The sequence below is a fragment of the Trachurus japonicus genome, chromosome 17 (assembly GCF_045865225.1).
Source record: "Trachurus japonicus isolate A0001 chromosome 17, Traja_1.0".
NCBI lineage: Eukaryota > Metazoa > Chordata > Actinopteri > Carangiformes > Carangidae > Trachurus > Trachurus japonicus.
The window spans coordinates 25,044,409-25,255,906 of NC_140923.1; the positions used below are offsets into that span (position 1 = coordinate 25,044,409).

At 41.4% G+C, this 211,498-nt stretch overlaps 13 protein-coding genes across 26 annotated transcripts; 8 read left to right on the forward strand and 5 right to left on the reverse strand.

Annotated features, from left to right (window-relative positions):
• Nucleotides 1-1,226: 1,226 nt before the first annotated feature.
• On the reverse strand, nt 1,227-40,607 carry pik3r2 (phosphoinositide-3-kinase, regulatory subunit 2 (beta)). 3 transcript variants are annotated; one of them, XM_085804189.1, is made up of 16 exons: nt 40,364-40,607; nt 31,661-32,599; nt 17,401-17,493; nt 14,755-14,829; nt 14,357-14,512; nt 12,411-12,621; nt 12,080-12,165; nt 11,756-11,858; nt 11,455-11,553; nt 11,149-11,329; nt 10,849-10,968; nt 9,908-10,050; nt 9,526-9,702; nt 9,338-9,409; nt 9,064-9,234; nt 1,227-8,513 (listed from the first exon to the last, which is right to left on the reverse strand). In XM_085804189.1, the coding sequence occupies exons 2-16, from the start codon at nt 31,977-31,979 to the stop codon at nt 8,306-8,308; spliced, it is 2,214 nt and encodes a 737-aa protein (XP_085660315.1). In that variant the 5' UTR covers nt 31,980-32,599; nt 40,364-40,607; the 3' UTR covers nt 1,227-8,305. The 3 variants fall into 3 exon arrangements, with proteins under 3 accessions (XP_085660315.1, XP_085660316.1, XP_085660317.1); XM_085804190.1 differs by lacking the exon at nt 40,364-40,607 and adding an exon at nt 34,313-34,517; XM_085804191.1 differs by lacking the exon at nt 14,755-14,829.
• Nucleotides 40,608-41,228: 621 nt separating this feature from the next.
• mast3a (microtubule associated serine/threonine kinase 3a) lies at nt 41,229-70,371 on the reverse strand. 4 transcript variants are annotated; one of them, XM_085804173.1, is made up of 28 exons: nt 70,031-70,371; nt 68,486-68,517; nt 63,538-63,626; nt 62,611-62,683; nt 60,441-60,461; nt 60,170-60,248; nt 56,739-56,896; nt 54,182-54,257; nt 53,708-53,917; nt 52,420-52,521; nt 51,628-51,760; nt 50,917-51,002; nt 50,526-50,611; nt 50,000-50,208; nt 49,700-49,838; nt 49,294-49,426; nt 49,047-49,212; nt 48,778-48,879; nt 48,022-48,144; nt 47,692-47,804; nt 47,359-47,540; nt 47,060-47,181; nt 46,774-46,962; nt 46,147-46,370; nt 45,674-45,796; nt 45,315-45,451; nt 44,820-45,004; nt 41,229-44,697 (listed from the first exon to the last, which is right to left on the reverse strand). In XM_085804173.1, the coding sequence occupies exons 1-28, from the start codon at nt 70,067-70,069 to the stop codon at nt 43,832-43,834; spliced, it is 4,197 nt and encodes a 1,398-aa protein (XP_085660299.1). In that variant the 5' UTR covers nt 70,070-70,371; the 3' UTR covers nt 41,229-43,831. The 4 variants fall into 4 exon arrangements, with proteins under 4 accessions (XP_085660299.1, XP_085660301.1, XP_085660302.1 ...); XM_085804175.1 differs by lacking the exon at nt 60,441-60,461 and having other exon boundaries at nt 70,031-70,238; XM_085804176.1 differs by lacking the exons at nt 68,486-68,517; nt 70,031-70,371 and adding an exon at nt 66,229-66,737.
• Nucleotides 70,372-74,754: 4,383 nt separating this feature from the next.
• On the forward strand, nt 74,755-77,272 carry gdf15 (Growth differentiation factor-15). Its single transcript, XM_085804118.1, has 3 exons — nt 74,755-75,759; nt 76,363-77,141; nt 77,189-77,272. Exons 1-2 carry the CDS (start codon nt 75,324-75,326, stop codon nt 77,130-77,132), a joined length of 1,206 nt encoding a protein of 401 aa, XP_085660244.1. The 5' UTR covers nt 74,755-75,323; the 3' UTR covers nt 77,133-77,141; nt 77,189-77,272.
• Nucleotides 77,273-79,513: 2,241 nt separating this feature from the next.
• LOC146970673 (uncharacterized) lies at nt 79,514-81,984 on the reverse strand. 2 transcript variants are annotated; one of them, XM_085804112.1, is made up of 4 exons: nt 81,930-81,984; nt 81,607-81,735; nt 80,931-81,244; nt 79,514-80,498 (listed from the first exon to the last, which is right to left on the reverse strand). In XM_085804112.1, the coding sequence occupies exons 2-4, from the start codon at nt 81,622-81,624 to the stop codon at nt 80,366-80,368; spliced, it is 465 nt and encodes a 154-aa protein (XP_085660238.1). In that variant the 5' UTR covers nt 81,625-81,735; nt 81,930-81,984; the 3' UTR covers nt 79,514-80,365. The 2 variants fall into 2 exon arrangements, with proteins under 2 accessions (XP_085660238.1, XP_085660237.1); XM_085804111.1 differs by lacking the exon at nt 81,930-81,984 and having other exon boundaries at nt 81,607-81,876.
• Nucleotides 81,985-85,067: 3,083 nt separating this feature from the next.
• Nucleotides 85,068-103,866, forward strand: crtc1a (CREB regulated transcription coactivator 1a). Of its 4 annotated transcripts, none has more exons than XM_085804197.1 (15): nt 85,068-85,288; nt 87,444-87,560; nt 89,224-89,349; nt 89,950-90,011; nt 90,677-90,771; nt 91,506-91,591; nt 91,683-91,723; nt 92,679-92,869; nt 93,082-93,227; nt 93,510-93,602; nt 95,818-95,916; nt 97,534-97,638; nt 100,558-100,641; nt 100,766-100,943; nt 101,716-103,866. In XM_085804197.1, the coding sequence occupies exons 1-15, from the start codon at nt 85,163-85,165 to the stop codon at nt 101,919-101,921; spliced, it is 1,755 nt and encodes a 584-aa protein (XP_085660323.1). In that variant the 5' UTR covers nt 85,068-85,162; the 3' UTR covers nt 101,922-103,866. The 4 variants fall into 4 exon arrangements, with proteins under 4 accessions (XP_085660323.1, XP_085660324.1, XP_085660325.1 ...); XM_085804198.1 differs by having other exon boundaries at nt 95,821-95,916; nt 101,716-102,151; XM_085804199.1 differs by lacking the exon at nt 97,534-97,638.
• A 4,247-nt stretch (nt 103,867-108,113) lies between these two features.
• On the forward strand, nt 108,114-113,447 carry crsp7 (cofactor required for Sp1 transcriptional activation, subunit 7). The gene is made up of 3 exons (XM_085804221.1): nt 108,114-108,511; nt 109,555-109,629; nt 109,718-113,447. Exons 1-3 carry the CDS (start codon nt 108,440-108,442, stop codon nt 111,464-111,466), a joined length of 1,896 nt encoding a protein of 631 aa, XP_085660347.1. The 5' UTR covers nt 108,114-108,439; the 3' UTR covers nt 111,467-113,447.
• A 3,167-nt stretch (nt 113,448-116,614) lies between these two features.
• On the forward strand, nt 116,615-122,845 carry cnn2 (calponin 2). Its single transcript, XM_085804222.1, has 7 exons — nt 116,615-116,795; nt 119,336-119,457; nt 119,581-119,647; nt 120,050-120,187; nt 120,295-120,411; nt 121,008-121,154; nt 121,428-122,845. The coding sequence occupies exons 1-7, from the start codon at nt 116,739-116,741 to the stop codon at nt 121,731-121,733; spliced, it is 954 nt and encodes a 317-aa protein (XP_085660348.1). The 5' UTR covers nt 116,615-116,738; the 3' UTR covers nt 121,734-122,845.
• Nucleotides 122,846-125,859: 3,014 nt separating this feature from the next.
• On the forward strand, nt 125,860-128,138 carry rps15 (ribosomal protein S15). Its single transcript, XM_085804223.1, has 4 exons — nt 125,860-125,888; nt 126,313-126,398; nt 126,878-127,112; nt 127,981-128,138. The coding sequence occupies exons 1-4, from the start codon at nt 125,886-125,888 to the stop codon at nt 128,092-128,094; spliced, it is 438 nt and encodes a 145-aa protein (XP_085660349.1). The 5' UTR covers nt 125,860-125,885; the 3' UTR covers nt 128,095-128,138.
• Nucleotides 128,139-128,744: 606 nt separating this feature from the next.
• Nucleotides 128,745-143,062, forward strand: LOC146970678 (dipeptidyl peptidase 9). 5 transcript variants are annotated; one of them, XM_085804224.1, is made up of 21 exons: nt 128,745-128,864; nt 130,103-130,193; nt 130,345-130,583; nt 130,788-130,900; nt 131,273-131,446; nt 133,740-133,911; nt 134,110-134,220; nt 134,350-134,478; nt 134,579-134,640; nt 134,719-134,819; nt 136,481-136,658; nt 136,791-136,950; nt 137,097-137,176; nt 137,716-137,868; nt 138,180-138,315; nt 139,212-139,357; nt 139,483-139,629; nt 140,324-140,476; nt 140,902-141,044; nt 141,728-141,839; nt 141,928-143,062. In XM_085804224.1, the coding sequence occupies exons 2-21, from the start codon at nt 130,138-130,140 to the stop codon at nt 142,018-142,020; spliced, it is 2,658 nt and encodes an 885-aa protein (XP_085660350.1). In that variant the 5' UTR covers nt 128,745-128,864; nt 130,103-130,137; the 3' UTR covers nt 142,021-143,062. The 5 variants fall into 5 exon arrangements, with proteins under 5 accessions (XP_085660350.1, XP_085660353.1, XP_085660351.1 ...); XM_085804227.1 differs by having other exon boundaries at nt 133,743-133,911; XM_085804225.1 differs by having other exon boundaries at nt 130,110-130,193.
• Nucleotides 143,063-145,084: 2,022 nt separating this feature from the next.
• angptl4 (angiopoietin-like 4) lies at nt 145,085-151,854 on the reverse strand. The gene is made up of 7 exons (XM_085804205.1): nt 151,211-151,854; nt 150,310-150,420; nt 150,101-150,176; nt 147,246-147,359; nt 147,057-147,152; nt 146,543-146,827; nt 145,085-146,434 (listed from the first exon to the last, which is right to left on the reverse strand). The coding sequence occupies exons 1-7, from the start codon at nt 151,736-151,738 to the stop codon at nt 146,250-146,252; spliced, it is 1,395 nt and encodes a 464-aa protein (XP_085660331.1). The 5' UTR covers nt 151,739-151,854; the 3' UTR covers nt 145,085-146,249.
• Nucleotides 151,855-167,540: 15,686 nt separating this feature from the next.
• On the reverse strand, nt 167,541-170,714 carry rps28 (ribosomal protein S28). Its single transcript, XM_085804207.1, has 4 exons — nt 170,670-170,714; nt 170,323-170,370; nt 168,572-168,694; nt 167,541-167,663 (listed from the first exon to the last, which is right to left on the reverse strand). The coding sequence occupies exons 1-3, from the start codon at nt 170,706-170,708 to the stop codon at nt 168,572-168,574; spliced, it is 210 nt and encodes a 69-aa protein (XP_085660333.1). The 5' UTR covers nt 170,709-170,714; the 3' UTR covers nt 167,541-167,663.
• A 1,340-nt stretch (nt 170,715-172,054) lies between these two features.
• Nucleotides 172,055-177,476, forward strand: LOC146970681 (potassium voltage-gated channel subfamily V member 2). Its single transcript, XM_085804208.1, has 4 exons — nt 172,055-172,959; nt 173,065-173,698; nt 174,357-174,482; nt 175,991-177,476. The coding sequence occupies exons 1-4, from the start codon at nt 172,427-172,429 to the stop codon at nt 176,306-176,308; spliced, it is 1,611 nt and encodes a 536-aa protein (XP_085660334.1). The 5' UTR covers nt 172,055-172,426; the 3' UTR covers nt 176,309-177,476.
• A 2,805-nt stretch (nt 177,477-180,281) lies between these two features.
• On the forward strand, nt 180,282-181,535 carry insl3 (insulin-like 3 (Leydig cell)). The gene is made up of 2 exons (XM_085804217.1): nt 180,282-180,579; nt 180,835-181,535. The coding sequence occupies exons 1-2, from the start codon at nt 180,375-180,377 to the stop codon at nt 181,035-181,037; spliced, it is 408 nt and encodes a 135-aa protein (XP_085660343.1). The 5' UTR covers nt 180,282-180,374; the 3' UTR covers nt 181,038-181,535.
• The last annotated feature ends 29,963 nt before the right edge of the window (nt 181,536-211,498 follow it).

Genomic DNA, 211,498 nt, shown 5'->3' on the forward strand with positions numbered 1-211,498 from the left:
GCAGTCTTATGATCAGTTCACTCAGCTTGTTTGTTGGATGGTCTTCTTCACATGTCTACTGCATCATCAGGCTAATTATAAAGCCATTGCATGTCTCATCCCAGTTCCTTAGTCCAAAGGTCTTGCTCAAGAACAGTCATAAGAAGCACACACTGCAGCAAAAAACATAAACACACACACATTATGAAGATTAAGGAAGGTTTCACCTGGTGACTGTCACATGATGCCTCCCATGTTTTCCTCCAACAACAACAGGGTGACTGCAAAGCAGAGAACATGACATGACACTGCATGACTCACTGCTTTTTATCTGAGTGTAGCATAAAACTAGAGCATCATATTGCCAGTCAACCTTTTATACTGTTTTGGTTTAACCTGCAATAATTACATCGATTTATCTGGGCTACTTTCACATTGTATGCGTCATATTGCAAGAAGTGAAAGATGTGTTGGTCCACTTTCCTAGAAGCATCAAGCCGTCCAAAGAGTTTAGCTTGTTCAGATTTTGATACTGACTGAAAACAATAGTAGGCTACGCTTCTCACAGCAATCACAAATGTTTTCAGAGGAAGCAACACTGTTGATTACCTGGGGAAAAAAATCCAGTTACACCTCACCACTGACCACATGAAAGTTTTCTGTAGAAGTGCTTTCTAAGTTCTGTATAACTTCGATGCACTGTGTGCATCCATGAGGCCTGGCAAGCATGCTTAATGCATTCCCTCTCTCAATCAACTTTGTAAAGACAGATTTTAAAAAAAGACTTAAAACTGCATTTTGTATTTTGTTTGCTGGCAGCCTTCTTTTTGTTCCATACAAATGCTTGCTTGTTTGGTGTTTTTATTATAAGTATGTGCACATGCGTGATACTGTGAATAAAATGGAACCCACGATTAAAAACATTGTTCCCTATTGGTGGTGCTAAGGCAAATGGAATAGTAGGCTACCTTTGCGATTAGCTCATACCAAATTGCCCAATTTGGGATACATAAAGTTGTTCTTAAGACTAAATTGTATAGTAGAACAATCATATATAGATCATTTTTAAGTTTCAGATACTACATTTTACTTTTTGCTTCTTAAATGACAGAGTGCTACTTATGAGGCACGTCAACATGTTTAAGTTGAGCAAAGTCAGCTAGAGTATATCTGGGGCATGAATATATGAGCAACTGTGGTGGGGCAATGACTGGTGATTATAGAAAGTACAAAGAGAGCACAGTTCATTTTATATATCTTTTATTGTCTTTTTAAATCATTGCATCAGCCTAAAGAAAGAACCGTACAGATGAAAGAGTACCTGTCTGAGGACAAACACATCTCTGAAGCAAGCTGTACATGAGAGAGAAAGAAAGAAATTGTCGCATCTGAATTAAGACAGACCAATGGAGGGAGGATAACACAAGAAGAAGAAGAAGAACCATCTTTTTCGTGCATAGGGGGGTTGGGCACACGACAACCAATAGGCCTCTACTGGCTGAAACAACAGTGCTCCCTCTGAGTTCAATTGCACTTTGGTGTAGAGTAGCTTTATCGGACTGCCCTCTTCATTACCATTCACCGCTTTTGAAAGAAAGAGAACACCACATCGTTATTAACTAAGAACCATATATATCTGTTGCTGCTGTGAGGCAGTGATACACCTGGCAACTTGTTGGGCAACACCACAGAGCGATGGATGTTGAAATAAGGGGTTGAAATTGTGGAGACAAGAATCAAATTGTTTGCCAGGTGGATCACTGCCGGGCGTCTAACCGTTCAGAGTTGGGTCTTGAATATGAACTACTGTACACCAGTGGAAAGCACTACAGCATTTGCGTCAGATCGAACCACACACATGGCAAACTGTCATTGATTTGATACAGGCAGACAAAAAAAAAGGAGAAATGAAAGTGCAGCTACTAATGTCATCATATTTTAAATGGAAATCAAACACAAGCTGAGACTGTATTGGATACTTTTTGGTCTTACAATTGAATTAACCAACCAACAGAGCAATTGATTCACCTTTTCATTTGAGTTTCATTTGCTGTGTAGTGCAAAATCAAGAACAGGGTGCCTCTTGATAGTTATTCCTGAATTTCCAACCTTTTCAATGTACGAAAATTGTACACAAGCGTGTTCAAGTGGCGTGGGATTTTTTTTTTTTTTTTTTACACAACATATATATATCCACTATAAATTCTTTGAACTTTGACCTTACCAGAGAGACACCTGGCAGAGCCAATTCTACCACACTGTACATGATACAAACAGCAAAAATGCAACAGCGTCTCAAGTTAGGATTCAGTCCTGCACATGCAAGGCTCAGTGTGAGGTGAAGTAGTCAGCAGGTAGAGAATGACAGACTGTAGGATACCTATGTGTTATGGACACTGGAAATTTATCTTGTTGAGTTGTTACTGTGAAATTGAGGGAGCACTGTTCTCACAAGTCAAAATTTAAAAAGAGGAACGAACTGAAACAGGAAAAAAAAACAGAACAAGCATTCATAACATTTTCAAGTTTAAAAAAACAGAGGAAATAAAGAAATATAAATCAATCTATCACAGCCACTTTGAGGGACAGACAGATTGATTCTCAAACGCATATTTACCATTTGGTTAATTACATACTGTAAACATTTGTATTTTTTCTGTATGGAGGAAAAATATTCAAGCTAGCTTATTTTTTTTTCTTTATAGGCTCTGTAAGGTTATCATTGACAGATATAAACAAACAAACAAAACAAAAAAAGAACCAACATTTGGACAGACAAATCTATCAGCTTTTTAAAAAAGCCAAATAAAATATATATATTTATATATATACTCAGGCACCATAAAAGAACACTTTCTAATGCCATCATTGTTCCATGTACCTTTTCTCTGTCAGATTAACAGTTTGTATTTTTATTTTTATTTTTTTTACTTTGATTTCTCCTTCAGCGACCACAGAGATCAACCAAAGGAAGATACAGTGGTAACTTTTACAGTTCACTTTTACAGCATCAGTGTCCAATCTGTGGTGGATCTCTGTGGCAGCAACCAAGTGTATCTTTTGTGGTGCAACTTTTTTTTTTTTTTTAACACTGCCTCTACTCACAAACACCAGAATCTTCCGTATGACATAACAGATTCTCACGTTCAAGAAAAAAACAAAAAAAAAACCAACTCTTCTCTAATATTTAATAAATGCAAAGCAGCTCCAGGGCTGCATTTAACATATAGACTTAGCTCTGTAAATATTAACACATGTACATGAGCTTGCTTCATCCTCTGAACGCACCTGATAATCATGCTTAATAGATTACATGTATGTCGATCAACTTGCTGATCACAATGAAGCTCACTGCAGCTGATTAGTAAAAATGCTTGCGTTTCAATAACTGCTCGAATACAAAGCACCCGTGGAGCAGGTCTAAAGATCATGTTCACATCAAAGCCTCTGTCTGATTTGTTTCAAGCACAATCCAAATCAGAATTATATAATCCAAAAATATAGATATCTAAGAATATATTTCAAAATATTTATTCTCTATTATGTCTCATTCTTCAAACCTTAATAGACACCAAATATATGTGTTCCTTGTAGTTAGTGAAAGATGTGCTTTGTGTATGAGGCCATTTCAAGAAATATCATTTACAGTGTACCAAAGCTGATGAAAAAATATCTCATTCCTTGAAGGATCACCTGTCGTGTAGAAAAACGCTTTTCAAGAAGCTCCAACACAAATGCATATCTAAGAGACGAGCAGGATGAAAGATGAGGTGGGACTAAAATCTCATCCCCAAGTCAAAGCTCAACAATCTTCATCTTCTGCCCGTTTCATGCCTGTCTCACTGTGTGACCAGGTTTCATTGCTACTGAAGTTGCATTGCTTCTAGCTATTAAACATCTGTGATTAACATGGCATATATGGCAGATGAAAGTGTTGAAGTACACTGCAAAAATGTTCATCTTAACAAGTAATGTAGTAAGCTATTCAGTTTTGCTTTTTGATTTTTTTTTTCCTTCATGGAACTAAATAAATTGAATAATTTGCTTAAATGGAAGCAGATCCACTGGGTTCATGAGCTCCTCTGAAACAAGTGTCTCTGTTATGGAATAAAGTGAAACCACTTGCTTCATTGGCAGGATTTGTTTTTACCCAGACACATTTTTTAACAGTTGATTTAACCAAATTCCCCCAAAACATCTCCCACATAGTTCCTTGTAGTATCAGACTAAACAGATCTAGTTTCACTTCCATGTGCTACGGTTTGAGATAGTAATTTCCCGTTGCCACCTACAACACAAGAGTTCAACAGAACTTTCTTTGTGCTGGGAAAAGCACCAAATACAAATAGATGTCAGCAACACTACAATGTCTTGTCTTGGACTTCACTTTTTAGGATTACTTTAGTTGAAAGAAATTCTCCAAGAACTTCTCAAAATCTAATAAACCAAAAGTGTCTGCATGTTTACCCACCGCTAAGACTAAGTGAAAAGATGTCTTTGTGTAATTTGGATGAATTGACCATTTAGGAAAATCAGCGTTATTTGTCTTGTTAAGTTGAACAATTTTGCTGAGTGGACACAAAATTGCATAATGAGCCAATGGCTCTCCATAAAGTTGGTTTAAAGTATTACAGGGTTTTTACAGTCCGTATAGTTAAAGTAAAAACATTGCAATCAGTCAAAAGCATCAAAATTACGTACATGACAGCTGTTGACTGCAAAACAACAAAAGCATATACTGTACTGTACACTGTATAATCTGATATCATAAAGAAAAACGTCAATCACTCCTGATATACTGTATGGAAAGACCTTAAAACTATCAACTTAAAACACTATCGACAACTGAGCTTCACTGTCTGTTAGTTTATGGTTGTTTGGCGTTCGACACACTTCCTTAAGTGTGTGGAACAGGAAAAAAAAGTGCAGTCACAAAGTGTTGGTCCAACAAACTGGATAATGGATGTGTCAGCAGTGGCGGGTGACTCAACCAGAACGCCTGTTGACAAAAGGAACTGACTCTTAATTCAAAACACTGAGAAATGTCGCATGCAATAAATTGAGAGCTTATCAAATGAGCTTCAAACAACTGGGCTGGGCCACGGATGTGTACGGTTCACATTTCTATCTTATCTGAGTTTTATTCAAAAATATACCAGACAAATTAAAAAAACAAAACAAAAAAAAAACACTAAGAAAGCTTGGGTGCACCGTGAGAGGAAGCACCGAGCCACTGTACAACCCCCACCATAGAAAGAAGGAATACGTAACAATTGTAGATGTAACAACAAAGAGGCACAACTAAAATTCGTCACTCTCCTAACTACAACATGCTCAGATTTGCTCTAACACACACAATCAGACACACGCACACGCACAATCACACACAACAACAACAACCATGCTAACTTGCCAGATACTCTTTAGGTTTTCGACAAATGGCAAATGTGTGAACCATGGGGCACAGCATGTGGTGGTGGTGGCACCATCTTGTGGAGCAACGCTCGAATGGTAACAAGGAGAAAAACGAGCTCATCACAATGACTAAAGGCACTTCTAATCTCTCTCGCTCACATGTTTTTATAGCCCTCTCATCAAAAGCACCGCTGTCACCTCTAGTTTAAATTCTTGGGATTTTCTACTTGCCAAGAATTGTGCAAAGTACAGTACAACTGATTTCATCCTGACTGAAATCAAAGAGATGTCTTGATTTAAGCTTTTCAGGTTAAAAGTGGGATTGGTCTGTTGTTGCTTCCTGAAGTGTTGTGAATCCGTCAACACATGAAAAATGTTTAATATTCACTAATAATCAACTACCGTGGCAAGAAGAGTAGGTGAATCTCTCATTGGGATCAAAATCTAAATTTCTACCCCTCCTCAACTAAAGTAAAAAACAAACCCAAAATGCCAAATGTATAACGTTTAAAAGCAGTGCATTTTTTTCTACTGCCAATGACTCGCCTCTTCTCTACCTCTCCACAAAAATACTTTTCTCCTTTAGGCAATTGGGAGTCTACTAGGTGTGAGAAATTTGAGCGATTATAATCTCAAGAAATCAACTATGTAAAATCAATTTTAAAAGTGACATCATGTGACGCCTGTTATCATCGACCACGCAATAATAACTGAGTAACCCTGCCTTCACACAAACGAGCTGTGCTTTGAACAGAGGGTGGTACAATCTTTACCTCAAGCCGAATGAACGCGAGGGGAAACGGGAGAACTTCACCGCCACAGCACAGAACGACGGGAGGAACTGATGTGAGAACTGTCTGTGAAGCTAAAAGCTTACTATCCACATCCCACTACGTTGTGCATAGTACTACAATAAAATAGTACTGCTATAATCAAACACACATCATACTGTATATGCACTACAAAAAAGCACAATTATCAACCACTGGTGCCAAGTTAAAAAATAAAAACACAACCCAAGCGAAGGACTCCATGCATACTGTATTAGATAATCTCTCAGACCACAGAGGCCACGCTAAATGGCAAAAGGACTGGTTCTTTTTTTCTCTTTCTTGCTACATGAAAACACATCCTTCATTTGGCTCACATTAGCTGGATACTGTGTACTGTAATCCTTAAACAGAATCTAAGAGCATAGCAAATATTCTGAAAACATAAAGAAACACATCCATTAAACTGTGTAAAGTCACATACACTGACTGCATGTGTGTCTGAAATATACTGTACATGAGTTATATTACTGCTTTCTTATTTTTTTTGTACATCAATGTTTTACAGCTCTGTGAGTCAAGCTTGTGTTGAAATGAACAGTCAAGCGCGAGGGGGAAGGAAATACCGTGAGTAAATCTGCTTAAAAAAAACAAATAAAAAAAATGACAATAAACATCGGCAAGGACGTTGTACCGCGCAATCAGTCTAATCTACCTAGAGACGAAGCAAATACAGTACCGAAGATACGACTATCACATAGATTGATGCTCTGTAAGTGTCTAGCAAAGAGAAACAAGACACGCAAGAGGAACACTAACAGTTACGCCTTAAGTCAATGGCTACAGGTGCTACAGAATTAAAGAGGATGAAAAAAGAAGGAAGAAGTTTGAAACAAAGAGACGTTTGATGCAGGACTCTTCCCGTTTAGAGGGAAACCTGAATCATGTGGAACTGCATTTTTCAATGTACCTCTCTATCTGGTGTATTGTGATTAAAAAAATGCTTCTCTATTCACAACGCACCAAATGTGTACCACACATTTCTGTCCTGTAATGCAGCATTCACTGTATGGTGTACCTCGTCAATTCGGAAGGAGGCCCGCTGAGAGAGAGCAACAAGCCAAAGCAGTTGGAAATAAAGATCATTTCATAAAAAATATACCTATGTGTGTGTGCGTGTGTGTTTTTTTTTAAAGCTGTAGCATAGTCTATGTCGTTCACTCCCTCCTTCCTTCCTTCTCTTCTTTCTTCTAACGTTGACATGCCCCCTTGTTTCTAGTGACACAGGCTTGTGGTCATTCAAAGCTATTACTATGGCACTTAAGCAAGCTTTAAAATGAATTGATCTTTTCAAAACCCCGAAAAACATCAACCCAACAGACCTCCCAATCACCCACCCACCCACCCACCCATCTTCTCCCCCTCAGACTCCAGTGACTACACCCGACCCCAGGTCCACGGTTTCTCATGCACCTTTAAGGTGTGAAGCGAGCATCCTGGTTCAGCCGAAGCCAGTCCTTTTAGTGGACGACAGCTCGGGCTTTTGTCTACGGAGAGTTTGCAGGCAGTCTGGGGATGACAGATCGGGCCTTTGTCTGTGGACAGTCATCATGTGTTCAAGGCAAAGAAAAGAAAAGTGCCTCTTGTAAATTTTCTCATCATCCCATCTGGTCTCTCCTCTTCCTCTTCACAATCTTGAAAACAATATTTTGTGTGTGTGTGTGTGTGTGTGCTTATTTTGTCTTCCTTTTAGTTTTTTTTCTGTATCAAATGTATTATCTTGAAAATGTGTCACACTTTTTTCATAACTGACACTGTACAGTCATGGCTGGCTAATGCGAGTCTCTCCTCAAGATAAAACTTGCTGCGTCAGCCAGACTAACTGTACAGTGCTAAGTTATTGCTAGCAGTGTGCTTGTGTTGAAGCCATGCTGTCAGCAAGGAGTGCTCTTTGCCGGACTGGGGTCAGTTTGGGAAATCAGCACCAGGCTCCAGACGAAAAAAAAGGATGAATTGTAAATTGTGGCAGTTCAGTTTCTCTTAACCAGCCACTTTCGACTTTTTTTTTTTTCCCCCCAATGCATTTGAGTGAAAATTTAGTTCCCCACCCTGGTTGACGTCCTGCGCTGCTGGTGGTTAATTCATCTCGGGTGCTGGTTCTGGTTCTGAGAGCGAGCCAGGACAGGGTAGGCGAGATTTACATTCAGCTGGTCGTTGTGTTGGACCAAGGAGACGTTTTTGTAGTGGAGCACCAGGTCTTTGAGGGACGAATACAGATTGTAGGGCTCGGCGAATCCATAACCGGTGGCCGTCTTGTAGATGACACAGTGCTTGGCGTCGCCCTCCACACTGAAAAGAAGGACAGGAAGGAAGGAAAATGTCGTCAATATGTAAACTTTTGTTATCATGTAAACTTGAGAAGTGTCACAATATGAAATAACATACAATGTAAAATGTTTTTGGACTCCACTTTTATATATCTTCATTTAATGAGGCTGCTTTTACAGAAAACATATTTAGTAGCACAAAGGTAAATAGTGCTGCACATAAAACTCCAACTAAAACAGTGAGTTGTGCTTTTGTAGACTGTAGAAGCAAACAAGGAATGAATTTTCCCATCTGTGCATTCACCGTATGGACCTATAGAGTGGTATTCATCGTTTCATCTAGTTTTCCTTCAGGAAGCAAGTAGGTGTAGTTCACAAAATGTCACACTATTTTATTAAGAACTAAAAATGACTCAAAATGATGATGTGAGTTATGTTGGGTCTGGTACCAAACAGACTTGTTGTTGTTGTTGATGTAAATGAAGCAGTACATTACCACATTACAAAATGGAAAATACATTTCTCTGAGTGGATTTCCTCCTTTTTTAAAAGAAACATAAAGCCAGACTTACACTACAGAGCAGGCGTAGGAGCCTTTCTGTGACTGACTCTCACGGATGAGGAAGGTTCCATCACATTTGCCTCTCAGCATTTCCTCCGCCTGGGTTCGTTTGATGTCGCCCACGTACCAGGTGCACTCATCATGGTGGGGTGAGCCCTCGTCTTCCTCCAGCGAGTAGGAGCTGGAATCGCATGAAAAAAAAAACACAGAAAACATTCAAGTACACACACAAAACTCTCCAATTCCTGGGGATGTGACAGCAGAGCCTTGTTTCCAGCACTTACTCATCAGCATCGTTCTTTATGCCCAGCCATTCATTGATCTTCTTCTGCCTCGTCCCCTTCTGTGTCAGCCATCTGCAGAGCCAGAATATCACAGGTTCAGTGCTGACTGACGGTTTCGATACTAGCGTTAGAGTTTGTGTGAGGATGTATTTTAAGCGTGGAGTAAATATTTCATTCGTTCCTCTTACATCAAATACTGGTCTCTCATCTTGCGGAGCTGCATGAGATCCGGCTTGAGGCTGTTCATCTTCTTGTCGATCTCTCTGTTGTCAGACACCTGCTGTCTCAGGTCTTGCTCCAGTTTACGCTTGCTGTCGTGGATCTCCTTCACACGGGACTTCAAACGCTCCGAGTTGCTCTGGATCCTGATTTGAGAGAACGATAATTCAATGAACGTGTGCTTAATGAATGCAAAATAAAGAAAATATGAAAATACTACTCTTATTTAGCGGCTTGATTCTAGATCACAAAAAAACAAAATGTAATAATTTGTTTGCTTTGAGTTTATGCTGCCTTGGTTTTGCAGAGGCAGGACTGTTAAAAATGTCCTGCATACCAACATCAACATACTTTTGAATCTCCTTTTCGTTGCCTTCGCGTTGGAACCTCTCCAAAGACTCTCTGCTGTAGCGCTCCTGAGTCTCACACTGCTCCTCAAAGATCTTGATGGTCTCATTGAAGGCCTCGATGGCTGTGCGCTTCATCTGCAGCTCCTGTGGAATAAAAGGCGAAGGAGACAAACCGTGACCGTCGGTTTGACGACTTTTATATTTCATTCAGTTGGAAGTTAAAGACAGTTTATAGAGAAATGTAATCAAAAAGCTAACAGGAAGGCAGATGCACAGTGCCTTATAATGTGTTTGTACGATATATAATTCTGATATTGATTCTTTTTAATTATCTGTGTCATACTTCATACTATATAAAATCAGCAATAGATCTTTACTATATGTGCTTTCATATTATAAAGTGCTCCAGTGTTGTTTAATTTTTACTAATGTCAAATAAATTCTTAATCAGAAATAATACATTATACAGGGTTTCCGCTACATGTAATTGATCGTGGCGCACCGCCACGGCAAAATAAAAGCCGCCACACCTTCAGAATGATGATTTTTTTTAATTTAAATTTTTTAATGTTAAAACAATGTTAAGCAGGGTTTCCACAACCAGTTACCCTTAGCTACTTTGCAGCCCTTTCCACTACACAGTTACAACTTTCGACTCATGCTTTTCAATCACAGCTGAGTTCTTTATTTCCTCCTCATTAAAAACGAAACTTATCAACCAAAAATCCTGGAGGAAACACTGTTATATAAAAAAAAATTGCATATACATAATCATATCACTTTAGTTATTCTATATTTCTCTTATATTCGATTCTCACTACAACCAGTTCTCATGTAAAATAATCATTGTTTAAGTGTTGTAAGTGTTGTCCACTATGACTCATAATACCATATGTGTGGTGTATGTAGGGGTGTGTGTGTCCATAGGTGTTGAACTGGTACCTGTGAGGTGCGTGTGTATTCCTCGTACAACGTATCATATTCACGGCTCTTCTCCTGGTACTGCTCATGGTAGACCTTCAGCTGCTCTCCCACCTCCTCTATACTGTTTTCCTTCACCAGCTGAGACATGCACAAAGCAGAGGAAACATGTCAGATGTCACCAAATGGATCAATTGTAAACTATGAAACGCTGTTCAAACAGGCTGTACTGTAAATCAGAGGAGGCTTACAGAAGTTCATATGAAGTGAATTGGAAGACTAACTCAACAAAACTGCTACATAATCTGCAGCATCACCGACCTGTTGGTATTTGGAGACCGGGTACAGAAGCTTAGTGTCCAGCTTGGCGTTGTACTGAGCCAGGGACTCGTGTCGGTAGTGATTGATGAGCTCCACTACAGACAGGAAGGTGAGAGGCTCCGAGAAGCCGTACCTCCCGTCTCTGTGGTAAATCTTTATCAGCTTGTTGTTCCCCCCTTTCCTGCAGAGGGAGACAGGAGCCAAATGAGAAGAAAAAAAAACATTGTTGCTGTATCCAGGCTGGAGATGGTGTGTCAGTGCGGCAGATGTTCAAAAAGAAACTTAAAACCACAAGTGCTGCTTTACCTGAGGGTGAGAGTGTACTCGCCCTCCAGTTTACTTGAGGCGTCTCGGACGAGGAAGGTGCCGTCTGGAGTGTCTCGCAGCTTCTCATTCACCTCCTCTCTGTAAATTCAAAAAGGGTTTTTTTTTCTCTCATTATTGATTAGCTGTGATTTAACTGCAAAATAATAACATGTCAACAATCATAAAAATGTGCAATAACATATCGTGCAAGGCTTTCTAAAAGTTTTTGCATGTGTAGTATATTGACTGTGATCAAATTTCCCCTAAACACACTTAACAGTTTGCTTTTATAATATGTTACCTGGAGATTTCGCCCCAGTACCACTCAGCGTCATTCAACAGGCTGCTTGTGTCTGTCAGAGCTGATGGTGCCATTTTTGACTTGACTGGTTTTGCTGGAAGAACTACAAAGAGGCACAAACACACACACACATAGACAGAGGATCACTGTTAAAACTGTATATTCTATTGGAGTAAGGTAAACCAACGTCTTCACATTTGCTGTAAACCCACTGGAAACGGACAAAAGTGCCAACAAACAGAAAGTTGTCTGTAATAAAACAGTTTGTGCTGTCGATGACATACAGTAAATACTGTTTTGTCCTGTAATACAAAAGCAACCCACCTGGAGGAGTGAGGTCTTGCTCTGTAGTTCTCTCTATCAACAGCCTCTCTACCACAAGGGCAGGGAACTTCTCATCCACTGACAACCTGCAAATGAATGAATGAATGAATCAAACAGTCAATTGATCCTTCCGGCAATAAATAGATAGATAGATAGATAGATAGATAGATAGATAGATAGATAGATAGATAGATAGATAGATAGATAGATAGATAGATAGATAGATAGATAGATAGATAGAAAAATTCAAACTAGATTTACTACGAATGTCCATCGATCATCACTCCAACTGCACACACTTTGCGCCTGTGTAAAAGACCCAAACATTTACCAAGGGGTGGAGGGGCCGGTCCGTATGAGCAGCGGTCCAAAGATCTTTCCCAGCGTGTGTGTGTCCAGGCCATTGGAGGACTGCAGCTGGGCGACCTTGGCCAAGTGTGTGAGGAGGTACTGCAGGGTGAGACGGTGATGAAGAGGGACGGTGGTGGAGCTCTCAAGGACCTGGCTCACCTCTCTGTCATGGCTACCAGCAACCGCACCGTCTGAAATGAGTGATTCAAACACACATGAACAGAGGATCTATACACAAGACTACTGTGACAAACTGGACAATTGTTTATTAATTGTCCGGGCTCTAATATTTGCATCAGACAGACCCTCCCATAGACTAGCCCATCCACTCTCGCTGACACATGCGACTCGAAGTTGTGTTCAGGTACAGAAATGTGGTACCGTTTGACTTCACGTGAATCGATACTCGGTGAGAATTTGGTCGGTACCAATAAAAGGACAATGCATGATCAGTGCATGTTTCTGCAAACCGGTCTTGTGTATATAGTATCTGTAATGAAATGGTGGGGTCCTTTGTGTAAAAGAAATTCAGCTGAAGCATTTCTAACATGCCTGAATGAGCTCACCCTCTCCTGACACTTAACTCTTATTCACTCAGCACTGACATGCGACTGACCTCGATCACCAGAAGACAAGGCTCGGTTTAGGCCTCGTGCAATTCTTTTACTTGAATTACAGTCATTGAAGCAATGAAAGGTGCCTCTCTGTTCACTAAAACAGCACCGGCAGCACACGGCTCAATTCTCGGCTTGTGCTATGACACTGCACAATAACCCATATCTAAAATAGCCATCTTTTCGCTCTTTGTCTTTCTCCTAACAAGAAAAAAATAAAGCACCAACAAGATGAGATTATTTCACCTGTCTCACACAGATTCAAGAATGAATCAAGCGTATATCATAATACTATCTAGAGTGGTTAGGAAATCTGAGTGACTGATAACAATACATCTTAGTTTAAAGGCTCATGCCCATTGCCTATATGGTTATAGTTATGGTTAGAAGAGGTGGAGACCACAATAGTCTCCTATTGAAAAGAGAGAGCTTCTATATCTTCACCCTCCAAACACTAACCCCCAGAGGCCTAAACCAGGAGTATGATATTAAGCATTTTCTTTAGTCCCCTTAAAAGAGGTTTCTAACACTTGCTCTGTAACTTTAATGATTTATTAATAACTTTGTAACTTTAATGATTTATTAATATTTGTTTTGTAACTATGGTGATCCTTTATATGTGTAATGTTGGTTGTTTATGCATTTGTATCCATTCTGGATTATATACACGTTGTTTACTTTTTTCTCTCATGATTATGAAATATTTGATTATTGTTTCACTGCTATGATGAAAAAAACTTTTTGACTACAAATGGGTTCCCACTGATTATATTTGTGTTTTTCTGGGCCCAATTGTTTAATGATAAGTGTATGATGTTTTCTATATTTAAAAGATTTTCTATATTTAAAAACTGTATATTTAAAACTATATATTTAAAAGTGTATAATTAAATACTGTAAGCTTAAGGATGTGCCCCTTACCTTCAGGCTCGCCCCTCCTCACCTAATTGGACCTCACACCCATACACCTGTGACCCTATATATGGGTGTGAGCGTTCCTTTGTTCTGTTGGCACCTGATGAAGACCACACATGGTCGAAAACGTTTGTGCAAGTGCTAAATAAATCACTGTGACCTCCTTTAAGAGTGTGCGGGCAACCCTCTCTTTTTCTATAGTTATGGTTAGGCGATTGGTTCCAGTTATGAGTGGAAGTCATCCACGAGCAGGGACTTGAATCTCACTTGAGATAGATAGACAATCAATCACAGAGAACATGTGCATGTGGTTGATCTATTTTTCTTCTGGTCACTTGGTAATGTAGTTGCAGATAGAGAAGAGGTGATGATAAGGGCGTCAGCTTTTGAGACCCACCTGCTGACTGTTGTAGGACTTGTTGCTGCTGCAGTGTGACGGCTGTCTGGAGGTGAGGGTAGACACAGGGAGGGATGACAGCCGACGGGAGGTCTCCCAGGTAATTCAGGACGCACTCGGACAGGTAAGCCACGTCTTTCTGACCCATGTCACCCTCTGGATCACAAAGACATACACAAAGACAAGTAAATTCATGACAATCTAAATCTGGTGAGAGGTTTTATTTTGCTGACTGTGCTTTAACTTTAAAACAGCAGGGCTATGACCTGAAGACCATGAGATCTCTTTGATTTAAACACTGAAACATTACAATTACTAAGGTGCAGGTGCAAAGCAGCATACAAGCTCCATAAACAATACTTCTTATAAGTCCAGTTTAGCTATTAAAACTAACTCACCAGTGCTAAGGCTGTACACTGGGCTGTCTGAACCCGAGGAGCTAGCTGTCCTGTACAATGTCTTGAAGTCAAGACCTGAGAAAGAAAGAAAAAGCAGTTGAGTGAAGTTTAAGAGAAGAAGAATCCAGAAGGTTAAGAAGAGGAATTCAAGGTAACGAGTGATGATAAAATGAAATGCACATGTGATCCCTACACTGCAGCCAGTAGCTCACTCTGATGAGGTAGACCACTTTATGACATGGTAATACGGGAGAAATGGTGAACACGCAACAAAGACATTTCATTAGCAGCTGGACATTGTCAGTTTGTGAGCAACAACTTGTACATGACAAAGCACTTAAGATAAAATAAGACATAAATTGGAAATTCTCGGCACATGTCAGCCGCGGGCTGTTTTCATTCCAGTCCCACATCCAAGAACAGAGAGACAGTAATCAATCAACTGGGGAGGAGTTGATCCTTCAAATGTTTCTGTATGAGCAATATTTACAAGAGCGGAGCCAACCAATGTTCCTGTGTTAAGTGTTTCGTTTTTGTTTGCTTGATTTCTTTGTGGAAATGTGTGATTCATTTAGTGACTCTGCTCTGTGCCAGCCAGGCGCAGCACGGAAAAATTTAACTCTACACTGAAACATCACCGGATTCTTTTTAGCAGATTGTTCGCTGCAAAAGATTTCACACTTCCTGTGAAAATGTCCCTGAGGAGAACATTTAAGTCTGAATGATATTACTCATTTCACAGGCTTGACATGAAAAAACCTTTAGAAACACACAGAGTCTAGACACCTTGCATCTAGGAGGCAACTCCTTGAGACGAGCCAGTCTCTCAGGTAGTTGTGAAAACCACACCATATAGGCAGAGTGTGTGTGCATCCAACATGGGGAAATAATTCAATATCCCTCCGACATATACTGTTTATATTTAGAGACACACCCTCTATAGACAGCAATATCTGAATATTTCCTCGAATGAGGAGATTCATTCAAAAGGAGAGTCAGACAGACGGATGAGTGACAGGTGGTTAGGTAGAGAATCTGCATGTGGCGAGGAGGAGAGAGAGAGTGTGTAGCCCAAACTGTACAAAAGTGTACACAAAAGAACAATTACGCTTAATCAATAGGCTAATACAAAAGCAACCAGATGAACTGATAAATGAGATCCACAAGGCCAAATATGTGCTACCATGATACTATCATTTATGTAATATTTACACAAGGTTAAAGATTTTCAATTATAACATTATTGTGGTATGTTGCCTTTTTTTTAAAAATGTTTTGACCTTACATCACATTTTTTTATTAATATGCATATACCATGAGGGTTAAGGAGATACACAGACAGAAAGTCAAAAAGGAAGACAGAAAAAAAGAGGAAAAAGTGTGAATGGAAACCCACCGAGTGGTATTTGTTAATAACATAGTGTGAATGAAACCCACTGTGCAGGACTCCCAGCGAGTCCAATGAAAACTGCTCTAACTCAACTTGGATCTATTTAACCACATCCAGTCCCAAAGAAAAGGCTTACTGCCCTCAGATTAGATCAAATAATGTCAAATTCTAACACTAACCAAACAGTTTAGTTAAGGTTACAGCTAAGACTGTTTCTTGTGCATCTTTCTGTGCCTGGACAAAGATTAAAGTTGGTGTGACTTATTATTATCAATTCCCTGTTATATTCAACAAAAAATTTCACATCATACCAACCAGAGTTTGAATCTCATGTCTGTGGAGATCTGTTTGTGAACTGGTTGTGATGCTTTTAACATTAACCAGTGATTTTGTCAGAGCTGGAGCAGAGATGTAAAGACATCTGGAGGCGCAATTAAGCACTGGACACATCACTCCTGTATTGGACATTTTTATATATGACCCCCCCCCCCCACCCCGGATGTTGCTGCTGGCTTTTGTTACATGTCTGAAGTATGACTATATTTAGAAAACCAAATCTTGGAATGAGGACATGACTCTTTACTCTACATTGATGAGACTTGATGATGACTGTGGATATTAATGCACTGTGTTTTGATCAGCCATCACATCTCAGCAGGTTGTACACACCTGTGGTGGTGACGACCTCTGACCCAGCTCGCTCTTTATGAGTGGACGAGAGCTGCAGTCGAAAAAGTCTGTGTCTCTAAGTTGTAAAAGTGTCTCAGTGGCGGCCTTGATAAGAGCTGGGGAAAGAAGCTTCGATGCTTCCTACCTTATCTTTTTTAGCATAGGATACACTAGAGTTTCCTCTACGAAAGGGAAGTAGATAATGAAGACACACTGTATTTTTTTTTGTTTGTTTTAAGAGTAAATTTCTCTTTCACTTGTCACAAAAAAGTTTACTTGTGCCAGACAAGGCTTACAGTAATGTGCTGCTCCAAACCACCCACTAGTAAACTTCACTTTACCAAGTCTGTGAGTTGACTGAGGAGGAGTGTGTGCATGAACGTGTCGTGCGCGTATTCCTCTACATCTGTGTGACCGTCTGCATTCACATGTCTGTACTGTATGTCTGCTCTTGTGCAAATGCTGGCGTGAGAGCAAGAGGTAGGCTAGATGGCGGGAGGGAGACAGTCACACATAGACGGAAAGACAGGGAGGCGGACGGAGCGAGCGAGACAGACAAATACGATGGCTTGTTGACATGGACATACCTCTCTTCTCTATGGCTTGGATCAGGTTGACGAGGGCTGGGGGAGCCGTCTCTGGTGGTGTGAACTGCTCGCTCAGGTCCAGCGCAGAAACAGCTGAAACAACAACACAAATCACCGTTACGCTTCTGGCACAAAGCCTCCAAAAGGCCACGGGGGGTGCTGCAGCGCTCGCAAGGGCCCAGTTAACTAGGAGCAGTTGGAGATATAGAGCGTGTATAATGTCGAGAGCACGTAGAAAAGTACACTATAAAACATGATAAGGTGGAGTTCAGAATCCATTTTGAAAGAGGTGCGCTGGTTTTGCAGAAAGCATTTGGGGACTGTGGAGTTCTGTGTTGCATTTATTTGAAGAGAATTAAACCAGAGTAAAAAACCTGAGGCCTGTCACTGTGGTCTGGACGTCTAGCTGATGAGACGAATGATAATACAACCAGAACAATTTAGAGACTGTACAAAAGACTGAAAATAGTCTTTGTTCAGACGAGTGAAAATAAAAAAGGCCACAAAAAACCAGACTGCTGATGGCGAGCAAAAACTTTATGTACTTTACAACTCCCCATAGACTAAATCAAACATCTTTTCAATCTGAAAGAAAGAGAAAAGGAGAAAGCAAGAGAGAAAAAAGAGACAGATCCCATTTCCCTCCCTCCCTCCCCCCTCTTCGTCCCCTCCCCTCCCTCTCTCTTTTTCCCTTTTCTTTTCTCCCCTCCTGCTTTCTCTCCTCCCCTCCGTTCCATCCTGCTCGGTGTTTCGCCTTAGCTCTTTGCGTGAGTGGAGCACAATAAAGGATTTAATCAAAACTCCTGAACAAGCAAAAGCCCTGTGGCAGTGTGCCAGACCCGGCCCGGCCGGGACAGGCAGGCAGGCAGGCAGGCAGGCAGCGCCTCCTATTCGGCCCCCGAGCAGGGCTGTGAGCTGGGGGTTGAGTGCAGGGAGGTGGGGGGGGGTAACACTGGGAGCAGGGAGGGCCTGGCCTGGCCGGGGCTTGGCAGTAGGCTCCTGTTCCTGGCACAGCTCGGCTAAACCGCTGCTGATTATTAATTTGGGGAGTTCAAACAAGAAACGCCGTGTCAGCACATTCCGTCCCCCCCGACCCCCCTGGTTCTTGTTCTTAGTCTCTCTGGACGTCTCTGGCCCTCGCTCTCTCGCTCCCTCTGTCTTTTGCCCTATTGCATTCTTGCTCTTGCTGGACTTTCTCTCTCTCGCTCCCTCTTTCTTTTCCTCTCATTCGATCTCAATTGCTAAAGTTTTTATGCGATAAATCTCTGTTTGTCCTCTCTCTCTCTCTCTTTCTCTCACACACACACACACACACACACACACACACACACACTCACGCTCTCTCCGTGCCTGCCACTTTAACATGGAAACTTTGCCTGGTAGAGTCTTCAGCTCTGTAGCGAGCACACAGTCAGACCTCTGCGTCTTCCTTATCCCTGTTGGCCATTTTGGCTGGCAGACCCCTCCCCTCCCCCCCTCCTCTCTTATCACAGCGTCTCTCTCCCCTCGATGTGCAGTACAGCTTCTACATACGTACATGTTAATTACAAAACCAAACCAAACATCAACTTATGTGGACTCAGATGACTGTTTTCTGATCTAACTAGCCCATCGGCAAGTCAACGTAGTTTTGTATAACGAAGCTCATTACATGACCATTACTGAAAGATTTTCCTATCCGCCCCAACTGTGTGCTAAGGTTAACTTCAGTAAGGGCACAAAAACAACTTAGGGGGCAGATCGTGCTCATGTTTAAAAGAAACTATTGTGACTGATAGTAGTCTCTTGTGTCTCCTCACTGACCCGGTGTTTAGACCAACTTGAATTACTGCCTCGTGGTCGTATGCCTCGGCCAACTAGCCCAGTTGAAGGAAATATGGCCACAATCTCCCCCTCTGTTCCTGAGTTACAGTTTTGAATAATAGCCAGAGGTGCTTTTGCAGAACATCATGACATCACACTGTCGACCTTTGACCTTTAGGGTGTACACTATAATTATTCTTGAGACATTTGGGTTAAACTGTGTTATAACTGGTCTGGCACATGAATGAATGAGTTCTGACCCCAAAAGTTTTTACATGAGGTAACATTAACCTTCAACTTTTGATCACCAATATCTTATCTTAAGAAATCCCCTCGAGCCGTTACTGAGATTTTGTGTTTATGAGAATGAAACGAACTGTAGAGAGATACAGTATGGGTATATGAACAGATAACCTAAAACCATAATGCTTCCGGCCCAGGCTGTCAGAAGGCCAGTTTGAGTAATGTGTGTAAAGAGTGTAAAGGCCTCTCAGAAACCAAAGTGAGTGAGTGACCAGACAAATGATAAGAGACTTTGCTAAAACCAAGGTTTCATTTTTACAGTTTGGCAGGTAGCATACAACATTAAAATGAAAATTCTGCTATTTTTATTTACATTGTCATTGCAGCAGGGGCAGTTCCTTTAGCTTTGGGGCAAATTTTGAAGGAACTAGAAAGAATCTATCTGGGTATCAGAATCCAGCTTTACTCCATTTGTCATGGTCACAAGCTTTGTTAAAACCAACCACTCCAACCTTCAATAGCTCTGTAACAAAGTCACACGATTTACCTTTAATCTTACAGGTTAGAATTAACATGGCAATTTGAGGCTTGTTTGAGGTATCTATGGTGTATTTGGCATCTAAGCACACAATCGAATCGATGCTGGCGTTTTTCCTCTCAGCACAATTAACACAAACCATCAACCCTTAACTTTTTTGCTTTGATGTACAGCTGTAGTCATGCTGCTAGTTCTATGCCTGTATTTACTTGTTCAGATCAAATGAACACTGTCCAAGAAAGAAAGATTGGATTGTCGTAAATACAGATGCAGCAAAATAGAAACTCCATTGCTTTAGAAAGTAGAGTGCATTAATTATTCAGTGCATGGGAGCGAGAGCCAGTCCTCATGGAACAGTCGTGTTGAGGCAGGCTACAGGCAATAAAACTGGGAAATGACATGAAACAGGGAAATAAGTACATACATAGGCTATAAAACCACAGAGATGAACACATTCCAACTAATTGGGAGGAGAGTGGAGAGGGGAAAAAAATGATTTGCCATATTTTTCCCAAGAGGAAGGAACTTTCTCACTCCTCCGTACAAACATAAACATTCAGTTCACTGTATATTTCTCTCTGCTCAAAAAGGGGGGGGGGGGGCGCAAACTCTGACTTTCATGAAAAGAAGGAGTCTTTTCTTTTTCTTGCACAAGCAGCTGTATCCCTGGAGTCTTCTCAGGGTTTTGGAAAGATATGGGAATAGAGAGAGAGAGAGAGAGAGAGAGAGAGAGAGAGATAAAGTAACAGCAGCTCCTTAGTCAATTAGAACCACTTCCTTGGCAAACTGCAAGCTAAGAGACAGGCATATGACTTGACATGCCCTGAGATGTAGCCGATGGGAGAGACAGAGAATGAGAAAGGGAGAGATAAAGAGGAAAAGAGCATGAAAGAGGGTGTAGTTCTGCACTCTCGCTTTTGAAGCTATGAGTCTAGTCGATGCATGATCTTGTGTTTTCAAATTTTCTCCAGGGAAGCTTTGATAAAATCATTACAGCAAGTAAATTAAGGTCAGACGGTCATTCAACAACATCTATGTCAGTGAGAAAATCAGAGTCATGTGTTGTTCCTGCTGTCCACACATGAAGCTGAGAGCGTGAAGGTCGGATGAATGCTGCAGATCCTGTCTTTTGTTTACACTGACCCATTCGCTCAGTCCAAGGCAAGCAGCAGACAGGCAAAAGTAGCCTGGATGAAGGAAAGCTATGCAAAGCAAAATATTTGCTCTGTATCTTCTGCATCAGTATGCTTATGTAATACGTAGCTGGCTCTGCTGCATTCTCCCTCTCGGAGCCGTGTGTCAGAGAATGAAGCTGCGGAGATACAGCATGAATTCATTCACAGGATTTCACTGGTCGAATCAAACCTCAGGAATTTCCTCACCTTTACTGCAACACTCCCAACACTGTGGATTTGTGCTGATTCCATGTGAATGTCTTATTATTAAAGAGTGTCCAGTTCAAGCAACACCGCTGGTGCAACTGATTCTTTCAAACAGCGTAACAGGTGGAGTTTAGTGTCCATAACACAGAGGCAGCTGAGCATTTTCAAAAAATCAAGCCAGAAAAGACACACTGTAATATAATGCTGAAATAATAACATTTTTATTTATAAAATATTATTGAATTAACACTGATGCCCAACAAATACTAGAGTAATGGACTGGTGATTTTCTAACACTCATCCATTTCAATGGAACTGAATAGCCCACAAAAAATACTAAGCTTATAATATCTTTAAGCTTGGTCTGTTTCAATTTGGTCAGTTTAGTATAATCAGTGAATGGTTGATCCATTATAAACAATAACAGATTAACATGAATCACTTTTATCATCTGCTTTATTTCACTATATGAGTTTCTAAGGTTTCACTGTGCTGGAAATGTACACAAATATTTGAGGCTGAACTGCAAGTAAACACCTATATCGATAAATGAGGACAAAATTTGCTAAAACATTTTTGAACCACGCCATTCACTCGGAGCATGTGTTTCTTATGTGCAGTGGTGACAAGGCCAGTTGGTGTCTGGCTCACGAATGGTGTGTAACAGTGTGTACGCTGCTGGTCAGGTTTCACTGCTACATGTCTCCACTGCATCTCAGCTATGCAGACAGGCAATGCATCATGACCAGGCACACCATCCACTCCTCTGTCACAACATGCTTCAAAGCTACACATGTACAAGTGAGCCCCCGCAACCAAGGCAAACACAGGTGATCTCAGCACAGCGCAGGATCTGGTTTTTACAGGCCTGCAGGCACAGCTAAAATGAGATTACTCCAGAAATGCAGAATAAAACATGTAATAGCAGGCTGATTGAGTGGTGTTTAATGCAACCTGACAAGATCATCTTTGAGGCTGCAGTAGATCGGGACATATACGGTAACAAGGCTGCATCAAAACCTTGCATATGGCTGGACTGTGTAAAGTAAAGCTTGCTTGAAAAGTTGCTAAATGATATAATATTCTATGAGCATATTAATAACGCCATCATGTCGTATTTGGATTTTACCTAGTGTCAGATAGTTTCAGCCCTTTATTTATTTATTATTCAACCTCTCCTACTCTGTGTGCTCACCATAGACTGTAAAAAGAATGGACGTAGCGTCCGTGACGTCACCCATTGGTTTTGGGGAGTCGTTTTTGTGACTCAAATATGGCGGCCTGAACAGCGCCATGTTGGATTGGCCGGCCGAGAACCCGCCCACTGGCCTCGAAGCAGCTGTCCACGGAGCTGCTCGGACCTGTCACTCAACGTTTCCGCGCCCTGATTGGCCAGAATTTTAACCTAATAACAGTAAAACTATAGAGTTAAAAAAAAAAACCCTCAGAGTGTGTGCGGGGGTAGAAACTATCGATTGAGACAAAAAAACGTTCTGACACCAGGCTTTTAACATGTTTACTGAGGATGTAAAGTCGGCGATTTTAACATGGGGGTCTATGGGGAATGCTCCCTTCTGACACCAGCCCCCAGAGGAATCCGAGGGGATTGCAGTTTTTTGAACGCGGAAGTGAGCTTCACTCCTCAGACCGACAACTGCCCCCTTGGTGCTCACATATACAGTACTCAGCCCAGTGTCATTAAACCAGAGCCCATTAAGACATCATTTAAACCAGCCGTCAGTTCCAGCAGGGCCAGGGTGACACAAAAGACGAAGCCTGACCTCACAGTTATTGCATAAAACTTGAACTCTTTCCAACACTGAGAAGCTAAGCTATGGTTGTGTCCAAAATCACTCACTCATTCACTCCTCCCTTCTCAGCTCCCCAGTGAAATAATGATTTTAAAAAAACAAAACACTTTCGGACACTTCCCCGCCAAGCAGTTAATTGACATAATTAACACAGTCCAGATCAATGCCAACCGCGATGCATGACCGCAATGCATTATGGAATATATTGCTTGCTTAGTGACCATCGGTTGTACACTGCTTTTCACGCTGCATTGTGGGATGAGTCCACTATATAGCCATATATTAATTCTCACTAACGGGGGGATAATCACCTGCCGTTGGTGAGTGTGGCTGTTGTAACCCACCTGGGTTTCTGAGCTTGCTGTTTGAAATAGTGCAGTTCCCTGGCCAACTAGAGGGTGGTGCGTCCGCTATGAGTAAAGCTTTCAGCCTGTGTTCACTCTCTTTTCGGCAGAAGATATTGCCTGAGAGCACCCAGCTCACTGAGAACTCCCGGTAGGGAATATACGCTCTTCAAACCAGAAATTCACCGTAATTCCTCTGGTACAGACTGTTAACATGTTGTTAGTTCGTCAGGGTGAAACATTGTGTGAAGATTCAGGTGGAACGGAACGCCTCTGTTAGCGGGCCTTAGCTCCGGTAAGAAATATATGCTGGGGTCATTCCTATGTTCCCACAGTTCCCTCAGCCTTATGTTCCCCCATTTCTAACTTTTGTTGTCACTGAAAATTAGGCCCTATGTTCCCACAGCCCTTTGGTCCCACCATTGGTTGGGTTTAGGCAATGAAGAAAGGAGTTGGTTAAGTTTAGTAAAAAGACCAGGTAGAGGCTAGACAGGCCAGATAGATAGAGTCCAGATAGCTAGAGAGAGTCCAGTGGGAACATAGGGCTGAGGGAACATAGGGCTGTGGGAACATAGGCACGCTCCCAGAAATGCTAATGCAGGCATGTTGGCTGTGTTGACTGACTCCTTGAAGTGATCATATTGCTCTTTATCCATGACTAAAAACCAATCGGAGCTGTGATACTGTCACCAAGAGTACGTGAGACTACACAGATACAGATAGCCTACAGATCATATTAAAGGGACAACGAGGAGTTTTGGAAAAGCGAAGCGTTTTCACACTACATTTATGAGCCTCCGCGCGCACCGTAAAATTCTTTGACCGGCGCAAGACAGACTCATGTTTTCATTCATCAATAATTAAAGTCAGAGGTTCAAAGAGGTTCACATACCGTCGTAGTTCTGACCATAAACAGCGATTCTGCGGCGTTATTCTCATGACTTGCCACGAAGGAAACGCTAGTCGGCTCGACCAGCATTTCCGCCACCACTAATAATAACAAAATAACGATAGAGACAGAACGATATATTTATCGAAAATGAGCCCATTAACAAGTGTGGGTAACGTAGATTCATCCACATTAACGTGAGACTTTTTTATAACTCCTCGTTGTCCCTAAGTTGTGATGAATGACTGTAAAAAGATCGCTAATTTCGTTAGCATCGAGCTAATCGCGCTAGTCGCGAGCTAATTGTGCATTGTCATGCTAATGTTATTTACCATAGATATATACGTATATGTTATTTACACTATGCTGCTACATTGGTTAAGCTAGCTGCAGTTCTAGCACTGTAAGCAGAGCAGTAACAGTGTTTTACACCATTAAAGGTGCCTTGTACTTAGTTGTTTGAGGTAAAGGTTATTTTATTGAGGGAGTATTTGCTCTTTAGACTGATTATATGTAAGATGTGATTGATTTGTCATTTAATGGTTAAAATGTGTTTGAAATGAATACATAAGGGCTGTGTAGTTCATCTTAACAATTAAAAAAGGTGAATATATTAAAGGGCATATGTTTAATTAAAAATATGTTATATTTACAGTGCAGTTAAAAAAGCATAAATAGATTTAATGTTTATTAATATGTTAAAAATATAAATAGTGAGTTTTAAATACATTCTATGATTTCATTATGTTTTAGTGAATGTTGTGATTTAGAGTACATGGTTTATAGCTCATTGGCACTAAAATATCTTGTGTGATGTGATTCTATTCATTTTATAATGATTAGACTGTTGTATATCTTTCATAATTGATATACTTAAATAGAATGTTTGAATGATAGTAATGATTTAAAGAGATCGATAGAGAGAAAAAAGATTGTGACTTATGCATTCTTCGCTGTGTGCATAGATTTTGTGCATAGGTTTTTTACTCAGACCGAGTCGATCGGGACCTGAACTTGGTGTTCAGTGGCGAGCCAGTTAAAGTGAAAGTGACTGTGGAGGAACCAGCAACGCGGTGTGGCCAGCCGCAGGATCCCTCTGCAGAACACAGCATCTTCGATTCCCTCTTCATTCACAGACAGATAAGATTGACACTCAAAAAAAAATCTACCCGGGTAGTTCGAACACACACACACACTCATACACAAGAGACCTTTGCTTCTTTCCGTAAAGGAGCAGTGCACATTGGACATTGAACTCTTTGTTTTTTGAGGAAACCTCCAAAGAGGACAATTTTATTTCAAGTTTATTCATTTTATTTTATTTATTTTGGGCCCATTTATTGTGCATATGTGCACACTAGGAAGCCGGCTTAGGTAGGCAGGGTCTGTAATTTCATGTTTATTATTTTGTGTACAATACATCTCAATTCAAACCATTCAGTTGTGTGTGTGTGTGTGTGTGGTAACTCTGCTGACACAGGCTTTCAGGCTCTGCAGTCGTTCCTAGATCTCACTGATACTGGCTTAATATTAAAATATCATCAATATAATATACTTACCTGTGGTAACCGTTACACTGTGGTACAGTGGTATATTCAAATCCACATCTTGGCTTCACGTGGAGTCAGCCGAAGGGTCGGCACTTCATAATCTCATCTAGTAATGGCTTGGGCGCAACGGACATTTAACAGACCTGAAAAAGTTACGCACTATAGCTTTAACGGTCTAAAAAGTTGCTAAATCTAATAGCAAAGTGGCTTAGTTGGATAAACTGCCTGTAACGCTCCCTGAGAAACTGTTCATGTCGCTGCATGTTGAATGAGAAACAGTCAATGAGGAAACTTTAATACGATCAGTGGTGAAAACTTTATCACCCAGTCCGTCAGTCAGTCGGTCCAATTGTTCAACACCATCTGCAGGCGTTGAAGTTAAGGTGGCTGTGTCCGACAAGTTGACATTCTCACAAACTCTCTTTTCTTGTTCCTCGCAACTTCTTTGTCACATTTCATATGCACCATTATGAACGCCTCTGAAGAGATATAGTACAAAAGCGTTCCCTGTATCCTAATTAAAACAAGTCTCATGTGACAGGTTTTTAACACCACATTCGAACATAGCCATTTTGAACAGCTATTAACACTTCCCTTAGACATGGTTGCTCTATAGTACCTTGCACAAACTACTTTGTTTCAAGCATGGGCTTGGCCTTGAACACACTGAACTAAACAGCTTCCAACTCTCTGACACTTACACATTCATGAAAATGCTGAGTTGGAGATTTCAGCCCTGAGAAGAAAAGTACAGATCTGTAGCATGATTAAGTTCTTGGCCTTTTTTTTTTTGGCATGGTTATTATTATTGTTTGGACAAAACATCTGCATACTTGATTATAAATGCTTTCCTGGTATCACTCTTGTCAAAGTAAACAGGAGCTGTGGCTTTAATTCACTCTTGCTTTTAGTAAGCAACTGTACAAAATGTACTTTGCTGTGTTTCTGGTTTGCTAAAGCCATTAATCTTTCAGTGAGACAACTTCACGCTTAAATGAGTTCTCATTTGCTGCTCTGGTGGTAAAGAAATGCTCCAGAAAATAAAATTTTCTATAGCTCTGCAAACTAACATGCTAAATTTACTAAAGTTCGGGAGAATAATACAACAGTCAGAAGAGAAACCAAATACAGCTGGTTCCTATATTTGCAGTTGGATAGGGTGGCCTTGGCTTACACCGTAGCCCTCGACTCCCTCCCTTTCCAGCCTCTCCATATCTTTCCCATTCTCTTTCTCTGCTGTTTCAGCCCCTCTCCCACCCTCTCCAAGCCCCTCCATGGGTTCTTTGAAAGTGTTTTCCTGGTAAGGCACGGGGAGTGCAGAGTGAGTGGAGGCCTCTCCTTTCTGAGAACTGCCCCCACTAACATGGTTTATAGCTGCCCAGAGACAGTATCAGACGTGTATGTGAATCAGGCAGAGAGGCTGCAAAAAAGGAAGGGAGGATGGGGGAGAGAAGGAGAGAGGAGGGAGGGAGGGAGGGAAAGAGAGAGGGAGTACGAAGGGAGGAGTTTGCAAAAATGCCAAGCCATGGTTCACTTCAGCAGGCAGTTAAAGTGAGGCCAGGGAGAGGAGAGAGCGAGAGAAGAGAATGCAAAGAAAAAAAAAACACACTGAGTTTGAAGAATTATTTCTGCTCCAAGTGAAGAAAAGTTTTGGGTCTAATTTCTCCCCTCGCTGTGCTGAAGCAACATGCACGTTGTAACATGATACGCTCAAAATCCTTCCAAACAAACTGGTTCACAGTGTGGAAACTTGACAGATGCAACACTTGCAAATCGCCAGAAAGCCAAGCCGCAATCAAACACACACACAATCTACACATAACATCCAAGTGTAGATGAGGGTGCATGTTATCAGTGCAACAGCAGCCGCTCTTCTTCTTTATTGATATTCACACTGGATATGACGTCATCTGCTAATCCAGAATCCTCACATTACTATGCAACGTTAGACAGAAGAGAAGACGAGCCATTTGCATCTGCGTTTTGCATTTCGCTTGCTGCTGTCGAAAAAACACCGACACATTTACATGCACTTCAGTAACCGGGTTGTTACTGACAAACTGCAGTGATGTGATTTCTTCAGTGCGAAGGAGAAAACCTGGTTAGTCGTCAAGTCGAGGTTACGAAAAATCTGATTAACAGCAACATTTCTATAAAAGAAACCAGATTTTTTTCAAACCATGTTTCTAATGACTGTTTTACATTTGTATTTGCATGACAAAGACTTCAGGCTGAGTGTTGCTGTAGCAGCAGTGCCTAGTGAAGACAGGATTATCTATTATACCTACACAACCCAAATAGGAATCTTAAGGTCTGACTTAAACTGAAAATAAAATATGCTGCAGAAAGTTAAAAACAAACTTCCCTGTCGCAACAGAGTTAGCTCTCTCAGTGTCAATCGAATGTATAAATATCACTGATGAACCTCATTTGCTCCTGTCGTTGTGTTGTTGGGGCTGAGCAGAAATCTGATAACCAGCCAAACACATGTAACCATGAGTTTACAGTAACCAGGTTACACATTTCTTACTGTATTACATCCAATGTCATGCTGTTTTGTGTGCAGGTGTTTCAAAGAGCCACAGCTTTTCCCATGACCTGCATTTTTCGTCTGAAAAATAAACTGCGGTAAAGTCGTGTGTTGCAATAAAGCGGTTCAGACAAATAAATCAATTCTTAATTTCTACAGGTTGGAGATTGGGATTAAACTTGTAACTTGGTCAACTTCCCTGACCACCGGGCCGTGGTGCTGCTCGACAATGCCAAATGTTACGATCCCAGTGAATGGTAAATGGGCCACATTAACAATAGCTCTATTCACATGACGACCAGGGCCTCTGTTCCTTCAGGGAAATGAGGATGATATTTGTAAAATTACCCCCACACCCCACCTCTCACATCGCCTTCCCCTCCTCTCTCTCTCACTCTCTGAGGGTTTCACTTGGTTCTTCTGCCCCCGTCTCTCCAAATCACAGACACAAACGCCTGCTGCCCGACTGGTTTGTCTCACTGTCTGTCAAAGAGCGAGGATACTGTTCTCCTCCTCACCTGCCTCTGCTGGAGGACGTTTAAGCCTGTGCTTTATTCACTTTCACTCTCACTCTCAAGATTTTATAAATGTTGGCAAGGACAAATCTCATTTGATAAGAATTCTGGATAAATCTGTGCTGCTGCTGTGATATTGCAGGCCTTTTCGGACTTTTCAGAGAAAAATACCGAGAAATGAATCTGAATGAGGCCCAGTGTACTTTGTTGTACACGATGAATAGCCAATTGGCTCAACCAGAGGTAATTCAGAGTTCACAGCCTACGTGCTCAGAGTGGTACTTAGCCCATCTGTCATAAAGAAAGCATGGAGGAACTGAAAAGAATACAGCTTTTGGCAGATGAGGATTGTCTGGTTTCATATGTAGAATGATATTAAAACTTCTATTTATCTATTTTGGCCCAACGCATCTTTTCCAGCTGAAGCCAAAAGCATGGGAATGCAAATGAGGAGAAAATGATGGAAATCTTGGAAGAGCAAAAGAACTTTGGTAACAAATCAAAGTTTTTACTTGAAGTTGAGCTTGCTAAGGTCGAACAATCCATGCCAAGACTATATTTGACTTGGACGCTGTCGTAGCTGAAAGCAGACTCTTACCATTATGAATAAATATCCGACGGACCTATTTTCCCAAAGTCACGGGAGTGAAGAGAGGTGTGAAAGAACACTTATCTCGCATTAAAAACACGTGACATTGTATTCCCTCAACTGTTGGATTACTCTCAATTTGCACTAAATAAAAACACACCTATGAAAACATTAGTCCTTCTCAATGTGTCTGTAAGTGAGTCTTGGTCACAGCAGAGTTGAAAACTCCTCGCAACCCCTCCTGCTGCGCAATCCTTTGCCCGCAGTTGAGAAGAGGGGTTAATAAGACGTCACAATGGAGGAGCAGCAGGCATTTTTGTGCAGATAAGCCCAGATGCAGAGTGGAATGGCGAGGACACATGTTAACGGTGAATGTAAAGGGGGCCACACAGACAGACAGAACCACTGACAGACCTGTACAGGAGAGTCTAGTAAGTAGATGGATTAGCCCTTTATTATTTGGCACAGAGTTTGGTTAGCTGTACTTCCAAAGAGGTGAGGCTTATGACGTGTTTTAAGTATAGATTAAAGGGTCAGTTCAAGGTCACTGCCAAATGTGACTATCAAAACTCCCAAGGTGGTTGATGGACCAGAAATACATCAAGTACACAAACTGCTAGTTGGACACAGTGGACATGGATTAAAGACATGTTTTGTATTAATGTTGTTATTCCACAAGGAAGTTCAGTGACCTCTCAAAACAAAATACTTTCCTCCTCCTTTAAAATAAATATCTGAAAATAATACGGTAATAATATTTTTTGATTCAAACATGTAACTTGCCAGTGGAAAGCCCGATCTGGGTATATGTAGTCGGCTATATGCTGATTGATTCAAGTTTCACCAGTTGTGCAAGTTGCATATTGGGCCAAGACTGACTCCCAAACTGGTTTTTAAGTCACTAAATCATAGTGTAAATACACATCTTTAACCCCTTATGTCTTTCAGGTGAGCACAGAAAAACTTTCCCTCTTCACGCAACACAAAAAGCTATGTGGAAAAAAATTGCTTTAAGTTGTTTGCAAAAAAGTCAAAATGATTAAAATATGATAATAAAGGCAAATCCAGAAAGCTCCATTTACACAAAAGCACAGAGGGCTGCATTAAATGTTACGCAGCTGCGTCACCTTTACCATAGTCTGATGGAGTGATCATCATCCCGCTGATCACCGATTGCAGATTGGATTGTAGGGGAAACTATGTTACGTGACCGAAAGCAAATATGTTTCGTCTCGTCTCTCTCTCTCTCTCTCTTTCATGCAAAACCTCAGAGCTTCATCACAATTTTGACTGAGAAACCAAAATGAATGAAATCACGCCGCAGCACCGCCATAAACTAACAGGGTCTCATTACAATCAGTGTGTGTACATGTTGTAAGCATGGTTATATGCAATTGTATAATATATATTATATAAACTATGCGAAACTGGGGCAGAATAACTAAATTAAATGTAACACTGAAAATAATAAAACAAATCAACTATCATCTATACATTTACAAATGTATATCGGTGATCATTCTGACGATCGATTGTCGAGCACAACAACGCTACATTTCTGCTTTCTTATTGGATACTTTCTGCATACCTGAAGCTTACAAACAAAGCTTACAAAAAACCTAAATTGAATACAAACTGAGCTGAAAAACAGAAAACAACAATTGATGAAGTTCAACACAAAACTGCCAACACATACTGTAAGTGGTGGGAGTTTCATTGAAAAATGCACATTCATGGTAGTGGAAGAGTTCAGTAACTCATTGTAATGCTGCAGAAAGTGACAAACTCATTGTCTCATAGACAACATCACATTGTAGAAACAAAATAGTCTTAATTGTTGTTAAAGTAAAGAGAAGTCAATAAAAATCTATGCTGGAACATTATTGAGAACTTTTGTTCATGATCATTTATACATTACCAATATCGCCACATCATATGGTAATGTGACCTTAAAACGTACAATGGTGTTGCTACGAACTATGTTACGAAAACGACGAACCTATTTCGCAGCTGTGTGACTGAGAAAAACCATGTGAAAGACATAATCAATATAGAAACGTCCTTACCTTGACACAGCTCTGGTCTGGGAGCAGCAGGGAGTGGTCGCTGGGACCTGGGCTGACTCCATGGGAGCACCATCTTGACGGAGCCCACGTACTCAACATAAGTCCCGGGGAAGTCGCCTCTCTGCTTGGTGCGCTCGTTGTACCCGAGGAGCCAGCCCAGGCGCTCCGGCTGCTCCTCGCAGCCCTCCTGGTAGTTCTCCATGGACAGCAGAGACGCCTTGCTGACTGTCAGGAGGTCACCAGGCAGCAGATCCAAGTCCTCGTCCTGGTCCTTGGTAAATGCATAGAGGGCACGATACTGAAAACCTTCAGCCGCCATTTTGTTGAAGGAGACAAAAAAAATCAACAAAAAAAAAAAAAAAAAATCAAAATGGCCACCAAATAGAGGATTAGATGGTGCAGCCCGACTGCCACTGCAACAACAGGCTTCGGCTTTGCAGAAATCCTCCTCTGCAACCAAAAAAGGCTGTTGAGTCACTAAATTCTGGTGTTGGATGTTAGATGGGTGGCTCGAGGGAGGGGGTCGGGGGGGGGCGAGGGGAGGAGGGGGAGTCACCCGAAGCTTAGGAGCATTTTCAAAAAGTCGGTATGGTGGCGCTCTGCTGCTGTTGTGGATGTGGCTGCAGCGGTTTCAGACCTGACCTGTGTTGGCGGCCTGGTGCACTTTCCTCAGCTTGATCCCCCGGTTGAGCCAGATGATGGAGCAGAGGGAGAGCGTTGGCAACATGCTCTTTCAAGCTGCGAAAAAAAAACCTGCTGGCTGGGTGCTAGTGGAGTAGCCGGGTAAAAGTCTTTGCCTGCCGAGGGCCCTGTGTCGTTGGCTCCCCACGGTCAAAATGAAGTGGTCTGATTGGAGGACGAGTGGCCGAGTGGGATGGTCTTTAATCCTCTTCACTTCTCTCGGGGTCCCACATGTTCTGGACAGGGATTATGACCGACCTGCACAACACAAAAACGCCAGGAAAAATGAGAAAAGAGGAAAAAAAATATTTGAAATCAGTCCGAAAAATAACAATAATAAAAACAAACACTGAAAGAAATAGAAATAACTGTGATTACGTTCACTAAATAGTCATACGTGGAGCGGGCCACATCTATGTGAGAGAAAGCTTAAAGCGGTGCATGAAAATGGCGAACTGCAGCAGCTCCATGCGTTTGTGCAGTCTTCGGTTAGGACAGAGAGATCGGATGATGCTGCTGCGTCATAACCAACAGCAGACTGGGTCCCTGGACGAGAGCCTCCATTCCCTCCACTCTACATTCACACACTCATCGCCTTAACTGACGCATCACAGTTTCCACAGGAACAAGAAGTTTTACTGTGAAATAAACGTCCCTTCAACTTACACAACAACACGAACGATTAACGGGATGCGAAGAAATTCATGCAGGTTTGGGAAGAAAAAAAGGTTTTCGCAGGGTGAACATGCAAAAGAAACTAAGACCTGCAACATGGCTGTAGGGTGACTAGAAATTTCTGAGACATGCTGAACCTCCTGCAACAGTTTCCTCTCCGTGGAGAGAAAAAAAAAGCCAGATCTGTGATGCTTCAGATATATTTCAGGTTTCATTCTGTCAAAATAGTTAAATCATACTGTACAAAGTCTATTGTGGGTGAGAATACTACATTGACACTCAACTGAGCAACCAAAGACTGACACAATCTCATAAAACACCCCTTAAAAGCACATAACACTCCTTCTAGTCCATCACGTCATGGCACCAATATAGCAAAAGGTCAATCCATGGACCCGAAATTAATATTCTCTGATGGAGATGATCGCAAGGCCCAATAAAATGCCAAGCTCAAGTGCGCAATTATTACTATAAAATAGCGACGTAACAGTTTCAAAAGGACCAATTTTATCTGTGTAGAGGGTTCTGGTAAACCAAATTAATCAGAACCACCACCCAGTTGATTCAAAAAATGAAATTTTGCAGAATATTATAATGGCCAGAATGAAATATGGAAAAATTCATTTATCTTGTTTGGTCATCCGAGGTCTGAGCGGAGAAAAACAAATGCAGCAGGAGTGAAAATTCAAAATGGAAAATATACTGAGGAACAAGACAGTGAGCGAGGAGGAGAGAGAGATTAGGGTTTCCAGATTAAATACGACATCTGTGGTCTGTGGACCAACCGAGGACAATGGTCCTGTTAGCCTCTCAGGACGGGATGAAAAGATGTCAGTGAGGAGATGAAGCAGGTAAAGGAGAAGGGTGAAAGCGACAGGAGGGTGGATGGAAGTTTTGGTCTTTTATGCTAAGACTGAGGAGCTATTTGGGGCAATTTCCCAAAACGTCCAAATCCTCATAGCCATAGGCCTGGTTTGAGAGGCCCGATGTTGTGCAATCATTTTGAATACGTTCCTGACTGGACAATGTTTCGAATGATGCATTGCAGACGCTTAAATAAAATTAGGTGAAGGCATAAAAAAAATAAACCTAGACGTCCGGTATTGCATCTTCGGATGCCAAGGACCATTGCTTTCAAACCTTAGTCTAGATTATCCCCTGTCCCCCCTCCCAACCACGTTCGGAAAGCAAACATACATTCCCTGCAAACCTTTGCATGTAAGAAGCATATCGCCCTTTTAAATAAAGGTTTAAGAGTTATTGTGATAACAGGATGCAGCAGAGTGCAACACTCACCCCACTTTTGGTTCAGAGAGAAGCCCGACAGGCTCAGCCAGACTCTCAGTCCAACATCCTTCGAGTCGAGAAGCAAGAGGTGCCAGGCTAGACACGTGGCACTGGCATACCCAACCACAGCCCGCAATCCTCACACCACCATAACCCCCCCTCCAACCCTAAACCCCCCCCCCCACCTCCCTCCTCTCTCCACCTGCTCTTCACCCCCCCACCTCTCCCAAACACAGAGTCCTGCCTCCAACTGACAACCCCCCCCACCCCCCCCTCCATCCGCAGCCAGCGAAAAAGTCCAGTCGTTTTTCCAGTTGCCATGTTTTATTTGTTTATAGTCGAAGCGCTGCTGCAGAAAAGAGGCAAAACCAAGATGAAGACAGAGCAGGAGGAAAAGTGGTGCGCAGGGTGCCCTCCCGTTCAGCAATCCTTTTTCACCGCTTAGTTCCCAGGCAGAGAAAGTCGTGCGAGGTGAGAGAGGAGTCATCTCTGCAAGAGTCCTGGTCTCTGTGTTGTAGTAGCTCACAGTTCAAGACGGCAGCAGCAGCAGCAGCAGCAGCAGTTGGCAAAGCTCCGTGTCACTGGATCCATTGCTTTTTTAAAAAAAAGACTTTTTATTCAGTCAGAGCAGAGAGCGACAGAGAGCAGTGTGGAAAAAAAACAGTGAGGCTGAGAGATGGAGCACTTTGCTATCACCAGAGTCCAAACGGCTGAGGGAGACCACAGGAAAATAATTAATGAATAGGCAGCAAGTAACTCACTGTTGCTAGAGAGAGGGAAAGCTTATCCTGCACTCTGATTGGCTGCTGCCGTGGCCATGTGCTCCCCAGTCACCAAAGAAGCCGGGCAAATCAAGGAAACGTTCTAATATTAGAAAATGTATCTAGGCAGTGATCAAACGTCTGACCCAAACAACTCCACCTTTTCCCCACACACTTGACTTTTTTCATGTGTGCAGCCTCCATGAATCTTCAGTCAGTGCGATGAAATGATGGTTTAAATCAAATGAAAATGCCACAGGATGAGGATGAGAAACATAACATGGAAAAACTGAAGGCTGCGTGTGATTGGAGAGAATTCCATGAGTCATGAGTCGGACGAAGCAATGAGAAGAGATGTTTGTTTTTCTCTGTCACTGTGGTTTGTTGACAATATGCACCAACATTTTGACAGAGTAATACAATATCCCGAACAACTATTCATTAGAGAGGTTCGTTTAAAAACACTTGGAGTCACTGTAAGTTTGATTTAATTGTGGGGGAAGCGAGCCCTGGACTGAACTCAAAATGGCATCGAGACTTCAGCGTGTTGTCTGCAGACACTGAGTGACTCTTGATGTGTGTAGTCAGCCGGAGGAGCTCTGACCTGTTCATTATACTTCAGTATGCACAACGTAAACTGGCAAATAAGCCATTCAGGGCATCACTAACACAGTCGAGTGATAACGAGCTGTTGTCACTGCTTGTAAACCAATAAATATGACTTGAAGCAAGAGATGTTGTTTTTACTGTGGGTCTCCAATATTCATATGAAAAAACCGAGGTAGTTAATTATTCATTCAAAGGAAGCATACAGGCCTGTGCTATTTTACAACTGATATTATTAGCTGATGAACTGATTTGTTGTTGAGGAAAAAATGTCTCTTTTATCTAATCTGTTTTATATAATAAATATTATTTCATTAAACAAATATTTGATATATAAAAAATGGAATTGGCCCTAGTCTTTTTTTTTAACATCAAGTGGCCAATGCAGATAAAACCTTCTACTATGTTCAATTTACCTTTATTTTGATATGACGTTGATATGACAACACAAATCATGTGATAAAACATTTTCCATGAAACTAAAAACACCTACCACGATATGAATAGCATTTGAAAACCTATTATGGTAAATTAATTGATTGATGGTTGTTCTATCGACCAGCCATACAAGCTAAATCGCTGATCAGCTGTCGCAGCGCAACGGTAACGCACACGTCGCGAGCGTTGCAATCTTATCGGTTAACGGTTAATAATCGGTTAACGAGCGTCGGTTATCAGTCCGAAAAAAAATTCAAAATGTGCATCCCTAATACAAGCCATATAATAATCATAGCCTGGCCTGGAGTTTTGCTATTGATACTTATGCCTGCCACACACATAAAGATAATCGGGCTGATTTTGCCCCGATTTTCCCCCTTCCGACCACGGACAGACACCGCCCGATTATCTTAAGGTCTTAAGATTATCTTATAAGATTCTCTTGTAGTGTGTGGTGTGTTAAGAGTCAAAATTCCCCCGACAATCGGCTCGGAAAACGTTCGGCAACGATAATCGTAAGTATTAAACATGTTCAATATTTACGATTATCGGGGCCGACTTCGGTGGCCGTTTCAATCAAAAGTCATCTTGTGTGTGGGAAGCCGGTGTTGTGCGGAGAAGTGCCTGCTTGCCGAGCTCTGCATGCTGCTCGCGGCAACAAGCCACTTCTCCGCACAGGACCGGCAACCTTACAGAGAGCCACAGTGCAGCCCTGGCATTACATGAGGTTCACACAGACATTCACGCATACACAGGAGGTTTCCTGATAGCCGATAGCAAAGACAGTAGCGCTCGTAGCCGGCCACAGCCGGCAATACAGCAGCCATGTTTAAACGATCATGTGACCGCCGCTCACAGCCCGTCATGTGACAGCGCACGGCTCCCTATTGGACAGCCGCTTGACTGCTCGGCGTCCGGAGCCACAGACACACACAGATGGGATCGTTGTAAAGGCTGAAGTGTCCCGCTTTCATTAAAAAAAAAATTACGTCTCTCTTATTGTCCATTCCGGAAATAGACCCGAAAGAGTAGCTACAACGACACCCCTGGTATCGCTGCTGATGCCGGATTGTTTTCTGACCAGAGGGTCAAGATTCTGAAAAATCTCAATGTGTGTGGTGTGTTGTGTTTGGAATATCGCAGCACACCACACACAATACGATCAAAACTGTTCAATCACAGATTTTTTATCTTCATGTGTGGGGTCTCTCACAGATAATAAATCGGTTGAGATTTATAAAATCTTTATGTGTGTGGCAGGCTTTAGTTAATTAAAAAAAAAAAAAAAAAAAAAAATTAAAATGCAATTAAACATTTGACTGTTATATAATTTTCTGTATCATCAGGTAATAAACTCGTTACTTGTAACTAAACAATAACATAACTGTAACTAATTGGCTGACACGTCTGCATTAACACAGTGTCTTTACATACTATCATATTAACCACAGGAAACTAACCTGAATTTAATCATTTCCCTTATCGATCAATCATCCAGTGATCTGTTACCAATGCAGATGAACAAGTTTCTCTGTAGACCAGAGGGTGTGTTAAGCATCGTCTTCAGCATCATTAATCGAGACTTTTGTGCGTTTCATCAAGTCATATTTCTAGGTAGGTCAGTGCAAATTTATGTGCACCCATTAATTTCTAGAATCTTTGAAAGTTTGAAGGGAAACATGCCTTGACAAATCCAATCCAAATATCAGCAGCAGCAGCAGCAGCAGCAGCAGCTCACCCCACGGCTGTGTGTGCTGTGTAATGGTTTTTCACAGAGCTGCAGCGTTGATGAGGTTAAGAGTGTCTTATATCTGTCTTAGCTTGTACACTTCATATAAAAGGACAAAGCGTGAGGCTTCACACCGATGTGAGTCTCACAGACACAGTTTATGGATTTCATGTGGCCCAGTTTCCTGTTGTTCTTAAACGACTTTCGCAGAGACAAATAAATGCACTGTACAAAGTTCAAACATTTACATGGACACAGCTTTTTCTTTAAAGTTTGTTTATGCGGCGGCCCTGCTGTTGAGGAGCTGACTACAGAGCCACCACGCATGCAGCCTGGCCTCAGGCTATCTGTCCACATGGAAATGAAAAATCTACTGCGCCACAGGCAGGGAGGACGAGCCAACGACACAGAAGCTCGTGAGGACTTACTTTTCAGCCTACAACCGGGGTTTAGGGCGTTTATAATTTATGTTCACCTGAATTCTATCGGTCCTTAATGACGCTGAAAAGCTCACTGTGCTAAATAGAAACATCTGCTGTGAAGATTATGCAGCACTGAGACAACACTGTTTTGAAAAGTCAACTGTGCCACAAGGCTCTACAGTTAATGACGACTCTCTGTGTTTATCAGAAGATATGAGAAGTAGGCCTAAAATCCATGAGGCTGCAGTTTGCATTTAAACATTTTGACTGCGACAAAGGAAAAATAAATCTGTTGAATATAGCACGGGCCTTTTTTTTTGCTGTGTAGTTGGTTTGTAGTGGTTAGAAAGCTTCATACTTGTTTCTTTCACCCAGGTTACTGCATCAATGCCCATTTACCCATAACAAGTCAAATATAAACATATAAAACTGCACTACGACTCCTCCATTACTCTGTTACATTAAAGTATGCAGGTGACACACAGTGGTCTCCACTGCAGTGACTGTACTAATAACTAGTAATGATATTGTGACACAGAGGGGAAAGAAAGGAACCAGTTTTACTTGCTTGGTAATGTGATAATATGAATTATGTAGTAGTTACAGCAAATTAATATAACATGTCACTCAATCGTCAAGTTCTCAGTCTATCATTTTACACACTGTTACTGTAAAATTACCAGGAGTCAAAAATGTCACTCACATGGTCCCAGCAGCCATGGAGGTGGCAAGATCACAATCTAAAATCGGCTCGTTCATCTTCCTGGAGAGTCAAGACAGCTGGTCTTGGGTAAATTATCAGATGTTTCGTTTATTTTCTTGGGTACAGATCCCAGCTCAGAGTCTCCAGCACTTTTCAGTGGAGTCATGCCTAAACTGGCCTTAAAGCTGATTCTGTTGCTATTTTGATCAAATAACACCATTTCAGTTTAACTGGGTCCCCACGGCTGAAGGACGTATAACAAAAATAAATGACACAGCTGTACTGCTGCGTCTCCTGGAACTTGGAAGTTGGCTCAGGATTTTATCCAGCTCCTCCGAGAAGTGACACTTGGCATTTTGCGAGTGCTGCACTTCTTCTAAAAGATTTAATGCAACGAGCCCTGCGAGTCATTCGGAGCATTTTAAGACATTTGGAGAAGGAATGACGGCTTTGGCCACAAGTCATGCTTCACACTGATAAAGCAGCATAATGGAGGATTGACATTTGGTTGCATAATGCTGGATTCAGTAATTAAAGGGGGGGGGGGGGGAGTAGGAGAGGGGTTGGGTGGAGAGGTGGTGGTGGTGGCCTGCACACTGTTAACAGGATTGTCTTATTATGAAAGTGGCACAATTTCCATTAAATCTTTCATGCATCTAAACAATAAAAGCAGGGACATCACACACACACACACACCATGTCAGGGTCTCAGCTATGTGAGGCCTCCACACTGCACGGCCGCCTGCAGGCTGCACTCAATGTAAAGGCACTATTATAGTGCACCACATACTATACCAGTGTTGTGCACCGGGACACAACAAAATCTGGTCCAGTGCAACTTTTGGAATCCTAAAAACATCTCAAATATCATCTCCTTCTTTCTTTTTTTTATGTATGGGGCTATTAGGAGTAAACAACAACAAAAACAACAACAAACTTGGAGGTTTAAATGCATTTGACAACTTCATGGGCTTGTAAAAGTCGTTTTTATCACGTTAATACCAAGAATACACAACAAACTGTAAAAGTATTTAACTAATGCAGGCCCAAAGTAACTTTGAACATTTTAAAGTTCATGTTACAGTAACTTAACGGACTCAACATTTGATACACGTCAACTGTCGACAAGCGCGAGCGTCGAGCAACACGCTGCACGGACAGAAAACACACACACACAAACACACTTTAGTGCAGTGTGTTCAGAGCTGAACGTGTATAAAACAAACACGAGGAGGAAAATCTCATGTTTAAACTTTAAAAGTAGGACACAAGTGAGTAGCGTGGGGCTGCGTGTGGAGAGCACACTTGCAGCACTTCCACCATTTTCCAGTACAGTGGCTGCTGCTGCCGCTGCTGCTGCCTTGCTGTACTGGAAATGTGCAATAACTTGGAAAAACTCACCCGCGGATATTTCTTGACTCTTCGCACTTTTTTGGCTGCGACGCTTTCAACAGTTCAAAGTCGCAGAACAAGGGTCCGTGTGGCGCCGTATGTGCGGACGAGACCTCCTCGATGTGCGCTGAACTTGTAGCTAAACCCTCGGTCCACTTCTCACTTCGCCTCCTCGCTCTCGCTCTTTCTTTTCTTTTCCCCGTCCCTAACTCCCTGCTCCCTCACTCAGCCATTTTCCAGCTCAGCACGGCGCAGGGAAGGGAGAGTGCGTGGGAACTAATATGAAGAGCGCGGAAAGTGACGAAGCCGAGCGGAAAAATCCGAACGATTAGTGAGGGGTCACCGAGTGGCCTCGGCCCATGATGGAAATTTGAACCTGACGATGTTAAGCTGTTGAGGCTGTTTTTTTCTCTGCTTCTTCTTGTCTTCTCCCAACCCGGAGACTCCGGTTCATATGAAAGGGCTAAATTGCTCAACCACATGTTAAATCCGTGTCTAATCCCATGTTAGGTTACATAGGGATGAATTCTTATATTAAGTAACAGCCCCCCCCTCCCCTCTTTTTTTTTTAACACAATCCAAAGTTTAAAGTCCCTCATCACCTAACCACTCATATACATCTAGATCTTACTTCATGGATGGTTTATTTATTTTCAACAGAGAGATGCAGTAAAAACCTGGATATCATATTTAGCGAGTTTTACATTGAGTATTTCCAGTGTATTGTTATGTGGAATAAATTATTACAGTGTAGTTAAATGTTAAGAGCCAAATTTGATCAATACAGTATAACAAATATTGTGATTTGTTATGGTTTCAGGTATTGTGGAAACTATCCCTGATAATGTTGTATGACGGACAGATGACAAAACACTTTGTAGTCTTGGACTTTCCAGTCCTCCGCAATTCATTTATTTCAAGCACTGTTAAGACAATAGAAAAACAGACAATGTCACACCAGTCTGCACCAGATACCCACATGGTAAGAATTTCACAAAGGCCAGTTTGTCATTGGGTGACAAGGAGGGGGGTGTCGAGTGGGGAGCAACAACTTCTAACACACAACCACGCTAAAACAAGTGTGGTAAATATATACCGTATGACAGTTGAGCACCCATGTGAAGACATGGAGTTTATCACACACACACACACACACACACAGAGAGGCAAAAAGAGAGATGAGGAGTTCCTTGTGATGCTTAATTTTGATGCGTGGTAAACCGCTGGTATGGACTGATGTTGCTAACCACAGAACAAACTCTGATTTAAAAAAAAGTATAACATGAGGATACAACTTCAGGTGAAGAGATACAGATACGACAGTTTGGTGATGATGCAAACATGAAGAAACATTAAATCCTAAGAACATACAAAGATGTATATATTGCATCAGAAATTCAGTGATAAATCCCACACAGACAGAAGTTGTTTTGTTTTTACCTCAAGTACAATGAACAAATGTGTAACTTCTAGTTTAACCTGAACAATCTATAACCATTACTCAAAGCTTATTAATTCCCACATTAGAGTTCCCTCCACTACTGTATGTGTGTGAGAACAAAAGACACACTTTTTTCCCCCATGTAACAAATGAAACTGAACTGAGACTGAAAGCATTTTTGGTGGTTGATCAGAACACTTCCTGAATGAAAATAACAAATTCAAAATGTGAAGATACAAAGTTAAGGAATACATACATGAATACCAATTCCCATATGTTCATATGTCCTCCCTCACTTTAAAGCTCAAATCAGTGATAATTCATGACCCATCCAACGAGATTATTACCACAAATATAAAAAAAAAAAAAAGAAAAAAAGAAGAAACTTCCTCAAATGTGTGAATCGTGTAGAAATTGTATTGGGATGTGAATTATGCACAATCATTTGAGGATGATCACAACAGGAGATTAAGACCAATGCCGCTTAAGTGGCATTACACATTATTCATTCTGAGTCCATCTACCCATACAAGGTCACTTTCAGATACCACCTACAGCTGCTATAAGGTCCACCATTGTTTATGCAATATACATCAACAGCATAGGTTATTAGTACTGCAACAAGACCGTTTCCATATCAAAATATACAAAACAAAAAGGAGATCACCTCGACTCATTCCTTCATCCATTCAGGGCTTCTGCTTGAAATCTGTCACTCCCTGTCATTCTTTTTTTTCCCCATAATAATTTAACAAAAGAAAAAAAAAACATGATAAGTCCACACACACATATTTGCACTAAAATGTAAACATTCATTCATAATACACTTTTTTTTTTTAAAACAGCCAATGGAGCCAGTTTTGTGTGTTGCATCCACTGTACAACGTTTGAATCCCACAGAGAAAGAGATCGTCCTGGAGTGTAAATCTAACTGTCTACGGCTACGACAACTTGTGCAAACACTTGAGCTAGACTACGTTTGTTAGGAGCTGGACGGAGGTTTGACTCTACAAGGAATTAGAAGACAGATACAGCAGCCTGGTTTCCAAAGGTAGTCGCAAAGCTTCATCTACGCACCTGTGTTTTGATCAGGTGATGGTTTAAACCGCTGCTAGAGTGCCAGCACTTGCGCTTTTTTGAAAATTGTATTTAATTCTTTTACAGGACAAACAGCAAGTGGAGGTAAAGCCCATGCATGCATGAAGCTTTGTTTTATGTACAACTACAGTACCTCTTTTAAATGGTTCCTATGGTTAAACCATGCTTTGGCAACAGCGCTAGACTTTTCTGTTGTTGTTGTTGTTATTTTATCCATTAAAATATTAATACAATGTCTGTGTTCAAGATTGATGAGTCTAAATGTTCACCACCACAAATGAAATGTTAAATTTCTTCTGAGGCAGCACAGAACATCTTGTTAAATTTTACAATACATTATATGTTGCAGGAGAGACACTATAGCTTTCTTTCAACGACTCAATCTGAACACAAATCATCACCCAGTTCTAGACAGGCATTGCGGTATATAAAAATGAACCATGGTACGATATTGACCTCCCCTATTCTGCACCTGCTGTAAAACTACTCAGAGTTGTTGCGTCGCTTTTTCTTTTTGTGCAATTCCTGAAATAAGAACAGCTGAAGCATCCAAGGCATTTTTAACAACTAAAAAAACAAGATGAGCATAAAAAGTCATAAATAAGTTTCTTCATTTAAAACAAAAAGTATTTACAAAATACATCAGTTACTGGTGCCACAGTGATTTGAGAACCGAGAGAAAAAAAAAACAAGCAACTAGGAAGTAAACACAGTTTGGCAGTCAGTTATTCTGTTAACAGTGTAGCAGGATGCATATATTACTGAGAAACATCAAGTTGAAATTGTTCTTCCATCTTCTAGGAGTTGCTTATGATGATTCGGGGACTTGGGTCACAGTTTTCTGGACACAACATGCAAGGCCTTCAAAATGTAAGTACAGTAACAGGTCCAAGACTTCACTTCTCTTTGTTGACCTGTGATCCCTGGCAAAGTGAAAACTAAAACCCTGCTTTGTCTTTTGACTTGGCTTTCTGCTGTGATGTTGTACCCTGTGATCCTCTTCCCTCCAACTTCACGCTGGATTCTGCCTGGGCCGAGTTGAGCCAGGACGCCTTGAATGCCTTCGGCTGCATGACGGGGATCGTGGGGCTGGGCGTCGCCTCTCTCTCCTCCAAGTCATCGAAACACACTTCCTGCACGGCCTCCTGTTTCTTGAAGGAGTCCCTGCGCTCCGACAGAGCCAGCTTCCTCATCACCACCACCTCTTTGGAGTGGTGGTTGCCGCCGCGGTGTTGGGGCGAGACGGTGGAGCGATGGTGCTCGCTGCCTCCGGCGGCTGCGTCCTGGTGGCCTCTCTGCCCTCCGAGGTACAACCCCTGACGGCCGTGCTCGCCGACACACACGAACCCGGTGGCCGTGTCCCCATCCATGTCCTCCAGCCCCTCCCCCTCGGACAGAGGCCCCTCCATGGTGTGGCGCCGGGTGCTGTAGGCCTTCCTTTCCGCGTGGTACCCTGTGGTCTTGTCTCCTGTCAGCTTCTCTGCTGATTGGACCCTCTTGAGGAGCGGCGAGCGTGGCGGCTCTGCACTGCGGGGGCGCACAGAATGCCGGGCGATGGTGGGAGGGGACAATGTTTTGCCATGGAAACCCTGTAGGGACTTGGGGTGGCTGAGGAGGCAGGATGGAGAGCACTGGGGAGAGAGAGGCTGAGGGGGTGGGATGCAGGCCAGTGGTGAAGGAGGAATACTGCTGGTGGACTTGCAGCGACCAGCTTTGGTGTAGCGACCCAAAACATGTAGAGAACTGGGGCGGGCCTGTGGTACAGGCGAGTTAGGGGAGCTGGAACAAGGAGAGGAACTCGAATCTACAAGAGACACAACGAGAGAAAGAGAGAGAGATAAAATGTTATTGTTCATTCTGGGGGGAAAAAAACGACAAAAACACACAAGGCAATACCTTCGGATGATAAAAAGAATCCTCTCTTACCTCCGGAGTGGTCAGGGGCAGGAGAGCGACATGGTGTGGAAGGCCCGGGAGAGAGGCTCTGGGTGGGGGAACCAGAGAGGCTGTCACTAGATGACTGGTGGAACCCTGAAGAGAAGCTACGACTGCTCTGCATGGGCGGAGCAGGTGTATGCTTAGACAGCTTCTTCAAGATGCTACGTCGCCTGCTGCAAGAGAAAAACACAGGTGTCAGATGTTTATATCGTTTGTGGCACTTTTCTTTCCTTCACCTCTTTTCAAGCTAACTTACATGGTAAATACATAAAACCTCACGTTGAGCAAAAAAAAATTTGCACCTTAATCCATAGTCCACCTAAAGAACAACTCCTGATCAGTTCAATTATATTTGTTTATAATTGGAGTTTTCATTTTGTGTCATGATGCCAAATGAATTATGTCTTATTAAAGTCAAATATTAAGCTTCACAATGCAGCTGTAAAAGTTAAACAGTAATGTCTTCAGTCTCCCCTCATGTACCTGTCCTGCCCGTCCTTCCTCTTGCTCTTCTTGCTGCGCCGGGCCATCTTGGCCTTGTAGCTTGCCTTTCTGGCAGGGCCCACCTTGATGGAAGTGTTCTCCAGTGCAGTTGTCTGCAAGGTCACCTTATTGCCACTCTGTTTAAAGCAGATTAATACAATTCATATAAACATCTATTGAGGAGAAGAGCCACAGAATGACATGTTATCATTGTCAGAATGTATCCTAAGAGCAAGCTTTTTCCATGCTAAACAGATATGTGGATGTTATCTGTACATGTGTACCTCAATAAATAATACAGTATGTGAACAGGAAATAAAAGTCCAGTACGCATTATCCCCATTAACGGGCTCTCTTACCTTGAGCAGGAGCTCGACCACCTCAGTGTGGACGAGTCCCTGGACAGACTCCCCGTTGACGTGAGTGATGAGGTCACCAGCCCTCAGTCCCGCCTCATGTGCAGGACTGCCCTCCTCAACACACTGTCAACACAAAGACACACAACATCAGATCCACATTACTGGTCAAGCAACCATCTAAAGGGCTGTTATCACTATGGCAATGTTACATCTACTTATTATTAGCAGTTTTTTCAGTTTATTTACTCAAAAATACAAATATAAATTCTAACACATTAATGCACTAGCATGAGCATTAGATAAGTCAAATTCATTCATAAAAACACAAGAGTTGATTCAATCATTAAGTCTCTATAGCCTTTGACTGTTAATGAATGTTGACTGTGTGTTGGTAACTACAATCCTACATTTACATATTGAATTTTCCATCCATGATGAACGCCATCAGCTAAACCTGAGATAAGGATACATACCCAGACCATGTGGTGGACAGTGTAGATATCACTGTCTCCCATGTAGACCCGGATAGCTCGCAGTGCGAAGCCGAACCTCTTCCCAGAGCTGTGGATGACCACAGGAGGCCTGAGGCAGCTGATGTTGACGGACAGGTCGCGGCTGGGAGACGAGTCCCTGGACGAGGGGTTGGATGACAAGGACAAGGAAGATTTGGGGCTGGTGGGAGGACCTGCTGAGTCGTCTGGGACAGGAAAGGAAGATGTTTAGAAACATTATCAGCTGAGTACTTATGTGCAGAAACAAATACAAATCGGAAAACTCTTTAGTATTTGATTAATTTACTTCTACTAAGTCGCCACATAATCATCCAATGGGAAGTTGTTCCACTAAGAATGAGTTTGAGAGTGATCATCAGGACAGTGTTGGTATTTATGGTGTCTTGTGCAAATCACACAGGATCAGGCTGTAGAGGGCACTATAAACAAACAAATAGTCTTTGCAAATGTAGTCAGATTACATTTGTCCCTCTACAAGACAATTCATTTGAGAAACAACTGAGTTTATACACGTTTCAATGTAAGGGACAAAGATGGTGGTTCTTTGTATTTTGTATGTAATGTACAGATTGTTATCAACCTGTTTACCTGGGGTGATGATGAGAGAGAGGCCAGAGACAGAGGCAGACTTTGGGACTTTGCCAGCTGGGGCCCTGGGTTTCTCTGGGGTCTCCAGCTGGTGGGCGATACGTCGGGATGCCCCTCTCCTGAACGATGGCCTGGTGCCCGTGCTGTTGCTCCGGAGGCGGATGCGGCGCAGGTTGGAAACCATCCCGTCTATGACCACGAGGCAAAGAGTGTCAGCAGTGGCATTGCAAATGCGATATGACGGGCGAGAACGCTAAATAAAAAATATTTTGTCAGTCTGCCTTACCCTCCTCCTCTGCAGCGATGGAGAAGCGAGGCATGATGTCCAGGCTCTGGGTGCTGTTCATCACCAGTGGGCTGGCGCTGCGCTCCGACTGGGAGGAACTGGACGAAGCGCGAGGACGCAGACTGCAAACGGAGACAAAAGATCACGTAGTTCATGAGTATTTCAGGAAAGAGAGGGGGATATTACATTTCTGTCTCACATGTTTCATAAAATCTGTGGCTAGCAAAGCAAGGGGGAGGACTGAGTTTATTTCCTCTCGTAATAAGGACATCACTCTCTCTGGCGTGTCATGCTCTCACCTCCCTCTGTGTCCATCTGCCCTCCTGTCTCCACTAGCCAAGTGTTTGTGCCCATCGCCGGGGGAAAGGACTCCCCTGCCCTCCCACCGCTCCTCCTTCTCCTCGCTGTGGCTTCGCTCCGATGACGACAGGCTCTGATTGGATGGTGTGGAGGTGGACAGGTGCTCTGTGCTGCTGTACACCTAGAGGTTAAGCAGAGTGTGGTGAATCATTGCTCTAATTTTGTATAGATGCGCATCTACTGAATAAACACACTCATTTTGTATTGTATATCAGCGTGATTTGCATTAGCTGCAGTATGTCTTTTAATACTGTATAATAAAGAAGAAATACCTTGTTGAAGCGATGAGCCACGGAGGAGAACTGTCGCAACTCCAAGGAGGATTCATCATCGTTGGTTTCATCGTCGTCATCTGAGCCCAGATGACAGTATCGCTCTGATCGGGCTGCAGAGATCACAATGACAGCGCATTAAAAAAAAATGTAAAATTGGTGGAATTGGTTTTTCCCGAAATTAAATTGCCAAGAGGCATCACTGTGAAATTAGGTTGCCCCCTCCTCCCCCCTGAAGAAAAAAAGTCTAAATATCTGACAGCCTCTTCTGAGGTGTGTCTAGCTTTGTGGGTGCACTGTGTGAGTTTTTTTATGAATAAATCATCATACTGTCAAAATAACTGGTGTCCTCTTCTGTCTCTAGCTGAGGTATGAATTCAGCCTTCTGCCTCAGGAGCCCGTTCCAGTCCAGGCCCAGGAAGAACAGATGCATCTTCACTTCAGTGGTTCCACCTGAAGAGGAAACAAGGCAAATAACTGTCATGTCACATCTGGTTTACAACTATTCCTCGTCCAGGAGTAAGGAGAGGCTCCCCTGGTAACATTAGTAAAATGACTGCAATGTTTTTCTCTTAAAGCTATGACTGACTTTCAATCTATTGACTGTTAATCTGACAATTATTTGCTCAATTACTGGTCTGTTGTACAAAATCTGCTGGCAACAAATGTCCTATTTATTCTGAAGAAAGACTCAGTTTATTAAAGCAGAAGAAAACCAGCCAATTCTCACAATTGAGAACATGAAGTCATCTGATATTCAACATTTCTGCTTGGAAAAATCACTGAAATCATTCATCAGTTACTCACTCACCACTACAGAATTGGCTTGAACTGCCTGCAGAATAGTTAGATCTACTTAAATTACACTGGAGCTGAAAGTGCCACTCAAAGTGCTTTGAAAACTTAACATTTTTCCACAATAAAATATGTCATCACTGGCAATAAAGGTACCAGTGAGGATAACTTCTGCATGTGCCACCTCTTGGCCAGCAGATGGTCACAGTGCTGTGCAAACGTGGGACCCAGCGGGTTCTAACTGAACGGAGCCTTGTCCGCCCACCCACCGCCAGTCACGCTGCCACCAACCTGTTCCCAGACGCTCCAGAGGACTCTGTCTCAGCAGTCTGGTGATCAGGTCCTGGGCATCAGCTGGCAGAGCATCCTCCCCGTCTGGCCAGATGATGTCATCTGGACAAAGTAGCACATAGCAGCAATTTAGTGACAGGATTTAAATCTGTCGATGCAGAAACTGGAGGTGACAAGTTCATTTCTGAAGGCAAAAATAAACAAGAAGTTTTAACCTGTGCAGAGAAGTTAACAATAACAATGCAACGGTAATTGTAAGGATCTCTTACCATTAACCACCTGACCAAAAAGCTGTTCTGGTGTGTCTCCAAAGAAAGGCACACAGCCCACTAGGAACTCATAGAGGATAATTCCCATGGCCCACCAGTCCACAGGCTTTCCATAACCTTGCCTCAGGATCACTTCTGGAGCAATGTACTCTGGAGTCCCACACACCTGTACAGAGGACAACAGATGTTAGCGGATGTCAAACACAACAGAAAGGATGAAGAGGAGACGTGATGAGAAGAGACAAACCTGTTTGTCAATAAACTCTCTGGTGTCTTTCTCAATGTGTCCTTCATACAGGTTGGTGGTCATGTTCATCAGACCAATCTTTGACAGTCCAAAGTCCGTCAGCTTGATGTGTCCCATGGAGGTGATTAACAAACTACAAAGGATGGAAACACAAAGATGTTTAATGTTACATCAAATGCTAAGCCCAAAAATCGTAAATCTCAGATGCAGTGAAAAAAACATCAAAGATTGAAAGACTCAGAAAATTCTGCTCCAACTTCAGAAAGACTGCCAGAGTTTAAAAAAAAAAAATGATGGCAAGTTTGAAGACGATGAAAGTTTTAAGGAAAACTAGACGCTGCCTGAAAGAGAGAAGGAATGAAAAATGTGTGGGACTTTTCCATTTGGTGATTGGCTGGAGACTCACTTGTCAGGTTTGAGGTCTCTGTGTACGATGCCGTAGTTGTGAAGGTACTCCAACGCCAGGACGGTCTCTGCAAAATACATTCGCGCCATGTCCACTGGCAGAGGTCCAATGTTCTTCAATAGGTTTGCGCAATCCCCGCCTATTGAGTGTGAGAAAAGGAGAAAACAAGATTCAATTTGTATTTCATAGTTTCCGAGAGCCCAGTCCCAGTAACGGGAGGACTTAACACATTAATGACTACTACTACTACTACTACTACTACTACTACTACTACTACTATAACATCCAAACCAAGCCTACCTTCCACGTACTCCATGACCATGCAGAGGTGCCTCCGAGTCTCAAAGGAACAGAACATAGAAACCACAAATGGGTTTTCAGCAAAAGTTAGGATGTCTCGCTCCACAAACACCTGCTGGATCTGATTCCTAAGCATCAGGTTCTGTCGGTTGATCTTCTTCATGGCAAAACGTTGACGGGTTTCCTTGTGGCGCACCAGAAATACAGCCCTGTGAGGGAGGATGAAGGGAAGAAATAAGGAATATTTCAGATCAAACAAACATAGTTAGGAAGTGACAGGTGCGGAAGGGAGGTAATTTGAGAGATTTCCTTGGGGAAAGGATGAGGAAACATTCACATCGCTTAATGCTTCACATCAGTTCAGACTTGAAATAAAACTGCCCACATAAATTCTCAGCATAAAGATAAAAGTGCTATGAAAAAAAAAAAACATCCTCATTTTGGTTTCTTTTCTGCTTTTATTGGAATGGTGTCCACAAAGAGACCGAGTCAGTCGACTGCAAACAAAGAAGTCTGTCTTACTCACCCATAGGCGCCATTGCTAATGAGCTTGATAGTCTCGAAGTCGCTCTCCAGTGGTTTCCTACGAGGAGGGGTGCAGGCTGCTCGGCTCTGAATCACACACACATCCAAAAGCATAAGGGATGGAAAATAACAGAAACTTAACTGCTGCATTGCTGCTAAAAAGAATGACTACATACACTTCATGACTTCAATGTGATAATGTGAAGGATTTTTGTCTGCTTGTAGAAACAAGTGTTGCATTCATCACTTGAATCTTTATATATCCAATCAACTTCCTCAAATGTTGTTTTGTTCTACAACCTCCACTGCCTTCATGATGTCTTGTCTGTTATCTTGTCACATCCAAAGTCAATTAATGACATCTTGACTTGTCAGTGTCAGTATCATTCTACCTGTGTGGGTGTCGTCTCTCCGGTGTCATCAGACTCTCTGCTGGCTGATCTGTGGCTCGGGCTCGTCTGCTCCAGATGGACCATCTCTGTAACAGCATCAGACACGCAGATCGATCTCATCTTACATAAGCTCCAGTGATGACAACAAATGTTTATTCAACTGCCTGCAATGGTACTAACTCGCTAATGATGCTTCATGAACAAATTCAGACACCTGTCACTGTATTCACAGCATATTTGTTGGCAGATTTTCTAATGTGAGTCATTTATAATGTGCCATTTCAGTTAAATGATAAATGGCATCGAATCCATTTGAAGGAGGCTCTTCTCAGCAGGATATCTCTGCGGGAAGCAGAGCCAGTAGTTCAGTAGTAAAAGAAGTGGAAATGCTTTTATGTTTTCATCAAATAGAGCAAAGACTGCTTCCCTGGAGCAGAATGCACTCAGCAATGCAACAACTGAGACTGATTTATCTATTTCTAATTGTCTAATTCTACAGATCACAGATAGATAGCTGTCTAATACACACTTTAAGAAAGAAAATACAACAACATAATAAGGTAAGTCTCTAAAAAAAATCATTGAAACAATGATATCTCACTTCTGGCACAAAAACATGTAGTGAAATTCAACTAATAAATAAAAAAAAATACATAAAATGGTGCCTAAATAGATGGACTAGACAAATACTAAAACATATAAATAAGTCACCTTCCAGAGGATCCCTGGTGAGGCCGAGTTGGCTGATGATGTATCTGGGAATATCAGTCTTGATGCCGTGGCCCACTTTGGCTTGACCCTCTGCAACTTCCAGACGCTGGTAAAACTCCTCTGGATCAAACTCCTGCAGAGGAAAAATAAAACGTTGTGATTTCATTGCATTTTTGTTCATTACATTACTTGGATTGTTTTTGTTTTTGCAAAAACAAACCAACTTCTAAGAGAGTACAGGAAAGTGTTTAACAGGAAATAATTCAATAGCAAACTATGCACCAGGAATCAAACAGGAAACACATGTTGCAGCATCTGGAACACCATTTTTCTAGTATGATTCAATAAAGTAAACAAGATCATGTGTACCATGCAAAATGAATGTTATTGCAACAAACATCATGATAGGCAAGGTAAGGCTAAAGAAAGCGCAGTATGTTTGTCTTGGATAATTGGAACAACTAACTGGGGCAAATAACTGGGCTAATTTTAAAGCAGTGAAACTTGAATAATCAGCTACCGCCCATATCAAAGTATCAACAAGAACTACAACTGAGAACAAGCCTTACTCAAACTGTCAAACTTGCTCTTGGCTTACTCCAACTCCAACTCTGTAATTATTACTGCAAAAACCACCAATCATTACTACAACATATCATCAACGTATGTTAGTCACCTGTCTTACCTGCACTTGAGGGAGCACAGTGTGTGTTAATGCTCTAAGCTGGTAAACATAATGTTGATATTACCCTCTCACATATAACCCCTACTTTGTCTACAAATGATTCTTACCAGACACTCCAGGAGTCGGGCAGGCCTGGAAATGATGATGAGAATCTTCTTGACCAGTTTGGTGATGATGGGCACCTCCTCGCTCTCTGAACGCTCATATGCCTGATCAGGAAAAGTACAAAGGATGATGGATTATTACTGTAACTTAATCCAATTGGCACATAACCATGAGGCAGCGCAGCTCACCCACGGAGGCTGTCTGCACTTTGCTCCGGCTGACAGTATTTTTAGCATCCGTTTTATCTTCTTACATTATCTGTTGTTGATTCAAGGAACTGTGGCTGGCGTTTAGACATATTGTGCCGATGGTTGTTTCTGCTCGGTGCCTTGTCAGATTAATAAATAGTTGAAAACACTAGTGAGTACACTTTTATTAACTCTCATTGTCTCCATATCTTAGTCTAACATTGCCTTGCCTTGGTCAAACAGCAGGTTCCCAATGTGAGCTGCAAAGGTCGTGGAAGACTGATGTCAGTCAAAGATCAGGTTTATCAGCTGATAATCTGTAACTGGCTCCATGTCAAACCTGTTTAGATTTTATGGTTCCACTCTGAGACAGTGACTATAAATCCAGAGAAGAACTCATAAGCTCTGAGGCAAATTAAAACATTTTAACATGTGACCATGAGGGACTATTTGCTTAAAATAAACTGTTTCTTAGATGGGAAATTATTTCTGAGCCAAGACGAAACATAATTACAGAAGTGTGGTTTAGTGGAAATTATAGACAAAAAAATAGCTATCCCAGTTGAACCCTATAGTAAACGGCTCTACTAGGATACTGGATGAAAACAGAAAAAGAACTGGATTGGTTGTGGCGACTGTAGCACTGCTATCAATGAACTCAACTTAATGTTAAATTCAGTCTAAAGTCACTCTCAGTCTCAGTCTGCGGCCGAAGCAGTAATCTATTTTACAGGAGGCAGCATTTGCTGCAGTAAAATTGTTGGTGGAAACGTTACATAATAAATCATTACATAATCAAACGCTTGACCACCACACAGATCTATGAAGCAGTACAAAATGACAATGCCATTACTTGCCAATGAACTAGAACCAGTCAAACATGCAATTTCAATTCAATGTTCCCGGTGCAGCTACAGATGAGCATGCAATGTTCCAGAGGACGGTCGGTGCTATTGAAATCCACTACTACCAAATTAGAAGGAATAAACTTGGCTCAATAACTATGAACAGAACAGAGTGAACAGAATTATGAGTATGTTTTGTAAAAGTGAGATGCAAAACATTTATTGAGAAGAAAAAAAAAACAAAAAAAAACACCCACCTCATGCAGCAACTTCTCCAGCTTCTCCTGTAGCTCCACAAAGTACCTGGAGGTGACCAGGCCTTTCTGGGACTTGTCCAGACAGTCTCTGGCGAGCTCCACCAGCTGGTGCTGAATGAATCCAAGCACACCATCGGCCAGGGGCAGAGCAGTGCCTGGGGAACACTCTGCAATGATGTCAAGCAGCCGACCCTCCATCTGGGCTGTCGCCTGGGAAACAACCAAGATGGAAGACTTCATTTAAAACGCTGACAGCAGTATTGTAGTAACAATTTCTCTAAATCCCATTGGTGAGTGGTTTAAGTTTTTGACTTTGCCATGAGCAAAATCTCCTGTCCTGGTTTCCAAGTGTAAAATAAAAACACCCAGTGCAGACATTTGTAGATCTTCATTTTGTATCTAAAAGATGTTTGCTAAATACAGATCAGAGAGAGAGGGGGCAAGAAAAAAATGCCAGAATAGCACAGACTATACCTTGGGAAAGCGTTCTTTGTAGACATGATTCATCATGACAATCTCATTGTCAAATGTTCCACAGGTCCGCCCAGGGCTGGATGAGCAGAGGCAAATGAGAGGAACAGAAAAACAGATCAGAAATTCTATGCAACGATGAATACCATAAAATATTTCTGCAGTGATGGATGCTAAATTCGAATCATGTATCAATAAGGGATGTCATTTGTATACCAATCAGGGGATTGAGTGATAATAGAAGGAGGAGACTCATATTAGAGAGGCATGTTGCAAGTCAAGTAACTGGTTATCTAAAATCAACAGTAATACACTGTAGCTGTGAAATAGTGTTAATCATAAAAATTCTGTTATAGCTACGCAACATCCATGAATTTCTTAGGTGTAAATTACAACTGAAAGTGTTTATTGCCACCCCGAGTCGTAAACACAGCATGTTTGAAAACGACACTGATGTGATTCAGATCAAGTTCTCATCTGCAGTATCCATGACCACATCTGCTGTGTGCACAGGGCTTCAGTTACGAGGGGGCTCCTTTTAAACTGTCCATACACATTACAAATCAATGAACTGTCATCGCAAATGGTAAAAATAACAACCCTGTGTGCCCCTATACATCACATACTACAAATAACAATATCAACATGTGACAAGTACTTTACTATTTCTGGGTAACCACAACAGTTGCACATGCAGTGAGGTTTTATTTGAGGGCATTAGCAGCCATTAACCCCTTGAGAAATATTTGAAGGGCGATAAGAAATGCTTTACACACCCTCTGGAGCTATTTTGGAGCAACATGGAATCTTGTCAGTCATCAATTTCTATAGTCAATACATGCTGGAAAATTTAGAAGTGTTTTAACAACATTATAAAAGTCAATTACATTCATTTACTAAGCTACACGGTCCAACAGTTTAGCAGAGGGGGTTTCTCTCTGGTGTAATTGTTACAGCTTGTGGAATCTCTTGTTTCATCTGTGACCAACCAATTAGCCAGCCAGCACATTAACAAACCACCTGAAAGGAAATAATTATTTGCTGGGTGTATAAATAGCTTAGTTGTGCATAACTTAGTGTAATTCAAATTTTAAAAGTTAATAAGCACACATTATCATAGAAATCGGAATGTGACTATATAGATATTCATTAAAAAAAAATCTAAGTTAATGTAGAAACGTCTATGTTGATTAGTCAATCATAATGATGTAATGACTGTAACCTGTTCCGTTTAGATAAGAAACCAACACTTCTGCATATCTGTAAGAGTAGACGTATCTAGAGCATCCAGAAGCTTCTCTGTATGGCTCATTATAGACTCTATCTGCGTGTGTGTGTTATTTGTGTGTTTAGAGCATGTGTGAATGAGTGGCAAAGGCATGAACACGCCACTGAAAAAACAACCACATCAAGATGAGCCCAACACCCTCTGCAACCTTTCATAAAAGACTCCAGCAACCTCACAACCGTCCACCACCAGAGCTATTTACAGGGCCCGTTTGATGAGGAAATGCTCGATTCTAATCCAGCGAAGAACCAGTAACCAGCACGCAGGCTTTTTACAGAACCACATTAAATAATTATTCCACCATATTCAAATCCTCCAAGCCACTGTTTCAATATTTATAATCATACATGAAAGTTGCCAGGGAACATTAGGCCTACTTTTGTCAATCCAAGGCCGAGCACCAATCTTACCAAATGGTACATTACTTATTCATGTTTCTATTTACAGCTCTGCTAATAAGTAGCACACTGACGCTAACTGCAGGCTGTTTTAGTTGACGCAGTGCTGTTTTAGTCTCTCATAAAATGATTTTTTCACCTCTGGAGGTGGTAAGTTTTATATGCACTGAGCAGCTAGCATTTAATTAGCAGAGAAGAATTTTCCAATGGCAGTGCAGGGTCACACTGCAGTTATTGTTTAGATATATACCCTGAACTGAGCCAAATCAATGACAAGTGAATGTTTGCTCATGAGAAAATTCACACATAGAATTGACACAGGAGAAACTTTGTTTAAGAAAGAAAATGCAAATGGTAGGAATTACTTTTTTTTAACCTTTCATCATCATTGTATTGTTAACGCAACATGCTTAAATTATTTGTTTGAACTAGAAAGGCTAGCTTTTCTAACTAGCTAATGTTACTAACCCAAGTAACACAATAGTGTTTGACTGCATTTTAGCCACATTAGCAGTAGCAACTAAGTGTGGGGTTTGACGTTTTATTTTTCCTTTGAGCAGCTCCTGACCTACTGTATGTTCAGTGTTCATCAAGACCACATTTCTAAAAAGAGGAAATTATGTTGCAGTGCAATTACACAACTTTAAACCTTGCTGTGATATATGCAATACATTAAGTAATTCATTTTCAAAAATTGATGAGCCTAAACTAAAATCTTAGGCAGGAGAGTTGTGGCTTCCACCTACTCAAATCAAACTAATCTAATCTAACAGATCATCTGTTCTTTGGGCGCCATACTGTGTTACGGAAATGTTTGTGACAAAAGCAAACAGTGCATACAGTAACTGTGATCGGTGTAGTCACTGTAAGTTACCTGAGACTACGTGAGCGGAGTCTGACAGGGGGCGAGGCGTGTGCTCCTTCTTCATCCGCCACACTCTCCGTACTCCGGAAATGTTTGAACAGGAAGTGGAGATCATCTTGTGTGGGCTGGAAGGGCAACTGGTGCAGTAACTCCTGGGAAGAAGAGGACTGAGATGGAAAAGTCCACAGGGGAGAGAGAGAGAGAGAGATGGGATTGTACAGAGAAACAGAAAAGTGGGAAGGAAGAAGGAGAATTAATATGAAATATGTGATAAACACAGTCAACTGGTGAATGATCAAACACTGCTTATTTCCCATTTTTGTCTGCATTTATTTTCACATTTGTATCTGTGTCAGGTTTTGCTTCTGCAGCTTTGATGATATAACATCCTGTCTTGAAAAGGTTTCCTCTGATAAGAGAGGCGCACCACTGTTCTCTCAGATTCACTCATTATCCTGTTAATACTCTGAGTCTTAAAGGCTCTCATGTTCCAGTATAGATCTGAATTAGATGTAGCACTCAACAAGGTCATGCTGAAAAAGACTGCAGTAAAGTAAAACATCATGAATCTATTTTTACTTTTTTTAAAAAGGGACTTAGTGAGATTTTGTGTTCTGGTCCCCCGAAGCAGGACCTTTGTCTTTCCTGCTGCAGCATGCCCTGCAGAGGGGGCCGACAGCTGTTGCGTTGGCCATGCATGCATTTGATTTCTCTTTCCAAGCCAAAATGTGTAACATGCAGCCTGGAATTTATGAGAAGAACTCCCATCTGGCTGGGACCTTGTGTTTCGCTAGAGGAAGCACAAATGAGAAAAGGCTAACAGAGGGAAAAAGTGAAAGGACAACAGAGAGAAAAAGAAACAGAAAGAAAGCACGGAACAAGAACAAGACAGAGAATAAGTAGTAAAAGGGGACGGGGAAGGGGGGGGGGTGGCAAGATACCCTGAGGAGGAAACTAGAGACATGTCAGGACTGGGCGAGAGCAGTATAAAGACCTCACTGACAGCGAGCCTGAAAGGGGCATTGTGTGAGCAAGGCTGACCTCACCGTCTCCAAGCCATGTGGTCGACCGTACAAAATTACAGTCGTGACAGAGGAGCTGGGCATTGTTTTTCTACCACCGACTGCAGCTCCAGTTGGGGCTTTGAAGGCAAAATCTCAAGATAATCACCACAGAAACCCTCAACAAATAACTAATGGGTGTAGCTGGGCAACTCGTTTCCCTTTTCCCCAAAGAGGAGCCCAGTCCCTTCTCATGTGTGATGTCACACAGGGAAAAGAAACCATGCATTTCAACAAGGTCTGTGTTATTTTAGCGATTAGACTTGTTATCCCTGTACTTTCCCCTCAGTCTAAAGGGACTGAAGGGAAATCATTCAATCATTTTGGTATGAAGTCATTTATTTAATAAGGTTGGTCACATGGTAAAATATTAACTTTACTGTGAGCCTTCACAACTTCTGAGAAATTTGAAATCTTTTTAGCTCCACCTAAAGGTATTTTTGAATTTAACCACCACATATCTTCATTTCCACATACATACACATTTTGTGCATCATTAATCATTATTGGTCCATTCCAGGAAAAGTCTGGGAAAGGCATCTGAGGATTCATTCCCATTTCCTCTCTGCAGTGGAAAGCATGATAAAAAGGCCGATGATTGAGGGGTGCATCATCACTGAATGTATCCTGTTATGGCTGAGTCATTAAAGGATTCAACATCCAGTTCCAGTCAGCTGTTTTGTGTAAATCAACTGCTGCCGACACTATGGTTTGTCAGACAGTCGTATTTTCCATCTGCCCTACTGTGAGAATACACTCACAGTGTCTTTATACACACACAGCGTCGGTTATTCAAATGACGTGTTACATCTTAACACTCCACGGTTGCTACAAGGTTCATGTTAGGTAACACTCCATTGAAAATCTTTTGGAAATAAAACTGTCACCACCTGTACTTGAAAAATTTCACGGTTTGTTTCCCAGAAGAGGGGGCTGCGGTCAGCTGAGATTCATGGGTGATTCAGACAGAAACTAGTTTTCAGGGCAGAATGAAAGTATAAAACTTTTCAAATCACTCCTGCAGCATAATCCACTTTGTCATCCGCTGGATCATCAGCAATATGAGGCACTTGTATTTATGCCAGAACACATACTCTGCACCCCGTTTCTGTCAGAAGCCTCACATCACAGATGACCCCGTCGAGATTGCGATCCAGGCCTTAAACAGCCTGCAGCGGTGCAGAGATACTCCTCCTCACTGAAGTTTTTGAGGCTCACCCGTCCAACCAATCAGAGAAGGCCAAAGCCAGACATGGAGGCTCGCAGCTGCCGATCAATATGTGAACACACGTTTGATCTACTCCTCTTCATACACCTTGGCTTCTAGCTGGTATTAGCTGCTGGAAGACGTTCATGCCTGACAGGCTAGCGAGATCCTGCGCTTGCTGAGACAGCGAATACAGCAAAGATGTAGGTGGTGGTGGTGGTGGGTGGAGCGTGAGAGAACAGAGAGACGGAGGAGGGTGTGTGGAGTGAATCAACTTTGCTTCCAAGTCTTATGCCAGCGGTTGCTTGATTTCCAAAATTTGCATATTGTAGCTTAACGGACAGATGTCACATTTCTAAAACCTGGATATGCAAATAAAAATGCAGGGAAAAACTCACCAATGTCACTAGTCGTCTTAACAAGTTCATGGATAATAACTGATAACTTAACCGGAATTTAAGTGCAGAAATAGTGGAAATATTGTGGAGCAACGAAACAACACTTGTAACAAAGAAGAATGCCAACAAATATATTGCCCCTGTGCATGCTGGGAGGGCTCCCAAAACACCTACTTCAAGTAACATAATAAGCACTCGGCACTTAATCTCAGTCTCAACTCTATTCATATTGGCATCAAGCCAAATGTAAAGAATAGAGCCTCGTTGTGTATGTGTAAAGATCCTTACAAACTCCTCACAGTGCATTTTAATTCTACAGGGGGTGAGAGACTGTAAGTGAAGCACCGTCTTAGAATTGCTTTAGTTTATAAATATGGTCCCTGTCCTTCACCTTGAGTTGTACAGTACGTACTTTCACTCTTTATCTAACATGGTCCAGATGCAGAGCACTTTTCTAAAACGATTCACTCAAAAGGTGGTCTAATATAAATCAACCACCACTTACGGGCCATTTGTTTTCTTTGTCAGATCAGTAACATCATGGTATTTACACTTCATTCTGTCAGCACTGCCGAGTTAACAAGACACCACACTGTAAACTAATTGATACAGTAAGTTTAAGTAACACAGGAAGCTGAATGCTCCCATGGCACCCGTCTGGAGAGATGCTGAATACGTAAGAGAGGAAAGAGAGACAGGCATTACAGAGAATGGTGGTTACAGAGAGACAAGAGAAGAGGGAGACACCGATACATGAGAACAGACTCAGCTTACAGATACTGATGAACTGGGTGCATTGGTGCAGTATCCAGACGAGGGAACCGACGCCACGGACCACCTTCGCCCATCCGCTCTGCAGAGACAAAACAGTGAGACACACTGCTCAGTGGTTGCTTTCTGTTGTGCAGAAATCCTATATGTCCTGATGACTCACTCGGAGCTTCAGTTTCAGCTTTTCATATCTGGAAATCTCATTCTAACAAAAACAAACAAAAAAATCTTTGCATGCAAGTTTGATGCATGGGAGAGTTTGTCATTTTCTTACCTTTCAGTGCGGGCCAGTTGGCTTCACAAATGTAAAAGGAGGAAGACATATATGGGGAAGGAAACAGAGAGATACAGAGAGGAAGAGGGGCAGGGTAAGATGCAAAGTAAGACAGAAAAACACAGTGTTTAATTACAGTGACGGAGTAAGTCTGGCTGTCAGTCACAGTCCTGGATTTTTTTTTTTCTGTCACACAACTCTGAGCCAGTGGCGGTCTGCTGCTGCTCCTGCTGCTGCACCTGCCAAGCTGCTATCAAACAGCAGCACTGACACCCACAGACACGTAGCTTGTGACTCATTACACACACACAAGCAAAATAAGCCCCTACACAGTGCAGACACATGAAACATCCAGCTAGACCACCAGTAGACATAGAAAACCTCAACCTTTATGTGTTAAATTTCCACTTGTAACAATGGCCCTATTGCCGTTGCCCTTCTACTTTTCCATCCAATATGGCACTCTGGGGATGTGGCCCAGTTTCTTTCACTGATTCAATCTGTGGTGACAAGGATGGTCAAATGTTTTCTCACAGTAACCAGCTCTTGGGGACATATAGCTAAATCAGAGGTGACACAATGAAATTGGATGGTTCTGCTCTGAGATCTGTGGATCAGTGAGACATGTATATTTCCCTCATCTGGGCTCTATCGGATAGCTTGTTGTATTACGGCGCATCAAGGGTAAAGAGGATAGAGGTTAAGATTAAAAACAGGGTTTTAAATCGATGTTGGAATCAATGCCTGTGGTGGAAACGAGAAAAAACTATCGTCGGCCAAAGTGTTGGCAATCTTCATTCCCCAAGGTTAAAAAAAGCATCTTTTAATGGTGAAGAGGGAGCTGCAACTGAACATTCATTTCTCACCCTTGGGAGAGATCCTGACCACATTATTTTCCTTCATTTGCATTAAATTACTTTTTTTTATTATCATTATTCTTTGCATGGACGCCAGATATTGTGTGCCTGGCTATTCCATGTTTACATGAAGAAATAATTGCACAAGCAGCAGGGCGATACAGCTTGTGTGAATAACAAATAAACCCAGTGGAGTTCTCAAAAGTGCAGTCACAGCATCTGTCTGCACACTGGCAGCTTAAAAAGTCTCAATAAATTTAGATGAGTCATGCAGGCCGTGTGCTCGGCAATTCTATCAGGAAGCATCCCTTCTCCATCCCTGCGCTTATGGTGCAGTATGCTATACTGCACTGTGACTGCAACATTATAGGCTAATTCATACATGATAGTTCAGATGAGCACACATACGTTTCAAGTACATTCATTGAGATAGAAGCAGCATATTCATGAGGCGTCTATGTATGTCTGTGTAGGCTACTTGTGACTTATGTCCTTCACAATAAGCCGACACGCTGCTGTTTTTATCCAGTGATCTTTCTGCTTGCAGGTTGACAACACACTATTTTCCTTCTGCTACCTGACCGGGATGCCAGCAGCTATCGACTGTTCCTCTGAATCACAGTGAATCTATAGGCCGTTGCGAGCAGCGTGGTGAGAGGACAAGCTCGGCAACTTTCCCCCCGTAATCACGGGAGTCCTGACTAATGAGTGTATGCAATGACTTGCCGCCTTAATTGGCCTGACAAATGCCAAGATGCATGTCCAGCTAGTGGCCCTGGGGCCTTTCAGCTGGTTGGACTTGCTTGTCCATTGCCTCATTTTCACTACAAGGGCGAAAGGGAACAAGCCAAGGCATGTCTATTATTAAGGCACCTCAACCTACTTCCAAAAAAAATGTAAAAAAAAAATTTAAAAAAAATCTTTATTTAGTTATTTTTGTGCCTTCATTCAAAAGGATAAGTTTAAAATAAGAGAACAAAGTGTTGGTCTGTTTAAGTTCTTATTTCTGCTTGGATAGTCAAGCTTATTCCCTGCTAGGGAAAAAGCTTTACTATCTCTTACTCTCAGTACAGATTCTGGTTGCTACTGTTGAAGGGGTTATTAGTGCCAATCTATTTCTTCTGGCATTTATTTCTCATGTTTTGAAGTGCAGCTGTATGCAGTTTTTTTAATTTAATTTCTGAATTATACAAAAGTTTTATTCATTTCCTAGTTTATACATTGGCTTTGGGAAAGTACTTCTGTAGTAATCTGTCTGAGTTTAAATTCCTCAGACCAAACCCATATTAAAAAGAATTAGAGTTAATTCTCACCTGCGGGCAAACTGGAAGTTGGCAGAGGTGCTAGCAGAGACATTTCTGGGGCTTTCTGATGGGCTGCTGCCAGCTGAAGAAACAGAAACACAAACAAGCTGTGAAGAACTTTAAAATGATCAAAAACTGTAACAAACTATGAATATGGCTGCTTGTGTCTTGAATCATTTGACTGGTTGCACTGTTGTTTTACATGACCACCCTCTTTCACTTCAGCCTGAAGCTATCAGTCTTAATTACAGTAACATACTCATAATGGAGAATAACTAGACCTCTCCCAGGCCTAATGAAAGAATCTCAGTTTCAGGAGACAGGAGGGAGTGCTGTTGTTGATCACACCACGCTACATAACTTCTTCTGCGAGTCCGTAGCAATCTCAGATGTTAGTATAGGTTCCGCCAGGTCTTCTGGGCAAACCACACTACATAAAAGGGTCACTAAGGGGTTTTCATGTCAAAGTCACACCCTTAATCACATTTTTTTTAAATGAATGAGAAAGCATCAGAGAATGAATGACTTTCCCTATCAGGCAGCTGGATCGAGGAATGAATAGCCAGGAGGAAGCTACATGAAAAACATCATCATGTGGAGGAAAACCATTGAGCCTTATGCACTATACTGTGGGCACATTATAATCCAACAGCAATTAAAAACTTACTGAGCACCAGAGGGAAGGCAGTGCCAGTCTTGTGACATACAGGATCAAAACAAACACAAGGCTGATGGCAAAAAGCAATTTCTCCTCCTGTCACAGATGGAGCCATTCACCTCATCGGACTGACCTCATTCACCCCGTTTTAGAGATGTGATCATGTCTGTGTACGGTGTTAACGACCAATGAACATCATCCTCTCTGATCGCCAAACAATATCACGCACTACTGTAAGCCCGACACGCACGCAACAGAAAACAACACACAACAAGTACCTGTGGCAAGCGGGAGAGGTGAGAGCGGTCGTGAGAGCGTGGGCGACGGGGTCCCGACCGCCAAACTCCTTCTCTTGTTGTTACGGGAACTGTGTGGAATGGAAAACAAACAGAAGAGGTTAAAAAAAACTGCTTATGCAATGCAATTACAAACACAATCACCCAGAGGCACATGCTGTGTATCAGTCTTTTATCAGTGCAGTAAACATCACCTAAAATAAATCACACTCATCATATAAACTGGAGTTGTTGATTGCACAAAAGGAAAACACTGATAACTGTGGCAACGGTAATGTTGTGTGTGCATACATTTATACACGACAATGGAAAGACCAAAGATAATATAAGTCATAAGGATAAATTACGTGCCTCGGTATTACATGGCAAGTATCAGTGATGATACAATGATGTCTAGTGTATCTGCAGCAATTTCCATGTGAGAATATGGGAAACATCTGGAGGAATAATTGCCTTGAGTGCTGGATCCTATAAAACAGCCTTGGCTAGTTATTACACAACTATTCTGAGAAATAAGGGGCCATATGACTCCTGTGACATAACTGTGCAGGTCATAGTATAACGTCTGTATAATTACAGATCCATTTACATGGATGAACACAGTCTTTATCCAAGCATAGACAACACAAACTGATCCATACGTCAGATAATCAATGAGCAGATTGTTTTTCCACAGCACTGACTCAAAGGTTCAGCAGTTGATGCAACGTTGGACACATGCTCTTCCTTTATAATACATCGGCTCTGCCTAAGATGAACATGTCAAAGCTCATGACACACAATGTTGATTAAGATGGTGTCAAAAGAGGTGCTGGTTCAGTTCTGCAGTTATTTTTGAGGCTGGTTGCTTGTGTTGTTTTGAGCAAGTCGTGGTTTCAACCACCAACCACCGTTCCTCATTGTTACCCGACAACTTTTTACGTCAACATAAAACCAGTCGGTCTTCTTAGCTCTTTTAAAAGCAAAACCTTCCCCTTGAAACATCACATATCGAAGTAGTGACTGGCAGCCTAATGGCTGATGTATTATACTAAGTAGCTTTTTTTTTGGACAGTGACTCACCCACATAGATGCCAGTGTAATTATGATGCAGTTAGTCCCAATAATATTGTGTCTACTTCCTTGTTTGTATATATATGGCACATCCAGGCCCCAGTACATCTGATCCTATGGTTTAATTCAGAATAAACTGGGGCGCTTCTTTAGGAAAAACAAAACAAAGCTGGGTGTAATCCCATCATGCTCTTTGTTTCATCCCAGTGATGTCGATGTGATCTCCCTTTCTCCCTGGCAGTGACCTAAAATAATTGAGGGCCTGAGATGACAACAGAGCCTGACATTTCTGGGTCGGTGCTGAGGCAGATTCACATAGTATATGGCCCCCAACCTATAAGGTGGCAGTGACAGCAACAAGAGAAAGAGAGGCTGTAAGTGCTCGACTTTGGCTTTAGTCTAGGACACAGCTTCAAACTCCATAAGACACTATTGAGTGCACACCATTTTATTCTTATCAGAAAATAAACAGACCCTTTTCACACTATAGAGCCTGGGCAAAAGAGGCCTTAAAGTATCACTGTGTCACACCATGATCACGTGTGAGCTTTATCAACAGTTAGCAGTGATAAGGCTGCTCATATTTTGAAACTAACAATAGTGTTTTGTAGAGTGTGTTGCAGCCAGGCAAGTGGCATGATGAATATAGACCACTGAGATGCAGGCCTGCCTGCCTGCGAGTTTCATTTCTGCTGGTGGTAAAAGGGGATGCATTTATCCACTGTGCTCCCTTCCAAACCAGACCGTGTTTAATAGGTTTACATGGCTGATGCATGATCCAAAGCTATGGAAAAAAAAAAAGTGGAAAGATGGAAAACACTGAGGTTTTTTACCAGTCCAAACTCAGCTGCAGTCATTGCCACTGATAGCAGCTATAACAGATGCTTTGTATACTAGGGCCAATGCAAACCAGTTCATTATGGAAAAATTAGGATTATGATAAACACAATAACAGTGTCATTAAATGTGATAAGGTCATTCAATGAGTAGGCTACCAAAGGCACACCGAGTCCTTGCAGGACATGAAATGCAAATGCTACTGCTCCACTTATGTGTGTGTTGGCTGATGACTTTTTATCTCGCAGATAAAAGCATAATCCTAATACTACTGTGCCACTAACCACATCAGTGTATCGATCGCCACCAGGACTTAGTGTCGTTTTATGCGACAGCTGGGAGCAGACAATGCAGTCTGCCCACAGTCACATACACACATACACTCCACAATGGCCACGTTTCTCCGTCGGAAACAAAAACTAGGGCGGATGTGGCAGACACACACACACACATACACAGAGAGAGACAGTAATGTACTGTAGGGTATCGCAGACACCACAGTGACATTATCAATCAAAGCTGTACGCTGATAATGTTACCAAGCACGGCGGTGGGGAGGGGGAGATGCGTTTACGTGCTGCGAATCAAACAGCTCGACATAAACGTTCAACAAATTGGTGTTTGTCAGACAGTGAAGGGCTCAGCTCTGCGGGGAGCTGATGACAACCACAGGCTGAGCAGACGGGCACGGTTTCAGTCAGGAATGGGCCATTTTTTTGTCTGTAGGTACATACAGGAAAAAATACTAGCAAACGTGTTGTTTTGTGGTTGCTGTTTTTTTACCTTTTTGAACGTTTCATCATGGCCCCGGTCACAAAACTAGTTTTGTAGCTCGGCAACACGGTCCAATAGTAGTTTTGGTCAGACATGTTGGTCGGTGGTTGTGATAAAGCCAATCCAGGCAGTAAGACAAGAGGAGAAATGTCCTTGGGTTAATGCGGGAGCATCGTGTTACAGCCTCTCCGGTGGCGGTGGAGTGGTGGTCGGTGCTGCTGGAGGTGATCTAGGCCAGTACGCAGTGTCCGACGGCACAAACTCCATTCAGCTCCGGTACAAACTGACCCCAGACCCGCGGCACGACAGCTCTGAGGCACCAACCGACTGTAACGGCCATGTCCGCCCTGCTGCCCCGTCTCCGTATCACCACCGGGGCTTCAGACACAGCCCGTCCGCCCCAGAATGCGACATTATCGAGAGATACCTCCACCGAGACACCAAAGAGTGATACAAACTTTCCAGCAACAGCAGCACCGTCCGTCCGCTGCACCGCGCAGCCGCGTCAGCTCGCGCCGGAGGGAGGCGGGACTAATGATGCCTTCATGTGCCGTCGGAATTATTTTGACATCATATAAAAACTCGACTGAACCAGCCAGGGTTTAACACACTGATGTGGGGATAGTAAGAACCCCCTTTATCAGAGACGTGTCTGCGCATTAATCACTTTAAAACCATACGGGTACAACGTGCACTGCAGGTTTTGTGTGAGAAAACGAGTCGTCGTGAAAGTCGCATTCCTGTCATTAGGCTGTAATTGAGACCATTGTGAAATTTTCATGGATCTCAAAAACTGCACAGCACATGATCATGTGCCTTGGTGCTGCTTTCATTTAAAGCTCAACCGTTGTTTCTGTAATTTTTTACAAGCCACATAATACATCATTATTAATACGTGTCATGTTTTACAATTCTCGGCACTAACACATTAAAATGCAGGGCTGCATTGTTGGGTAACAACGTGTAAAGGCAGGCAACTGGCCTGGGGCTGCTTCATGGTCAGCTGGGTTTGTTTAGGAATGTCTTTTCTGTCAGTGTCAGAATTTCACATGGTGTTTTTTTCTTTCTTACTTACTTACTTAACTACATTTCTACGAAGAGGGAGTCAGTTTGTGTGTCCCCACTCCCCAAAGGTCATATTTGCACTATAGTGAGTTATTCTACCTCTGTAGGCTATTACACAGGTTAAAGGTCATGATAGAGAAATCTTGGCATAACAACAACAACATGGCAGAATTTTACCCCAGACATATTGCAGGTTTCTGCAGGTATCTGGCTGTTTATTCCATCAAGGCACTCGTCATCTTTTCAAGATAGGCTGTTAGAAATTAAAAGTTAGCCTATTTAAATAGCCTATATATGTATGTAATATTCTGAGCACTGAAACAGTTTTGGCCACAAACAGCAAAGACTTTCAATTCCTGCATATCACCTTACTGAAAGGGGAGAACTGTAGGTGAGCGGCACACACGTTTTATATCTTATCATAGCTCAGCTGTTATCTTCTGGTAGTGTTTTCCATTGTACCAATTCTTCCTCTGACTCACCTATACGGTTGAACCAGCCTGACTGAGTGTCTGCACTAAAGACAGGGGGAAATCCCAGGCCAGTCCAGAGTAGGTGATGAGGCTGTTTGTGACTGGGGTGTCTGCTATTTGAACAGCAAAATAACAAGCAGCTTCCTTCATGTTGTTCACATGTGTCACTCCTCTGTTCAGAAAACAACACATGATCTGATACAACTGTGTTGTGTGACACAACTTCATCAACCAGGATAAAGATAGAGGGGGGAAATACACCACCACTGACCCAAGAACCTCCTCAGTACCAAATATTTAAACCCAATATCACATAGCCTACTCTATATTTTCTTTTCTTTTTTAATTTTAGCAAATTTGGAAAAGAAAGAAAACTGATACAAATCATGGGAATGAACAGCAAGACTGGGGCAACATTGATCAGGACTCCCTTAGAAAATCATCTGCATACAGTAGCTCACCCCTGCCCTGTGTTTCAGAGGCTTTTACACCTTATCTCAGTCTTTGCCCTCTCCTCCTCCAAGTTTATGCAAAAACCTGTCTGAGCGGTGAGACTGCTCTGTCTGTCAAGTGATCCTCTGGAGCAGTTTCAGAGGTTCTTGTATAATGCTCCAAAACACACCATGCATGCACAATAAAGCTGACAAGTGACACACACCTGACCGGTCTGGTTTAAAGGGGGAGGGAGTGAGAGTGACTGAGGGCACAATAAGTCAGTTGATACTTACACATTTCCCCTGCGAGGAAGACTCAGTTCTTTCTAGAATAGAAGAGACAGCGAAGATTTGATGAAATATTTAACTAAAAAACATATATTTTACATGTTTTCCTGATATCATTGCTTTGAAATGCAGGTTGTAAAATATATTTACAGTATTGTCATGCTTTGGGACTCCTTCATAGATCAGCATATTTTCCTTCTTATTTTTAATAATTTCTATGATTATGAAAGCACATGTTGACTTCTCAAAATAAACAGAGTGTGGAAACTGTCACAAAAACACAGCAGTTTTCCCAAATGGATTTCTCCTAAATGTTTATATCCTTCTCCGCCATTTCCACTGATTTGCACTCATTTCAATGCATGGTAAGTATCATTAGATGCAGTATGGCCTAGTTTCTGGCACGACACGTAGGGCTCGTAATCATTTAGTGGCAAGGCAATGTGCAAACCCTCACTAGCCGTGGCGAATGCGCTTGAGCTCAGGCAACTGCAAAATCTGCCCTTTTCAGTCAGTACTGGAAGAACAGGCAAGTGGCAGCCTGATAGTGTGAGAGAGCTCGTACACAAAATCATCTTGAGTTTATGCTATCTCTTAAACGCAGACAGGGATTAATTAATGTCACAAGCACATTGAAAAGCAAGGTAGGTAAACAGATTCCTAGAGAAAATCGGCTTTAATTACTATATTTTAAGCTTAATCACCAATCAGCACCAATTTGTAGTTCAGTGCATAATGAAGACTAACAATATGTTGCTGTTGTTGTTTTTTGTTTTTTACCACATAGCCTAATGGGTTTCAGGGAGACATGAAAGCAAACCTTGAATAATTTCACCACTGTGTTCATTATTAGCGTAATCACAGTGCTGTGCTTGAATCTGAATTGCAGATGAATGTGAGGTAAAGAGGAAAGCAATTACTGTAATTAAATGGGAACACCCAGTTTGGACTGATGGGTCTTTCATTACAAACCCAACATCACCTTTTCCGTGAGGTAGAAACAACAATGCAGCTTTCACTAGACTGAAACACTTCATTATTCTCATTCTGGACATCCCTGTGAGATAAACGTGCAACCCTGGAGAAGATTAAAGGAACATTTCTGCCAATCATGCAGGAACCCTTTTGCAGGATTTTATGCTCCTGTCACCAAGGCAACCAGATTCCCCAAAGCACCAATGGAGAGCTCCAAAATAAACACGGTATGGGTAGGCTATAGTGAGATCAGCACCGATACAGCATTTACATTCAGAAAAATTACAGGCTATATTGTGTGATCAAATGACTACTGTATAGTGCCACCGCATGTTCTCATGAATGGACACAGGACGCGTTGAAATTATTGCAAAACAAGCATCATCGTTATCAAGTAGGATATAGAATAAATGTCATACAAAAAAAGGAAGCTATATAGAGCGGATCAGCTCCTACATCCCAAAGCAATTCCTGGAGAAACCCTTTGCATCGCCGCCTATGGCTCATCCTCATCAAATCACATCATCCCGCTTGCCTGGAAACAACCACGTCGCTGTCATGACGGTCTCCGTTTACCTGTAGACCGCGGCGTCTCAGGATATTCGGTTCATCCATCACTGAAGACGATGAGGTGGAAAAGCCCCAGTCAGTCAGTCAGTCAGTCCATGCATAGCCTATCCCCCTCTCCCCGGGAGCATGGAGAGTCCTCCTCACTGTTGCTACTGCTGCTGTTACTGCTGCTGCTCTACAACCACCACCACCTCCTCCTCCTCCTCCTCCTCCTTCTTCTCCTCCTCCACTTCCACCTCCTCCTCCTCCCCCTCCTCCTCTTCCTCCCTGGGGCGAGCCGGCTCCGGGAAAAGGTGGTCCCCCCAGTCAGCTGGTCACCTGATGGACAGATGAGGGTGGAGGTGGGTATAGACTAGAGGGTATTTGACTTACACATTAAAGGGATAGTAGTATTTTTTTTAAAAGTGGGGTTGTATGATCTACAAATAGCCCCTAAGTACTTTAATTGCAGTAGCAGACTCTCTACACTCCTCCCGTTAGCAACGCCAGCCCAAAGCCCTGCAGAGATTTACAACATACATTGTTGTGAATGGACCCAAAGAAATGGCCTATTTTCGTGGCATGTATGTTGTAAATCTCTGGGCAGGGCTATGGGCTGGCGTTGCTAACGGGAGGAGTGCAGAGAGTCTTCTACTGCAATTAAAGTACTTAGGGGCTATTTGTAGATCATACAACCCCACTTTAAAAAAAAATACTACTATCCCTTTAATGAAGTGAGAGGGCCTGTTGAACCCCTCTTATTGATACTCTGACTGTGGTCAATCAACAAATGCAAAATGCTGCTTTAACTGAGTAAAGGTCTTTTTTTTATTCCTTAAAATTAAAAAAAAAAAAATCAAGTCAAGGACCATCAAATACACAAACACTCAAAGACCCTGTTACATCCTCACCACTTCATGTCCCAGATAGATAATAATATCATAAGCTCCAGGGTTTTCTAAGCAACTCACCATTATTTTTGCACTATTTAGCTGTAACCTGCAGCTGGAAAGAGACACACAATCTTCCAGACACACATCCACTCCACTTGTTTCCCATATGTGTTGGTCCATGCAGGCTGATTGGCTGCACAGGAGTCAGATGCAACTCAACTTACCTCTCACCGTTCATGTTAAATAACACACGTCTTGTCTGGAGGGAACAAAACCTCACCAGTGAGATTAGAGAAGGATGAGGGACAATTGTGCTTTGAAGCTGAGCTGAATAGCACTGATTGATCTGTGCCTGGTGCCCGGCGGTACCGTGATGTGCACGTCCTACAATGGTTATTCTCTTGTCCTGTGCTGTCACATGTCCACTTACAAGCCAGACAGACGTGAATCCGTCCTTGTTCCCCCTGTTTGTTTGAAGGTTAAAAGAGAAAAGTGAGAGAGGGAAATTAAGCATTAACAGAGCAAATCAGATACCCAGTTTTGGATTAATATATAATATATAATATAAGGTCGATATGTGACTCTGGATTTATTTGAATTAAAATGTATTCCATATTTGAACATTGAGAGTGTTAGGATTAAGGTTAGAAATAAAAATTTTGTGCTGTGACTTTAGTCTGCATCTTGTATTTTGAATATCTGAAGGAGGAGTATTTACATTTATTTATTAAGATTTTTTGTTTGAAATTTGTTTTTATGCTTTGAAGTCACTTGAAAAAATAAAGAAAGCAAAAAAGTATTATCGTATTAGCAGTCTGCCTTTGTGTGTGGTCTAAATCTTTACATTTCTTACTTCAGTCTTTTTTATTTATATTATTGCTTTCATCCAGGTCTACTGTCAGTTTGATGCTGCAGATCATTATTGTAATTGTTAATGTGAGTGTGTGTGTGTGTGTGTGTGTGTGTGTGTGTGTGTGTGTGTGTGTGTGTGTGTGTGTGTGTGTGTGTGTGTGTGTGTGTTTCATCAATAATATAAACAAGAGTAGAGTTAGAATGAGCTCCTATAACAAGGAGACAGAGTTCAGAGGGTTCAGTTCAAGTGACAGGGAAAATGGCTGAGTCCTCTTTTATGTGATTTATTTTCTCTCTGTGAGTTGAACAGCAACATAAACTGATGAGATGAAAAATTCTTTAAATGAACCATCCATGTGTACAGATATATGTGTTTTTCTTCTGCACCAGACTGATATTGGGGTTTGGGACGAGAAAAGCACAGACCGCAAAGTCAGTATGTGTCCTTTTCGTCGTGATCTCCATGTGATCCAGCGTGGGTCATCTTCAAATGCTCCATGCTCATTAGTGGATCCAGTCAGGCATGAAAGTCAGCTCTTCCTCTCTTCTGCAGCACTCTTTTCACAGTCATTTGTCTTTCCACCTACTCTGTGACTTAGATCTTAACTTCACTTACAAGTTTTATTCCATCGCAAGGCTGAAAGTAAAAAATAAAAAATAAAAAAGAAGAGAAAAAAGGTCTGGTCTTCCAGCAGTTTGAGTAAAAACACCAAACTAACACTATAGTCATACAACCGAATATAATATATAAAAAAATAAAAACATAAAGGTGTCTTGTGTTTGTTTTTACACTGTTGATGCTGATGTGGAAGGTTCGGCACAGTCACTGCTTCTGATCTGTCATTTCCAGCTTTAACAACCAACTAGTCAGAGTCACTACATAACAGCAGTGGCCTAATTTCTGTAGTTATTCTCTCTCGTCCACGTCCACACACACACACACACACACACACACACACACACACACAGTCTTACATTTGGCCTTCAGTTAAGCCTCTGCAAATCAGTGCTCCCTGTGACTCCAAATGAAGTTGTGCTGTGTTGTTAATTGAATCTTGCACCATAACTTCATCACCACAAGAGGGTGTAATGGAGCTTTATGTACATCAATCCTCCCAAACCGTCCTGGGAAATGTCCCACTTCTCTTACCACTCAGAAAACAATTTGATGAAAGCTAAAAAGACAGAGGAAATGGTGAAGAAGTAAAGAATTAACAGTGGTCACCTGTTAATATGCACTGCAACCAGCAACACTTTACAGCAATGTAAAGTTTTAGACAGTGAAATTCTGGAGATACCATCAGCGAGGTAGCCTATGTTATCAGTCCCCAAACTAACCATCTTACAACCAACTGAAGAGAGAAGATGGACAACGTAATCCCCTCAGAGCCCTGACTTCCTGTCAGAATTTATATCTGCTTAGCTGTTTAGGACAGAGCAGTGCAGATATTACATTAATATAAAGTAAACAAGGAGCTAAACATCACATATCAAGTGATTAAACTCAATGTAACTCAATACAGCTTCACTTTCTAATTTACATACATGATAGAAAATCTCCCAAGACCAGCCCAGCCCAGACTCACCTCACATCACGTCTCCCAACCTCCAAATTGGGTGCAACAGCACTATGTGGTTATTGCAACGTACCGTCAGCTTCTTCTACTTCATCGTCTCACTTTATATTTAGAGCATCTGTTACCAGCGTATATGATGAAATTCACTGCGACTTCTGACACATTTCTCCTTCAACTCCAGTTTGTGGTTTTTTTGCATTTTTCCTTTTTATAATTTTGTCACGCAATGATCCAGATGATAAGAAAAGAGGAAACTACAGTACACTGAGAGGAGAATGAGTTTGACATGACTATATACACAACATTACATGAGTCACTGTACACCTTTAACACACTGTCAGCTTGCAAGGTAAGCTTACCTGGCAAAGCACATGACTGTTTCATCACCTCAGTGACTCAGCGCTCAGAAATCCACACACACTCTGCAACGTCGAAGACACTACATTGGCAGTAACGTTTTCCCAGCTTGGACAATTTTTCTTGCTTTTAATTTGAACAATGAGACATGTAATTATTTGTAGTTAAAGAGATGCAGAATTACTTCTAGATCCCATCTCTTTTACTACTATGACTACTTCACAGGTTAGAATGATGCTATCTTCTCTAGAAGTGAATAACGCAATTGAATTATACTTCGTACACGGACCATAATGTGTATTTGTATTAAAAAAAAAAAAAAAAAAATCATCACTTCACAAGAAAAAAAAGCTTTGTCATGCTGCAGATTCTTTTTTTCTTTTTTTTGCATTAGATGTCACTGTAATTTATTGTATGAGCTTTGAATCTTGGCATGAGTTGTCTTACTTTGCACCTAATTACTCTTTCAGTTATATGGCTGTTATGTTTTAATTGTTTGATTATTTTATTATATAATAATCCACATAAAAGTATTTGATTGAACTTGTAATAGCTCCCTTATCACATCTTCATTACTATCTGAAAGAAATTTCAAATGTGTGTGTGTCCATAAACTCACTGACACTTTATCAGTACATACCACAGCTGGGAATGCCTTTATGTGGAAAGAATAGGGTCAGTGACACAAGGGGCCATGCAACAGTTACACTACTTTATAATCAGGAACAGTGCCAATCCTATTTGCCATGAGAAGTGGGGCTGCACTGTGCAGACACAGATGTAGCTCAGGTTTCGGTCTTTGCCCTGCCCCTAACAGTCACTAGCGTGGGGGCAGGAATGCTGCTCTTTCTCCAAGTGTAGGTTGAGATCAAATATGTTTTGAGTCTATTTTATCTGCTATAAAATGACACTGACACTTGACACTGCGCTCCACAGACTTTGTCACAGAAGCTCAGGACAGTTCTCGTTTTCGACTGAGGTGATAGTTAATTATCGTTTATCTCAGTTTTTGTGAATATGGAGGAAGGAATATAACTTTGTACCATTTCCTGTCTTTATTTAATCTTTACTATTAATTTACTGCGTGTCACCACTTCAAACCGTTCAGAAATGGGGTTTCCCAGCTTTAGGCAACTTGTTGGGTAAAACTCTACATCTATCTTTGGTTTGGAGCTGTTCCTGACCTCTGACCACAGTGGGCCGGGTTATAAGGGAACAGCGTCACAGCCTTACAAGAATCAATAAACTGTCACATTGTCATTAATAACCCTGGAGAAGCTAATGTAATTGCCCATTCTCCCTCTCCTTAGAATTGGTCATTAGTGGACAATACTGGTGACACTGAGGTGCACACCATGTTCTCATGACGTAACTAAATCTCACCCAGAAGCCCCTTTGTTTCATGTCTCTCCTATCTCTGCTCTCACTCACCGCTGAAATACACCGAAAAAGAAAACAATTAACTCAAACAACACATTTCTAATTCCATAGATCACATGTTGTTGAGACATGACACAATACTGCAAAATGTTGCAACATAATGATATATGGCCCTTCACAGACTCACCTGACTCACCTGACTGAGGATGGGTGTGGCAACATAGAAGCCCTATAAATAGGGTCAAGAATTTCATTGATGACATGTACAAACCACATCCACTGAACTGCAGCACCCACACACACACACACACACACACACCTGACCTACCAAGCCAGCTCATCATGCTCAGATCACACACACTTGTCTCCTGCACACTGCTGCTCCTCGTCTCCTTCTCCGGCTCAGGGGAGAGCCGGCCTGGCCTCGTGGCCCGGGAGGCTGTACCTGTACCTGTACCTGATGCGGACGGGACCGGCGGCCAGACGGGCCTGCTCTTGGAGGCGGTGAAGACGGGAATCCTCAGCTCGTTGGGGATGGACAGGGAGCCCAGGCCGACCCAGAAGGCCACGGTCCAGGAGCTGAGGAAGATGCATCGGCTCTATAGAGAAAAACTGAGGGAGATGCGAGGGAATTCCAGCCAAACGTTGAAAGAAACTTGGCAACCCAAAGTTTCTACAGTTCTTTTTCCAGCCACAGGTGAGACATCAGACAGAGAGGCGACTATTTTAACCACTGTCACACTTGACATGACTGACGTGAAAAGACAATTTGATACGTTTGACTGGGGAGCTGGAAAGAATGTTTCATGGCAAGTTCAAAAAATCTTGCACTGTGAGTTTACCTCTGCACACACAGACAAAGGCTTTTGTACTGAGCACTATATATAGAATCTGTCCCTATAGTTCATGCTCCAGGTGAAGCTTTCCGACTTCCTGGAACCTAACTATCTAAACGTATGTGAATGGTTAGAAATAGACAAACTGTCCTGTAAACAAAGTGAACACATTCCTAAGAGCTTTTCAAGATAACCAGCGTGACTGGCACACCTTTGACATCATGTTACACCACACACAAACACATTTATACCAATGTAATCAATGATAGGGCATGTAATGACAATAGATACAGAAAGGATCAAAATATGTTTATGTTTCCATTGGTTTTCCACAGTCAGTTGTTAAATGCCATGTTGTTCTCGATGTGTGTATCTTGTGTGAAATCTTTACACAATGCTGCCAGCTCTGGTCCTAATGAAGAGTATGTTTGTGTGTGTGTGTGTGTGTGTGTTTTTTCTTTTAGTGGAGCAAGTGAAAGTTCTTTGGAGAGGAGAACACCCACAGTCAGATGGACACATGCGATGGTACAGAGCCATTTTCCATAAAAACCTAAACATCCAGACTGAACAGACTCTTGCTCAGGCAGAGCTGATGATTTCCAGGCAGATGTTGAATAAACACACATCGGTTCAGCCTGAGGTAAGACAAGAAGTTAGAGTTAGAGTCAATGGAAGGAGGTTGACGAACACTCCGGTCCACAGTAATGCCTCAGCCTCTCAAGATGCCATGTTGGACATCGGCCCTGAGGTGGAGAGGTGGATGAGAACCGACGGTGTTCAGGCTCTGGTCGTGGATGTAGGGATGGCCGTGGTCCACAGAGACCACCGCAATGTAAAACCAAACATTTCCCTGGAATTAGACCTGGTGCAGCCCAAACCAGCAGAGAGGACACGTCGCTCCACCAGGGAGGACGACTGTGACGAGAGAGGATGGTGCTGCAGGAAGTCGCTCACGGTGTCCTTCAAAGACATCGGCTGGACGGACTGGGTCGTGGCCCCGGCCGAATACACGATGCACTTCTGTGACGGCACGTGCCCCCATAACTACAAGCCGGCCAGCATGCACACACAGGTCAAGTCCAGGCTGCAGCTGATCAACAGAGGTGGGACGCCTCGGCCCTGCTGCGTGCCGGCGGCCTACGAGCCCATGGTCCTCATGCACTATGACAGCAGAGGGAAGTTGAAGCTGACACCTTTTGATGACTTCATTGTCAGTAAGTGTCACTGTGCCTGAAGAAAGACTGTAAACCCAAAACCTCTTTGGGGGATAATTTCCACTTGAAAAAAAAGAAAGAAAAGAAGTTACATTCTGAAAGCAAAACAAAGAGTTCTTACATGGACAATTTATCACATAACTTCATTGTTTAACAAATTAAATTTTTAGTTATTCATCTTTATTTTGTTTTCTTTTTTTTTTTTAGAAGACGGAAAATTGATGTTACTGCTGCACAGAGCCACTGTTTTGCAGTAGACCTGTTCATTCATATATTTGCCCTTAAATGGGTAATTATTTATTCTAAGTTCTATTTATGGTACTGTTTGTGTTATTTTGTGTGTTATGTTACAACCTGTTTTCTATTTAATTTTACAGTTATTATTTAAAGTACTGTATTGTTCAATGAGATATTTCTTTCTTGTTGTCTTCGACATTTCAATAATGATTTGCCCAAATAAATGCGGTGATTGATTCCTACTGAACTGCTGCACTTGAATGTTATCCACAAGTACATTTCACAATAAATACATGACATTGGCATTTTCTCACATTTGTCATTCATTTTCTGGATAAGCACTTTCAGTCACTCAAGATAATGAGGGTCAGGGTGTGTCAGAGAAATCAGCATGTAAAGATATGATAACTTCTATCTCCCACTACTGACCTTTAAGTTGTGTTCACTGTCCTTGGCCACTAAGTTAGGAGAGAAAGTGGGTGTAGGGGAAGTGGGAATCTGCAAAAAGTAAAAAAATAAAAAAAGCAGCCTGCTGTATAAACTTAAGTGTTCAGATTACATATCACTAACGATACTGTAAATAAATGTCCACTGCAGATTATCAGAGCGTGTTGTCTGTAGTATTTACTTGCAGGTGATGTTAAGATAAGATATTAGAAACATTTAAAAATAACAACATGATATATCAGACGATAACTGTGATTACCAAGACATGAAATACAGTAATATTTATCAGCACACAGGCTGTTGCATGAGACTCAGAGTGAGGTTTTTGGAGCTTAAAAGTAATAAATAAGATGTAATTTTAGTACTGTGGTTGACAATGTGTTTTTATGTATATTGCCCTACTTATGTATTTATTATGCTTTTGTACTTTTACCTTACCTGATCTCAATTTTGCACTGTCTTGCACTTTCCTCCTCAATTGTATGTATGCTTGTGTATGTAATTGTGGTGCGGTGGTCAGCTGCAGAAACAGAATTGCCCTATGGGATAAATAAAGTAATCTCAACTCAACTCAACTCAAGTGAACCTGAACTCAGAAGAAAGCTCAAATGAAATGAATATAGTTTAATCATTCAAAGAAGTGACACCACCACCCCTAATTAGTGTTTTATTGTTTTTTTAATTTTATCTCTCAGTGACTAAAGGTCACAGAATGCGAACAAATTAATAAACGATTAATAAAGTGGATGTATTAAGGGGTGGGGTGTCTTGAATGATTCCTGGAAGACTGAATAAATAGTCAGATAAATTAAGAAGTGATTAATCGGAGCTGCAGACACAAACACTTACTGTAATTAGGCTTTTCCTTACGGTGAGTTCAGGCGTTTGTCCAGTAAGTGCTCATTCATTTCTCTGTTGTTGCTCTGCTACTCTTTGTTTCAGGGATGACATCCTCACTCATTACACAACTGTGGGTGGATGGAAAGGTCTTCAATCTTAGACTCTGAAAGGTCCCGAGTTTCAGTTACCACCCAAAGTATACAAGTAGAAAAGAATCAGAGAGGATTTATCAAAGCCCTCTGTGTGTATAATCTAAGATAGACAGAATTACTTCCGGTATTTGGGTTTTCCCTTGTTTTAATCCTCACTTAGATAACCCGTAAAACTTTTACTGAAAGTAATGTCAGTGCAACCGGAAACAAAACAAAAAAGAAAAAAGAAAAAAAAACAAGAAAAAAAAACAAACATCTTCTATAAACCGTCCAGCCCATCTCCAGTCATTATCCTTCCTGAGAGGCACAAATCTTTTTAAATCTTATTATTCTGCAAATTTTAGACAAAGCTATAAGCTTCTTTTTTTCCTGCCTCCCACTGGTATCAGTTCAACAACGGTGCAGTTCAGCAGAATGGTCAGATTTTCACATCCTCTGTATGTCTCCTCTGAACAACGGATGGACCGCAAAAACATTTATTGTGGTGCTGACCTTTGCATATTTTGGTAAGAGCTGACGAGGTTAAAAAGCATCATTTGACAGATAAAAAAGCAATTCTCATCTCAGAAATTGGAGCTAATAGAGTATTACTTTTAGGATACTGGTTGTTGTTTTCTCAATGTTATGTTCTCTTCTCAATAAACCTAACCCTGTCTCATCTTGTTACCTGAAATTGCTGAATCAAAAATCTAAAACCTCCAAAATAATCCATGACTTTTATCAATGTTCTTTTTATTTCAACAAATGTACATGTCAACCATGGATGGTAAAACAATTAGTGGTATATTATGGCAGTAATACAGAGCACAGTAAGCTTGAATGTTCAAATATAATGAATTTCAATGATGCAGCTGCTGTAAACATTAGTTTCCAGTAACAAACCCTGAGGCTGTTAAAAAGCCAAAATGAGAAAATTGCAAAAATGCATGGGTCACAAATAAAATCTATAAATTGTAGCTTTAGAACTATCATTTACGGTTTATAAAACACAATGACTACTATGAATATAAGTTTACACATCCACATACTACACCACATAGTACATATGTTCAGCATATTTTGATATTCTTGGTATTTCAAAAGTTCAGAGTTTTTTTTTTTTTTACATAATTGTATTTGTAGATAGATCTAAAAACCTGTTTGTTAACTTTGTGAAGAAAATAACAATACTCAGGGTGAATACTTATTTCCTGTGTAACTGTCTCTAAATCTAACAGAGACCACAAGCAGAACTGTTGGTTGCTGTTGTTGGCTGCTGACAGCAAAGAAGACAGCCGGATATACTAGGCCAGTGTATAATTCTGCATGTGAACAAACTGTACGCATTTGGTCAACATGAACGTGGCTCATGTAGAATCAGTGTGTGTGTATATATATACAGTATATGTATGTGGCTGTACACTTGCTCTGAATAGTCACACAATACTTTTGTTTTGTTTGTTTATCCGTCAGCCAGATTCAAAAGCAGCACCATCATTTCTCTGTAACAATATTCATTTATAGGATGAGCCAATGAACAGCATTTAGAATAAACGCAATAAAAAAAATATCCACACAGTAATAGAGATATTTTCCTGTCATGTGTCTGGCATAATGTACACATCCTCGTCTTGGGAGATGGAAAGGTTACACTCCGGGTCATTGTTGTATATTGCGTCATCTTGTACATCACACTCCAAGTACAAATCCTCTTCAGGTTCAGAAGGCGACCTGTGGAGCAGTGGATGATGTTTCCATCAGAAAGCACTTTTTCTGTTGCAAAACCATTGTGACGCAAGACAAATATATGTAAACTGTGTGGATTAACTTTCCCCCAGTTTCTATTCTTGCTCAGAGGAAAACTCCAGCACTGAGTCATGAGCTGGCATGTTTGATTAATAGACTTTAAACTGCATAAAACAACAGACTAAATCATCCCCAGATGCCGGCCAAATTGTGTGTTGGTATGTACTGTATTACAAAAGTTTTGTACAAAATGGGGAAACTCACACCGTCACACAGTGTTTCTTCATCTGTTTCCGTTTCCACCTCAGTTTCATAGGTGTTATTTTAGCCTCAAATTTCACACAAAAAATGTGTCCTGATACAAAAAAGTGAGAAAACTTTAACCACAAACTAAAACTGTGAAAATACAACACTTACCTGTCATTGTGTGTGGGCCTGCTGTAGCCACTAGTCCGAGTTGTTAAGTTTTCATAGATAGGAACTTGTCCTTCTGACTGGTCTGTGATCATACTGGTATAATGCTCCGGATCAACCTCTGTTGGACCTCTGTTTTCCTCCTTCTGGCTCCTTCTCTGTCGAGACTGCAGTATAATTCTGATCTTACTGTGGTATTTGTACAACATCACACCAGCTATCACGATGAGGAGCAAGAAGAAGAGCGTCAGCCCCACTGACACCCCCACGGCCGAGCCAGAGGTGTCCCCGGTTGTGGCATTAAGTGGCACCACGTTCTGTAAATATGAAAATTAAATAATTATAGTGAGTGACGAGATGGTATTGCTCAACTAATATCTATAGTCATTTGTAACAATTTGCATCCCAAGATTATCCATCTAAGAAATGTTTTAGTTAGATCTTTATTCTAAAACACCTCCATATAAATTAGCGCTTATATAATCTTGACCTGATGATAGTTACCCAGTCCGAGTCTTATTACATGCAGAAAACGAATAAAATGAAATAATTTACTATAGTATAATAATTCACCATAAAATCCGGGAAATTATTTATTATAACTCACTCAAGCAAAATCCAACAACATTTTGTCAAATTGTAGCTGAAGAGCAAAAAAAAAAAAGAAAAAAGATCTTACCACTTGCGTCGGCTCCATCGGGTGAAGGTCTCAGATGAGTGTGAAGACATGCAGTTTCTCTTTAAAACCCCACAGTTGCAATGATGAAGTTCCCTTTTCACGAAATAATGGAACTAGGAAATGAAAGAGCTGAAACCAGAAGATTTCCTGTAAAACTTCGCTTTCTGCAAATAGACAGCTGCTGACAGGAGCTGAATTTGAGTTATAATAAACTTTATGACACAAGAGGCAAACTTCCAACCTGTGCACTGAAATAGTTTTAACCTCAGCTTGACAGGATGCTCGGTTATGATTTAACCGAAGAAGAAAAAAAAGATCATTACCTTTGCTCTCAAGTGATGGGAGTGTGTTTAGCAGAGGTGACACAAATGATCATTATGACGATACAAGTGAAGTTGATCTACCAACACTCTCACTAAACTTACTGCCTATTTAGTTCAACCAGACCTTTACCTCCCCCTGCCGTCAGTTTACTTCCCCATGTGAACAATCCATCAAACTGACATTACATTTGCACAGGAGGTGAATCCCACCGTGCATGGTAACAGTAATAAACTTTAGACTCTATACAAAACAAATGTTTGTAGGGCTGACGATTAATGTGAGATACAGTTTCCATTCAGAAAAAGAGCATCTCACACACTCCTAATATTAGTTGTTTTCTCACTGATCCTTCATGTCAGACTCCTTCAGTCCGATCTGTGCAGCACTCACCTTCATTTTTATTAATTTTTACTCTCTTAAATGTTTTAACTAGTTTGATTTTGTAGAGTTTTCTTCATCCAAATCAAGTTTGTGCTTCTTATGAATCCATCTGACACAAACTGAAGATGTCGATTTTGGACTATATTGAAAAACTAAAATCAAATCCTTTGGTATTCAAGAGACTGTTGTGCCAAAAGAGAGAATATACTCTTTTTTTTGTTTAATCAGAATGTGATTAATATACTGTATATATAAATTGTTGTAAAATAAATGTAAATTATAAATGACTAATGACTTCTTCCATCCATGAGAATAGCTCACAAGAATCAACTTGACAGGCATTCAATCCACACGTCTGTTTTAACAACCCTCTGCAGGCTACATGGCAGGTTATACAACAAGGTGGCTGGAAATTGTGGTTTAGTGGTGCCAATAGAACAACAAACTTAGGGGAGTAACTTCACACTCTCAGGTTTAACAGATGTTGGTGAAGATGAAATGAGATTAAAAGAATGCTTGTTGCTGGTTATATTACCACAGGGTGTTTGCATTAGATAAACATTCACACTAAATGGGAAACAACAGCTGGATGCAGAAATACACCAACATTTTCCTCATTGTGGCGCAATCAGCTTCAAGAACTCCCCACCCCCACCCACCCAGCGGCTTATTCAGCAATAACAGGATAAACCTTCCCTCCACCTGCCCTGGAGTCACCTCTTTTTCTACGTTACCATGGTTACTTTACAACCAAATTACACTTTCCTGAATGGCGGGTGAAACAGCTCCACTTTGCCTTCAATGCCTGTAACAACACACACACAAAAAAAGAAACAATGACTGTAGGTGTGGCATCTGGCCTCTTAGAGAAAAAACAAAAGCTTGATATGTTTTGTGTCATTTGTTTGAATTTGCATGTGAGCTGCTGAGCTTGATATAGTCATGTATAGTCATATATGAAACTCACAGGCCTGCATGCAGCTGTTTGTGTGGCTAACAGTCTGCAATACCTGCAGTATAACTGTGAAAATGAAACTCCCACTGCAGCCAAGAGACAAGAATGGACATGTAGAGTTCCTGCAAGTCTTGATTGTGTTAACATTTATCACACAATTCACCGGGGAGGAGGCTTAACAAATATATTGCAAGAGCACCGCCCCTTTCTCTCTCACCTAAGAGCTCATTTTCTCCACATGAGTAATTCTCCAGCAGGAGAGTGCAGTTCATTCACTTTGTGTATCCATTCAGCTGGAAAGCAGGGGGAGACAGTGTTGTGACAGCATTTATCCTCAGTCAGCAGGGGTGCACATGCAGCCCCAGAGGCCCAAGATGTCATGTTATGATCAGGAAGGTTATTCTGGTCCACTGTTATGAACCCTGGTAAACTCAATTTAAGCTTTTCTCACATGACACACGTATGATCTCCTTACAACTCCCCATGAAAAACAGGAGAACAGTTTAGTAGCACAGACATGTTATACTACTGCAACAACAACAAATAATAATAATAATAATAATAATAATAACAACTATTAATAATAATAATATAATAATAATAATGATAACTATTATTATTAATAATAATATTAATAATAATAATAATAATACAAATATAAAAAACATACACAAAGTCGTTTTCTTAAAAAGTGTGATTTTGCGGGTATTCCGCAGTCCAGATGTGCGGTGCGCCTCCATACACCCCCCGCACCGCGACGTGAGCACGCAAAACCTCACCGAGGGAGCCGCATCAAGTCTACTAGAGACAACCCTATACATACCGGAAATCAGACTATTTTGGCTTCAAAATAAAAGCACGTGCCTGTCCCAACAATTATAAAATGTCAGGGAATAGAAACGTAATGCCACTGGCATTTAGTCAAGTTGGTTAATGAATTACCCTATTAACAACTGATCGACTACAGTGACTGTTGGTCACACTGTAGCCTACCTAAAACAGGTGTTTGTCACTATTTTGACAACTAATGAGACCACCTTTATTTAAAAAGGTATTTTTAAAATTAAAAATAATTAATTAAAAAATAATAATGAAAATTGATTATTTCTAATTTCAGTCTCATTTTTTTTAGCTACTGAGAACCAACCATCTGTGCATCATTTTGCAGATTTGAGTTCATTGAGTTTTCTTCAAATTAGACATTTTGATGAGGGAAGCACAAGTGTCTAATATTAATAATTAGCTATAGCCTACCTGTGTTTTTATAGATATAATTTCCAGCAAGTAGGCCTACAGTAGCTACAATGTAAGGCTCTGGGTTTGAACCCCAGAGCTCGGTCTCCATGTTCTCCCTGTACCTGGTTGTGTTCTCTCCAGCTCTCTCTCACAGTCCAAGGACATGCACCTTTGCTTGTCTATAACAGCTTGAAACTGCCCATATTTGTGAATGTGAGGTGTGACATTGTTTGTCTCTATATGTCAGTCCTGTGATGGACTGGTGACCTGCCCAGGTGAACCCTGCCTGGAGCTCTGATTGGCTCCAGCCCCTGTGACACTCAGGCAAACTGAATGTATAATAGCCTACTATCCTATCAATAAAACAGTAAAGATCTCTAGACAATGACACATTGAGCCTATAGCTAGTAGCTTAGCCTACCTGCAGCTAATGCTGTTTGTCAACTCATCCCAGTGGGATAATGTTAGTCACAGCTCCATAACGTGTTTTCTGTACCAGGACAGTGACTGTGAGTGAGACACCGCTTCACATAACTTTTCAGTGCAGTCACTCCCTGGTGTTTGTCTCTTATGTCAACATCTCTAACCGGAAGTCCAGTGTCCGTACCTCGGTTAACTTGACGCTGACCATTGAAGGAAAACGGAGCAGAAGAGCGAAACATGGCGACTTCGAACAATCCGCGGAAATTCAGCGAGAAAATCGCTTTACATAACCAGAAGCAGGCGGAGGAGACGGCGGCGTTTGAAGAAGTGATGAAAGACCTCAGCATTACCCGGGCAGCGAGGGTAACGAAACCGGTTCATGTTTTTCCCCCCTCTCTCTACCTCCCACCGCCTCTTGTCCGTTTGTTTTCAGCGAGCTGTCAAATATGCATTAGTAGCGCGGCGGCTGCACGCAGCCAGGGCAGGAGAGGTAAACAATAACAAACGACGCTTCCTGCCGCCTCTGCGCCGTCTTCTCCTTCATGTGATAAGGACCAGAGCTGGCAGGAGGTGACAGTGCTGTTAGTGTACAAATGGACGACAGGGACCACCGTCCGAAAAAGTTATTACAATTTTTTGTCCCACGCAAGTAGAAAGCGAAGGGGCGTGCATGCGTATTTGACAGCGCGCGGCCAACTGCAGCTATGGTTTTCAGAGAGGAGATGCAGACAGTCAAGACGGTTTGACCGCTTTAAATAACAACTGTTCACCTATTTTGTGTGATATAAAATGACCGTATAGGACCGCAGTGTTTGTGGCAAAACGTGTGGCGAGGTGTTTGTGCGCCGAGGCTCTGTAAACTTGTTTGACAGGTCCTCAGGCCTGTGTGCGCTGCAACACGATTGACACTCACGCCAAAGATAAAGGCAACCAGATTAGGTGGAATTTGAGCCACATAGGCTACAGCACAGGCCTCCAAAATAAAGCCTATGGAGGCAGGGCTTCAGTAGTGCTGCTGCTGTGCTGACTGATGGGCAGACACACTTTGACCATGGAGCTGTACTGTGATGCTTAGTGTATAATCTTGTATACTGTCACTGTATTGAGTGGAAAAGGGCTGTGCATGTGGAAAGTAGGCTACCGGTATATCCCTGTGATATCATGGTGTGGAACTATTTTTGGTGGAACAGGTTAGAGAAAAAAATCCCTTGTCTCACAGGTGTAAATAACATGAACAGCATCTTATTTCCAATTAACTGCTTTAGTTTCAAGGCATTGCTAGGCATTGCAGTCACCAACAACATCAGCTGTGCTTTTCCTACTGTGACAAGTCACAAGTTGCTTTGAGAAAGCTTGTTCACATCGGCATGTAGCCGCAAAATTATCATTAATTTGTTTAATTTTCTGTAGAGTCATAATTACCATTTTAAGTATCATATTCTTTTTTTGGAAATTTTATTTTCATGATTGAATGGACAAATTAAAAGAGTCTCCTGACCGAGCCAAAGTTAGACTTGTGAGAAGTAGGCCTCAGGTTTAGGGTTTCACCCCCTTCACCCACTGCCCTCCCTCTCCTCAGCCTTCCCCTCTCATCTCTCTGTACCTGACTTACTGTGGTTAAAAAGATTAAGCCTGGCCTCTTCCTGATCCGGGGATGTTACAATATGTAATCCTCTGTCAACAGTGTAGGTTTGCATGTATTTAAACAAATAAACTCTGAGGTCAGAGGCTTATCAAAATACACCAGTGATGCAGGCATAGTAATTGTTTTTTATTAGATTTTCTGCCCTGCCAACAGTGAGCAGTGGGCTTGCATGAGAAAATTTAATTGACCGATTATGGGTGCTGTAATGGGAAATGGAACTGCAGGTCGTTTTGAAATAAACATTGTGATAACGCTCCAGAGGGTTTACTTTTAGAAATTCACACATGTGCAAGTTCACTCAGAGTTGATTTCTCTCTGCAGTGCTTCACTTCCACCTTAAGTTTCTTAGGTCTCTTCACATGTTAAAGACGGGGTATTCACACTATGCTGCTGCTGTGACAGCTGTAAATTTAGCAGCCGGCGTTAAACTTTCACTTCATACAACTCACATTTATTTTTAGCTAGTTGGATGAATGTGGTGTTCCTCTCATTTGGTGTAAACATCATCTTTATTTCGGCTCCTCGAACAGGTGCATGATGAAGGCATCATTAATCAGTGTGGTGTTTTCACTGTTGCTGTCGACAGAACATAATCGCACGCTGCAAGAGCTTAATGGGATTGGGGTAGGACATACATAAATGTCCCTTTTGCAGCATCTTGGGTGAAAATTTCCTGCAGGAAATCACATTGAGCTGTCATTATTGATAATATGATTGAGCACATCTTGTTGTTGCTGGCCTGTGGAGTGTCTGGCAGCCAATTTGTAGTTGTACTGTCACTAGATCATGGACGTGCTGTCATATTTCTTTCTTTTCTTTTCTTTAAGTTGCCATCATTTCATCTTGTCTTACCTGGTGTTGTGCTGTCTCCAGTTGCAGCTGCAGAAGACTCAGTATTTGCAGCTGGGACCGAACCGTGGTCAGTACTATGGAGGATCTTTGCCAAACGTCAACCAGATTGGAAACAGCATTATGGATTTGCCTTTTCAGGTGAGACATTTACTCAGGCTCAGGTAGAAGTTATGGAGCGAAGCCTCGGGTTGGCTGCTAGTTCAGGCAGCCAACTCGAGCTGCGCTGCGTCACTCTCATGACATCATTACGCACACCCTCTCAATGTGGCGGTCTATTTAAGATGGGTGACTTACCCATCGTCCTCTTTGCCCGTCTATGACACAGCAGCATCTCACAGGGCTCTACCCTATTTTCTGCCCCACCACCACCCCAGCATTCACCTGTAGGCTCCGGGTTAAGATAGTCGCTCATCACTCCCATATACTTTAATGAAATCCTATTCTCAGGGAGTGATGAAGTCGGAGCCCTGATGCCAAACTCAAATATCTTTTTAGAAACAGTTTCTGTACAATACAACCTGGTGGATTTGTTTTGAATGGAAAGTGAACATTTAATTTGTGCCAGTTGTAGTTTCACAGTAATCACCCACAGCTGTTTATTCTAGGGACCTTTCTCTGCCAATGTCTGTGTTCAAACAATATCCTACAGTTTTTATTCAACATGTGGCCACTCTATGAATTTGCCTTTTCAAACACTGTGGTGCTTCCTGGGCTAAATTATGTGTAATACAATGTGTGTATGCAAGCAACAAGAGTGCAGAGCGTATACTATACTGTGCAGCAGCCCACATTAAGTAGGCTATCTGTTTCTGTAACCTAACTTGAAACGTCTTATATTACTTTAACACCACATTATACTTTGATTAAAATGAATGAAATTAGTCATGGACGCACAGTGCTGCATCACAAATGAGTATTTTTCCACTTATTTTGTTTTGCAAATGTTGTGCGAACTGTGTGATGGCAGTGTTGTCCACTACAGTATTACAGTGCCGTGTGTGAAAATATGAAAGAGAGAAGCAGTTCCATTTTTCCTTTTTCCCCTCAAAATTACATTGGAAACAATGCCCTGCTTGAGGCAACTAAAGGTATTGAATTTCTGAAATATTAGCGCTTAGCAGAAATGTTCATCCAGCACTGCTGTGCTCTGGGTGTAGAAAATCTTTATCCCTTAAATCCCCATGGACAGGGGGCAAGTGTATACAATATATATGACATGATCCTAAAATAAATGAAATTTAGAAGGTATCAATTGATTTTAGTGGCATTAGTGGCTTGATAAGACTTTGGCTTAATTTGTGTAAAATAAATAGATACAGAAATACGAGGTATGGCTGTGAATATGAGACCCTCCCACTAACACCCTCCAAAACCCACGTAGGTGAAGTATTATTATTTAGACAGAAGATGGTGGGAGTTAGTGCTATTGTTTCCTCGTCAAGACTCAGTTCCCTCACGAAGCAGCCACAGTGCGACGGTCCTTACTTTAAGAAATGTGCAAACAGAACAAAAGGGGTCCTTCTCCAGATTCTTTTAATTTTCATATTCAGTTTCACAAGCTTTTCCGTGATTTTCTATTGCCATTTTTGCCTCAGGTTACATTTCATCCCCTTTGACGAGGGAGCTCAGAACACAGGTTTATTCTCTGTGAGCCAAGTGCAGTGTAACTGGGGCCAAGAAAAACCTCTGAAACACATGAGCCAGTGCGATGACTCCCTTTAATGTTTTGTCAGCATTTTGTATTTAAATTTTGGACAAAAACAATGACTCTTACTAATTCTCCTCTGTTGTCATGTGTCAGGATTCAGGGCTGGACACAAACCGCTCGACACGACACCACGGGTTGGTGGACAGAGTCTACAGGGACCGGAACCGCATCACGTCACCCCACCGAAAACCCCTGTCTGTTGACAAACACGGACGCCAGATATCCTTTCATGCTGTCAGACTCCAGCTACCAACAAGAAGGATGAAGTTATAATTTGCTCTAAAGGCTGCAACAAAATGAAACTGTGAATCACCTGTCGCAGCTTAAATCTAATCACTGCTGTAGAACTTGGTGATCAATCATTATAACTTGTCACGTTGGTAAATATGTGTAATAGAACATCAGCATGTTCACAGCTGGAGTGCTCCAACTGCAAGACGGTTCCTTGTGAAATTTTACAGATGTTTCTGTGGCTCCAGAATCACTTAATTCGTTTTGTTAAAGCTTGTAAATGACCTCAGTTCGTAATGAATTATAGGCACATTTTGAATGTGTTTAGTTGAGGGTAAGACAGATGTAGAGCAAGTGTAGTCATTATTGTAAATTAAGTCCTGACGAACATCAGACCCCGACGTGAAGCTCACAGTTCATTATTTCTCATGTAAATCAGTCGTTGGTTTGGCTGACCTACGATCAGCACTTTGCTTTTTTAATTATATCTTCATGTGTTTAAAAATATTCACTGGGATAAATGCGTTGACTCTGCCAAGACTTTCAGTCTCCAGTCTCCAGCTGTATTTGCTTAACCTGGGATCTCACATTGACAGCTGTCCATATGGCTCAGTATATCTGTCACCACCACCTGATACCAGCTGGAGGAGGTAAGACAGCCTCCAGGCATGAGACGTTGTCTCTGTATGACTGCATATCTTAATGTTTACTCTTTTAGAAATGATCGTAATAAATCCTCCCCAGAGTCTCCCTTAGAGCTCCGACTCATTATGTATTATTTCCTTATCTTGAAGAAGACGGTTCAGATTAACATTCAGTCTTTCTCAACATACTGCAACACTTTTAAAATCGTATGAGAGTTTGAAAACTTATTGCACCATTTACACATTTACTTTCAGCCACAGAAAAAAAAAGATATATTTTCAGTATATTTTCATTAAAAAAACAGAAGAACACATTCAAATTATTTTAGATTCTGTGTTAAAAACCAAACACATTTGACATACTGTACATGTGACAGCTGTACAAAGTGTCAGGCTCTATTTAGTCGACAAGAGATTTAGATCTGAAACCCTTGCAAGAAACATTATGTCAAAAAGTGTGACTTTGTTTCCCTATTTATCACGGTTCTAAAAATGTGTCAACGTGGCTGAATTGAGATTTGTTTCTTCTTCAGTTGTGTATGTGATACAGAGCTCCACAGTTCACTGCGATGTCCTCTGTCTGCTTTTTGACACAATATGCTCAGCATTCATAAGTCTGTATGATTTAACTTTACGTCACGCTGTATGACATATAAATTCTTGTGCTGCAGGGCAAACTCTGACTCAGCACTGCACCAGAGCACAATAACCCCAGCCCAGCAGGCCTCATTCACCGGAGGATCACAGGAGCTCCAGCCAAAACGAGGTACGCATGATCTGAAAGAGTCGACATTTTAAAAGTTGTTACCTCACACGAGGACAGGGTCATTGACATTATGCACTTTAACTGCTGAGAATGATACATAAGTGAGGGTAACGTGAAAACATCCTGCAATAGGCCTGTACCACACACACAGTTCATCGTGTAACTTCTGTTGTGTAAAGCGCGCTCTTACTGCAGTCTGCGTTTAATGTAACAATTCTTAAGCAGACTGTTCAGATGTTTTTCTCTTATTATCTGCTGTCGGTGGTGGTTGTGTCTCCTTTTGTGGTATTTTGGTGCCTTCTCTTGATGGTTCAGTCGAGTGCCCTCCAGCGTATGATGAAAGGGTTTGAATGTGGCTTTGATGGCAGTGAAGGAAAATGACTGCCGAGCAGACAGACTGCGTCTAAGTGTCCGATGTATTTCAGTGCTAATGGCTGTGAGAGGCAGATTATTTTAATTTGATGCACTTCGATTGAATTTGTACGAATCTCCTTGGAAACCTTTTGGTGCAACCCATTATTATCATTCAGTAGTTACATTTGAAAATGTTTTTTTTGCTTCCTAATGTCACACTCCCCATCCCTCTTTCCCCCCCGGTTTTCTGTTGTCTTCTTGAAATATCATTCGATCACATTATTTGAGGACATGTGGGCCGTGATTATTACAAGCTCAAACGGGCTGGACGTCTGCATACCCAAGAGACTGAGGAGATTTGTTTTTCTCCGTCTCTCCAGTTCTCCTGCTCACTGTACCGGGGTCTGAAATACTTAAACAAGAGGGCGATGAAGATTCACAAGAACAGAACTGGGACTGTAAAAAGGTGAAAAACGATCTACAAACAGATAAATGATTTTCTGTCAGATTTCTCTGTCTCCAGAATAACTCCAGCTGTTGTTTTTCTGCCCCTTTAGAACATTTCAAGGTCCAAGCCCTGCAAGGTTCCTGGGATCCAGTGAGTATTTTAACTGTTTTCCTCATTTTAGCCATTCTCAGGGTCCTTAATGATTAACATATTGAATTGATCAGGGTCCTAAAGAGCAGACAGATGTGCATATTTACATCCATTCTCAGAACAAACATGAATAAAACATGTTCAAATTGAAGCCATTTGACTGTAATTAAATGTCATCTTAATTTGCACTTTGTGTCAAAAGTTTTCCAGCATCCAATTCTAGTTTATATTTAAATTTAAGCAGTTCAAGGGGGCGTTGTGTGGCGCAGTTGGTAGAGCACGTGCCCAATATACTGAGGCTACAGTCCTCGCTGCAGTTGGTCCCTATTTCAATCCCGCATCGAGTGCCCGATTTGAATCCCGCATCGGGTGGCCCTTTACTGCATGTCATTCCCCCTGTCTCTATACTATACCTTCCAATAAAGGCAAAAATGCCCAAAAAATATACTGGGCAGAGAGTGGAAGCAAAATTTACTACAAGTGCAACACAAACAAGTGCACCAGAGCCTCTGCATCAGTGTTGTTGTTGGGATAATCTTGAAATGTTTAATTTCCATTGCAGAAAGAACACCACCACGTGTGTTCAGAAGCCAAAACAAAAATTGAATTAAGCTCAACAAGAAGACTCCATGGTTTTTCCAGATGTGTTTATTTGTTTGTTCCATGCTTTAATTTCTGAAACACTGACACAGCTGGAAAAACTGATGTGTTGTAAAACGTTTGACCGGTAGTATTCTTATCTGACTGCCAAAGTAATGAGAGTGTGGAGCCAAAGCATTAGCAAAAATACCACCGGCCAAATACATGAAGTCCAAATATCTCAGGAGTTGTTTATCTTGGAGAACATTTTCAAGGCCCTAAGCAGCCCGGTGTTTATGTTTCTGATTGCATTTTTTCAGAGACTATTGGGCTTGTTGTCACCATTCAGTTCAATACATCCCTCTGTTTCCTGCAGCATATTCCCGTCTCCGGACCAGCAGTTGACCACATCACTAAAACCAGCAGTCCACAACACTGGCGGTTCTTTGCCTGACCTTACCAACATCCAGTTCCCTCCTCCACTGCCCACACCGCTCGACTCGGACGAGGCAGCAGCCGCCTCCTTCAGCTCCTCCAACAGCACACAGGCCCTGGCTAATACGCAAGGTAGCACTATGGAAAAAATCTGACTGTCCTGTAATTAATTAAATGCAGTATCTCAGAATTTGGCACTTGTTAGTTGCCAATTTCAGGCTGTGTATGTACGTTTGTCTGTGTGCATGCATTTCTCTGTATGTGTGTGTGTGTGTGTGTGTGTGTGTGTGTGCGCACGCTTTTAAGAAAACTCTTTCCTTGTGCCTTGTTTGTGTGCTGGGTAGGAGTGAACACCTCTCAGCCCACAGTAACCATGGAAATACAGCCTGGGCAGGACGACATGGTTCCTCTTATTCTGAATGCAGGAGACTCCCACCAGCACCAGAACCTGCAGCTCTCCCCGACATCTCCACCTCTCACTCTCTCTCAGGTACAGACCGGCTCTCTGACCTGAATAGAAATAATCACCCAGGCTTAATTGATTATTGTGTATTTAATTTGATTAACTATGGAGGTTATATTTGTGGCATTTAAATACCTCAGTGGCATGATTTTTTTCATTGGGTAGGTGTGAAATAATGATGAATTAGGCAGCTGAGCAGCCTGCTAATTTGGGAATCAAGGCGTTTTTCTGTAAGATATTGGAACCACTTCCTGTTCTTTGAAATATGGGAGCCTCATCCTTTATCTTTATTTGCTGGACTCTCCCCAGGCGGCCATCAACGCTATGAACCTTGAGCAGCAGCTGTCCCAGTACGCCTTCTTCAGCCAGCAGCCGTCCACCCAGACTCTTCAGAGCCAGCAAGTTAGTTTCCATCAACTAATACAAAGAATTACGTAAACAGCTGACATGCATCACTAGACTGATTTAAAGCAGAAGTAAGCGATATTTTTGTGTTAGTATAAGTCTTAAATAGTTATATCTTCCGACAGCAATCACTTACATAGAGTGTTTGGACCGAAACACGGGTCTCTCAGTCCCTCTGCTCTGCTCTGAGCCGAGGAGAAAACTTTTCTTGTATCCTACAATTTTTATCCAATGAGGAGAGAGAACGGCATGAAGGGCTGTGTGTGCAGCCAAGGGATGCGCGTGAATGTGGTGACGTAGGGACGAGGACCAATAGATCCATGACGAGGGCGGGGGCTGCTAACTCCGTCGGCTGACAAGAAGTTATGGTGCGTTCGGGGCAACCCGTAATTCGTGTTTTTCCGACCTGTGAAGTCGTACCAGTTCGATCTGGTGCGAGTTCACGGGTCGGAAGTTACGAGTGGCCGTTATACCGCACTTTCACAGGAATCAGGTCGGAGAAACGCGAGTTGCGGGTTGCCTGGAACGCTACAAAGTCGTAAGTTGTGACTTGAAGCTGTAATTTACGGTTTCAAAGGCCTGCCTGGAACGCAGCATTAGCCAAAACGACCAGATCGCTTACTTCTGCTTTAAGTTTTGGAATAGAGATATTTGAGATGCACTTAGCGTTACATTAATACCTGAAAACACCTCAAACTCCGAAATTGCTGAAATTATTGACAAATTTTACTGGTGCTGTAAACAAGGCTAGCTGTCTTTTCTTTTTCATAATTGTGGCTTTGTTTATAGTTTATAGTTTCTCATCCTTGTCAGTCAGGCCACAAATTCTTTAATTCCTGAAATATTTTGATCACATCTATGAATAAAGTCCAACCACACCAAGAGACTCTGCAATATTTATGCAGAAAATTGCCACTTTGCAAGAACACGTCGCAGTTAAATGCATGAAACAAATCAATTTCAAACTACTGCTTTAAATTGGTGTCAAAAACATTTTGTATCTCAGCCGATCATTTTCTTTGTAGACAGGTCTCCATAAACAGGAGTTACTACCAGACTGTCCATTGCAATTTTTAAAAGAAAACTTTCAACAACGCTCTAATTACACTGCGGCTCAATTTGTAAAATTAACAACATCTTAGATAAATGCTGGACTGTTGTTAATAAAGGTGATTTGTCCTGACCTTCAGCTATAATCATTATTGGAATAATCTCCTTAATCTGAAAATATAAATAACTAATTGCAAAATGGGACATCTCTTGTAGCAAATAATTGTGATAGTCATTTGCTAACAAAGCGTATTTCTGTAAAATAAATCTCCTAATTACCAGCCAGGAACAGACCTAGGAACAGTTATATTGTTTACCACCTCAGTATATTCTGAGCTGTGGTTGATAATCCCTGAGACACACTCTGTGATTCAGTCTCCCCCCAACAAAAATTGTACCATCCCGAGGGTTCCCGCAGGACATTTTTGAAAGAGGAAATACGTTCATTAAATTTCATCGATGTTCCTCTGCTGTCTGCAAACTCTTCTGTCCTTTGATCCACACTTCACTTTAACACTTCTGAGAAAACCCCTTTGATGCAGAGTTGCTCTGATGTAATGTAGTGTCAGTTCATAAATGAATGATTTGATCATGATTTGTTGACGTAGTCATGATTAAAAACTTAGACCCCTTTCATGTCTTATTCTGATTAATGTTACACTCTCTTGATACAGTTATTAACATTTAACCATTATTCTCACATCGTCTGGTGGTGTTTGATATTCAATGTGACACATAGCGTACTGTATGTAATTAATTATAATGTAAACAACATGTCTAGCCAAGATTCCTCAGATCTATTTATTAAAGATTTGTGACAAACATAAGTTCAAGATATGAGGGATATTACATTATACAACAGTAAGAATAAAATAAAATGATGGTCAATTTTGAATAGTAAACCACTAAAAGTTAAATAACCATAATAATATACGTATACACATTTATATTTAAAGCTAGGATTAAAATGTCCTTATACAAATAGCAACGCAGCCTGTAGCCATTTGCTTCTGCTAATTCTTTTGACACATCTGCCAATGCACTATAAAGGCCGATACTGATGTACTGTATCTGTGATAAGCCAGTATTAAAACTATAAAGTGGTACTTGATTACTCCATACCGTCTTTATCTATTTATGGCTCCGCTCTTTATTTTTCCAGCAGACAGGTCTGGTCCAGCTGCCGTCCTCCATGAACTCCTGCTCCACATCAGACAACCACACGTCCTCGCAAACCAACATGACCGTGGACATGAACACGGTGAGCAGCGCACACATCTGTCTGAATCAGATGTGGTTTTAATGACTTTAGCTGCCAATGATGCCCCCAACCCCCCTATACAACCCTCAGACCACTTCTTGTGTCTTTTGTTTTTTCAGGTGAGATCAGTTTGTTGGTCTCAGTGAATACACACACGGCCTTGTCAAAGTATTCAGACTTGTTGACATTGTGCACAAGTTGTTGCAGGGTGAATTTACTGAGGAAAGACAACATCAAAGATGCAACAAATTTTACTGTCTCTTTCATAATTTAGTTTTGTTTTTACTTGGCACACTTTGCACAGAACTAAGACAAAATAACAGAATTAATGCATGAAGCACAACATGTGTAAACCATCAAGGAATCTAAATGCTTTAGCGCGGCGCTGCGCATCTTCCGGATCTTGGCTCCTTGCTGCTCTACTTATGTTGCAGTGGGAATGTGTTTGGATTATTGCAGAAATGAAGTGGCCTACATTCTCTTCATCTCAGTTATAGACTTTGCTGCGTAGGGTCAAGTGAAACACTGTGAGGAGACACAGAGGGACTGCAGCTTAGCCTTAACATTGTTTATAAACCCCCTCATATCAGTAAAGAATCTTATGTGTAGCTGTCTAGCTCCTGTGATGCACTGCTTTTTTTTTTTCCTGAGATGGTGTTTGACATCTCCTCCTCCAATTCCAGCCTATGTTACTGGTACACTGTCAGTTTCATGAGGGTTCAAGCAGGTCTGTTGCTCTAGTTTATATCTGCATCAAGAGACTTTGAACTGCTTTATCACTTCTATATCTCATGCTACCAGTATTTTGATAGCTTATCTGTGCGTAGATTAGGATTGTTGTGATTTGAACCCCCTTTTAGTGATAAGAGATTATCACTCTCGTTTGATACACCTCTGAATTACTCGAAAGTTTATCTGTCGTGATAGTAACTTTGATAGTAACATGATATTCGCATGACACAGTTATGGTCGTGTGTTGCCTAAATCGAGTGGGTTTTCTTTATCTAAATAGAATTTCGCTGCAATTTTATCTTCATCTTTTTTTTTGGAGGGGTTGTTCAAATATCCTCTTTTCATTTAGTTGGATGAGTGCACTGAAAAGAGCAGATACGACAGAAGAGAACAAAGGAACAGAGTCGGTTCTCTCTGATCTTCCAGTTTTATAGTGTTCAGCTGCTCTGCTTGGATTGCTGGCAATATTCTCCCTCTCCTAATTAATCCCCTGTAGTTTTCACTGTTTCTCCCAGATCTTTTTTTTCCAGGGTTGATGTGACATGAAGTGCATGGTGTTCACATTGTTTTTCTCACACACATTCCTCAATTATTTTAATAATATATAATAATAATAATAATAATAATAATATAATAATAATAATACTCTGCGCTGCAGCCATTAAAGATGATATTTCAGTGATTTTCTCAGTCAGCGGTTCCTGCTGTTAATTATCTCCTACTGAGGTGATGCTGGGAAAAGTATAACCTTCTGGAAGACTGTAACACAAGCAGCACGGATACATATCCAGCATGAGCACGTTCACACACACACACACACACACACAGGCGCCAACAAAGATAATCCTCCACTGTGAATAACTCAAACATATCCTCTTGTATCAGGCCTCCTCCCTCCAACAGTACCGCAGTAGGGTCGGATCCTCTGCCAATCAGTCTCCAACCTCCCCCGTCTCCAATCAAGGCTTCTCCCCGGGAGGCTCGCCTCAAGTAAGGGCGTGTGAACCAACGAGCTGCTGGCTCGTTCTGTATAAACTTCACCGTCCCCCTGCATTGTAGCTCTGTGGTTGCCAAGTAGGACTCTGTTGACCCCCCTACAGCTGCTTTTAATGTGTCGACATAAGTAGATCTGGGCAAAAAAAAAGTTAAACTTGACCGAACATGAATGAAATCAACCCAGGATATTTTCCCACATAATAGAGTCACTTTTTATCAGTTTAACAAACGAAAAACCCATGGTAATAAGATCCTCTTATACAATCAAAGCTTACATTTTAACATGTCATTGCAGGAAATAGCTGGAAGCCTCTGCCAATCAAAGTTTCCAAACATAAACAACAGAGTTACAGCTGTACGTTTCATGCTCTGACACGATAAAGTAAAACATTATCTAGTCAAAGAAACACAATAGGAGAAAACTCACTTTACACATGAATTCACACAATAAAATTAACAGTGTTATGATGTGAGTACAGAGATGGATGCCAAGATTACATGCTGGTAAATTGTGAAGTGTGAAGTAGTTCCTCTTTTGCCCAGATCTGACCACCAGTCTCCAAACACTCAGTGTCATCGATGTGTTGTCGTGTAGCTGTGTCCCCTGACCTTCCTCCTCTGCTGCTTCTGTGGTATTTGCGTTGCATCTCCACTGTTTTCCTCCCCAGTCCTGCTATATGAGACTATGGCGGAGTTTTGATGTTAATCCGGTCTTTGTGTTTGTTGTGGGTTTGCACCAGCATGGGGATTTGAGTTGGCATGGAGGGTGGGGGGAGAGATGTGAGCCCCCCACCCCCCTTGAAGCACTTTTTGAGGAGAAGCTGCTGATCATTTCCATGGTTGGATTTCAACAAACTGAGCCTTGCTTGCAGGGTGGTGCTGTAGGATAGACTAAACACACCCAAGGTAAACATTGGATCAGGGTTGATAATCTCTTTCAGACTCAGTATTTAAAGCATTTGAGATTTGGAACTCACTGCTCTTATTATAAAATAAAAAGTTGTGAAAATAAAAATGTAAGTATTAAATCAAAATATAGAAAACATTTAAACGATCAGATTGTTTTAAATAAGCACTTCCTATTGAGTTGTAAGTGTGAGTTTGTATCCTTGAAATGCTGAGGAAGAGAAAGATGGATGAGTGACAGTGATGACTGTGTGTGTGTGTGTGTGTGTGTGTTTGTGTGCACGTGCATTTGTACATGTTTGTCCTGCTGTTTGCTTACCCAACCGGGCTCTTTCCTGAGTGGCTCACTCGTAGTCCTGAGGTTATCCACGGGCTAAACCACAACCGACAGGCTGTGTGCTCTATTATCCTGCTCTGCCCTGTGGGGACATCTGCAGCACACACAGATAATTTGGTTTTGAACTAGGAGGAGCACGGGCTGAGAATATGATCCAATTACTTATACATTAAGAGGCCACGATGAAATAGGAGAATTTCTGCTGCTGGTTGAATGAGGACATTAAAATGAGGGACTTGAGGAGAATCACTATGCATTGAATGAGTCAGAGGAGAGAGAGTAAAGTCACAAGTGGATTATATTTTCAATCATTCACTTTATTTCATGTGAATTTGATTCCATATGGTGCATGTTAATTAAAACACCAAGGCCAGCAGAGGACGTTCATGTGGAAGGAGGTGACTGTCATTATGTGGAGCTAACTAATTTTTGACATTTAATGGGTTTCCATTTATCAGTATTACATGTATATTGACCTTTGGAATAATGGAACAGGGCATGGAATAGCTCCAAATTATAGATGTACCCATCTTTTATTTATACATTTGTTTGCTTACTAATTTAGTCATCAATTCATTTAGTTATTTGTTGCACACAACATAAAAATAAAAACATTTCAATAATATCTGTGCAAGTATTCTGGACATGGAGTGGCTCTTAGTATCTTTTAATTAGCTCACTCAGTGAAATATCATGGATTAGTTTAGCTTGTATTTATTATTAAAGGTGATAGCTACAAGTTTAATTCCTCCTGGCCAGTAGGTGTAGAACTCACACTGCCTGCTCTCGCTCCAACCTTCCGTTTTACTGGTTGCCAGTTACACATGACATCAACGTTCTAATGCTGTTGCCACAGAGATCATTCCATGCCAACATTGCCAACGTAACCAGATGTAAATATTTATATATTTCGGACCCGCCAAAATTTATTGAACAATTATTTATATGCTATTTTAAAAAAAACTTCAGTAAAATTAATACTTTTATTCTGCACCCCTCTAGACATTCTGTGGATGCATTATTTTTGAAAAATATATCCTTTTGATGAAAAAGTTGTAGCTATAACCTTTAAAACAGCGGGCTACAAATGTCTTGGTAGACTCTCATACGTCACATGTCTGTGTCTGAAAGATCCTTTGGGAATGAAAATGTTTCTTCTCAATAATACGTTTCTTCTTCTGTGTCACCCCCTTTTTTGTTAGTACACGTCTAAACTTGTTCACGTTTTAGTGCAGCAGTTCTACAGACTCTCCTCTGCAACATGTAGCCTACACAAACAAGCACGTACAGACCACAGGACACATTAGCCTAGATAAACTGGTCGTGTATCAGCAAACTCAGCTCAAAAAAAGGAAAAATGTTTCCAGATGTTACGAGATGATTTCAAGCAGTTTGTTGTTTGAGTGTTGTGACTGCTTTGACTGTGTCCTTTTCATATTCAACATCTTACGTTAAATGTCAGCAGTTGTATGCAAACGTTTGGCCACTGAAAAGAAGTTGGTGCAGATAGATGGGCTGCTGTTTACATGTTTATGCACTCTCACTTTTTTTTCAAACCTTTGCTTACAACTGTAACTTAATGTTCACACCAGTGGTCCGCACAAGGTTTTTTTTTTTTTTTTAAACTACCTGTGTGTCCATTAACAGTTGTGGTCTGTTTCTTCTTGCAGCATAACTCCATACTGGGCAGCGTGTTTGCAGACTTCTACGACCAGCAGCTCCCGTCCATTCAGGCCAGTGCTCTCTCTCAACAGGTACGACCGCTGTCTGTGTTGTCCGTGCTTCTACCTGCTCTCATTTTGCAGTGAGCACATGTTGGATTATGTTGTGATAGAATATGTTCAACCGGTTTCTTTTCTTTCTGTTGTGTGTTGCCAGTTGGAGCAGTTCAACATGATTGAAACCCCCATCAACTCTGACAGCTTGTATAACCAGACCTCCACCCTCAACTACTCCCAGGCGCTTATGATGGGTTTGACTGGCCATTGCAACCTTCAAGACTCACAGCAGCTGGGCTACAGTAACCATGGCAACATCCCCAACATCATTCTCACAGGTGCTGCTTTGACATCTCGTGGCCTCTTTAATCTTGCTTAAAAAGACACCCCTTAAAAGGGATTTATGAATGGTTTATAACTACTTAATTAAAAAAGAGAGCCTTGTTGTAAAGTGGCACCCTGAAGACTCTAAACCGTACTGATCCTCACCCCAGAGGACAGGTTGTGCTTCATATGTCGTCCATGTGCAGTAACTGTTTCTCAACAGCGTGTCAACCAAAACCAAACATTATAAGCTTCAGAGCGATATGACTGAGTGCAGGGCTGCTATAAAAGATTAGATTAACGCAGTATACCCCCAATAAACTGTCACACTATTATAACATCATTAAATATCTAAATATAACATTGATGTGTGAGTTTCTAGAAAGTAACACAACCCACACATGAACCATCTTGACACAGGTAAGCAGCTTTTATAATGAGGGGAGAGAGAAATCTATGTAAATGAGATTTTTGTCATTAGTGACAAAAAAACTCAACTATATAACTTAAACCTGTGTAAATCTGGAAATAAACCAGTAAGCTTGTTTTAACAGGAATTTTGAAGCTGAATTTTCCCTTCAGCTGTTTCTGAACGGTGTCGGTTGTGAATCGCCCCTTTATTGAAATGTATAATTAAGATGTCAGACCTCATAAGTCATTATCAAATCATAATCCCCAGACCTTTCAACTTCTTGTCTTGCTGCCATTGATTTAGTCAGAGATTCTGCCGACTAATGCCTTGAACTAGTGATGTTGTTTTTAATCCGCCGTCTTGCTTCTGTGCAGTGAGCGGAGAGTCTCCTCCCAGCCTGCCGAAGGACCTGACAGGCTCGCTGTCCACAGATGTCAGCTTTGATGTCGACTCCCAGTTCCCGCTGGACGATCTCAAAATCGACCCGCTGACACTCGACGGCCTGCACATGCTCAACGACCCAGACATGGTCCTCGCTGACCCCGCCACGGAGGACGCGTTTCGCCTTGACCGGCTCTAACCACCGCACAACATGCTCACGCGCAGGTGTGTGAACGCTGTTTGCCCCAGGCGGAGGGAGGGAAGGGGAAGGGGAGAGGGTGGAGGAGAGAATATCTCACCTGGGGGAATGAAACTGGGAGGAGCAGATTTCTGGAGGGTGTTGGTAAAGGCCTCGTCTGGGCTTAGCATCGATTCCACACCAAGCAACCCAATCAGACCCCATCAGAGAGAAACAGTATTGTCAGAAAATGCAACGAAATGTTTGTTTCTTTGAAGACTGCTGCCAGCCCACCCCGTCTCCTTAGAGCCGGAGAGATGATTAACGACTGATGAAATACGAGTAATGGTATGAATCATGTTCGTGGTTTTCGTGTCATCCAGTTTTGATTTATTTCAGATACCTACAGTAGTTTTCATTTGAGGGAGCTTGGTGAAAATATCATTAGGGGAAGGAGTGTCGAATCTCTATCAATGACTGACTAAGCTCTGTCTGCAGAGCGAAGCCCTCACAAACTACAGTGCACAGCTCATCTGTTAACATAGAGTAGCTTGATATCTCAGAGGAAGCACACGTCAAGTTTAACCTCCCTCTGTGCTAGTTCAGATTTTCATTTTGTGCTGATCTCTGTGTGGTTTGATGGAGGAGACAAAATAAGATCCAGTTCGATTAGACTGAAGATGTGGAGACAATGAGTCATTATTGTTGTTTTTTTGTTTGATTTTTTTTTTTTTTAGGAAGTGCTGAATTTTGATTTTTACCATAGTAAATATCAGTCATCAGTTATGCATGAAATCACAAATCACTGTGCATACTTGTTTTGCCTTAATAGCTTGACTTTTTTTTCTATTATGTCAATGAGAAAAAAGTCATTTTTACTGTTCTACAGGTGGTTTGTTCACAGTTGCATTACTGTAGTTGTACTTTTGAGGCGTGCTGATATTTAACTCTTCATCCATCGTCACTACCATATCATTTATCCCATTCATTTATCATCAGATTTGAACAGATAAATGAACTCTTTGTTATAAAATAGATGTTTACAGGCTTTGTTTCGTTTTGCATTTTACATGTACAGAATGTGATTAGATTTTGCGTAATAGTATCTATGCAAAACTGCAGTGATTGATTGAGGACTGTACAATGAGACGGATACAATGAACCCTTACATCGAGGAAGCCAGTGTGCAGGATTCGTAGAGATTGCACAACGATGGTGCCAAGTTCAGTTTCTTTTGAAATACTATACGTATTGTTTTCAGACTAGTGACGTGCAGAGGAAAAAAAAGGCTCAGTGAGTGTGACATACAGTGGAAACTCTCCTGGATTACTCCCAAAGATGTGACCTCAGTGTAGTTGAGATATATATTTTTTTTCCTGACAATTGAACTGCCTCTATCCTAGAACAGCATTGTTGATGCAATGAGAATGTATTTAGGTCACATCTGTACAGCTGTGTTGTTGCCATCCTGTCGTCCTCATCGCCTCTCATATCTAGCCTTTATGTACTGTACTGTAGGACCAAAAATCTTTCACCTGTTCCTTTTCTCCCTGCAGAGGAGATGTGGTGTACTGTTGTAGGTTTTATATATGACTTTGCTTGTTTCCTTGGCACTGCGCTGACACTGAATATCAGTCTCTTCGTCATGCTCGTGTTGTGTGTGTGTGTGTGTGTATGTGTGTGTGCGCGCCCTTCATCGATTTGTTTTGTGTATCCCTGGTGTTTGGTTCTGCATTAATTAATATGGCTTCACGCATTTACCCTATAAAAAAATCCTCTGTGTCTTTCTCAGTGAGTGAATCATTTGGTTTCACTCACAGCTGTGCCCCATATGTCATTTTTGCACTTTATGCATTTATTTAAACCACTGATTGATGAAAGTTTATACCAAACACCCCCTGTGACTGTTATGTGCACTGGACCTGTTTGCCCTGTCTTTGATTAAACTGCCTTCTTGTAAAAAACATTTTAAAAAACAAAACAAAACAGAAATATGAAAAAAGCAAAATTATAATTATTTTTGAAAAGTCTTATATAGATAGTCTATTTAAAAGAGCTGTTTTTACGTAATCAGTGAATATTTTGTTAGCTCTCTACTGTTACACAGTTTTTCCTAAATTCTGGGAAACATTTGTATTTTAGGACAGCGGTGAGCAGAGGTGTGTTGGTCATGTTCCCGTGTTGTAGCTCTATCTGCTACTGACAGCAGGCCAGAGTAAATCTGACTAAATGAACTGTATGTATACTGTTATTCACTGAGTAGCAAAAAGGTTTATTATTGAAATAGTTTAAGATACAGATATAGTGTGAATTCTCATGAGAACATTCAAAAGAATTGCAGGGCATTTTCACAATATTGTGCCAGGTGGGATCAATCAATCCCTAAAATGTATTTTATAGAATCTTTATTGAAATACAGTCCAGGTATAATTGTTATTAAAAAGTCCATAAAATGAGTATAATTTATGTTCTACAACACTATATAACTACAACCCATCAATACCCTACACTTTAAAAAAGGCTAATCTGTAGCTGCTACATTATGTCTGTTGGTGTGCATCAAGGTCCTCTTGTGCCAGCATTTTTCACCGTTACTCTCACACAGTGTGAATTCAAAAATGTTTTGGGAAATGTGAGTAAATCAACTGAAAAAAAAAGTTGTTGACCTTGACCTTTTTTTTTCCTTTAAAAAAAATATTCTAATGTTTTTGTTTGTATTATTTGCTTGTTTTTTTTCTATTTTAATAATTGTGAACGCATGAATCGCTGGACATATTTGCCCCTCAATGGCTTGGGTTTTTTTTCCCTTTAAAGGGTGGATTCAGCTTTGTTTGTCTAAGTGTTTTGTTTTTCTTGTGCGGTAAACTTGTCTTTTGTCTCTTTTTAAGTCAGAGTCATGGGTAGGCTAAGTAACTGCTACGTGAAGCCTAAAAGCATCAGAAATATGGTAATCAGCCTTTTATGCACATGTAGAAGCTGTCGTTTGGTACTATGTTTTACAATGCAATATACAGTATGTGCTTATTTTCTGTGCAACACACACACAGGTTTATTATGTCATGGTATAGACTAGCTTTGTATATCGCTAAAATAGGAACAATGTTTTTCGTGCTTTATGTGATATGATGTCAACGTGAGAAAATGCACTGAGAAATACTGTGCTGCAATATGTCATTGTGGCTCTATATTCTCTGCTGGACCTCAGACCTTATAGCGAGCCTGACATCTTCTTAGGTCCACTTTATGTTTAAAAATATTTCTTTGAACCTTCTTGTGGTCATGTGGATAGCTCTGACTGATGTGTTGCCTGTTACTGCCACCTTTTTATGCATCAACGTTCAGGTATCCATTGGTGTAACACCAGTGTTTACAGAGACAAGAGTTTACAACAGAGCAATGTTTGTTTTTCTCTTCATGAGATGTTTCAGCTTAGAGATATACTGTATCTAGAACAACAGACTACATATGAACCACTTGCAATGTAGATTAAAGGTGACTCACTAATGTTATTTCAATTTTACAACAATAATATATACTCAATTTCATGAGGTTTTGAAGTTCTAAAAATTAATTATATTTTGTTCATCTTTGTGCATTTCAAAGCCCTAAAAGCACTTTTAAAAAAAAATTCAATTAACAGACTTTTTATTTTTTAAGTATATTTTTTTGGCTTTTTTGCCTTTATTTGATAGCACAGTGAGATAGACAGGAAAGGGGGAGGCAGAGAGAGGGGGAATGACATGCAGGAAAGCTCTCCCCGATGCGGGTCTCGAACCGGGGACGTCCGCGTTGAGGACTGTAGCCTCTACATGGGGCGGCCGCTTTAACCACTGCGCCACACACCGCCCCAAGATGTTTTTTTTTTTTAAGAGAGTATACTATTTAGATTTTATTGGATTTAACTTTATGGTAAATCTATCATCAGCACTAAATATTATTTTCCTTGTTAAATCAACAGTCAACTCAACAGTTAAACCAAAAAGCCAAAGTTGAAAACAGCCATAAATGAGACAGAATTGCGATAGAACTTTTGAAACACACCCTTTCCTTTGTTTTTCCAAAATGCTTGACTGGGGTTCAAATTATTTCATGCATAATACTATTCAGTGCATTGTTTACATGGAACATGGTTACTGAAAGTCTTGCAGCATAACGTAAAGAGATGTGACTGACATTTCCTGTCCACTACCTGAAAAATCTCTTTTCTGCATGATCCAGAATTTCAAAATGTCAGAAAATACCTTGACATGTTGTTGTTTTTTTCTTTAGTTTCTTTGTTTTATAAAAAAAAATGCAGTCAAACACTATTTTGTAGTGAATATAACTATATACATCTTGTCTAAGAAATCACATACAGTAAGAAATTACATGGGAAATAGCAAATACAAACACTGTATAGTCAGGGTAGATAGATAAATAGATATATGTAGATTGACTTTGTGACATGACATGTTAAAACACAACCTGAATCAGGAAGATGGAATGGAGTCATAGTCATGTATGGTCACTCGGTGGGTTACCCACATCTATGAAATCCTTTGTGTGCATTTTGAGGACTGCCCACTGCTGGTTAAAGCCTCATACAATGGCAGCTAAATTGTTACATAATGTATTTTGTTTTAGAGTACAGTGATACTATTCCAAACACTGCACATGCATTTTACTGCCGTGAAAGGGTGAACTATGCTCCTATAGAGCACCCACAGCAACAGGAAACATTATGCTCATAGAATATGCAAAATCTAGCATTCTGCAGCACAGCTTGGCAAGTTGGTACTTTTTTTGAGCTAACCCTTTAAATATGACTGGTTCAAACCTTGTTCTTCAAATTGTGTGTTTTCTAATTTAACCGTCAAATCGGACCAAAAGAATCCAAGTTGGCTGTAAATGTGTGCTATATTCAAGATGAAATATGCTTCTGTTTGAACTGTACCTGATGTATTTTTCTTGTGTGAAGGCTTATGTCTTTGTATCTTTGCATTATTATTTGTAAATGAAATGAGAATAAATATATCTGAATAAGCAGAGATGTTTTGATATTTTGTTTTATGGACTTCAAAAAGAACTCAGACCTAAAGCAGTGGTTGCATGGTGACTGCAGCCCCCATAACTGGCCTAACTTAGACTTCACGCCCAACATTTGCCCTGCCTCTCCCACTCTGTCCACTCTCATGTGAGTTGATTGTGGACATTTTGCATGTGGGATGGGGATGAGAAAAGTTGAGATGACTGGTGGTAGGATTGCTGTCTTTCTTACACTTGGTTGAGGGTCGTGGTTATATTAGAAAGCTTCGGTTCACTGTCTTATTGTAGGAATCAAGAACCGAGCTTGAGCCTGAGTGTGTAAGATTTTTAAATGAACAAGAAGTTTTATATTTGGCCACCGAACTAAATGCACTAAGACTGAACATGACTGATCACTGAGGTTTGGCACAACTGGTATCCTCAAAGTCTCAAGATTGTTGTACAACTACTTATGTCTATACATCCTGACTTTCTCCTAGCTAAAACCTCTCTCCCCACACTCACTGAGTTATGCCCTCCTTCAGAAACTGCACAACTCCATCTGCTGGTGGAGCGTTGTAATATAAAGTCAGCAGGATCCATCATTCATAGTCATTTACATGCTGTGATAAACACATAATTTGAGCTTCTGCCTCCTCAATTAAAATTTAAAATTTGAGATATGATGGTGAAAAGGGAAATTAGATGGGAAAAACTTCTTCAGCGGATTTTGAATTTGAAACTCAAATGAATTTTCTCACCTTGGAATGAAAGAGGATGATGAGAAACTTTTTTTGTTTTGTAGCTTTGACCATTTTTTATATTTAATTTAAATCCAGAGCTGGATGAGTGGATTAAGCAATTAGATAATTCATCCCTTAATTGGCTACTTTGCTTATTGAAGAATTAAGGAGCACTTGAGCAAGAGAAAATGCATTCACTTTTCAACACTCTTTCAATGGATTTGCTGCACTTTTCTGTTGATATAGTTTTGAAAAACGTCATTTGAAAATGATCACATTAGGAGACTGTAATGGCCAATTTCTACTGCTCTTTGACATTTGTATACTTATTATTGCTCGTTATTTTTGGGCGTGGCTACCTCAAATCCCCTTGATCTTTTGAGTAAGAAGACTTTACTGTGGCTCTGTACTAGTGCGCTTACAAAGAAGCAGTGGGGTATGCCCAGGAGTGCAATAGGAGTGTAGGTGTACGGCAGGGATGTTTACTTGACTACGTGCAGACGTCAAAGCGCACTCACTGTATCCCAGCATGCAGCAGGAGGCCGTTGAGAGATCCAGCAGCTGGTAGTGAGTTGCTAGAGCGCCGAGCAGGCAGCAGCTAGCGGCCAACACAGCGCACACATTTCCCACTTCCATGTGAGACAAACTGAGCCGTCTACCTTACGGGCGACAGAAGAATATGCTGTTCGGACGCCTGTCGTGTCACCGCAGCGGCTTTTGAGTCACCATTGTCACCCGGTTTCCATTTTGGAGGATTCCTCCCTCCATCCTCCGGATCGCACCGAACAGGCAATGACAACGGTCTCAGCAACCCCGCAGCAGATGAGGGACCGGCTGCTGCAGGCCATCGACAGTCACAGCAATGTGAGTGAACGCTAAAGCTAACGGGCTAACGTTAGCTTGTTTACCTGCACCCCAGCGCACTCGACAAGGCACTTCACCCAGCGGCTGTCAAAAAACTGTCTCATCGTTTGTTTTAAATATGCGTCTTTTATGCTCCGCGTGCGCACCAACATGTCTACAGAGTGTGTAAAGAAGCTGAAGTCCCCAGTTGACAACTTGTAAGCTAACGTAGCAGCGTTGCCATGGTTAGACAGTAGTCTGGCTTTAGCGTGCTAGCTGCTAGCTTAGCCGTGACACCGAAACGATTTTAGAGTATGTAACGCCATGGCCGCGAAGCATACATATTCTCAGAGAAAGCCAATTGTACTAGTGGATCATCTTCATATTCAACCAGCTGAGTAAATTATGTTTCGCTGTAGTTTGTTATACTTGAATAAAATACCCTGTTAACGAAGTATTAACCATGGCTAGCCTACTGTTAGCTCGGAGAGCTACAGCTACGTTGTAGGAAATAGTCGGACCCTTCGCTCCCATGTTAGTTCAGTGCTAACGGAGGCTAATGCAGCTAACAGGTAAGTCTGCCGACAGTCGGACGCTGATTGACTTAGTCGACAGGACGAAGAAACTCCCTTAGAGTAAAGTTAGTTTTTCCTTCGTCCAGCTTTTGCTCACACATTACACGTTTGATTAAACGTTTGCAATGAAAGGGTTTTTTTGAGTTGACACTTTTGCATCTGTACTTTTCAGAGTCGTACAGACTGACAAGCTAACATCCCCAGGCTAAAGTGAAAGCTAATGTTAACTCGCCCCCCCTCCCATCCCCCTTCATACACACGTTGTGGGCACGATTTAGTAGCTTTCACATCAATTTAAGAGATTCAGGTTATCATACTAGTAGTAGCTATCAGTAGCTTTCCTAAAAATCAGACTTGTGCTTGGACTTCCCATGTAACAATCATTTCTACTGGTTATTCTCCAGTTGATGCAGAGAGTTTGGGCTAATGCCAAATATTTGGTTTGTGTAGCATGTAGTAATGCAAAATGTTTGTATTTCCTCCCTTCAGATATGCAATATGGTTGCTGTACTGGAGGTAATTACCTGTCTTGAGAAATATCCTATCACCAAAGAAGCACTTGAGGTAAGACAAGTATTTTACACACCAACTTCTACTCAATAAATCGTGCAGGTTAATTTGTCTCTAACTCTCAAACACATTATTTATGTAGGAAACCCGACTAGGAAAGTTGATCAATGATGTCAGAAAGAAGACCAAGGATGAAGACCTTGCGAAGCGTGCTAAGAAACTCCTAAGGAACTGGCAAAAGCTGATTGAACCTGGACCAGCTGTGGCTGTGAGTACCCCTGGGTCTACCAACGGCAGTTCTCATCCCTGCAGAACAGATCCATCTCCCCCTGACATTTCTGTGTCAGGGAAGAATGTCACTGAAGTCAAAATCAGAAATGATGTTCACAACACATATTCACCAAAAGCTGAAAAATCAAGCAGTCGCAAGCGGCGGGCAGAGCACAGAGACAGTGGAGTGCACTTACCAGAAAAAATCCCCAAGATGTCTCCGTATGATAACAATGTTTCACCACCACCTACCAATGGGATTGCAGGCAGTCCAGATACCCTGCCTGATCAGGAGGTTGTCCCATCTCCTGACAGATCTCGAATAGAGCACCTTGATAATGATAAAACCAACAGAATTCCGGTCAATGCTGTTAAGCCTCGTCCCAGCTCCCCAGGAGTAGCCAAACTACCTAGCACTTCCTCTTTGATCAAGGTTGCTGTCATGCAGCAACAGGCCAGATTGGATGAAGGGGGAGGAGGGGGCTTCTATCAAGCCAAAAGTCCCCGTGGCCTCACTACCAGTCCAAGGAGTGTGAAGCAAGACGCAGTGGCCAAGCGCTCTTCAGTATATGCACCGAAAGGAACTCCAGTCCCAAGCCCCTCCTCCAGGGACTCCCCCTTGTCTTTGCCCCAGCCTGTCTCCTCCCCAGCCCAATCATCATACGCCGACAAGCTGCCACATTCTTCTCACAGGTCCTCAATGCAGTGGCCCAGTTCGTCAGAGGTCCCCTCTCATTGCCCACCACAAGACACATCTGCAACACTGGAATCCCCGACAGTCTCCCCTTCAACCTCTCTCTCCCAACAGAACTCAGAACTACACAGACCGACATCTGAGGGAGCTATGGCCATGTCCGATGACGCGGACGTCTCAATGGCGGCAAACTCAGAGCATAAAAGGAGAAAGTACAGGTCTAGAGACTACTCTGTCAACTTAGATGGCCAGAAAATAGAGGACACGACTAAACCTGTACGGTTAAAAGAACGCAGACTAACATTTGACCCCGTGACAGGTCAGATCAAACCTCTGGTACATAAAGAACCTTCTCAAACAGAGGAAGTCCCCACTCCTCACCCCTCTGAGTCTAGGCAGAGAACTGAAAGCACTGTACAACAGCCCACTCCCCCAGTCCAGATCCCAACCCCAATCCCTACCCCTACCCCAACCCCTACCCCTACCCCAACCCCAGGCCCTGGCCCTGGCCCCGGCCCCGGCCCCAATGCTAACCCTTTCCACCAGACAAACTGGAAGGAGCTGTCCAGAAACGAATTCATCCAGTCCTACTTGAACCTTCAGAGCAATGTGCTCACCTCCTCAGGGGTCCAGGCCCCTAGTGCACACTTTTTCATGTCAGAGTATCTGAAAAGGGAAGAACAGGAGATTAAGGAGTCAAGGAAGACGCATGTTCTGCAGACGGACAGCTCGGTAGGGGTTTTACCAGGCGTGAGCCGGGAGGTGACAGATGAGGACCTGGACAGGATACACACACAGCACTGGCCAGGGGTGAATGGTTGTTACGATACCAAGGGCACCTGGTATGATTGGACAGAGTGCATATCATTGGACCCTCACGGGGATGAAAGCAAATTGAACATCCTGCCATATATTTGCCTAGACTGAGGGGTTTGGGATGGTTGCTGTCCTTTTTCCACTCCTTTCTTTGTCTCTCTACAGAGATGAGATACTTTGTGATTTTGTTTGTCCACTGTGAGTTTGGCAAAAGCCAGGCCTGCTAAACTCCCCCCATGCCTCTTCCTCTTTCTGTGATAATCTATTGAGATTTTGGTATAAAAAAAGAGTAAAAAGATTCAAGTATAGTTGAGTTTGTAATATCAAGGGCTGTTTCTGTTTTATTTTTCAAACTGAAAGCCACAGGAATAATGAGGCCCTAGCTGCAGAGTGCTGGTACTAACACAGATGGTCTAAAAGGGAGGGCAGAGTTATCCCATACAACCTGAAATGGTGATATGATGCGAGTTCTTAATGTTCAGAATTATAGCCCTATTTCAGGGTCATTGGGATGATACTGCCCTATACTTTTGCCTTCTAGTTTTAATGAGGAATTACAATCTAGTGTTAAATTTGAGGGAAGGCTGGGGTTTAGCTGTCCTGTCCAGACCACTGTGACAGTGCCCAGAAAAAGTGTTGATAGAGCTCATCTAGCACAGGTAGAGCTGAACATGTCCAGAGTACGAAATTCTGGAGCATATTTGGCAGTTACAAGAAGCTTTACGTGAGATATAAAGAGTAAATTATAAATTTCGTAACATGTATACATCTATTTATTTTTGACCAGTTCATCAAAACAGATGTTCAAAAACCTATAGATTTCTTTTTTCTGTTTGCATCACAATGTTGTCAGCTGAATCTTCCTTGTTAAAGGGGGCGTACAAATGTTTTTTTTTTGCGTGGTCTTTCTTTAAGATTGGCCGATGCATTTGGTTATTAACATTCCATACTCCACCCATCACCCAGTTTCACTCTCTCCATCTCATCACGCAGCTCTTATGTGTCCATCCAATCTCAACTGTGACGGAGCAAATTTATTCTCAGAAATTATTTGGTTTCAAATGGTTCCATAATACTCGTGTGGTGCTTCATTCAAGCTACACTGAAGTGAAAACTATCGCCACCCACTAATTCTCTCCCAGGTCCAAAATGTTTTAGAATGTCAAATCAGATGGTGCTGATCAATAATTACATGTAAGACAAAAAATACACAAGGAAATGTTTAAATGCTGGAACTCACTTTGTTTCCATTCCTTTAGATATTGTTTGCCTTCTGAAATCCTTGATTTTTGTATGTTAAACAGCCTTAGTGAATGTACGGGATCGAGACCTCTTATGCACTTGTACATAAGTTGACAACTTGTTGGTCATTTCATCGCTGACTTGATTCAAGTGTGAATAGTGAGTGATACTCCCACAAGTTACAGTTATGTGCCCGTAGTTTATTCAGACACATTTAAAATTCTTTCAGCTGCTTTCAAGAGTTTAGTAAAAAAAAAAAAAAAAAAAATTAGGATGTCGTTTGCGGTAGCATTTCTTTTGCTTCCATTAAAAAAAAAAACAGCAAACATAAAAGGGAGAGAGAAAGCTGTGTGCATCAGTTATTCTTGGTATTGTTCATGTGACAACTAATAATTTTGTTTTCCCTTTATACTCATCAGTCACTACCACTTTTTCTTCACAATTTGAAATAAGATAGGCTTATGTGCAGCCTCTCTTGTTTGTTTGTTCGTTTGTTCTTTCAGTCATTCATCCCTACCAATGTGCCTTGGTAAATGGTTAATCTGGATTTGCCTCCGCATAAAACACGCCTGTCTGTGGAGCTGAGTTTATGTGCGAGAACTCCAAATCCCACGATCAATATGAAGCTGGTATATGCACCGTTTCTGTTAACTTTTTGTACACATTGATCGAGCAAGGGTGAAGCTGCAGACATTGAGAAACTGCACAACAACACAGCTGGCAATAAAGGAAAAGTGCTACAACTGGTTGATAAGAACCTGTTCTCTGGAGTTTTGACTGGGGCATCTTTATTTGTTCAGTGTTTAACATCTCTCAATTGTTTGAAAAAATAAAATGATCTAAATCTTCAGCTCAGTCTACTGACTGGTGGGTCTTTTACAGTGCAATTGTGCTCAACAATTCACGTCAACCTTGGCTATTTTTCCCTGAAATGGAAACATAACAGTCGGTCTGAGCTCTGTATACCTCTGCTTTCTTGATTTGAGCTTGACTATAGGAGTTGCTGTAATTCATTGTACTTAGGCAGTTCCTCCACATGGGGGTGCACATCATCCATTTGCCTGCTAAAGTTTGCCTCAATGTGTTGTCAGGGTGGGATGCTATGAGTAATTTCAGTTCAGTGTGGGGTTTTGGACCAGACTTATAATTTTATAAGCCAACAGAGAGTACTAGGCCATCTATTTTTAGATGAAACAATCACACTCAAGATTCTGGTCATCCTCCATCTGTCCAGGCCTGGAACAAAGCCCACGTCAGTGAAGTAATGACCTTCTGTACAAAAGTAGCATTTTTATTACCATTATTGGCCTTAACAGTGACTGCATGTTGGTCCTGACATGTTTGATGGTTTGATGCCTTTAGGGACATCATAGCTACATCACTTCCTGCCATGACTCACTGTGCTGATGTCATTTCACTGCAAGTGTATCAGTGAGTAACAACCCTCCCCCTAGGGCGTTTTTATGCTCAGACACTGAATCAGCCCTCTGCTCACCTGTATGACGTAGTTTCCAGCCATACAAAGGTTGGGAAACAGCTGTGTTTATAACCAGACGTATTGTCAGAGGAGAGACACCTGGGCTTACGTCGTTACTTTTTCAAAATTTTACGTCCCACCTTGTCTGGTTTGAATGTGAAGAAAGGGATTGCCAATGTATCATGAAGGGTTCAAGCTCAGTCAAACATAATATCAGCTTTAAGTTGTTTATTTAATTCATATCTGCTGATGTGGTTATCAGTACTGTGACAGATAACTTTCATTGTTGATTAATCCGATGACTTTTGCTCTCATAAACTGATCTCATCTCCCAGAACACTGTTTCTCAACATGTGATTGTATCAAAATCTCAAGATTTGAGAGGCTAGATAGAGCCATCAAATGTTTTGCCCTTTAGCTTCAGAGGTGGTTGAAAAGATGAATGGGATAACTGAACAGTTATTGAATGAAAATGATTAACCACATACAATATAATAGTAGGCTATATACGTGTGGAGCCAGACTAGCTGAGAAGAGACGAGGTTAAGTCCATAGATAACAGCTTCTCTGGAAAAACAGCTGTGTGATTTGTCACTGTGACTTGGCTTCCTATTTGGAAATATAACTGTTGAAATGTTCTCCTCTATTCTCCATTTTACATTTTGCACTTACTTTTCCAAAGAAAAACAAAATTTATATTAAAAGATGTACTTCTAGCTCAGGATTCACTCAAAGTTTAAAATCCTGAGATAACGATTAAATGCTCTTTTCTATTAGTTTTCCATGTTAAAGGTAGGCTATGCCCCCCTAATTCCCAGAAGCAGCACCATAGCAGCTGTGGACCAGTCCTGCTGTTTCTGTGTATAGCTGACTTGACAAAAAGTAGAGAAAGAAAAAGCCCCCGTGAACAAATTCCCCGGTGTTTCCAACTCACAGCCGATTTACATACGCACGGTGACATTAATATGCAAAAAGTGGAGCTACTTTGCCTCGGAAACTGTAAACTGGTAGCCTAGTCTCGTATTCAGATTTGGACATTATTCAGTAGCTTTACAAACCCTGGCAAGTAAGCAGAGGTTGTATCTGTTATCTAAAACCCCATAGCAGCGACATTACGTCACCTCAGGAGCTCATTGTGCTTAGTTTAGTTCCCCAAACTTTTTTTCTCTTTAAATCGACAGTGACTCAAAAAAATGCGACCATTCGTCTAGTCCACTGCGCGTCTGGTATGCAGGGCGGGACCCGCGGATCACTCCCACCATTCAGGAATTTGGGAAGTTTCCTTCCATATAAGGAGTTTTTGATATCAATTGCGACCTAAGGAAGAGCAAGGGAAAGGTGGAGCTTAGGATCGATTAACGAAGAGTACATCCAAAGAGTATTCAGGAGAGGCAAGAGGATGTCTGCCCGTGAACTTCCGTCGTCGTTGTAATGGGAAGATCAGTGAATTGTTTCGGCTGTTGTTTTTCAAGAGTTTGCAGTGACATCCCCATGGCTGCACAGGCTATATAGGTGGCTTTGAGTGGTTTATAAGCCTAGTGCTGCTATCCCAGTATTTAGTACCACCAGGATTATCATGAAGGAACCAAACATTCACTGATGAGACACCGATGAGTTTTTAGAGCCAAATATACCAGACTTAATGAAACAAACTGATAAATAACCTGTAATATTCATTTTTAAAAATGAGAAGTTTAATTGTCCTTTTTGTGTCAAGTGAATGAATCAGAGACTAAAAAGCACAGGAAGGCAGTCAATCCCATTGCAGTTGCTTTCCACTCACTGTTTGTGTTTGGTCTGTCACATCCAAGCTACAACTCCTGTCTATGTGGTTTGTCTGGTGGTGTGTAGCCTACTATTGCAGGCATGTGTGACAGTGATATGGTTTTCTGTTGTTTGGCTTGTCTACTCTTCCTAAGCTTTAATTATGCCACCAAGACAGCTCGTTGACCAAAATAAGTCACATTTTTGTTTCATAAAAAAGAAAAAGATATATATATATATCTTTTTCTTTTTTATGAAACAAATATATATATATATATATATATATATATATATATATATATATATATATATATATATTTCATAAAAAAAAAAGATATATATATATATATCTTTTCTTTTTTATGAAACAAATATATATATATATATATATATATATATATATATATATATATATATATATATATATATATATATATATATAAAGCCTGGCTATTTGTTCAAAACATTGAATAAGACAACATGACTTGTTATTTTCTTCTGGGTCCTGTTGGGTTTGTCCCTTTTTTAAAAGTTTTAAGTACTATGGAAGAACCCAAACACTCCATGTTGTCGTCGTGTGTTGTGTTGAATATTCATTAAGATCAGAGGTTGTTTTTTTCCAGACTCCTCTCATATAAAAGAGGAATTCCCCGGCTCTCTTGCACTGCGCCTGTGAACTGTCCGCGGTGAACTATCTTGACACTTGAACGCATCATCTTTGACTGAAACCGTGGGAGCGCTCTAATTGGCGGCCGTAAAAGAGAAAGGAAGTATTTAGTTCTCACCGAGGTTTCATTGGAAGAGAAAGTCGAAGATAATTTAGCGCAGTTTTTATTCTCAACTCGGCGTCTCTTGTGTTTTTTTCCTTAACGCCAGAAGAAAAAACACAGCCCTTTAACAATGGCTGCTTTTAACAAAGGTCCTGCCTACGGGTTATCTGCGGAGGTCAAAAACAAGGTATGTGCTTGTAATTTTCTATATCACTAAAAGTATGTAGCAATGAACTTATTACTCCCATCACCCTCTCCCCGTGCGTCTCTATGAACGCCACTATCAAAGTCACCTGGCCTCCATTTTGATGCGCGTGCCCAGGTTAAAAGGTAGACCGGGGTGGATGAAAAGACGACGTCAAAATAGAGATTTAAAAGTTTTATAAACATTTAATTAACTTAATGAATCAAGCGAAAGTTTCGCCGAGTGTGTATAGTTTGCAAAGTTTTTACATGTTGAGGGGCAGAAATTGAGTTTCCCATGCAGGAGACTAACTTTAAACCAGACTATGGGCGTTGTCCCTCTTGGCAAAGAAGTCTGTCCTTGTGGCAAAAGTTGTTATAGACCCCGTTTCCAACTTTTTCTGTCCCCGGAGTGTGCAGCTTGTTGCCCGGCGTTGTGACCCGCATTAGCAGTTAATGTAATTCACCTATTAGTCCCTGCGTTGGATGCCGTCCAACATCAGTGTTGCGCTTCCCTGTTCCCCTTTTTTATTGCCTCTTTTGAAATATCAAGAATAGTTTCCTACTTCCCCCCTTGTGGTAAGGTGTCGTGCTGCTTCTCATGGTTCAACTTTTCTTCGCTCAAAACGTAACTGGAAAAAAAAGAAAAGAAAGGGAGATACATTTTTCTTCTTTCAGATTTCACCCTGTATAATAAACTCCAGATTAAAGTCAGTCACAACCAAACCAGGCTTCAGACTGATATCACTCTTTTAATAGGCTAATGTGTAACTTTGAGAGTTGGGGGGACTTTGGTGAGGAGAGCACCTTGTTTATTTGGGCCTGTCTGCACAAATCTCTGCACACCGGGTTCCACTTAAAATACCAGGGCTGATGCTGGAGATTACTGTGCATCATCCTGAACTGCATAACCTTGACAACCCTTTTTTTGATGCAGAGAAGGGAATAAATGGGGCGTTACTTTACAGACTTGAGTATAAGTTGCAGCTGAGCTGACCTCCTTTAAAGATCTTCTGCTCAGTCTTCTCTTGAGTTTCTTTAACTCACTTTTTTTTTTTTACTCTGCATTCCTTAGCAGTGCCCTTGTATGGGAGGGGAAGGGTCATGTCCCCTCCTGAAATCGCCACAGAACAACAAGTGACGGACGTTAAGAAAACACGTAGACTTCCTCTGTCTCTTACAAGTAGCGTCCTTGAAGGTGGGGGGTAGTGAGTGGATAAGGGAGGGGGGGTAGTTGAAGACATGCTGACTTTAATGGTATTTCCTGCCATTGCTGACGTAGTCCCCTCTGTGAAATGTGAGGCATTTAAAGATTTACTCTCCCCTTAGCTCCCCCTCCCCTTTTTTCTCCATTTTCTTTAAAGACTTTTGCAGAACATCCACTGGCAAGAATGCACTGAAGTTAGACCCTGAACTCCCAAGTCAAGCAGCAGCAGCAGCAGCAGCAACACATAACAGTTTTTAAAGTCTCCTCTCAGTCTGTATTCATTCATTGGCTCAGTACACAACAATCATGCACCCTTGCCGCTTCATTCAGCTTTTATCCGAGCACTTTGGACTAAATTCCTTGTGCGCAGCTTGTCTCTGCAAATTACATCCATCACATTCTTTGCGGGCAATTAAAATAGCCAATATTGTTTTTTAATGTGGGGATAACTGAACGAAGGAAGCATAATTAGAAGACAGGAATTCCTTAAGAGTGCAACCAGCTGTGAGGAGAGTAGCCAACTTCTATGTATATGGTAGGTTGAGCTCTGCGGTTCGGTGTCTCGTTGCTCTCTGGGAACAGAGGCAGATTGTTGGCTGGTCGATAGTTTTTCACGCAGGCCATTCGACACCTTATCCTACACCAGAGGAACTCTTTGACTCTATTCTTCTCATTTCTGCCATACAGAGTGGACTGTTGTTAACGTGACCAGAATCCAATGCTCTTTCTGAATAGCCCCCTTTTTCAGAGCCGGGGGTAGCCAGGCTCCTACACTTATGTCACCAATCAAAACAAGCTTATAAATCAAAGTAACACCTCAACAGTGGCACCCTCAGCAGAGAGTCGATCTTTGTGCTACGTTGAACCCTTTAAAACTACCCCTCCCTTCCCCTGTCACTGCCTTCCTGTGCAGAATTTAACAGTTTACCAAACAGGATATCCTTGTGTATGTGTGTGTGTTAGCTTATGTCAGTGTCACCTTCTTAGTTATGAAGGCTAAATAAGACAAAAACAACTCTGTAGACATAACATGCTACACCAAGGCCCAGTGAAATTCAAGAGTGACCATGAAACACGAGTTCATGCCGTCACAGCACCAACAATAACATCATATGATTATTCTCAATTCTATCATTATTAGATACCGTTTAGTTATGCGTCTTAATGTAATTCCCATGACTCTTAAGTAGGGGGTGTGTGGGTGGGAGGTCAGTATCAGTATCAGGAAAGGGAAAAAAAAAAAAGATGACTAACTATGAATGCATTTACTGTGAGCTACCGGCTATCGTAGCTCTTCATGAGACACATGTGACCTTTATATCTCTCTGCCCACACAGATTGCACAGAAGTACGACCCTCAGAAGGAAGAGGAGCTGAGGGTCTGGATCGAGGACATCACCGGTACCCCCATCGGGCCTGACTTCCAGAAAGGCCTGAAGAATGGCGTCATCCTGTGCGAGTAAGCAGAGACATCGGATGTTAAACTGCAACAGCAACATCACGGCCTTGATCATTTGTCTCCATGTCTACAGTGTTTTGGAAAGCCTAATTTTTTTTTGTTCTCTCTGCTTCTGTGTCACAGTCTCATCAACAAGCTCCAGCCTGGCTCTGTGAGAAAGGTCAACCAGTCAGCACTGAACTGGCATCAGGTGAGTCGGGGTGATCATGCGTCCTTTTTTAACAAGTTAAGGGTGTGGTGCAAGTCATGATTGTCTCCTAATCACATTATTTACATGCATAAATGCAAAGTCAACAGATTGCTCCCTGTGCTCTTGTGTTGCGCTTAAAATGGCTTGCACCAGTTGGGCTGTCGGTATACTGAATCATGCTACGGCAGCTGTGATGTAAACAGACTGGATTCTTCAAAGAGGTGTAATAAGTTTCTGTGAACCAGCTCCCATATTTTAAACTACAGGTTTCACATGAGAACGGCCGCATGTTTATGAATGAGAAAATGAAGATGGTGTGCAAACAGAAATAATTGCACATCTACCGCAAGACGTCCTGCAGTGACAATATTGTTGATCTTGTTTAATCTGCTGTGGTTTTAGCTTGAGAACCTGACGAACTTCATCAAGGCCATCACAACGTACGGTCTGAAGCCTCATGATATCTTCGAAGCCAACGACCTGTTTGAGAGCGGTAACTTGACCCAGGTCCAGACAACGCTGCTGGCACTGGCCAGCATGGTGAGTCTTTTAAAAAAACAAAACAAGATACTGGTATTGGAAGTAAGGTGTTCTTTTCACCTACTGTGGCTGTAACTCACCCTTCTTCTCTGTATTTCCTCCTTAAGGCCAAGACCAAGGGCTGCCAGTCCCGGGTGGACATCGGTGTGAAGTACGCCGACAAGCAGGAGAGGCTGTTTGATGAGGAGAAGATGAAGGCTGGACAGTGCGTCATTGGCCTGCAGGTACAGTTTGCTCAGAGACTCCTGGCTTGTGCAACTAGGGTGTTAATATGACACTATTTACTACATATGGAAGTCTCCATGTGACTATTTACAGGTCTGTTAGTGAAACTTAAAGACATTGAAGACAAAGTAATCTGTAATTTTCCCAGGAAAGGAGTGTAAAATAGTACTCCAATGTATCTTATACCTTTGCCTGGGCCTGACGGTGTGGAGGAATCTCACATGCCTGCATGTGTCGAAACTATTACGAAACCAGACTTCATCATGATCTCATGTCGAGCATAGCATACCTCTGTATGAGAGTATGAGAGCTGCTCATTGTTGTCACGGCCTCTTAAGCTCCTGTTTTGTTGTTGTTTCTCAGTTTCCAACGAAGATGTCAAGTAGATATGAGGGCTACCTACACAGTTTAGACAGGTTACAATACAAGCTACTGTTATAACAGGTTTATGACAGGTGACTGAAACTTTTGAAAGTTTGTTTACCTAAAATACAGTGACTGTTGTGCAATATATTGTGAGTGCAGCAAGTTGGTTTTAAGCACTCTCTTTGTTTATAGTATCTAAAAATGCTTTATTGTGATTTTCTCTCTTTAGATGGGGACCAACAAGTGTGCCAGTCAGGCAGGTATGAATGCATATGGCACTAGGAGGCACTTATATAATCACAAAGCTCAAATCCAGCCCCCCATGGACAACACCACCATCAGTCTGCAAATGGGAACCAACAAGGGAGCGAGCCAGGTACTGCAACAAATTCCCAACATGTCCTCAATTCATTATTATAGGTCTGGAGTTGAAATAACCCTCAGGGCATCACGCTTTCTGTTCTCCCACTGCTGCAAATCTGTGCCATGTTTAGACTTGTAGAAGCTGTAAACCGTGGATTGTCGACACGGAAACGCAGCTGGGCTCAGTGCAAATCAGGACTTTGTTTGATACTTTCTAGTGCAGGAAAGATAATCATGTAAATAAAGTCATAAATGTATCGTTTCCTCGTTCCGCTCTCTACTACAGGCTGGGATGACGGCTCCAGGTACAAGGCGTGCCATTTACGACCAGAAACTGGGCACAGACAAGTGTGACAACAGCACCATGTCCCTGCAGATGGGCTACAGTCAGGGAGCCAACCAGAGCGGCCAGAACTTCGGCCTGGGGAGGCAGATCTATGACGCCAAGTACTGTCCTAAAGCTGGAGAGGTTCCAGGTGACCAGAACGGGGCAGGCGGCGTCCGTGACTACATCCCAGATTACCAAGATGAAGGATACCAAGGTTACCAGGAAGAAGAGCAGGTGTACCCAGAGGACGGGACAGATTACTAGGAGGAGGCAGAGAGCTGAAGAAGGGAAAGAGGGAGGCATGTTCTGCAAGAAGACCTGGAGGCAGGCGCCTTATGTTTTTTTTTATATCAACAGGATGTTGCATCTTTTTTAGGGCTTATCCTTTATAGTATTGTATGAAATTGTTTTCTTAGCAGGACCAACGTTACACATATCATGAACTGTATTCCTGTGATTTTTTTTATTTTTTTCATTTTTGATATTTAAAGTGACCACAAAAGCCAGTAAATGGCCCAGGGATGTTTAAGTGCCAAAGCCCCCCCTTTTTTCCCCCTATGTTTTTTTGCTGAGTCATTTAGTTACATTAAGGGAGATCCCTAGGTTTTTGTAAGGGCAATATGAAACTAAAACATTAGGGACTTTTTTTGTGACAGTTGTAGGAAACGTATGTTTTATTGATGGAAACACCCATGCTTGTGCTTATCTGTAATGGCGATAACATCTGTGTAAACAACATGAAATCTTTGTGTAATTCCTGTGAACAAGAATGTACATTTGTTTTGTGTTTGTCACTTGTTCAGTATCTCCTTCATCCCTTCAGTATTGGTCATTGATATATGCAGTAGTAAACCATTGTGCTTGTTCAGGCAGATGAGGGAACAAAATGATTTTGTTTTTTTTTCTTGGAACAAACCAGTCTTATCATCTTATATTTTGTCTGTTCTCTCACTCATTTAATTTTTTCTTTTTTTCTAACAGAGGAAATATTTCCTCTGTTTGCATAACCAGTCCAACTGGAGTTGAGCTTGTTTTCTTTGGATTAGAGAGGAGTGGAGAGTGGTGGACAAAATGAGACTCAAGTGAAGTTTTGAACATTCCAAGCAAGAATACTGGATTCCTTTCTTGTCAGTGAGAAATGTTAAAGTGAATCAAATCTTAATATTGGTTGATATGTGAACCAATCATATGATTATATTTGATCATTAAGATTATTATTTATGCATATTTGTGATTTGAATGGGGGCTATTCTGTACCTGGACTCTGAATAACATTTTGTATTGGACTATCGTTTTTTCCCCTCTGGAATAATTTTTTGCCAATGGGGGGAAAAAAATGTTTTTGTGATCTTTATGTAATAAAGATGTGTATTCATAATCTGGTGTCGGTTTGGTTTGTAAAGAGACTGTCATTTATAACACAAAGAATGAATGTGTCTGTGGCTTCTTAATCTCTAGGAGGATGTAGAATAATACACTTTTTGTATAGCACTTTTCATACACAGGAAGGAGCTGAAAGTGCTTTGACAAAATGAGAGAGGAAGAAATGTCGGGTGTTGAGTGAAGGCATATTTATCAGATTAAGAAACAGCGAAGGTCACAAACCAGTGGCTGTGCATGCAGTCCAGAAGTTTCACTATTGCTTCATTAGTACACACCACTGCACAGTGCTGCAAGTCTCCCTTACAAGACAGACATGTGGCAGGTTTTAAATGGTCTCATTACCCAAAATACATACAGTGTGTTCAGAAAGTATTCTGACCCCTTCCATTTTTTTTTTTTTTTTTACATTTTGTTATGTTGCAACTGTGTGCTAAAATCATTTAATTCATTTAAGCATGAAGAGACTGGGCTGTTACAAGCTTTTTCCACTATTGAGGCCACTGTGCTACTGAGAACCTTTAATGCAGACTCCTTCCATATCTGTGCCTTGATACAATCCTGTCCCTGAGCTCTGTAGGGAGCTCCTTTAACCCTGGCAAATTAATTGACATAGGTGCTGTATAAACATCCTTAAGATGATCAAGATAAAGTGAGGCACCTAAGCTAAATAGAAAAGTGTCAATGGGATGTATTTTTTTATTTTTTCCTTTATGATACATTTGCAAAAAGCAACAACAACAACAACAACAAAAGCCAAAAATTCAGAATTCAACATTGTTTTTATGGTGTATTGGGTGTTGCTTGATGGGAAATAATGACAACATAACAAAATGCAAAAAAATAAAGGGGGTCTGAAGACTCTGTGAATGTATTATCAATTTCTCACTGAGTGAATTTAGATACACAGTTTTTCCTGTATTTTCCAGGTTTGAGATTTCTCCGCTCACTCCCTTAAGATAAGCCTTTTATTTGTGGTGCGTTGTATATGTATGTTTTCAACATCAACATTGGTGTTAACATTCAATAAGTCCTCATTACTGCTTTGTGCCCAAAACTGTGACCGGCCCACATTACCACAATAGCCACATCCTGAGTATACATTTTCAAAGAACACACTAGAGCCCCCAAATAAAGGAAATCAGATTAGCCTACCTTCTCCACATTAAAATCTCCACAATCAGATTTCCAGACATTCACATCTACAGCTAAATAAACAGATTACAGAAAAAACAGGGACTACATAATCTCACACTGGAGAAATTAGAATAAATACTAATTACATTTTCCATGTCGACTGTTTTGTATGAGGGTGGAGGCAGTGAGGTTATATCTGAACCTGTGTAAATAGCTGTCGAGTGATTAGATACCAACAGAGGAATTGGAAAAAAAGAATGTGTATAAGTAGTTGGGTGTAATTATGTTACACTATAAATCATTTAAAGAAAACAATTTTGAAAACTGAAAACTTACATCTATGACATGTGACTGACAAATGAGGGAAATCACTAAAGCTTCAATATAGTAGGAGGAGTACTTTATCTAAATGCAAGGAGACTGGGTAAAGAAGTCCAGCTAAAGTGTGGGCTGGTTGGTCATGTGAGAATGTTACAATATTGTTTTTGTGTGTTTATTAATTTTCAGAATAAATAATCACACTACAACAAGATATAATACAGGTGCAAAACAAAACTATCACAATAAGCCTAATCAGTAGCATGTGTTATTTTGCACAGTCCAAAATGTAAATAAACCGTCAACTCCCTTAGCGAAAAGCATTTCAAATAAAAAATAAATGGTAATTTTGTTTGTTGATGGTTTACATACAGGGGGAACATGCCTCAAATGCTTTCCTCCCCTCTAAGAACACCATAAAAGATCTCCACATACTGCCAAAAATTATTTACCCTTTAACGTGAAGGTGAGTTTTTCCAGTGCCAACGAATCTGATAGTCCTGCAAGCCAGACACTAATGCTTGGTTTAGTAGTGGATTTCCATGATTTGGCTTGTAGCATACAAAAAATTATCATAGATGCCTTGCTAAGGTCATGATTTAAGGATATGATTTATCGGAAAATACCAAGGATACATAGTTTGGGGTCTATTATAGTTTTACCTGTAACCTGCAAAATCATATCCATCACCTCACTCCAAAAGGCCTGAATCTGTGAGCAGTCCCATAGGCAATGACATCCATTGCCAATATTGTTGACTTAAGGAACGATAGACCTGATTGTCATTGGTCTTGAAGGATTATAAAGGCTGTGACCGCCGATCACTTTACACTTTGAAGGTGTCACATACCGAGTATTGTCTCTGTAATTCAGATATGTTCACGAAGTTTTTTTTTATTTCTTCAGAAGTCAAAATGCCATTTGCTAGTAGTGGTACATTTTGTCCAATGTTCATCTGAAAATGAAATGATGTGTAAAAGCACTCAAACAAGTTCCTGTGTCACTCCTTCTTTGAGGTTCCCCACTAGTTTGATCTTATTATAGGCTATCCTATGATCTTGTCATGTTTGTAAAATCATAATCTGGAAATAAATGTGTGTATGTGTGTGAGAGTGATAAACTGGGGGTAAATGTATGAAATAACATATAAAATATAAAATACTGGAGTAGTAGACTGCGTCAAACTAAGCATGATTAGCCTACTTTACACCTTTGGGCCTTTTATTAGCTAGAGCTGCATGTCATGTCCATGAAAAACATACAGTTACACAGGCCTTACTGTTTTTCTGTGTTTAGTGTTATCTCTTTGTTGTCTGTTCCCCTGGTAAACTGGAGTAAGACTGGGCTCCACTGTGATGCATAGAGACCATGTCAAAAACGGGACACGTTGGTAGAAACCATAGACTGTAAAAAGAAACCTGAGCCTGGTCACAAACCGCAGTAATTGGTACAACAGCACCACCTGCTGTCAACTTGAGGCACTGACGCCGGAAGACGCCACCGGATGTTTGCCTGAAATCGCGCGATATCAGGCCTAGCGAGACTTCTGACCGTTCTTTTCCCCCCGGAACATCAGGCAAGATGGTAGGTACAACACCGATCTGGAGCCGCGTCAAAACATAATCTATATACATCTGAGCTCTGTGTCAAACATTTACAATGGCTGAATGTATCATCTGACAGTTTCATACGTCCAGTGTCCTATTAGCAGAAAATCGTTGGCCAAAATGTCGGATATATCTGTGTTTGTAGGCTGTGTATTAGCCTGGGCTAACACCATCTGTAGCTAAGCTAACCCGGTGCTTCTACACAGTCGCGCACTGTTAATTAAACATGGCCTGCCTTTATAATGTCCCTGCAATGTCCATGTGAGCGTTAACGAACTATCCCGTTGAACTATGCCCGTGACGCCGAAGGCAGTCGTGGGTGTAGCAGCTTTGCTTCATAAAGTGACGGCTAGCTGTAGGCTAATGACTGACCGGGACTCATCCATGTCTGTCTCTTCCAGGCGGATACCGAGATCAAGAAGAAGCGTACCTTCAGGAAGTTCACCTTCAGAGGTGTGGACCTGGACCAGCTTCTGGACATGTCCTAGTAAGTCGGACACGTAATGTCGCTGTATTGCTGTCAGCTCTGGCACCGTGATCTCCTGCTTGTGTCAGACTCGATCAGTTTTGTCAAAAACCTCGATGTACCCACAGGAATGACAGGGGCATTTTAACATATCTAAATGCATGACCTGCAGTTGTTGGCATCTTTTTAATCCTGTCATAGCAAGCTGTAGTACATCAGTGATTATCTCTAGTCAGCAGAGGCCTTTAGAGACTAACTCTATCTTATCATAATATAAAGTTATCTCAAACATTCATACCGGTAGTTATGTGCTGACCAGTCAATTTATTTTCAATTTTAGATCTGTACAAAGAAACTCTAGAGATTATGCTGATGGTGGAAATAGGAACTGCTCTTCAGTTGACAACTGTACATAATCTGTCTGTCTTTGAAAATGTAGCTTTTGCCACAGTGGTTGTCAGGGGGTTTCATGGGCATCACTCTCCTCCCTTCCTCTATAGTGAGCAGCTGATGCAGCTGTACTGCGCCCGCCAGAGGAGGAGGCTGAACCGTGGCCTGCGCCGCAAGCAGCAGTCCCTCCTGAAGCGCCTGCGCAAGGCAAAGAAGGAGGCTCCCCCCATGGAGAAACCAGAGGTGGTGAAGACCCATCTGAGGGACATGGTCATCCTGCCTGAGATGGTCGGGTCCATGGTTGGCGTGTACAACGGCAAAACTTTCAACCAGGTTGAAATCAAGGTGAGATGCTATTTGGTTAGGTGTGAGCCGAACCTAGGCTTTTATGGACAACCACAGGTTCACCTTTCATGTGTCAATTGAGATAAGGTTTAAATGGACATTGGAAGAAGACTTATTTCAAGATAAACTAGACACTGCTCCAGGCTTCTCATATTTGTCCCGCCCTACATTTGATGTGTACACTACAATACTTGTAGCAGCAAATTTGATACAGATTTACTTTTTTACTCTGAACCTTTTATCATCTAATCATTAGGCATATAACTGGTCTTGTTTCGTTGCTGTTCGGGCATTATCAACACTAAGTGTTGTGTATATAAGTTGAGATTGGTGCGTCGGGAGCTATTTATTGAATGCTGTATATGAATAGATCGATACATCTTAAATGAGCTGGAAAATACTAAAGTTGATACAGATGTTGGAATAATATCTTTGGCAAATTCTTGATCCACCCAGTTTATATGTATTGTGCTTTAAATCTTTTGTGACTTTCCTCAGTCACCCTTTGTTCTAAGCTATATTTCATTAAAAGGTCCCACAGTGAAATAATCAAATTTCCCTGTTTATAACAAGTCAAAAATAGACGAGTGATAACAATTGATTTTGTTCAATATGAATGCAGGATGCTGCAGATGCAGCATTGGATGTACATAGTGTTTATCCTGCCAAAACAGGGCCAAAGTCGGTCAAGTTTACATGCATGCAGAGCCACTTCTTGCATCATAGCTTGTGTGTTGTCGATGGGGCTTTTATTTTGAATGCCAGTTTCCTAAGTAAATACATCCCTCACCATGACCATCTCTTATTTCAGTTGTCTGTATTTTTTACATATTAAATTATAACTTAATGTCTTTTTTCCCCTCCACAGCCCGAGATGTGTGGTCACTATTTGGGCGAGTTCTCCATCACCTACAAACCAGTCAAACACGGTCGCCCCGGTATTGGAGCCACACACTCTTCTCGGTTCATCCCTCTGAAGTAGAATGGCTGTATTCTTTGTATAAATAAAAAAAACTGGGTGCTCCACTCATCTTGTCTCCTTCCCTTTCTTCTGCATACTGTTTCAAAATGAAGATGAATTACAAAGTGTTTTAAGCTTGAGTTTTCAAACATTTTCAGTAAATGGCATGGGAGTCTTAAATGACCATAATCCACAAGATAGGTTGTGCTTTGTAACAAGTTGAAAATTGTGGAAAAGCAGCAGAGTTGTTGTTCTGTCATTTACAAAAACTCTCAACATGGTATAACATGATGGATATTAAAAATAAAACATGCTCTAGATGCCCACTGATAGATGGATTGAATTCATTAATTTAATAGGGGAGGGATCATTTACTAAATCCTGTAGCTTCAGGAAATACATAGCTTCAATACACTGTGGTGTGTTTTAGTTGTTCTACTTGAAATTTACATTTGCAAGAAGGCGATACCTCTGATCTAGTGTATGTTAAAATAGTTTAAATTACCGTGTGGGTGGAGGTTGGCCTGTGGGTCACGGACCCCCCCACCACACGCCTCCCTGCCCCGCCGCTGACGCCTCCTCGGAGCGGCGGTGCGGCCCTGAAAACGCTCCGGCGTGTGTTGCTCTCCTTGGACTGAAGGTTCCTCCTCTTTCCGATCCGAGAGCCAGGCAGCTACATTTTGTGTGGCCGCTCTGGGCCATGGATACAACCTTTAGCAGTGGCAAAATCTGTTTATTGACACCACGCTAATACAGTCTAGAAGTTGGTCAAAGAAACAGTGACCAGGTTGGTAAGTATTTTCCTTGATTTTAGCTTGTTCCGTGAGGACGGTCGTATGAGCTCCTGTGATTTTATTATTTTTTAAGAGAAAGCCAGAAACCGCCAGCTAGCGGTTAGCTGGTTTTGAGCTAGGCTAGCGGTAGGTAGCTAGTTAGCTTCAGAGCGAAAATGACAGAAGAGAGCTGTCATGTCAAAATATACCCAAGCAGGTTTTTTTAAACATAGACACTGCTTTACACCTGTCATTTCCCAACACCTCGGGGTTTTGTCATTCATTGCTAAATGTAACGTTAGAGCCGTTGAAGTGTTGACACAAATGAATTTGCCGGTGTTTTTCCCAGTGTCACTGACTAGTTGAAATCCGAGAACAAAGATCTATTGTAGGCTAGCTAACTGTTAACATTAACGGTACCTGTGTTTTATATTTGACCCGACTTGTACCCACTCTTACTATTTGCTAGAGAAAAGCTCTGAAGTCACAGCTCCACCAAACAGGGCCCTTTCGTGTGTAAGGTTACAAGTTGTAGAGTAATTCCTTCCATTTTAACATATTTTCCATAACAACACAAACCGCGGTCAATAAAAGTTGAATGTTTTCGGGAGGTTTTCTAAAAGAAGACAGCCAGTAGTATTGATGCACTTCCTCCTGTCCACACAGATAAAAAGTCAGATCTACATTATGAGTGATCTCCATTCATAAATAGATACCATCAGCCCACGCCTCGTTCTGATCTCCTGAGCAGCTGCTGGTTTGTGTGTTTGTTGTGGGCTCAGTGTTTCCTTTACACAGACCTAAGGTGCCTCACCACCACAAATGTCAAACACTTTCCTAACACTGGAATAAGAAATGTACTGAAGTCTGTGATCTTTCTCACTGATCCCTCACACAACACAGATCATAAAGGAAGGAATGTGGGGTATTCCCTAAGTTTTCACAGCAGCAGAGTTGGACTTACATCAGTTGTTTCACATGGGACATTTAACAGGAATTCTCTGGTCTGGTCAATAGCTCCAGGTTTCTTTACAGTGGAGCCTTGTGAATGATTTATGTTTTTTCCAGTTCTCCTCAAGGCACATTGTAGTCTGAGGATTGCAAAGACTGTGAAATGTAGTGTTATCTGCCAAGTGAAACGACTAATGCTCTCAAAAGTATGTTCATTTCAGGAATCGCTCTCATAATGGTTAACGGTACTTGTTGGTCTCTATTTAAGGATTCTGGATGATATTAACAGTGTACTTTGTTCATAGGTTACAGAATTGGAGTGAGGCGTGTTGACCGGTGAATGCATAGAGTCAAGAGGGTCAAACTTTGTGACACTAAAGAGGGTATCTGGAAAAGGTATGGCATGGCGCTACGTCTCCTTTTAACTGCTTTGTTTCAGAAGATGGATGTTTTAAATGTTTTTATTCCAATAAAGGAATGCACAAGTGCAGGTGTGTCTGAGTGTGGCTACCACCACTTATCAATCCTTTCTTATGTCAACATGCAGCTGTGTGACAGTGAGCATGACGGCTGTGGACGGCCTTTCGCACAGTACGGAGGTGGTGGAGATGGAGGATGTCCCATCCCAGTACTTTGTTGAGAAACACTCATGGGAGGGCCTGCGTGACATTATCCACTGTAGCAGGAAGTACTCGGGCATGATTGCTAATAAGGCCCCCCATGACTTCCAGTTCGTGCAGAAGAAGGATGAGAATGGACCCCATTCCCATCGGTTGTACTACCTCGGTGAGCAGACAATCCTCTACATCGACTTATAATTTGTATTCTCTGTATACTGCAGCCCATGTGTTCTTCTTTCACTTGACATTGGCCATGTTTTCTTACTTCAGACAGGAGAATACGACTGTCTCGTGACATTATAACAGATATTTTGTGAATCTATCGAGACGAAGCCTTTTCATTTTTGCCTCTTTTCCATGTGCCTCCCAGGAATGCCTTATGGGAGCAGAGAGAACTCATTACTCTACTCAGAAATCCCCAAGAAGATCCGTAAAGAGGCCCTCTTAGTGTTGTCGTGGAAACAGATGCTGGATCACTTCCAGGTGAATTCCCCCTCTCTTCCTGTTCGTGCCAATACCAAATAGCAAACAGTGGTGCGTCTTACAAATGGGGAACATAAGTGGTCCTTGAAGGTGTGGCAGTATTGCTTTTTATAGCACCACAAAAATGTTATGAAACGCCAAAAGATTAAGCAACCATGGCAGAAACTATGAGAGGAATGCTTGTACTGTACAACCATTATGTGGATATTTGATCTAGGCGGGGATGGATCTAAGAATGTGGTTCTGTATTTTATAGTAATAATACTGTATTAGCTCACGACGTGTGTTAACCTAGCAGGCTTGTGTAGAGAAGATCTTCTCATTCTATTGGAAATATGCATTCATCTTTTGTTTTTCCTATCTGTTCTTAAGGCTACACCGCACCAGGGGGCTTATTCCCGGGAGGAGGAGTTGCTGAGAGAACGTAAACGTTTGGGAGCGTTTGGTATCACCTCATATGACTACCATGCTCAGACGGGCCTGTTCCTCTTCCAGGCCAGCAATAGCCTCTTCTATTGTCAGGATGGAGGCAACAATGGCTTCATCGTGAGTATAATACAGATTTTCCCCCTTTAAAGTGAAATTCCGGCGTAAGTGTAAACCATGGTCAAACACACCGTAACACCGAGTTAGACCCCCCCTCGAGAGATCAATTTGCCCGACCGCTACATTCACGAGATCCACCAACTTCAGCAAATACCGCAATATCGCCACACACGGCGCTGTCCGGATCCACTGTCTGACCGCAACCAAAACGCCACCATTTGCCCAAAATAATGCTCAGAACTGCACCAAATGTCATCAATAGTACACACAGGGTCCCAGCACGTAGTACGAGTTGTCAAACATCTGCTAGCTTTGCCTGTTTTCTTTAGCAAGGAGATGCAACTCAACTCACCTACTTCTCCTCCGGGAGCCGCTCGTTGGTGAGGAAGCCCTGACGAGTCGATCACCGAGTGCACCGGAGTTCCGCAGCTCAATCAACAATTACCTCATGGAAATACAATCAGAGTTTTTTTTTTTTATATCTTGCATATCACTTTATAACTATTATTATCGAGTGCTGGCCACGATATAGGCGCAAATGAGCATTTTTAAGAGCTGCGGAACTCCTGTGCACTCGGTGATCGACTCGTCAGGGCTTCCTCACGAACGAGCGGCTCCCGGAGGAGAAGTAGGTGAGTTGAGTTGCATCTCCTTGCTAAAGAAAACAGGCAAAGCTAGCAGATGTTTGACAACTCGTACTACGTGCTGGGACGTGCAGTTCTGAGCATTATTTTGGGCAAATGGTGGCGTTTTGGTTGCGGTCAGACAGTGGATCCGGACAGCGCCGTGTGTGGCGATATTGCGGTATTTGCTGAAGTTGGTGGATCTCGTGAATGTAGCGGTCGGGCAAATTGATCTCTCGAGGGGGGGTCTAACTCGGTGTTACGGTGTGTTTGACCATGGTTTACACTTACGCCGGAATTTCACTTTAATTCAGAATCCCTTTAAAGATTTAATTCAGAGCAAGCTAATGAAATCTGAAAGGTTCAGACTAACACAGTGCAGAGGTGCTCTGAATACACAATCTGTGACTTAACTTAAATAGTTTGTAGACATTTATACAAAGAATAATAGAAGCATCTGCTAGGTGAATCTATTTAAAAATGTTCTGCCTTTCAGTGAACAAAATGCATTGTGGCTCTATTCTTTATCATTGTATTGTCATCTCATCCACTTATTGGACATAATTAATGCACTATTGTGTGTTGCCAAAGATTTAAATCCAAAATGTTTGAGTGCTGATTGTATTTTTAATGGCATAGACTCCTGAACTGCCACAAAGCTTGCCTAAGGGATGTAACAGATATCAAGGGAGGAAAGACGATCATGAGACTAAATTCTGTTTTCCATTGTCCACTGCTTTGGGTTTTGTGCCCTTCCCAGATGTCGTTGAACTTAGTGTGTTGTTTTTGAATGGTAACTTAACCATAAATCCTAGCTGAATGAAACATAAGACGCAGTTTCTTTTAAGGCCATTACAGAGGCACTAGATAAGTTCTGTGGGAACTTTGGAGCCCAGGGATTTTAAGTTTTCAACAGTTAATGGTCATCGACTTGTGATTGTAGTTGATCTTACACAATACAGTTGGTTTGAACCTGAGATACTGATAAGAAATGAATACATCTTAAGGACCCCCCCCTCCAAATTATCTTGTGCATCATGTTTTTGTGCCTTTTGAAATTTATCAAGTCATAGGACGCCCTGGTGGTTCAACTGGTGGAGAACATACTATGTAGGCTCAGTCCCTGTCTCTCTCCCCTAACTTTTGCGTTCCTCGCTCCATGTCTCCAAAAAAGTGTAAAAAAAAAACGTAAAAATGCAGAAGTCTCTTTTTCTTCCCCGTCTTTCTGTCTACACTGTATTTGGTGCATAGTGTTAGTGAAGTGGGTAGTTGGAACGACATCCTTTTTTGAAGGGTTTAACAAAGAGTAGCAGCGTTGTATCAAGTTCATATTTACTCAACGGCTTATACATTTAAAAACATCAAAAAAGTATAATAAATAAAGTGCTATTTTTGTGGACAAGGCATGTGTTACCTAGAAGTGAAGCTGAAGAAATTTGACTGGAGGAGATGAGTATTGAGTTGAGTATTGGGGAAAGCATTTTTGCACTTTTGAAGCAGTTTAGAAAGGGAGCCGGTCTGTTCTCCATTGCAGCATATGCTGCTAAATCTTTTTAGAATTCCTGCTGATTCAAGGTGCACCTGACTGTGATCAACCTTCTCCTTCTGTAATATCTTTGCATGTCCTGCTCCTGTCTCCCCATGACTGAGATTGTTTGTTTTGGTTTTAGCAGTCTGCTCCTGTAAAGCCTGTGGAGATCAAGACTCAGTGCTCAGGGACCCGTATGGACCCCAAGGTCTGCCCCGGAGACCCCGACTTCATAGCCTTCATCAACAACAACGACCTGTGGATAACTAGCATTAAGACGGGCGAGGAGAGGAGACTCACTTACTGCCACAAAGGTCTGAAGTTTTTCATTTGAGTTAAATAATTAAGCAGTAAGATGTAATAAGCTTCACTTGCTCTGCATTTAATACCCTCTTTAACTAATAGTAGTACAACTAATTCAGTCTCAGTTTAAGCTACATGCAGGAAAACGTATTTGATCACTATACTTTATTGTTAGACCGCTAACATTACATATTTGCATATTTTTTCAGGTGTGGATAATGTCAAGGAGGACCCCAAATCTGCAGGTGTAGCAACTTTTGTCATCCAGGAAGAGTTTGACCGTTTCACCGGCTACTGGTGGAGTCCCTCAGCAGTGAAAGGTCAGCAAATATACCCAACTTGTTCACTCATAAGACAGTGTTTCTAGGTATTCATAGTTCTGTTTGTGTGTACACTCTATTTTCCTTTACACGCTCTCTTTGAATTGATTCTATTTCTCTCCCTGTCAGACCCCGATGGAGGTAAAACCGTGTATCTTCTGTATGAAGAGGTGGATGAGACGGAAGTAGAGATTATTCATGTTCCATCTCCAGCGCTGGAGGAGCGTAAAGCAGACGCATATAGATATCCTCGAACAGGTCAGTGTAACCTTGTGCACCGTGTCTACGCTAATTTGGATAGTTTTAGTTTAGTTTGAATAGTTTTATTAACCCTAACCCTGATGTCTTTGTTTCACAGGTAGCAAAAATCCCCAGGCTACCCTTAAACTGGCAGAGATAAAGACAGACCATCAAGGAAGGGTGAGTTCTTCATGATCCGTCTTTTTTCTCCAATATGATAATGAGACTCCACTAATGTGTTTCTGGTTGTACTTGCAGATTGTGAGCACGCAAGACAAAGAACTGGTCGTCCCATTTACCTCTTTGTTTCCTGGGACAGAATACATCGCCAGAGTAGGATGGACAAGTGACGGCAAATAGTGAGTGTTACAACCTAAATTTTGACTCTGTTGTTCACATTGTGATGCTGTCTTTCTCAAAATAAACCACCAGAAGTCCCAGAGCCTGTTAATGGAGCATCAATAGTGACACATGGATAATATTATCGTAACTGGCAACATTTTGAATACTTATTATTTCCAGTGGAGCAGTTGCTTCCAAAATTGTTAAAGGGGAACTATGCAAGTCCGGTGGCTTTTCCGCTGTTTTGGTAACGCTCCTCTCGTCCATGTGCATTTGTTTACAACAAATCTGGCGAAAAATCAATACATGGAGCAGTGGATAACGTTATATAACATATACCAGGGCTCCAGACTAACTTTTTCTACCAGGAGCACAGTGGCCCCTAACTAAAAATTTTAGGAGCGCAAGCAGAAAATTTAGGGGCGCACACCGAAATCGACTTGCAGAGTAAATTTTCACATTTCCTCTAATTTTCACTGTATTACTGATAAATACTTTGATAAATGCAGAAACTATAATGTTTTGAATTCACATTTTGGTGTGCAACAGTATCTGACCAATAACAGAACAAGTAGACACACCACATGTGGTAAACTACAAAAAATATCGCGGGTGACGTTCAGCACACACACACACACACACACACACACACACGGGTCGCCGGTCTGTGTGTCTCCTGCTGTTTCACACGGAGCTCTCCTGTGGAAAGACGTCTCCTCCAAGATGCAGAGAAGAGAAACACACATTTATTTTCACACATTAGCCAATCACAGTGGTCATTAAAAAAAAAAATCTGCAAATTTACTGGTGGCACATGCGCGAGTAGATGAAAAATTTACTCGCACTGTCTCAAATTTTAGTCGCAAAATGCGACCATTTAGTCGCAGTCTGGAGCCCTGTATATGATGTTACAACGTGTGTATTTGTGTAATCTTAACCGTCATAAACAAAAGATTGCCGGTTAGGGAGCGCGTTTGTGTCACGGTGTGACCAATTAACTACACTGATGTTGCAAGGTTGGTTTTCAGCCGTGAGACGCCAGGTGGTCACAAGTCATGTAGTTCAGGGGTTCTCAACTAGTCTCACTCTGGGACCCACATTTTAAGTTGCGACCCACTTTTATAGAATTCAAACCAAGATTTTTTTTGAAAAGCCTTTAAAAACTCATTTTGCTCTTTATTGAGCAAAGTGCATTTCAGAGCACATGAATGAAACTGAGGAGGACCATGACAGCTGCATGTACGGAAGTGAATAAAAAAATAATGCATTCAGGCCACATTAATAAGAAACTGATATCTTTGCATTCAGAGCAAATGGAGCAAATAATAAGAAACTGAGGAGGACCTTTACAACTGCATGTGTTCACGTGACGCATGCCTTTCAATATAAGTTATTTTTCAAAATAAAAGACATGCCAACATCAGATGTGCATTAAATATTATTTACTTTTTTGACCAGCTGTCCGCGACCCATCCAGAACGGGTCCGCGACCCACTTTTGGGTCCCGACCCACCAGTTGAGAACCACTGATGTAGTTAACTATCACAACTAGTCCGGAGCTTTTTAGTTAAGGTAAAAATGTAGCATAGCCACGGGAGAAATCCTGCTTAGTTCCTCTTTCTTTAAGTCTTCAAATAAAAAGCATAATTTCGAGTTCTGTTGTTTTGTGTGCCCCCAGTGGCTGGGCAGTGCTTCTGGACCGCAGTCAGAGGAGACTGCAGCTGGTCCTGCTGCCCCCGGCCCTCTTCATTCCCGTCACAGATGACCCAGCTCAGAGGCAGGAGAGTGTGGAGGCCGTGCCCACGAACACACAGCCGTACATCATCTACGAAGAGACCACCGATGTCTGGATTAATGCAAGTCTTTTCACATTCCACTCTCTTTGGTTATCTGTCCTGCTTATAAGAGAAGAAAGTGTTGTAAGGTTTTTCTGATATAATTGTTCAGGCAACTCGCTAACTGCTCTTCTTCTTCTTCTTCTCCCACAGGTTCATGATATATTCTATCCCTTTATTCAAACGACAGAGGATGAGTTTTCTTTCATTTGGGTGAATGAGTCGAAAACAGGTTTCAGCCACCTGTATAAAATCACATCTCTGTTACAACCCGGCTGCTACCACTGGACAGAGGACTACCAACACATAGAGGGTGAGGAACAAGGAGATGCTCCTGTTTTTTTTTTTTTTTTTTTTTAGGATGACATTTGTCAAATAGTCACGTAGCTGTGTGTTTTACGTCATAGTTTTCGGTATGTCAAGGAGCATGTTGATTTCTCTTATCTGTTTTTTTTCCAGGAGACTTCAAATGTGCAATCAAGGAGGAGATTACATTGACCACTGGAGAATGGGAAGTGTTAGCAAGGCATGGCTCCAAGGTTAGACAACGTCTCTCAGTGTTGGATATGTGAGCTTCATACCTATAAAAGATGCACAGATGTAAAGAGTGCCGTCTAACTTGACTCCGCGCATCAGTTTTGAAATGAAACAGTGCTTATGCAGCTTAAAGTCCTGACTCTCAACTTTAATTTGAGGGCATGGATGTTTACATCAGATGACGGACTTTGGCAACTGATCGACATCTGCTGACACAGGCTATCTTCCCTGTTGATGCTCTGCCAGGCTTCTGCTGCAGCCACCTTTGCTTCTTGCTACTTTTGGGGATTTTTGCCTCCATCTGGTCCTCTGCAACACGGTGTTTCTGCATTGTGGAACTGAGCAAAAAGAAAAACTGTAACACCAAACACTAAAAGCTGTTATAACCTCTAAAAACTGATTTAAAACCACCACTGTCCTAATACTTCCTGACTGAACTGTTTACCGGTATTTGAACTGCAGAATTTCTCAGGCTAGGAATTATGAATTGATATTTAGTAAAGTATACTTTTTCATTTTTCTATTTTCTCTCTCTTGCTAGATCTGGGTGAACGAGGCAACAAAGTCGGTGTACTTCCAGGGCACCAGAGACACTCCTCTGGAGCACCACCTCTATGTGGTCAGCTATGACTCACCTGGAGACGTGGTCAGACTAACAAAGCCTGGCTTCTCTCACAGCTGCTCCGTTAGTCAGGTAACACCATTCATTTATTCAACCTCCAAAAATCTATACATAGACATTTGACATTCACAGTTTTCAATCGTGCTGCAACATTTTATGTTGTTTTGATATAGTCATTGATATGACTTGAAATAGAACTAAACTAAAGTGCCCTACAACTAATAATGCAGATTTGGGGAGACTGGTTGCAGTACGTGGTGTAGCATTGTAATTGCATCACGTAGTCTCACAGCATTTCAGTTCTCCCATTGTCCTTGTAAATGTTTATTCTATTTATACTTGAACCTCTGTTTCTCTGCCCCTGTCTCTCTCTCTCTTTGCAGAACTTTGACTTTTTTGTCAGCCACTACAGTAACGTGAGTACGCCTCCATGTGTTCACGTCTACAGACTGACCAGTTCAGAAGGTGACCCACTACACATGATACCTGAGTTCTGGGCCAGCATGATGGAGTCACCAGGTAAACACAATGTAGACAAGAAGTGACTTGTTGCAACATCAAAATATTTATTTTGACGTCATTAAAAGCTTTTCTGTTGTTGTATTGAGTCAAGAGTCAATCAAATACCAGATCCTGGGGTAAAATGTTCCTTTACATATAATGGATTTACCAACCAGGTAAATTAACAGTACCATAAATTACAAATGTAATAATAATATTTTTTTTAAAAGAAGGCCATAAATTGGCAAGCAGATTTGATTCTCATTCAGCACGTAGGGATTTCATTTACATAATTGATCTCATTTAGTTTGTCTTAGAGAGCAGTCTGGCCAAGTGTGAAGGTTGGCCACCTATCTGTGGTTTTATTTTTGGAACAATCAATAGAGCCCAGTCTGGCTTTGATTAGATCAAGGACGGTGAGTTTGATCTACAGTGCCGTCCTCCAGACAATCCTGACAGCAATCAGATAGTGTGGTGCTCAAACATATGGGTCATCATGAGCACTTTGTCAGAATTGCTTGTTGTTTATAATTGATTTCAAGTAGCAAGACTTAGAGGGCAGTTCTTTTCTGTCTCTTGTGCATATCCAAATGTTTCTGCTTTGTCAGAAATGAAGGAATCACAGGTTAAGTGCAACCCAGACCACAGTCAGGGCTTTTGTCATTAAATGTGCATAAAACGCCTCATTACGGAAGACAACAAACATGCCCTCAGTGTCACGATGTGACTTTTTTTTTTTTTTTTTTGGTGTTCCAGAGTATCAGTAGCTTTTCCCAAGAAAATGCATCACAGCCTACTCTACTGTCAACCTAAGTGTTTTTGCTGTGTTAAAGGTGAAGTTGCACATAGAGTTTACCCCACAAACCCTGGTATTTTATTAAACCAGCGTGCACACGTGTTTATGTGTCTTCCAGGTTGCCCAGGAGATTACAGTCCACCTGAGATTTTTGACTTTCCAGGGAAGTCAGGCTTCCAGCTTTACGGGATGGTATACAAGCCTCACAACCTGCAGCCTGGCAGGAAACACCCCACTGTGCTCTTTGTGTATGGAGGCCCACAGGTTGGTGACTAGGTCCATTTAATTGTTATTACCACTATGAAGCGGAGCTTTCTCATCTGTGTACTGTGTTAAGTTAAAAAAATCTTTGATGTTGTGACATTTTGTGTGTGTGTGTGCGTCTTCAGGTGCAGCTGGTCAACAACTCCTTCAAGGGGATGAAGTACCTCCGTCTGAACACGCTGGCCTCTCTGGGCTACGCTGTGGTTGTCATTGACGGGAGGGGTTCCTGTCAGAGGGGCCTTGAGTTTGAAGGAGCACTAAAAAACAAAATGGTAAGTACCGGTATGCCTGTGATAATTTAACACTGCAAATACTTTGTTAAAGCAGAAGTAAGCGATATTTTTGTGTTGATATAAGTCTTAAATAGTTATATCTTCCGACAGCAATCACTTACATAGAGTGTCTGGACCGAAACACTGGTCTCTCAGTCCCTCTGCTCTGCTCTGAGCCGAGGAGAAAACTTTTCTCGTATCCTACAAGTTTTATCCAATGAGGAGAGAGAATGGCATGAAGGGCTGTGTGTGCAGCCAAGGGATGCGCGTGAATGTGGTGACGTAGGGACGAGGACCAATAGATCCATGACGAGGGCGGGGGCTGCTAACTCCGTCGGCTGACAAGAAGTTATGCTGCGTTCAAGGCAACCCGTAACTCGTGTTTTTCCGACTTGTGAAGTCGTACCAGTTCGATCTGGTGCGAGTTCACGGGTCGGAAGTTACGAGTGGCCGTTATAGTGCACTTTCACAGGCAACAAGTCGGAGAAACGCGAGTTGCGGGTTGCCTGGAACGCTACAAAGTCGTAAGACGTGACTTGAAGCCGTAACTTACGGTTTCAAAAGCCTACCTGGAACGCAGCATTAGCCAAAACGACCGGATCGCTTACTTCTGCTTTAACTGATTTGCAGGGAAACAGAAAAAGTGAATGTCATAAGACAAAACACCAAACATGACTTACCGTTGTCTCTCCAGGGTCAGGTTGAGATCGAGGACCAGGTGGAGGGGCTGCAGTATGTGGCGGAGAAGTTTAACTTTGTGGACCTCAGCCGTGTTGCTATCCATGGCTGGTCCTACGGCGGTTTCCTCTCACTCATGGGTCTCATCCAGCGACCCAATGTCTTCAAGGTAAGGAGGCTGTTTCCACCCCTCAGCCATTTCTATCTTTAAACCGTGCACTCACTTTCTATCAGTCTCTACTGTCTCCTTTTGCCAGAAATTGTAACACACACCACAAGTTATTATCACTTGAACAAAATGAAAAACAAAAGCACGTGCTTAATTTTTGGATGTAAGATGTTTAATATCAATGGTGCAGGTGTAGTTGCAGCTTGCATCCACATGGTGTCTGTCTTGGACAGTGCTACAGTATGGTACTAACAGCCCTAATTCAGTGAATATACTGTATGTGCAGATGCAACCTCATGCTAAGAGGGATTGAAAGTTTAATTTACATACTAATATAATTTCTTTGCAGACAACTTTGCTTTCCAACTGAGCCATAAAATCAGTGTCAGAATTGACCATCCGTCTGTGTTGTGTTTTTCTACCAGCTGGCCATCGCAGGAGCCCCAGTGACTGTGTGGATGGCCTACGACACTGGCTACACAGAGCGTTACATGGATGTGCCTGAGAACAACCAGCAGGGCTATGAGGAAGGATCGGTGGCCTTGCATGTGGACAAGCTGCCCAGCGAGTAAGTACATGCACCTTTTAATGAGCTGACAAGAGTCCCTGGCTTTATGTGGGATTCAGACTGTATTTTAACCATCCTGCGTGTCAGTAACAGCATACATGTTTCTGTGTTTCAGCATTACTGTGGCTCCATTTCCTGCAAAGTCGTGATTCATATTCTTTTAAGTTAGTCTGACATGTGTTTGGACAAGTTTAGGGCAATATTTTTCACATTTATGGGTGCCATTCTTGTCCTAGATTTTTGTGGTAATCTTGGTTGTTCTCACCCTTTGCTTAAAATGTAACTGATGAGCTCAGAAGGTCTTTAATATGTAAAGTAATAAGTAGAGGGTTAGTTACAACTTAAAATTTGCAAGTGAGAAGTTATGAATGTGTGAGATGACAGACTAAATCAAACCTCACTGTTTATCAGCCGTGTTGATAGGCCTGACAGACAGATGGCATGTTGAAGCAATACTCTTGGATGCTGAGTTCATACCACAGATGCTTTCAGCTCTTCAGCTTTTCAAATTTGCATCTGTGTACGCTTTCCTTTTTCTAAGTATAAAGGAATGGGGAGTATTTAACTGCTAACTGTTGGGCAATATGCTATTTCAGGAATTGCACTGTTAATCTCTTCCTATGAAAGCCCATGAAAATCACTGTATGCATCATATTCTAAGCGTGTAATCTTTGTCATTTCAGGCCCAATCGTCTGCTGATTCTTCACGGTTTTCTAGACGAGAACGTGCACTTTTTCCACACCAATTTCCTAGTGTCACAGATAATCCGTGCTGGGAAACCTTACCAGCTTCAGGTAAGCATCACAAACCTCATACCGCAGTAATGGTTTTCATGGAAATATTACATAGGATAACTATGGTTACTCTGCTTCAATCGTCCAGGTCTACCCCAACGAGCGACACAGTATTCGCTGCCCTGAGTCTGGAGAGCACTACGAGATCATGCTGCTGCACTTTCTACAACAATACCTCTGAAATGAGACAACGGGAAGAAGTCAAGTCTAATTTCCCCTCTGTCCTCCTCTAATCCCTCCAGCTCACCACCCATCTTTACTCCCCCCGACCTCCCGATCCCAACCCACTGTCTCCAACTGTTCACCCTGTCGTGGAGAGACTGTCAGACACTCTGCAGCCACAAGCCACTCTCTCCCATGAACTAGTCATATCACTTCTCCACCTTTCTTCCCTCTTTCGCTCTCTCTGTCTCTTGTTCTGTTAGTCACTTGCTCGCCCTGTCTCCTCCATGCCCTTCCCCCTGTGTACAGTCTGGGGTATGGTTTACGAGCACAGAGATTTGGTGTTTCACCCTGAAAGCTGAACAAAGACAAGGACATATGGAGAAATATTTGCAGGCTGTGTCACATTGACTCATTGCTCAGCCACGTCCTCATCTGCAACCATGATGGTTTTTGCCAAATGTTATCGTGTTGTTTCCCCCCCTCGCCCCACCTGTTTATTCACTTGAGTCAGTGGTAGAAATGGGGTTACAGTTCACAGATATGAAATGGAATCTATAAACATATTTGCAGACATCAGCGCACATACACACTGTGTGTAAAATACAGTTTATTTCATAAATACACCCACAAGCACACTCACACAGACTTGCAATATCCACATATACTGTGAGTCTGTACCTGGCAGTTTGTGTAATGATGAAGAAAGGAAGAAAACCGTATCTCTTCCTCTGTCCACGTGTTTTAAGTGTGTGTTGTTTAAATAAAATATTTTTATGGATTTTTATTCTTTTTTTTTTTTTAATGACTGCTGACAAGCTGCTCATTGAAATTTTTGTGCCGTTTTCTCCCCTCACATGACATTGCTCGAGATATCTGCTTGCCTTCTTAACACATAATTTATATTTGCCAAAGTACCTCTTGACTCTTGATCATGCTGGTATTTCCTTTTTTTACTGCAATAAAGACAACAGGAGGGTGAGCACTGGAGTCTTACAACAGCTTTGTACCACCAGAATACAATTTGTACATGATAATAAATAAATGTATGAATCAATCAATCACATGCTCTTTTACTGCAGTCTTTTTATTCCACATGTTAAAGGTTACGTTCATACAGTCTATGGTTACGTTTGATAGCTGCAGAGTGTCTTGCTGTTTGTGTTTTGCAGGGTGCTGTGCTGCTTGTGCAAACTATTCTACTTGCCACTCCACTCAGAGCCACACTTGGAGCCTCTTGAGGTCTTCTTCAAAGTACTACACCAGACCAGACCTGCATCACTGGATACATCATCGTAATCTTGCACGAGTGAAGCAGCAGAGGCATGTTGCGCCTCCTGGTACCTCCCTTTGTGGACAGCACAGTTTCCATGGTAACCTCTTGATAATAAAGTTTCTTTATTTCCCGCCTTGATCCGAGGTTAACGTTACATAACGGGGAATCTGTAGCTCCGAAGAAGAGGAAAGTAATTTCAGTGCTACATGTGGTGCTTCTGATGAAACTTAAAAGAAGGAAGTAATACCAATTCGCTGAGGTAAACCATAGTAAACAGGAGGCTACAGCAAGTGGGGAGTTGCTAACTGGACTGCCTCCAGGCTAAGCTAACAAATACTGCACACAAGGTTGAGCTCATTTGTTTGTATGTTCAACAACAAATGAGCTAAACTCTAACGTGTTTGAAGAACAAGTTGTTGTTATACGAGGTTTTGAGTGCCGGGCTGTTTTTTTTTTTTGTTGCCTGCCTGTGATTTTCTGGAGTTAGCCTGTTGCCTAGTAACTGCTTCTGCTAGCTCAGCTCTGACTTTTTCTATGCTTTTTAGTTAGCATACAAGTAAGTTAGAGATAGGCTACATGGGGGGCACATACAATGTATGAAATTAAGGCAGATAGCCTAAATGTGGGTATTATAACTTAATGTTAATTTATGTTTCTTAATACATTTCAACATTTCAGGGATATATTGCACTTTCACTTGCTCTATTAACTTAAACCCCTTTAGCCACAATTACTTTACAAGTTCCTTTTTTCTTTTCTTTTTTTACTCCATTAGTAGATATGAAATGTTGATTTTTTTTTATCATTACACATTTTCAGCAGACATATCAAACATTTCATGATTTTATCTTATAGATATTCCTTTTTTCTATTTTTCTCCATGTTTTTGGTTGTAAAAAAAAACAAACAAGCAATGGGAGAAAGTGACACTGGGCTATGCAATGTGATGGTATTTCACCTTATTTTCAAGGTTAACATATCAAACAGTCTGTTACATGAGAAAAATAGCAACTTCCAACCACAACCAATTAGAGTAGTGAACCAGCCCTATAGCTACACCAGTAATATCCATAATAGCACACTACTCAGTCTTTCACAGGATTAAAATGCACAACTGTTAAAACACACCTACACACTTTTACTTGTGTTTATACACTGCAGTGTTAGTACGCCTGTTGCATGCTAGGAAGGCACTGACTTCCACTCACTATACCAATACCTTGAAGGTGAGTGGAGAGCACACTCGATCAGATCAGCTGTTACAGAGGTTGATCCTTAACCAGTTGTCAGTGCTCGGAGGATCACTGCGGATGAAGCACATTAACAGTAAGCCCAGCCGGGAAGCAGAAAGTGGTGCAGTGAAAATTAAAACTGACACCTTGAGGCTACTAAAGTTTGCTTCCAGCTAATATGACTAAGCTGGTAAAGTCTACAAGAGACCCGCCACGTGTGGTGCAGTGAAATGGTTTCACTCTCCTCTGTGTTGGCCTGCAGTCAGTTTTCAAATAAAAACCCAGACAGGGTTTTTTAATACAGAATAAGTAAAAATCAAAGAGAAACCTTACATTGAATTTATAGTTTGCAATAAAATATAGGCTACACACCAGAAATAGCAACAAATCTGGCAGCTTTTGCCATTTCAGTCTAATTTGCTTGCATTTGATATAGCTTGGTTTCTCTATTATAATATTCTTATTTTTTAGTAAAGTAGCAGCCATAGTTTGTTAGTTCTGTTTTCAGTTGACTAAAATATGAGGGTACACTGACACCTTTGGTGGCACATAAAATACACAGACAAAACCAGGAGTAGTTTAAATCAATTTTATTGGCTCATTTTGGCCAAAAGATTGGTATTTTCTCTTTAAAAAAAACAATCTTACATCTGTTAAACACAACAAAGACAATATAAATTACAAACAAGCAGTACCAGAAATATATATATTGATTCTTTACATCATTTAAATAAGAAAAGGAAACATCTACAATATCAAACTCTCAAGTCACGACAAAACAGACAATGCCAAGACAAATCAGTAACAGTTACATTTCTGAAAAGACTGACCACATTCCTTCATACACTATGCACAAAACACAGTCGCTTGTCTTAAAACTAGTCAATATGACTTATCAAAATCTCCACAGAAAAATTTAAGTCAGTGAAGTATATACTTAATTTGATTCAAAACTGCCTGTTGAATATTGTACAAAAGGCTGGAATGATCTTCAGTACCCCAAGAACGGCTTTACAACATCAGCCCTAACAGTTTCTGCATCATAATCCTAGTGTACAGTGATTTATAACTTTACATAATGCGTATGAACACTGACCTCATGTTCATGTGGAAAATGGCTCTTTGTTTTAATTAAGTCACCATTTGGTCCGCACCACTGGGTTTCAAAGGCTCACTTAATCGGCCTTTGCATTGTACTTGAAACCCCTATAAGGTAAGAGCAGTTCTGACAGAGCTGTTTTCTCGCATTCAAACTCAACAACAGCTCTCCAGCACCGTTGACACAACAAGTCTGGTGATGAGTCTTGACTTGTTGGAAATGTTTTGCAGCTTACAGCGCAACAGACAGGCCTGGACTTGCTCCTCTGACTATAGGGGCCCCTGCCTCACACCAACAAAAATAATCAACTGCAATGGTGAAACAAAACTGACAAAAATGTTCCACTGCATGTTTTTTTTTTGTCTCTTTTTCCATCTGTGGCTTTAGGTGCAGGGAAGGAATCTGCTCGTCTCTCTGAGAACAGAGCAGTGGAAACGTGGAACTCATTTAGTTTGAGTTCTTGCTTCTATTTTGAGGGCCTTGGCTCTGGTATGAAGTTTTCCTTGCAAGGAGACAACCAGGGAAATGGAAACCTCTATCTCACCAACCAAACACCAGGATAAGAAAGAATAGTCCAAAATCTACTTCTTTCTTCACCCTTCTCTTTCTTTTGACCTTTTCTCTTTGTCTCTTTTTAATCTTTAGGACTTTTTCTCAATCGCAGCAGGGGCGATCATCATCATGCTGAACTTCAGAGGGTAATAGCGGCCTCTCCAGGTCTTCCAGAAGATGCCCTGCTTCCTCTGGTGTCGCTGCTTGGGAGGAGGACTCTGGAAGTATCTACCGTTTAGGTTGGAGCGACCACAATTACTGAACCACCAACCACCTGCAGAAGACAAAGAACAACATCAGGTTAGGTACTTTTAATCTTGTGAAGAAACATCATCAATTGAAATAGAGGGGTTTAGCATTGTGATAGTCATTTTCAACTCACCAGAAAGGTGTTTGGCGCAGTTGGTATCGTTTTTCTGGTCATTGTCTTGGTCGCTGGTGGAGAAAGGCAGGCCGGAGGTGGCGTCGGCCCCCAGGGAACTCTCCAAGGTGCTGAAAGTGTCGGCCTCCTGAATCTTGAGCGAATACTTGGTTTCCTCTCCACCCAGTTGGAAGGGGAAGCGGACGGATGCCAAGTCGTTCCCCCAGTCAGAGAGCTTGATGTTGAGAATGTAGCCGCCATCTTTTGCAATGGAGTGGATCTTCTCTAGACCCAACCAGAACTCTCCTGCAGACAAAGAGGAAGTTGGGGAGAGAAAATGTGAGAAAACTACCCACAGCTGAAACACTCTTGCCTTTGTTTTAAGTCAGAGATAAGATACTTTTGGACACAGTCTCCTTCCCACTGATACGCTGGTTGTAAATACTGTAATGCTGTTTGAACTAATCTGCTCCTGGCCAGGCTACCCAGCACCTGGAGTCGGTGAAAGTAAGATCAAAGTCAAAGGGGTATTTACCATTCAGGCTGCCAAAGCCTTCCTCATAGGCTTGCCATAGCTGGTCAAAGTCCACTGAGCCATCTTGGCGCCTTTGGATCACTGTCCATCCACCATCTGGAAAGAAATACAGAGAGACGTTGATCAGAAAAGGTTTAATCAGTCAAAACAGCCTCTGGCAAAATTGGTAGGAAGTTTAACTCTATTTACCAGCTGTCATTTCACAGAAGACTTTAAAGGGCTCAGCATTTATTGGCTGGATGGTGTAGACTCCACTTGTGGTTTCTCCTCTCAGGAACAACTCGTGACAGTCTGATGCCATTTCTACAATAGAAACAAAGAGGGAAAAAGCTCAATGTTAAGAAAAACAGTTCTGTATCATATCTCTACAACAAGAACCCACAGTGCAAGCAGTGTAAACACCCTACACTTATAGTTATGCTATTTACATGTGACACATTTAACAGATCTTTTCTTCTTTAGCTGTACACTGTGTTTGTTAAACTGAGGCAGAATTTGCTGGACTGCTGCCCAATGTGGCAAGTGGAATAAGGTCATGGAATTATCTTTTTTGTTGTTGTTGTTGTTGTACGTTTCCTAAATTGGAGCCTTTTTTCTTTTTTTAGATTTTATTCTGTCATGTGTGCTGTGTTAAAAGAGAACCTTGTGAATCTGAGCTTGTTTACTTTACCAAGCTTTGATAAGTAGGTCATTCACAGTTAGGGAACCTCAGCGACAGGTTTCTCTGTGCTGCGAAAGCGGAGTGTTTGCAAATACGACTATCACTCTAAGTGAGTTTATCAGTAAGTCTGGAGATATGCATGTGTACCCGATAGAGCCTTTGACCTAGCCTTAACAAGGGAGAGAGTGAGTGAGAACTTCTTTCTCGGTTATAAATATGACCTTTCTCCCAGTTCCCAAGCAGACTTCCCTCTTTATGGCTGCCTGGCCCTCCAGTCTATTGAGTTACTCACTACTAGCTTTTACATTCCTAAGCCCCCTCCCTTTGCTCTGTCTCTGCTCCCCCTCTCTTTGGCTTGTCACACCTCTCTCACGTGCACAGCAGCCTCTCAGTGATGGGGGATTGCATGGCTGGTGCATGGCTGGTGCATGGCTGGTGCATGGCTGGCGCATGCATGGGGAGTGATCAGAGGCTGGTGAGAGGAGGAGGGGTGGGGGTTGTGGCTGTAAAGGGACATCTGAGACTGCAGGAACACAAAGCAGGGGACTCCGGAGCCAATTGAGTCTGTCATGTGGCTAATGAGGCACGAGACAAATAGCACGTCTCCAGTATTCCCTCTTTTTTTTGTATGACATCATCACATGATGCTGTTCAATACAGTTACAGAACAAAAACTTGCAAGTAATATCTTTTTTTTTTTTTTTTTGAATAAATATTCGCCTGGCTTTTGTTTGGGTGTAAACACACCAGCTGATCGCAGTAACACAAAACCTTGTTTTTGTCTAACGACCTTTCCTCTAGAGGCATGAACTCTCTCTGGCCAGTTGTGGCTGTAGTCTGCCCCAGGGTCAGGGGTTCTCCTGAACTTTGGCACACTTCTCATTCATTACAATGGTAAAGGAGAAGGAGGTGGAGGTGGGGAGGGTGTGTTTGTGTGTAAGGATGGGGGAGGAGAGGATGACTGAGGTGTGGGGGGAGGATGGGGAGGGGGGGAGGTATAGTCTGACTCCTTGACAGATCTAGGGGAAAGGTTGCTCATTCTTGAGGGATGTACAAATGTTTGTTTTACACACAGAGGCTGGATGTCTTAAAAGGGGGGGGTCTGGGTCTTTGAAACAGTGAAGTGGAGGATATCTGTACAAAGTTCACAGATAAATTTAGACTGGCTTTTCCCACTTTCCACCTTGTTTTCCCTCATTTTTTTTCTTGGCTTGGATACAAGGACAGTAATCTGAGGAACATTGCATGCTAGATTTCTACAAAGCCTCCCTTTGCGTTTTCCAGGCTTCCCTCCCCTACCCCACCCCTCCCCTCGACACCACAGAAATGATCAGTGTGAGAAATCCCATTGAGCTGTGTGACCCTAACTGAACGCTCTCAAATACCGGCAACCTTTCCCCCAGTTGAAACCTTGCCAGAGAAACTCGTTCCTTTTCCTCATTCCTCAAATCCTGCTGATGTCAGAGCTCTGAGGTGTTATTGTGATTTTTCCCGACTGAATGAACTCAACTGTTGCCTCAGCCACGTTCACCTTTCACCCACTTCTCATCTGTGGCCATCAGACGCTGATATACCAGTTTCATTCACCCAAACTCATCCTTATAAACTGCCTATTCAATAGGGTTTGGATTTCTGTTTTTATTCCCCTCTTCCTCGCATCACCTCCCTCATCCTGCTGTGTGAAGACTAAACAAACATTAAAGTGAGACAGAAATGTGGTGGGTTAAGGAAGCTGGTGGGACTCTCCGCTGTTGCCCAGTTGGAGTGTATCCAGTCTGGTACAGTGTGGATGAAAGCACTCATTATGACTGCTGCTCCAGTCACAGCTCAGTTCAGTTGGGAGCAGCAGCTGTGTGGCGTTGCTGCACACTGAGGGCATCATTTACTGTCTCATACAACGACTGTACACAACAGAATGAGGGCCACTGACAAAAGACTGACTTGACAAAAGAGTGACTAATTCCCCAATCTAGCGTCTTCTCTACTATTTATCTCAATAGATGTCTTTTCTTATGGGTAATAGAAGTAAGGCTCTTAACAAAAACTAAATTTATATATATTTTATTATTGGCCTAATTAAATGTTTTTAAACGGTTTATCCTCACTTGCTTTACTCGTGCCATTGTGTTACTGTTATCCTGTATTAACTGAACAATGTCATTAGGATTTAAAGGCTAAAAGCCACAGAGTCTGTGAAGGGTCATCTGCAGGTGTCAAGCTGTGCAGAGGAGCGTGTCCCAAACTGATTCTATTCCTTGATTTTAATTGCCAGTGATTTAAGCTTCTTTGTGGCGTTTACTAAACAGATGGCCTGCCACATTTGGCATCAGATTTTAGTCCAGTGAGTGGACTTAAGGCGGCGTCAGGAGGGGGTTTGACTTACCGGCTGGTGAGTCGCGTTGCTCTGGGCCGTCTGTGTCGCTGCTCTGCGGGGAGGGTCTCTGTCGTGACTGCTGGATCTGAAAAAGTTTCAGAATCGGTCATGAAATTTGCAGAAAACTTGGCAAAACAATAAATATTTGTCTCCACAACTTGAAATGATGAAGGGATTGCAAGAGATGTTGGTTTGCTGGTTGTTAACGCTTAACTCACCTGACTTTGCAGGGTTCTGATGCGCACATTCTGCTTGTCAAGCTTCTCCTGTTGGAGTCTGATCCTCTCCATCAGATCATCAATGCGTCTGTTCTGAGCCTCCAGCATCATCTGACAGAAAAAAAAACACAAAGGTACCATGCTTTTAGTGATTTATTCAACTTTATTCAACACTGCTTGTGCGTAAAATGTGCTCATGGTGCAGTAGTAATCTTTGATGTGACCACCACAAGAAACACTAGAGTTAACAACAAACAGGGCTTTTTGCAGGAGACATTTCCACCCTTTCCAAGCGTCCGTGGTGTGGTTATGTAACTCCCTCACCGCTTTTCCATCCCACTATAAAGCCTCTCAGCCTCACACTCCACTGTAGAAGCAGAACTACAAAGACAGCACAGCCCTCATAAGCCCCTTCAACTGTGTGAGGCATGTTCGAGTCTCTCCAGGTTGTAAAATGTGACAGCTGTGGAGAATTATTCACACATTCTTGTAGCTGATGCCTGCAGATCTCTTTGTCTGGCAGCGTTTAATCTTTCCCTGCACGTACTGCACACTCTGTCCTCCAACCCCTGCAGGCTTGTTAACCAACCCCTCTCTTCTCCACTCCACTCCACCACACCCACCACCCACTGCTTGTCCTCTATGCATTTTCATTCAGTGCCCTTGAGCTGAGAGACAAAGTCCAACCATAAAAGCCAACTATCCATGCATATACTGTACATCCACCAACTTTCAGCTTTCCTTTAACCATCTGTTGCAGTCCAGCATCAATATTTAGGTTTGTGGTAATGTTTGTAAGACAGAAACTAATCCAGACCACACTACTTGTTAACATCCTTCTGATTACTTCAAGAAATTACCATCATCAAAACCACAAAGACAGAAATGCTTCCATCCTCACCTGGATGTTGCGAACATCGCTCTTGTTCTTGGCACCAGTGTTTGAATCAAGCGGCGCCGCGTCTCCCTGCAGCATGCTGTCCACTCTCCTCTCCAGCCGGCTCATCCTCTCACTCATTGTCCTCCTCTCCTGCTGCATTTCCTCTGCCTTCTCCTTCAGCTCGGCCGTTACGTTCAGCAGCTGCCCCTCTCTGTCCTCCAGGCCGTGGGCCTGAACCTTCAGGGCCTCTCCTTCTACCCGCAGCCGCTGGCTTTCCTTTCCCAGATCTGTCACTGTACGATTGAAGACTTTCAGCTTGGTGGAAATGTCCCTCATCTGGACTTTGGTTTTGTCAACATGCTCCTTCAGCCCCTGGCCCAGCTGCAGCAGACCATGGGCAATGACATTCACATCATCCCATGCCGCGTACTGTACACGCTTCTCCTTGCCGTTGCTGCTGCTGGATGATCCTCCTTTCCTCTCCAGAGGGAAACCTGTGGCCAGGAGCACCACCAGGCACAGAGTCAGAGTTGCCAGTGTTGTCTTCATTTCTGCGCTTGTCCTGAAGTTTTGAAATCTTGCTTTGAAATATGTGTTGTCTTGTTGCAGAAGTGTGCAGTGTCCTGCCCTGTCTTCTTAAGTTCAATTTGAGAGCTCAGGCTCCTGGCGGATCAGACACACCACCACTGTTATATAGTTTCACAGCCCTCAACTCTCGGCTGTAAGCTGCCTGCCATTGGCTGGCTGGGGAGAGGGAGGGGTGCAGCTACTCTCAGGTTTCCGTCCCTCCTCCACCTCTCTGTTAACTATTCATGTCGGAGGCGGAGGAGGGACATGATATAACAAAAAGATTGGCTTTCATCTCTGCACTGTGGGGGACAGGGACTACATTATCTGCTGGAGGAAACTAAACAATTGATATACCCAGCTGTGAAACAAACCCTTTTCTGTGAGGTACTGCTGCATTAACACGAAGTGTGAGATGTGTGGTGAGGTAATCCTTTCAACAGCGTAGGAACAGTCTGAAATTGGTTGATAAAGATATCAAAACTCTGATTACGCTTAAAAAATACAGTATATCAATATTTAATCTATATTCACAGTCACTGTAAAACCGGTAAAACCAGGGTGGGTGTGTAGAACTTGATCCAACAGGCCATTTAAAAACATCAGGGAACATCGTTCACTGTAAACCAGCCTTTAACTGTAGTTGAATTGTGAAAGTGAAAGTAGTAAATACCGTTATGGGCTGTGAGCAGACCACCCACACTGATGCCGGTGAAAGATGAAGCTCAGACCTTTATAGAGTGGACTCCATCACCATCTGAGTGGAGTCTCTGAGCCCCTTCCTTGTCCAGTAGAAACATTTTCCATATATTCCATCATGCCCTGTATCCTCCTGCCATTTGGATGATTTTTTTTCCTCCTGTTAATTCAGTCTATTGATTTTACTATAACTGTATTTTCCTTTTCTTACCTGTCTTGTATTTGCTCCTGTGTCCAATAGGATCATGTTCTGTGTTAACCAACATCCTTGGTTAGTTTAATGATATTCAGATTTGTATTTTCAAAAATGTGCACATTAATTCCTACGTAGTTTCCTCACAAGACTTGTGAAGAATTCAGGCAAAATTAGGAGCCATGAATGATCCATACAACAAAAAGATATGCATTGATTTATGCACAGCAGATTATTATATAGCTTTGAAAACAGATACTTTTACTCTCTGTTATAATTAAATAATTTCTTGTAATCCCCAGTTTCTCTTTAACATAACACACTTGACTACAGTAATTAGCCTTCCCAATAATCCTATTAAAAAATGTAAAATAAAAATTTTACTACACTGAATAAAGCAGTCTTGTGATTTTACTGACCAGACAGAAAAAAGGATTACATCATAATTAAAACATTCTTAAAAACCCGCCATAAAACAGCTACTGTAGAACAAGTGTGTCAGGGTTTCCCGTCTATCTCCTCTTGGACAATGCAAAGAATGAATGAAGTCAGTCACAGACAGGAGAGGAACATGCGAATGATGTGGCCTGAGGGGCTCCTCCGCAAAGATTTGATCTGTGAGGACTGTGAGAATTAGGGGAAAGTTCACAGCAGAGAATGCCCACATTACGGCCAGTATGGTTTTTTTTTTACAGAGATCACAGGCCATATGTGATCTGGGGCCAGACCACAAAGAAGGAGCTGGTTTAACCCTCTCCTGTCTGTAGCCCAGACTAAGTAGGTGAAAGGTAACTGGGAGACTGCTGACGGTGCTGAGATGGGAAACACTGTGCTGAGGAATTACAGCCCTCATGTATGCGCCTGGAATGTACCAAACGTTATTAGCATTGTTTTCCTAAAGCCTTGGCAGAGAGCGGTTTCCACTAGGGCCAGCAATGACTGAAAAAAAAGAAAAAAAAAAAAAAAGACTTTTCACGCCAAAAGCTAGACAGCCCTTTTAATTTCCTAGGAACCCTGAGGTTGTTGTGGACAGATCTGCTTTTGTTTGTTCAAACTGACAGACTGAAGGAACTGTAGTATGATGATTCATTTTTTGCTTTTGCTTTCAGCGACAGTTCCCTGTCATTGAATGAGAAGGGTTGGAAAGTACCTGTGTGGATCAGGTTAAAGGGGGAACATACGAATAGCTGAACTTGAGTCTGGTACATTAATGTCATGACTGTACATGCAGCCTCAAGAACGTACGTGCCTCGTTGCATTTGTTGCATTCTTCTGGGACATTACAGAACTTGGCAGGGCTGTGACTGGGATGTACAGTGAGGCTGTGAGAGATGGACTGCAGACCTTTTTTTTTTTTTTTTTTAGCTTTTTATGTTATGTCAGGCGTACTGAGAATTGACATGACAAAACCTTTCTGATGTTCAGATGTTGCAAATAATGGCTGAATGTGTTACAGGCGAAATCCAGATTTTCTTGATAGTGTAGTTGCTGGATGACTCATGCTCATGTTAACTTTGCAGACAGAATTGCGTAACAATTTAACGAGATACTCAGCAATTCAAATCATATTGATTTCATCAGTGGGAGTATTATAATCTATGTATAAGTAGTAATACCCTGGTGTGGAAATACTCCATCAGTAAGAGGCCTAAGTAAATGTATTGTTCACAGCAATTACGCAAAACTTATTAATTATTCCTATTAGTGTAGTCTTTTTCTGATTCTGAGATTTCGTGATTATAATTTTTAGGTTGTAAAGTAGCTGAAATATTATCAACATACCACTTGGAAGCATAATCCGAAAAAAAAAATTACCAATTTTTTTAACGAATAAATGTTCATTATAATTAGTTAAAATGATTAGAATTACATATAGTAATTGTATTATGTCAGTATTATATCAAATGTGTTCTTTCAAAATGTAGTGCAGTAAAAGTATAATTTAACATGACATTAAAATACTCCAGAAATGTAGAAATTCCTCATAACTGTATGACGTACAGTTTACAGTGAAAATGTTCAGTAGATTTCCACAGCTGGAGCTCATCCAGAGCACTGCTGAAACCAGTTCAAACAAGAGCCAACAGACTAATCGTCACGTTGTAAGTAAGAAATGTATTGACATTGAAAACAGACTAAACAACTCAATTGAATAAACATTAGTTTTCTTTGTGTAATAGTAATGTGCAGGGTTTTCAGGAATCTTGTCTGCTCAGTATCCTCTCGTTTGTTCTCACAAAGCCATACAGTCCTGTGTCACTGATCATGACCGGATCCACGATTCGCCACAGCTGCTTATTCAATTTCCCAAAATGGCCGCTCCTATCTGTAGCCGGCATGCTGACCTTTTACCCAGATTCAGAACACAGAACATCTGTAAATCCCAGTGCAGCCCCCAGACTTAGTCATGTACAAGTGGATGGAAAGAGGGAGGGAAGAAGAAGAAGAAGAAGAAAAAAAAAACAGGTGCTGGAGGCTGTTAGAGCTGTTGACCTCCAGTTCCCATGGATAGACGCTGATCTGTGATTTTTTCCATTTGGGACTATTTTATTAGAGATTTCATATTTGTTGATTTTTCCATGTGTGTCTGCCAGAAATACATATCTGAATGTATTTCTGTGGTGTAAATAATCCAGAATAAAGCTACTTGAGAACCTGAAGATGAAGGAAAAGAAACAAAAAATAAATAGATAAAAGAAAAGAAAATTTCACCCTGCATGCTCCTGTTCACACCATTGAGATCTCAGCCTTTGAATAACCAAGCAAGCATCCAACCATTATCTGCATAAGGCACTAGATTTGGCACAAATACTGTATGTCTTAAGATGAGGATCTGCCTGCATCACATTTCTTAAAGTCATTTTGGGTAACCCAGCATCACCTTTCCTATGTCCTACTTTTCTTATATAATAAGATATTCATGAGTTGCAGACCTTTTTTAGCCGACTGTGTGGCCACTGATGTCCAGGGGCTGGTGACTGCCAGAGCTTATGACTGTCTTGTGATTGAGTAGAAGCATTGGTCAGGACGCACTGGAGAAGTAAATGTGGTTGAACATTAGGGAGATGTGATGTCTGCACCTGTGCTTATAAAAATGTCACCATTAGTCAGTTTCACATATTCGAATATCTCCATTTAAAGAGAATCGCCTTGTATATTGGAACGAATGACCTCAAAACCATGATTTGACCTCAGCGTTTCAGAGACATCTCCTTTACAATTAGCAAATAAATCAGGAAGGCCAGACGATACCTCCTGACAGATACACATATGAACTCATTCATACGCAGGCATCAGCAGACGTGCAGAAGAAAACGTTTCCCTCTGACCAATTCCCCAATTACCATTGTGTGTCATGAGCAGCCAGGCGCAACGCACTATCGCCCCCAAGTGGTGTTAGCTAAAGAATAACCCGCCTCCTTGTTCAGAGTGACCTCTGCTCACGTCTCCATTCATTACACCTACAGTATAGTGACTGGTGCACTATTGGTGCCCCAGGAGCTGCATACTGAATGTGACATTGCACCGAAACAAATGAAAAAACCTGTGGGTGTGACTCTCTTCACCTCGGGTTCGGTTCATCACGGACAGGACCGGGCCGAGAGGGTATTAGAGATTTCCTGTGTGGACCCCTGCTTCTCCTTGTACGAAGATGGTCCCACTTATTCATCAGCATGTACCAAGAGACCCCCTCAGTTCCCACACAAATGCTTAATTTCTGCATTTTTCCAAGGCTTTAGATATCTCCATTTTGTAAGCTTTTATTTTAACATCCTGCAAAGTGTGCAGGATCTAAATTGCTCATATTAGAAGCATGTAGCTGTTTCTTCTCTTTGAGGTCGAAGACTTTGTGACATAAGACAAGTTATGTAAGTCAAAAGAATACATAGCTGCTGTCCACTGGCCTGTTTGTGCAGTGGACCGAAGACTTTAATGAACACATACACACATTTCAGTATTTCATTCATGTATCTTTCTTGCATGCTTAGATGCACACATACACACATATTCTCCTGTTACAGACTTTAGGCTAGATCTCAGCTTACACATGCGCAGACATGTGCTACGTGATACAAATGAATGTGTTTTTGTTACTGCTTCTGCTTCACTGGGTCAGTATTCGTTTGCCATGAGATACTTTTACTTCTCAGACTGGATTGTGGGGAACAGGCCCCTGCTAATGGACGTCCCTCATACCTCTTGACTTCCACAGACGCTTTCCCCCTCACTTCTCTCACTGCTCATGGACTAAATGAGTGTCCCAGCTGGCAGGAAGCAGAAAAGTACAGAATGTACGCATATCCCAGTTTGGATAATGTAAATACATTTAGACTGTGGTTAACCTCAGCAGATGTGTATGCTGTCAGTTGTTTCTCTCTACACTGTTTTACGCTATTTCTGGGGTTAGGCTCTGTCCCTGTCACCAAACAAAGAAGTGCTAATCTTGCAAGAGTGCAAGCAGTATTAAACTTGATCCTTCAGATTTACTGCAGTGGCTTCATTTAGGAGAAAGCAACACATAAGAAATCATTCTCTTGAGTGATTAACCTAGGCATTTAGTGTAAAGGCTGTTGGGCGGAAAAAATAGCACAGGGAGTCGTTTCTCTTAAGTCTTTTCTAGCCCTCATCCTTCTGTACTTCCAGAGAGGAAGCCCGGACTTACACAACATGAGTGAAACAAAGCCCCGGCTCAGCTCGCTGAATCTGTTTCTCATGCAACACAATATGTGGGCTGATGACGGACTGTACTGAAGAACTGCAGCAGTCACAGCCAGAAGGATGGTTAGCTCAGATTAGTTTAGCATAAACAGTGGAAACTGGGAAACAGCCGTCCATCCATTGTTCCACTTCTGCACAGATTAAGTGTTCAAGATGTAACACGCACATTTTTTTTTTGACCCTCAGACAGAGCCAGGTCAGCGTTTTCTCCTTTACTCTCCTCTCTGTGTGCTAAGCTTCTTGATGACAATTTACTGAGAAGATCAGTAATGCTCCTTATATCCACTGACTATAAAGCTATGGATAGAAGCTGTCACCTGGTTGAAACCTTGGAGTTACACACATTTTAGTTACACACATGTGAGAGTGGTATCAGTTGTCTTATCTAATGAAACATATTTCTTAAATATCAAAACTTTCCTTCAACACTGTATTAATGGGTACCTACAGTGGGACTATGAACTATTTGGGATATTACCATGTCAAAAGCATGTCTATATGTATATGGCCTGAATCCAGCAGTGTTGACAGAGAAAATCCCACTGGAGACCAAAACAACTTACCAAGGTCAAGGCTGAATTCCATGCTAAACGCAGTTGCCATAAATAACTCAAACAGACATTTACATTGTCTGGGAATTCTGCTCAAATAGGGCAGCTGTAGGTGCTAAATGAGCTCTCCAGAACCAGAGTTATACATTTAATGGACCCAAAAGCCTCAGATGCGATAAGCAGTGGCTGTTTAGTCTCCCCAGAGTTTCAGTGGATGCAGCTTTGTCCCCAAAAACCAGCCCCTTGGCGAGTGTGTGCCCCAGTTATCAAGCCCGATTCCCATGAACTAATTGGCCTCCTGTAGAACATTCAAGCACGCATACTATGTTTACCACATAGTAAGGAGCACTTGAGGCTGTGGGTGTAGGTTACTGATCACAAAGATGCTAATTCATTTCCCCATTAATTTTAATCAACGGGAGTGGAGGTGGAAGCAGGTCAGATGGAGGAGACACTCGAACTGAAGAGTGATCTAACCGTGAATGGGGCCTGTTCTGGGAAAGATGTGGGTATTGGCAGCGAGCCTCTTACTGTCAAGTGCAAAGCAGCTGGTGGTTTGGAGAAGGAAAAGGAAAGGAGGCTTGAATTACAAAGTGTTCTTCCAGAACTGAAGAGGTTCTGACCTATAACTGTACCACAGCAGCTGTGCACTCCTCTGCACAAATCACACACTTATGTCTCTTAGTTTTGATGCAGAAAGGACAAAAAACTGAACATTTGTTTGAAAACTGCACTGAAAAACAGAGAAATAGTAAACCTTCCCCTGCCTGAAGTTAACAAACGCGGCCTAGCTGTTCAATTAGTTTGAAAATGTTTAACCATTTCCTGTCTCCTGCTTGATGACAGCAAACCTCACTGTAAAAACTACAGTATGCCCCCTGAAGAAATAAGACTAATGTGTTCATGTGTGAGATTTAAAGATGTCGTTGGGCTTTGTTACCTTTCAACAGAGCCGCTCTAGCTGCTCCCATCTGTTACCGGGGTTTGTGCTAAGATAAGCTAACTCACTGTTTGCTGTAGCTTCATATTTACTAAATAGATGTGATAGTGGTGCCAATCTTCCCATTTAAATCTGCAAAACTTCAATGATAACTTGAGTGAAGAGTGTTGTAGCTTGTTTGCTGTGGTCTTCCTTGGTCTTCTGTAAACCAAGATCTTTTTAGAAACTAGAGTGTTTTGAAGCCAAGACAGTTAATGAAAAAGCAACCTAAACACTTAAAGAATTATCAGCTGTCACACTGAGTCTGTGACTTCTAACCATCTGTTGAGTTACTCCATTAAACCCCTATAAGCTCTAATGACTGATTCCTTGATCCACATTAATCTCACATCCTGAAATCTAATTGAAATGGAGTGCTCAGGAAGTGCTTTTTGCTTCGTATTTTTCTGTATTTTCACATCTAAATCGGGGATGCAACAGGTTGTTTTGGACTTTTAGAGGTAAAGCAGGCCAGCGAGATTCCTCTCTGTGGACTAAGTCACCAGAAGCTGTTTCATGATAACAGTTATGGCTTTAGCATGTGAAGCAGTTTTCAAGCTATTATCTGTTGTGGTATTTAGTGTTTATTTCACTTGTCAGTCTTAATTTGAGATGACACATTCTTTGTCCATATGCACCCACAGTAGATATTCAAACATTGGCTCTAATGACAGGTGAAAGCAAACCTGAAATGCTACAAGGTTAGAGTCACCTGTCTTGAAAGGATTTGGTAAATATTTTTGCTCCCAAACCTGGAGTCTTACTTGCTAAATTCCATTTTAGTTTGTTGATGCTAAATATTGACCCAGTTGTGTTTCCTGGATGTATCCTCTTTACTCCATAGCTGTGTCAGCAGTTCAGAGCTTTAATTGCTGAGTGCTTGTACATTTCTGTAAACCTAAAGGCAAAATTCTTCCAGGATCGTAGAAGATAAGAAGAATGCGATGCCACTGAAACATTACCCTGCAGCGAGTTCTTTTCCAGTATTGAGTTTTAAGCATGTGTCATTGACTGCTGTATATCATTTTGTTCTTGTGTACATATTGACACAGTCTGTTCCTTTTCTTCAGCAGAGAGACCAAACCTGAACACTGAGTAAAGAAACAAGAAAAGGCAGAACATCAACATAACCTTTACACCAGATAGACTTCTTTCCTCATGCAAATTCGATTTGATTCGATTTGATTTTTATTTGTCTCAAACAAGCACATCAAAAGACAAACAATCTATGTAACAAGAAACAAAACAATAATGATACTGTGCAAGTTTGAGAAGGGGCTGAAGGAAGCAAAGCTTATCAAGTTCAGCCCCCCCTTACATTGTGATTCATGTCATACAGTACATCTGTAGTTCCATACAATTCAGAAGATTAAAAACATATTGCTTTAATATGAAATAAGACCATGATTAGCTGTCAAGTTCTTTATAGCTGTCCAAGAGTGTATGTTTGTACTTACTTTTAAATTGTTTTAAGTTATTGCACATTTTTATATCCTCATCTAGTCTATTCCACATTTTAACACCACAAAAATAGATGCTAAAACTTTTCAGGGTAGAATGGATGGTAGATTGTTTAAAGTTACAGTTCCCTCTTAAATCATATATGCTTTCTCTGACCATAAACATTTTTTGGATGTTTATTGGTAGCAACCTATTCCAGGCTTTAAACAAAATCTGACCTGTTTTGAATTTGACTAGGTCCTCAAATCTTAAAATACCCGATTTTAAAAACAACGGATTTGTATGATCAAGGTACCCAGCATGATGAACCATCCTATGACTCTTTTTTGTAAAATGCAAATCTTTTGTAAAGTGCTTTTATATGTGTTTCCCCATACCTCAACACAGTAAGATAAGTACGGATCAATGAGTGCATAGTCCAGCATTTGAAGTGACTTCAATTTCCACATTTTCAATTTTCAAACATACCTCTTACTTAATTGGACGATTTCCGAATATCATGAATTTTGTTTTGTTTAGGTTTAATGATAATTTGTTTTCATCAAACCACCACTTTAATTTTAACAATTCACTTTTGACCATGAAATTGAAATTCTGAATTGTTCGGATAAGATGTCTGATATAGATAGACAGATTGTCCTCTCATTAAACCCTTGGCAATGTTGAGGAGAAAACTGATTACACAGATAGGAGGTTTTCTCACTCAGTAGTGGTGGGCAACAAGTGCAAACTGGTGAGGAAATAGGTTCTCTCAGGTGAAGCTGAATCTAAAGCTTCATGTCAGTTTAAAATTATAGGCCTCTTGTATCGCGGCTATAAAACAAGCCTGATCACATCAGACTTTCCCTCAGCACAGACACACCTGTCTCTGGAACAACATCTGTAAACTGTGCCAGGACTCATGTCAGACCAGGTGACCGAGTCCAGAAAGCTTTTGTTTTGACAGTGTTTACTAAAGGACATGTGTCACAGAGCTTCAAAACAGCTCTTTCTTAACTCCGCCCCCCACGTCCACATCCCTCCACCACAGGCTTCGTTATTATCAACAGCCGAGCGTCTGACCCTGTGTTTCATCCCGTCACTTTGTCTGTACGTCTGCGCACCTGCTGTTTGTACTGCAACACTGTTGTGCGGGGAATCATGGGCAAAGATATTTTACAAGTCATATGCATTGTGGGAGACGGAGCCTTCAAAAAATAAATGGATGGCTTGTTTTTGTGACCTTCGCACAATGAAGTCTCCCCCTTTTGCACTTTTGCTTACATAAAAGTGAATCAGGAATGTCAAAGCTGTGCTTGGCTTTTCGTTGTCATCCCTCAAGCTGTCTTACATTTACTCTTTCTGGACTTTTATTTATTTATTCTAGATTGTTGTTGCTCTAACAAATATACAGAGGTTTCATCTAATTCCTATTCCCAAAGATATTTGTTTCTAATTTTTTTTTATCTTGTCAGTGAATTATGTGTCCTGGATATAATGTACTTTTATTTCCTGGATGGATTAGAGGATTTAAAGCAGGTAAACATGATTAGCGGGTTTTGAATAAGAGATATGCTATTCCTGCCAACTTTTTTTTAAAATTCTTATTATCTTTAGCCTTTATTTTCACCCTTGTTACTTGTTTTTCTAAAACTCCCCTCTTGGCTTGTACCCCTTGAGCCTAATTAGACCACCACCACCTTCTGCAATTAAAAGCAGGAAACAAGGAAATTCTGTAGCGAGGCAGGGTGTACTAAAGTTCAGTGATCAGTTAGGTTGGAGTTTGTGAGAAAGAGGACACAAACCAACAGAGTGAGAAGGGCAGGGGATGTCCTCTAGTTACCTCTGGGGTGATTGTCTTCTTGGCATCCCCTCCTTGTGTCCTATGGGCCCCATTTGTAAATTTGAGGGCCGTGACACAGGTCATAGCTGGGATCAGAGTGTGTAAATCAGAGGCCTCTCTTCCCCTGGAGACTCCATGACCTCCCTGCTGCACATCCTGTTAACCAGCATGGAAGAGAAAAAAAAGCCCAAAGCCTCCTGCCAAGTCCCTTCAATTCCAGCCAGCCACACCACCTCAACCAGATGATGTGCCGTTTGAACTTGTGTCACTTTACAGTACTTTTGTTACAGGCATCATAAATTAATCTTAAATAGGAACCACGAGTAAAGGTAAATTCTAGTATGTCACCCCCCTTTCTACTACTGTAGTTGCCTTAGTTTTGAGGTACTTTACTTGAAAATTTAAAGGGACAACGAGGAGTTTCTATTCGGTTATAAAAAAGTCTCACGTTAATGTGGATGAATCTCCGCTACCCACACTTGTTAATGGGCCCATTTTCGATAAATATATCGTTCTGTCTCTATCGTTACTTTGTTATTATTAGTGGTGGCGGAAATGCTGGTCGAGTCGACCAGCGTTTCCTTCGTGGCGAGTCATGAGAATAACGCAGCCAAATCGCCGTTTATGGTCAGAACTACGACGGTATGTGAACCAATCCAAATCCAAAACCAATCCAAAACTCCTCGTTGTCCCTAGTTTTGGAAAAGCAAAGCGTTTTCACACTACATTTATGAGCCTCCGCGCGCACCGTAAAATTATTTGACCGGCGCAAGACGGACTCATGTTTTCAAAAGTCAGAGGTTCAAAGACGTTCAGTTACCGTCGTAGTTCTGACCATTTACGGCCATTCAGCTGCGTTATTCTCATTAAGGAAACGCTGGTCGGCTCGACCAGCATTTCCGCCACCACTAATAATAACAAAATAACGATAGAGACAGAACGATATATTTATCGAAAATGGGCCCATTAACCAGTGTGGGTAGCGGAGATTCATCCACATTAACGTGAGACTTTTTTATAACCGAATAGAAACTCCTCGTTGTCCCTTTAAACTTTATAACATTTTATACTAACTTTCTCAGACAAAACACTGGACTTCGTACTCCTTCACATGTATTTTACAGTGACTCTGCATACCGTTTATTTTTACTGCACGTAGAACAATAAGTTAAAAGTACCATCCAACCTTCACCATTCTCATCATGCACCAGTATTAACAGTCCAGAAACATAATGCATTGCAGTGTTAGACATTGAAGAGTGCACTTTTCTGCATGATTGATAATTTGGCATTGGTTATATTTTAATACTTTCAAAACGTTTTGGCTGCTTTAGAGCAGTGGAAACTATTTTTATACACAACAGTGAAATATCATCAACATAGGAGTTGATATGATGAAACTGTTAGTCAACAATTATTTGATTACTCATGGAGAAACATTAACCATTGATTTGGAGTCCTATTTCCAGCATCTTGCTGAACATACAGTAAGTTAGACTCATTCTTATTTTAGCTCTGTTTTCTTCTCCACCAACTTCTGAGAGGAACATCTGGCTCTAAAGATGCTAATTTCTATGTATTTGAGATGCTGCAGATTTTATGTTTTGTCTCTTGCTGTGGCTTAAACATGAACCAAAACAGTAATGTTTGGGGTCAGAAAACTAAAACAGCAGCCACATTCAGGCTTTGTTGAGTTCTTATAAATATGAATGAGGTGTAAAATAGGACAGAAAACACTTCAGATTATCATTTTCAGGCACATTGTAGGTTTTAGATACATGGTCTCAAGGAGTTCAAGACCAAAATAATTCAGGAACATTGTTTGAAGGATTTAAACATGAGCAAGCGTTTCATACCCATAGCGTTAAAATAAGAGCGACACCTCAAAGCACAGTGTCCTTGATATTTGTGCGTCTGGTTTAATGTTGCAGATCCCAGATACTGCCTGCAGACAGACAGCCGGACAGATACACAGACAGACAGACAGACAGACAGACATGTCCACTGCTGGTGTTTTCTCCCGGCTGAGTTAGACCTTGGTGGCATGCAGACAAACAGGGAGTGGCCTTGGGACAGGGAGAGAGAGGGAGAGGAGGGAGGGAGACGGGGTAGATGGTGAGATGGTAAACACATGCCACCCACAGGTCTGGATGGGGGGGTGAAGTGGAGAGTTTGAGAGATAGGGGTGGAAAGCTGACACCGAGTTGTTTTCAGGCAAAGAGTTGCTGTTGACTGTGAATACCCAAAACTTGTCTCTTCTGCTTTCTCTTGTATTTTGTCCTGTAGGTCAGAATGAGGATGTGAGAATGAAGCCAGTGCAGGTCTTTGTCAGTAACAGTCACATCCAGACGGTTTATGCAGATTTATGAGACTGATTCCTGATTTGATCTATGGATGCAACATGATACACAGACTAGTGGGCAGTTTGTTTATGCGTTAAGGTGCACTGTACAAACATACTGTAGATGTATTGATTTTGTGCAAGATAAAACGTGTTAAGCCAGATTTATATTCAGACTCCTGGCTGGATTTGTAGAATTAAGAAGATCAGAAAACAGTTTTTCTGTCTCTCTCTGCTGTCACTGTCTTACCGTCTCTCTTTCTGGTTCACTGAGTCCGGCTGTCAAGTGCCGGCATGCTCTACTTGGTCATGCAAGTCTTACTTGAACCTAATGAATAGCTGCCAGAATTTAATTTGTGGCTTGGTGTCAGTTTTACTCTTTGGCTTCACGTTACTGGTTGGTGCCTTCCTTGTTTATCCTTCATAAGCCTGTACTGTAGCTGCGATCCTGTAAGCTGTGGAACATCTAATAACAAAATGTGAGAATAACGTGTATAGACCTGTGCTACTTTTGGCATGGATTAACCGTGACAACCAAAACCAAAACACTTTGCTGTAGTCCGTTAAATATCTACTAAAAACAACATGTGAGTCAATATACTCTTCAAATTTGTTTTCAACAACTATAAATGAAATGAAAATGAAACCTGATTACACATCACACTCTTTTTTTTTTCAATTTGTCAACATATTATTGACCATAAATTGCTGTTCCAAAGAGCAATATGAGCTCCAGTCTATTTTAAAGCAATATTTATACAAATTTCAAATGTACAGCTGTGTCAGGCATGTGCATTGCTTTCACATCATACCGTATGCTGTTTGCTAAAAATTAATTTCCCTTTCCAAACTGCCAGGTCAGTTTCTTGTGTAAAGTAGGTCAAAGTAGAGATGGAAAATGCAAAAACGTTTAACTAACAGAACACATGTATAGAGCCTCTTGACAACACATACCCCAGACTGGCCTGCTTTCCTGTTTAAACAACCACCAGGTTCCTTCATGCACCTCAAGCTGGATTTCAGCCAAACACCTTCATGCTCAAAAACACCAGTCTCAGAAAAACACACACAAATTCCCATTGATTTACAAATTCTGATCTAGTAGATATATGTTAATAATTTCATGTTCAGATATTTTACACAACATAATGTAGTTGATACACCATAAAGACCAGTTGTGCAAAAGTGTTGTAGTTCCACAAGTTATTTGTTGCATGTGAACAAAGCTCCACTAGCCATGGTCATAAGCAGCCGTAGAAAAGTGTAAACACTTAAAAGAAGTCTTAACAAAGGAAAAACTCTGTGAAATATGTTTATTTAGAATGTATTTAATACTTAATAAACTAATATAAAAGGACACCTCATATGTTGCTGAAGTTGTGAATTTGTTTGATCATCCAGTAAGTGATTGTTCTGAGAACAAAATTTTCAGGAATTGTTTGAAGAAACTGTTGAAAGTTCAAACTATAATTTCACCTCAAAATCCTCTAGATCTCAATCTGATCCAGCGTGTGTGGGATGTGCAAGAAAAACAAGTGTGACCCATGCCCCCTCTTTGTACCTAGCAGGACTGAAGGTCTTCTGCCAACGCCTGGTGGTGCCTGATGCCACAGGACACCTTCAGGTCAGAGCTGTTTGAACTGTTTTGTGTTTCAACAACAGTAACTACATTAATATTCTTCAGTTAAGGTAGAGCAAAGGGGGTCCTTCAGATTGTCAAAACAAAGGTTGCCTTGGAGTTACTCATCAGAAATGAGTTGCTGAGGGAATTTTCTAAAGTGATGCTGCCCTCTGCTGGATAGAATGTAAACGACACAACCTAACCATGGTCTGTAAGTGCATGTGCATAAAATCCCAATAAAATGTCAACCGCATGTATGGAAATAAATAGCATGAACATACCAAACACACAGCAGTACAGTGGGCTTGATATCTATCAACTTGCCCTTGTGACATTTGTCATTTAAAAATAATCTGCTCTAGTTTCAGTGGACGGATAAGTTACAATGTTGTTTACACTGGTGATGTTTGGAGGATGACTACATATAAACAAGATCAAATTAACAGTGGTACTGTAATAATTTAAAAAGGACATAATATCTAATTAAATAGTAACTTAATTTTGCTTATGTGTTTTAAGATTTTTCTTGCAGCAAAAGTCTGGATTGCAATTCAACCATGATTTTATCCATAGCAGTGCACCATTTGAAATTTAATAGGCCGAGGTCACCTCCATAACTTTGGCACTGTGCCTCAATATCCAGTTTGTTTACAAATCTGTGTGCACGCATGTTGCCTGCATACCTCAACCACTGCTGACAAATGTCAGACAAACTTAGACTGTATTAATTTTAAAAAGTAAATACATTTTGTAATGAACTATATTTAACAAATAGGTATAGTTACTACAGTTGTCACTAATGATTAAAGCAGAAGTAAGCGATATTTTTGTGTTAATATAAGTCTTAAATAGTTATATCTTCCGACAGCAATCACTTACATAGAGTGTTTGGACCGAAACACGGGTCTCTCAGTCACTCTGCTCTGAGCCGAGGAGAAAACTTTTCTTGTATCCTACAAGTTTTATCCAATGAGGAGAGAGAACGGCAAGAAGGGCTGTGTGTGCAGCCAGAGGCAGTCTGGTGCAGCCAAGGGATGCGCCTGAATGTGGTGACGTAGGGACGAGGGCGGTTATGGTGGGTTCAAGGCAACTCGTAACTCGTGTTTTTCCGACCTGTGAAGTCGTACCAGTTCGATCTGGTACGAGTTCACGGGTCGGAAGTTACGAGTGGCCGTTATAGTGACTTTCACAGGTAAAACAGGTCGGAAAAACACGAGTGGGTTGCCTGGAACGCTACAAAGTCATAAGTCGTGACTTGAAGCTGTAATTTACGGTTTCAAAAGCCTGCCGGATCGCTTACTTCTGCTTTAAGTGCATAAATCAAAGCATCAGTGTCCATTATAAGTGGACAATAAGCAGTTCACAATACCTATAAAATTAAAGCTCAGACACCAAACCTCCATCTTAATAACCAAATTTATTTCAAAACATCTGAACAAATGAGATGTTGGCCATTAAGCGAAACTGATGGCATCCTCCGTTCCACAGCGCTGGATCGGTACCTTACAGCTTCGGCGGGCCCTGCAAAGACAAGACATTAGTCACAACCCATCTTACAAAAAAATTCATAACACAACCAACAAAACATGAGAGATTACTAGCAAATACCAGAACTGTTCTGGACTCACTTTACATTTCAAATCACTGACAGTGTCTCTGGACTTTGAGTCCTGAGATCTGAGGACCACAGTACTGACATGACTGGGATACAACAAGACACAAGAGTTCAACTGTCACTGACAGTGGAGACTAACTCATGCCATTAGGTCCAAGACATGAAAAGGGTTCAAAGCTACACTTGGTCAAATATGAACCCCCATATGAACAGATAATACAGTTACACACAAAGGAGGATCAATAATCGTATCTTTGTGGTATGTTTAAATTTGTACAGATTGTATTAGTATAAGGCTATTGTGTTTTTTATACTACACAGCATTAAAAGTCATAACTTTTTCAGAATCTGGTTTTATTGCCAGGTATGTGTGAGCATACATACAAGGAATTTTTCTCCGGTTCAGAGCTACTCTCTAACCGACTACTACAGTACAAAAATAAAAGTTAATTTACAGGCTAGGAAGAATTCCCCCACTAGCATACATTTCACTGCAACCAATCCAATGCAACTGTAAACTACTTGGTTGCATCAAAATTTGATCATATTGATGGTACAGTTGAACCACTACCTTTTAGAGTTCACAATGTCTTGTGGTTACTGGGGGTGCACTGTATTTTACAAATGACTATTACAACTGCTGGGTTTTTATTTATTGCATTTCGGTCTATAAAATGTCAAAGGACAAGTATCTATTTGACATCAGAGTCATGGTTACATCTTCAAATCGCTAGCAGGCTTATGTTTACACTTTACCCCATTACACCCATAAGTAAACGGGCAGACATCCATAGCTTGGCTCATGTTTCCTCACCTATCGCAGCCTCCTGGCTTCTCTTTCAGACTCCAGAAGTGTGAGCACATCTCCCTCTCTGACTGGGCCCTTCACGTTCCTGATGATGGAACGGTTGCTGTCGTCCATGAACTCAACACGGACCTGCAGGTATGAATGATTAATTACGTTAAAAAACAGCAAGTCCTGGTTAAAATCTGCAACATGATGGTCGGCTCCATCACTGGCACTAGAACTGATGCAGTCAAAACTTCATGTGTACCCACCAACTGATCAGGTGGCTACATTTTACATAATAATATTATCATTTCAGTTATTATTCAAGCATAGCAAGTATCAGAAGATTCTCCAATTTCAAGCTCTTAAATGTACAAATTTACAAATGTTTCTGTTCAGGTGAACTTGCTGTCCAGTATATTGTAGTCTGCATTTTTCATATTTGACAGATTCTACAATTTTATTCAGCAGATCATAAAATATGGAATAGACAAATCAATAACACACTGTCAACAGTTGCAGCACTAATAATGAAGTATTCAGGTAACAATTATGGTTTTACCGGCTTCATCAACCTTGAAGCAGTGCTCATTTCAAATGGTATTCATTCATGTCCAATTAAATATTTGTTTCATTAACCTAACTAACCTAAAACACACAAGATATCCAGAATCTGTTTAAAATTAAGGATTCCTGTTATAACCTGAGAAGACCACTATTATTTGAGAAACCAAAGACTTGAACTACTGTAAAAAATCACTGTCTTTCTGTTAGAGGGGTTAACATTTGGAATAATTGTCCTGAAAATATTAAATTATGCTGTACTCTAGTCAGCTTTAAAAAACTTTATAAGATCATAATTTCTCGTTACAGTATGGAAAATTAAGTTCAATGATTTTGTACTATTTTGGGTTATGCGCTGTGTACAATTCTTTATTTTGTTGTGATCAGAAATTTAAGTGTACTGATTAATTTCTAATGTCTGTGATCTGATTCTATTGTATTAATGCGTATATACATTTTTTTCTATTTTATTTTAATTTTTTAAGGTAAAAGGGGTAGGGGTATATAAGCTTTGGCTTCAACCTACACCCTTTCGGTTATATAAGCTTGATATATACCGAAATAAATAAATTCATTCATTCATTGACATTCACATGTGGCATTTCTGAGGGGTTAACCAGTTACCAACAATTAAACACATTTATAAAAAGGTGACAGGCAAGGCAATAAAATACCCATTTCATACTGACCATAGCATGTAGATATGAATGGAGTGATGCTATAGCTGGAAGATTTTTTTTTTTTTAACCAAATACATTTCCTGTCTCCTTTACTCCTTAGCTGTATACTACAATATTTACAAACGTTTTAATCACTACATGATCCGGATCAAAGTATGAATGGATAAAAAATAATTTCCTGTCCAGGTGTTTATTCTGCTCATCATGTCTGGAAACCTGGAGCTGCAGATATATACATATTTGCTGAATTTACACAGCAACATGTTGTATCGTTGGTGTGCTCACAGCGAGGCTAACGTTAGACAGCATGTTTAGGACATTATATCAAATATCAATAAGCTGACGTGCAGACAGTCTGCAATACATAATACATTACATGAATACGTGTGAACACGTAATACTCGTGTTAATGTTAGTGGAGGTGCTCAGTACTTAGTAAGGAAAAGAAAACTGGACACAATCAGACGCCTCACGTTTCACAGAAGAAACGCCGACCCAGAGACATTAGCCACGTTAGCCACGTTAGCTTACCTGTGTACATTGTCCCTGGGAACCAGTTCTTCCGAGCACTTTGGTGACCTGAAAACACAACACAAGTTATATTACTTTTACAGCCTGAGAAACACGAGTTTGTGGGGTAACCTTCCCCAGTCCAGAGCAGTAACACCAGTCTCAGCGGGGCTGGTGGTGAAGCAGCAGACCGAGGCATGAACGGGCCTCCATGATGGAAGCACGAGAGCCCACGGGTCGTTCACTAATCACCGCGTAAAAAGCTCGTGTAACTCCAATGTTTCGGCACCGTATGACATATTAAGTGTTTCTGTAGCCGTCTATCCGACTAGTTTCGTTTACTTTCACAATATTAAACGTTTTCTTACTCTTGCGAGCTTGATCGGCTGCACGCGGCTGGCGTCCATGTTGTCAGGTTAGACCAGAAAGGAAGTCACGTGGTGCGCGGACCGTATATATCCCTACTGAAATCTTTTACTTTATTTGGATTTTTATATTTTTTATTAAATTATGATTGAATTAAAACAATTATAATAACACCGATATACTATAAACACAGAAAAACGTATAGCCTAAATAAATGAAAAAAATAAAATTTAATTTTATACAGGCACTTCCTTTTCCGCTACATTGGGAAATACCATTCACATGAGCCTCCGTGGGTGGCGACATGGGCCATACCATTATTTTCTGTGTCTGTATTTTTTACAGTCTATGGTCTGTACACTAAATTTCACCTTTAAATGTAAAGTAGGCTACCATCCACAGATAAAATGTTCCTGCATTGTTTTGCCAACTGTTATTTAATGTTTTGTGTTATATATGAATTCTCCCAGCATTCGAACAATAGGGACGGACGAGAGTTTCACTATATATATCTAATTTTTCATAGTATGAATATATGAATTACTATTTTGATACAGTTCACACGTCTTTGGATGTCTGCAACAACAAACCACAGTCCATTTAGCTACCTGTTTTATAAAGATGTGTGACAATTGAAAGGGGAAACTTGAAAACTGAGTAGAGAAACAGAATGACAACTTCTGAAGCCTAAATCCATCATACACCAGGGGTGATTGAATGGCTTGATGACCAGATAACTAATCTCAACCCAGTCTGAGATAAAGTAGCCTAGAAGATACTTGAGGATCGAAACTCCAAATGAGGGGATGTCTTGTCTTGTTTTGGAAATTGGTGTTTATCTCTTTATTAAATTACAGACAGTAGATGAATCAAGGCCAAATATATAGCTGTTCTATCTGCACATGGTGGCACAAGCACATTATTGAGACACCTTATGTTCCCTTTAATTTGTCACCTGTCTGTACATAGGCTACAAGAAAATAGGCTACATGCTCATTAGGCTGTTCTGAAGATCATGTTATGTTATTAGTGTGCGTTTCCTTATTCAGTATTATTTTATCAGAATTTTGCTTTAATTTTTTTATTATTTAATTTATTTTTATTTTTTTCATTTGATTATTTATTTTGGGTGTGCTTTTATTTTAAAATCACCAAAAATATTTAAGTTTTGGCAGAGATGAATTCCAAACAGGGATTTGATTGTGAAGAATTAGAAAGGGAAACATACATAGGCCTACTAAAAAAAAGACAAAAAACATATCAATTCTGCTGAATCATAGTTTATTTATAGGTACAAGTGTAGAAGAACTGGGCTTGAGCTAGCTTGTGTAATCTACCGATACTGTATAAAATCCCTGCAATAAAGCTCTCCATAGCCTCGTTAGCAATGCAATACTGCCATCACATCACTCCCTCTGCCTTTCCTCCTCTCTCTGAACTCAAAGCCTTAAATCACAACACTAATCCTTGTGAACAGTATTTTTAACTTGTGTTTGACAGAAAGAACAGCAATAGGATTAGAGAATCAGCGAGGAAGCTGAGTCCCTAACTCATGCAGTTGATCTTCTTGCACGCTGAGAGACAAGCACGGGAGCTCTTACTTCATCTTTATTTCAACCTGTAAGCAGAATTTTTCAAAGGACAACATCATGCTTAAATGAAGATCTTGTGGAGTCGTGTTTTTATTGTTTTTTTTCCTGACTTGATCTGAACTCAGTGCAGGAGGTTTCTGTTTGGTTTGTCTTCTAAGCCTGTCACGATGGAGCCTAAGAGGCCAAAGTTGAAAGTCCTGAAGAAACGTCGCTCTAGTCTTTTTGCGACAGTAAAACGGGAAGTTAGTTTTTCACAAAGCGTTGAAGAACAGGAGTACGAATTCCCTTTTTCGCAGGACAGCTCGGTGAAACCATGGACATCTATGGACAACCTTGATGCTCCTGATGAGGAAGACGACGAGGCTATAGAAGCGCCGAACCCAAGGCACACATCATCACACATCGTCAACCTCAATGTGGGCGGAAAGGTGTTTCACATCCCGAAACATTTGGTCCTACGATACCCAAAAACCAGGCTCGGCGTCCTTGCCCTCTGTGATGATCCAGTCAAACGCCTTACACTCTGTGACGATTACAGTGTTCAGAATGACGAGTTCTTTTTTGACAGGGACCCCATGTTTTTCCACTACATTTTCCACTTTTACTGTAGTAATGTCCTGTGGGTTATGGACAGTCTTTGTCCCATCAACTTTGAGGAAGAGATGAAGTTCTGGGGATTGAAACTGAAGGACACTTCAAGGTGTGCTGTGGATACCTGGCCTTTTACTGTTTGTGTGCTGCGAACTTGATTCTGACAAGTAGCTCTTGTAAATACTGATGATAATTCTCCTCTTCTTTTACTCAGGTGCTGTCGGATTCTGTTTGAAGAGAAAGTGGATGACATTAGAGACCAACTGAAGGTCAACCAGGAGCTGATCGACGAGATTAAACCTCACCAGGACGATGAGGGATACAAGGCCATGTTTCTTGGAGGCTTTCGAAAGGCTCTCTGGGACCTGATGGAGAATCCCTACTCTTCGCTGTCAGCCAAGGCCTTTGCTGTGTTTTCCAGTCTCTTCGTGCTCATCTCTATTGTTGCCATGACCATGAATACAGTGAAAGAGCTCAGGCAGTATAAACTTGCCGGCAAAACCTACATGGAGTGTATAGAGATTGCTTCCATCCTTTTCTTCACCACAGAGTACTTTCTGCGTTTATTCACCACATCCGACATCAAACATTTTGTGAAGAGTGCCCTCAACTTTGTTGATTTGGTGGCTGTGATGCCCTACTTCATCCAGATCATTTTTGAGGTGTTTGTTATAAATACAGAAGACGCCAGTGCACAGGAAGATTTAAAAACCATGGCAAGGGTCAGTAAAGTCAGCAAGGTGCTCAAGGTCGTCAAGCTGATGCGCATCTTCCGTATCCTGAAGCTTGCTCGTCATTCCACAGGCATGAGAGCATTCGGTTTCACCATCCGCCAGTGCTCTGAGCAGGTATGGAGAAATATAATAAAAACTAAATAAAATACATGTGATGCAATACCTTTAACACTTAAAACTCCCAGATACATGAATCACAGATGTAGTGTTGTTTCTCACGCACAGAAGAAAACAGTATACAACTGAAAAGCTAGCCTGTTAGCAGCTAGGAGGTAGCGAAAGATAGCAGGGCAATCAGACGCTCACAAAGCAGCTATTTCTTTCAGCTGATGAAGACCCAAAATAGCACTTGCTACATGTCCAGAAACCTGACTCCAGAATAATGCTTCTGTTTCTCCACATGTGCCAGGTGTTATTTACATCGACATTTTGTGAAAAACGTAATAATTTAATAATTTCTCAAGGCGATGATGATGATATTGAAATGTCAACATCATCTTTGTGGGAGGAAAAGTATCACAGAGAAAGGTTGACAGGTTTCATGTACATGTGGTTAGTAGTTAGTTAGCAGTTTTTGGTAGCTTCTGTTCATATGGACCTGTAGTGCTGAAAATATTGTATGCACTTTTTATCAATATGCAGGTATTCTAGGTATGTCATAATGATAATTAACATGTGACCTGATTGGTGACCCAAAGATTTATACATGTAGTAATTTCCAACTATGAATGGGTATTTTTGTTGACACATAATGATTTCTCTCATTGTTTAGGTGTGCTGTCTGTTTCTGTTCATTGCCATGGGCATCTTCACCTTCTCTGCTCTGATGCACTCTGTGGAAGTGGATCAGCCCGGGACACCATTCAGCAGCATACCTGATGCCTGGTGGTGGGCAGCGGTAAGTAAGATCAACTTACAATTACCCATAATCTGGTATATCAGTGACTTGGCAATAAAATTAGCTGGATTCAAATGTTGTAATAATTTATGTCAGTTTTCCCCTGTCCTACATTTTTCCGCAACCTTGAGCATGTTGTAAGTCAAGGAAAAATGGGATCAAGCCATGATGGATGCGGCAAAATCCATCTTAAGTTGCACTTGACTACATATTCATATGATGCCAGGTAACACCTGAATTGGCCCTGAGCTTAATGGAGCAGGAAACGGTGTCTTTATCATTTAGAGGATTGGGCCAGCTCTTGTGGCTGCTACTTAGATTCTTCCGGATCAGTTAACTTGGTTATGAACCTTGCTAAGCTGTTCCTCTTGACTGTGCTGAGGAGACTGATGAGAAGCTCAGTAGGGGGTGTGTCAGTATGATCAAGCAGTGCTGTGCATTTCAGGTGTCAAGGATTAGGCCTACTGGGATTTGTGCTGCCTGTCTAGTCAGACCAAGACAGAAGTGCACATGGCAGGGCAGTGCTATTTCCGTGCTTCTACCTAGCAGTGCATTCATAAAAAGACTGTATTTAAAGATACGCTGAATAATGTCTTTTTGTGAATGAAAGGTTGGCTTAATAGAGTTTTATATAAATGTTTAGAGCAGGAAAAAATAAGATGAACAAGATAGACATGGCCTTTGCAGATTTGAAGAACTGGCAAGGACCAAATTGTCCTGTGGTTACGCAGCAGCTTCTGTTTTTATCTTTGACACAAATCACTGATTCATTCAGCAGCAGATCTCTCACACCATGGTCCACAAAACAAATGTGTACTTAAATCGATAATTATTTCAGGTTTCACTATGTATGCTCCACTAAGGAAATGAGTATGAGTGATAGGTGTTATGTAAGCTCAACCAGTGGTTTAGGTTCTGTTTCACCTCATAACTAAATTTCACAAGCCAAATGTTATAAAGAGAAGTGATTACATTTTTCTGATGTTTGTTGTGATGGTCAGAATAATAATATTAACAATTTTGCAGAATTTCATTACATTTTTAAATGGACAGGCATCAGTGTCACTGCACATCACCAAGCTATTTCTCTGTGTTTTTCCACTTGGTTTTCAGTTATCTGGTGGCAGCTGTGAACTTAGATGTGTCTAATCCTCTATAATACGCTGTAATGCGTCTTGTTTGTGGCCAGAGACAGTGATTGCTTTCAAGAGATGGAAAGTGTTGCAGTACATTTCTGAAAGTTTTGTTTGATCCTGCTCGCTCCCAACTTGAAATGTTTTAAATGCTTAGTAATTAAGAAATATTTTAAGTAATGGATTCTCATAAAGCTTTGGCCAAAGGTCACTCTGGGACAGGATGTAAAGCATCATGATGATGAAAAAAAGAGAAATCCCACTTTTTGTTTTCCAGCATGCTCTAAATACATACAAAAACAAAAAAACACAAGTAAAAAGCTCAGTTCAGATGATGCGAGCAAGATGGCTGACATTACTCTTGTCTTCCTACAGGTGAGCATCTCCACTGTGGGCTATGGAGATGTCGTCCCTATCTCCTATCTTGGCCGCTGTGTGGCATTCGGCTGCATCTCGTTTGGCATCATCCTCAATGGCATGCCCATCTCCATTCTGTTCAACAAGTTCTCAGACTACTACGCCAAGCTGAAAGAACAGGAATACACGTTTTCAAACACAGAGCGCAGCTTCCAGCTTAAGAAACGTCTGAGGCGCAAGTTTGACAACTGCTTCGAACCCCAGCAAGACGAGTCCGACGACGACATACACTACCGCCCTGGCGGAATGCAAACCATCCGTGAGAGCGAGGATTGAGAGAAGCTGCCTGGTCGCTAACCCTAAATGGCCTTACCACCCATGGGTGTAGAAATCATCTGCCTCCAACTCCAAGCCTTTGTGAGTTGAGATAAACAATCTAAGGGGGGGGAAAATGAGGCGGCAGCAAGTTGAGATAAGCTTTAAGCCTCAGCTTTATAGTCATTGCTGTTTGCACGCGATGGGTGATGACTCCTCTGTCAAATAGACAAGACGCTCCCACTAGACAGCTTGTTATCTGTCTCCAAGAATAGCACCCGGGCTGAAACTAATTCTGGTGAAACTGAAATAGATGTTCTACACAAGGAGGTCAAGAAGTAACATTATTAATAAAACAATGTTACACTGATCACTTTGAAGGGAGTGAGATGCTTGCGAAGTGCTATTAATGAACTGTTTTGGACAAACACACGGTCTCTGATGTGTTACTAGACAGTCCTGATACTGCACGCAACAAACAGCATAACTTTGATTTCAGTGTTCTGTAACATAATATACTTGACTGTCTCTGTCCTCCACTGTACAAGCGATGAGAACCTCTCAGATTTGTGCACCGGAGAGAGATTCAACATCACTGCAAAGCCCTCCCTTTGTGTGCCATGTGTCAGGTGTAAGTGGCAATCTCCAGGAAACCACACCTTGTTTTTTTTTGTCGGCCCAGTTGTGCTCTGGACTGTACATAAGTGGGAGGGCGGGCACCACAGGGGTTGTGTCAGTAGCTATGGACAGCATGAGTGTAATTTCGTTCCCAGGGATTACCAGGATTTCCGCTTTGAACTTCTTTCCTGGTCAGTCGAGGGCAGAAGTCAACTGGGCTCTGTGCTATTTCAGTCGCACAGAAAATCTGATCAACTGCGCACAATCTGGTCCTATTTATACGGAATACGTGATAGCACATCAATTAGGTAGGAAAATTGAGATAAGAAACAATAGAGCCATATACTTGTGGTCCAGCAGGTCAGATGTTTGGCACTGTCAAATGCTGGACTGCAGATATCAGGATCAAGCACCACCCAGTTCTATAGCAAGAACAGCCGGCACCATGTGCTGACTGTATATTTAGCTCCTTAGCTAAGATCATTAAACCAACTCCTGTCCTAGATAACAGTTCTTCAAAGACCCTAAGCAAAGTTAGCAGTTATCGTATCACAGACATATTAAAGCAGAAGTAAGCGATCCGGTCGTTTTGGCTAGCTTCTTGTCAGCCGATGGAGTTAGCAGTCCCCGCCCTCGTCCCTACGTCACCACATTCACGCGCATCCCTTGGCTGCACACACAGAGAGGACCGCCCCTTTATGCCGTTCTCTCTCCTCATTGGATAAAGGTTGTAGGATACAAGGAAAGTTTTCTCCTCGGCTTACAGCAGAGCAGAGTGACTGACAGACCCATGTTTCAGACCAAACACTCTATAAGTGATTGCTGTCGGAAGATAGAACTATTTAAGATAAACATTCCGCTTACTTCTGCTTTAACCTATAACTACACCTGTTTTGGTCACCTCTGATTTGCAAAAATGAAGATCATAAAGTATTTCACATTTGTTTCACACATAAGAAACACTATAAGAGACAGTATTGCAGGTTCAGTGAGTTATTGAGTGAATCATCAGTTTCATCAGTATAAAAACACTTTACACTTTACTCACTTGACATTTTTCCTGACGCAATAACTTGGTTTTGTTTGTGGAGTTGCTGGTTGAAATCTGTCAATCTACCTTACACCTCTTTTGCGTGAACTATTGTTACTGTATGAATGTGATTAAAAACTGCATTGGTTAAAAAAAATGCAAACGAAAGGTAACACAGGTCAAGGGCTTTTTATTTAGCTTTGTTTTAGTAATTAAATTAATTTCATTCCTTTCTCGGAGTAGAAACGTATTATTTAGTGACTGTAGAGAATCCTAAATGTCATTAATTTTCTTTATTATGCATTAACAAAACAGTAACACATACTATGCTATACAAACTGGAAACCTTGTCAAACACATTTTATTATGCATTAAAAAGTATACCTCTTATTACTCATCAAAAAAGGAAAAAGGAGATTTCTGGCTGAATTAAAAAAAAATCTCTTCTTCATAGCACTCTTGTATTGTTATTTTGCTTTAAAATCAACCTGAGAGCGAGGTATGTGCCTATTAACAGACACTTGTCTCATTCATCTGAGGGACGATGCTCCTGTCTAATAGCATTACAGGATAAGGTATTGGGAGAGATGCCAGTGGTTTAATAGTGTCGTCAGCATCAATTAAAACTCAAGAGAACTGACTGGGGGATTTTGGCTGTCTCGTGTGACTGAGGCCCGACCGAGTAGACAGGAATAGATGCAGTCAAAAGGGACATTGGGGAAAGGTCAGACAGACACAAAGACAGATACAAAAAGATGAATCAAGAACGGATTCGACTAAAGTTATTGTTCATAAAAAGCTAATATTTGATATATAATATATGTGATTTAATTGGTGCAGACAGACCCGCAGTGCCCCAAACATGGTACCTGGCATCATTTTCTTCAAATAATCTCAAAGCAAGAAGAGTCTCTGAGTAATAGCAATTGCAAATTGATACTGAAAAAGCTCACAGACCAGTTCTACTGTATATTGACTCTCCTTTTAGCTGCAAACTGCTCTACTGGGTTCAACAGCAAGTTGTGAGTCTGTCTGCTGTTTAGTGCTTGGCTAGATTACTGTACATCTTCTTTTTATTTTATCAGAGCTACAAACAAAGATGCTGAGATCTATACTCAGACTTAACCAAGACATTAAGGCTAAAGACGATAATGCCAAAACAACGAGCTGAAAGACACTAAAACCCCCCCACCGGTGATAATCCTGCAGATCTTTGAAAAGACACACGAGATTTGTTTGTGAAACTACAGACATAGATGTGTCCTTTTGTTTAGGAAAGATATGGAAGATTTTACATCTGTGACCCTGAAGTGCAAAACAAAGCGAAATCGGCAGGAGACATGAACACCATGACATTTCAGAAAACAACTCACAAGGACGGTTCACAGTTGACATTTTCTTGGATTCAATTTTGCACTGATGTAGTTTGCTTAATATCTGTGTGGAAAATATCTGGGGGAATTAACTCAATACTGTTAATGAGCAGCATTGACATTAACCCCCTCTGCAAGACATAAAACACATGAATCAGTGAGGTGAAAGAAATTAAGTTAGACTGATATTTACAACTGTGTTTACCGCTCAGCGCAGCAGCTGGGCAGAGTCATTACTCAGCAGTGATATCGTCATTAGAGGTTAAAATGCCAAGCATAGCCAGAAGTACATTTAAGACATTAAAGTGCCACCTTTCATGTTTTTTCAATGGCACTGGAAATATGAAACAGTCATCACTGGCGTGTTTATGCAGCTACAGTATGGCCTGAGGTGACCATGTGTGTGAATAGTTGCGTCAATATCCTTGACATCTTTTTGCCCGTCGCACTGTGTTCCAATTAGCTCCTATCCCTCAAGATGTGTCAAGATAAGGTTTAAAGCAACATTCACATTCAAGGAAAATTATTCACCGTCATAACTTTCAACTTTCAATTTCAAACAAACATTGAGCAGCTTAGGGACGCTTCTGAATTAAAAAACAATAATATAAGGTTGTGATCTGCAAACACCGGGATTATTAACAGTCGAACAGATTGAAATGCATCTTGGTTTTACTGCTTTTCTCAATCAAGGCCCAAACTCAGACCTCAACCTGTTGGAGCTATGTGATTATCTTATGACGCTCCACCCAAACTGATTCACAGTATTTCTTGCGTGATACTTTGAGATAGTCTTTCTCAAATCTCAACCACAGTTTCAACCTTGAGGAGACTTTGCCTCACTATCATTCTGAGCTCCAGATCAGAACATGCCTTTCCCTCACCAAGGCTGAATACATGTTTCTAACAACCTGTGGCCTCAGCATTTTGGAAACTGTAACTGTGGGCAACACAATGAATATATAAACCCCTTCATGTACCCCTCATAAGTCACTGTCTCCGCACTCCCAACATCATTCAGTTCCTGCCTCTACGGACCAACTGAGGAGCAGCAACACATCATACAATGGCCACTGCAAAGAATTTGGTGTCTCTGATGATGGTGCTTGTGGCTGCAGCTTGTACGGTTCAAGCAGAGGAGAGGATTAAGATGTGTGGGAGGGAGTTGATACGTCTGGCCGTCTCATCCTGTGGGAACTCACGGCTGAGGAGAAGCATCCCGGACGCAGAACTGGGCCAGCAGCAGCAGCAGCAGCAGCTCGCTCCACACCGTAAGTGCTCTAAGTTACATTGTTAAACATCATGTGCATTGGTTGGGAGACACTCCTTGCAACATTGCCCCATGCAGCATTAAGTCAAATTTACCATTTTAATAATTTAAAGCTACATTTGAGAAATGCACAGCCTATATAACTGTCTTTGTTGCTGTGTAGGAGTTGTCTTTCTTTGTTTGTTATATGATTTGAGTTCAGTGTTTTCCAGTCATCATTTTAAACTCCACATATCTTTCCTTCTCTTCTGCGCAGGGGAACTCGATGCCTCCACGGAGGAGCACTGGGCTACAGAGACAGTGGACATCCTTCCAGAGTCCGACGAGACGAAGGGTGTCCTCTCCTTGGCTCCTCACTGGTACCCCCTGTCCTCCCGGATCAGACGAAGTGCTGGGAGAATATCTGATATCTGCTGCGAGAAAGGATGCAGCATGAAAGAGCTGATACAGTTTTGTTAGACCTGGCTATCACATCAAAAAATGCAGTTTTGAAGTCTTAGATTGGTCTGTGTTGCGAGTTTAATAGATGCCTTCACCAAGTTGCTGAATGCTTGAGAATAAAAAGAGTAAAACAAATATGAAAATACTTTTTCTCTATTTTCAGTGATGACACACTGCACATTAGAAATAATAAATGCCTGATTATATTTAATCAAATTATTGAGTATGTCATTAAGCAGAGCAAAAAATAAATCACAAGGTTTTACTGACAGATTGTCAAAACGAAAAGATCATTTTGTACTAAAGTAATTTATTATCCTTTCATTATTGAAGGAAAAATTAATACATTGTTTGATAACTATCAATGAATTTTATTTATCTGTGATATCTCAGCTGTTTTGTGAAGGTTGATCATGGTTCACAACTTCTCTGATGTAATGTCAATGCAATGCACTAAGTTACTCTTGGGTATAGTATTTACAACACCAGTATTGATTTGTTGTCAATCTGAAAATAAACTTTTGAAAAGCAAATGAGTCAAACTAAATGAGATTTTCAAGTATATACAATAATATACGATAAAAACTACACTTGATTAATAACAGCGTGAATGCAGTTACCAGCACCGGTACTTGCTCTGATAGTGCTAAATCGGATTGAGGCCATTGGCTGAGCCATTCAGCTCCATAACAACAGAAATAATCTCTGTAACGCAGCCACTTCCTCACACTGACGGGTGTATAATTCTCTCAATGGATAATCAAATATTCTTCTGATTATCTGCCACTCTATACTGCAGCCGTCCTAAATGACTCCTAATAGCAAATGAAATCAGCCTACAGTGACTGATTGGTTAATTGGTTTTATTTGGGGATGGATGGATGGATGGATTGTGTTGTGCGTACAATTTGTTTCTGAGAAACTAGTTTTATTTTCTGCGTTATCTGACTAAACACCCTAAGATTAATGTTAAATTCAGATCAAGTTGGAAGCAGATGACACTGTCTGGAAGGTTTTTAGATACAAAGAGAAAACAACAGTCAGACAATGTTTTGAACAGTTGGCCACATCTGGCTAACTGCTGCCAGCCATAAAACTGGCTCTACTCTTTGAAGACAATAAACCAATCTCTACCCTGTGTCCTCCATCCTGTTGAAACAATGCATTCTGTATAATGGCAAGGAGTCAGAAAGTGGGTAAGTAAGCCAATGCCATTTGAGGGCATTTCATCTTGGATGGAGGAGTCAAATATATAAACTAAATTACAAATTAATATAGGTCACATTCTACAGATCTGTAGTTTCCAATTAATTTCCCAATGTTTCCTGGAAAATTATTACATCTGATGCTAATTGAAGGGAAAAATGAGGACAATGAACATTGCCAATTAATTAATCTCTATAGTATAAAACAAACGAGAGGATTTCAAACTCTGGGCTACAACTTTAACCTGTTTCTATTGATTTTTTTTTTTTTTTTTAATGAGTAAGAGTATGAGTAAGTTTATAACATTAAAGGTACACTGAATTATTCATGAGCAGTTTCTATAAGCAGCATAGACAAAGTCACAGAAAGACTTCATACTGTGTTTAAAACCAGCACCTTCCTTTCTATGATTTTTAAAGAGATACTGTGATATTTATTTTCAATCTGCATTGAGAATAGTAATATCCTCAAAAATGTCAATCTCAATATAAAACTGCAAAACTTGAAACGGCAGTAACTTACTTTCATTCTTTTTCTTTTTTTTACCGCGTGTTTCCCTCTAGTAGTTGTTCATTCATTTGTTTGTAATTATGATTCATTTTTTGGATGTGCAAAAATGTAAAATTGGTCCACAAACATTCAGTGCAACATAGATGGAGAATAATTCCTGAGAAAGTCAACAGTAGCTCAAAAACCCAAAACAACATTATCTCTATAGTGGCAAGGATATTATTATTTATATTCTACAGAAACTTTTAGCTCTTTTACTGTAATAGATAAACATTGGAGGGAGAGCAGGAGAGGGCAGGATGTGATTTGACAGAGCAGTTTCATGCAGTGTCTCATGTTAACCAGCAGAGAGTGACAGATATCTATATATTTTACTGTAAATGACGTACCTTCTGCACCGCTCTCTGTCCGGCAGCAGCACTCGCCTCGCACTGCTGACACCAAAGAGATGCTTCCTCCAGCCAAGTCAAGGATGTAAGTTTTGAATTCTAATGTCACTGTATAAAGTTGCATTTCCTCCCCTTTTTCCCTTCCTTTCCCTGCCATGACGATCAGTCTCTCTGTGCTCATTACTGCAAAAATGCTCAATCTCCTCAAGTGACTGAGGTGATCCCTGTGACAAGGGGAGAAATCTGATCAGAGGACACTCCTAGGCCTCAGCCCATCATTATTCGGTACAATGTGAGATGACAAACACACGGCTGCATGGGGCCTCTTTGATGGGCTTCTCCCCGTGCCCGTTTTATAAACTGAAAAGCTGCTAAACTGAATAATGGCAACGAGATCCGAGCCTCTCTCTCTCTCCTTCTGTCTTTCTATCTCTTTGTGTCTAGTTCCAGTTCGCAAGCGAAGCAGCAGGACAGAACAGCACCTTCACTGAGTGCCAGCAGCGCAGCTCTGCTCACACACAGGCATGAGCACTCATACACAAACACATGGGAACACACACAAGCTCATCAGGCATGTGTGTGTGTGTGTGTGGACTGGTGGGTGTCAATTTGCATGTAAATGAAATGGCTCTCAGTGCTCTTGTTTCCAACAGTAAAAGTGTCAAGGCTAAGGATGCTATATTTGGTGTGTGTGTGTGTGTGTATGTGTGGTTCATGTTTTGATGTGTATGCTCTGCATGTGTCAGTGTTTGCACATACTGTGTGCATGTGCTCTGCATAAATGGTTGTGTGCGTGGGTTTAGAAGCCCGGGAAACCCATCTGAAGTCCATGTCTATACTTACACTATACTTACACTCATTACACCACTTGTCTTGTTTGTTTGTGTGCTTTATTCTATAACCAGTGAACACATGTGTGTTTGGGAGCAGAAGCCAAGACAATGACTGACATGTCTGTTTTTGTGTGTCCATTATTGTCGGTGCTCCAGGCGTGTTGCGACGTAACATAAACTGTCAGATGTTGTGTCAAAAAAAAATCCTCAGTAACAGGGTCCTTGTCTTTGTTTAGAGCTGTGTGCCAGTCTTGACTGCAAAGTTGTTGCATGACAAAGATCGGATCAACTCTTGTTCATGAATATGAGAAATAAATGAAGCTTCCATGGAGCCTGAACTGGAAACTAAACTGTATTTTGTATGCTAGCATGCATGTACTTGCCTTCATAGCCTACTGGGTAATTTCCAGTCGAGTCCAGTGATACTGGCATCCACGTTCATCTTCAGCAGCAGTGGCTACGAAGATGGTGAGGGTTGATTTGTCCTGCATAAGATCTTTGAGGTCTGTGCTCAGCTTTTCATCTGCACATTTCTTTCTGCAGTGATCAGAAGGAGTTGTTGTGGAAAAATGTTTTTACTAAAACACTCAAGAAGATTGTCATGATGGTACAACTGATTATGTGAGTGTGCGTTGACAATACAGCACAACATCCATTACATTTAAGGTTAACTACCTTGAATAAGTGGTGAAGTTTAAGTGGCAGGTGTATTTAAGCCTTCAGAACAATCAGTTTCCTGAATACAATTTCAAATGGGATGCTGATGTGAAAGCTGTTTACAAGCAGTAAAATGATAATTAACTCCAGTACAATATGAATGCAGTGTGCTGAAGCTATTCCTCATATTAACTATAACCACAAACACAGTTTTTAACATATGTTGAATTGGTTTTGTGTTGCAGAAACAGCCATGTAAAAATTGTTTTGTTTTGGCTTTTGTACAAAGAGCTGTAACATTTGGTTTATTAATAGCTAATAAAATATATATATATATAATGCTTCATGGAAAAATCCCAGTGTGTATGCTCTTTTGACTTGATAGACCATAACCATTAACTTGATGTAGGCTACACAGATTCCTGGAAGCTTTTGAAAAAGACAAAGCACATCTTCGCTGCTGCACACTTCAGGCAGCAGTCCTAAGTCTTCATGTCCAGCTCTTGACATCATCCCATATACTGTGCAACTTGTTTATCTTTCCATCTGCATCAGCTGCCATCTCCTGCTGCGACATGATGGGTCTGTCTTCTTCCGTGCTTTACAACATTTAGATGGGCTGACCAGCAGTGACAGCTCCAGTAGCATTGTGTGCTTGGATGCTCTCAGGGGAAGGAGAAGAGGAAGACAGAACTTCCAAAGAAGCTCTCCTGTTGTCTCTCTGTGTGCTCTGATCTCACTATCTTTAGCACTGTGTATTAGATACTGAAAAAAAACAAAGAAACACTTAATAGTCTATGCGGTCTAATATATTCACACCTATGTTTTCACCGTGCAGTGATTGAAAACACTTTCCAAGACATAGCCATTATTATAAACAGACAGTATATTATCTAATAAATTACAGGCTGCCACCTTTATTTTATGTAGCCTCATAAATTATAATATTAAGATAAAACTCTATTACAGCAGAGTAAAGACATTGACTGTGCATTTTGGAGTAAATAAAAAGGATTTACAGTACTCCGCTGTGTGAAGAGTGATGCTGTGGCTGGGGCGGCAGGGAGGCGATCACTGGACAGCGTCGTTTCTCAGGGGTGTCATCCTCCTCCTCCTCCTCCTCCTCCTCTTCCCTGATTGTCCTAATAGCATTAGAGAGGAGATTCTGCCTTTTTTAAAAATTTGGGTGGGACAGTGCAAGTTCATGAAAAAGACTGAGTGATACAGAATTCTAAACAAGCCAGATTTTAGCCGCAGGAATTTCCATCTGTTGTCCCATTTACAGATGTTCCCAGGAGTACAATACAATAATACAATAAATAAAAACATGTTATCACAGTTATAAAATAGCAGCATTCAGTTTACAGTAATAATACAAATACAATACAGTAGTACAACAATAATACAAACGTGCAACCGTGTCTCGAGTAAGAGATAAAGTGCTTACAATCACTAAAGTGCTTAGAAAGTTCTGGTAGTCATATCTAATAGAAGCTATGTTACAATAATAGGGCTAAACATATTAATTAATCACTCGGACTGCTATATATGGATAGAAGCTATAATACAGGTAATAATAGTAGTGAGTATATATAATAAACATTTAATAGTGATGACATATTACTCTATATGACTTGGTTAGTATTTTCTAATTTGTATGTAGGCCATGAGTATATAGTGGCAGTTTAATTCCTTTTTCTCCTACAACTGAAATGTCCCCAAATATTTCACAGCCAGTGGCCTCTGAACCAAAGCCAATTACTACTTCAAATTCCTTAATTACTTTCTCGTCCTATATGGTCTTCCATATGCATGTCATTATATCCGCTTAATCTGTCCAGTGCAGAATAGATGCACATGCAGCAAACACCACCACACACGCACATATACAGAGACATTAAATACCACTTTCTCACAACCTTGGGGCCACTGAGAGGTGGTGAAGCTGAACTAATAGAGCTGAGCTGGTAGAGGGCAGTGTGGCAACAGCAGCCGTCATTAACTGCAGGCAAGTTTTCTGCAGCTGCAGAGCCGAATGCTACAGGTAATGCTTTGCCGCTTGCAGCCAAATCTGATGGCAGAGTTGAACAACTGAGAATCTGTTGTTGCTATTTAACCATGGTCATATCATGTTTATTGTTTTAATGAAAATGATATATTCTCATAGTATTTTATTAACCACCACTCATGATCAAAGTGGGAGAGCTTTGTAGTATATCAATATGAGTGTAAAACACAGTAGCCTAGATTGTGTTGATTTTGCTCGAATTTGATAATTTATGCAAATTAACTAGCATATCCAATAATTTTTATTGAAATAAACCTGTCCTCAAGTGTCACCTTTTCACACAAATTATATTTGGTCCTTTTTGCTATGTTCTGATGGTTTTTAGTCGACAAAAACGTCGGATTTTTAGTCTCAAGCATCTCAGTCACACCACAGAAAAGTGGAATAAAATGTCTCTCCACTGGTTTTAGGCTAAAAGCTACAAAATGACAGGATGTGTGATTAGGATTACAACATTGCAGAGAGGGAATCTGGTCTGTTGTTATTAATTACATTCAGACATGAAAGACGATAAAGCAATGGAGTCTGGTAACATTAGCAACCCCAATGCAATCCGACTCTTGCAGTATGAGTCAGTCATTGCTGTGGTTTTAACTTACTGTCTGATAATAACTCAGAGTATCCAACCCCACAAAATGAAAAAGAACTCTGTGAAATAAATCATATAATGTTCAGCATGTGCCAGAAAAATGTTGATTTTATTGTGTAATTGTGTAAGTGGTAGTGTTCCAGTGTCACGCAGTGAGTGTTTAAATTGAGTTTATGCACTCCTACATTTGTAAAGGAAAAATTCAGAACTTCTTAGCATTCAACACAAGCTAAGTGCTAGATAGGACAGCTTAGCTTTGATTGTGTCGTTAGTTGTGTTTTTCATCTTCTCATTTTATCTTAGTGAAAATACAGAAAAATGTAGTTGCAATTCATTTTAAGGGCCCATTTAAGTCTCCTCTCTTTTTGTCAGATATTGTCAAGAGATTTAGTCACAGATATTGCTGAAGATGTCAGCTCAGTCATTGATGAATATATTTCATCATGCACTTTTCCTTGACAATATGAGTAATGAATGAGAAATTTTGTGTGGTTATGCACACAAAACAGAAAATTAGTTTTATTAGAGTAGTTAAAGGGATATTCCGCATAAATTTAACCCATGGTCCAACACACTGTCTGTGACGCGAGTCCGACTGGCAGCACAAACATTCAGTTTCAGCGGCCATTGGCAGGCAGTGACCACACATACAGTATGACCACTTTATTTTCCCAGTATTTAGACTCCACCGGCATCTCTTCCTCTTTCACTTGTCTCCTCCATTTCCTTCAGCTCATCTTCAGTAAACTCGGTCTCAAACTGATAGGGGCGCCCATCGAAATGAAACCAGTCGTCATTGTTCTCAAACTCCATAAATTCAGCCCATGGATGCATGTTTCAGCTGTGTTGTCCCTTCTGTGATGTCTACTTGTTACTGCCATGGTTACAGGTACAGTCCGCTGGCGTGGAGGTGATTATCGAGTGAAGTAGAGTCCCGCAGCTCAAGGATGAAAATGTGTGATTATTACTCCATGCAATGCAGTCAAAGTTCCTATGTATCTTACGTATCTTGCCTATCGGTTTATAAAAGTTTTTATCAAGTGTTCACAGGGACATTTACGGAATTGGGCATTTCTAACTTAAGATTCATTTTTAAGACTAAGATTTGGATTTGAAAGTAGGCTAACTTGTGTGTTTTCTGTAAAGATGATATTGAAACAACAGAGCACCTCTTTATTACATGCTCTAAAACCCAGCTGTTCTGGAAATTATTTACAGACTGGTTGAAAAGAAAAGAACCAACAATGCAAGAAAGAAATCTAAAGCAACTGGCCGTAAAATCCTCCTAATATGTCACAGAGACTCAGGAGTAATGTTCATATAACATGATGAACTCACCAACAACAATAGTACAGCCAGAGTATTCGCATTTAAAATCTTTTTTGCAGACTGCAAATCATGTTTATGTTTTGAATTTACGTGTTGACATGTTGCGCCACCTAGCCCTCTCTCCCAGTCACGCAGCGTCAGTGGCATTTCAGCCTCAGTCTGCTTCCACTGAGCTGCCGCTACGGCTGGGAGAAAAAACGAGATCGCTGTGTTTTGAATTTGACTGCAGTAAACGTTTTTGGCCACATTCTTACATATGGCACCTTTAAGCCCTATTCGCACGGGATATTACCTGGGGGACGTCTGGTGATTTGTAAATTACCCCCCACGTCTGTGTTTCTTGCGGTGCATTCGCACGGGATAAGTGAAGTCTGTATTTTTACTCGAATTTACTGACATTAAGGCTCCGATATGACGTCAAAGCTGTGCACATCGTAACATCCGCTGCTGTCACATCCATGTGCGAAGCAAATGTAAATAAAATGTCAAAGCAGCAACGTGACTTCGCAACAGTTGTTGCAATAACGGGCTGTCATGGCATTTTTATTAAGCCTGTTGCACGTCATCCATCTCAATATCCTCCTAAATTTTGCTCTTTTTATGGATCTGAGCTGTTAGCACCGATCGATATGTGTTTGCACCTAAACGCCTTCGAAAATGCCGCTCATAATTTCCACCGCAGCCTCCATGTTTCAACCCGTAGCCTACAGTATGGTTTCAACGGGGAAGAACAAAAAATGCCCCTCAATTACTGAGATGTAGATTTATTTATTTTTTCTCTTCCCTTTTATGTTTGATATGTGTTTGCTTTGTTTTCTACTCACATATGTTAATTTTTGTTTATTTAATGTTATTCATGATTCTTATCTCTGAAATATGATGTCTGCTCTTGTTAAATTTTGGACACAGATATAACATTTGCCTGACTAGTTTGTAAATGCATTTGCTTAAAATAAAGAGAAAAAAAATTCTAACTTTAGATGTGCGGGAGAAAATCTCGTAAACAAGCGCGAGATTTGACGCGACGTCACACGCGAGATCAGGACGACGTTTGTTGCCGGAAGAGACTGTCTGTAACATAGTGAAGCAGACATCACAGCAGGGACAACACAACTGAGTTTATGGAGTTTGAGAACAAGGACGACTGGTTTCATTTCGATGGGCGTAGCTATCAGTTTGAGACGGAGTTTACTGAAGACAAGCTGAAGGAAATGGGGGAGAAAAGTGAAAGACGGACAGCTGCCGGTGGAGACTATGTCCTGGACCTGGGGGAATCAAGTGGTCATGTGTGGTCACTGCCTGCCAGTGGCCGCTGAGACTGAATATTTATGCTGCCAGTCGGACTCCATGTGTTGTCAGTGCCTGGACGGTGTGCTGGACGCGGAAAGTTGCGTACTAGCGTATAACTGAAGGAGAGTGGGTGAGTTGTTTTCGTCTCTTTTCAATAGAAACCAGGCTAAGCTAACATATGTTTGATGCGTGTTATGTGCTGGGACCCTGTTTGTAGCCTACTGTTGATTAAGTTTGGTGCTGTTCTGAGCATTATTTGTGGCTATAAGTGGCTTTTTGGTCGCGGTGTGCGCATGGAGAAAATAGACTTGCTAAAGTTGCTACAACTAGAGAAGCTAGCGGTCAGCAGACTTCATCGAGGGGGGGGGTCTAGCTCGGTGTCACGGTGCGTTGGACCATGGGCTAAATTTACGCCGGAATATCCCTTTAAAGAAGGAGGTAATTGATAGAGATGGAAGAAGCATGTGTGTGTTTGTCTGGGTGTGAGAGTGACGGGGTGAGTATGAAAAGGGTAAGAGGAGAAAAACGAGACAGGGGAGAGACAGCAGTGGGCAGGCCCAGAAAAACGATTACTCCAGCTGCTCCTTCACAGCTGCTCCCAATTGCTCCATTGCACCTCTTTCTCTCCATCCATCACTCCCTCCATCTCATCCTTCCATACACTCATGTGTGACTGGGCTGTTTGTAGCTGATGTAATGTTGACAAAATACTCCTGGGTTGGAGTACTTAGCTGGAGGGGGGCACGTATTTCCAATGATGCTCACTTTAAAGATGCTGCTGTGAAGATGTGGGAGAAGATTATACTTGATGTGATAGTAAAACACTGTTAGAGAGCTGAACAACGCAGTGGATGAATCACTACATTTATGGCTATAGCCTTCACTTTCTGTTATAAGTATTATAATCAAGGGGGCAGTTGTCGGTCTGAGAAGTGAAGCTCACTTCCGCGTTCAAAAAACTGCAATCCCCTCGGATTCCTCTGGGGGCTGGTGTCAGAAGGGAGCATTCCCCATAGAGCCCCGTGTTAAAATCGCCGACTTTACATCCTCAGTAAACATGTTAAAAGCCTGGTGTCAGAACGTTTTTTCGTCTCAATCGATAGTTTCTACCCCCGCACACACTCTGAGGGGGGTGAATTTTTTTTTAACTCTACAGTTTTACTGTTATTAGGTTAAAACTCTAGCCAATCAGGGCGCGGAAACGTTGAGTGACAGGTCCGAGCAGCTCCGTGGACAGCTGCTTAGAGGCCAGTGGGCGGGTTCTCGGCCGGCCAATCCAACATGGCGCTGTCCAGGCCGCCATGTTTGAGTCACAAAAACGACTCCCCAAAACCAATGGGTGACGTCACGGACGCTACGTCCATTCTTTTTACAGTCTATGATTATAATACATGTACGTAGCAATGTTAAATCATTTACATGACATTCAAAACAAATATCCCCAGTTTGCCTTAGAAAAGTAAAATCAAGGGGCGGTGCGTGGCGCAGTGGTTGGAGCGGCCGCCCCATGTAGAGGCTACAGTCCTCAACGGAGGCGTCCCCGCTTCGGGTAGACATTTCCTGCGTGTCATTCCCCCTCTCTCTCTGCCTCCCCCTTTCCTGTCTATCTCACTGTGCTATCAAATAAAGGCAAAAAGGCCAAAAAATATACTTTAAAAAAAAGAAAAGTAAAATCAAGCATACCTCATGGATGCACACACACATTTTTGTATTAGTTCGTAAGCTTAACCTTAACCTTCACAACTAGGATCAAAATGTCTTTGCCTGAATGGTCTTTTAAAAAACAACCTCAAACTGGTTCTCACAATGTATAGCCATCCACACACACACACACACACACACACACACACACACACACACACACACACACACACACAGAGCTTTTTGTCGGCCTGCCTCCTTCGATATTCCTGTCACTGTTATCAGCCGGGTCCATCTCGGGGGGAGGCTGCTGTTAAAACATGAGCAGTCCATTCAATACACTTCACCTAATCAGAGCTAAGCTGCTTGTGTAACTTCCAGTTCTCCACCCCATCAGGGTGTGTGATGAAGACAGAATGAGAGTGCATGGGTTTCCTGGCAAGCTAAGGTGCGTCTATGGGTGTGTGTGTTTGGGAGTGTGTATGCATGTTTTTTTCTATTGTTGTAGCTTTGTTTGCCTCTCTCTCCCTTTATGTGTGTGCGACGTGCGCGCGCGCGCGTGTGTGTGACTCAGTGGGATACTTAAGCCCAGAGGAGTAGAGCAACAGCAGGAACAGTATCTTAGTACAGTGAGGCAGCTTTTTAAGAAATTGAAAAGCTGCTTCTCTGTCACTTCCAGTAAGTGGAGCCATTAACGAATACAGAGGCTTAATGGTTTGGCCCCCTCTGTGGCAAAAGTGCCTTTAAAGAGGATCCACCTGAACCTGGCAGGTGCAAAAGAAGAGGAAGGCGGGGGACATGAGCTTGTTGTCTTATTTTACTGCTCTACAGAAATAATACACTTTTAATAACTGTTTTTTCATGTCATATGTTTCATAAAACCAACACAGTTAAATCTACATACACACCCTTACAAAACAGGTGGTGCTAAGCTTAGTGCAGTATGAGCAGATGTGTGTTGTACTTGTTTTTTTGGTTTGTGGCTAAATGGAGGAGGAAAGCTCTGTTGGTGTTGGCTGTCATTCAGCAGAACAAGGTTATATAAAACTGAAAGCAGCAACACAGCTAATATGATATCTCTCTCCATGTTAGACTCTCCAATTCCTAAAAGGTCAACACTATGAAGACAGTTTACAATTGATCAGAGTTCAATAAAGTTGGCCCCAGCACAAATTTACTTCATCTCAACCAGTACCGTCCAATAATCACAATGGTGCCACTGAAATTGAGTTTTTGTTCTAAATTTGGCGTTTGTCCTAAATACTGGTGTAGCTTTGGCCCCACAGTAGATTTCTGGTCTGGTGCACTCAATGCTACATGATTACTAAAGTAGTTGCTTTGTATTTGCAACATAAGCTGCACAGGGCTCCAGACTAACATTTTTTACTCGGAGCACAGTTAGTAGCCCATAACTTAAAATTTTAGGAGCGCAAGCAGAAAATTTAGGGGCAGACACACCGTAAATTGACTTGCAAAGCAAATATTCACAATTTCTTTTCATTTATGATCCTCAAACATTGTCCTGCCACCTGTAGCTAATGACAGATTCTTTGAGTCGCCCCTTCCATGTTTTACCACTGTTAAAAAAACAAAAACAAAAAAAAATCCAGCAAATTTACTGGTTGCACATGCGCGAGTAGATGAAAAATTTACTCGCACTGTCTCAAATTTTAGGAGCAAAATGCTCCCTTTTAGGGGCAATCTGGAGCCCTGCTACAATTTGTAAATAATATTCATATTAGCCATGTTTAATTTGCCTTGACATCATGCGAACAGTGTGGCTGGGCTAGGGACGACAATGTTGTTTCAAAAGTGTTGGAGCTTCTTAAAAACTGACGATCACTGCCGTTTCTCATTCAAGCCATCATATTTACTGATTTAAACACGGAAACACAGTTACAAGCGAGGAAAACAAACAACGGCGACATAAAAGTACGAGGAGGAAATTGCAGTTACTTAGCAACAGTAACATTCTTTTGTAGCAACTAATGTCTAAACGCTATTACTTAGCAACAGTAACATTCTTAACTAACGTCTAAATGCTACACTGGCGGAAGACAACACAACACATTCTTATTTCAAAATAAAAGCATTTGTTATTGTAACCTAATATCTAATGTCATAGAAAATATTTACAGCAGACTATAGCTTCTTGGTCTGTTGACTAAAAACGTGGATGTAGCCTCGGGCTCTGAAAAGTGAAGCCAATACAAAATGACTTTAACTGCATTACCACTGATGGTTGGTTGGCACATCACTTTAATATTTGGAACGAGTTCCATATTTCCCTGTGTCCACAACCGGACAAACTATGAAATCAGCTTTTCATGTGGTGCCATCAGGTCAAACAATAGCATCCGTCTCAGCAATAATCACATACCAGACAAACATCAGTTCGTTAGGATTGTTACTGCGAGCTTGTTAGTATGTTAATGTTAGCATCCAGAACAAAGCACCACTGAGCCGGAGAAGCTAGGCTAATGAGGCTGTACACTCAGTCTTATTTCAGTGCAGGTGTGCAATTAGCAATGAATGGTACTTCATTATGTGTCTTCATACTTTAACAGGTCTTAATAGAAAGTAAAGAATAATGACCCATGTTCATTTTCACATTATCTACTTCTTCCATTTTCTGAGCAGATTAACACCTGCAGCTCCTGTGTATCTGCAACTTTCGCCGCCTACAACCCCCTTTAAGCGTGACAGAAACCTCCCCTCAGCCCCACCACCACCGCCACCACCACCACTCATTTTTATCTCCTTTGCCCTTCCTACTCCCCCTCCTCTTCACCTGCCCCCTCATTCCTCTGCGTAGGTGGGTACTCTCCTCTTTCCCTCTCCATCCATCTCTCCTCCTCTCTTTTGCTCCAGCTGCCCTGTCATGCATAATTAAGTTTCTAGTGGAAGTGCACCCTCCCACTTTCTGTTTTTTTTTCTCCCTCCTCCATTTGTCTCCATGTCGTTCTGTCTTCCTGCCCTGCTCTCTTGTGAATAAGAAAGGTGAGGCTGGACAGGAAGCACTGGTCTTTTTTGCCGTTCCTCCTCTTTCACTGCCCTCCTTCCTTTCCATACCTTTCACGCTCTCATTGGGCCCACTGGGGCACTGTGCCAGGCCTGTCTTGTTAAGTGATAATGTTAAAATGCTAAATCACACCACCACAGCCACCACTGTCACCGCCTCCGTCCCTGCCTAATTCTGTGAAGGGTCTCTGGTTTCACTTTGCGCTGTCATCCTATCCAGTCACGCTCATCAATACACAATGCAGGAGCCCCATCGGCCAGTGTATTTCTCTTCCAGCATTAGACAAGGTGATGTTTGGGGCCTGACCAACGCCATGTTAATGTGCATGTTAATGAGTTTGAAGTATCAGACTTCCTTCTTTCTTTCAGTTTCATGTCTTTTTCATTTATTCAGCAAGTAAAAACACTGGGTCAAATTCATGGTATCTCAGTTTCACTCCACCACACAAGACAATACAGAAAAACTAAACTTAAGAATATCTAAGGACATGTGGTGTAAAGTCAGTCTTAAAGAATGTGAACCATTGTAATTTACAGTGGTGAAGTCGCTAAATTAGGACGTGTGAACCAAGGATTTGATCTAAATTTAAAATCTTGAACACCTGATCATGTTTTAAAGTAAACTTCCTGCTCATCAACTGACTATGTTAATTTAAAACCAGTTATACTGTGAATAGAAGTTTTAAGGAGTCAGCCACAATGTAAAAGTCAGTATTTACAATGCAGGTCTGTTACATTTAGTATCACTTCACAGCTGATACTTTACAAGACAACAGCTTCACCTCAGCACTGAAGCTATTTAAACTCCAACTCTATCACATTTGCTCTCATGCTCAGTCACCATGTTAATGTAACCCTTAGAGACGATGGGTGACTAGCTTGTTAGCCTATTCTATTTTATTACTATTACACAGGGCTGTCCATCTTATCAGCTAATGCATTTTCCAGCAGCTACTGTACTACTGACCCACTAGTGGCCCTGTCACCAGCTTTAAGGCTTTACAGGATTTAGACTGCTAATGTACCTGCCTGCTCAGCCATAGCCGACATTAGGGTAAGATATCAGTGATTCATTACAAAGGCACGATGAAGTAGCTCCAAATGCCTGCGCTGTATAAAGGTATATAGAATCTTTTTTGGCAAAGACACTGTCACAAGGCAAAAAAAATCCAGTCTTAAATCTTTCTTTATAGCAAAACATACACCTGCTGAAGTTTAACCATGAGCTCACCTCTGTTGGAGTCTGTCCAAAGAAAACCCTTCCTGGAGTCAAAGTGAGTGTCTCTTCATGATTATAACATGTATCTAGTAGCCATGAACACAGAGAGGCAGTTCCTGTGTCAGACATTTCCATCACACTACATTATGCCAGGCCTTGAATATAATCCAAGACCATCTGTTGGGTAGATCCTTCGATATGCCAATTAGGTTGGGGCAATCTTCTCTATTTACAAGTGTGTGTTTTCACTCATCTACTAGCTATATCACAGTTTTATTTGCATATGAATTTATTTGATACTGTTTAAAAATGACCCTGCTGTGAATCCCTTCCTTCAGAGGCAACGTTACAGATGTGTGAACTCACTCTTAATTATTCAGTGATGATTTTTTTTTTTATGTCTTTCAGAAACATACGCCTTGCCTTCTGGTGTCAGTGCCTTTGATAACAATGTGAGATGTACAGTATACCAATGAAGATTATGAGAACTTAAATCAGGTTTGTCATAAATGTTATTATGTACATGGACATTGACTATATTTTTTTAAACACAGATTACTGTAAGTGTTCTGGTTACCGAGGTGATACCAAAAGGTGATGTGAAAAAATTACAGGGTTGAGATAATGTCACCGTGTGAGATGGGAAACTCTGAGCAAACCTAGCGATTTTACAACCCTCACTGTAGGCACTTAAAGGGATAGTTCAACATTTTGGCAAATTGTCCCATTGCCATAATCACTATAGGTCCAGTCATAGCAGTAGGTTCTTTACCTTTACTTGTCGGTGTAAGCTATTTTTAGAACAGCGGAGCAGAGTGGCAGGCTGCTCAGAGCTAAACTACGGAGGCTCATTGAACATGAATTTCTTGGTTGCCCTCATCAAACTCATAAAATACACAATCCAAAAACTCCAAAACGCTTTCGTGGACAAGTTGTGACCTGCACATTCACCACGCTATGAGATAATAATGGAACGTTACGAGACGGAGCCTCGAGACAAGAGTCTGCTTGCTGAAAAACTGTCCCTGAATGCAACGCGCATCAGCGGTTTTGCATGAATTTACCTCTAAAACAACTCCGTCTCGTAACGTTCTGTTATTATCTCATAGCGTGGTGAATGTGCAGGTCACAACTTGTCCATGACAGCATTTTGGAGTTTTTGGATTGTGTATTTGATGAGTTTGAAGAGGGAAACCAAGAAATTCCTTTAGCCTCTGTAGTGTAGCTCTGAGCAGCTCGCCGCTCTGCTCCGCTGTTCTAAAAATAGCTTACACCGACAATTAAAGGTAACGAAACCTACTGCTATGACTATAGGGATTATGGCAATGGGCCAATTTGCCAAAATGTTGAACTATCCCTTTAAACAAGCAACAAACAGAGACACAGCTTGACTGGGTTTTGCAGGTTACTAAAAGTACATTACAATAACTACAAGAACTGTGTATTGTAATAAATGATACTGCGTTCAGGGGGTATTGACTACAGTTGCAAAAGAAGTTCCTGGTACCAGAAATGAAGTCATGTAGAGTTGAGTCACATTTGTAACACGCAGTGAAAAAAATTGCTATTTCCAGGAATGTCAACCTAGTCCTTTAATGGTGTTTTAATAGATTAGAATAGAGAATTGATTACAGATTATTCAGAGTCATGTTGCCCGATTGTTCATGTGGACTGATTCAGAGTAGTAAGCAGCCCATCATCAACTCTCTGACACAGCAGAGCCTCTTGCATTGCTGCTACATATATACACTTGCTTGATATATAAAATGAAACACTCTGGGAATCTGTCAGAATCAGTTACTCAAACCCAGCTCTTTCTGATCCTGATGTAAATTAAAGTAATGTTGTAAACAAATCAAAATTTAACTACTCTGTTCAATAAATAATAGTGTGTATGTGGATTCTGTTTCAATCCATGTTTTGCCACTCAGTGTTGGCTTATTTAAATCTCCGGCAAGAACTTTAGTCTGTTTCTAAAAAAAGAAACGACTTGACGTAATGGGAACATTGTCAAAACAGCCTCAATCTTAAACTCCTCTCTTAAAGTCATAATCAATCATTCTTTCGACTGTACACACAGAGGAATTTCCATAAGCGTTATTGAAGAGTTATGGATGAAAAGTCAGTGCTGTTTGTTTTATGGCTGATCTGGATGTGGGTTTGTTGAACCAGCTTCACAAATATTTATTGTGTAATCACACCTTTTATAGCATCTGAACAGTTTAATGAATGCGATTTGCTTGTGTTTCAAAGTTGGTCCTTAAATGGAAATATATGTCAGTCAATTTGAGAAGTGGTTGCTGTTGGGTTTCCCATTTGTTTACATTTGTACCACAGATTGTGGTTTTAAGAAACTGGCAAACCCAAGAAAGAAGCTCTTAAGCTGCCCAATGACAAATAAGTGCTGAGTAATTGTGTATTCAATTATTCATCCTCATGTACACAACTGCGTGTGCGCGCATGTACATACAGCCCACCACACTCATAGATTGTATTCCAGAGCCATGCATACATATGCACTGTATATACAAAATCTCTGACGCATAGCTCCTCTCCCCTCCTTGTCATCCTCACACATAACTAAAAAAACATAAGCCCTGAAATCCTCCTCTTACAGCCGCAGCTTTGGAACACAATCCATCGCAGTTCATGATGAAGAAGCAACTGCTGTAAAATCCAATTGGAGGTTTATGGAGATAGATAGAGATGAATACCTCTCTCTGTCACCCCTCTCTCTTTCTTTCTGCCATACAAATGCACACACTAACACGTGGACACATTTCCTCTTGCTGCCCTCCGAGTTACATGAAATCCACCCACAATTATACAGGATCCTGCTCACAACTGCAAGGGAATCTTTCAGCAGCCTGCGTTTGGTCTCAGTGGGCAGCGCTTCACTGCTGAGTGTGCAGCCTCTCCTGCCTTGGTGGGGGGAGGCCTCCTCTGTCGAGGTATTATCCGCTCCCATCTAATATTCATCAGCCATTGGGAGATTGGTGACGACAAGTCAATTTGATAGGCTAACGATGCACTGAGGTGGTCGGTGTTGTTGTGGGCACATGAGTCCTCATCAACAAGGCATAAACAGCACACACATGGGAGAGCATGTGCTGGGAGAGTGGGGAGTGCCACTGGAGTAAAGGGGGTTATTTATCAGCAGTTCAATAATAATAAAAAAAAAATATTCTACAAGAAAGTAAATGAACAATAATCCAACATCTAAACGATGAAATATAAGTGTGCAGTTATCATTGCAAATTATTTCATTACAATTTTCATAGGGCTTTCTAAAAGGTAAATGTAATTAATTGTAATTGTTTGTTAATAATTTACCACAATTTGAAAACTGTTTGCAAACTGCAAATTTGAAGAGATGATGGGTCATCTAACAGCACAGTCATGCTCTGTGTGTTTCAAGTATGTTCATCATTGCCACTTGACTATATGCAAAAATGGTATGTTGCGTCTGTTTGTGCTTTGCTATTATGAATAGACATAGAAGTATGTTAAGGGGAACATGTAACAAAGACTGGGGTCATTAGAAAGATGCAAATGCTGCTGCAAACATCAAACAGTTAACAATGCAAAGTTGGCACTATGTGGGATAATGGTTTTAAATATGCGACCTTAATAAACAGTCAATGTTCTCGGAGAAGTTACAGCAAATGATTAAACAGATGACTGCACAAGTGCACAGCACTGCATAGCCAGTTTTACCAAGTTCTTTATATATGTTTATGTGTCTGTGAAAGACAAAAGGTACAACATTTAACGGAGGACTTTTTCACCAATTCCCACAGTGGGCCTCTACACACACACACACACACACACACACACACACACACTGAGTCACCGCCCCACCTTCTCCTACCCTCTTCCACTTTCCCTCTCTTTCTTTGGCATCCATCACTGTCCACGGCAATGGACTGCGAAACAAATTTCTATCACTATACATTACAGGTTAAGAAAGGGAGCTGGGAATGTGTTATATATGCCGGCTTCGATTTTTATGTAGCATCTACGGGCTCGTCCATCATAGCTCTGCTAGGCACCCTCGTGCACTGGGCCCCTGACGAGATGTTGTCTTGGCACTGCTATCAATCACCCTATGGTTGCCCGAGCCCCGTGCCCGATGTGCAGGAGGGGGCATGTGTTGTAGCTGCAGGACTCCCTCCCTCCTTCCAACCACGCACTCCCTCCCTCCGCCTCTCCTGAGCCTCCGTGACGGTGACGCCAACACTCACAGTCATTCGTCATTTGAACCGCTGCGTTTAGAGCATGTGTTTTGTATCCAGGCCTTACGGCCCTGCGTGTGACCTCTGTGGGTCTTTCGTTCTCTGTGTGCGCTGCAGAGTACTCAGTGCTTTTAATAACAGCAGATGATTGGGTAATAATTGTTCAGGCCTTGGGGAAAACAAGGTTAGCACCGCTCACCCATGCAGTGATACTTTGGTCGTGTTTAGAAAACACGAGGTGTGTGCCTTCATATGAACCCCAACTGTATATCTGAGGGAGGGGGCATCATATGGACCGACAGGAGATTACATTATACAGTACTTATAGTGATAGTGGTTAGATGCTGTGCAGTGCTTTGATTTGTGGCTTCATCAGCTGATAGAATTTCAACCCACCAGGATCATGAATGTGTAACCTTTACCGGTCCGATGCCATATAATGTGTGTCTTTACTCTCTCTACATCTTTACAGATGACATATAGGGTTAGACAGACACAGGGAGCTGATGCATGTGCCTTTGCATGGCTGCTACTGCTAGACTAATCCTTTTTCTTCCAAAGTGAGGCGGATTATGATTTGAGGAGTACTCCTTTGCCCTTCACACTCCACGGTGAAAGTCACCAACCTATCAGAGAGCATGGGGGGTAGTGGGTGTCGGGGAGAGGGAGGGGAGGGGTGAAGGTGGAGGAGAAGGGAGGAGATGGGGAGAAGGCTTAATTAGGCCAGATCACTGCCGCTCTCCACCAGCGCCACAGCCACCACCATCCCCGGTCCCTTCACTATTCCCTTAGATCCCATCCACTTAATGTTCTGTGAAATCATATTCCACTCCCCAGAGAAGAGAGAGAAATCAGAACAATAAAATGACACATTTTAAAGAGAGACAGCACCACCGGGAAATAGACTGTTAGTGACACATGGAAGATGTTGTGGGCTGATGGATAGCGAGTACATCTGTCTGGCCCATTACCAACAAACAGCATCTGGCCCAAAACACGTTTAGCGAGGAGGAGGCTTTGGCACTGGAGTCAGCCCAAAAAAACAAAACAAGTAGTCACTATTGTTTTATGTCCAGTTAGATGGCTGAGATACTTATAGTGTGAAAAGTGGATCTTCATTATTAGACACTCTAACTATTTCCATACCTGACATATCTGGGTTTGAGCATTGCTTTTAAAAAAAAATGGTTTGTGGAATTTTAGTTTTAATATTAATAAGTTGGATATTCTCCTCGAATGTATGCATCCATTAAAAGGCTGCATTGGAGGACAACTTCCGTAACATTGGTGCAATAAGGCTCCTTCAAATGTGGCACAAAAATTCATCATTTTTTCCTATGAAACAAAGGTTACTATGGGCGAATCCTCCGGGGCCAAACCTGGCCCAAGTTTTGTTGCGTGGTAGCGATTAATCACTTTTCCAAAAGGGGATAAGGTTGACTCAGCAAATAAAACAACAGCTGAAGATATCGTCGTTTTGTTTCAGTCTCTGTGGTCTGTGGATGTCATTCTTAGTTTTTCAAATGCTAAAACCAATTACATTTTAATGAGAGTTACATTTTTTCTCATTAAAATGTGCAAAAATGACTAGATCAGTGTGATATATGTATGTGTATATATATATATATACGTATATATATATTTTTTTTTTATGTATTCAGCAATTCTTAAACCAAGAAAAATGTGTGATTTTAATCATGGCAACAGATTGTGTCATTTGGTCACTTATCATTGCAATGATATCCACTGTGTGTTTACAATGGCTATTTGGTAGCTTGCCATAGGTGGGAAAAAAAATGTATGTTTTAAACACATTTTGGCCATATTTGGATTTCTGATTTTGATTGTTATACTGCTGGATCTTATGTTATCAAAGAAAATGTCAGGAAAGTGTTTGTCAGCTCAGCTCTGAGCCACTGGAGACATCCTCACTGATATTTAAAAGTGAAACTGCTTCATTCGTTTATGTTTTAATCTCGGTCCACTTGTTATGGTGGGGAGGACACCTCTGTGGATAATTTGGCTGCCCATCAAAACCTGCATCTGAACATCTGGTTCATAAGTTATTAAAGAAACAAAGGTAAGCAGTTGCTATTGCCAGCTATTCTGAGACATCATGTTTCAGAAACTGTTGGTGAAGTTCAGATTCTTTTTTTTCTTTTTTTAACCCTGTAGTCCCAAAATAACAATTTTTGTGTTTTTCCTGACAGAAGTTGGCATTTTTACGAATTACGAATGATCATAAACAGAGAATGCGTCAGAAAATGCAAAAATTGTAAAACTATTTCAAATGTAGACACACATAGAAAGTGGAAAGTGAAGTTTTTCCACAGAAGAAAATTGCACATCTCCAGCTCAAATGTTTGCAGAGGAATTCAGCTCAACACAGACAACATGTGGAAGCAGATAGGCTCCCACAAGCCTATAAAAAGAGTTACATTTATATATTTTTTGAAGGGGGGGGGGGGGGGGGTATTGTTTCCTGTATTCAGATATTTTTCCTTTGTGGGGCAGTTTATGTCCAGAAATCACTACCTCTAACTAAACTTTTAGTTCAAAGAAACAAAAGTATCACAAAAAATATTCAACACACATAGACCCACAAAGAAAAGGCCTTAAATCATTTAATTATATTACATTTAATTTGGACTGCATGAATGGTTTGATATTGAGAAGTAGAAACAAAGGTAATAGCAGGGACAGTGACTCTTTTGGGCAACTGCTATAAATACTCTGTAGCCATGAGGGCTTTAGGAAAAAATACCACAGAGTAAAATTTAAAATGTCACTGTGTCCCTGGAAGGTTAAAACAGTGCTGCTAATAGCTGATAGTCGTTCCACTAAAGATTATGACGTCAATTTTGAATTAGAGCTGCATCCTGTAACATCCAATTCAAGGTACGTAGTTAAATTCTCTGATGAACGGACCTTGTTACAAATTAAACCCTGCTTTAATTCCTTAATTAGAAGTGTGTCTGTGTCATTGTTCTGTGTTTCCCTCAGGTCTATTTTAAATTAGCCACAGTCACCCAAATTTACACAAGCAGAGCAGTCGAACTGTAAATTTATAGCATAAGCATTGCGTTGTGAATAACAAATTCTTGATGCTTCTGGGTGTGGCTGAAGCTTTCTTCTCGACACTTTTTTTTTTCAGAAGCAGTGCCCAGGCAAAGAGGCAATGAAGCAGACAGGCGGCCCGGGAGCAAGCACCGAAGACATCCAGCAAAATGGAGGTAGTCAAATAGAGAGAGTGCCAACATGCAGACAGACATGAGAGAGAGAGAGAGAGAGAGAGAGAGAGGGGAGGCTGTCAGGGAGGAAGACAGAGAAAAGATGGACCAGTGCAAAGATACACATGGAATACAAATAATACACAGACTGGACAAACAGCTGGCCAGACAAAGACAGACAAGCGTGTTGACATACACACGGAGACTGATGAATAAGAAGACATGCAGGCGGGCAGGGTAGAGGGAACCCAGACATCCATGCAGAGTAGATGGAGGGTAGACAGACCCACAGGCTGCTGCAGGGATAGACATCCTGCCTCTCTGCACCTCGAGGACACGTTGGCCCTCAGGAGAAGCTAAAGCTAATCCCCCCACTGTGTTTAGTGAGTTAGGGCCCTTCAAGAGCAGAGAGACTGTCTCTACTCCCCCACCAGGGATGGAGAAAGATAGAGAGGGAAAGAGGTCCTGCATTTTCCAGCAGCGAGATAGCATCTGTTTTTTTTTTTCATTAGGACACAAGGCTGCATTATCATCCAGAACATCTGAATTTACCCCCATCCACTGCACTCTTTCTTTAGCGCTCCCCTCCAATCATTTCTAATGCACTCTGCCCCCCGCCCTCCTCCCCTCCCTCTTTTTCCCTCGTCTCCCACTCAATCAGACAACCCTGTTTTTTTCTCTTTTATATTTTGCTTTATCCCTCTCTCGCTCTTGTCCTTTCTCTTCACTCACCCATTTAGGAAGGGAAACAGCATCATTAAGTTGATTTTCAAGGTCTTTTCAGCTATGTTTTTCCATGCCAGCGTTGGCCTAAATTCTCTGTGGTGAGAACTTGATTAATCCTTGTTCCTGGATGTTGCTCATTCTAATTCTTTTGTAGAAATACAACAAAGTACTGCTTATTTCCTGGAAAGGTTGCCTCTTTATTATCTGCTTATCAGTGTTTGAACATTGGTTACATCAACCTTTAACTTGTTAAAATGCAGAGCCAAATGAATCTATATGTGTGTGTAAATGATGCAAGCATGATGAAACAGCAGATACTGCAGAGTGCGGGCCTGCATTGTTACTTAGCCTTAATGGCATTCATGCACACAAAACAACAGAGCCATTCATGAATTTACCTCGTAAGTCTGACTACTATGACTGACAACAAGGGCCTAGCTAAGGTGGAGAACCCCTGTCTGTTGCAGGTGTTTTAATAAGCCTATTGATAAGAATAATTAAATATCCTATTCCTCAAAACTGTAACACTACTATTTAATTTATAGGCCTACTGTAATTATCACGTTATCGGGCTGAAAACATTTAAATGTGTGAATGGCTACTGTAGAAGATGGCTGGTTGTTTGGCGCAGTGATACGTCCACTTGATTAACCGTAATGCGGTCACAGGTGTGCTTGTTTAGTTTGAATATGAAACGTGAAGCAGCTAAAAGGAGCGGAACGCCTCATTTCGTGTTTATTTATTTATTTATTTTTTACAGTCCTACTGCGTCACTTTTGCATGCTCGTGCTTCCCTCAGCAGCTCGTTATCCGCCTTTGAATCAGTGCCCGAGTGGATAAACTAATGCAACCAGCTGGAGGAGTCCTCTCTGATGCCTAGCTTCTTGAGGTATGGTAATCCGCGGGTCTCCCCTGCCGTGTGACCCGCAGGTGACGGGGAAACCTGCCATCTATGTGCCCGGAAACCCTCGTCGCCAACACGGCAGCATGAGCTAAAAATAGCCCCGCTGGTGATAAATAATAAAACCCTCTCCCCATATGCCAGGCGTCCCTCCACATCCTGATTTCAGCCTGTGCGGCTAATTGCACGACTTAATTTTATAGTGTTGGCATTGTAAAGACACGGAAGTGCTCATACTGGTACAATGGTGTGAAGTAGTTGGCCTTTGTGGACACAATGTGCACACCATTCCCTTCTCTGCAAACTAAGTATATCCTGTTCAGTCATAATAGGATTAGAAAAATATAGGCTACCCTAAAAAAAGAAATTGAAATTCATTAACTGCTAAGTAAAGCAATGTGGGTATTAGGCCTAGCCTATACACGTGATGTGGAGGGACACCATCAGGTGTATAGTCTGTTTCAGTACATTTCTAAGAAATAGGCTACACACCTCGAATAAATAGTCTGTTTTCTTTCCTTATCGTGACTTTTATCTTATTGAATTGTTTTGGACGTGTGACGCCTAAAATCAATCCTTTGAATGACAAATAGACGACTGTGATATATAGGCCTGCATTAGTAATGATAGCTGTGAAAATGCAGTGTATAATAAATCTAAATGCCATTACAGGTTTATCACTGTAGTCTCTTGCTGAACATTCTCCCTGATCAGCATCCTCACATCCCTCTGATTTCCCCACAATATAATTATATACTCTATAATTCTGCATGATCCCCCCTCACCACCCACCACCCCTCACCACCACCATCTTATTCACAGAGCTGTGTAATTTAAGACTGGTGTTTAAAAAAGGGGAAAAAAAGGAAAGAAAATCATGCAGCTAAATCAAAAACAGCAGTACCGTCCTGGAGGAGAGAATGACACGGCGCTCCCTTTTTCTCTTTCTCCTGGATGTCTGGTCACGATTCAAAGCCCTCACAGCGGGGGGCTTTGTGTTGATGCTGCTCCAGTTGAGGTCCGCATGGGAACCCCCCTCTCCCTTTCAATATTCCCCCTCCTCCCCCCCTTCCCCTTCCTCCTTCTCCTCATTTTCCTCTCCTCCATCTCTCCCTCCTCTTCATCACCCTTGCCTTCTCCCGCAGCTTTCTCTTCTCTTTCTCTCCTCCACCCACGCACGGCTCTCCACGACCAAGATGCTAAAAATAGCAGCAGGAATCCCCGCATCAATTCAGAGGAAGGAGGGGGGAGAGGGAGGAGGAGGAGGGGGACGTCAGCGCACACAAGGTCATAAAACCTCCCTCCAGTGCTTTTCTTGATTTGTCACAGCTCCCTTCAGCGTTTTTTTTTTTTTTTTTTTTTTTAGCCGGGAGACCCGTACCGTGTCAGATTTTATTTTATCGTCCTGAATTGATAAACGTCCAAATTGTATCGATCCCCTGTAAATCACATTTAACGCCCCTCCTAAAATTAATTTCATGGCACAGAGGTGGAAATGAGATTTGAATGTGGACTCATTGGAAAAAAAAAAGGAATTAAATTAAAATAAATACAAAATTAAAAAAAAAAGATAAAAGAGAAAGGGAGAGAAGAGAGAGTGGAGGGGGCTTTACGTTGCAGAAAGCGGGGTTTTATCAGCACGCAAACAGGTGGAGGAGAGAAAAACATAGACGCAAATACAGACGAGAAGAGAAAGAGGAGGAAGCAGCCGGTGGCTGGAACAATAAGACGAACATGTGCTCCGTGAATTTCAGAGCGTGTGTTCCCCGTTATTCCACGCTACAAGCGACAGGAGACTGCAATGACTGGGAGAGCCCCTATTCTTAGCAGGAGACTATTGATTGTCCTCCTGTCATTTATAATCACTGTTGATGTGTCTTCCACAAGCAGAGAGCCTGTGCAGCCTCCATCTGAGAAAAGGTATTTCCTTCCCTTTCCTCATCGTCATTCAGTTCATTCTCTTTTCTATCAGTATTAGTTAAAAAAGAGGGCTGTGAAAAGATTGCATGATGAAATTGCAATTGCAGGGTCTAATATCTGTAGCTAATAACCTTTATAGCCCACTTCATTTGCATTTTCACAGCTAACAGCACCAGTGCATGACTTTTTTCATTTCTCTTTTTTCAGGGATGAATTTTCTTATCTGACGTAGGGAGCAGAAATAAATGGACCATATCTGTGTTTCTGGTGTACAGTGTGGGATGTAAAGGGACATTCTGCATTACATTAGTCTCCGATAATGCCATGTTGCCTGTGTACAGGATTTACATTTTCTGTCCTTGTGTGCAGGGTGTGAGGTGATCAATTTAAGCAGCCAAGACACTGAAGTGTGTGTTCTTCTTGATACGATTTCTATAGGGGAGATTTCACAAGACCTTTTTATAGACGAGTGTACAGTGCATCTTTGCCTGCTGGTGGTGGGGGCTGGTGGGGGTCAGTTGGTCATCTCTTTTGTGTTTGTTGCGGCTCTGATGATGAGACGGGGGCCGAGTCTTTGAACCTTTGCATTAGTGATGAGCTTTCTCCTCTCTTTATCTCTCATCACCATATTTTACAACTGGCCAAACTGAGTCTCTCTCGTCAAACGCTGGTCCCATCCGCCCACTCAGGTATGTGTTCACATGTGTTCACATGTGCACACTGCTGCACAAACACACACTGTGAGGCACATGTCTTGAACACACACACACACACACACACACACCATACTGCGTTATAAATGGACCCTGCCCTGTTTTTTTTTCTTCCTCTTTCTCTTTGCCCACTTCAGTTCTCCTCATCAACAGCCGCTCCATTTAATGCAGTGACATCATTGTGCTTTGTGAACAGAGGTTGATGGTCCAGTGCTTCAGCCGGGGCCATGATGGAGAAAACAAAGCAGGTGTTTGTTTTTGTGTGGCGAGAAGACGTCACGTGCAGCCGGCAGCAGGCAAACCCCTGAGTCGTTGTTGTCATTACTGCATTAACACCACCACACCTCCATTAAAGGTGGGAACGAGTATGACGTATGAGGTTTTTAAGATAGTGAGATAATGTCTCAGTTGGAGTTGGAGATGGATAGGCAAATTAAATGAAAGTGGAAGCTGTCGCATGAAAACACATCTTTGAATAAGCTTCAAATCTATTATTATTTTTTTCTGTTTTACTCTTCTAGTTAGATATTTTTGTCATTCTTGTGGAAACAGCTGAAAAGATTTCCCTCATATTTGTCATTCATAATCTCATAATCAAAAACTAAAGCAACTGTGGTGTGGTAGCCCTTACTTTAATAAGCTGAAGAGGAAACGGCTATAACGTTTGTGTGTGTGTGTGTGTGTAGGGGGGCGTTTTGTGTGGACGAAGGTGACTAATTGCCCTCTTGTTCATCCTCTGAGATGGATGAGAACACTCGCCCCTCTACTCGTCTAGCTTATGGTTGTGTGTCGGGATTACCCAGGATGCTTCTTGAGTCTCCCTTTATTCCTTCAATGGGATCTCATCACATCTCATCTTGGACGTTCCTGGCATGCTTGTGCATTACAGCTGCCGCCTGCACGGGCCACTTTATCATTCCCTGCACCTTGGCTTTGCTTGTGGCGATAATAGAAAACACTTCATCACAGTTGTCTGCCTTGCGCAGGTCTTTCCACTCATTTATGGGACTTTGGGATGCTAACATGTCAGCTGATATTTAACAATGACTCCTGCTGTACCTGCCTCCTCCTGAATGATGGGAAAGCTGCTTAGTCATTTGAGTAGCCGGAGCAAATCTAACTAATGATCTTAGCTGTCAGAGATAAATTCCACCATTGGGCACAGGGCCCTGTCGCTGCTGCTGCTGCTGCTGCTGCCACCGCTGCCACCTCCGTGGCTGGCAGTCTGTATCTCCTAGACGCGCTGTCTCAAGCCTGCCCTCGGTATCAACTCACACCGGCTGCACTGAGCTTTGCCATGATGCCGCAGCCCGGGTTGAGTCACGACTCGTCTCTTATCTCCAAGATCGCAGGTTGTTTATCATGTGTGTGGAGCATATCAGCGTTTATGCAGGCCAGCCGCATCAGTCCAGCAGAATATGTGTCACATTATTCACTGGTCATAACACTGTATCAAGGCCCGCTGTCGCTCCCGCAGCCTCAAACTCACTCTATCCTTGAGGCATCACTCCAGTTAGTCATAGCTGAGGGAGATGACAGCCATAGCCATGACATGCAGCAAATTGACAAATTAATTCAAGATGGCTGCCTTCCACTCCATTGCTATCACATAACCAGGGAAAAAAAACCCAAAACAATGTAGGTCTTTGCTGCAGATCATACTCAAGGCCACAAGAAAGTGTTTTTGAAACCTCTGCTAAGTCTTTTTAGGAACACTTGTACGCCTCTTGTTTCCTTGTCCCCTGTGTTTCTCTTTCTGCATGCCACTCTGTCCTCAGGATAACAAACATTGACTGCAGATCACTATTAGAGGAGCACAAACTTATGACATAACAACATCGTGACTGGTAGCCTGGTGGTTAGAGAGACAGTCTGATAGCCGGCAGACCCACAAAGTGTTTCTGACTCGGCCTCAGTCACACCAGTTAATTGAATCAAGTGATCATATTGATATTCAATAAAGGCTGACGGACACATTAAAAAGGACACAGTATTATACCAGACAGAGGTATACAACTGTCTGTAGGAATAGAGATTATAGACGTACATATGACTTATCTTCCAGTGGTAAAATAATAGGTTAATCTCTGTACCTGTGTGTAATTATTTTTGGTTTACTTCACAGTACAACACATTTTCTGTCTTCCTCTTCTTTTCAATTCAACTCTTTTGATCCATTCTGTGTTGGCGCACCTGCTCTTTTTAGATATCTCTCCCTCTCTGTCCTGTGTTGCTCACACATGTGCACATACACACACAGCACACACAACACGTACACATGAGTGTGCACACTATCAGTTTCTCCCTCTCTCTCACGCACACACGAATACTTAGACATCTCTCTGCTTCGCCCTGGTTGGTTTTCTCTTTCTCTGTAATTACAGGCTCCTTATCTACTTCCTATGTTACGTGCTGCAGCCATTGGCCTCCTCCACGTTTCCTCCTCTACCATTTTAGTGTCACAGATCTTCCGCTGCTTCTGCTTTCAGTAGCCAACAGGGACAGAGACACAGTATATGCTTTTTAACATGGCTGGAGTCGGCCAAGTCTGACGGCTGCATGCATGGGACAAATCCAAGAGGCATTCAATTCTGGTGGCAGATTCTGCTAGAGAAAGGATGCTCTAGTGAAATATTGCAGTGTTATGATTGTGTGTATGTGTGTGTGTGTTATAAAAACGGGGTAGGGGCAGACAGAGAGAAAACTGGCATACATGGCTGGTCGGTGAATGAGTGTTTGTGTGTGTGAGTCCTGGAGTTGTAAAGTTTGATTTAATTATTCATGTGGAAGCTGTAACATTGCTTCCCAAACCAACAAATGAAACTTCATCTCGCCAAAGAACTCACACAGGTCACGACGACCAATTACTTAATGAAAATGATCAGGTTTCTAATGCAGCCCTGACCACAGCTCCACTCCAGATTCCTGCAGTACTTCATGAAGCTATAAAACAGAGTGTACCTCAGCTTTCTTCCAGTGGTTGGGCAAAGTGTGCCACTGCTGCAGTCTTTATACCCATCAAAACTCCAAATGGCTGAGCCAGCTTTAAGGAAAGGATTATTACTTATTAAGAATGGCTAATGTATGATGTAAAAGTTGGCTCCCTCTCCATCCCTATCCCCTCCTGCCTCTCTGGCTCAGCCTCAACTGCTATCTATCTCTTGCGCTAAAAGTTATGTGTTTTTTGTTGATTATTCCTATATTTTCTCATGCTGACCCTCCCATTAAGCGTAAAGACAACAAATTACAAACAGCAACAAGTTACATGTACAGAAGAAAAGAAAAAGTTCTCAGTTTTTCAGCTTTTTCATACCGGCACAGTGGTGATGGGGTTCCGTTCAGTAGCACCAAACCAGCTGGCCACACAGCTCTCTTATTCTAGTTTTAAAGCCGTCATATATTTCTGATACTTTAACTCGTAATTCTGCATTGAGACCGCTGAGGTCCTAAGCTCAAGTGAAAGAGCCATCATGCTTTTACTGTTTTAGCTGCACCACCGTGGAATAAACTCTCCCTCAGTGGTTCGGCCGAGCCCTGGCCATATTTTAAAAAGCTTTTAAAACCCTACATATAAACAGTTTGGTCTTTATTAAATTGTATCACTCTGGTTGTTGTTATCTGTTGTTTTCTTTCTACTTCCCTGACTGTTGTCTTAAATTCCTAGTCACATAGTGGTGTTCATGATGACATGTAGGGCAACTGGGATAACTAAATCAAGGTGGATATATAGTTGTCGTCTTTTCTAATACAAAATTCCCTCTTTGTGTAAATCTCTCTCCACTACAGCTTTGCAAGGAAACAATTAGGACCAGTGCAGGGGAAATCTTTCAGTTCCAGTCTTTCCCTACATGGCCAGTACTGGCTGATGAAGAATGATATGCACCTCTTCGTTGTGTTGGACATGTGAGTATCAACTATTTAAAGACAGACTTAAAAAAAAAATCGTGCTTTATTCTGACGTTCTGTATGACACCTGATGGACAATCATCCATCCTGTGGCTA

Excerpts from the sequence above, each read along its gene's own strand:
- pik3r2 (XM_085804189.1), bottom strand. The coding sequence starts at position 31,979 with ATGGCGGCTGAAGGTTTTCAGTATCGTGCCCTCTATGCATTTACCAAG. Across the intron at positions 17,494-31,660 it reads CAGACCAGAGCTGTGTCAAG|CTGTTTCTGCGCTGGACCTG; the intron begins GTAAGGACGTTT and ends TTGTTGTTTCAG. Across the intron at positions 11,330-11,454 it reads GAGTACACTCTCACCCTCAG|GAAAGGGGGGAACAACAAGC; the intron begins GTAAAGCAGCAC and ends CTCCCTCTGCAG.
- mast3a (XM_085804176.1), bottom strand. The coding sequence starts at position 66,314 with ATGTCTGACCAAAACTACTATTGGACCGTGTTGCCGAGCTACAAAACT. Across the intron at positions 53,918-54,181 it reads ACAAAGAACGCTTTCCCAAG|GCGACAGCCCAGATGGAGGG; the intron begins GTATAGTCTGTG and ends GTTGTTTCCCAG. Across the intron at positions 45,005-45,314 it reads AGGAAGGACGGGCAGGACAG|CAGGCGACGTAGCATCTTGA; the intron begins GTACATGAGGGG and ends TTTCTCTTGCAG.
- gdf15 (XM_085804118.1), top strand. The coding sequence starts at position 75,324 with ATGTACAAACCACATCCACTGAACTGCAGCACCCACACACACACACAC. Across the intron at positions 75,760-76,362 it reads AGTTCTTTTTCCAGCCACAG|TGGAGCAAGTGAAAGTTCTT; the intron begins GTGAGACATCAG and ends TTTTTCTTTTAG.
- LOC146970673 (XM_085804112.1), bottom strand. Across the intron at positions 80,499-80,930 it reads AGGCCCACACACAATGACAG|GTCGCCTTCTGAACCTGAAG; the intron begins GTAAGTGTTGTA and ends ACTGCTCCACAG.
- crtc1a (XM_085804197.1), top strand. The coding sequence starts at position 85,163 with ATGGCGACTTCGAACAATCCGCGGAAATTCAGCGAGAAAATCGCTTTA. Across the intron at positions 97,639-100,557 it reads CCCCGGGAGGCTCGCCTCAA|CATAACTCCATACTGGGCAG; the intron begins GTAAGGGCGTGT and ends TTCTTCTTGCAG. Across the intron at positions 100,642-100,765 it reads CCAGTGCTCTCTCTCAACAG|TTGGAGCAGTTCAACATGAT; the intron begins GTACGACCGCTG and ends GTGTGTTGCCAG.
- crsp7 (XM_085804221.1), top strand. The coding sequence starts at position 108,440 with ATGACAACGGTCTCAGCAACCCCGCAGCAGATGAGGGACCGGCTGCTG. Across the intron at positions 108,512-109,554 it reads CCATCGACAGTCACAGCAAT|ATATGCAATATGGTTGCTGT; the intron begins GTGAGTGAACGC and ends TCCTCCCTTCAG. Across the intron at positions 109,630-109,717 it reads TCACCAAAGAAGCACTTGAG|GAAACCCGACTAGGAAAGTT; the intron begins GTAAGACAAGTA and ends TTATTTATGTAG.
- cnn2 (XM_085804222.1), top strand. The coding sequence starts at position 116,739 with ATGGCTGCTTTTAACAAAGGTCCTGCCTACGGGTTATCTGCGGAGGTC. Across the intron at positions 119,648-120,049 it reads CAGCACTGAACTGGCATCAG|CTTGAGAACCTGACGAACTT; the intron begins GTGAGTCGGGGT and ends CTGTGGTTTTAG. Across the intron at positions 120,188-120,294 it reads TGCTGGCACTGGCCAGCATG|GCCAAGACCAAGGGCTGCCA; the intron begins GTGAGTCTTTTA and ends TTCCTCCTTAAG.
- rps15 (XM_085804223.1), top strand. Across the intron at positions 126,399-126,877 it reads CAGCTTCTGGACATGTCCTA|TGAGCAGCTGATGCAGCTGT; the intron begins GTAAGTCGGACA and ends CTTCCTCTATAG. Across the intron at positions 127,113-127,980 it reads TCAACCAGGTTGAAATCAAG|CCCGAGATGTGTGGTCACTA; the intron begins GTGAGATGCTAT and ends TCCCCTCCACAG.
- LOC146970678 (XM_085804224.1), top strand. The coding sequence starts at position 130,138 with ATGCATAGAGTCAAGAGGGTCAAACTTTGTGACACTAAAGAGGGTATC. Across the intron at positions 133,912-134,109 it reads ACTCACTTACTGCCACAAAG|GTGTGGATAATGTCAAGGAG; the intron begins GTCTGAAGTTTT and ends ATATTTTTTCAG. Across the intron at positions 138,316-139,211 it reads CAGCATGATGGAGTCACCAG|GTTGCCCAGGAGATTACAGT; the intron begins GTAAACACAATG and ends TGTGTCTTCCAG.
- angptl4 (XM_085804205.1), bottom strand. The coding sequence starts at position 151,738 with ATGAAGACAACACTGGCAACTCTGACTCTGTGCCTGGTGGTGCTCCTG. Across the intron at positions 150,421-151,210 it reads GCGATGTTCGCAACATCCAG|ATGATGCTGGAGGCTCAGAA; the intron begins GTGAGGATGGAA and ends TTTTTCTGTCAG. Across the intron at positions 150,177-150,309 it reads TCAGAACCCTGCAAAGTCAG|ATCCAGCAGTCACGACAGAG; the intron begins GTGAGTTAAGCG and ends AAACTTTTTCAG.
- rps28 (XM_085804207.1), bottom strand. The coding sequence starts at position 170,708 with ATGGACGCCAGCCGCGTGCAGCCGATCAAGCTCGCAAGA. Across the intron at positions 170,371-170,669 it reads AGCCGATCAAGCTCGCAAGA|GTCACCAAAGTGCTCGGAAG; the intron begins GTAAGAAAACGT and ends TTGTGTTTTCAG. Across the intron at positions 168,695-170,322 it reads CCCAGGGACAATGTACACAG|GTCCGTGTTGAGTTCATGGA; the intron begins GTAAGCTAACGT and ends TCATACCTGCAG.
- LOC146970681 (XM_085804208.1), top strand. The coding sequence starts at position 172,427 with ATGGAGCCTAAGAGGCCAAAGTTGAAAGTCCTGAAGAAACGTCGCTCT. Across the intron at positions 172,960-173,064 it reads AAACTGAAGGACACTTCAAG|GTGCTGTCGGATTCTGTTTG; the intron begins GTGTGCTGTGGA and ends TCTTTTACTCAG. Across the intron at positions 174,483-175,990 it reads ATGCCTGGTGGTGGGCAGCG|GTGAGCATCTCCACTGTGGG; the intron begins GTAAGTAAGATC and ends GTCTTCCTACAG.
- insl3 (XM_085804217.1), top strand. The coding sequence starts at position 180,375 with ATGGCCACTGCAAAGAATTTGGTGTCTCTGATGATGGTGCTTGTGGCT. Across the intron at positions 180,580-180,834 it reads GCAGCAGCTCGCTCCACACC|GGGAACTCGATGCCTCCACG; the intron begins GTAAGTGCTCTA and ends TCTTCTGCGCAG.